Source organism: Mastigoproctus giganteus, chromosome 3 (assembly GCF_048544385.1).
Source record: "Mastigoproctus giganteus isolate SK-2022 chromosome 3, ASM4854438v1, whole genome shotgun sequence".
NCBI lineage: Eukaryota > Metazoa > Arthropoda > Arachnida > Uropygi > Thelyphonidae > Mastigoproctus > Mastigoproctus giganteus.
The window spans coordinates 202,422,339-202,632,551 of NC_143577.1; the positions used below are offsets into that span (position 1 = coordinate 202,422,339).

The 210,213-nt window shown below is 37.8% G+C and overlaps 1 protein-coding gene across 4 annotated transcripts; it reads right to left on the bottom strand.

Moving 5' to 3' along the window:
- Window positions 1–8,286: 8,286 nt before the first annotated feature.
- Window positions 8,287–147,956, bottom strand: LOC150088581 (sodium/calcium exchanger 3-like). 4 transcript variants are annotated; one of them, XM_090369585.1, is made up of 8 exons: window positions 147,582–147,956; window positions 84,109–86,147; window positions 30,118–30,209; window positions 27,751–27,902; window positions 26,680–26,779; window positions 23,802–23,903; window positions 13,422–13,580; window positions 8,287–9,470 (listed from the first exon to the last, which is right to left on the bottom strand). In XM_090369585.1, the coding sequence occupies exons 2-8, from the start codon at window positions 85,845–85,847 to the stop codon at window positions 9,094–9,096; spliced, it is 2,721 nt and encodes a 906-aa protein (XP_090225711.1). In that variant the 5' UTR covers window positions 85,848–86,147; window positions 147,582–147,956; the 3' UTR covers window positions 8,287–9,093. The 4 variants fall into 4 exon arrangements, with proteins under 4 accessions (XP_090225711.1, XP_090225710.1, XP_090225712.1 ...); XM_090369584.1 differs by having other exon boundaries at window positions 23,802–23,906; XM_090369586.1 differs by lacking the exon at window positions 23,802–23,903.
- Window positions 147,957–210,213: the final 62,257 nt, after the last annotated feature.

A 210,213-nucleotide genomic window follows, 5' to 3' on the forward strand; every position in this document is an offset into this window, starting at 1 on the left:
GTTTCTTGCTTTATATCTGACAAATATTAATTATTTGTAGGGCTAAATATATTTACGTTTGATATTTGAAGTTATTATTAGAAAAAAAACAACTAAATAAATGTGCACAATTTTGGGTCAATATATCTTAGTTTTTTTCCCTTTTCGTGTACGTATTCGAACAATTCGAATAGCCCCAACAGTCATGGTCACATGATCAGAGATCGATGTATTATTTTATTATGCAGCATACGTCATGTATTATTTATGATTAGTGTATATGATACGTCGGTACTGCTAGAGTGTATCAAAACTGCTTAAAGAATGAGTAGAAAGCTTAAAATAACACTTCAAGGTGAAAGAAGAATTGATCGAGCTTGTAGGGCCAGAGGAGGAAACCTAGAAAGAAGTCCTTATTCAACGACAACAAAGTGTTAATTAGGCTAGGGAGCACAGGTCCTTGGACAACAGATTATTGGACAAAACACATTGAGCCTGGTGAAGCCTTGTTATTCGAATGCAAAACTGCGATACTGAAGCATCCGGTAGGGTCATGGTATAGAGATATATATCAAGGGATGGAGTCGGATGACTGCATATTATCACGAATATGTTAAATGCAAAATAAAGAAAACCAATCTGAGATTCTCTAAAAGAAATCGCTGTTGGCCATCAATGACTTATGCCATAGTCATTGGCATCTTTCAGTGGATAGTACTTCTTCGCATCAGCGAAAACCAGCATGAAATGGCTGAAACCGTGGACATGTTATAATCGGACATAACGCTGATCAAAAAATTTGTAATTGAGGTTAAAAGTTGTTTTCCGATCATTTTCCTTTTCAGGAATAAAAGTAAACTGATCGAAGTCTATTCAGAGTTGGTTCAGAGTAATCACCTGAAGAATAAGCAAGTTTAGTCTATTCAGTGCCAAGGCGGACTGAAGCTGTTTTAAAGACAAAAGGATTCCCAATAAACTATTAAATATAAGTAAAGTGCCATGCTTAATTACTGACTTAAAAGATTATGATTTTCCGTATTTATTTTTAATAAAAGAATTTTGTGTTCCAGTTTGGTTTTTCAAGTTGGGAGATTTTTTAAATTTTAAATGATGCAATATTTAAGGGATATCTAAATTTGCTGATGATGTAAAGATTGGTAGAATAGTTAATGATCACCGCCAAGCAGAGCTTCTTCAGAGTGACCAGATAGACTTCAGGGATGGTGAGAAAAGTAGCGGATTTGCTTTAATCCAGCAAAGTGGAAGGTATTACACCTGGGAACTGCGACCCCAAAATAACATACACTTGGTGGAGTTGAACTGAAGTCAGCAGTGAAAGAAAGGGACTTGGGAGTTACGATACGGTCAGACATGAAGTTCTCCGAGCATTGTAGACAGGTTGCAAGGAAGGCCCATGCTGTCCTATCGATGATCTATCGAACAATTGCTAGTAGAGATAAGGACGTCATAATCCAATTATATAAGACTATTGTAAGACCACACTTGGAATACTGTGTTCAAGTATGGAGACCGCACCTAAAGAAAGACAGTTAAGCTGCTTGAAAGGGTTCAAAGACGGGTGAGATCGGCAAAACGATGTCCTTATGAGGAAAGACTTCGAATATGTAGTTTGCATAGCTTGGAAACTGGGCACCTTAGAGGAGACTTGATTGAAGTGTTTAAGGCTCTGAGCGAGAAAAGTAAAATGAATGAGGACGAAATTTTCACGGTTATAAGTGATGCTAGAAAATAGGGGCCATAAATTCAATAAATACGGGGTGGGGGAGTTGTTTAGACTGGATTGTAGGAAGTTTTATTTTAGCCGGCGAGTTATAAATTACTGGAATAAGTTACCTACATGGGTGATAGAGGCTGACAGTTTGGGGAAATTCAAAGGTCAGCTGGTTCAAAGAAGCTGCTGACGTTTATTCAAAGGTCAGCAGCTTCCTTGCACCATATGGCCATTACTAATATTAATATCATAGTGAAATTTAGATATACTTTCTAAAAGTGTCTAGAATTAAGTCCACTGGTGCAAAAATTATCACGTAGTGCGAGTTGATGAAGGAATAATACTTGCGTTTAAAACTATTTATTTAAATAATTGTTTATGAAAACAGCCTTAAAAATTGCAATAAATATAGCAATGGAAAATAAATCAATGTATGTGTGTAAGTGAACATGTTTTTTTTTAACAAATACAGCTACAAAGACAGTATCAAACCTTTATTAGCCGATGTATCCAAGATGCAACAGAACAGTCGTCAACAACAAAATCGTTGGTCACCTCAGGGATGGTGACTTCCAACATAAACTTGATGTTATCCCTCGGGAATGTTCTGACTGGCAAACAGTCCTACCACTCGAAAAAAAGGTCACATGACCTATCAACGGACTTGCTTACTGCCTTGTCGCGGTAGCACAGTAAGGTTTCCGTACATGTAGTATGAAAGAGCATCATTTAGGGTTTCTGTAATTAAGTTCCAGGAAAAGGATGAAAGTGATCCGGATGAGGTGACAGTTAGCGATACATTATTCTCCACGTTCCAAGTATCACAAGCGTTAATCCCAGTGCTTTCTTCTAAACTTACAAAATATCTAGATCGTATCCTACGTATTTGGGCAATTATATTTTACTAGAAGAAGTTAATTCATAAATTCTACTTTGGCAGCTTAGAAATGATGCAGTACGCTCTCTAGTTTTTCAGAAAGACAAAATGGCTGGAATATTCCCCTTACTATTTACATCTACTGGTGTTATTTTGAGATATATGAATGCTGTATGAACTCACGCAGCACCCGCTATCGGTTAATCATTGTTCGCTATCGAATGGTTTAAAATAATCGAGATTTTAAAAAAAGGCAGTAAATAATTGGCTTTAATATTCAATATGGCGATTCGGTACTTTGTTTTATTTATAAAAAAACAGTAAAATAATAATTGACTTCGTTCCTTTTCTTGATATAACTGAATTTCAACCCAACAAAAAGATAAAATTAAAAATTGAAAAGAGTTATTTTGAAAATCAATATAAATAGTTGTTTATTGACAAATAAACTTTATTTCGCTAAGGTTCCCACAAATTTGACTAATCCTGTCTCATTCGTAGTTTGGCAAAGTCCGATGGCATTCTAAATTCGCATATTGCGTGAATATTGACGCATATCTGATCACGATTCCAATACTTGGTAGTACACGCAATAGCATTATCAGAAGGTGACTTTTAAATCACTATTTATGCGATACATATAACTCCATAAGGTGTAAATAGATCATTGTTATAATCGAAAGCATTACAACAATAACAAGTCTACGATGATTATTGTTAAGAATGGTAAGTTGACTGAAAATGAATTATTCTAGCAAAGACATATTTTCAACAATTGACATCAAACACAATTGTAACAATATGGTAAATGATAAAACACCATCAACAATCATGTAACAATAAACAGTAAATATTAAAGCATTTAACAATAAAAATGCAACAGAAAAAATGAGCAATTGCAGTTTTCGATTTGTTGAAAAGTATAGGAAATATATACTTTTAAACAATACAAAACAATTCACTACCTAAGCATTTACTACACCGTTATTAAAGAGTATTTAATCAAAATAAGCGAAAATTTTGTTTCGATCTGTACATCGAATGATGTTCAGGTTTCACAAATTAATTTTTTAATCTATAAGAAAAGAACGGAGTTCGATTTATTTAGAATAAATATTCACTACTGAAGTACTGTAAATTAAATAGCTTAAGAAAAACAAAAAACAATGTAAAAAAAATTATGCAGACTTCTCTTTGTCACTTCTTAAACATCTTTTAAGTACAAAAATAGACTTAATCATTTTACCTAATATGTAAATAGAAATAACCTCTGTATAAACTGTAACAGGTCAGTTAAAGGTGGACGCAGGATTCGAAGTTTAGAGAAGATGCTGTTATTTTGGTTTATGTAGATCGGTCGGAATAATACAGTATTATGTGAAATGGTGGAAGATTCATTTAGAATAGTTAAAAGTTAATTTAAAATTAAGAGAAAAACATCCATAAAATGACAGCTGTTGAAAACCGTACCTTTAATCGGATCCATACACGAAAGAGGCCAAAGTAATTGACTCGTAGATTTATGAGTCCTCTTTTAGACCTCTTTTTGAATACCAGAGGATGTTTTTATCCATTTGAGTGGTAAGATCTGTCCGTAGATAACAGAAATATATAATTTTAGCCGTTCGCTGAAATTCTCTCCTGCTTGGCTCGAATTAATATATTACTTTGTCAGACTTTTCACTTATAAGGGCACAGAGGTTATACAGTAACGATAGATCTTATTAATATGCAGACGCAAAAAGTTGTGCAAGAATGCGGTCCTTAGTCGGCTATTATTACTGCATTAAAGTAAAAAAAAAAAAAAAAAAAAAAAAAAACCTAAATAAAGAATTTAAGATATTATCTTACTTATTTATCCCATAAATCTTATAGGTTTATCTTATAGATACAGTCTGTTTCTTAAAACTCAACATAAATTTATCTTTAAGTCTTTAGAATTGAAATAGCTCATTAGGTAGGCGGTATTTTATTGTGGGTGTTTGCAGTTTTATCTTGATGGAAACGAATTTTCAATCTCAAAGAAACAAAATATAATCCCAGTAGGCAGGAAATTCTCTATTGAACGGTATCACTGGCACCTGAGAAACTTCCGCTGCACCAACAGCAAACTGAGAGAATTTTTAACCCCAGCAAATTCACTAAATGTCTGATCTTCATTTAAATCGCAATGAAGTTTTGAATTATACCACAAGAATCGTTCTTTCCGTGGAAGACTCATCCTTTTAATGCATCCTTTCTCTGGAATAATTATTTTTACGTCTCTTTTCAGTTTTATAACAAGCATTAACATAATTTCTGCATTATATTAAGAAGGAAAGAAAGCATCGTTTAATTTATACACAATGATATGATTAAAATACGAAAATAATCTCTAGAATGGGAAATGATAATTTATTAAAGAGAATGCATGCAATACTTGTTTCTTTCGTTGTAACAATGTAGCAGCTTTTATATGTTGAAATATTTTTGACGTTTTATTGGCTATCTCGTTCATTTCACACGTGAGCGCGCGAGTTGCCCAAGAAGAAATCTACATTCTGTATTGTTTAATGGGCTATTTTTATTGGCTATCTCCTTCATATCACAACGTGGGCGCGCGAATTGCCCAAGAAGAAATCTACATTCAGTATTGTTTAATGGGCTATTTTTATTGGATGTCTCGTTCATTTCACACAACGTGAGCGCGCGAATTGCCCAAGAAGAAATCTACATTCAGTATTATTTAATGTGTGACGTAAAATACGTCATAATTCAGAATACTACGCAAAATGAAATTGCAATTTCAAAATGGCGGTAAGTTGAGAGATTATTGCAGACGATTTTTAACAAAAATTCGCATTCTCTGGTAATAATTAGCGGACGCAAAACAACAATACAGTTGCAAAGAGCGATACGTTGTGTTCTGTCACTTGCTCACTATAACCCACGAGATTTTACTCCACAAACAAATTAGCACGTATTCATCCACACGTCACCATAGCAACCATGATGAAGAAGATAGCGTGAATTAATTATATAGAGGTATAATACGAAGGAAGAAATAGATGGAGATAGAAGCTTTTTATTATCTATGGCGAAATAAAAGTAGACAAGTTTAAAGAGAAGATTAATGTGCATTTTTATCTTCAGATAACTAACCTTCTGTTGCCGAGATTAAGGCTGTAGCTGCCCCTACAAATTTCTTATATACATCTATTTACACAGATATACAGAGTGAGGGTGATACTTATAGAGGCACTAATTTCAAAAGATACCATTAAAACATGGAGAGAGACAGTGTTCTAAGTAAAAGAGCACAGACATTAGCAACACTGTTTGAAGCACCTGGAATTCGATGCACATATTCAAAAATGTTGATAAGGAAAGAGAAACCACTTATTTCACGTTCGTAGAAGTTGAAAGAGTACGTGAGGTACTAAACAGTTTGGTTTTTTCTGTTATCTGCATTCATTATCATTAATCATAACTGAAAAAAAAAATATATATATAGGACTGTATCGTAAGAATAGAATTATGGTGCTGTCATCTGATGGGTTTTAAAGAAACTAATTTTAATTTATTATTTTAATTTATTATTTGCTTTATTTATTTTAATTTATTATTTGATTTATTTATTTTAATTTATTAAACTATTAAAGATAAATTTTAATTTATTTTTGCATATTTTAATAAGTCAAATGCATTTTAAAATTCGTTTATATCGTTTGTAAGATTTAATAATACATTTTTTATCCTTACAAGCTCATAATCAGTCAAAAGTAATATTAACCAGCATTAGAGTCAAAATTAAAAATCGATATTTAAGGAAGACGTCTTTTGTTTTGTTTTTTTTTCTTAAGGAAAACTCTTTTTAATTTATATTTAGATTCTTCAAAGGATAAATACCTAAACGTTGTTCACACAGAACTTTCCCAAGACATAAATATTCTTGATACAGTTTCAAAAGAAAGGTTTCTCTTACCATATCAAAGAAAGCGAGCATATAAAAACACACTGTCTCTTCTTCAATGATATCCTTTTACACAGAAACAGTTAAACTGGAAAAGAAAACTTTGGAGTAGAATTCAATAGAGTTTCAACAACTTACGAACACATCTACACACGCACACATACACACACATGCATTCACACTCATTCACGCACGCATACAGACTCTAAGGGGAAAGAAATTGGAAACAGCCGTGGTTGGGGATGAGGTGGGGGAAGTAGTAGGTAAGATGCTCTTTCTTTGACTCTATCCAGAGAAAGAGGCGCATAGAAATACGGAATTATTTTAGACAAATCAAGGAGTGGTGCGTTCCCTAAGCGAGCGATGTGTGTAGATATTCCAAGGGAGATGGAACAGGGAACTAGATACTGCACGATGTCTTTTGTTTATATATATATTTCCCACACAAAAACGGCACTTGGAAGAGAACAAGCTTTTTATCTCTTAGTCTATTCTAATCCCTAATACAAATGAGTCATTTCTACACTTTTCGGACATAAGGTTATATATTTTTTTTTGTTATAAAATAGCATTCCCTCCCCCCCGGAATACTGAAAAAGGAAGCTAGCTTCTCTGCATATTTAAAGAAGGTAACTACAGTATACAATAAATCATATCATTTGTATAAATAAGCCCTATATGTTAATTTATGCTAAATAAGCACGTTATTGTAGTACAAATATCTATTCAAAAAATCGTATCAAAATCCAGTTATTCCATATTATTCGAAGAAAAAAACAGAGCTCTTCAATGCAGTTAGAAATTGATGCTCAAATGGAAATATGGGGTTTGTTGTTTTTAATTTTATTTTGACGATATTTAGCTACGTGTCTAAATTTCTACAGTTTACAACCTACAACTAATAGTACTGTTATTATCAGTACTTATCAGCGTACCGAATCAATACTACAAACCTATTTTTCCAATGAGTTTTTTTCTATCTCTACTGTAGCTCACGTACAAGATCAGTTGGTCTTAAAATGTTTATTATTAGCACTTCATACGCACGAAAACACTAGCGATTTTTCATTTATGAAGATGATGGACAGCAGTAAGTGAATAAACCAAGAATTAATTCAAGACGTATTTCGATAAAACTTTGAAGGGGAAAAAATCCAGCTTTAATAAACCGGTTATTTATTAACGAGTTGTTTAAGAATAAGACGGTAGTTTTTAAATTGATCGTCATACAGCTTCTGTTGATATGTTACTGTGTTTAGTTTTTTTCTTCTTCTTATACTTAAATCTTAAAGCAAAACCAAAGATATCATCACTCACTTATAAAACGCACCACAAGCCAACGATGAAAATGACTCTTGCTGTCGACGGTAGCGCCATCTTTTATTTACAAACCGAACTAAGAGCTTCTATATAACTTGGCGTATATATATATATAGATGTATATTTGTAGCAACGAGAAAATAATTTTATATACAATTAAAAGTATTTTTCCACTATAAAAATAACATCATTGGAATACCCAAGTACACAAGACTACATAATAAGCTACATACGCAATGAAAACATTAAAAGTTGTCTTGAACACTGTAAATACGTAAAAATCAACCAAATAAATTAATTGACAAGATTTTAGTTGAACAATTCCGTTGTTTGTCTTTCAAGGGTTTCTAATATTCCTAATAATTTAATTTAAAGGAAGTATTGCTTATCGCTTAGACACTGTAAAATTCATCGTTTTTTTTTTTTTTTTGGAAAATACTTAAATCGAACCACAAATACCCATTCAGTGTATCTGGTGTTCGCCAGAAGATGGCGCTTCTAAATGCTAAATTCTACTTGGAAAACGCGTGTGGTATTTTAATGCCATACATTATCACTAAGCAGGCATCCAACATATATCTGATATGTTGACATAGAAGAGTCGTTGTAAGGGTTGTAAGTCGCCATATGGATTATATAATTAATGAAAAGTTGCATGTCACGAGCTCCCGAACTGTTTCTAAATTTGTAAGTTACGAATTGTTTGGCAAAAAACAATTCTAAATTTCTATTTCGAAAAATCTCGTCGAACAGTCCTACGAGTACACAAAATGGCCCTCCCCAACACTTGAAATACGTATTAGCAACTAATGATGAATTTAAACATAGATTAGAGAACTATGATGGCATAGCCATGTTTTCTTCTCACTGTACGTGAATAAACAATGTTGGTTCGATTAATAGGGACCATTAACTATTAATATTTAGTTTGCAATAATTATTAGTTTTTAATAGAGAAAGAGCCTCCATAAAACCTGAATGAGGTTTACGATAGTGCAAGAAGAAACATGGCGGCCATTGAATTAACCGCCTGAGAAGGAAAAAAAAAAATCACCATAGCAACACACCCAACATTCGTTTCATTGTTACGTGAACGGAGCACGTGACGTTGGGAAATCGACACCGAGAAACGGGAATTCTACTTTTTTTTTTTTTTTTTTCGGTTGCCGAGATACCCGTTTCTATAGAAACCTGATGCAGAATCCAAACAGCGTTCCACCAAACGGTTAGGTTTTAGAATCCTTGGATTACGTCATAGGCTTCGAGAGAAGACATTAACACATAGAAAACCCATAAGCCCACAAACAGTATGGCTGTTGGTAGTTTGTACTTCATGGGACCACCGAGTTCGCCCCCAACGGCCTTGTTCCTACGGAGAAGCAACACGGTACAGCAGATGAAGGCGGACACGCAGAACAGTGTTACGGAGAAGGCCAAGCTGCCGGGATGTACTCGGAACTGGCGACCGTGTATTGCGTGGTAGATGGCTGCTATGGACCAGGCGATGCCAATTCCCAGGAAAACGTTGACGGCGTTGCTTCCAGTTACGTTGCCAATTGAACTGTCTGCGTATTTGTCGTTGACAGCCGCCACTTTGCTAGCAAACGTGTCTGAAATGTATTAAAAATAAATACTGTTATCCATCCATCTACTATGAACTTAGCATCAAGATAAATATTACACTTACAAACATATTTCAAAATTTAATTGTGGTAAACAGGCAGCTAATGTAAAACTAAACAGCGTAGCACGTATTACTGCATTTAGAAATCTATTAGATAGTGTAGTATTGATAATTTATTAATTAGATTGATTAATCTTATTAAATTTCATCGTATTCAATCAGTTCAATCATGCCCCAGACTAGAATAGCAAAGTAACAGTAGTGCTGTGGCTCTGGAGAGAACCGAGGGAGGCCGTCCTCCAACGAATCACAGCCTCAAAAAATGTGCGACTTGTGAAATGTTTGCGGAATATTATGGAACAGGACAGTATCTAGCCAAGGAGGATGTCTCTGTGAGTGCTAGGTGTAGAAAGTGTCAAGACATTTGGCGCCAACTCAGCGTTCTGATGGGTGCCAATGAGAGTTTGAGGAGTCGGGTATATTAAAGTGCGGGACCCATCAAACTCTCAGCTGCCCAATTCAACGCCAGAGCACCATCTTGTGCATCAGGCTACACAGCGGCAATCTCCAACGTAGAATGCGCCGGTCCTTCAGGAGAAATTTATAGTTGGTGACTTCATTGTCAGGGAGATGGGTAATACAAATTTGTATAATGTGCAAAAAGGATAGGTGGAATAGAACCACAGTATGTCTGCTGGGGGAAAAAGTTGATGACGTTGTATAGCAGATATCATCTCTTAAGGGCAGAAAGGGTGATACTGTTGTTCACGATGGCATTAATGACATTCAAAGTAGCAGATCTGCAGACTTACTTAACAAGTATAGGCCAATGTTGAAAAAAAATCGTGAGCTAGGTTAAATTTGAAAGTGTCTGCAATTCTGCCCAGAAGGGAGTACATGATAAGAGCCTTGTCAATCAATTCGGGCCTGGAGAGACTGTGAAAGGCTCATGGGGAAGAATTTTTCTCAGCGCGGTCTGGGCTTGTTAACAGGAGAGACTGCTTCTACAGGGATGGGATACACTTAAATAGAAAGGGTACAAGAATATTTGCTAATGCTATCGAGGAAGTGTTAGGTGGGTCGAAAACTGCTAGCTTGGGGGGATTTAAAGACTAAAATATTAACAGTAGCTGCAGGCAGAGGTGCAAGTCGTTCTTGTAGTGCTTCTATTACGTTCGAGGGAGGGCTGCGGGGTTTCAGGGACTGTTGGGAGTCATCACGGAACAAATAACTACATGAGCAGTGTTAGAGTAACCAAGAATAAGAACAGGTGCATGTATACCAAAGTTAGGAGTAGAATAAATAAATTTGATGAATTTGAGGTGTTGGTCAAATCATCAAAGGCGGATATTTTTGGGATATCAGGGATGTGGTGTCACTCAGATATAAAGGAAAATTTGGGAAGATGGCCTGAGAAGTGGCAACTGAAGTTTAACATTGACAAATGCAAACTACTGCATATGGGTAGAACTAACCCAAGATAATCGTACCAACCGTTGTAGAAAATTACAAAGACCTGGGAGTAATTGTGCAGTCAGATATAAAATTTTCTAAGCAGTGCAGAAAGGCTGCCAGAGCATGTCACGGGATATTGTCAATGATATACAGGAATTTTGCTAGTAGGGAAAAGGCGTGATTATCCCTTTGTATAAGGCAATGGTCAGGCCACGCAACAGGATCCTTGAGGTCTCATTTTAGGAAGGATGTAGAGTTGCATGAGCGTGTACAGAGAAGGGCAACAAGATTGGTAAGGGGAATGAAGGGGTTCTCTTTCCAAGAAAGGTTTAAGTTCTGCAAATTGCAGCTTCTGGAAACTAGGCACCTGCGAAGTGATCTGATTGAGGTGTATAAGGCCTTGAATGGGTTGAGCACGCTGAATTCTGATGGGATTTTTCCGCTTGCTCAGATTACGAACCCGAGGGGGCATAAATTGAAATTGAGGAAAGGTAGTTGTAGGATAGATGTGCGGAAATTTAGTTTTAGTCAGCGGGTGGTTGATTACTGGAAAAAACTGCCATCTGTTGTTGTGGAAGTTGATAGGTTAAATAAATTCAAGGAGGAAGTGGACAAACATCTGGAGGGAATGGAGATGTGTGAATTTTTTTTTTTTTTTGTGCTGATGCTACATAAGCTTGCTTTCTTGTTTCACATCCTCGATTACTACTACTACTACTACTACTACTTCGTGTTTGAGTAATTTGATATTTGCGAGAATAGGCTATCATTTAAACCATTGTAAAATGTGAAAGCGAACAGTTCTCTAACAGAATCAAGGGTTATCTTGTTAGCAGTTTTGTTATGAAATTTATGAAGCATATTACAGGTAGCGAACAAAAAATGGAAATACCAACAGAATATCACTGAACAGATACGATGATATAGAGTCTGCTAAGTTCTGGAAGTGTTAGAATGCGGCATCATTTTTCCACAAAAAGTTCCGCCAGTTTATGGCAACTTAATGAAAGCGAAAACTGCTTTTCATAGGTTCTGAGGAGTCTCACGAATTGAAGTCCATCTACTGGCAGGATTATGTACGATGATAATAAGATTTACTGTACTGTGTTATATTAGGGTCACTCGTAATTGATTACATATACCCATATATGTATTTTGTCTGTAAATTGCGTGGTCGATTTGCTTGTTTTGCTTGACGAAAACACCCGAGTTTCCGGGGAAAAACCATGCTATCTATGCCTGAGACCGACTCACTCAGCCACGGAGTGAAAAAGGCACATTAAATTTCCTCGCGTCATTGACGGGATTCGAACCAGGGCCATATTATGGGGAATGCAAGAATTCCCAAATGACGATGCGATGCACACTCAGACGTATGGGTTCCATAGCTGACGATCCAAGAGACACTCAGTAATCACAATTCAGTGATCACCGAGGTGTATATTTGTAATATACTGCGTGTTGAACGGACCTTGGAGTTTCCATTTCTTTTTGTCCACCACACATGTTTTCTTTAAGATTAAAATTATTATTAGTTCAATCTTGAGAATCATAAGGGTGGAACTCACAAATATCACAAGAAACAGGATGCAATACTGAGTCACACGCATACTAAGGAACTGCATGGACAAATCATTAAAAAATGTGAAATGAAACATTCCGACAAAATAGCATGGACCAAATTTATGCTTCCAAAATAAAACCCAACACTAAATTTAAATTGTAATGCAGTTAATTTGGACCATGCTAGACTGTTTGTGATGCGTATTACATTGTTTTATAAGTCTGACTAAACAGGAGAACCCAAAAATACGGTTTAAAATGTACAACAGACATAATGAGACATAATTAAAGGATTTTTTTTAAATAGCAGGAATGTGATCTTCCGATAGGGGTCGATATCGCTTTCTGTATCCGAACTGGGTTAGGACAGGAAGAGATTTTTACAACAAAGCCAGGCAACTGCCGAGAATGAAATCGGATCGCCATAAAATTATGCCCACGCCCTCTCATTTAAATGTTTTTCATTCCAGAGTGTGAATTTTATCCAAGGATTCCCACCCCCCTCTAGAATGCTTTTATTATAAAGTGATTAATTCCTGATTACTTAGCCTGGTCTGATTTTCATTAAAATTCTTCGCACAAATCCTTAATGACCATCTTTTACAATCTTTCTCGATAAGCAAATTTAATTTTTCCTTCATTATCATTAATTAAGTTAAAAAGTTTAAATAAAAAAAATAACTATCGGAGGAAATGTGCCGAACGCTACAAACTTAACAGCCCTAACTGTCCACAATGCACGCGTACAGATTATTTGTCAATGGCTTAGTTAACTTTTGAATTATCCTTTTCAGTGGAAAGTTCAAGTAGTGAAGGTCGCATTATGTGGATGCTTGGCGTTATCCGGACGATTTCAAGATAGCACCAAGCACATCCTTTTCGTATCGGTGTTCTGGTTCGTGAACCGCGAAGTTCTTACCTGGAACGCTGGTGCCGAGGGCGACAAAGGAGATGGCAGTTACGGTGTCCTTGAGGCCGACCGTGCAGCCGAAGTGTGACGCGAGATCCCCCACGAGAGCTGTCAACATCCCGATGACTGCGATGCTGGAGATGAAGCAAGCCCATCCTCCGAGGTAGTCTGAGGAAGAGAAGATAAATATATTACCTTACCTGGCCTTCACGCTAGCAAGGTCAATCGTAAGTCAAGTTATATAAGGTAGGGAGAAGGAAGGGACGTTAATTTTGCTACCCATCTCTCCTCTTATCTTATTGAAGCCAGGTGGAGAGTTTATTCAAGATAATGAAAGATTAATTCCTGCTTCTCCTCTCAGTCTAACCTTTTAAGTTTCAAATTTTCATCTCTATGTCGAAGTTTTTTCTTTTTTAGACTGGCCGAACTTTATCATCACTCTTAAAATAAAGACAGCCCACGTAAATATTTTATATAGCTCTTCCAGAGGATTTATAGCGATTGGATAATTATCTGGACATAGAGAATATGTTCGGATAACTCCAGCAATTTAATGCTCTACAAACAAAGAAAGATCGAAGAAATGTATACGATACTTGACAAAAGCTAGGGAAACATCTGAGTTTTTCGGAATTGAAAACTTTCTGCATATTGTAGTATTACAATAAAATAAGAAAACTAAATCAATCGACAGTAATTTTAATTAAATAATTATTAACGGTCGCTCAGATCTTTTATTATCAAAATTGTACATATCAACGACACAAATAATATTACTTAAAAAATAAACAGTATAATAATTTGTAGAAATAATCGAGTATTGTGTTCTTTCTCACTCATTAATGTTTTGATCCTTGGATCCGCATCCAGGGAAATTGAAGAAGTGACTGCTAGACGTAGAATGGGATTAGAAAGCAGCCGATTGCTTTTTTCTCGTTTTATTACTGTCATGGCCGAAAAGTTGCTTAATACAAATAGGAACAAATTTCCCCATCAATGCCTGACATAATGTTATTATGTTTCACAAAAACGAATTGGTGATCCACAAATTCTCCAATCTGCAATTTCTGGAAAATTTTTGGATTATCAATCCTTTGTGGATTGCCGATTAGCATATACCAATCTGTTGTGGATTATCGGTCATCAATTACCAATCTGTTGTGGATTATTGTTCTTCAATTACCAATCTGTTGTGGATTATCGTTCATCAATTACCAATCTGTTGTGGATTATCGTAATCAATACCTCTACCTCTCCGTTACCTATGAGGAAAGAGAACCTATACCAATTACAAGTTGTTGCCATCGAATCATCAAATTCAGCACTGCTAGTAAATTTTTTGGAATATTAATGTACAAATTAATCTACCTTCATCCTTTTATCGACAGTCACCGACATGGTGTTTTCCTAAACAATTCATTCTCCATAAACCAATCTTCATAAATATAATGATTCACTGTTTGTAGGTATACGTCGTGCATTTGACTCTTTTCAGCCCAAATTTTCTTCTCTAAGTTTTCTTTTCTTCTTTAAGCTTTTTATTGTTGTTGAAAGTAAGGCTTCAATTTCTTTTAAAAGTTTTAAGTTCCGATGGTCCTTTGGTCCCTAATTTATTCTATATCTAAACGATTTATCGCTTTCGTTTCAGTCTGCCTACATCATGTAGCAAATGTTCGTCAATGACCTGAATTTATTAATTCATCCTCTAATAACACAGAACTTCAATCGGATCTCCTTTCACTGTCTTTCGTTGAAAGAGAACAAGAACAATATGTTTCTAACTCATTTGAAGTTTTCTTTAGAATTACGATGAAAAAAAAAAAAAAACTATAAACGCATCTGCCTATACAATATAAAAGTTGTTGGAGTAATACGATGTTATTAGGTTTTGAGGCGCATCAGCAACTTAGGCCATATTGCATCGTTCTGTATTCTTTTGTATAAGTTCTGTTCACGGGCCGATTTTATGTTGTACGAGATTAAAAAACAGGAATACCTTTATTATTAATATTGTAATATTAGCAGTAGCAAATGATGCAAGAGAGAAAGCTTATCAGCATTAGCCAAAAAATAAAAAAAAAAAAAAAAGAAAACGAAAAAAGAACCTCCTACATTACAGCCGTCATGGATAATAGCACAGTTGGTATTATCACCGTCCTCCCCATGTTCGAATCCCGTCGTTGACATGAGGAATTTTTATGAATCTTTTTCACAAGGAGGCTGAGTTAGTTGGTCTCTGGCAAATGCGGCAAACAACAAATCAATCAGAGAACGCATGAAATTTACAGACATACACCGATGAACCAAAACATTATGATCACCTTGCTAATATGATGTTGGTGCTCCACGTGCAGCCAAAACAGCTCGAACCCGGCGAGGCATGGACGCTACAAGATTTCTAAATGTCTCTTGTGGTATCTGGTACCAACACGTAACCAGCAGATCCTTTAACTCTTGTAAGGTCCGTGGTTAAGACGCCTCAGATCGGAGTTGCTGTTCCAACACAAACCACAGATGCTCGATGGAATTAATGTCTGAGGAATTTGGAGGTCAGGGCAATACCTGGAAATCTTCCTCATGTTTTGTGAACCAGTCTCGAACAATCCGGGCGGTATGGCATAGCGCATTATCCTGCTGAAAGACGGCACCGCCAGAGGGGAAACCGTTGCCATGAAAAGGGCGTACCTGGTCAGCAATGATTTCTAGGTAAAAGTATAAAATGTAAAGTGTTCATTGTCTAACAGCCCCAGGGGTTTCCTCCATCTCCGCGTTTTGTACTCTGTTTGTGAAACACAGAACACTGTGAAGGCCAGAGATTTTAAAAAGTGTAAGCTATATGTTTATGTTGTGTTGTTCCTCGCATATTTTAGCTATCGAGCGCCCCTAGTGGGCCCCCCTGTTGTCCACAACTGATGTTTAGGTAGGTGGTAGACGTCAGAGTGCCCGATACCTAGATGACAGGACCCAGGGTATCCCAGCAGAACATCACCCAAAGCATGACACCTCCGCGACCGGCTTGTTTTCGTCCCACGGTGCATTCAGGCACCATTACTTTCCCAGGTAAATGACGGACACGTACCCGGCCGTCCATATGGTGCAACAGGAAACATGATTCATCGGATCAGACGACCTTCTTCCAATCACTCACTGTCCAGTTTCGATGCTCGCGTGCCCATTTTAGGCGCTGTAGCTGGTGAACCGTGGTTAGCATGGGCACTCGGAGTGGCCGGTGGCTACGCAGCCCCATTTTCAGCAGGATTCGATGTACTGTGTGTTGTGACACATTACTCCCGTCACCAGCATTCCAATTACCGGCGATTAGCGCCAAAATCGCCCTTCTGTTGCGACGTACCATCCGGGAGAGCCTTCGCTCACCTCGAGCATCGATGAGCCGTGGTCGTCCAACGCCTCGCCGGCGGTTCGTGGTTTTTCCCTCCTCGGACCACTTTCGGTAGGTAATAACCACAGCTGATCGTGAGCATCCCACCAGCAGTGCCTTTTCGGATATGTTCTGACGCAGTCGTCTGGCCATTACAATTTGGCCTTTGCCAAATTCACTTTAGTCCGCTGCCTTTCCCATATGAAGAACAAGAGTAACACTGATTAATGGAGCTCAGTATCAGATGTTTTTTATACCGTGTCCCGATCCGCGCACGCGCCGTAGTTTACCTGCAGTTGCTTCGATTTGCATAACGACTCGCTGGTCATTACATTTTGGCTCATCGGTGTATAATATATGGCGCAATATGGTCTAAATTGGTGATGTCCCTAAAACCCTACACCAACCATCCCCCACACACATCACCTGTCCATGCCTTCCAATACTTTGCATAGTTCTTCCTTGAATATATTCAAACTGTCCACTTCCACAACAACAGATGGTCTAACACTCTTTGGTCTAACAGTCAACAACTTTGGTCTAACAGTCAACCATGTGCTGGCTGAAGGAAAACTTCCGCATACCCCTATCCTGCCACTATCCTTCTTCAATTTGAATTTGTACCCTCCTCACGTATGTAGTCTAGCAAGAGAAAGAATCCCATAAGAATTAAACTTTCCCAATCTATTCAAAGCCTTAAACGCCTCAATCAGATTACCTCGCAGTTGGCTAGTCGTCTCCAGATGCTGCAATTTGCAAAACTGAAGACTTTCTTGGCAAGAACACCCTTTCGTTGCTTTCACTAATCTCATTGCTCTGCTCTGCACCCAAACCAACAGCTCCACATCCTTCCTCAAATGAGGCCTGCAGACCTGTATGGAGTACTCAAGATGCGGCCTAACCATTGCATTGTACAATGCGAAAATCACCTCCTTATGCCTGCTAGCAAAGTTCCTGTATATCCTTGACAAAACTGCATGAACAATCCTGGCAGCTTTTCTGCACTGAGGAGAATTTCACATCTGATTGCACAATTACCCCAAATCTTTTATTTTTTACCATCCCGGCCGTAGTACCATACAGGTGGTAGGTTAATCTGGGATTGCTGCTACTCATATGCAGTACCTTGCAATTGTCAATCGTAAACTACAATCCCTGTTTCTCAGTCCAACTCCCTAAGTTTTTAGATCTTGTTGCAGTAGCACACCTTGATTACTGCCACTAATTACCCTGCCACCCTTTATATCATCAGCAAACCTTCATCAATATCATTAATAAATGCAGAAAACAACAATGGCCCTACACCGAAACTGGGGGACTCCAGTAATAGCATTAATCCGTGAAGGGCAGTGCCTTTTGATAACAACTCTGTGTCTTCTCCTACTCAACCATCTCTTAATTTTTTAGTAACCTGCCCTTAATGCTACACTTCTCCAGTTTGTACAGCGATCTTTTATTTTCAACCGTATCAAAAAGCTTTCCTGAGACCAAAGTGTATGATATCAAAATTATTTTTTTCATCCAGTTCCTTTGTTACTGCATTATAATATCCAGTCACGATTGGCCAGACTAGATTCCCCCTTAATGAATCCACTCTCTGTGACTGCAGTATAACTGCAATCATATCTAGATGGTTCTGCATTACTTCTTTAGCCAGTGACTCCATCGCTTTCCATAGAGCAGAAATCAAGCTAACATGTCTTAATTCGTCATGTCAGCAGTCTCATATCCTTTGAACTCCCTTTGTGAATTGGGGATACATTCACAGATTTCCAGTCCATAGGAACCTCCTCCAAATCCAGGGGTGCTCTTGTAATTATGGTAAAGATTTACTTACCGCTCTTACTATAATGGGATAGATTCCATCCACCCCAGGTACTGTTTTCACATTTAGCTTCAACAATTTCTCTTTCATTTTCACTTTCCCAAGTTATCACAAAAGCATTTAATTTCTTTCCTGTTAGATCTGACACACTTCTGGTATTCCTATCCCTAAAGAATTCTTCATAGATGCAAAATACCTATTCCGTTTGTCAACAATCTATGCAGGGTCCTCAACAGTAGAACCATTGATATCAATGGTTCTTCCTCAATCAGATATCAAGTGGACTAATATGATTCATATTTTTTTGCTGTCTCTATCCGCGACTTCTCCAAATCTACCCAGTGAGGGATGTATGGTTTTCTCCCAAAAACTAGGATTTGGCCTAGAAAGCAGCAAATCCACTACAGAATGGATGCAAGTTACAGACATAGTATACTTATGCCTCATACCCTAAGTTGCTTTGGCGCTTAACACACACACGCACACCCTTGGCGCTTTCTCAAAATACCTTAATCTTTTCTGAGTGATCTTTTCAGTAAGAAAAAAAAGGTACAGAGTCCTTAACTTCTGAAATTAAACCGCATCTGCTTAGTTTCATTAACTCATCGCAATAACCTTTTTGCGGTCATGCACGGGTGAGCATCTACACGTGCGTTCCCCCACCTAAAGGGAAAGATTCTGCTACTTATGATTATTATTAATGTTTCATTAATGAAAGTAGTAACAGTAATTATCATTATTAATTAGATTCAACGAATATAATTAATAATTTAACAAGCCGCAATCTACAACAAGCACCATAACAAAATACCTATTGGTCAAACCTTGACTCTTCATGATTTTGTTTTTACAACCTTGCAGACGAATTACCATAGGAACATATATAGTATTACCAAAAAAGTATTGGTATCTCTTTAATATAAGAGTAAAATTTTATAAAATAGTTTTTTTCTTTAGTATTACCACTGTTAGTAAGTGAACTTAACGAAAATGCTCTACATTTTGATTTGGTTCCTTTTCTCAGGGCTGGCTACTTTTGCAATACGTATTTTATCAGTTTTATTAGGGCTTAAATCCAAGTTGTCTACTGCTAACAACCACGGTAATACAGGGCGATTCTAAATTATTGTCGGGGTTTCCGTGGCCTATAATTTTCGAACCAGAAACAACAAAATATGAAAGGGTAACTCAAAAAGTTTTATTTGGCAACGCTGTACTCGCCGCATTGATGTCTGGGAGATATTGACGGCATTACTTCAAAATGGCGACTGTTCAAGAGAAGGCAATGCGCGTACTTTGGCTTTCCGAAACAAAGTCCGTTATCACAACGCAACGTCGTTACAGAACTCAGTATGGAAAAGATCCATGTTCAGATAATGCTATCCGAAGTTGGTTAAAGCAATTTCAAGAGACTGGCGTGTTCTGCACCGTAAAGGAGCGGAAAGACCGAGCACTTCGCAGGAAGATGTTGATCGAATCCACGAAGAGTTTTCTTAAAGCCCACAAAAATCAACTAGACGAGCTTCTTTGCAGTTAGGTATACCACAAGTCACTGTTTGGAGGGTTGTTCATAACCGCCTTCACCTCCATGCCTACAAACTGCAGATTGTGCAGGCTTTAAAGCAGAACGATAAGCCACGCCGTTTTCAATTTGCCCAAGACATTTTGTCAAACGTCGAAGCTGATGAAAATTATCTTCGGAGATGGAGAGTTAGCGATGAAGCAACGTTTTACGTATCATGGAGGGTAAATCTCATAACTGCAGAATATAGGGATCAGAAAACCCTCACGCCATTCGAGAATTCGAAAGCGATAGTCGAAAGATCAATGTTTGGTGTGCTTTGTCATGTTCGGAAGTTTGGGGCCCTTTTTCTTTGCGGAAAAAAACATCGACAGCAGTGACCTATCTGGACATGCTACAGCTGTATCTGATATCCCAGTTGGAAAATCATCAGCCAAATGTGGTGTTCCATCAAGATGGTGCACCGTCACATTGGTCTCATTGTCCGAGAATTTCTTGACATGCATTTTCCTGGACGCTGGGTTGGGCGTGGTGGACCGATTCCTTGGCCTCCGCACACACTATCTTACGCCGCTTGAGTTCGGGAGAAGAACCACGCTACCCTCAGCTGAGCCCAACTACCTCAGCCACGTTGTTGAAGTCTTTTCCACCCGGTGTGGAGGAGGAGAATGATTCTACCAACTGTGCTATCAACGAGGGCGAAATTAAAAGTAGTTTTGTTCGTTGGGTAATAGAGATAAAGTTTATCTGTGGCTGAGACAGAGAAGGCGGTCTAGATACGTCTTCTAAAAGCAATTTTAAAATTTTCTGTTTTTTTTAATATGGAAATTCGATTTATCATTCGATGCAAAAAGTTTTGTGGGATTGATGTGACCTCAACGTTAAAATTGTTTTTGTGTATTGCTTTTTTAAATTATTCAATAGTAAAAAGCTGTTTAACAGAAATGAAGCCGTTTAATTATAATGAATACGTAATGCAGTAAACTAAGTTAATCTAATTTAATAATAGTTAATTAGAATAAATAAATAATTCGTATGAAGACAATTAAAATGCAATTATCAATTGTAAGTTACTGTTTTCCATGAATTGCATTCATGAAGTATTTGGCCATTATCTCTCTGTCTAAATTTATTTCACTAAAACTGGGCAAAATTAGGTGCTGAGTTTATACGGGTTGCTAATTAACCTAGTCTGCAAGTATCCTCTATTTGTCCTTTTTCATTTTCATCCAAGAAAGAGATAAAGCATTCCCGGTGTTCTGTTTACTCAACCTCATTTTATGCTTCGTGTAAACAGCAAATAAATCTTAATACCTTACTCAAAAAACAAGAGAATTTTTGTTCTGGTGCGTGCTGTCCTGTAGTGCGTGGTACTAACAAAAGGGGGTGGCAAATTTCCTTCCACATTATGGAAATGGTCTGGGTTCGAACTTCGTCAAGATCGGAGGTATTTAAGTATTTTTCGCATTTAAAGAGGCATATAGTTGGTCTCAGGAGAAAGTTTCAAGGCTTTTCATCCCGGTAATTTAGGCTTTTCATCCAGCAAAAGAGGCAAGCCATTCCGATGCATAATTTAGATTATATACTAGCATGTCAAATTTGAAAATTTTGGGCCTATTTTGTGTCTTCAGGTCGTATCGACCTGAAGTCAGAAAATAATCAATATATGCGGGGGTTTTTTAAAGAAAAAAAAGCTGAATCGAAATTTAGTCACCAGGTGACTAAGCGATTTTTTTACTCCAATAAACAAAGCAGTTTTTGCATGCGTTGTACGGAGGAATTACTCTGGGATTGGAGAATTTGAGGGTTTGCGAGTCGTGGTCTTATTTTTTGTCTCCAAGATAAAAAGTTAAGGCAGCAGCCCAAACTTAAGTAACGAAGTAAAGTCAAGTTTGCTTTAAAATTGCCTAAAGAAAAAGCACTTTTAATTAATTAAACTTTATTATAAGAATGGCGATAGTGTTATTGCAGCCCTCAGAGGATATCAAAGACTGCAAAAAATGATGTCTCGAGGCCTCCTTATTCGAGAAGAACCGTGTAAATATTCAAAGTCAGAAGAGTAAGAATTATGAAGACAGCTGTGGAAATCACAATGTTTGATTCTTGGAAAATTCTCGTGGAGAAATGGAATTTGATCGTCAATAAAGATTGAAGAAAAATTTGTCTTTGTGTTATTTTTCTAAATTTCTAAATTTCTAATATTTTATTGTAAACAACTCTCCCACGTACTGATTACAACGCAAAAAACCCCCTTTAATACTCCTTATAGTTTTTGAATGATTAATTTTTAAAAGGGGAAAAGACTTTATAACCATCCTGTATATAACATAATTATAATGCAATCTAATATAATTAAAGAGTCCAGGTTGATATAAAAGAAGTTTTATATTCTCTGTCTTTAACGGATAAAATATTTTATGTAATTCAATGATTATGATCAATTGAAATCCAGTTATCAAAATCGTAATGATTTACATAAAACCCGATACATTAAATGACAATATTTGTGACTGCTTATAGGGATTCTAGATGATTGATAAGAGTATCGCAAGTCTTTATTAATAACTTTCGAATTCCAACATACATATATTCCTTTTTCTTTCAGTTATACTCTCGACAAACACATATTCTAACTTCTCTTTGGCTTTATTAAAGTAAGCCGTTGTAAATCTCTTTATTGTAGACCTTGTAAGCTCTCTCGATAAAACATGATTGATCAAGTAAAGACCAAACGTGATTGATCTTTATTTGTCCACACGTTCATGGTTCGATGGTTGTTGAATATATTCGCTATGTTAATTGTCTTTTTTTCCCTTCGTTGATAAAGAAGATGGTGAAACCTTTCCATTTAAATGTAACAGCAATTGAGTACCTGGCTAATAATCGTATAAACCACTGAGTAAGTATGATAATTTGCAATCGGACTAGCAGATAAGTAGTATAACCAATTTGAAAATTACATAAATCAGTGGCTAACTACAGAAACGTTATTTTTTTTGCAAATCCAGTCACCTTAACATTGATACCTACGCAGTTTAATAAGTTCTCCAGACAAGAGGTGTGATTCCTTGCCCAAAATATGCATATTATACGCATTGCCCAGAAATTCAGATAGGTCTAGACGGGAGTAACTTTTACCCCTTAGCTTAAAATGGGAGGCTCTGTCCACTGAGGATTTATCTCTTTATTTTCTTTTTAGGGAGAAGAAAACTCCAATTTGTTTGGGTTTATCGTTTGAAAGCATATTTCATCAGCTCATGGCTTTGCTTAAAGTGCTTGTCATTTACAAAATGATTTTAGGGGTGATAGAAAATCTATCACGAAAACAAAATATTTTATGCAGGTAGTAACAAAGTTCTTAGTAACAAAGTTATTAACAAACCTTTTAAAATCCAAACAGCAACGTGAGTATCATGTTGCTGTTTGGATTTTAACAGCAACAGATAATAAGTCAACTTCTACTCGCATTATCATTTTATATTTCTAATTATTTTTATTCCTCCTAAGGAGAAACGCATTGCTGTTCATTAAATAGCAAATAGCAACTTACTTCTCCTTAGGGGCAAAGCCGCTTGTTTTTAGCCCCATATTCAAATTAGGATTTTTCCAACACGTATTTGAACCAACCATCGTAATTCTAACTAGAAATACTGCAATTCTTACCTGTCGGGGGCACAAAGGCAAACAGCACCTTCCAGAAGATCGTAAAGAAGTGTATCACGTAATCCGAACAGGTAGGCATGTTTTCCACGTCATCTTCTTCGTCTTCTTGTAAATACAAAAACAAATCCATGAGTTGGGAAAATGTAAGAGATAGAGAGAGTTTTTGAAGTTGTCAATAATCTTTGAAAAAATATTTGTGTGGAATCATTAACGATCACTTTTAGAACAAAAAAGAAGAAAAAAAAAACGAGGCCGCGCAAACATACGACACTCCAACCCTCGAAATTTTAAAAGAGAGACGTCTACATGTACCCGAAGCGTGGCTGGAGTGATGAGCCACTCTTATTGTAGGGAAGACTCTGGAAAAGTAGGAAAAAAAGGAAATTAATTCTCATTGATCGAAACGCTTCCAACTGATACCGTATGGACACAATGCATCGAGCTAGATCGATGGGAGTAGCTTAAGCTTGGTACTCGCCGTGGGATGCCTCCCTTCTTTCTCCTTTGCACACACACACGTTTCAGCAATCGGATGACGCAGGTCTGAATCCTGCTAATGTTAGTCATTCAATGGTATTTCCATTTCTAAGTAGTTCACAAATACGAAGTCTGCCTGGCAAATCCCTCTCTTTGTTTTTATGCCGCTTTTTTTCTCGCTACCTTCTTAGGGCCGCAGAATATCCAATGAGTGCAAGTTTACATGCCGATTTGGATGGAGAAGTTTTTCCATATCGGTGTCTTCCTTCCAGCGTTGTAAATCCAATCAAAATGTTGTCTGTGGTTGTTGTTTTTCTATTGCGTGCCGTGCGCGTTATAAGAATTACAGATGTTTGTGTTTCTCATGTCATATCTGCTCAGAGCTTCGCTGGCTGGGTTCTTTCTTTTCCTTTCGTTCACTTTCTGTTCTCTCGTGAGTAGCGCAGTGAATCGGATAACATGGAAAAGTCTCCGTGCCACTGTTTAGTCCCCGCTACATTGCTCGTTTGGGTGAAGGAAACCCCACGTATAAGTTGAAATTCACTTCTACGATGAAATTATGCTGTTGTGGAATGGTTTTACGTCATGAATTTTGATTGGCCCATATTTCTTTCAGGGAGATGTAGTGGAGTATTCGAAACTTAAAATAACTGACTTACAGTTCGATAATTGCTAAAGTTTAGATGTTAAATTGTTATTTTGGACACAAGAGAGAGTAAATTACCTACAGTTTTAGAAGACCTTTATATCCCTGATATGTAACCCGGAGTTAAACTAAATCACTCGATATCAGGGGTGCTCAAGCTAAAACCCGCGGATCATGTCCAGCCCTCTGGGCCCCGTTCGGATTTGGCACTGCTTTCTGATTTCAACCACCTCTGAAATGACTTAAATTTCAAACTTTAAAGCCAAAAGAGACTAATTTCTGATATATCTGGGGACATCGCAGCTTTTGGAATGAAGGTGAAACTATTTCTGAAAATGAAAAATGGCAATCTGTGTCACTTTTCTTCCATTGATTTGCTTTATTAGGATAGATCAGGGACTTTCCCAGGCCCATTCTGTAGAAATGACTGATTCCTTGTCTGAAATTTTATGATGAGATCGCAATCTATCATTGCGATCCTCCTATCTAAGAAGTTGAGCAGGCTCTGCTCTATACGTATTTCGATTGAACTAATGGCAGATTCGTGACAGAATTAAATTAAATTAAAAATACAACCAAATATAAGTCAAAATGATAACTAAGATCCCGGCCGAAATTAATCAAGTATTTGAACAGTTATTAAACCATTTAATCCTGTTTGGGGTGCAAATAAATCTCAAGAAACGTGGTCTGTAAATGTACTCCCTATCCAGATAAATTCATAAACCCGACCGTTCTTGGAAAATTACTTATAGCTGTGAATAGCACGCTGATTTTCGCATTTCATCTCAAGCTCCACTTTCACCATTATCGAGAAAGCCCTGATCTTATGACGTATAAGATACGGTGGAAAATAAAAAAAAACATACTCCAAGCAAGATAGTCACCAAGAGCTCCATATACCGATTCATGTGGCAGAGAATATTTGTTATAAAATCCCCCCCCTCTCCGCAAAAGTTCAGCCGTCTTTAATTCCCCAACTCAGGAGTTAGCGACATCCCTTAAGATAACGAGAATCTCCAACACACACACACACACACACACACGATATTTATGCTTAACATGACAGAAAAACGATTGCTAGACTCAGCTTTGCTCCAATTTTTGGGAAATGTGCTTGGAGAATCTCCTCTCAATCCCTTAGATATAAGTCATCATTGGATTGGATTATTTATATCTGAGGAAACGGGCTATCTCTTACCAGCAGCAATGAACCTTGTTCCGTATGCTTGAAATTGCTTAGAACCTTGAAGCAGATTCTGCAAGTTTGCAAGAGCAGGAAATGTTTCACAGAGAGTGTTTGTTAAAAGAGGCTCTCTAGAAACTAACAGTGAACTCTCATAGAGATCAACTGAGTCAGAAGCAAGGTTCTTTCCAATGAAAATATTTGAATAATTTGCATTTCTTCTAATTTATAATTTTAATTTTCGGTTAAATGGTATTTCATTTACTCAGGTGAATGGACAAAGTGAACGGCTTCATCGCCTTTTTGTCCACCCTCTGTAAGCTGATCTAAGCGTGACAGGTAATAATTATTTAATAATATGCAATAAAGAATACAATATTTTTTACTTAAAAGGGTTTTTATTATATGCTGTTCATTACGAAATGCAAACCCAAGATTTCTGTAAATATTTATTTTAGAGAAAATTTATTAAAAATAAATACGATTAAAAACAAATCTATATGAATCAACCTTCATGAAATACGATTAAAGCTAAATACAATTAGAATTTTATAGATGCAGTAACTCACCTGCACTCACTGTTATAACTCCTAGAAACTGTTCTTTCCAAGAGGATGTTCCTATTGTTAAGGAGATGTTTGCCTTCTCAAAGAGCTTGTCCACCGTATTCTACAAGAATACACATTTCAAAAAGGTTACCGGATGAACAGCAAAATATATTCAAACATACGGAATAGTTTTATTATTTAAACTTTATGTGAAATAATAGTAAACAATCCATTACCCGGTAAACTATGAATGTATTTTATTAAACACAAGATGATAAGTGCTTAATTCTTCACTGTTCTACTCCCGAGAGCTTGCCCTCGGGAGTAGAACAGTGGATGTAATCACCGTCCTCCACAAACCGGATGGAAATAACCTGAGTTCGTATCCTTCAATGGCGGTGGGAATTTTTATGGCCTTTTTCACAACGTGGCTGAGTTCGGCAGTCTCGGGAAAGAACTGAATCACATTTTCTTCTCAAAGTTTGGTTTCGAGCATAAGAGCGTAAGACTTTCTCATGGAAAATCTTATGCTCTAACGATTTTGCTCTAAGAGGAAACAGAAGACTCAGGCTGGGAATTAAAGTCCATCATCTCTCGCTCTCTGAGAGGATTATAAGATGCATAATCTTGGTCCATTATTTCTCCCACTTTCAGTGAAAATTATCTAATTACTTCCACGTTATTTTCCATCAATAATGCTTTCTCGCGTGGTCTGCTGTTCTCAGATATCATGGATTACTCACGAGATCAGGTTTCAGGCTTATCAAACGGGGGAAGTAACTAGGAAGGATCCAGTTGCCATGGGCAACGAATCGTTGACCTAAATTCTAATGGTCTCATTGAATCGATTGTGTGAGGCATAACGGAAAGATGTAGGGGGCTCACTGATAGGAAATCAAGCCAGTAAAATGAAAGGAAGACTATTTAGTGATGAGGCTGTTTCATCGTAGTTGACACCACCCTTCAAAAAGTTAGAGCGACCAAACTGGTGGTAGAATTTATTGTTCACAATTTACTTCTATGCTTTATAATAGTGGGTATAGTGGGTATAAGTAATCAAATAAATGAATTGTGAAATTTCTGATATCCTACCTTGAATTCTTTACTCTCTTTTATCCTTATCTGAACTTTGTAATGATCACCAAGGCGAGGTTTTCCCAAGAGGGCTATTTTTTCAGCTTCTGTGAGTTCGACATTCGGAGAATTTTCGTTGATGTCTTGATCCGTCTCCTCTTTAAAGTAATCTGGAAATAAAAGAGTTCTTCACTTGCACTCGCAGTTAGATTTGCATATTAAAACAATTTGATCATTATATATTCTCTATTCTTCAGCGCTAATTTAACTTCGCCATCTGACCTAGCAGAAATGCTGATTTGAAATATATAACGGAAAGAAACTGCCTTCAAAGTAGCACATGGCAAAGGCCATTATTTTTCTGGCTGGTCCTTCTTTTCCAAACTGAAGTCAACAAAAAAGGATCTTCTTGAAACAAAAACCAGATTATATTTGTAGCCAAGTCAGAAATTACTGTTTTATTATCTTGTATAAAGGGATTGGGTAGTCGAGCATGCGAGAAATGTAGTGGACGATCAACGCGACGTGAGCTCTAGGTTAACTTGCTCTGCTATTCCTTGCAAGAGAGGAGAAATAAATAAAAATATTGGGTAACGGCTTAGCTAACAACCGTACCAGCTGAAGTGTGGGTAGGTCCAGCTGAATAGCCAATGCTCTGGTAATGCCAGTGTAGAAAAATAACGGAAAGTAAAAAACAAAAAAGAAAACGTTGGCAGAAATCCAGTTGGAGAATAAGAATCCAAAACTCCACTGATAACTCATAGTAGAAGATTGGTCTTAGCTTCGTAAATCTAAAGAGAGAATGTGAGTCCAACTTAAATATCGAACTTTACCATGTGATGATGATAGCTTTTATTATTCGAAAATATTATTTATAATGATAATCTTTATCAAGATAATTCTTCTGGTTACCATAGACACTCTCATGGGGCGGCACAGATTTAATACCACGATAATCTTTACGTTGTATTGTCTAACGAGAATGTGAGATAATATTGTTCTACGAGATTTTCTTGTGATAATTTTTTCCACAATTATCCTAATTATGGTGCTGGAAGTACTGTTCAGCACTTACAGCGCCTTGAGTTGCTGGACAACGAACTGATAATACGTGACAAATCCATCAGAAATGCAGAATGTTCTTAGAAACGTTGAAGCTTTCCCGTATTTATGTGAATCAAATAAACAGAGACAGTTTTCAGACAGAGAGACGCTCTACGGTTTGTATCATCTGGTGCCTTCACAGCACGGGGATTTATGCTAGCAAAATCGAATGGTAGATTGGAGCGCGCCCTATTGGAGAATTTTCCTGTAAAAATTGGAGATCAAAAGAAGAATGCTGAAGTCTGGTATAAATGCAATTTCTTCAACAGTCTCTTGAATTCTTATTAAAGACGAAGAGTGAAACATCAGTCCGTTGTCGCTGAGAGGAAGATCAATAAAAAAAAAATAGAAATAGGAGGAGATACAAAATGTCTCCCTGATGCTCGAACCTCATTTATCTTTTATGGGTTCTGTGAGTATGCTTGCCCTTGTTAGGTGAAGTCAGCTATAAAACACCAGTACCGTTCTGTACGATTATCTAACGTCCCTCTTATGTACACTAGTGGTCATAAAAGTTTCGTTAGAGCGCTTTACAACATAAAAAATATGTAGAGGTTAAGGCAAATATTTTGCGGGGAATCGTTCTTGAAGGGGAGAACCGGCATGTTTTTATGCGATCGGTTTTGTATGCTGTACTTTCCAGATCTTTTTCTTTGTGAGGATTAATCGCCTTTTCTCTTATCAGGTATCAGCAGACGCATTTAAAGTTGCATGTTGGCAGACGAATTGGTTTTCGTGCCGAGGCTCCATTTCGCCGATCATCAGAGATGAGTTATAGAGGAGAAGCCAACTGTCGTTTTCATAATAAAAGCACTCATATCAATAAGATTTCATTAAGAGTTCTCACTTGGCAGGAAGAACCCCCTACCGTTCCAAGAGATGTATTTACACAAAAGGATTTTCATTACACGTAGATGGAAGAGCAATTCCTTGAGATCTATGAGAAGAAAGGTGACTTTCTTTTGGCAAAGGACACATTCTCAGGGAAACAAAGCAGGTCAACTTAATTATATATGCATGTGCACTCTTCAGAGCAAATCCACGTGAACACTTGTAATTGGACGTTGGATTGTTCTTAAGATTCTTCAATCTGAAGATTCTTCTTATCTTCAGGGTGAAATATATACCGATTGATATCATAGGATAGAAACTATTCAGTTTTTAAGCAGAGTTAAGTCTTGATCTACAGTACTGGAATTCGAAATACTAACATTAGGACTGCCTTCAGAAAATATAAGGAGACTTGTTCGCTCTAAAAAAGAAGGTTCAAAAATAGCTTACCTTCCTCGGTCTTCGGGTCACCAAGTTCCACATAGAAAACAGCATCCCTTTCATAACTCTCATTGTCCACAATGTGCAAAGGGATTTCTTTCCTAGATGGTTGAAAAAACAAACAATAAATGAAAATTAATCCATTTATTCAAGGAATTCATTCAAACTGGTTAAGTTTGAATGACTCAAAAACTCGTCAACAAAGTAATGAGAGAAGATAGTTTTACATAATACCAACAGATGGCACCAATACACGAAGGGTTTTTCTTTATAAAGTTGCATAAATTGGACCTAGAACACAAATGAGTTGTAATAAAGGTCTAATTAGGGTATTATATCGATGTATTATAATAGTTAATGAGATGAAGGTTTATTGTTGATATCAGTGCAGATTTGTTGCTGAAGAATTAGCTTTCTCAGTTCAGATACTGAGGGACCATTGTTGAAAAGTATGTCTTCGTTATCAGTTCCATTCCTAAAGAGAATGGATTCAGTAAAAGGTGATCGTCAGAGGAATTCCTTTCAGAGTTTTCGCTAAGCAAAAGACGCTGTAAAATGTGTACATTCTTTGGAGACTTGAAAGAAAAATGTGCTTCCCAAGGCGATCATATTTCTGGTCAACTTTCCTTTAAGAATCCACAAAGTTAAACAAGCAGTTTACTTGGAGAAAGAAGAGAGCGACTTCAGCTTTTCTCAAACAGACACGAGGGGTACTCCCGTCTTCCTCCTCCTCCGCGCTTATCTTTACGGGCTTGGTTCCCTGCAGACTTTCTGCAAAAATGTCTCCGCCATCCACAGGCAAAAGTAGGCCGCAGATCGTTAAATCGTCAGGCCGTATCTAAGTGACACGAGGAGCTGAGGCCAACATTATACCCCAAATGCCCATCAAAGGCCGAGATGGATGCAGGCAGATAAGGAGCAATCGGCACGCTGCATCTGTAGCTGCTGGCAGCGGCACAAGTCTTATGTGTCCATTTGAAAATTGAAAAGAAAGACAGAAGAAACGCAAAGAAAGAAGAGGGACATAAAAGAGAAAGAGATTCATGGAGTAAAAGGAGGTAGGGGATGGGGATTGATGGTGATGGAAGAGAGAACAAGTTGTGAAGCTGAAAGGAAGATTGGAAAATAGAAATAAAATAGAGGGGAGAACTGAGGCAATATGGAAACTGTTGGTCAATAGGAAATTTAGGAGTTAATGGGGGGGGGGCATGGGAAGGGATAAACAGAGTTAACAAAAATATAATTAAAAACAAAAGCCAAGTAGAGAGAGAGAGAGAGAGAGAGAGAGAGAGAGAGAGAGAGAGAGAGAGAAAGAGGGGTGGGAAAGTAAAAAGAGTGATGAAAGAGACCGAAGAAAATACTAAGAAATGGAGGAAGAGAAAAGGGTAGAAGAAAAAAAGAAATAAAGGAAGAGAAACATTAATAAAAAGAAGGAAAAATAAAGAAATGCAGATAATAACAGAAAATTAGACAGAGAAAGAAAGAAAATAAAGAATAAAGAAAAACGGAAAGAAAATAAAGAATAAAGAAAAACGGAAAGAAAGAGAACAAAATGAGATAAGAAAGAAAGAAAGAGAAGAAGAAAATGGACCAAACTAAGAAATTAAAAAAAGAAAGAGAGAGGATAAAAAGACAATGTAATGAAAGAACAAATGGAAGATAGACAAGAAGAGGAGAAGGAAAGAAAGAAAGAAAGAAAGAAAGAAAGAGGAAAGAGATAGAGAATGGGAGAAAGACTAAAACCTTCTGGGGATACGGATTAAACCTGAAATTTAGGATGGCTCGACAAATCCCTAAAAGGCCCAAATATAAAATTACGTCAATTTTTTTTCACTGGGAATCGAGCTTTCATTTGCAAGCGGACAGACAGATGAAGACATAGAGTACATGGTGTTGGGATTAAGGTTCACCCACATCTTCATCTCTCAGATTGCAAATAACAGCTCGATTTCCAGTGAAAAAATTTTGATGAAATTTTATATTTGGAAAGACAACAGACGCTTTGTGCGTTTGCGAACGTGCTTGAAAAAATTTTTGTTTTGAGTTTCGGCGATTCCTTTTGGTATCGGGACACTCCGAAGAAGCTGACTAATGGGTTAATGCAGACAGCGATGTCCAGAGAGAAGCAAATGCGAGTCTAATGAAGCGCAAGCCGATCGCATCGATGTCATCCTCAGCATCCGCAGCCCAAGAAGAGAAGGGATGCGAAGAACGGGGTTTTCACTTTGCAGCGGTGAAACACGAACCTAATTGACAAACTGAACGGTGATTAGAACTCCACGTAACCCTTTCCTGTCGCAGTGATCGTATTTCCACGTCCAATTACGGAGCGGCGATAGCAACTGTTTCCGAATGCATCCACCGCATCAAGTCGTGCAGCGTGCAGGTGACAGCGGCATTCATCACACCGCTCGTTATGAAAAAAAAAAAAAAAAAGAAAAAACGAAGGAAAAAAGAAAGCGATCTCCGCACACAGTCGATGATCGAACGGATCTGTCCTTGAAACATCTTCAGGACGCGAGCGCGAGCAGCGTCCCCCTTTCCCCCCCGCATGATTTATGGTTCCTTTTGTGGTTTATGAATCGCGCCAGGAAGAAATAATGAGGATGTTTTGTGTGTTTCTTACTGCAACATTCTTCGTCTATGCATAAACGACACGCCGACAATGACAGACGACTTCCGAGCAGAAAGAACCTTTGACACGGCGGCCACCCTTCATTACGGAATGTCTCCGAATGAGTTAGCAATGTGTAATTTGCTGAACCTGCAGCTGATGGTCCCGCTACGAAGCAGGATGCAATTTAATTTTTAACCTCTCAAATAAGCCCGCCTCATCGTCATAAGTCCGCCAATGAAGTAAGTCATCGCCTCGTGAGAAATTCACCGACTTGGCCAGCGAGCACCTCTCACGCTATTCGCCACGTGAACACCTGTTCCGATGAAATGTTTAATTTCGTGGTTGATTATCTTCAACCTGCAAAATATCGCTGGAACTATTGTTTTGAATGCCAAAAAGTTTTATAAAATCCCGAACAAGTCCTGGAATATACCAACTCTTCATCGGGGATAAATAAGAGGAACTCGTGACGACATAGGTGTAGGGGTGACAGGTGTCTATTGGAAAATGCTTTGTAAAAGCTGTTCGATGAACTAGATTGCAGTTCCTCCTTTATGTCACACCATTTAGGCACGCTACCTGAATAGCTTTAATTGGATTTCCGTGGTCCAGCCTTTGGGTCTGGTGGAGTTAAATTCGATCCTGTCTGCTGCTATGAATGATCCATTGAAGGAGTGGTTATTTCGGATTTCTATTACAGCTGATGCTCAACTTTGCAATGGACTTCTTTGAGTTATTGCAAATGCGGAGTGTTGACGTTGAAGGTAAGTTTCCACGCATCGCTGCCGCAGCTAATTTTCTAATGTGTATCATCTGAGGAAGATTTACTGAACCTATTTAAATTCTCTCGAATCCCTAATCTTGTTTCTCTCCGCTGCACCTGTTCCAACAGCTCCACATCCTTCCTAAAAGGAGCCTTCCAGACCTGTAATGCAGCACTCAAGATGGAGCCTAACCATTGCCTTATACAACGGGATAATCACTTCCTTGTCATGGTGGTAAAATTCCTGTTGTGGCAGAAGCCTCACGAAACCGAAACAAACCTCTGTAGGTAAAATGTGTAGGGGTGACAGGTACATTGCAGGGGGGGTTCGATTTTTCTTTTTCTTAAAACAACTGATTTTTTCTAATTTTTGTGCGATTAATAGAAGTGAAAAATAAACACAGTTATCTCTTTATCATTCAATCAGAATTTAACTTTACAAAACACTTAATAAAATTCTATAGGTTTATGTCTAATATGTGAATTAATTTTTTCCATCAAATTTGCATAAAAAAAGAAATAAAACAATATCCTGATTTCTATTTGTCCCATTTTAATGAAATTTGGGATGGCCCGACAAATCTTTCTGAAAGAATTAAATATAAAATTTCACGAAAATCCACCCACTGCGAATCCCTCTGGGGTACTTCAACAAGGTGAAGACAATAGGTACTTATGAAAACGCCTAAAATAGACATTTCCCCATTGATTCCTCTTCCTTTACGTTGCATATACTTTTTTAATAGTTTCCTTTTATGTTTATTTAAAATATGCAACGTTTCATTTTATAGTTTATGATGCGATCCAGTAAACAAGATAGACCTTGCACTCACTTATTAGCGAGTTAAAACATGCAAAGCGAATCGACAGTAGAACCGTTACAAGGGAGCTATAAAGTAAGTCGCATGGTAGTGATCAATCACTGAAATTTAAAATTTCAACACATCTTTAATCATAACCGCTTACTCCGATTAATTTAAAACTACTTTCACCATCTCGATATCACACGCACGCACTCTCGGAGCAATAAATTACAAAACACAAGCCGATGATCCTTCAACTCTATGGTGTCAACTGATTGCTTTCTGTATTACACTGTCTTTTAAGCTGCTTTAGACCGATACCAGTATATGGTATCCATCTAGCATCTGCCTGACATATGTCTAACAATGGTCTGCCATCTCAGGCCGTTGATTCCATAGTCCACGACCAGCGCTGTCCTCCTCACACCGGGTGGAAAAGACTTGGGTTCGAGTCCGATCGATGACGAGAGGAATTTTTATGGGCCTTTGTCAAAACGTGCCTTAGGGGTGGGTGGTAGGGTGGCTTTAGTTGCTGATGGTCCTACAACCCTATTTTAACTCACAGTTATCTTGGATTTCAATTCAGAAATATGAAATACTATATCATTTTGAATTCTAACCAGACACTTATATACCGCAATACTCTTTGACTATATTGGAGTACGCTTTCCAATGGATCGATCGGAAATGGATCGACTTTATTTTTCTCTTGTTGTTTTATTAAAAAAGCAACTACATTTCACGTTTCGAAACTCTGAGACAGTCTTCTTTGAGGGAACTGCTGAAAAGTGGGGGTGAATTGGAGACAATTCGCACGTTCTCTAACAAAGCCGCTATTAATTATGCAAGAATTTGTCTTTTATCTAGCTCCACCTTGTTTCCATTCACTTTATGGATGCTTCTCACAAAGGCATCGTTTAGAGAAACGAAAAAAAAACCGAAGTAATTGCGTGATAGAACTGGGTATAGACAGCAAGTGGGAGGACATCTTCGAATCCACGTTTCTGAACAGCATTCCGATCTACCTTAACTTTTTTATTTGCAAAATATCTTGTTTGGCAACAGCGGTACGCTAAAAAGATGTCCACCCCTGAAATGACTTATCGAGGTCATTAAACCAAATAAATTTCATACTGTATAATGAAAGATGCCTCATCAGACTCATAACAATCAGGCTTTCGTTACTATGGAAAAGTTAAATCATTGTCATAATAATAAATTTATTGTAAAATAAACGCACGATATTTAGTAAAAATTGATCGCGAAGTATTTTACTCAGTTGCTATCGTGTTTATTTTAGCGGCTCGTGCACAAGAGGGGGCATATCGGAGCTAAACAGTGTTCAGTGGGTGGACAGGTGTTGTCTGCAGAATCTTTCTTCCCCTTCTATTCCGGTCTGCTTGCTTTCCTACCACTCTCTCCTAATCCTATTTTAGCTCGACCATACTAATCTCTGTTTTCCTTTCTCGGCTTTTCTCTCTCTGTCCCTTGAACGGTGCGTGGTCACATGACTGCAGGAAGGAAACGCTCTCCCATGGCAATGCCATTAATCTAGCTGCGATGAAAGGATTTGTGTAGGAAGTGAGGATTTTGCCATTCTCCAGGTGCTAAAGCCATTGCTCTAATTGATGTATGTCCCTCGGTGGAGAGTCGAAAGAGTCCGTAACAGCACCCAATCTCCAGGTTGTCTGGTGGGGAGGGGTGCACCTGGAAGGCGAGTGTGCACTGGTGGACAAATGTTAGGGTATGTTTGAGTTGCACACCTACGCTTCGTAAATCAGAACAATTTTTGCACACAAATAACCGATGAGAATGCGAACGATCAAATGTGAACACGTGCATATGTACATACAGGTCAGAAGAAGTTACAAACTAATCCTTTCGACATCACTAATAGTATTTTGAAAACTGACCCTGAAAACTTGAGGAAGGGATCAATCATTTCGCCATGCTTTAGTTTAGACTTCTTTTCTTAAAAAAAAAAAAAACAGTTCTGGCATATTGTCTTAAAGGTATTCAAAGATCGATGACATCATTGAAAGAATCTCTTCTTAGTTCGCCAATTTGTTGCCAACAAAGATCCGTTTTAATTTTTGCATCAAAACCATAACCTTCTTTGTAGATCGATTTAATTTTTTTTTATGAAAGCTAATTTGAAATGGAGAGAGGAAAACAAAACAATTTGAGGGTAGGCTAATACTGCATAAGGCATTCAACGCTTTATTTTACAGGAACGCACGCCTCACGAGATGACCAGTTCTTAAGAGTAAAATGAGAACTCGATTGTTTTCCTATTCATAGGCCCTCGTGGTAGCACATTGATGGAATTGTCGTCCTCCCTGCACCGAGTAGAGTAGAATGTGGAGTGTGTGTGTTAAGCGCCAAAACCTGAATTGAAAAAGGCCCATAAAATTCCTCACGATGACGTGAGGAATTTTTATGGGCCTTTTTCACAACGTGGCAACGAGTTAGTCGGTTTCAGACGAGGATAGCATGGTCTTTTCGTCCTGAAAACTTGGGTTTTTCATCCAGCAAACGGAAAATAAACCACAGAACACACGCAATTTACAAAATGTATACACGGAGCAACATGGTCTCAGTTGCCGATGTTCCTAAAACTTAACAACAACAACGAGGGAGAGAGCAATTGTCAGTCCTCATTCAGACAAGTAGATGAAAAGCCAGTAGCTTTGAGGGGAATGCTTGCAATCTAAAGCTATCACCAAACCATCTATATTATTGCAAAAGGAAAGGCACTTTTCAAGGTGCCTTTCCTTTCCTTTCTCTGTGCCACGAAAGAGAAACGAAGATAAATCGTTCTGGCTACTGACAAACAAATTTGCATTTATCTTTAGTGGGTAATTTTCATCTTTGCAATCAGTATCTTAATTTTACTGGCCTCTTCAACGGTTTTCAATCTTGAACCAGATAACTCAGTTCAGCTTCAGTTATCACGAGAGGCTGTGTTTTTTTGGGTGGTATGTATTCTTCGCAGTTATCTAACAATTCCATCGATTAAGCATCAGAACAGTTCGCAGTTTAATCCTCTAAGTTTTTAATTCCAAGTGTCACTCTGCGCGAGTAGCAAAGTGAATATAATCACCGTTCTTCACATATCGGGTGGAAAAGGCCCTAATTTGAATCTCATCAATAATGCGAGCAACTTAAATCGGCCTTTTTTCACTTTGTGCCTGAGTTAGTCGGTCTCAGGCGCTGACAGCAAGGTTTCTCCCTAAGGAACTCGGGTTTTTCGTCCAGCAAAAACAGGCAAATCGACCAGAGAATACACGCAATGTATGGACACTTTGTATATAGGCAGATGAGTTAGTTCTCGGGTGGCCTTAATATGAAAGGTTACCTCTGAATTTCGGTGGATTTAGGAAGTAGCATATTTTCATACTGACCTGCTCCCCGCGCAGTGGTTATATAAGGTTTAATAATTTTTATGGGTTTTAATAACAATTCTAGTTATTTGATAACTGGAGTTATTATTAATTAAAGAATTTTTATTGGCTTTCTTGCACGTTTCGTTCAATAAACAGCAAACAGACCGAAAGAATCCACGCAATTACAGATGCACGCCGACGCCTCATAACCTTAGTTGCTTTTGCGCATAAACTGCACCTTAATCTCATACTGACTTATTGGCTGCAAGCATGGCGGAGGGTAGTTTAGACGGCTGCATTCTCTTCTTAATTTTAGTTCGTGGCCTACTGTATTTTCAAAAGTGTGTCTCAGTGGGCAAATATGTCGTACCAAAGTTTTAGTTGGATGTGTGTGTTAAGCGCCAAAGCAACTAAGGAAATGCGGCATCAGTATATTGTGTCTGCAATTGTGTCTATTCCTTGGTCGGTTTTCTGTTCGCTAGGTGGAAAACCACAGTTTTTTGGTAGAAAAACCATGCGATCCTCTCCTCAGACCCATTAACTCAGTCTCTTTGTGAATAAGCCCATAAAAATTCCTGACATCGTTGACGGGTTCCAACTTGCCCTGAAAGAGTACAGTGCCTGTGCTCTTTACTTTGGAAAAGGCATTTAATCATAGTAATTATGATTAAACGAAGGTTATTTAATAATGAGGATTATGATTAAGGTTATTTAATAAGGGAATAATAGAGATTATGATTAAGGTTATTTAATAAGGGAATAATGATTAATTAACGGATACCCAATAAGAGAAATCATGATTAATCGAAGGCTATTTTAGCTATGCGAATTATTATTAATTAAAGGCTATTCTAATTACGAGAATTATAATTAATTAAAGGCTATTTTAATTATGGGATTTATGATTAATTAAGGTCTAGTTTAATTACAGGAATTATAATTAATTAAAGGCGTTTTTAATTATGGGAATCATCATTAATTAAAGGCTACTCAATCATGGGATGCATGATTAATCGAAGGCTATTTAATAACTGGAATTATTATTAATTAAAGGCTATTTAATTATGGGAATGATGCTTATATCCTGCTATTAATCAGCATTTTCATTGCATACGTAACAGAAACTGTTGGGAATTTAACGCAGTGACGGGGTGTTTAAAATAAAGGTAAAAAGCAAATAAATAAAACAGAATATTCTCAGGCTAAATGAGATCTACCTAAACAAATACCCACTGGTTCTGATCTAAGACTTAGCTTCATCTCCTACCTGACACTATTGACAAATTGCTCAAGTAAAGTAAGACAATGAGCGCATACAACTTCCCGGTTAAAGACCCCATTCTGGCAGTGCTCCAAATGTCGAGGTTCCAAAAGTATAAAATTTTCTAATCTTCGTTATTTCTGTGTCTCACAAAATTCCTATTAAGTTTTTTTATTACTGTAACGTCAGACATCTTTATACAGCTACCGCCAGAGAGCTCTGTCTTGACATTCTTCGTTCAAAAGAGGATAAAAAGGAATTGAAACAAAAGTAAGGCGACAAACAACATCCAATGAAAAGTCGCGATCTTTTTTTGGGTGCAAAGATGTTTGCACAACCCCCTAAAGTACTTTAACCCTACAGGTCAACGCGCGATGTTCCATCATTTGTTCAACGAGGGGTTGTCAAGATACTTAGACATTTTTCAATAGTAAGTGGTGTTTAGTCAAGTGGAATAGGATTAAAAGAAAAAAAAAAGAGAGCTTCTTTTAAAAGAAATCATTTGTCACCTGCCAAATGAAATATAATTCACAAGAGGGCGCTACTGTCACAAGGCACTGATCGTAACATTAAGCGATGTTTTCTTTCTCTTCTTGACTAAACAGGTCACTCGCAGGTCATGTCCACAAAGAGTCTGCCATGCTTTCTTTTTGCTCCACTCTGAAAGCAAAAATAACTTAATGATAAAAGTTAAAGAGCGCCATCTGTCCATGGAAATTATGTTGGAGGCTTAAAAAATCGCCATATTCTTTAACATCAATACTAAGTCGCATTGCTGTAGAGATCTCTGCAGCTGCGTATCAGCCCTGGTCACTAAGTGTTTACTGCTACTGTTGGGAAGTCGTCATGGAGCGATGACGTACGATAAAGTGGTTGACGGCACAGAAGTTATCGTGATTGATGTGTCGCTGTAGATAGGACACACAATGTCGTTGCCACAAAGCTCAGGTAGCTGCCAAGAAAGGGAGGCATTGTGTGATCTTAAAAAATACACGAACTTTAAGGAACTGGCAAACAGTTTTTGTATAAGGATTGCTCGCGGGGGAATTTGCACCAGGAGAAGAGGATAGCGTCGATGCTAGGGTTAATCCTTATGTATGATGGCGAGAGGAATTCTTGCCAGCAAGAATCGTTGGTAAGGTGACACGCAGCTGCGTCCACACAGTATACAACTTAAATAAATATACAAACTTAACTAATTTTGCGACAACTATTAATCATAGCAAACAGCTTTTATTATTAGATTGTCCTCACGTATCAACTCATTGTAGAGTTTGTGTTTTACCTCCAGGAAAGAAATTATACAAATAATTTTTCGCAATATAAAGTGACCCGAAGAATAAATTCGATTTAAAAATTAATCGCTGATTTTATGAGTAGAATTTATGTAAATTAAGATAAATTATTTATTACTATAAAACGTTCGGCTGAATTCAACTACTGTGGGAATGTCTGTGAGTTGCATTCCTGACGAATTCTCCTCCATTTCATTAATGCAGCATCTTGACGTTACTCAGTGAAAATAAAATCACAATTCCGTTTATTAAAATACATTGTGTACCCTTTGTATTAAAAAACAACTGGAAACGTTGATCATTTAAGATAAACGATAATTTCTATTCGGAAAATTGTATGCATAGTCATAAAAATAATAAGATATAAATTTAGTTATCCAAAAATATTATGCGTTAAAATAATAAATAAAATATAAATAAATAATAAATAAAATATAAAATAAATAATAAATAAAATATAAAATAAATAATAAAATAATAATACATTATCAATAATTAATAATAATATTATTATTATTAATAATTATTTAATAATATAATGATAATAAATAATAATTATAAAAATAAATAATAATAATAATAAAATAAAAAATAAAATGAAATAATAAAATGAAATATTAAAAAATAAATAATAAAATATTTAGTTATCTGAAATCAAAAGAACCGAGCGTCATCTATCGACTAAAACGGAAACTATTGTCTGAATAATCTCAAAAACTATACAGGTGTATAGGTTTTCAATCAGCAGTTTTTCCTTCTTCCTAATTGAAGAAATTCAAACAAATATTCGATAAAAAATAGGACTTTTCTGAGTTTGATTCAGATTAATTCGTATTAGTTCCTCTGAGAAGAAAAACAAAGCAATTTAGCTTCACATACACGCTACTGCTGTTCTATTCCCTTTGGACAGTAATCCTCTGTGTGTATGTAACCTAAAGCTGAGCTGAGATTGCGTTATAGCTCCCGTGTCATATTTATCAGCAAACTCTCGTCACATTATTGCCCAGCTTGGTTATCTTTATACCTTCAAGGAAGGAAAGAAAAGATTGGGACATCGCTCTTTCACGTATTATACGTTTTACGCTGTTTTCAAAGGTAATTCGACATCGTCAGAGGTTTATTTTTAAGCTTTGGAGAATAAAGACCGAAAGACATCGTGCGATGACAAGACCTCCGACTTCTTATCTGGTTGCCACGGTAACAGGCAAAGACACGCGCCAACACACAAAATAGCTCGACTTTGCTGAGGAAAAAGAAAACTTCCTTCCATTCGCAGTTTTTATTTGATTTTTATGCAACGTTTTCCATAAATTGCTATCACATACTGGGTCTGTCTCACAAGTGACAACAGTAGCGTTGTGTCTGTACGGTGACGGCTGTGGAAATTGTCCTCAAACGACACACTTGCCTTTGTCATTTTCCACCTCGCTCGCTGTTGTCGTCTTTATATTCCTTTACAAATATTTTCTTAACTTTTTCTTACATTTTTCTTAACTCGCCTGCGTAAAGAATGCGATAGAAAATGGAAAACACATTCATTACATGATGGAACTATGCAGGGTTTTCAAAAAAACAAGTGTTTGGCACTACAAGAAAGCGAGAAGAATTTAATTTTATCTGTATAAGAAAGTAATATAAAAGAAACACGGATCAGAGGAGTAGGGATTCAAAAGAAAATAACATCAAACGGTTGCTATGGTATTCGATTGATCATAAGCTGATGGAATCCATCCCTTGAACTATTAGCTTGATACATTGAGCGGAATTTTCCATAGAAACCGTTATTAATATAGTTAGGAAGCATTCCATTGCGATGCCTGGCGTTCTGGACATTCTTAGGTTCATTCAGTACCCAGTGGTTTGCCGTGTTCATTAACCAAAATCATTTTAGCATCTTCGGAGGTTGGAGAGCATTTTTCAAACACTAATGGAGAAATATTGATCGTATTTTTTTCATGCAGTTATTACGATGGGAGAATCAAATTAAGAGATGATATTAGTAATTAGCAAGGTGCAGTGTACTCCTTTGATTGGTTTTAATAACCTTAAATAACTTACGTGAGAGGATTTCGGTTTTTGATAACGAAATGGAGTTGAAATTACCTTGATAATATATTAAATTGTAGCTTTAGAAAAAGTACCTTTTGTTATAAGCATAAAATCGAGTTTCCAAGGCACAGAGTAATATTGTTTCTGCATTCCCTCTGAGCAAAATGAACCAATCAAAGGACCTCACCAAAAAGTGTTGAACATTTTAATAAAATCTGTGGGAAAACACCATGTACGTCGATTCAAATACCGTGCCTGCAACCAGGTGGAGCGTGCCTCAGTTTTGAATCATATGGGCAGCTATAAAAATTACACGAGGGGCTTTTCTTAAAAATGATAATATTTCAACTCAATATTTGTTCATAAATGAAGCCACAGGCTCGTATTGTGTTTATACTGCTCATGCTCCAAGAAATTCAAGCAAATAATGTTGCCCGATATCCATGACCCTATCAAAAAGTAAATAAATCATCAAAGAAACCGCGCCATTGAGAAACGGTTACAATTATGCACGCTCGTTAAAACTGAAAGGAAGTTAAGTTCAGGGAAAGAAATGGATCAACATTTACATGAATCCAACAAACGGAACCTAAAACAGGAAATATGGTACTAATGAGACAGGCGAATCGCTGTTTGTGGGCTATATTTAGTTCAATTTAGTTAATTCACTGGCACACACACACAAAGAGTAATAAACCAAGCGGTGCTCGTGGAAACCAGAATCCTTTATGTCTAAATTAGAATCGAGGATGTAGAATGATTTCATGGATTGATAGCAGCAGGATTAAGTCACATTTCAAGTTATTAAGAGTTATGATGGGCTATAAGGGTAAGATCTTCATTTCCGTTATCCCAAATTGACCACGAGTTATATTGATTAAGATGAATTAACTGAAGATTCAAAATGGAGTAATTTAAAAATGGATTTAAGAAAAGGACAGATTAATAGAAAAAATAGTTTAATATAAAGGAATGGATTAATATAGAAAATGGATTAATATGAAGGAATGGATTTATATGGAAAATGGATTAATATAAAGGAATGAATGAATAGCGATATCATTTCTTTGGTCATATATTTTGGTTGGATTGTTTCAGACTATGAACGAAGGCAACTACGTAAATGAAGATGAATTTATGCATAGGTGCTTTTAAGAAGGTGAATCGATAGCTAAGATGAGGAATTTAAATGTTTAAGAAAATTTCAAATGCACCTTCTGAACTCCTGAATTTCATGCCAAATAATTTTCTATGATGCGGCGCTGCGAATAACACAATTGCGTGCATACACTGCCTTACAAATTATTAAGTTATGTAGGAAGCATTCTCTCTGCATCGGAGGATTTCTCAAGGACCCGTATTACCATGCTCTAAAAGGCATTATCCACGCAAGAATGCCTGGATAGTAGGAAGGATGCATTATGTCTGTAAATGATAGTGTAAAGCGGAATTAATTTATTGGAGTACTTGAAGGAACAGCTTCTGCATTCACAATTAATGTAAAGGAATGGATCTTGAGAAAGAATCATTGGTCTCCGCTTGCTACATAACTTTTAGTTTAGACAGACGTACATATTAGCAGAAAGAAATCTTCTATCCAGCTTTGGTATTTCGTCTCATTAATGCAACCCGATCGAATGGAGTCATGCAGCATCCGAGAAACTTGGTTAGTCATAACCTTTGTAAACACGAAAAATGAACACCCAGATTTGATCGGCATTCCCTCTACAACCTTCCTCATCTCTTTTCTGTTCGCCGCCCAAACAGAAAATGCTCAGAAGTGGCCCGTGAGCAATTCCGCTTGCTTGGGAATGTTATATTTGTTCGGCTAATTCTCAGAGGATGGTTTTCAATTCTATCAAATAAAAATGTCTTTCCGAAGATCCTCTTGGTACGGGTTACGTTACACGTTGCGTTGTAAGCATTCTCGTGTATTATATTTTTCTACGCGTCATAAAAATTCAACTTTGAGGTGTGTGTGGAAAGTGTGAAGGAAATATGTTTACTCTACGACATGAAATTCTTTTGAGATATTCAAAAGAATTTCATATCACTTTTCACTGGCAGTTTTTCGAAGGATACTTGAATTTTCTTGGGATTTGAGGAATTTTAAGAAAAATTTAAGTATTCTTCGAAACCCTGCCAAGAGAAGTCATTTAAAAAAAATGAAAAAGGTAATAAAATCGCATATATGAAACTGGATGTATACTAATAAAAACAATTAGTGACTCATCGCACAGTCTATTGGACAATCTACCGTATTGATGCCCACCAGATCGGTACAAAGTCAACCACCCTAGAACACAGCTGATCAAAAATGTGCAGTAAGATGAGGGTATCATCTGTATGGATTGACCTGGCCATTCTGCCCCGACAATAATCACATTAAGCACGTGCCAGACAATCTAGTTAGACGTGTTGCAACTCATCTGGATGGTCCAATGATACTTAATCAACTGGAAACCGGATTTACACAAGAGTGGCCATTGATTTTGAAACAACTCATCAATAGCTTGACTTTATCGATACATCATAGGTGTATCGATAAAGTCAAGGGGACTTCACATCATGCTGAAGACTTTGTCCGCATGTTCCATCTACAGCGTTGATGACAAAAATGTTCATACCTGCCAATAACACTTTGCCTCTTGAAGTGTCATGCTACAATGAAGTCGCAATTATTGTTCAATCTGGAGGTGCTTTGAATGTTTTCGACCTGGACTGATTAGAAATTAGCTTCAAATATATCACAAGATAGCTTTGTTATCATTCATACAAATGCCTTTTGGCATGCTGTGATCTCATAATTGTCTTTAACCAGTGTATTTTGCTTTGATAAATATGAATATGCGATCAATGTATTTTGGAGAGCATGATAATGGTTGTTGGTGTTGTTTAAGGCCATGAAGAGTCAATATACCGTATCTGTAAATTTCTGTATTCTATGGCCAGTGTCCTTTTCTCCTAGATGAATAATCCAAGTTTCTGGATGTAAAAGAACATGAGCCCTTCTTCAACCCGACTAACTCGGCCACGGCGTGTAGTTATTTTTAGGAGAATAGCAAACACTTGGCCACTTAGGTACAAGTACCCTTTTCATGAAATGGAGGCCTCTTTCAGTAACAGTATCACGTTTTCATACCATGCGATATAAAGCAGGTGGGAAAATACATAGGGATACTGTTTTTGTGCTATTCAGTGCGAGAATGGGAAAGACGAAAGACTTAAACTTTGAATATGGGATGATAGTCTGCTTGAGATGTGCTGTTATTAGAATCTCGGAAACTGCAACCCCATTTGGGTTTTCATGTACGACTGTGTCTCGGGTATGTTGATATTGGTCCAATAATTAAATAATATTCAGCCAATTTTGTTGATGCGTTATGCCAATGGAGGCTGACAAGACTTGTACAGACTAACAGAGAGGCTGCAGTTAGCAGAATATAACAACCCAGTACAACAATTGTAACCAAAGAGGAATTTCAGAACTCACAACTCGTCGTACTACATTAAGGATGGAGAAGCGTAGCCGACGAGACAACCGGTTTTCGCTTCTGTCAGCAAAACACAAGAAAGTACGATTATAGTAGACTTAGGAAAACGAACACTGGAAGATTGGGAAAACGTTACGTAGTCTGACGCATCCCGGTTCCTTCTCTTTCAGCTTGATGAGGGGACCAGAATATGAGGAGAACAGCGTGAGCCCATAGAACCTATCCTGTCGGGCTCAAACAATGCAGACCGGAGATGACGAGTAATGGTCTGGGGAGCATTTTAGTGGTTCATGCTGGACCTCTTGTTTTCAGTGAATCAATATGTCGATCCACAGGTCATCTGAAAGCTGTTTCTTCGATCAAGTTTATTCTCACACAATTCATGACTGCAGCGTATCCATTTGTGAATGGTCTTCCAACAAGATCCATGCCACAAGACAAAACTGTACAGAACTGGCCCCAGGAACACGAGAGTGAATTCAGCCTACTGCGGTGGCCTCCCTACTCAGATGATCTCAAGCCAGTTGAGAACTTGTGGGACAAGGGGAAACGAGTTCCTTGGAGTTGGATCCGCAATCATCCAATTTTCAGCAACTGTGAAAAGTGACTGAGTGAATATGTGCCAGCATCCCTGTGCATGCGTTCGACAACCTGGTTGAATCCATGCCTCGAAGAATCTAGGCTGTTCTGAGGACTATAGGAGGACTTACCCGCTTTTAAGTAGGGATACCTAATAAAGTGGCCATTCAGTGTATATTTGAGATAGGTTTAGACGGCTTGTCAATCGGAGAGTAGTTATCATACTACTAAGCTATGATATATACTTTAGCACACAATATACTACAATAAAGGTGTTAGATAATGATTGACTGGTTATGACATCTTTTTATGCTCTTCTTTCCATTACAGAGATTGAAGCATCTTGATCTTTATGACTACACGCAGTTTGTGGGATTTTCTACATTGTTATTATGATTATTAGGTGAAAGTTTATTGAAGGTTCTGGAAACATACCAGTTCTATGGCTATTTAAGGAATTGTCATGAAAATCTTATGGGAAACGATCAGCTTCTTTTATTCATTATAAAACTCCCAAAATAGAGCGAATTGCATGCGGCACGCACTACTGAGAACCATTTAATACTCTGTTGAAGTTCGCAGAGCTATTAAATGGCTGTTTAGAATTAACTGTAAGTGGTTAGAAAGAGAATGAACATTTGTTTTAATATTTAAAGCTTCCAAGTAAAAACACGGAGTGGGGTGGTGGTTCTATGAAGAAATGTCAGAGAGATGAAAAGCGTGCTGAAATATACAGAAGAATCATAAAACATACAGTGATGTAAAAAATAATGGAAACACCTGATATGAAAGTATAGTTTTTGTAATGGCTGTATGACCTATTTATGAAGATGCAGTGATATTTTTGTTTTGTTTCTTGCAGGTAGTACTGTGAAGGAAAGAATATAGACGCAGGTGTTTATTTAGAGGTGATATAAAAAGGAACATGAAGAAAATAACTGACCTGTTGGAATTTCAAAATGAAATGTTGGAATTCCTGCTACTGATTACTTTGATATTCTGAGTGATCAGATTCATTCCATAGTGCAAATACTGTTTCCCACAAAAGAATCCATGCTTAAAGATGATAGTGCTCTAATAAGCACAGCGAGATGTGTACAACCTTTTTTTTTGAGCAGCAAGGAAGGAACCTTGGTTTGAGGGGTACAGAGAGATGCTCACACGATCACCAGACTTGAACGTTATTGAGCCACTGTGGGCATATTTGAAGAGTTGAGTGATGAAGGTGGGGGAAATCTGCTTTCCACTCTTCATGGGAGAACGTTTCAAGCATTGCTCCTTGAAGAATGGTCTAATATTCCTAAGAACAATTCAAGATTTGTTTGAATCTATTTCACGTGGAATACAAGCTGTTTTAAAAGCAAAGAGCGGCCCAGTACCATATTAGTGAAAATCTGTGACTCGTATTATAGGTGTTTCCATTATTTTGTCCAGTCTTGTGTTTAAAATCTACATAAGAAAGAGAAAGGAAATTTTACTTAATAAAAGTGGAATTTGGAGACGAAGAAGTCATATTAAATACAAATTGAGAAAGCAGAGCAGATTATGCAGTGGTTGTGATTTGTGGAACTATTCTCATGTGTTCAGTTTTACAAGTAAAGACAAACGATCAAGGTTTGGGAATAAATTAGCATCTTGTCATACAAGACACGTGTGATACTCAAGGTAAACTTAAGGGTTTTGTGATAACCTCCTGCATTTATATTCTTTGTGTGGCAGACCTCGGGGATTGCTTCCTAAATGCGCAGCTGATGATAACAGGCAAACTAACAAAGCCCGACACTAGAAGAGTCTTTAACATTAACACAATCCCCCCGGGTTACAAAACTTATGACGTCACCGTTGTTATTGACAACGGCCTCGTTCATTACCTGCTTCGATGATTTTTCAGAGTTACTGGGTGCAATGCGAGCTATAAACTCGTTCCGAACTACACATGAAGGGTTTTCGCTAACAAGAAACTGGCGTATGATCCCCCCCCCCCCCCTTTGAAGGGGGACATGGAAGGATGGCTCTCCAAATAGCGCCGAAACGAAGCAGAACCATTGTGCGGTAAAATGTAAGCGCACTTGAGGAAGAGAAAGATGGAGGAGACTGGTAGAGAATTTGACTGAACGAAAGAAGAGAGAAAAAGTAATCAGGTCTCACAGCCACTTAACTATACAAGGATGCAAAAGCAACCTTCTCGTGATCGCTGTCTGCTTAACCTCCAACCTATCAGCCATGTAACGTAGGGCAACAATTAGGCTGATAGGAAGTGAACCCACTGCTACGATCTCATCAAGAGATAGCTTTGTTGACTCAGTATGAAGCGCGTGGCAGAACCTTAATTAACAACCCGAAGACCAGGGATAGTAGAAAAACAAGAGCTGAAAAAAGGTCACTTATTGTAATTAGGTTTCGATCGAAAGAGGTGCTCAGTGAGGGGAAGGGACTTGGGGTTTTGATATCGCTAATTAATTGTCGTAATTAATTGGCCGCTTCAGGTGCGGAGGATATACCCCTAAAGGAGCGAATGAAAGTTTGGCGAGCGAATGGATTACTCTGCGTGTTCGCGGGCTCGCTTTAAAATGCCTCATCTTTTTGCACGATTGGGCACTGCTCAGAGATGATTAGATGATTGAAATTCTTCTAGGAGATACAGCAGACTGGAGGAGGAGGAGGAGGAGGAGAAACTGGTCGCGTTAGAGTTTCTATCACCCGTATCACGACTTTTAGCGTCTAAAGAATTTTATTACACTTTATTGATGCAGTTTAAAGGAAGTTAATACTAATCAGAGAATTGGCTTTAAAGAGTTGCCACAACTGATAGATTTTAAAATTAGAACAATCTTTTGCAAAACGGGTGAAACTTTTCTACACCTGCAACAAAATTATTCACAATTAAAATAAATTAATAATACTTTTATGCTAGGAATTTATTAATTATAGTGGATGCTCTGAAGATCACTAATATTCAAGAATCTGAGTTTCTTACGCGTGCTGTTAGGCAAACTAAGGAGATCTTAAATCCCACATGCCTGTTGGTAGGCTCTTAAAATTCTACTTTTAACATAAATGCTGAAAAATGCGTTTTTCTTTTCTTCCACGTGCAGTTTTTCTATCCTTTGCTATTTGACTTCTATACTTCAACGAGAATTATTTTCTATTCCTTTTAAATTCAACTACTGTTTGCATAAGAAAGGATAATTAGATTTCTTTAAAGCTTATAAAGACCATAGTGTTCTCTTGACGCTTTCCGATGGAACTAAACGAATTTAGCTTTTAAATATTTTATGAATACATTTGCTGATTATGGAGAAGTGGCGTTGGTGATAAAACTGAGTTTATTTTATTTTCTTTTGCCAAATGAATTAAATGATTTATTTATAAAGAGATAAATGCTTTGCAGATGAAGTTTACAATCCTAAAAAGAGCCATGGTAAGAGTGGGTAAGAGTGGTGAAGAGTTATTTATTATCTCCAGTTAATGGAGTTCATTCTGTACTCATGGAAAATGTCTTTTCCTTAATTCAAAATAGTATGCCAATATTCGCTCACAGATTCCTAAATTCGTTTGTAGGAGGTTGACTTATTAAAGAGGATTCTTCTAACTTTTTGAATATTGAAATTTATGTATCACTCACTCTTTCAGTTTACTCGACATTTAAGTATAATTTCTGGCACTTTTGTTCAAGATCGATTCGCAATATGAAATTTAGATTCGGTTATGTTAATCTCACAAATTTAAATAGGTCAAAAATTGGAAAATTATTTAATTAAGTTTATATTTTGATATTCGTGAGAATTATATTGATATATTATGATATAATATACACTAAATTCACATATAATAAAATAATAATAATAAATATTCATTTATTGCAAATACAGCAAGCCCATCACAGCACTAGGCTAGGGGCATAAATTCAGTACAAAGGAGACAAATATATATATAAAAAAATACATAGAATATTCTATATATACATTAACGACGAATATGAATTATAATGATCAAAAATATATATTACAGAACATCACATTTGGCTCTCGGATGCAGTTACTGGGTTGCAGGCAGGCAGTTGTTTGTATTTCTCATAATTTGTTTGGAAATGAGACTCCTGTAGGCTTCAGAGTTGAGCAACCTCTTACAATCAATGTTGTGATCATTTATGAGATGAAGGGATGCATTGGGGAACATCCTGTCCATTTGTTTTAGTCTGGAGAGTTTGGATTTGAATTGTTGTTGGTTTCTTGAGTTTTCTCTGTTGGTGGGAGTTATTATGTTGGCTAGGTTTGGTGAATCGGTTGCAGAAGTAATTAACTTTGCAAGAAGCATGACTCCAGACCCGTTGATCATCTGTAGCAGAGGCTTTGTTTTTAAGTTTTTATAAAACTGTTGCTGGATATTGTACGGGGAAAACGAAGTTTATGGTTCAGCCATCTAAGAACCCAATACTTTAGGGCAAGGAATTTTTTGACGGTAACTTGAGGAGCGCAAGACAAGATTTCGGAGGCATAAGACAGAATGGGAAAAATCCATCTCTGAACATGGTTTATGACTGTTTTTCTATCTTGAATCGCCGCTGTTTCTTGCTTGATCAGCCATTTTGACTTTTGAATTTTTTTAGCAACATATACATAGTGAGAATTAAATGAAAGATTTTTGTCAAAAACAACTACTAGGTCTTTGTGAGAATATACGTTTGGAATTGAAGATTTGGATTTTCTTGTAGAGTGTTTGTAGAGATGCTGAAAATATAGTACTGGACAGAAAACCTCCTTGAGGAATGCCTGTTGCGGTTGTGATGAGAATATTATCGGTATTAGTGGGGAAGATGAGATTTCTATGATTCAGGCTGTACTGTAGATAGGATATAACCATTGTGTCAACGAGGAAATGATTTTTCAGTATTTCAGTGGCTTTCTTGTGATCAATGTTGTCGAAAGCGCCTTTGATGTCTAAGTAAAATACATCGCATTGTGCTTTATCCTGAAACGCAGTTTGGATGCGCACAATGGTGTCAGCTAGGCTTGTTGTTGTTGTGGAGCGCCCTGTAGGACCAAAATGCATGTTGACAGGTACATGTCTCTGAACAAAATGTAAGACAGAAATTTGTTGTTTAAATCATTTTGCAAATTCTTCATTGAAATGCACTTTTAAAATTTATCATTGAAATGACCTTTCGAAATCCGTCATTGAAATGACCTTTTAGAATTCGTCATTGAAATACCCTTTCAAAATTTGTCATTGAAATGACCTTTCAAAATTCGTCATTGAAATGACCTTTCAAAATTCGTCATTGAAATGACATCTAATGAATACTCATATATCTTTCACTGTAATGAAGCATCTCGCAAGTTCGTAAGCTTCATAGCACTTTACTTCTTCATTTCAACTTTACGCGCAAAATATTTTTCCTTAATTTCTCTACAAAAAAATTCCTTTGAAGAGTACCGCATAAATTTCTGGTTAAAGCGAAACCCTACAATTCTGCGGTTGAACAGTCCGACACAATACCTCACTAAAATGAATCTCGATTATACACCAAAATGAAGTCTCAAATTTAAGCTCGCTCTTCAGTAAAACAAGATCTGCATTGCCCATCAGCATAAACTTCACGACAATGTTCCTTTTATAAGCTAATAAATAACTTAAATATCTAAACGATCAATGCCGCGCTTCGTTCTTTTGAATAATTAGAGGTGAAATATTCCTAATTAAACTCAGCTGACTTACAATGTTTCCTCTTCTTCAGAACTTGTCTAGCAGCTAATAACCCTGGAAACCTCGTTTAATGTCACTAAATTCTCAAGCGAAGTCCCAATTTGTCACTCGACTTGGGTCCTATCGGCCAAGCTATTTGCTCACAATGAGGGCAATTTATCGTACCCACTGGATTAGCAGGGTCCGCAGGGAAATTCTTTTTCGTTTGTGTTTCTTGCTCTCTGATGACCGTTAGGACAAAAGGACACATCAAACAATAGGTTGAGGCAGATTAATGGCGAGCGATATCAAGACACTTCTTTGTTAAGCGTGTTCGCCACGAACATAAATGACATCAGTATCCTACGAATATCCTGTGCTATCCGATTATAAAAAAATATTTTTAATTTTTTACCGCTTTATTTCGAGTTTAAATTTATGAATTTTATTATGTTTCTTTTGATACTTTAAGCGAAATATGAAATATCAAATTCTTCAAGTACTCTAATGTCCACCAAATACACCCTGAACAAAGATTTCTATTTTTGTAGTACGTACTTTGTAATTTTCTTTATTTTTTATTGATTTGGAGTTGATATTTCGGTGAAATGAAGTGAAATTTTGTGCGCTTTTCAAATATATAATATTACAGAGTTCATACAATATTAGAATTAATGTTAATAGCGTAGTGGTTATACAGGGTGGTTGTAAAATCCTTTTTCACTTTTAAAAATGAATACGTAATTCGAAAACAGAAGTAGTACTGAAAAGTACTTTTTGCATTGTAATCACAGGTTCCTGCCCATGGAGATGCTCCAAAAACATTCAGAAGATTGATGCGGACTTCAAGAAGTTTATTGAGGACAAAACCTACAGAACACATGTCATCAGGGAGCAGTTTCCATTCTTTGTTATTATCTTTTCAGTTTAATGATATGTCAAACACCTAGAATTTTGCTGTTATGGGTATTGCATCAGTCCTCAATGTAATCCATTCTATTCACTGATTGCAATAAAGATATATCAATATACGAGGAAATTTATTTTGACAATAAAAATTAGTTCGAAATTTAACCAATGATTTTTTCGCTCCTTTTGGCGTTTGTTATAAAAAGGAATTCCTCTGGAATCGGAGAATTCAAGTGTTTGCTCATAATTTCCTTATTCTTCATCGTTAAGATGAAAGAAGCTATAGTCCAACTTAAGTAACCAAGTTCAGTCAAGTCCGTTGAAAGTGTAACCCAAAGATAAAGCACTTTTAATTAAACTTTATTGCAAGAATCGAGATAGTGTTACTGCAGCCCTTGGATCGAATCAAAGGCAGAAACCTGTCTCAAGGTCCTTGTTAGAGAAGAAATCGTTTTAAATATTGTATGAAGTTTCGCCAAAAACTACCTTAAGTTCTATGCCTAGAACTGGTCGTTCGTTAGCATCAGAAGAAGTGGTTAAAATAATTAGACAGATTTCGAGGATTCAATCCATCAAGGTTAGTCAATATTCCATTGGAAATTTTGAAGACAGCTGTGGGGAATACAATGATTGCTTATTAAAAAATAATAGTGGTCACCTGGAGATTTTATCGCAAATAAAGATTGGTGAAAAATTTATCTTTGTATTATTTTTCTAAATTAATCAACCTCGGCCCAAATTTCTGGCTAATCTTTAATTATAAAAACCTTCAGCACTCTTCTTAATATCTTTTTTATATATTAAAAAGCGCAGCAGAAATTATTTGAACAAAATAAGATTCAGTTGATATAATTTTTATCGAAATTCATTAGAACGAAATTTCCATGCAACGAATTGATTCACGCAAAAAGTTCTTTTTAATGGGAGTTTAATGTGTATAGTTTCAGGAGGATGCGCTGCATTTATCTTTTTAATAAAAAGTATTTAAAAAATAAATATTTAATTCTGTAGTCGCTGTGGCTAACACGGTAGTCACGAGCGTAGTCCTTGAACATTCGTGTAGAGTCGATCTGGGTTCAAATCCCATAGATGGAATGAACTATTCTGGGCTCTTTCCATCGTGGCCGAGTTAGTCGGGTTTTGAGGGTGGGTTATTCCATAGTTTTTTCGGAAATTCCGTTTTTTTTCATCCAGAAGTCTACAGACGTTATGTGGACTGCGTTCACTTATGGTTCCATATCAAAAAAAAAAAAAAAAAACAAAAAACAACATAACTTCACCAAAATCTCGAAACCAATTTTGGATCTGTAAACTAGTATTGTATCCCGTCTAAAGAAATAGATTGGCAAGATTATACTTCCAGAAAAGCCATTATTCCTAACAGAATTCACCAACGGCTATATCTTACTTTTCTTTTCTTCACATGTTGATAGATGGCTGCCATTAGCGTCATAAACTCACTAGAATATTTATTTCATACTTAAAACCAGCGAGAAACATGAAAGAAGTTTATCCCTCGTGCGCAATAACACATTTTGTCTTATCAGCCTCTTCTTCCCGGACTAGATCGTGAATTATTAATCATGTCAGTTTATTGCCAACACCAACTTGTTTAGAATTTCCCCCACCTTTTTAGATTCTTGTTATGCTTACGGCAACCTGTAATCTCTGATAAAGTGGTCTTTCCCCCTTCAGGTAGACACGTGCATCAAAATGTAATTAAAAGGTGGCATGAAGTTTTGAATATGAAGGGCCATATTTAATTATGCTCGCTGGATTTTTCAGTGTTCTCTTTCCATTTTCGATAGGTAATTGGAGTGATACACAATCTCCTCTCTTTCCCTAAGGTGTTTTGCAACTTGAATCGATGTTATACATTATTAATGTTTTAAAGTTTGCTCTTACTTTCACTGAAAGATGCAGTAGAGGCCTTATGAAGTGGTGTTAGTAGAACGATACGCAGGGAGCGAATAGAACCGAATTTTGTGGAAAAGCTGCAGCACAAAGCAAGCATCACAGAATGTACAATGCACAACCAATCGTAATTGGTTTCTCGAGAGTTAGAAAGCTCTTTTAGGAACGTCTAATCACGATACACGATCTTCTGATCTGGTAGCTATGCGTGAGGCTAACAGACGTCCAGATAACGTTATATTTACTAGTGTGTCGTACCAACTGTGAAGTTTAGTGGAGGTTCAATCACATCTCAGTTTGCCTGTCGTGGTTTGGTATTGGTTCATTGGTCATCGTTCCTGGACCAAGTAATGCTATGTGGTGGTACCGTGACATTCTGGATAATTCTCCTCTTCCGACACTGCTGACGATGGCATATCAAATTTGTTGTCTAAATTTGCAGAGTGGTTAATGACAGAAACCAAGGCTTACTACTGCAGCAAGATAAATTAGGCAGATGGGCTGAGATCTGGCAATAGAAGTTTAACGTTGACAAATGCAGTGTACTGCATATGGATAGCAGAAACCAACTGGGTGGTACTTCTCTCAGGATAGTGGAAATTGAAAAAGTCCTGGGGTAATTGTGCAGTCAGATACGAAGTTCTCTGAGAAATGTAGACAGGCTTCCAGGACAGCTCGTGGGGTATTGTCAATAATATACAGGTACTTTACTAGCAGGGATAAGGAGGTGATTATCCCATCGTATTAGGCAGTGTTCAGGTCACACGTTGAATAATTCTGTAAGTCTGGAGGCTTCATTTTAAGAAAGAAGTGGATCTTTTGAAACGAGTGTACAGAAGAGCAACTATAGTAGTCAAAAACACAAAAGGATACTCTTGCCACAGAAGAATGCAGTTGTGCAAATTGCAGCGCTTGGAAATCAAGTACTTGCGAGTAGACCTGATTGAAGTATTTAAGGCTTTAAATGGATTGAATAAACTTAATGATGATGGTATTCTCTTTCGCAGAAAAAGCAAATAAGAGGATATAAACTGAAATTGAAAAAGGATGGCTACAAAATAGATGTGCGAAAATTTTCTTTCCGCCAGAGAGTAACTGCTTGTTGGAACAACCTACCATTTGCTGTTGTGCAAGTGGTAGTTTGAATAAATTTAAGGAAGAATTAGACATATTATTAGATAGAATGGACAGATGAGATAAGCTTGCCTACTTGCATCGTTTACTATTGTTACTACCTCTACTACTACTAATAATAAATAAATATTATATCCATGAAAGGTTCTTTGAAAAACGAAGATTCTTTTTACTTTTGGCAATGCATATGTATTGAAAAGAGAGAGAGAGAATTTCCACTTTCCACTCGCATTCTTATAAGTTACTTGACCCTATTGGAGGAGACACTTTTCCATAAAATGGCACTCTTTTTATTGGTTCACGCTAAAGTAGAACATCGAATCTTAACTCTTCCATTAGATAACTGCAAGGAGCACAACTGAATATTTTCTGGCAGCGAAAGTGATGAATCATCGCGGCATCGGAGACCCTACTAACATTCCATCATCTCTGGATGTATTGTGTTGGCTTGCTGTGATCCGAGCACAAAACACGTCAAAATACATCAGCAGAAACACTTCAGATACCACTAAGCCATATACTTTTCTTACGTTATGATGCGTTCATACAGTGATGCTACTTCTTATTTAGATAGGCTGCTTGCTAGTTTATGGTTCGTTAGATGCAGCATACTGCCTTCGTAAATTTATTTAAACTTCACGAGAGTCTCAGGAGATTATTAGAGGGCGGTAAAATTCACTTGAAAACAATTTAACTGTTAAATACTGTTTATGATTAACTTTCGTATACCACGCACCACGATTTATAGGCTAGCTATCTCCTGCTCGCGAGCAACCACTAGTGACTATTAAATACGAGTTTTCCGGCCAGTTGAATCAAGAAATCCCTACGGGCTCGTAGATTGCTCTTAGGAGGATGTTTTTTTTCCTCGCGTCATGGTGAGAAAGTGTGATGCTTATGCTATACATTATTTTAACGTCCCTTACCTTCATCTTGAGGGTTTCTCTTTCAAATACGCTCTTTCCAGTTTCATTAATGGAATACATCTGTAGTTGGTTACAGACTATTCGTACAAGAAGAATTGATTTCAATATGATTTTTTTATCTGGTACAGCAGACTGTTTCGTTAGTTGACTGGTGAAGACTTAGGATTACTGTTCCATGGTTATATCTGGAAGTTTTTTTACAGGAAATCATGGAACAATACCGAAATCAGTATTTTTCCATGAGAATGGGCTCTTCCAACACCTTTTGTTGGAAGAGCCCATTCTCAAATGGATATACTGCAGTATTGGTGGATGAGGCTGGTTAATATTCATATGAACTTTTCTTTTTATGTTCTCCAAACTTCGACATTGAGACTATCCCCACCATCAAGTCAGGAGTTTTTAAAATTATAAATATTAGGATTTTTCTGTATGTATCATGTTGAATGTTTTGCTGTAATTTTCAGTTATTGATGTACCGAATTATTGGTGTAATCTTTTAATAATCATGTATGAAACTAAATGTTTTTGAAAGAAGGGAATTTAACGCACGGAAAAGGCTACTCAAGACATGAGGTGCATCTCTAAATTACATGTTTTCTAGGCTAGTCAGTATAGCATAATATAATTTAATATTCCAATTGATCAATTGAATATTATAGAAGGATATTTCGATGGATGGCTACAGAACGATAAATTGAATTTATTTTAAGCTATTCGCAGTTCGGTGGTGCTGCCATTCCAAAGATCAAATATTTAGTTTTAGGGAGCCGAACTTCGAAAAATTACAGAAGATTTATTAACGCTTTTGAAGTAATAAGTAAAACGTGTGGATTTGTTTTTACTTAGATTTTCCATCTATAACCTTGAAGTCAAGAACCACTTTCAAACTTTCAAATAATAATGCAGTAGAATCCACACACCCATCCACAAGATAGGCACGAATTAAGGAAGACACCATCAGATGCTATTAACGATCTTAAAGGTGGTGCAGTAATCACGTGTGACTGGACTGCTTCTAGCTATAATCGATTTTAATACGTTTCAAGGTAGGTAATCATCTACCACTTGGGAAGCGTGAATGTACCAGACGGAATATTGTCGACCACTCACGTTGATATCCCTCTTCGAATTGTAGGGTGGAACGCAGAAAACCGACTATTAAATTTGAGTCGAGAATTAACCAACATCTGTGGTAACAAATGTTGGACTGCTTCATTAACTATTCTTGAAAACAAAGAAAAAGAAGCAAATTGTATTAACGAAAGCATCAATCAGTTTTTGTAATGAAAACTTCAGCTACGTTGTTTATCACATCTGCTCTTCAGAGAAGCGACATTTACAGGGAGAATGCAATTTCGCTGAATTATTTCATTATTAATGCATACAGTACAACCATCAAGTCAAGAACGTGCAGTATTAAAAGAAAGAATAATATTTTTCCCAGTCATACGAATTATAGATTAATAGAGGGTAGATTGAATTGCTTTCTTCAATGATTTTTCTGTTTATGAATATATTAATAATACGATAAGAATACATCAATAAAGTACACAGCTACTCGTACCATTCATGAACATCGCCTGGAATTTATAATTCAGTTTGTTTGGATAAAACGTTTCAAGTTCAGGAAAACAAAATTAGTAAAAGACAGCTCAGCGGAAGATTGGAGTTGCTTGATTCGATTCTCGAAGAGAATCGAATCCAACTTAAAGAAGGGTTGTTTTCCACATGTTGGTGGAGTTAATATGTTTCAGACGAGGTTGCATGATGTTCCATTTAGGTACCGGGAATTTTTTCTTCCAAACTTAATAAATACAATTTATAGATACAATATATTGACTCTTCATTGCCTTAGTTACCTTTGAGATTAATTTCAAATAGTAAAAACCCATCGCTAATTTTATGCAAGTATTCTTGATGATATTCGAATTATCATCAAGACTGTAAAAGTGTCTTTTAGGATTCCGGTATTCGTCGGAAAGTGGTGCTCTCTGATGTGTCTCTTCAAATAATTCCATAGGATTGACTGGGTTCAGATCAGAGAAGAGCGCTGAAAAGGGATTTGCCCGTTATGCTTAGCAGATACAGTTTTCAAGAGTAAGATATAGCTGCGTAAACTGATTGTACTTAGCTCATGATTTGAGGTATCGGTTGATATGAACATCTTCTGTCCATTGAAGATGATTTTACGAGATTTTGTCCAGCATTATTACTTACATTAAAGGAATGAAGTTGTGTATCCCGATCTCAGAGTATATTCTTTACGTTCTTCAGGCCTGAAGAATGTAAAAATATATATTTTGGAGTCAATGATTATTGATTGCAGTCTTTTGTTGTTGTTATAGGATTTTTGAGCGTTTTAGCCACTTAGCCTATATTGAACTGTATATATATTATTTCTGTAAATTGATTTGGTTGTTTGCTGGAAGAAAAACTCCGAATTTCCGGAATTAAAACTATTCTATCGCCTGAGATCGACTGACTGAGCTACGTTGTGTAAAAGATCCATAAAAATTCCTTCCATTGTTGACAGAATTCGAACTCAGGTCTTTTTCACCAGGTATTCTATCTGCGAGGACCTTTTGACACAGTCTGCACCGATACATATGTCACCTTTATTATCCTTATGGATGCTTCAACTGTACAGGCATCGAGAAGCATATCTCTAAGAAATTCTTTATTGCCTACTTTTCCCCTATGGTAAAATATTAATAAATACCCCGAGATCAAAGTGATTTATTGACAAGAAAGTTCATTCTGTACATTGCTGATACGAGGTGTTCTATTTAGATTTTAAAAAGGGTGGGGCTCTGCACAAACATTGAGATTTTCGATGGGTGTGTCTATATACTGGTCAAAACAATTAGGAGATTACTGCACAATGTATTAGGCAATCTACCCTAGGGACATTCATTGTTCAATGGCAGAACATTTTCACGGACTAATATGCAGATGTTAATTACAAAACTCTCCATAAATAAAAGCTGAGAACATGCAAGCGTAAAATGTAAACAATGCTCGAGTTTTAAAATACTCGACCATTTTGCAGACTTATCTTATCCGTGAACTACAGCGGCAAAAGACAACACACCTGTCAATCACAGTGAAGAATCCGAGAGTCTAATTTTAGACGGATCTGCTCGAGTGTCTACCGATTGCGGAGTCATCGGGAAACTGGAGGCGGAACAACCACAACGGCAAGTTTTAGCATGGCCTGATGTGTCACAAAGTTCATTCGACAGATTGTGAAATCCGTTCAGAGAAACCCACACGTAAACATCCAGGTTAGAGTCACAGACCATCAATACCGTCCAGGAACGATCTCCATCTCTGACTCCTTGCCCATTTCAATTGACGCTCGAACGTTATCCAGCTATTTGGATCCTTTTATAGAAGAAACAGGGAAATTGACTTCAATCCAATCCATCCAAAATAATCTTCACAGACATGGACTTTTGCGAGAACACTTATGGCGTGTGTGTTGCACTAAGCCCCCAGGATCGTAGCGTCAGAAGAAAGTGGGTACTCGAAAAACGCGATTGGACTGACAAGGAATGGTGCCATGTGCTTCTCACAGATAAGTCTAGGCACGGCCTATCGGATTTTCATCTGATCCTAGTGTAGTGAAAACAGGCACCCAAACAACTCTGTATATCTAACGCAATACAGTCATTTCGATTGATTTGTATTGCTAGTATGGGACGTCAGTCCCATATATACCTACGCAGATACAGAGATTAAATCTGTGACCGATGGTTGAATGAACTTTTCCAACAGCACTAGCAGTGATGCTGGTGTTGTTGTTGGAAAAGTTCATTCAGATGGGTGACCACTTCCACTCCATACAATACAACTGGCTAACAGTATGTTGGAAGATGAGGGTATAGTTTGTAAGGGTTGGCCTGCCCGTCTCCTCACCTGAATCCGATCGAGCACTTCTGAGATGACATAAGAAGACGTATTGCAGCTCGTCCAGACTGCCCCGGAACACGTTATCAGCTGAAAACAGCACTTATACAAAGTGGAGACTGATTGAGCAACTTATCGATATCTGTATGTTATCGATGCTATTTTGCATCGCATGTGCAAAACATGTTTGGTGATTGCTGAGGTCTGTTCATTATATAAAGTGCACGTGCCGTCCACAACGGTGATAAAAACCGTTCCTACAAGCTTACAGTACTTTGCTTCTAATCTGAATTATTTCAATAAAGCTGAAGTTACCGTTTACTCAGCAATTTTTGAACGTTTTCAACATACACCGACTGCAACTGAGCTCCAATTACATAATGAAATACATTTTTATTCAAACTTTCTTTGCGCATGTTGTGATCTCCTAATTCTTTTGAGTGGTATATAAAAATAAGTTGGCAACGTGCATTTGTCGCTTTCAGGCTTTGTGAAGTCTCTTTTTGATATTAAAGTCAATGGTCGCTTTATTAAGTACACCTACCTAATAGCGAGTCGGTCTCCTTTAGCCCCGAGAACAACCTGCATTTTTCGTAGACTCAATGAGGTGTCAAAAGCGTGGCACACGATCCATACTACTCAATTGGTTCCCATAATCTTTGAGAACTGGATAGTTGCAGATCATTACACCGAAGAACTCCTTCCATCTCATCCCACAGGTAGCTTGAGATCTGGTTACTGGGAAGGGCATCGCAGTTGGCCCAATTCCCTCGCATATATTCCTACACAATTCTGGTCTTGTGACATGGTACATTATTTTGTTGGAAGAGTCCATTCTCAGATGGATATACTGGAGCCATGACGGGATGATCACTTGATCGAAAAGATAACCTGTGGCATTCAAATATAAATTCACTGCTATCAAAGGCAGCAATGTGTATTGCGGAAACACACCCAGCACCATTACACCAGCAGCCCACATTATTGACTCCTGGCATGGGTTCATTCATGGTCCGTGGACACGTCCCGACATGTCCGGTGGTATGAGTATCTGGGAAACTGCAAACTGTCTTCCAGTGACAATATCTGATATGGTAATGAGCTCTTTCCAGACAAACAGGAATATTTATGCTCTTAAAGAGATTCACAAATGTTACGTGTTAAAGAAGGAATAGACAAACTATTAGAGAGGATGGGCAGATAATGTGGGCATTTTTTATTGGCTGATGCTGTTTAAGCTTCCTTCCTTCAATCATTTGCCAATACAAATACGAAATACTGTCTGGTAGAAGCGCAGACTTCATCCATGTTCCTATTAAAGGCGTTGTGAGTTCCATCAGATGTAATTACTCGAAGACCTTCCGCTATTGATTTAGAATTCATTATTTTGAAAGTTTGCTGAGAAGAGAGTTCAATACTTCTTGTGTACGAACCTTCATTTTGAATGTTTTGGAGATGAAACTCGCGAGTATGGTGAGAAAAATTAGAAATTTCGAAAATCTAGCCATAGATCTCTATGATTGCTGATGGATAATGGATAACAGGAGCTTTATTTCTATGACAACCAACCTAATACGAGAAAGCCAAATTATGTCTTGAAAATCTCTAATGATATTATTGAATAAATGATTACGAATCGAAGGCCACAACGAAGCAACTTCTCAATGTTATTTTCATCATGGATAAACGGGTCTTGACCTCGTAAACCATCCAATAGATGTGTCTTTTTGAATGCTATTTGGGAGAAGAATAAAGAAACGTATTCTGTCTTTTTTTTCGACGTTTCGACTTCCTTTATGTTGATATATGGCGGGTATGTTCTTCGGCGCGTGTCTCTTTCATTCTCTGACTGCGAAAATAAAGACAAATTTTCTAAGAAGAAAGCAAATAAATGGATAGCAGTTTTGCATCCACGGAAAGTATTCTTAGTTTCTTGTCCAACTGCTGAGGTAGCTATTGCGCAAGCGCCATCCAATAATTTTCGTTCTTTTTTTGACTTTATGTCGGAATGCTGTTGGTTTAAAGACATTTTTCTTGTTCGCTTATTTTGAAGAACTACTGGAAGGTAAAAAAGTGTACGATCGAAACTGACCGCGTTGGTCTCGTGATGGAAATGTCTTACAGTCCGTCTGAGAGTAGAAAAAATTATAAGGAAGTTTTTCTTTTTTTATTTTTCAATTACTTCGGTAAACATCTATTGGCAGGTATGAACAGCACATTTTCCGTCTGGAGAAAAAGCAAAAGAAAAGAACAACAGCGCCATCTAAGGACAACTTTGAAACTACCAATGATGTTCGTCTGACAGTTTAAGCAATTTAAGAGAGACACATTTCTTACAATTGAGTTCTGCGCACGGACTTCAGATAAAGTTTACCTTTTATGACAACAGTTAAGAAAAAATAAAATTCTCTTACTTTCTCCTCCCGCTCTTCTGTTCGTGTTTAGAGAGGATACAGTAAACAGCGATACTTTTTTTCCTCACTGCATCTGTCATTCCTTGTGACGTGTTGGGATCTTGCTTATCATTCGATGCCAGAATGAAAGTCAGAGGACTCTGAATAACTCCAGGCATCAACTGGCATTTTCTCTCTTATTAAATTACTTTTGTAATGCACTTTTCTAGCGATTCTGCGCGATACATGAACTATTGGCACATCATGCGCTTTGTGTTCGCGAGATAGGACTGCATGATGAACAACCCCCAAGGTAGATAAAGGAATGAATGTTATTTATGAAACTGTTTCCAACCACGGTGAAATATTTTTGTCTGTCTGTGCCTTTGGGAAGGATAAGAGTCCCTTCATAGATCCTCCCGAAGCTGCAGAGGTTGGTGCGAAAATGATGCTGAGTCTGAGGAATTTATATGAAGAAAGATGTGGGAGAAGAGAAACATAGAGAGCGAACCACTGGCAACTGGAGGGCGAAATACGATGATGGAAAAGACAGATGAGGAACTGATATAAGAATGAGTAAAGCGAAAATGTGAAGAGGAAGAGATTGGATTTTGAAACAAAGGAACGCGCAATTGCCAAAAAAAAATAATGAACGCCTAAATACGATTTGCATCTAAATCGTTACTTCAGGTCATAAACTCTTCATTATGAGATGGGAATTTTGCCCAGTGGCAATCGTTTTACATCACAATTGTCTGTATACACCAATTTTCAATTTTCTTCAATGACACCGAATATTTTTGTAGTCTCTCATTTTTGGAGACTGAACGTTTGTTAACAAAACCAACATTGAATTTTCACTTAGATCCCCCTAAGTGGAAGATCATAAGAGTTGAAAAGATTGGTTGGTTGGTTGGTTTTGATTTTATTGGCGCATTAGCTACTGAGGCTATAATGCACCAAGACCAAGTCATATATAAAAAATTGTAAACTTTCAGTGACCCAATTACTTAGGTCACTATGTCAAAATATATAACAAATGTATAAAGGATAAATAAATAGAAAATCACAATAAAATGTAAATTTTATATATGAGCAAAAACTTTTATTGATTTTAAAAAGCTAAAAACAGCAGACACGTGGTCATTGTCGGATAAAATGTGACTGAGTGTATAAGGCTCAGCCGGATGACTAAAAACGGTCAAATATAAATCACGTTCTTGTCTAAAACGTGGACACACGGTTAAAATGTGATGAATAGTTAAAATGGTGCCGCAGTTCTCGCACATAGGACGGTCATCCGCCCTCAGCAGAAAAGCATGTGTAAGATGACTGTGTCCTATGCGGAGACGAGCTAGAACAACTTCCTCTCTGCGATTCCTGCGCAGACTAGACTGCCAATGTCGAATTACAGGCTTTATCTGATAGAGCTTGTTTGTGACTTGCTCATGCCAAGGTTGTTGCCATTGGGAATGTAATTTAGTTTGTATTAGCTGCCTGTAGTCTGTACAGGGGACTAACAGGCAATAAGTGTTGTGGGGTTCTGGTGATCTGGCCGCAGCATCTGCCAGTTCATTTCCCCTGATCCCAATGTGGCTCGGAATCCAGCAGAAACGGATGTCGAATGAACACTCAAACAGGGAATGTAACGTCTGCTGAATCCGTGTCACAATCGGATGAGGATTATACCTCATCCCCGATAGAGCCTGCAGTGTACTTGAAGAGTCAGTGTATACCATACATCTTTGGTGCTTACGGGTTTTAATGTGGTCCAAGGCTAGCTCAATAGCATACAACTCAGCTGTGTATATGCTGCATTCGTGGGGAATCTTCCCAGAGATAGTACTATCTGGAAAGATAGCAGCAGATCCTACAGACAACTTTGATTTCGAGCCATCGGTAAACACAGGCAAAAAATCAGAGTAATCGGATCGGTGGGCAGCATAGAGTTGCTGGTAGACAGATGATGAGGTCCCAGACTTTACCCATTTCTTAAGGGAAAAGTCACAGGATGGGATATGAGCATGCCAGGGTGGAAGAGTTTCTTTTGGTGTTTTTGCAACCTTGTCTACCGTGATGTTAAACTCTCTGAGTAGCTCTTGGACACGAATACCAAAAAGGTCGATTGGCAGTCTGACGGGTATTGTACAAGTTTTCCCAACGTGGCTCGAAAACGGGGGTCCACGTAGGATGGTCTGGCAGGGATTTCAACTTTAACGCATAGTTTAAAGACAGCTGCTTACGTCGAAGGGGTAACGGTGGTTCATTTACTTCGACGTATAAGCTCTGGACAGGAGATGTTCGAAATGCTCCAGTAGCGATACGGATAGCCTGATGATGGACAGGGTCCAACCATCGGAGGACACTATCTCTGGCTGAGGAGAATACCTGGGACCCGTAATCTAATTTGGATCGTACAAGTGCACGTTAAAGCCGTAGTAGGGTGCATCGATCTGCTCCCCAACGCATGGAGGAGAGAGAGCGAAGAATATTTATTCCCTTCGTGCATTTTGTACGAAGTTGACGAATATGTTCGAGAAAGGTCAACTTTTTATCAAACACAAGTGCCAAGAATTTTGTGTCTGACACTACTGGAATAACATTTTGTCCGAGTCTTAATTCAGGTTCAGGATGAAGATTACGCTTGCGGCAAAAGTGTACGCAAACGGTCTTCTCCGGCGAGAACCTGAAGCCATTAGCAAGTGCCCAGGAATTAAGGCGATCAATGGCTTTCTGCAGTTGTCTGTCAATAACCCTCATGTTGCATGACTGACAAAATATGCTAAAGTCATCAACATAGAGGGCACAGTTTACGGTTGGAGGAAGTTGTTCTGTGATGGAATTTACTTTGATGGCAAAAAGCGTGACACTTAATACTGATCCTTGTGGTACTCCCTCCTCTTGGCTGAAGGAACGAGAGAGTGAGGATCCCAAACGAACTTGGAAAGATCGATTGGCTGAAAAGTTTTTAATAAAAATGGGGAGTTGTCCCCTAAGACCAAGGCTATGTAGATCTTTTAAGATGCCAAATCTCCAAGTTGTGTCATACGCTTTCTCCATGTCAAAGAACACCGACACCAAGTGTTCGCGTTTTAGGAAAGCATCCCGGATGGATGCTTCCAATCTAATAAGATGGTCCAAAGTGGACCGGTTCCTTCGGAAGCCGCACTGGATGTTGGAGAGAAGGTAATTTGATTCTAGATACCATATTAAACGATAATTAACCATTCTCTCCAGGATTTTGCACAGACAGCTAGTCAGAGCAATAGGACGATAATTGATGGTGACTTTGGATCCTTTCCTGGCTTAGGAAAGGAAAGAACGATTGCCTTTCGCCAGGAGTCCGGAAACTGCCCTTCAATAAAGATTCTGTTATACAGAAGGAGCAGACAATCCATAGATGTTTAATCATTTCATAATGGATGCCATCTGGTCCAACAGCACTTGCTTTGGAAAGAGTGAGGGCTCTTTTCAGTTCCTCTATAGTGATTGTCCCGTTGTAGGGATAGAGCCCCTTGGACTTAAAATTAAGTGCTTGTTTTTCCAGTTTATGTTTCAGGACCAGGAACTCTGGGGAATACGAGGATGTTGCGGAGATGTTAGAGAATGTTTCCCGAGTTGAAAAGAAAAAGGCTTTCAAGATAGGAGTCATCCTATCTTTGAAATAGAATTTCAGTACGCATTTGTAACTTCGTTTTAAATAAGCGTTATCTTTCGCGATGTTTCCTAAAACGTGATTCGCTTCTCTCTTCCTAAGCGTAACATCTGTTAAGGAGTTACGTGTCTTAGTTTATGTAAGGAAAAGCAAACAGGCACGCTCTAGTCTGTTTGGACTTGCTGCAGATGTACGTGGTAATGTTTTAGAGAATGTGACGTCACCGGGTATGTTTATAAATTAAAAGTTTGTTTTTGAAGTAAGCCGAAAAATAACTCAAATAAGAGAAGCACCTGGATGCAAGCAAGTGCGCTTGCTTTCTGGAAGGTAAAATAGAGAGATGGATAGAGAGAACTTCAAGACACATGTTAAGTTTTGAAGCAAGTAGAATTGTATTCTGTCAGAAAGATTCGACAGATATTTAAAGGGTTAAATCTTATCCAGCACTCTATCCAAGAGATTCCCATAACTATTTCTGTAATCTGAAATTAATAAACTTTTAAGAAGTCGAGATCTTAAACAGTACCAGTAAAACCCTACTGTAAAACAGTACAGGTAGATCAGTAAAGACGCTTTACCACGTGAAGTATTTGATTAGTTTATTGGAACGAGAGAATACTTATAATAATAGACCCAAACACTCCCAACAACTAAATACATTGACTACGTTTCGGATTTCAGTTTTTAAATCTGTCTTCAGGACTGGATTTTTAGTTCTACAATACATAAAAAGAGGAGTTAACTGTATACAAAGAGATACAAAGATTCAAATTTTTATAAAGTTTTGTACAAAGAGACACAGAGTTAATTATACAAAGAAAGGTTAACGTATTCATGAGACATGAATCCAGTATGTTTTGTTTGGTTGAATCAAGTTTTAAAATCAAATTAAATTTATTCTAAATTAATTCCCAGAGTAAAACCTTTTCTTAAACGAGTATATCCCAAAAATGAAGCAATCTGTTTACAGAAAACCAACTGACATTGGAGTTTTCTTACACTTCAGGTCCCATCACCATCATTCAACCAAGGTAGGTATCTTGAGGTCAAAGATTAAAATATATAGAATAGTTATATCAGCGAAGACTAAAAAATAAAGTATTTCTTTTCTTCGTGTTAAGGTGTCTAAAATCAGAGTGAGCATCTTGGAGAGTGGTGGGAGAACATCTGTAGAGAGTAAACAATTTCCAGCAGGATGGTTACACGTAGCTGAGTTTATCCGGCTCACATCCATTTATCATCCAATGTGGAAAAGCCGATTCGTTTAAATTTTCCAAACACAGGCAGGTGGCGCGTCATATTGCATACAACTACTCTAAGCAGACAGCATCCCATCCTCTCTAACTCCACCCTCCTCAAACGCTCCATATGCCGTGATATAGAGGGAGCTGACAACTCGGGTGTTTGATCAACTGTGTCAACACACAAGCCAAGCAATTATGAAGATTATCACTGCTGGTTGAGGGCTTTTCACTACACTTAAGTTTAAACCCCCCCACTAGCTACGGTTGAACATATACAAAGAAACAGGGCGTCGAATGATGAAGTAAAAACTGTTGGACTAATCTTGTGGAGGAGGGATTAATTGAGAGACGGGGAGGAGTGAAGAGAGAAGAAGAAGTTAATTTAATTTGTTGCCAAAAATGAGTAAAATGTGCTAAGATCAAATAGTTTGGAATGTTTTACTGGAGCATATACGTCACCATGGTTACACGCGTGCAAATGTACTTTTATTTTCCCTTAGATGAGGTTTTCACTGAAAGCTTTTGGTTATTTTTTTTCAACAGAAAAACTCTACTGATTCTTTCGGATAGCACAGATGTCACTCTGTTATTTTTTCTGCTTTACAAGTATTTCGGTACTCTGAATGTGGTACCACCTCCTTGAGCAATAGTAAGCCAACCCGAAGGTAAATGTCAAAGGTTGAGAGAAAGAGGGAAGTGATTTATAAGAGAGCAGTTGCAGAGAATCGACAGTAATGTTGTGATTATTCGAAATCAAAGAAGGTGGACAATTGGGAAGTACACACATCCACACAGTTGCTAGGAGACTCGTTAAAAAAGCTACAAGTAGAAAGTTCGAGTCATTCTTTCTTGGAGGGGGGAAGGGACCAATGAGAAATCACATTAAAGATGTTTATCTTTTGAAATATTATTGTGATTTGATTAAAGAGTCAATTTGGAACTTTGGGTCCATTAAAGGGACTTCTTAGGCAAGAATCTACGAAGTCCGAAATATCGAGATTTTGGATACCAATCATCGACAGAGTAAAAATTAGAAAAACCTAAAAAAGCAAACAAACAAACAAAGAAACCATAAATTCCTTTGCATTTTCTGTCAAACCTTTGTATTTGAGTTCAAAACAAAACTTCGATTATTATAGGCTCATTGCGTTTCCTAGCAACGACTACACGCCCTCTTGCATGTCATACTGTAGTGAGCTGTAGCTCAATTTTGAAGGATTACTCACACACGCAGTTATAGAAATTTTAACGTTAGAGGTCGCTGGAGAGAACGAGTATTTTGTTGAAACGCGGTGCCACAGAAATTACATCAGCTCATCGAGGTCATAAGGATTTCGTTAATGATTATTAGAAGGACACATTTCCTTTTCTTTTGCATTCTCAACGCCTACTTGCAATAATAAAACGAACTCAAGAAGAAATTAAGGCTTTCATTAGAGGTGCTGCGAATAGGTATTAATGCAGATGTGTATTGATTTGAAGGAGCGTGAGGCGACGCCGTTAGTCCAAAATGCCCACACCACAGTTGTTTCCCATAAAACTATTCAGAATTGCTTTATTCGCGCTACAGATGCATTAGAGGGACCATCAGTTCCCAGACTGCTTACTTAACTAGGAGTAAATTAGATCAAAGAGAGGCTACTTCATCTTCGGTTATTTCAGACAAACTCTTTGAGGAAAAGTATCTTGTAGGAAGAGCCTTTTAGAAACAACCTATTTTATACATTGGGTCCCATAACTGTCCACTTAGAGTCTAAGTGGTAATGTTTTAATCAGAAATAATCCTGTTTATGTCGATATAGATACAAGATGGTATCCCTCTTTTAAAAAGATTGCACCATACAGATGTCCCTATCATACTGTTAATAGTTTCTCTGTCTTTCATTTTACATTAATTAGTGAATTTATATTTCTTCTGTGGCACAAAGAGTATTTGATTTGTGAGGCATTTTGTTTACAGTGTGGATGGCGACCAATACTCATCACTAGATGGCGATCTATACCCATCACTAGATGGCGATCCATACTCATCACTAGATGGCGATCTATACCCATCACTAGATGGAGATCTATACTCATCACTAGATGGCGAAACTCTTTCCAAAGAAATTTTACACGTAAAGAAATATGCAGTACATTAAACAAACCAATGGATACCACAAGTCACTACATGGGTTTCCCATTTCTAAGAGAGAGAGAGAGAGAGAGAGAGAGAGAGAGAGAGAGAGAGAGAGAGAGAGAGAGAGAGAGAGAGAGAGAGAGAGAGAGAGATGGCATGGAGCCAATAGTTCTGCAAATCTTTTTTCTCCAACGACCCCAACTACCATTATCATCAGTCTACCTTAAACATCCCCATCATCTACAAAATCTGCACATTCACCATAACACTAAGCTAACGCAGAAATATGTTAATATTATTTTGGCTAGAAATTCGGCGATAAAATTCGCTACATGTTAACCAATGTTTTCTTCCTCAAACCAAATGATGTTGGGGAAACAGCTATTAAGCCTCAAAATTACCCATTACTTTGTAGTATTTGTAGATGACTCATGATGGGAACTATTATTCATGGTTCTGTCTCTCCTAAAATGATTCCCAGGTGAATATTTTTGAATGTTTCGCTAAGATTGAATACACTGCGCTGCTTATGCAATTTACTGAAGTTGTTGTTGCAAGAGAGCACGCAAAGTTGGTCATTTACAACGAATCTGATGGCCCCAATTGCCATTTCATCGAAAAGCTGAATTAAGATATCTCACAACAAAGATTCAGAGTGATGCAGTATCTAGATTAGTGGTCACAAGGATAATAACATCTATTTATCAGCGTTATTTAAAGAGAATCAACTTGAATCAAGGTGTGTGAATACTTAGATCTTTTAGCTCTGTGTTTAAAGATAATATAATGGGACTTATCCCTAATATTTATGTAATTATTACAGAACTGACCCAGGGTAATGAAAAATATAAAACTAATTATGGCTGGAGTGCCCGTTTATGCAAAATACGTAGTTGAAATAGACTGAGAGATGATCTAGAAATTCTTGGACTAAAAATTAAACATCTGTTTGTAACTATCTGCCAACTCTCCTAAAACTTAAAAAAAAACATGAAACATGAGAAATTCGATGATTGCATCCAATCACTTTTAATAAGTAAGTTCGGATAATGCCTTTGATAAAGGATTTTTAAATTTTTATCACGTTCAAAAAGGTTTGTATTTTCGTTTCGAGAATCTAGCAGAATGTCCTGCTCCTGTTGACATTTGGCACTTTGGGTACAAAGTCTGTAGTGAAAACCACGTGCCGCATACACTCTAGTAACTGTCGCAGACTTGTGCATGGTCTGTCTACACCTCTCTGAAGGTCACCCTGTAAAATAATCGATAAGGAAAACTGAAATGTCTTCAGGATGGTACGACCTCAACATCTTTGTTGTTGCTTGATGTGTAGTGGAAAGGATGCTTTCAAAGTCGTTTGGATCACGGAATTAGTTCCATTTGCTATGAATCTGAAACTGGAAGTGCTTTAAAGAAATTATACAGTGAATTCCTAACCAATTTTGAAGTAATTACCAAAATTCAAATTCTGATATTGAAATAATACAAAAGAACCCACAAAGCAACTCTCTAGCATAACTTATCTGCCATACAGGGAAGCATCACTATGGGTGCTACAATAGATTTTATTAGACTGCTTTAAGAAAAATGTTTCCTTTTAAATTTTGAGGTATAAATACATGGCAGCCAATAAGACACTGGCAATACTATCGTTGTGTTTATCATACATCGTAAAAGCCCGACGACATACCCAGTGCTTGATTTTGGTGCACAATAACTTCCCTCAGTACTTAATAAAATATCCACACGTGGGCTGTAATAGCTTTTGTCACGCACCCTGGACTAACAGCGGTGCGCCATCTACAGATCAATTTGAAAATCGCTGTTTTTAGTACAGTTTAAATGTTAAAGTTTCTCCAAGGACAAAAACCCTTGAAATAGCTCCGTTGTGCAGAAAAAAGGTAAAATAGAATCTGTATTACGATTTCTAAAGCGCTGTTGTTTATAGGAGTATTTTACTGAGAAATGTGGCCGTCCCTGAATTGGTTACGTTTATCTCCCAGCCTATGAAAGTTTCTGATAAGAACACTTATACTTTCAGAAGCAGAAAACAGCTGAAATTCTGCCTCCTTAGCAGAGAATGGAATAGTTTGCTTTAATCAGCTCAGTGGAAGCCCCAGAGTAGTAATTTAGTGGCGCCAAATACATGACACGCCATAGTCTCCCTCTCCCTGCATTAATACAATACAACTACTTCTGCAATATTAGGACAGAAATATCATTAAAGTTTAAGGGAAGGCTAATCATCAGCTGTGATCTCGTTTACAACGCTGGTTACTCTATCTTCCTGTCTCTCAAAGAAAACTATATTCGTCTTAATTTCTGTCATATTCCATCTCAGTACTGTTTGAATAAATCAGTATCTCCCGAGAGGCAGGAGTACGCATTCCAGATAAGTAAAATATTGCCATCAAATGTTTTAGAGTCGTTTCATTTAAAGTGCAGAATCTACCTTAATCAAAAGAATGAATTTTATCCAATAAGCTGTGATGGATGCAACACTGTATTCGATGGCCTTGAGAGTCTGTTCATTATTGGAGAGAAATACATATGATCTCAATCTCTCTCTCTTTGTAATCTGTGCTGAATCTTTTAGACAGTTAACCAGCCTTCGAGGGAAACCAACCCTCATTAAAGATTGGATGACGCATTTTATGGTAAGCGCGTGTTCCTTGAAGATAGTTTTACCTATTTTCTCTGCAGATATGCAAGCGATCCAAGCACAACTATAAAGGAATATTTTTATCGTCTAAGATCCAGCCATTTGATTAAACTGACGTGTGCTGCTAATAGTACATTGAGGTGGTCTAATATAAATGATATGAAAACAGCAATGAAATGATTTTCGAGTTTGTTGCTAACCTTCTATGCGTTAATTCACAGATATTAAATTCCTTTTTCATTGAAAGAAAGTTATTTTTAAAATAAGGCCTTTTGTTTTCGTGTAGAAGAAGGTTAGTGTTCAAATGTCGCTAATTGAGATGGTATACATTTGTGAGAAGAAGGGAGACATCTCTGGTTAACACCTCGGAAAACAACACATAAGTGTTGTCTCCTGAGGTTTTTGTCACAATTTAACCATCACTTCAAGACGAAATGAAGCACTCAGGGAGAAGAGAATAAAGATGGGAGAGATAAAAAATCACTAAGGAGAATAACATCTCGGATTGTTTAGAGAAAGAAAGAGGCTGAGAGATGGATAAAGAGAGGAGAGGAATCGAAGGCAATAGGCATAAGACATTTATGTCTTATGCCTATTGTGTCTCTTTTTTATGAATTATTCTTACAGTCAACGAATTAAAACTGGGTGTTAATATAAGTATGATGTATTTGTTTTGTATCCATGTTTTCTATTTTTTTCGACAGCTATTTGCCCTCGTGGATAGCATAGTTGGTAGAATCACCATCCTCTTCAAATCGAGTGGAAAACACCTAAGGTTGGAGTCCCGTCGATGACAAGAGGAATTTTATGGGTCTTTTTCACAACGTGGGTGAGTTAGCCAGTCTGAGGTGAGGGGGTAACACGGTTTTGGAAATTTTCAAAACGTTAAAGTTCTTCGGATGATTTGAACAACACAACTCTGTAATAGTCAACCGGTGCAGAGACATTACGTTGCACAAACTACTCAATATTAAAAATTAACTTCGCACTTATTCACAACAGTGCGCGTGTCTGTTGAAATAACGACTGCCACAAACAATCGATTTTACAGTTACATAAGCAACGTCCCGAATGCGTTTTCTTTTGCCTCTTTCTTCGGGAGTACAAAAGTCAAACTGTTCACGAGAAGACATCAGAAAGAGACACGTCTGTGCAATGTCCTTTGTTTTGCCAGTCACCCAGTCAGCAAAAATGAAAAATTCATAGTCTGCAGATTGTCGTGAAAAGAGGGGATTGTGTTGCTCTCTCTGTTCAACACGCCGATGTAAATTGCCGGAACTGTCTCCAGAGATGGTTTTGTTCTCTTCTTTTAGCGCAATCGAACAACTGTTGAAAGTACGCAATGCCGCTTGGATGTTCTCTTCGTACATGCGAAGCCAATCCTTTTTCAAAACCCGTTCTCCGATTAAATAGCTGGTCTTTTAGACACGAATAAATTAGTGGGAGTACAACAGAATCAAATTACTGCGCAATTCTCCATCTTCAAAAGGATTAAAAAGATTTGGAAAACCGCATCTCTACAAACTACAGTTTATATTTGTATAAACACTATTATTGGTATTGATTCAAACGTCTGTTGTTTCTTGTAGCCATCATGGCTGAATTTTGAGGCGGAGTTTATTCATAATAATGTTTATAATAACGTTTTGGTTTCCACGTTTATTTGTACTTTTTTGAAAATAAGTGAGACTGCCTTTCTCATTCAATCCTTGATCGAGTGGGTTTTAGAAAAGTTCGTTCTATGACTCTGCTCAGGTTAATGGAAGATTTATACGTAAGATGTTTATGGAGGATTTATATGGTGAGAAGCTAATGGAGATTTTATATGGAAAATGTTTATGGATTATGTGTATGGAGGATTTTGGTGAATTATGTGATTGTTGGAAGTGGATGCTTATGGAAGATTTATGTAGAAATGCTTATGGAGGTTAATGAAGGGAATTCTCATAGAGGATTTATATAGACGATGCATATGGAGTATATTAATAAGGATTTAGTGCTGCCACTTTATTAGGTACGCCTACTTAGTAGCGTGTTGAGCCTCTTGAGCCCTCAAAATAGCCCGGATTCGTCTAGGCATGGATTGAAGAAGGTGCTGAAAATGTTGTGCAGGAATGGAGTACCGTGCAGACATAAGTGTGTCACACAGTTCCTTGAGATTCGACGGAGGCATAGGCCTGCAACGAACAGCCCTTTCCAGCTCATCCCAAAGATGTTCAATAGGATTGAGATCCAGGGATTGAGCAAGCCACTGCAGCAAAGACTGAGCGGGACACTGCAGCAGTCATTGTCATGTTCCTGGAACTATTCCATAGTGATTCGGGCTTTGTGCACCGGCGCATTATCCTGCTGGAAGCAACCATCTGACTTAGGATAAACTGTCCGCATGAACGGATGCACTTGGTCAGCAACGATGTTTAGGTACGATGTGCCATTCGGACGTGAATCTATGGGTATCAATGGACCCAACGTGTGCCAAGAAAACATTTCCCGCACCATAACACTGCCCACACCACTTGCCCAGTAGTCGTCAGACATGGGTCCATGGATTCATGTTGTTTTCGCCAAATTTTGAGCTTTCCATCAGCATGATGCACCAGGAACTTCGACCAATCAGACCAAGCAACTATTTTCCAATCCTGGATAGTCCAGTGCTGGTGTTGCTGTGCCCACAGGAGGCGTGCTCTCTTGTTCTTCATTGATAACAAAAGTACGGGATGTGGCCGTCGGCTGTTGTAGCCCATTCGCGACAAAGTGCGACTAGTGGTCCGTTGCGACATTTTGTTCTGCGCACCAAGGTTGTATTCTGACGTGATATGCGACATTGTGGCCCGTCTGTTTGGTTACACAATTCTAGCCATCCTCCTCTGGCCTTTCTCATCAACAAGCGATTTTCTTCCACAGGAGTGCCGTTGAGAGGATGTTTTCTGTTCGTTGCACTATTCTCGATACACCCTTGACTCTGTGGTGCGTGAAAAGTTTCAGGAGAACTGCCGTTTCAGATATGCTTTGTCCAACACGTCCTGCACCTAGTACCATTCCACGTTTGAAGTCCGTTAGCTCACTCCTTTTCCCCATTCTTGCTACGGTTTGTACGCTTATACAATGGTTGTGGGACAAACCATTTTTGTGCCCAGCAAGGGTGTACCTAATAAAGTGGCAGCACAGTGTATATGTGGTATATTTATGGAGGATTAATATGTGGGATGTCTATGGAGGGTTTATGCGGAGAATGTGCGTGTTTGGATGATTTATGTGGAAGATGTGCTGCAAATTTGTGTGTGTGTGTGAGAAAGTGCTTGCGGAGGATTTAAATGGGGATATTATGGAAGATTTACACGTAAGGTTGTTTATGGAATATACATATTTTTCATGGAACCTGAATATACTTTGTGAAAGAAGGAAGCGAGCGAGCGAGCGAGAGAGAGAGAGAGAGAGAGAGAGAGAGAGAGAGAGAGAGAGAGAGAGAGAGAGAGAGAGAGAGAGACTTCAACCGATATTAAAAATCAATTGTACGGAAGTATTATTTCCTGAATCTAGGCTGGAATTGTTCACAATTATGCAGAAAGCTGTTCTTGTTGTTATGAGAGTGTTTGATGCATGGGTTACTCAGGCCATATTTCGCTTATTAAATCTGGAGACCTGGAATGTGTTTGAGCTTATCTTAGGAGTACCCACTCTTCCTTACATATATGCAGGAAGAAACTTATACAGAATAACGTTAGAGACAATATTATTAAATGACTGCAGTAGTTAAGCTACGACTGTCCTCCCGTCTTATGAGAGGTAGAGAATGTTCGAAGTGACACAACCATGTGCTTAGTTGTGAAAAATCTCCCACCATTTTATCTAAAATAGTGGGATGCGTCAGTGAAGAGTGTCAGAGAACGCTTGACGCCGTCTGATGTGTTACGAAAACTCTCCTTCAAAGGAAAACATGTGTTCGTGTTCTCCATCTGATGTTTATGTAAGTGGGCTAACGGCTAGCGTGTGAATCCCCAGGTATTTGCTATTTCCATCACACCTGAACCCAAAAAATTAATAAGGCAAATAAACAACAGAAAGAGAATTTAAATAAGTTTTATTTTAAATTCAAGTACAGAGAAATACCAAAATCCATTAGTTTTCAGTTTGTGGGGATAAGCGGGTTATGTGAGTCAACAGTAAGCCACCCAACCCTTCCTTTTCTTTTCTTTTTTTGGTTCACGAGATCTCCTTTATATAATTGCGTAAGAGGACAACGACCATAATATTTTCCATCGAGTCCACAGGCCTTGCAATATCTTTTATCCCGTGTGTTATATCGTCAGTTTAATTTGTGTCCAAACTGCATTATTAAACATTTATTATACTTATACAAGATAATGATGGGTCCTCTGTGCCAAAATAGATTCGGAATAGTTTTGTAAGGTTGCGCTCGATTTGAAGTACTTTGCCTGAATGAGAATACAAGAATTACTCGAGAATATAACAGAAAATTAGAAGAGCGAGAGCAGCAGAATTCAATCTGTAAGCCTAACTTCCTCGGAGCACTGGGATGGATGAGTTATGATCGCAATTTTCTTGCTGAAGAGATGTCATTAGAGGCGCGTTGTTCAAGTGAATTATTTTGTTCCTGAAGAGGAAAGGAATGAAATAATAAAAAGAGAAAATGCTTCTTGTTCTCTGGTGAGTATCATTGAGGGAGGGCTGCGTCAGAAGTTGATAAATACGACGCTACAAATAGTGAAGAAAACAAAACAGAGGCTTGTTTGTTGCTGTTGATTTGATAAAAGGAGATGGCAGAAAGTACAAAGAAATGACAGAGTTATTTAAGAGAGACTGTGCTAGCAGAGAGCTTGGCAATCAACATCTAATTATTTAAAACTAAGAAGAAAAATCGTTTATTATTATAAAGATAATGGATCGCAATTACAATGTTTCTACCAATCTTTTTAAATTATTCGCAGTGGACTCAATCTTTTTCAATGAAAAAGCTCAATTATGTAACGCCATTAATTTAAGTTGGTGGCCAGTTATAATTGAGAGAGCTAAAATAGCAAAATGGATTGGGAACATGACAAAAATCGATCTGTCGTAATTCCTTCAGCCATCGAACTCAGACTCCAAAGGGAAAGACAAGTGATGAAACTACTGTACTCTCCAGGAGGACAAAACTTCACAAAGTAAATATTTTTATACTGCAGATTTTATGGTAGTAATTTAACTTTTGGACACCAGTGATGGACACCAAATCACTGAATATAATGCAGTTTATTTTAAAGAGTCTCATTCTTCTTGTTTGCAAAAGTAAAATGAGGACTTCAATAAACTCTCTCGGCTTGTACGGTGCTTAGATGATTGCACTTCCACACCGTGCGGAAAAGATCTGGATTCGAGCTCTTCTAGATGGGAGAAACATTTATGATGTTTTTTGTACATGGTAATGGAAATATTTGGTTTCTGGTGAGGGACTGATTAAAAACACGATATACTGATGCCTCTTGGACTTAGTTGCCTTGGAATAAATTTAAATCAAACGTAAACACCACTAAACAACTTTTAGCATACCAAAGCCGTGTTCAGCAGTTGAGGGAAATGGCATTAGCATGATATCACGTGCGTGAATTTGCAATCTAATTGGAAATATTCTTCAATTGAGCCAATACCATTCGGGACGCTTTCCGTGATTGCTGGCTGAGTGCGAGAATATTTTCAGAGTTTGTGTGCCATTGAAATGAAAACATCGGAGAAGGGTGGGGGGGATGGTAATGCATTTCGTTCGTCTCAAACCATAGCAACGGTACATCGAACAATACAGAAATAAACTTTAGAAGAAGCCGTGACGCTGGATGGATGTTGAACGTGCCCCCTCCTACTGTTCTCAGAGACACCGGTTAGACATACAAAATTTGTAACGCGGGCAAGTTTTTACTGCAGGAAGATTCGGCGTTGCGTTTTCTGTACAGCGAAGGGATGAAATAAAATCGGAACGTGCGATAAGAGTTCATCTTGTAAGGAACTGAAACACATCTCGCTGCTCAAAAGAAAAGTAATCAGGTCAGAAAGGATGGAAAGAATATTATGGAAAGAATAGTAAATAATGTCTTGTCTTGTCCTTATCCATGATTTAAGAACGGGCACAGTTCGTATGTAGAGTTATTGGTTATTTCCCATTTGTAAGTTTGGTGAAATATGATAAATCCCAGCCCGCTATGCAGATACATTTGCTCATGAGTTGGGTAACTTAATTGTTCTCTGGCTTTGCTGGAGAATAATCATTAATTTGGCCAATGAGCAGATATTGGAAAAGCATTTTGCTGATAGACCTTCGGGGAACTGTTAAGTTACTTGTTAACCGCCAATTTCGCATTCACCCGATTACATACACGAGTACGATGGTAGCTGTGAAACTGTTGAAACACAATCACAAATAAAGCGGTTAATTGTAACATACACAATCTATTACAGAAGTAGAGGGTCCTGTAGACAGATTGGGACACTGAAAAATTTACCGGATATTTGAAAAAGTTGAGGGCTCTCATTCTTTACGCTTTTACAGTTAATTGGAAATGATGCTGTTGTATGATCTACACCTCACCAATGCCACATACAACTACCAATGAACGAAGAATTTTTTTCATGGCAACCACTTTTGTTGGTACCTCCTCACATGTAAGAACCCTACAGTGCGAGGTTAGGAGCAATCCGACTTGTGCCATTACGAGTCCAGAAGTAATCATCACATTGAGCGACAACATTAAAACAGCGCCGATATTTGGTCTCTGACTGTGTGGTAGAGAAACACCAGAGGTATCATTGTGCGTGAGATACCCGGGCAGATAAAGCGGATTACTGTGTTTATCTTTGGTGAAACAGGTAGTTTATTGCTATTTTTATCTCAAGCTTATCGTCAAACTGTTAAAGATATCATTGGAAAATCAGTTTACCGACACAGCTGGTAAATAATTTAAATATAAGCAAATTGCTAAAAAACTACATTTCACCAACACAGTTATAAATTGAGAATGAATTCTGCAAAGTACGTTAAAACTGTCGGCTATCTGGACAGATACAGAAGATAATACAAGAAAGAAAAATACAAATAAAAAACAGCTTCTTAGGTACTATTATAAGCGCAGACATACAATATATTCAATTTCGCAGGTTTTTCATCCCGTGTTTAGTGTATATAAATGTCCACGCTATACGGCAACAATAAGAGGGCCAGAGATTTATCTGTGGGCCTCTTGAATGGTATTTTGATGGTTTATCAAGAATAAGTCAATTTATCCTTAATATAATCCATTGCCCACAACTTCTAAAAGATTTTCGGTATATCCTCAAAATTATGAGTTTTTCAGAATAATACAGCGGCTCCAAAAGGGAAAAACTATCGATTATCAATCAGATTCCATGAGATAAATGTTTATTTCAATAAATGAAGCATTAAATTTTGTAATTATGGACATCTATAATTTTTAAAATAGACCCTAATGAATTCCCTTTGTCATGGACAAGATTTAAGTTTTAACCATCACAGAAAAGAGAGTGGTAGATTACAGTATTTCGGATTTAATTACGTCGTCATCATTGATGCTGAAAACAGAAGCCAAGGGACACAATAAGCTATTGTTTACTCCTTATTGGTGGGCTAAATTGAAAAGTTAATCTTGTGTTTTTGCCATCCTGTTTATAATGTGCTGCTCACGGATTCTAAATTGCAGTTGAATAAAGATACGAAATCATGTTCGGTTTGTTTATTTCTTTTCCATTCTAAATTCTTCGTACGAAAACCAATAACAAATTGTTATTAAAATTACTGGAGAATTGCAAACATGTAGGTTTTGGTGAAAATCTGGTAACAAAAGGGATAACACAGATTTAGAATTCTTTTCTGGTGAATTTACTATCTTTCAGCGAGAGGGAAGATACACAACACTCGGAGGGATTTATTGTGAATATTTTAGCATTCGAAAATTCCTAAGAATTTTTATCCTAAGAATGACTTTGAATGCATTATAGTTTGTTGGAGAATGTGGCGTGCATCCTTCCAGTTTTAAATTTTTCATCACTCATACACCGAATGCCAGAGAGACAACATTGCATCAATTTGATGGAATAAAAGTCTGATGATATTGAATTATCAAGTTAGACCTAAGACGTAACTCAATGGACTTATTTTCTCAAGTTTATTTTGCCAGTATGTGTATGAAAGTGGGATTATTCCCACCTTTTTCAATTAGCTTCCAAATTGAACTAAATTTCAGAAAGATGGATCGTGTAGTTTTTGCCTACAAACTAAGCTCTGTGTTCATGTTAATATTCTACTGCATGATAGGATGGAAAATATTGTCCAGTATCTGCAAAATCGTATGCTAAACCTTTCTGTGGTTATTTTAATTAGCAGCTGCTATCTAAGATTAAAGAAAGCAGATATTTGATATACAATTTAAGAAAACTGGATCCATGTATTACAATTTTATTCGTATTAAGGAAGGTAGACTACAAGCTTAAAATCAGTTACAGAAAGGCATAAAAGTAGGTTAAATTTAGGAATACATAAAATTTTTTAAAACTATTTTAAATATTTATGTATTTTGGTTGATTTTATACTCTGTATACTTGTGAAAGAGATTTAAAGATATATATATATATATAAATCGATTTTCTGTTTGCTGAATGAAAAACTAAAACTTTAAGGAAAAAAATTTTGCTGCTCTCGCCTAGACCGACTAACTCGGCCACACTGTGGAAAAGGCCCATAAAATTCCACATGCCATCGACTGGACTAGAACTGAGGTCTTTTCCACTCGGCTTGGGTAAGACGGCGGTGGGAGGACTAGAGAGGGGGTCATTGATTCTTGCTTGCTTTTTAGTAGTAGGAGAAATAAGTTGGCGTAGATGAAACAGTTATTTTTCAATTGAAAGTAAAGTTTAGTGAATATTCAGTCCTAAGTTATCCATGTCCATTTGACAAAAGTTCGGTGGTAGATATTCCAGATGTTCTGATCGCTTGAGTTGTTTAAGACTGTTGATCATAACAACAGCCGAAAGTTCCTAATGGAATGAACCAATGCAGTTGGAAGAAGAAAGCTTGTTGGAGTTATTACAGTCATCAAGGATTTCACTTTTAGGGAAGCTGAGCTCCAAGAAATGAAAGTGAAAAGGAAGTTCAGAGTAATTTGTAAGTTGAAAGACGCCAGTAAAGATGTCAAATTGCAGAAATTGTTTTCTGCAATTTAAATACATTGCTATTAGCCTTGTTTCCTTTATGGCAGACAAAGTTTTGTTCTGTCAAATATAACGAAAACTTTCATTAAGCAATATTGTACTTTCTAAACTTAATAATCATATAAAGACTAACGTAGATAACCAGAAGTGGATTGCCGATGTTAGGGGTGTTCCATGCTAGGTGTGGTAACAAGATGGAAATTAGGAACGCAGTCGTAAACTGCTGCACATAATCGACAATCAGCTCGTGTCTCGTTGCTTCACTCTCTTCGGTTTGGCCATCCCGTGAGCCGATTTATCTGGTCGGTCAAGGCTACGCAATAAGTTTTCCGACTGCAAAGTGGCGAAGTGTAATTCGATGTGACCGCCGCTCGTGGAACCCACTGCGCACACAGACATGTTCGTCAGCTGTCCGGGCGATCATTCGTTTCGCACTATCTGCATGGAGTGGGATGTGCGACACAGACTTGTCGAATCAGCTGGCTCTGTGACAATTACAGAACTAATCAAGTATACGAAGGAGCGAAATGAAGTGTACGACTGTCGGGCTGGCGTTCGGTAATCTCGTCAGGACACACTGTATCTTGCTCACTGAAAAAGAGAACGAAATTATTCCAGTTCCTGTCTGTTTATATGCGGAGTTCCAACGAGATGAATCTTTTGAGCAGCCAGGTTTTATTTTCATGTATCAGGGAATCAGCTATTCTGAGAAGACACTTTGATAGTTGTTTCGTGTGTAAAACTAGTTCGGCCATCTTTTAAGTAGTCGCAGAAAAATCACATCATTCTTGATGTCATTTTTCTGAAACTGTTTAAAATAAAGCATTTGTCTTAATGGAAGCGAAAAATATTATATTTTTGGCTTCCATTAAGACAAAGTCAAGGCGTACTTTGGTAACAGACGTTATTGGAATCCTGGTAGATGATATTTTAACGTTTTTGGCAGGTACACGTTATTGACCTGTGTTATACGAAGAAAAGACGAATCCATTTGCAAAGCGTAGTATTTCAAAATAATACAGCGGCTTCAAATTGTTCTTGTGGTGTTGGCTGTTTCCCTTAGCAGTCTCTACGATTTAAAAATGCTTGTGATACACGATGTAGTTGTTGTAGTAGTGTTCTAGGAGTATCAGCGACTAAGGCCATATTTTTTCGCGTATATTGTTTGTAAGTTGCTGAGTTCTGTAGTCGATTTTCTATTTGTTGGAAGAAAAACCCGAGTTTCTGAAAGGAAAACCATGTAATCCTCTCCTGAGACCGACTAACTCAGCCACGTTGCGTAAAAGCCCATAAAAATTACTCCGTCATCGACGGGACTCAAACTCAGGTCTTTTCCACCCGGTGTGGGGAGTATGGCGACCCTACCAAGAGGGCCAATGTGATGCAGGCATTTTAAGTGTTGTTTAACGATCATAAAGTTATATCCCAAGAAGTTAAGTTTGCCCTCGTGGGTAGCACGGTTGACAATAATGAAACACCATATAGTGAATATTTTCAGATTGAGTGAGTTCCCCGAGGATCTTCATTAGGTCCCTTGCTGTTCGCAGTATATTTGAACGATGTTTATCCAGTTTTTTTAACATCATCAAATTTTAACATCATCATCATTTTAACAGCATCAAAACTTGCGGCTTCCAATTAGGGATTGCAGCAGTCAGAAGCGTGCGAAGTGCAAAAAAACCTCTCTGCCATCTTCGCTTGAAAATGTTCAACCATAAATACGATTTTAAGCAGAAATCATCGTCAAAATTATCTAAATAAATCATCTGATGGTCGAAATCCACGAAGAAGATTACAAATTTACGGGGATAATATTTAATTTATTTCATTTGATTTTTTACTTTAAAACAAGCACTTATTTGCTCGTTAATAAATGGCTTTGCAAATAAGAGAACAAAATTAATTTTACATAAATGGAAATAATTTCTGTTCGATCCGAAGCCTTGCAATGTGTGGACCACTTACCTGGTCACGAAGACACACTTACCACGTCTCGTTGTTTTCGAACATGAGTTCTCCTTCCGCAGGCTTGTAGTCCTTTTCAGGCCTAGCCGTGCCGGACAGAGTTCGGTACGATATTATGATCCTTCCACGAGCACCACTGCATCTAGTGACCTTTAACCTGTACTCTCCAACCGACTCGGAAATCTCCATGTGCGCCTCCGCGAAGCTAAACACTCCACTGTGGTCGTCGTCCAGAATCATGACGGTGGCGATGGACGGGGTGACAAGCTCAATCGGCGGCCGTGGAATAGTCTGACCCGGCGACCCATTCATAGTGTGGGGAATGCCATCCGGAGTGCCCAGATAGCGGGCGTTGCTCAGCCTCACGTAGAAATGCTCATCTTCCTCGAAGATGTCGTCGTCGATGACCGTGATGAACACCTGCTGGTTGGAATCGCCGGGACGGAACACGACTGTTCCTGCGATCGCTTCGTAATCCGAACCCGCCTCGGCAGTGCCGTCCTCCGTCTCGAAATCCACGCAGATCGTGTTGCTGACGTCGCCCTCACGCGTGATGTTGACGGCGAACTGTCCGACGCTTTCCATAACGGTGTAGTGACCCGGGTTGAAGAAGATCCGCACCCGGTCGTCTTTAATCTCCTCTTTCGGGGCCACCTCCTCTTCGCTCTTCTCCGGTTCGAGTTTCTCGACCTTCCTCTTGATCATGTTTCCCCCTCCCGTCAGTTTTTTCGTTGCTTGGAGTCGGTAGTAAGCCCTGCTCTTGGGTCCCCGGTTGAGGATCTCCTCCCTGGCCATCATCTCCAGCTCCTCCATCCCGCAGTCCGGATGCTTCCTCCTCAGTTCCCTCAGCAACTGGATGTACTCCCTCCTGTGCTCCTCAAACTCCTTCACCTCCTCGTTCTCCTCCTCTTCGAACACTTTGAGTCCGCCGTCGGGTATGTTGGTCTTGTTGATTCCCATCTCCACGTCTCCCTCCCCTTCACCCCCGACGATCACCCCTCTCTTGTTCATCCGGTACTTTTTCGACAAGTACTTGTATATCAGCAGCCTCCGGTCTGCGATGTATGCCGTTAGGACGGTGGTGGGGAAGAATAGAAACGTCACCAACCCTTCCCACACTTCGATGACCCCGTACGAGGACCAAGTGAGGATTAGGTAGAGCCAGATGTACGCAAACACGCTCCAGGTCATGGTGACGAAGAACACCCGCAGATGCTTGATTCTCCGCACTTCTGTGGAAGGAATTGACCACACGCAGATCGCAATGATGACGAACATGTTGAACGCCGCGCTGCCGACAATGGTGCCGGGACCCAGCTCCCCAGCTTCGTAATGTTGTGCGTAAACTTCAATAACAGAGAGAAGTATTTCAGGGGCCGATGACCCCAAAGCCATCAAGGTCAGGTTGGAGACTGTCTCGTTCCATATCCGCACGCTGATCGTCTGGGTCTCGCCATTGGGTTTCTTGATGACCACCTCTTTCTCCTTGGAGGTGATCACTTCGATGGCGGCCATAAAGCGATCGGCAATGATGGACACTCCTACGAACATGTACACCAAGGCAATGAAATACACCACGCCCCTCGCCACCACGTCCCCCTTACTGAGGTTGTCTATGGGGAGCCACAGGGGAATGACAAGGCCGTCTTTGCACTGGGAGGAATTTTTTCCCTCCGCCAGGGGACATGCCAGTGCTAGGAAGACATATATAACAAGAGCGGGACGACGTCCGTGTATAACGGAAACTGATACTGCACACATTGTTCCGGAAACCCTCGGGATGACTGTAGGTTTCGGATTCCTCCTTGTCCTTAATGGTTGGCTATTGAGGATGGTGGGAAAAGATGATGGAGCACAGCCAGAAACGGAAACTTCATGACTTTTCGCCTCCAGGATTGCTGATCACGAGGCACGCGCACTTCGAGTGGCACGCACGATCCTGTGAGATAGAGGGATCCAACTAGTTACGTCCACGGTGAGGGAGTTCATTTCGACAGAAAGGCGACATCACTGTGTTGGTGATCACAGTAGGGAGACATCCGTCTGACCCCATTTGTGGCCCTGAAAAACAAAAAGAAAGTTCATGTAATAAAATTACACGCCACACCAGAAATGTAGTTTGAATTTTCCTATTTTGTCTAAAATTTTTAACCAAATATTTTTCTAAATACACTTCTGAGGTTTTGAATTATTTTAGAAACAGAATGGTTATTTTACTAATAAAAAAATATTTATTGCAAATAAATAGTTCGTCAGTATTTTTGAATTAGAATAGAAATCAGATAATAGCGTGATTTTCTATTCTAACAATTTCTTTATTATAAAAATTTAATTAAATTTTAATTCCCTCGTTAATTAATGTTTAAATTCAACAATATAAATGATTTAATTCCTGTTGTTATTGCATTTTTAAAGTCTGTAAATGGAAAACAAGGAGACGGTTTCTTTCAGAACATATTCTTGGCTAAAGTTTGACATCTTTAGTTACAAATATAAGATTTGACAACTGAGATCCAAGAATGAGTGAATTCAAAGAACGCTAGATTTTAAAATGAAAAATATTAAGTCTTTCTCAAAGCATTTTCTAATTTCTAAGCGCATTTGAACTGATCACCACCAATTCCTTTGTCAGATTTCTTTTAATGTCCTTTACACCATCAAATCGTCATATTGGACCACGCCATGATGCCCATCAAAATACATCCCTCATATTACGTTACAGAAAGGATTAAGGGTTTTAGACTTGTGCTCTTGGACTAAACATGGGTTTCACTGCTTCAAGCTTCCAGTAATCTAGTCTTTGTCTTGCACTGGCTGATAAAAGTCATCCATCACCTGCCAGATGACTTTCCTTTTTGTGATATGGTGTTTTATCTTGACCTATTGTTCAATCCTCGGCGGTCATCTGAAGTATACTAGATGCAATTTTTCACCTTTTGCAAGTGGGGTGTATCTAGGATTACTAACAGTCCCAGTGTCTTGAAAGGTCAAGCAGAGCATTTGGTTTTCTCAGAAAGACCGGAATCAAAGAACCTTCTGTCCATTTGACAGTGCATTCTGAATGTCAATTCCATTAGCGTTTTCAACTTCCAGGTAGCAAGCCCTAGCCTATCATACCTTGAGGAATATCTGTGACAAGTCTCAGGGACAAGATTGAATAGAGCTCTTTTCATGATTCCATTCTGAGCTGGTTTTCCATCATCGAAACCTTGGAGAGCGAACCTAGCTGAGGTCGCTTGTTTGCCCAAATTTTCTTCCAGAGTTGTCCGAATTGTTTCTCTGTTATTGTTAATTTATTATTCCATTATTTATTGTTCGCTCTTTTTACTCCCACTGAACAGAATGGCAAATAACCCTTACCGATAATGATGGTACGTCAGCTGCCACTGCGTTTGACATCATGGTCCGACTTGCATCGATGTGCGTGCAGTGGACTCGGTCCTGCAATTTAATAATCGTGCCAAATCCTGTATACAAGTACTGTATATATCTAATTTTTTAAAGATAAGCGTAAAGCAGCAAATCAGAAAGATTCAGAATTTTCTTACCCTGAAAAGGGGGAGTATCTCAGCGTGTAATTTCATACGAGACGTGGTAGCACATTAAGATGAATGTCCACATCACCCATCAGGCTTGAATTAGATTTAATAAAACAATTGAAATGACAATATTTGAAATTTTTTGTTGATTTTGACGACCTCTGCTTTTGATAATTACGAATATCTCTGATTAAGTCTCCAATTTTCAAGAGTTAACTTTAAGATGACAAACTGGCGAAATCCACTTATATAACTGGTGCCGAATAACGAAAAATAGTAGCAAAGGAGAGAGAGAGAGAGAGAGAGAGAGAGAGAGAGAGAGAGAGAGAGAGAGAGAGAGAGAGAGAGACTAAACGATCCATTTTACTGCAGACATTATTGATGTATCGACTTCAGTCAAAAAGCCGATTGTGCAGCTTTGCTACGTTTTTGGTATCGGACACGTCACTTACAATGCTAGAGGCTTTGCAAAGCACGAACACTACGGGGAGATAAAAAGTAAATAAAGAAAAAATTCGATCGTATTACGAGCTTCGGACAAGTACAGAAAAGTTCACATCTTAAGATGAAAATTGAGAAAATGAGGGGAAAATGTCAAATTTTAGATTTGGTTGGTTGTCATTGGGTTTTTGGAGCATCAGCGACTCAGGCCATATTACTCCATGTATACCCTCTGTAAATTGCGTGGGTTCTGAGGTCGAGTTTCTGTTTTCTGGACGAAAACCTCGAGTTTTCGGGAGAAAAAGCCATACTATACTCGTCTGAGACAGACCATGTTGTGAAAAAGACCCATAAAAATTACTCAGACATCGACGGGATTCAAGCTCAGGTCTTTTCCACCCGATGTGGGGAGGACGGCGATTCTACCAACTGTGCTACCCACCTAAAACCCAACAACCACAACTTGGAGTTTCCACAATATAATTTTCTTAACATTGACATTTCCAAATGGCAGCCCAAAATACCTCCAAAACTATTTGATTAATTTCAGTCATCATACATATGTCATTTGTGCGATGGCAAGGCGTGGATATCTGAAGCGAATTCTGACAGCAACTTCTGTTATCTTCATTGAAGTCAACTAAGCTTTTTGTTACCATATCAACTGACCGAACTGGGCGTGTCCCAAATCGATTACTTAGATAATTTTTTAGGTTGGGTGGTCTAAAATAGGTTTGTTTGGTTTGGGTACATCAAGCAACAGTAGTGGTATAGTAGGGCTCTTCAAAATGACAGATGCTCCAAGGGAGGTGGCATTTTATAGAAAAATACTTTGCGTTCCATCTACCTTTAATTAGAATTCGCTGTTTTATTAACTCTTAGAACCATGGAAATTTAAATTTTATCCTAACACGTGATCGGAATCTAGAGTACTTTCAAAATATGTAATATGTAGATAAAGTTTAAGAAGAGATCAAAGATATTTAATTGAAAATTAACAACTACATCCTATTGATCCCAATCTCATTACGGATAACTTAATTTTGGTCTTTGCAATTCAAGAGAAAATTAACCACCGAAAAAATTACGCTATCTAAAGAAAATATTCCCACAGATTAAAGAGAGTTCTTCTCTGCAATTAAAACAGTCTCCAATGCTGAATTTTAAGAGCCCTTATAAATCATAACCACCGCTGACTTGAGGAAATATTTGTCTTAAATTCATATTTGCGTATTAGCAAATAACATTAATATTCTTTATCAGTTTTCCTTGCTTTCAACCACGAAATACCTGAAGATGAACTTCAATGGCTAGCTGTTCTGATCTGGTAATGAGTGGGCAATTAAAATTTTAATGATGTTGAAGACTTATTAGAATTTTCGCTCCGCTTGCGTAACTGTGATATTTGCAGCTTTATTAGAGAGACAAGATGGAAGATGTTAATGGAGATTAAAAAGCTATTAGGTGCGGAAGGAATTTACCAGCGTGTGAAAACCTCAGCGAATGCGAAAATGTCATTCAAAGGAAAAGGAAAAGCTGATTAATGATGGCGCCAACGGATGGGGATTGCTTTCTACAAAAATAGATTTTTAATGATGAAAATCTAGAGATTAGAAAGGTACGGGCATTCTCCATTGTACACCAACCTGCTTCAGACGTGTGAACTACATCTAAGGTAATCCACGTGGCCAATCATCTCAGAACTCATGGATTAGCAAATAAATAGAATGAAAAGCAGCTATTTCACGCCCGTGAGTTTTGTGGGCCTTTTATGTATTGTTGAAAGAGATGTCTAAGGTAGTGAAATTGCTGGAATTGCCTAAAGAAAAATCTCATTACAAACACCCTAAAGATTCCTGAAAAAATTCTCACAATGATAAAAAACGTTTATTTCTACCAGACTTGTTTACTAGACTTATAGAATTATGTGGTGGATCCGTTGTTGACTTTTATTAAGTTTCTGGGTACTCTATCTCTCTCTCTCTCTGGTACTAAACCATCTTTTAAGAAGCACTTTACAGCTTATTTGTAGAAGTTGGAGATTGAACTTCTACTGGCTTACTGGGACTTTAAGGTCAATTCATCCAAGGTCTCAGACACGCAAGTTATTGGTAAATATTTTCATCTGTTTCTAATGTCCATTTCCTCTGCTTCTTCAATCCTGTTAAATGCTGAACACTGGGTATTATATTGGTTGGAAATGAAGGTTGTATGTTACCATCAAGAACTGGGTTACTGAAGGACATGCTTTCCAGTGGTACAAAATGAAAACGGGTTACGATTTTTTTTGTTTAAAGTTTTCAATGAATTTGATGGGTGGGACTGCGATAGTCTCAACCTGTGAAACTCCATGGTATGACGTATCCCGAGAAACCATCTACGTCAATGTCAATCCTTTAACGAATAGAAGGAAGGAAGTGCGACAATTTTTTTCATCAATGCTGCGTTGACTGTGCTTAATTCATCAGATATCGATGCTGATTTATGAAACTAATTCTTTACTACCCATGGAGGCAAGACCTTCAGAGGTTCTCTCAGATCACACAATGATTGTGTTTGACACCGTGCGGAAAAGGCTTGAGTTGGAATCCATTCGGAACGGGAACAATTTTTATGGAATTTTTTTTCACACAAAGTTAGTTTTCAGGAAGGTATTTTTCTTCACCAAAAACAGGCAAACTATCCAAAGAATACAAGCAATTTACGGACGTAGCATATTGATGAATGATGGCCTTAGCTGCCTTGGCAATCCTCGTGACAGTATAGTAATTTCGTCACTTGTGAGTAGTTTGAAGAGGCCTAGGCTGGGCGGATTGACTCTTGTCAGACATTGGAGGAATTCTTAAAGGCCTCTTCAGGCAGGGTTGAAATTTTCTGATCTCAGAAAGAGGGTGTTGATTTTTCGCCGGAGAATTATTCCATGTCTCCTAGTCCGCACAACGTGCAAATCGGCCAGTGCACACTTACACAAACATAATACACACAGCCCAATATGGATGCAGATGCTAATGTTCTATGAATAATAAAAACACTCTGGAAAATTTCATTGTGATAACTTGATACTGATTTTTGACAAATACTGATTTTTGATACTGATTTTTGACAAACTTGGTACAAATTCCCGATAATGTATTAATCCATATTTTCTTTTCAAGTCAAATTCGAGAGATCAGTATTTTGATCTATCTTTATTCCTCTTCTTCCAGACTTACTTTTTATAGTATCTAATTGTATAAGTTACTTCATGTAACTCAATTACAGAGCGCAAAAATATTTGGCTCATTGTACTCTTTAGCTCACTTGTCTGCATAAAACATGTAGGCAAGGAATGGAGCAGAAATAGCTAGCAAAGTGCGATTCAACTCCATTTATAAAGAAGACAGATGAATAATAAAAGGATCTGACGCTAGGATATGGCCCGTTTCATTACTAGAAGCCTATTGCCATAACAGCTCGTAAAAGGCCAAAGGAGACGGACATTAATCTGCCTCCTAATTACAGTGTTGGCTTGCATATCATGGAGAATGTGCCAAGCATATGACAGTGACAGAACTGTTGTTATGGCGGAACTGGGTCATGGGCAAGGAGATTCTGACCTGTACTACTGTGACAGTGGAGAATTATACTCCAAAAGACTGGGTTGAACTGAATTCAAAGACTTCCTTACTGTTAACATTTATTAAAAAGTTATTACGGTATATATACTGCCTTCTACTTTAAATTTAATAATGGTAAAGTCTGTTCTTATATCCTCTAATGCAAATGTTTAAGATGATGGTGAATCATTTCGGAAAATTCCGATTTTTAAAGATGCACCTCGCTTGCGAAGTTCATACAGGAAAAAAGGATGAAAAAATAGTTATTGGAATGTTTGCATTTCATTTGGTTAATATATATGAAGGAGTTCAATTAAAACACGTTTTAAAGCCCTTAAAATATTACAAGGTTTGACAATTAACTTTCAGGTATTGAATCAGTTTAAAGAATACCAGATATTAGAAAGAAGTCCTATACACCGTTCAAATCTTCTTCCATTCAATGTGAGTTTGATTTTAATGATCAAGTAGAAGTCCAGAGGAGAAAAATCAGAAGAATAAGGGAGTGGTTTGGATCAACAATCCCACATTTTTCAAAAAATTCACTGCATACTGGAAAGTCTAAGATTCCTTTTAAAAAGTTATGGCACTAAAACTCATCTTCTGCAACAGTCAATCAAAAATAAAATTTATGGTCTTCGTGGTAGCGTAATAAATCTCCAAAGATAGTCTCATTCTTGACTTTATGTTAGCCATAATCACGAAGAGTGAGTTGAACACTTCCACAATTCAGCTGTTTTGAAAGTTCACTAATCAGTATACATCTGTATATCCGTAGTGCAATTTCCAACAGTCCAGTCCAAAATTGTTAGTGGATTTCTCGCGACAGTTCGCTAATCAATTGTTCTAAAATCGACAAAAAATCTTGTATCCTCTCTCTTCACCACAGCCAACATTCTGTTGTGAATTTCTAGTGGTTCTTGCTTTTCTCATTTCTAAAGCACTACACCAAGTTGTTCGATGGGCACCAAAACTGAACTTGATTGACAAGTATTAATTAATAACTGTCTGAAATATCAAACTTCGCAAAAACCCGCTCAGTTGGGAAGCCGCTGTTATACTTAAGGCGGATAGAGTGAAAAATTACCGAATGGACAAAGTCCCTCCTCATTCAGTTCAACCTAAAACACAACACTTAAGCCTAGTTAATTTACAAATAGATAGAATATAAAGGGACGAGATCTATTCTGGAAATCATTGTAAGAAAAAACGAATTCTTGCTTTAAAACAGGACTTTACTTCCTAAATTTTGTTTATCTATTATTCAAAGAAATTAACGCAGCTTCTTATAAGCATAACTTTCACGTATCTTAACTTAAGACACTTTGCGGATCACCGGGTGGTCCGCAGACTTTGAGTCCCGCTGGTCTAGTAACGAAGCGATATCCTCCTTAACCACACATGACATATTCACATGATTACCGCAATTAGCTGGAGAAGATACCGTGGCTGATCAATAGAGAACCGTTAGTTGATGACTACTCCTAGTGGGAGCGCTCCTGGATCGGCTAATTGAAACGAATTAAAGAAATGACAAAAGAAGGGGGTTGATTCGCTAAATTCTTACCTCGAAAAGTTCTGGTGATAAAAGTGCAGCAGACAGACTCGAAGTAAAAGCCACTTTTACATCATCAACTCTACAGCTTGGAGTTTTTTGTTTTGTTTTTTTTTGGCAACGCGCCGTATCAGTTTCTATCCCATTGCATTTGTTGGCCACAGCACGAAATCGGCAATCACACGCAGCTTTTCCGCTCTATGATAATTAGGTGAACCGGCCAAACCACTCAGCGTTGTTCCACTAACCTCCGGCTTTACTACGTTGCACCATTTCATTTCAGACGAAATCGCCTCGCTTATTTTGCGAGATGAAAAAGACGGGCTTTGATGTAACAGATTATGGAATACGATATTTTGTTCAGTGGGGTGTACAGGGAAGAGTCGAAGTGTTGTCAGCGTCTTTGTCACTTGACAAATTTCCATTCGGAATTTGTTCGTTTAAAATCGAAGTGGGAAAATGTGGATGAATTGAAGAATCGAATGCTTTCATAGATCCTTTCGGGAAAGCCCAAAGAGACTATCTTTTCAATTTTATTGGCAATAAAAATAGGCATGTGTTTATATAACAAATGAAGAAATTCGTAAGAGAGAGAGAGAGAGAGAGAGAGAGATAATGAACATGAAAATTAGAGAAGAGAATAAAGGGAAAGACAGAGAGAATCAGAAAAAGAAAGATACAAGGGAGAAAAGATAAACAAAGACAGAAGGAGAAAAAAATATAAAGAAAGATAGATGGATTGGAGGCAAAGAAACAGCGAAAGAGAGGAGGAGAGAGAAAAATGGAAAAAAAAGAAAAAAAGAGAAGGAGAGAAAATATAGCGAGCGAGCCAATCCCCACGAGATACAAGTACAACAGAATATCAAGCCAGTATGTTATTTATTTGCTCATTCACTGCTGCAGTTGAAACAAAATTGAACTGAAACTCATTTTAAATTACTTGTGAGAAATCTCAGCATAAAGAGAAAGATACTGGGCATGCTCTTTAAGAAAGGAAAATTAATTGAAATTTATCTATTACCAGACTACAAAAGAGCACAGGGCTTACTATTACACGTGCTTCACGTTGTTACTTTGTATTCCAACAGAATTTCGAAATAATAGGGCAAATCATTTCAATGAGACTTTTTTCCAACTTGATGCTCGAAGATTTTCTCGGTTAGCTGGGTCTAAATAATACAGTTACTTGGTCATGCTCCATAATTGCGGAGGATGCGTTTAATTTAACTTTACAAAGAGCACCCATTAAATTTTGCTCATGGGTTTCGCGTATCAGAGAGCGCCAAATAGCACATTCTTATCGTGTAGTATAATTGAGTTGAAGTTATGAATAAAGAAAATAAATTTCGCAAGATATTATTAAGGAGTGAAAGCAGAAAGTAATGCTCTTTAATTGCTAATTTCCACCAGAGTTCACTGCAGGGATTTCTACAAAGGCATTCGAATTTCTCTCTCCTCTTACCCCCACTCCCTCCTGAGATTATACTGAGCACCTACAGATGGTAGCAAGTGGCTGTTATACAAGTCAGTTGTAAATGTTAGTGACTTCCGTCACTAACATTTACAACTGATGCGATACAATCCCTTCTACCAAAGGCATCATTGTTGAGTGCTTCAAATGCTGGAGCTAAAGAAGCCCTTTTAGTCGCTGATGGTGAGATTTCACATTGAAAAATATCGGGATAATTTGAAATCGTTTATTTACTCAGAAATACAACAGCATAGCTTTGCAATGGATGGTTCTCTACTCAAGAAACATATCTTTCAGCGTTATAATTAAATGCATAAACTTATCAATGCATTAAATTATGAAAGGAGTCCTTCGAGGTTCTTCTTTAGGCCCATTATCTGAAAACATGTATTAGTGATATAACTCAGGGGACGTCAGTTAATAACTTGTTTTTGTTTGTAAAAAGTATTTTCCCCATATTAAATAATAATAATAATTGAAGCAGCAATGGCTTTTATAGCATTTTTACCAGGTAAATAAATAAATTATTTTTCTCCTTTACAGTGATTTTAAGTTTAATTCAGAATTTCTAATTTGTTTTCTTTCTTATATTTATTCAGTGAGCTTCTGTTAATAATGGAAGAATCCCATGGAATTCTGTAAAATACTCCTCAGTGTGCCCATTATCTTAACGAACAAAGCTAGAGAGGTTGCAGTCACCACCGCAGTGCCATTTATCATTCGCTCTCTCTCTCTCTCTCTCAACAATTTCCTATTAATAATTAGCGTAATGTTTTCTGTTGGAGAATAAAAAACATCGTCAAATTTTGGGTGCAGATAATGGTATGTTCTACCAGCGGTAATTTAGAAACGGAAATAACGTGACGTGACTAGCGTTTTGCAACAATATATATTCTCCGACGACATTTCATAGGTCACGTGATCCTTGTGCACGAGATTATATTTTTGCCTGTACCCAAAAGACGTCGGTTTCTTTTGAAATAATGGATTTTAGTGTTTATAATCCTACGAAAGAATTCTACTGTATTGCACCTCTGTCATGCAGGAATGCGCATTCTCAAGGGGCTATTCAATGCGCTTGTATTTCTGCTGGTATACATGCAAACTGACAAGTTTTTTTTTTTTTTTTGAACAGTTTTCACAGAAATAAAAAGAAATATCTTATATTTGATCGACATTGTTCCGTAGTAGAAATTTATTGCAGCTCCCACTTTCTCTGAATTATATTAAAAAATTGAGAATTTGTTTTTTTTGGTAACTGGTGATGAAAAAAATAAGGTACGAGTAAAGAAATTAAAAGTTATAAATTACATCAGTTGATTAGATATGCTGAATCAGATGCAAATATAATTAGAGGGCATTGTTTCTTTATATTTTTCTAGAAACAGATGATAGAAAGTATCTGTTTGTCACAAGTATAAAATTAAAATAATCAGATATGGATAGAATAAGGTTGAGATTGTTCAGCCTATTAAAAGCTGCAAATTGCATGTACTGGTAGTTTGTCTACGTTATGGAATGAAAAAATCCAGATGAGAAGAGTTCCTCTATCACAAGTCATTTTGAATTTTGGCCGGAAATGGGAATCGAATCCAGGCCATAAAAATAAATAAAAGACATATTTGAAAGAACGATCCATAAATACAGAGAAGAGGCGATAATGATTAATAATGGTTATCGGATAGAACACACGTCTGTCAATTTGAACAACTTATGACACATAACTGGAATTATGCGGAAAGTAATATTTCACTGACTGGACGCGTAAACTTTTATAAAATATTTAATATCACGTTCGAGGACAAAAAACTTTAAAATCTGGTATACTGGTATACCAGTGTACGCCATAATAAAAAAAAAATTAACTGTTAATTCTATTTGCAAACATTACAGTAAGATTAAAGACAACGCCATTCTACACTGCACATTTTAGCCAAGTGGATGCGATCGAGTCGACTCTGTTCTAGTAGACGCGCGTTCTCCCGATGAACACAAGCTAATGAAAGAATGATGCATACCTTTATATAATAAATTACATTTGGCCCTTTGTTACCTTTTCGCGTGAAGTGTTTATCAATTGTTCGTAAAAGCAATTTTGTATTTTGAAGCACCGTGCAAGACGTGTAAGGCATGCTTCGCTGCATGTTATCGTGCCCAGTTTATGTAACATTAATCTCGTCGTGCTAAACTGCAATGGTTAATGTAGAAAAGTTAGCTTGTATAACGTGACTTTGCATAAATAACCAGCTATTAAATCATAGCTAGTTATATATTATTTCCTAGATTTTATAAATCTAAAATCTATTTAGCTTTTCAAAACACAATTTTGGAAGTTTTCACTTCCGTAATTCACACTGAGCGAAATTTACGCCAGATTTCAGTTTTCCGGATATCCCCAGTTCTCATTATTGACTCAAAATGCACATCACAGTGTTCACGTGAAGTACCGTTACTGAAGATTAAAAAAAAATAGTAGCACGCTAATATAAGTAATGCACAACTGCTGTCTCAAAATATGTGTACATCATGCTTTTGAACGTAAAGCATTGCTGCGATAGATTTGAAAAATGATAGCGACGCGTTATATAAATACTGCGCAATTTCTTTCTCAAAACATACACCATGCTTCTTCACTTGAAGTATTATTGCGGTATTTTACAAAAAGGACGTGTTATGCACGTACTGCGCAATTTATTTCTCGAAATTTACATTATGCTTCTTCACGTGAGGCATTGTTGCGATAGATTAAAAGACGTGACGTGTTATGTACGTACTGCGCAATTTATTTCTCGAAATATACGTCATGCTTCTTCAGTGAAGCATTGTTGCGATAGATTAAAAAAACGTGACGTGTTATGTACGTACTGTGCAAAAAGTGACTCGAAATACATATTGTTGCAGTTTTGCGCATGAAATATTGTTATGATAATTAAAAATATAGCTTCGGTAGTACCAGTGATATAACAGAATTCATATGTGCTGGAAAAAATAGAATCGAACAAAAATATACAGAAAGAGTAATTAGAAAATAGGCGTCTAATTAAATAACCTGCTTGATTAACTGAGAGCCACAGCTACAGACCAGCGAGCAGCACCACTTGATGAATATTTGTCAATTATTTTCCACTAAGGTTCGCTTAGATGAATATTTCTGACACTAAATTGGGCAGGAAGTATTTTATGATGTTTATCACTCTCTACTGTCTTCCAGATGAGTAGCAGCAAATTACCTTAGTGATCCTTAAGGATCACTGGGCTAATTTAATGACAGGGTAATACGCACTGGAGACGTAGTATAAATAATCCGTTATTTATGGTCCTGGCTATATCATTAAGTAGAAATATCAATTAATTTATAATTTAATAGACTGCTGATAACCATATTTGGGAGAGGAAGTCTTATATGAAATGCGCGGACATTTTATTGAAAATATCCATGATAACAAAACCATAATTGTTAATTACTTTAGGATTATCGATTTATGGAGACTTACAGCGTGCAGATATACCTTATTAGTAGAATCCCACTGTCAATCGAAACAGATGACACACGTGGTCCTTAACTATCATTCACACCGTAATGCGTACTTTGAATAGAGCCATTTATTCAGTTCACATCTTCGATGCTACTAATTGCAGTCGTGTTTTAGTATTATCCACTGCGAATTCTGTGTCTATTATCTTATCTTTAATAAACGAGTTCCATCATTCATTTGGAAAGCTATCTAAGGTTTAACAGAGGTAGATAACAAGGTTTGATGCAGCTTTAGCTCATCTACGATGGCTAACAGAGCGCTCGTGAATTGTTACCAGACATTAGTGACCATCAGGTATGTTTGTTTCAGATAAAGGATGTTCCCGATGTCTAATTGAGGAGTACTTTACCAAATGAATATCTACAATTTATTGCGAATACGACTGTATATTTCTGATGTACGTTATAACCGGACAATGGCAGAGAGATCATGTTCTTAAAAATTAAACGGCAATTAAACTATTTAAGATTATTGTCAGAATATTTAACAGAAGTGAGGGTTTAGCTTCAACTCGTGAAACAAAGCTATTTTTATTAGTAATGAGCTGTGAGGTAACCTTTTTTCCTTTTTACATCGCTAGGAATCGTAAAAATGGTACGCTTGAAAAGAGGAATTGATGATTTATCATATTTTGAAGTAAAACAAAGCACGGGGGTCATAAAGTCTAGCTTAACGTGTTACTAATCACATGACAGAGATAGAAATGGCATTTTACAAAACTGTGAATTATTCAACGTCATCAACTGCACACGTAAGATAGCAATTTGGGGCTAAAATAAGATACCCAATAACATTAATGTCAAAAATTTAAACGAACATCTAAGAAACACGAAAGGGTGAGCAATGGGTAAGATTTAATTAAACGTCTGATAAGAACATCTTTGCTTCGTTTCTGCTCTTCAAATAGCATTTCCGTGGAAATTAAGAATTGATTTAAACGAAAAATATAAAAGGAAATAAAACTTGCGCGAGCCAAATTCACTAATTCGGCCATTCTGAGACAAAATACAAAATTCCATCAGTTGTAACGGGATTTGAACCCGGATCCTTTCCACGGTTTTTTGAAGAAACTTAGAAATACTGTTAACAACTTCAATGGAAAGCCAAATTCAAATTTATAGAAGACGATGGATAAATTCGTTAATAATTATATTTAGAAAAGCAAAGAGGGAATGAGCATTGGAGGAATAAGTCAAAGCCACTTTTTTTTAAATTAAAATTGCAGTTATTTTGAGCAATTATTCTGATGGGAGGCAGAGAACATTAGAAGGAATAGGCGAGGTTTTTTGCTACTTGGATTAATAATTAGCAAATGTCAAAGATTCACGTATCTACCGATGCAATAAAATAGGGGGAGTCCAATCTGGAATGCTGTTTTTCATGCCAAAAAGCAGTTCTGTAAGAATGCGTTCTTCATCCATTAGGCCAACGAAAGCATGTTAATAGGCAATGTGATTTACCTGAAAATCCGAAGTGGCCATTTTAAGAGGGAAGTAATTATAGTAAGGCGTAATGGATCATAAAAAAGAAATTCAACCAAATCGTCTAAATTATTTCTGTTCTGTTTAAACGCCCGACTGATTCAAGGTCTGTAGAGATTAGAAGTGTCAAAAGTGAATGCCAATTTTGAATCCTTTAGTCAGCTGGAAATGCAGCTTTTTTCCTTCTGGGAACGATAAATGGATGTCTCTACTCTGGGCCTTGTTCGGTTGATGCTTAGGTAAAACTGCGCACAAAAACGAAGTATTTGTGTGAATCCCTCGACCTTTCTTGCAGTAGACTGTTTAAAAATTCACAGCCGATGCTTTGGGAATTACAAATGTCCATTTTCCTTTCTAGCTGTTTCTATATTTTTACTCCTATATCTTTCTATAGAGGATAAGCTTGAACTCTCGGAAACTCAGCGCCACCGTACAACCACTCAAAATTTTGGGAAACTGCAAGTAAATGGCAAGAGTGTGCATGTTCACGCTGATACAGTTTGTTAAGTTCTGACATGTCTGGTAATTGCAGTGTGGCTTTTAGTATTATGCTGTAAGTGTGAATGGGTTTGTGAGTTATATAATGGAGGATTTGAAGGCTGCCCAACGTTTTGTTAATCGCTATTCTATTTGACGTGGTGCGAATGCTACAGAGACTGTGAGAGAAATATTGCACGTGCGCAGAGACCAGTCTTTGGAAAAAAAACTACAATTTTTAAGTGCCACAGGTGCACCAGAAAGTCAAGAATCTGTGGTCAAAACGTGGTGATTATAACCACCGTACTACCGGACTCATTAAAAGTATAGATTCTTTTGGTCTGAAGGATATCATTCAAGATCCACACAGAATTAAGTTAGGTTAAGTGTATGTTTCTACCGCAAAAGCAACTAAGGTTATGAGTCGTTACTATATCGTGTTTGTAACTGCGGTCATTCTTCGGTCGTTTTTGGCCAAAAAACCTCAAATTTTCTGGAGAAGAACCCATGTAACCCTCGCCTAAGACTGACCGAGTCAATTAGTATTAAGAACCTTTTGAAAAACAGCCCATAAAATTCCTTGCGTCATCGAAGGGATTCGAACTGAGACCTTTTCTCACCCAGTACAGGAGGGCGACGATTGTAACCACTCTGATGTCCATGAGGGCCCACAAAGGAAAATGAGGAGACAAGTTGGTCCCCCCCCCTGCCCCTGTGGAGTTCATTATCCAAAACAGAGTGCCTCAGCAAAATGTTTCCGGTAAATCCATATGTTAATAAGTTAAATTCTTCCAGAGACGTCCATCGTGATAGCGTAGTGGTGTTGCTACTATTATAACCATGGAAGTCAGGTCTCTTCAAATCCATTAAGAGAGGTCTGGGTTCATTTCCTGTCAATGACTGGAGAATTTTCGATTGAGGTTCTCTTCAATCGAGAGTAGAATTAGCCGATCCCAGGAGGATGGAGAAGGATTTTTACTCCGTGAATTCTTCCTGGTTTTTCAGCCGATCCAACATGCAAATCCGCCCGTGCACATACGCACACTGATAAGACATAATACAAAATGGCATAATATGGTCTAGATTGAAATTCCCTTAAAAATTTAACAACAATCTTCGAGAGAAATTCTGTATGGATATAATCTACAGGAGACAAAACATGGCACAGATGTACCAAGATGTCTTGTTGTAAATCCTTCTGGCCAATAGGCTAGAACGGTGATTACATCGGCTATTGGTTTCCATAGTTTGGAATAAATTGTTATTTATTTTATTATAATTATTACGACATCCCCCTGAAAGCAGCATTGTCCCAGCGTTCCTTGTATAGTAATGCCAGAACCAACTGGAATAAACCATGCCACAAACTGACAAGTAGAAATTCATCTTAGATGCTATAAGTCCTCTGGTCTTAAAAAAAAAACAAAACTGTAGGTCAGGATAAAAGTTGCTATGGACTTTTACTGCCTACTTATATCGATCTGCACGGGCGAACGTTACAAATTCCAGTTGACAGGAACCTAGCAGTGGGTTTACGACACTTGAAGATCCCCCCATTGAACTTGACAACGGCTAACAGAATTTCAAACTGTATGTGTCTTCGGCCCAACCTGTCACTTTGCTTTCGCAATTGTTGGAAGTTTGATAAATTCACCATCGTGTAGCATCAGAGTCCTCTGGCGGAATAGGATTTAGTGGAAAGAAAAAAAACGTATAAAACCAAAATTACGGAGTGTCAGGTGACTTGCTATTTCATCTCATTAGGTTAAGTTCATCCAGGGATCAAGATGTGCGCATCTTTTTTCTTTCCTTAAGAGACGTTTCCCAGTACTCTCCTGCCTCTTATACAACTATTTATCGTCTGCTTTTTTCGGATGCGCAACATAAAATCTTCATACGAGAGACGCAATTACCTACTCTCCTGGCGTCTTTGGAGAATAGTGCAAGAAATATTTTGACTGTAATGGCCAGGCCGAGGAAGACATCACAATTACTAGGCTTAGCACGAGCCACGCATTTTGCTAACACCACCATGTACGCCATTGTCAGGTAACTTGAATGAGGCGAAGGCTGTAAGTGAGAAGATGAAGCCACCGAGATTAGTTAAGAAATCACAGGAAGAAGCATCGTGCTTAATGCACAACATGTGCAGAAGAGAGCTAAAGAGATCGTGGTTTTATATAAGAAAAACTGCGATTTCTTGGATAAAATACGTTTCCTATTTCTGAGTAGAGAGAGAGAGAGAGAGAGAAAGAGAGAATCTTAATGGTATTTGTTACTTGCATTAAACAGAAGGAAGATGGTAGATCTTAATGAAGCTTGCAATATCTATGCAAGACCTTAATGAAGCTTGCAATATCTATGCAAGATCTTAATGAAGATTGCAATATTGAAGCCTGCAATGTCTGTTGACTAATTCTATCCAATACCATAGACAGAATTAGTCAACAAGGATTTTGCATTTTAAAATGCAAAATACGTACCTTTGCCTGTTTTTCTGGATGAAAAACCCGAGTTGCCGGGGTGGAAAACTTTTGCTCTCTACGCCTGAGATAACTAAGGCTGTGAGGCGTATAATGCCTCCGTAATTGTCGATATTCTTCGATCGGTTTGCTGTACAAAAAACTTCACTTGACCCTAGCCTGAGACCGACTGGCTGACCCATCCATTTGTAAAAAACTTATAAAAATTCCTTCCGTCATTAACGAGGTCCAACCTCAAGTCTTACCCATCGGTGTGGAAGGACGCTGAGGCAATTAAGACCATAAGGCAACGTGTGGCCGCTCCTCATAAACTGATGAATACTCTCATCGATTTGTGAGTTTTGCTGGATAAAAAACCGAACTTGAGAACTAGATCTTCAGCCTGTCCCGAGAGCGACTAGTTCGGCCACGGTGTGAAAATTGTCCCAAAACAGATTCTATATTATAACGGATTTCCATTTCAGAATTCTACATGGTTAACAACTGCTTAGAAAAGTTATAATTGCAAAGAAGAAAACTTCTTGTGTTCTAGGTGGCAATGAAGCGATATTTCTGGTATGCTTAGGTTAAGAAATGATAGAAATCAGGGTTAATCTCATTAAAGGGAGGATGTTCTTTGTCTATAAATCTAAGTGGTGTTGAGGATGTGCGCGGGAGTAATTGATTAATATTTGACGAGAAAGAATTTAAAGAATTTTAAATAATTACTTGAGATATTCTCAGCGTTGTAGTTATTCAGCACAAGTGGTTTGTACACGTACCCTGAGCGCCGAATCTATAGACAAAAACTTCTAGCCAGTGGAAGAGGGTTGTTGATATATTAGAGAATGAGATTAAGTTGACTCAGAAGTGGTCTAGACGGTTTGTAGTGAACTGGCCATCAATTGCAAAAAAACATAGATGATAGACAACATAGGTGAGCTTACACAGAAAAACCACGCCAAAACTGATTAGATGCTTTTAAAATGTCTAGAGTAAATTCTTCAGTTTCTATAAACTTTTCTAGGAAATTTTTCCAAAGATGAATGGCAATATCTTCCGTGGATCCCTAGCGATGTAATCAATATTGACAATCAGTGATCAGACAAACGGTCCGGAGATAATGCAGGACAGCAATTAAGGATTTCTTGTTTACTTTAGAATCGGTTGAAGTAAGAAGATAACTAGATAGTCAAGGTTTGTCTATCTAGTCTTGGGAGTTCACTGGTGGGGAAAATTCCATGTATAAAAAATTATTGGTGATTATGAAGAAGACACATAAAACACTGACCAGTGTTGTTCATTATCCTTAATTTTAAATTGCACATTTTAAATGATGACTTCACAACCATAACTATGAAACTAGAGATTTGGACGTTGACAAATTTCAGAAATTTCGTCATGATCATAATTTTATACGATGTGCAGAAACAAAAGTAATTTGTTGACTTCACTTTTATTGGCTACTGAAAAAATTTGACCCATGGAAGATTGTGAGCTGTGAAAGATCAACGAGCCATGTAAGATTGGAAAGTAAAGCAAATCTCAAAGCAGCGAGCATGCATTCTTTTTGTTGCAATCTGCACGCTTATTCAAAGTCTGGAGGTTCACACACAGGGTGGAATTCTTATTTAATCTCTTTCGTCCTCCAGCGTCCGATTTCCAGTTTTTTCTTTTCATCTGATTTTCTCCGTACTCCATCAACTATCCCTTAACTTGCAGTACACCTCAATTTATTCGGTTTTCTCCCTTCCTGTCAAGAGCAGTGGTTCTACTTCGCTTTATCGAACGCTACCAATGTCTACCAAAGCCATTACGTCCCCTATCGGGCCATCAGAGAACCACTCTATACGATTAATCTTTAAACGAAGTCTTCTCTTGCTGCTTTCTAATAGCAACGAAATCAGACTCCAGAGGTCACAGAGACCATCATTTCTTGCTAATTATAATTAAAGTAACGACCACTGTATGACTACCGAGGTTGATGAATGCGGACGTCAAAGGCACTGGCTCCGTTTGGTTATAAGGAAGAGAAAAATTGATGTAAAATAAAGGAAACTCAACTCTATTATTAAAAGTGGCTAGTAAAAGTCAGATATGGAGAAGAACTCATCTGACAAGACCAGTAAGGTGCCTTGTTGACCCTTGATCTAATTTTTCAATTGATCATTCAGTTCGTAATATGGTCATGGCGTAGCAGTGAACTCCTTCCAAAGAAATTTACTTTAATGATATTATTAAACAACTTAATATGCATAATCTATTATTTGGTATACATTACTGAAGAAAAGTTATTCATTGTGAATTATGGTCTGTTTAAAATTTTTGATATTAACTTTCAACTGTCAGATCCACCTTTGAATTTCCTTGGTCAACCAAGCTGGATTTGGATTCAGTTCTGTGAAAGCGATTTAAGACTTCATATAAATATTCTTGGTTGAATAACCAGGTATATTAATGCCACTTCTGCTAATATTCTTCACTATCTATGTGTTCTAAACATTGCAGACAACTCTCATGATCTCCATCTTTGAAACTACCCTTCTACATAAGCGTAAAAATGGCGCTTTTTAAAATGAAATATGGTTGCAAGGCTTTGTTTTATAAATCTTTGTTAATCAATGTTTGTTTTATGATGAATAGCTTTAACATTTGAATTCCAACTCCAACGTTTTTCCTTCATAAAAATGATTGTCATTCTACACCTGGCAATATGCCAACCACACTTTGTTTTCCACTCGTGTATTAACAACCGAATTTTTTCCAGTTATATTAACTACAAATGGAAAATAGTCATTATGCTCTAATTAATACACTTTTACACTCGATGGTATTTGTCGTACATAAATATCAAAAGAAGTATTCTTGGAAACCAAGGAGAACTTTAATGGTGTATTCTGGAGAGCACAAACAAACACGCATTCCAAGTTCTGTTTTTGATGGATATTTGAGTCCGAAACAGCTATTAAGCAGGCCATTACTTTAGATGAAAACAAAACCCATCGATAACACGGGTTCTGATCTAATTTATTGTTTAAAACATGTCAACACTAACTACGAGCTAGTACCTCAAATTACCTTCTGTAATAAACACAAGTTTATAAACAAAATTCTAATGGATCCTGCTTCAATAAATGAACAAAGGGTAATGTGCAGATTATAAACATTGATCAATAACCCTAATGGCTCGGAATAAAAGAAGGAACAATATTGAACGAGGGGTGGATCCTCCTCAGATATCAACAGAACCAGATTATATTCAGTCCAAATCATAGATGTGTAATGCAAATCTATCTCCACTGAATGGAAGATTTAAGAGATCGCTATTACTGGCCAGTTTTGAAGACAATAATTGTAATAATCCTTTTAAGGGCCCTCCTTCCTGAGAGTCTCTACCAGATTATTTTTGCTGAACAGACAAGCCAATTTATAACGTTTGTCACAGCGAGCACTTATGGGGACTTTTTGTTCTGCAGCAGGCTGTTACGATCTGTATTGGATTATTTGAGTTTCCATGGTAACTCTCTTTGCTTTATAATTCGAAGTCATGTCATGAAATTGGAGCGCTGTTTTACGGGAGATGGAAAGTCAGAATTAATTGGTCCCTGACTATTGACTTTGTAGTAATTGAAAGGGATTTCCCGGCTTGTTTAAATAGGACATATTGCAAAACTTTCCAAATATAGTTCTGTGGATGTTAGCAAATAATCTTGGAAATGAGTGGTGTTTATATTTAGCGCAACCGAATTTTCCAAGGAAGGACTTCTCTGATTTGTGGATTTGGTTCTCGATCGATCCAGTTTTGTATATTTCGTCACCGGCTTTGTGGGTATTGATATTTGCTCGTGCACTTTAAGGTTTTATTACTGATCGAAGTGAGAAAGGGAGAAAAATACGGAGAAATGTTCTTGACAGGGTTTGAGTTGTTAAGAAGTCCTACTATTCTCTTTGTCTCTTGCTGTGCGTATTTTCCATAAATCTTCTCTTAATTTCTGGTACTCTATGAATCACAGTGATAGAGTTTAGCATCCCACAGAGTAAAGGAAAAGTATTAAAACAAGGCGATACTCTTTCAAACCTGCAGTCTATTAAGGAGCCAGTTTTTTACCTATACAAGAGTAATCCATAGTAAGACTAGAATAATCCATCATAAGCTATGATTATCTGAGATAATCATAGCATAAAATTAATTTATGGTGAAATCTAAGCTAGCCACTTCAGACAGAAACTTTAATCTTCCGTTCTCGCTTTTTGACCTTAAAATTCTCTTAGCAGGATCTCCCTCATCTTATTTAATCCTTTTCTGCTAGATTATGCCAGAAATTTTTGTCTTATTTAAATCAATTGAAGTACTTTATGACTTCCATCTGTTTCCTACAATCTTCCTCATCAATTTCGATGTCTTATTCTCCATTCGTAGAGACTGTTCTGCAATTTCATAAAACGGAGGAAAGCGAAAAAAATACTTCTTTAATTCAATAACATTCGTTTATTCGGTCTATCTGCTATTAAGAGGTACTTTTCTTTGCACGATCATACCTTCGAACTTCCTATTAATTATTTAAAGCCAGACTGAAGTTGCAGCTTCAAAAATAGTTATAATCTTAAGAATATCTAATTTTTAATGAATTTCTCGCTCACTAGTCTTTCGACAGTAACAGAGTGTCTTCTGTCTCATGAAATTATTCACAAGTATTGACTATTCGCATATTCACAAGCCTCAATCGTTGCATTGCCAATCAATCTTAATCGGAATAGAAATACGATTCTTTTTTTCAATTACTGTTGATTACTAAAATGATTGGTGCCAGTCTCAAAGAGGAACTTTTCTGCTCTTTCACCATTCATTCTGTTTCTATTTTTTCTCAGCAAAATGAAAATAGTTTGATTGGCACAGATGACAGAAAGTTTTTCTTTGTTTCCCAGTTCTCCTTAGTATTAGCATTAGCATTACTAGTGGCAAATGATGCAAGAAAGCAGGCTCATGAAGCATCAGCTAAAAAACAACTTCCCATTTTACCTCTTCTTTCCCTCTAGTTGTTCTATTTTTTCCTTCTAGTTCTAATTCATCTAGTTCTTCCTTGAATTTATTTAAGTTATCCACTTCCGCGGTACTCACTTTAAATAAAGGCTCATTAAGCTTTATACTATTCAAATTTTGAGTCAATTTCAAACGGTACATTAAGACATTCTATAAATTATCTAAGCTATCCATTCCACAACAATAAATGGAGGTTTGTTCCCACAATCTATTACCCGTTGCTTGAAGGCAAACTTTCGCACAATTCTCCTACAACCATCCTTCTTCAATTTCAATTTATGCATAGTCTGAGCAAGAGGAAGAATCCCATTAACATTGAGGCTGCTCAAGCCATTCAAAGCCTTAAACACCTCAATCAGATCACCTTGCAGGTTCCTAGTCTCCAGATTCTGCAATTTGAAGAACTGAAGCCTTTTTTGGTAAGAGCGCCCTTTGTTCACTTCACTAATCTCGTTACACTTCTCTGTACTCGTTTCAGCAGCTCTACATCCTTCCTAAAATGACGCCTTCAGAGCTCTGTGCAGTACTCAAGATGCGGCCTGGCCATTGCCTTATACAATGGGACAATCACATCCTTATCCCTGCTAGCAAAGTTTCTGTCTATCATTGACAAAACTCCATGGGCTGCCCTAGCAGCACGTTTGCACCGCTCAAAGAACTCCATATCGGATTGCACAATTACACCCTGGTGTTTTTCATTTTACACTACGCTGAGTGTAGTAACGCAGTTGGCAAGTTTATCTGGGATTACTGCTACCCATATGTAGTACCTTACATTTGTAAATGTTAAACTTCAACTGTGTTTCTCCTTTTTACTGCCATTAACCACCCTGCAAACCTCTGTATCATCTGCAAGCTTAGACATTAAGCCTGATGTGCTTTCATCAATATCATTAAATAAATATAGAAAACAACAATGGATCCAGCACTGATACCTAGGGGACTCCACTAATAACATCAATCCAAGAAGAGCAGTGCCCATTGATAACCACTCTCTGTCTTCTCCCACTCAATGATTCCTTTATTCTTCTCTAGATGGGCCTGCAATACTTCTTTAACCAGTAACTTCATTATTTTCACTGGAGCAGAAGTTAAGCTAACAGGTCTGCAATTACTCATGACACATTTTATCTCCCTTTGTGAATTGGAGATACATTCACTCATCTCCAGTCCATAGGGACCTTCCCTAAATCGAAAGATTCTCTCATATTTATGGCCAAGGGTTTGCTTATCTCATTTGCTGCCTCCCTCAATTTAACTGTACAGATCCCATCCACCATCTTACGATGCTATGAGCGACCAAGCGTATGGTAATTCCTTTACAGATGCTTGAAAACTATCTAAATATTTAATTTTGTAATCAATTCCATTAAATCATATCATCTTACAATTTCCTTTAAAAATAATTAACTCTAAGTTTAAGAATTGAATATATTCAGTCGTCTTTCCATTCTTGACTTTGGTGTTTATTTTTTCCTCGAATGTTAATAACGATTTAAAAATTCTTTATAAGAGTAAATAATAAATTAATGATTTCATACCATATTGAAAATTCAATCATGGAATTCCCTTGTCTAATTATGTTTACACTTTGTCACTTTGTAATTAGCTGGGCAGAATAGTGAGGCCTTTGATCTAATTGCGCTGTGCTTGTTATTTGGGTCACTTATGTTTTAACAATCTGCGTTACTCTGGTGTGTTTGATCTCTGATGTCATGCCTTCTAGCATTCCACATACCATTGCAGAACCTCCTATTTTGAATTTCTCTGGGAATAATGAAGTAACAATTTATAGACGGTTGACTGATTTATAACTCAGCATCCTTCTTATGATACTCATCTACCGGTTATTCGTGTAACATTCCCTTTTCTTTATTTTAAACACATATAAGACTTTTGAATTGGAAATTTAAACATTGCAAATATCCTTTATCCATCTTCTTTTCTGTTGCAGAAGCCGGCGTACTTACAGGTATCTAATCATTTTCTATTAAAATTTCTAAGGTTAAGAAGTACATTCCGTTGTAGCGATCCGAAGAACCATTGTCTTACCTCTAAGAGTACATGCTATCTTTGACAAAATCTTATATGACAAGCTACTAAACCACTTCAAATCCTACTCATGCTTATAATAGTATTGCTTGGTAGCAAGTAAACGGACGCTCGCTTTGGGACTGCATCTCAGAGGCTTTAGATAAATCTCTTCAAACCAGTGTCATATACATCGACTTTACTAAAGCTTTCTAAAGGCACAATTTCTGTTCCCTTCTTTTCATCTACAGTTCCTTATAAGCTTCTGATAAAAGAGAGTTCCTCAACGCAGGGAAATGTCAAAAATCGAGTTTCGTTAAATAAAATTCAGATGTGCAAGATCGATCTAAAGTTAAAAGTCTAATATGTGTTGGCGACTAAAACTCCATATGATCAATAAACCAACAGCAAGTTCAGAATGCATTCCGATATTCATAATCAAAACATGTAACCTTTATAATAAAAGTTCTAACTCACATACCAGAGGATACAAACCTACAATTACCATCAGGTCAAAGGATATGGTTTCACCATCTCCTATTAGTCAGAGAAAGATAACACTGTACAATAAATCTCAATGATGGAGTCATTCTTGAAGCTTAAATATCTAAGCCTTCTGCTTCACCTTGCAATATACAGGCAAATCACCTAGAGTTATTCGTGGGAATTCTTAACACAGCCAGGAACCATGGGATCCTAGCTGTGTTAAGATGATACGATGGAAAAAAATCCCTTTTAAAGATGGAATTCGCCTCCAAAGGACAGGCAACTACATGGATGGTAAAGCAATACAAAAATTTGTGGCACAACTAAATAAGTAACAACTGAAGTGGAGTATTGAAGCAAAAGGTAAAGGTAGAGAACTGCAAAGACGGAATACCCTGTCCAAAATATCCTAGACGATTTCAATTGGATTCAGATCTGAAGAATTAGGTGGTCAAGGTTGGAAAATTTCCTCGAACCATTCGAATTCAACTTTTACACTATGGATAATTACATTGTTGTATTGAAAGAATACATCGAATCAAAATGTAGCATTGCACGATGATGAAAGTCCATTAATTGGAGGTAACACTACCTTCTAATGGTATATTAGCGGACCCAGCCTGTACCAAAAGAACATACCCCATGCCATGATACCACCTGCAGGCACTGGATTGGTGGACACGAGACATCCTGGATGCATAGTTTAATGAGGTTCACGCCAATCTTTCACTCTACCTGGTGTATAAAAGTGTAGTTCGAGACTCTCATCAGACCATATTTCTTTCTGAAAATCGGAAAGCTAACCTGTCTTTCCCATGACTCAACCAATCGACTAAGAAGCCCCAGGAAACGTACAGTATTTATCTGGTAGCAAGGAACTTACAATAACACAAAGTAGCAACTTACAGTTTGATGCTCTGCGTTTAATTATCCGATTACGCAAATTGCAAAATGTACAGTAACTCTCAAAGAAATTCTGCTGGTGACAAAGATCTGCAATGATAAAGAAAATTATTGAGAAACAAAAGCGAAAATAATACTCCTAGAATGTTCTATTCCGAAATACGCATTGAGCATCTTATGTTTTTTTCCTTAAACACAATCTTGTGCTATGCGTATGTTTAAACTTTACTAAGCCAAACAACTTTCTCTATTAATTAAAATTAATTATTCTTTACCGCACTAGAATCTCCTTCCTTCGACGCGTAATCAGCGTGTTCATCGATTGGACAATGTAGTTTGGATCGATGACTAAAAGTTTCTTTTGTCTTCTTCATAAATGACCCTTCCGGGTTAACACAGGAGTATACGTCTTTGTTAATGGTCTCAGACAATTTTCTTTCTTATGTCCCGGTAATATTTCAAGGAAAGCAAACTCGAAGAAAAATCAGGAGCGTCATGCTTCAAAAGAAAGTTGAATGTCTCGGGAAATAATCACAAATGGGGGATCCACTTATCTCAGGAGACAGCAGAAGATCGATTAACACTTTGTAGTCACAGTAAATAAGCATCTTATAAGAACGTGGTTATTACTTTTATCGCCAGAAGGTTTTCTTCCGGGTATTCCGGAATTTCAATCTTCCTTACAATAAAATGCTTTTTATGCATCAGAATCGTCCACATAAGGGCGAATTTGTAAATAAATATTCTTCGCATTCTAATGATCTGTTATTTGTTTCAGGTGAATCTCCTTTTCTTCTTTCCTCTCACACACATCACTTTCTGCGCTGTCTCTTCCAGTTTGGCGTTCGGAATACTAAAATCTCTTTTATCAACAGAGCCAAGCATCTCCGGGATTACTGCTTTCCTCACGTTCCCGTAAGAGGTCAAGAGCATGTGCGACTGATAGGAGCTTTCGCCATGAATGCTAGGGAAAAGGGAAAAGAGAAGAGAAAAGAAAAAGAATCGTTTCTCACGACAGATCAAAGTTACCTTCCTTATATTCGACTTTTTTTGTGTCTCTGAGCATGGCCAAGTTTCTTTCCTTTAATCTCACAGAAGCCGGTTTGTTTTCTAAAGCTGTATCTACTTTTCGTATAATTTACCCTCTCAGGTAAAAAGAATGGAGCTCTCTCTTTTCTCTTTATCTTACTCTTTCCTTAAAGAAGAGTACATAAGAGATTTGGCAGAGAAATTACAACTTTGTCTCGAAAGTAGTTCTGCAGATTAAAGACGGTGAAGGCATTTCAAGATTCAGATGTTCGTTCTCTTTCGAAATCTGGAAGTTTGTTGGATAAACTACAAAACTCTTCATCCGTAATGACCCCGAACGAGAGACCTTCGTGTACTTCAAACTTGAAGTAGGACGAACATTTCAAGGGAGAATTTCAACAAATCTAGGATTAAATCATGAAAAATAGTTTAAGTGAACTATAAAATGGAAATCTCGAATTCTATATTGGTTTGGAAAGTAAACTTGAATCTAGGGTTTTTATAAATGCGCATTTAAAGCTCAGCCTTCTTTAAGGCGATCCATTGACATATCGCTATTAAGAGAAAGACAATGCCACTTTATGAAGAGAAAAATAATCCCCTTATATTTAAGTATTTAACTAATTCTTTCCATCTATTATTTGTTGAGTTTCTTAATTCTGCTTTCCTCATATTCGTATTTCTACCACGTTTCTCTTCTGATTTATTCCTTCCATTTCTCTGAGAATTCTTTTGATGAAGACTAAAACTAATTTTTAAGACTTTAAGACTTTATATGTGCCTTAATTAAAGTTCTCGACTCCACAATACTCGTGGATTTGACCTTCTTACTGAATCCCCAATTTTCTCTCTTTTCCTCTTTCACTAACGATTAGATCGTCAATGAACAGAATTCGTGTACTTTATCATTTAGAATAACATTATTTTCTTTTATGAAGTCTTAATTTCCACCCTTATTTCGTTGTGGTTGTTGAGTTTCAGGCGAAACAGCAACTTCCACCATGCTGCACCGTTGATTTGCATATTATGTGGGACAGGCTAATTATAACCTTCAATGAAGATGCCTTTAGAAATTCCTCCAGTCGTGAATTTTTAATCGAGCCCTGACCTCTCCAAACAAGCGACAAGTGGTGAAGCCAGTATACTGTCATGGAGGCTGTTATTTGCTAGATCTACTTTGTATGAGAACCTTTAATTAAATGTCTAATTTCATTTAAAAATTGCAGCAAATTTTTTAAGATCTTGTCCTTCTTTGAAAGACTTCTTAAACTGATTTGAGTCAAGACATCACTGTCTATTTCTTTCTTTGGGCAGAGAGGAACAGAGAGAGAGAGGCTTCACAAAAAGTGGAATATTTCTCCCACTCTGCTCAAGACATATTCTAGGGCACGTACAAAATATAATAAGCGAAAATCTCAGGAAATAAAGAATCGTGCAAACGCAACTGTGTTGAAGAACAGGAACCCGACCACTATTTGTCTGAGAAAAAACTGGGCTGCTGAATCCTGCAGAATGGATAAACTTTATTGAGAGGTTCTCTGAAAGTTTTATTGAAACTAATGACCTAAAAATACCAGAGTTATGCCCAATATTAGGAACTCTATTTAGTTCGAATCGGCAGACAACAGAATACGACTTCAGAGACAGCAGGATTCATCGTTTCATTCTTAAGTGCTCGAGTCCTTTTCTTGTTAATCCTCAGCTATAAGTTTTCAACCCTGTCGAAAACGCAAACTTCTACTTTGTCTACGCACCTTAGGCCTACCCCTTTACATCGACCCTGCTCAAGCTCTTGGAGAAGGCTGTCCTAACCAGTCCTGACAGATCTCTTTTTCCACAAGGAGCGTTACTATTCACCACGTTCTTCCAAATCGATCAACCGTAACAAAACTCTTGGTGATGTCAAATTTCACACTAAGGACGTTCGGCGCTAGAACTATGTTTTCTGTAGTATACGCGAATGCCTTCTTATTGTTACCCGAAACGTTCTTCGCCATCGAGGGAGAACTCTTGGCTTTCCTGAACGCTCTGCTCATGAACAGAACTATTAATGTTGCGTGCACAAGGCGGTGTTCTATCTAGACTCTTATTCACCGCCGTGTGCCCTCGTGAGTAGGACAGTTGATATTATCAAAGTCCTCTCCACACGAGAGAGAGAGAGAGATTATTAATGGTTGCTAGTCATCATTCGTGGACTAATGAGTTGAGTCCTATAAAATATGGACAAATTTATTTGAACGGGCTGAAAAATGGCAGCTATTTAACGTTAGAAATGCTGGGTTTATCACCTAAGTACCACCAAACTGAAGATTGAAGATAATGAAATGGACTTTGAGAATATCTGCACAATTTTTTCTAACAGTGTACACAGGCTGCTAGTACAGCTCATGGGAGGTTTTGTCAAGGATATATGACAATACAGATAAAGAGGTTATCATTCCATTAAATAGTAAATTCTCGATTTTAAGGACCTCAATTTAATAGACTACGTAGATCAGTTTGAGCTACATTTTCACTATTATAATGATATGTTGCTTAATATGTTAATCTGTCTTAGCCAAGAAAGCCTTTCTCTAAGTCTATGGTCTTAGAACCACAAAAAGATCCATGCGAATATTCCAATGTGTTACATACATCATAAATCTGGGCATTAGCTACGCCCGCTTAAGAAATCTGAGTTTTTTTCCATCGGAGTACTGGTCTCTGAAGAAGGTATCACAAAAACGCAAATTTCCATTCCACCAGCAAACCACAGAGATGGCTTATGAAGTACAAATACCAATCTTTCCAATATTGATCGACAGCAGACGACTGACAACTACCACTAAGCCCTCAGTGGTTGCCTTCCCCGAAGTTGTGGGACATTTTCCAGCAACTTTCTTTGCACTCACTGAGATCAATTCCCGAGAATAAAGCTCAGTGACAGAATTCATGCCGACACAAGCACGAATAGTGGTCCAAATCCTTGAATGGCAGTAAACAGACTCTCCTACAGTGGGTGGAAAAGGCCTGAGTTCAAATCATGTCAATGATGAGAGGAATTCCGCGGAATTCTTTCAAAATGTGGCTGGGTTAATTAATCTCAGAAGAGGGTTGCATGATTTAATTTCTCCCAGGAACTTGTTCTTTTGTCCAGAAAAGTGGAAACTGAAGAAGAATATACAGAAGAAATGTACTGACACCTCCCAGTCTTGGGTTTCTCTGAGAAACAAGTCACAAGAAGACCGCTGAACAAAAAGAGAAGTATCTTTATCACTATTTACAAATGAAGGTTATTTAAATTTGAAAATTTCGATTATCAGCTCTCCCAAAATCGAGATCAATTAAATTTTAGACAACTTTATTATACAAAAATCAAATGTATTCTTAGATCTCGTCTCGTGTCCAATGTTAACTACCAAATAAGATTTTTCTCCAGCGGTGGATCTCGATCGATTCCTTGCTTCTTGGCCGGATCAAACTAGTTTGATTTGCGCCCTCGCATCATCCCTTCGTCTTAAGGGATTGCGACCGTACACGTATGACTCATCCAACGCTGTACAACCAGTAACGATCCCCGCAGTAACGATCAGATTATGTCTTTGTTCACGTGTGTTGGAGACGAGTATTTGCACTAAATTTGGATCTCCGTATGAATATTTTATCGGTGGTATCTTTAGTAAGCGCCGATGTGCGAAGGATATTCGCACCACGTACGCGCTATTTCGTCATAGTAGATGTATGCATGGCCTTTGTTTGCTACAGGTTATAGTCGAGCGCAGGCCCTCTAACGGAAACTTTCAGGACGTATTAATGATAAATGATACACAAAAGAGAAAATGATGATGAGGAGGAGCAATACAATAAAAATTCAAATAGGCGAATGGGTTTTCAATACTTTCTGGATATTCAGAAGCCTGTCATTTGATTCCGCTTTGCACAGTTCAGTCAAACCTTTTTTTCTACTTATTCATATTCGTTTAACAAGGATACCATGGAAGTTGGCAATTTTCCAAACGTTTTGCTGTCCACGGTATGAGGAATTATTGTAATTGAGCTCTCTTATCAACTTTTATCCATTCTAGTTTGCAGTAAGTCCACAGATAACCGAGTTGGGCCAAAGAATTGATCTGTTCTTCTTCGGGGACTTGTTTTCCTCTGAATAAATACTTTGCCACGAGATGCTTTTATGATGCTGCTAAACAATTGGAAACTTCTTCCAAGGATGTGTGGAAACAAATGTTTTAAGCGGATTTCAAGTCGTTTAGAGAGACAAAGAAGGCTTTTGTAATAAAATTGGGCTTACACAAATGTGTGGAGACCAAGACAGCCATAAAATACTCCAATGATCTTTAATACCGAGTAACTCCATGATTGCTGTTGTCATTGGATTAATGACTACTAACCTGCAGAGTTTAGCGCAGGCCATTGAAAAGACGCCATCTCGTGGTAACTGCAATTTATTTCTAGAGTAGCTAATATGATATCTAGCAGATGTTAACTCTGGTAGCATTCGCCCAATTGATGGGATTCGAACCAAACCTTTTCCCACCCAGTATGGGAACAGGTTATAACCACTGTGCTATTGCGATGGCATTTTATTTATTGCATTTGATTTTTTTGATTCATTTACTTGATTTATTGAATTTTTTTATTTGTTTTATTTATTGAATTATTTGATTCGTGTTCTCGATTTATTGAAGTATTTGAATTCGCTTAGGAATTAAATTTGTAAAAATATAGGAATTAAATTTACTCAGACAATTTAATTCCTACAACTATGCGTTTTATGTCAATTAATCCTTAATTATTAATAAACAGACTGTTAATTTTCCACAAAGTCACCATCATTTTCTATGTCCATCTCTGAGTTAGACGCTGTATTCGAATCGTGCAAAAGTTCTTACTCTTTTTCCAGAGGGCTTCGCGAATATTGTGCTTCAGCTGGTCGTCTTCCGCAAAATGGGTTCCACGCATTCTTCAGCTGGCCGAAGAGATGATAGTCGGAAGGTACAAGATCCGGACTATGAGGGAGGGTAAGGAAGAAGAGTGCACCCAGTTTTTCAATGACCTCCATCATGTGCAGACTGGTGTGGGGTCGTGCGTTTTTCGGGGAAAAGAAGAACCTCATTAAGGTTTTTGTCCGGTCGAATACGGATGTGGGCTTTTAACTTTTTCAACGTTTCCACATATCGATGTGGACTTCATGGAACGTTTTCACGCTCTAAGGAGTCCACAAACAAGACCCCATCTTTGTTCCCAAACACTGCTGCAATGACTTTACTGACAGAAGGCTGTCGTTTGAACTTCTTCTTGAGCGGTGACTTTGATGGTGCCACTCCATTGACTGTCTCTTCGTTTTAAGGTTACAATGGTGGACCCAGGTTTCGTCACCTATGACTACGCGTGAAAGAAAAACCCCTCCAGAAAGAAATTCAATCTCCACTCTTTTCTGGATACGTATATCTGTAACATCTACCATTTTGAACTATCCATGTGCTGCTCTCACGAGACTGATCATAGCGCCACTCAGTATGGTGAAACTAGAGACCTCTAGTGACCACTCAGTGCAATGATCTGCGTGGCCACATTTGAAAGCAAAAAATTAGGAGGCATTACTTTCGTACCGGTCCTCCTAGTTTTTTGTTATTTAAGAATGATGATTTGGAATCATTTAATATATTATACCATAAAAATATGTTATCTACGTTATAACGTAGTGATTGTTATCTATAGTGTACGCATGAAATTTACTTTCTTATTTAATATAATCACCTGAATTTTAATTTATCATATTTTAGTTTAAGTATTTTGCATCCATTTTATATTTACTTTATTATACTGCACAGACGCTGGAAATGTTTCGATTTATTATTCACTGAAACAGTCCCGATTTGATATTGATTTACTGCAGTGTCGCTAGGGCAGTGGTCACAGCATTAGCTAGGGATACGCACTCATAAATATTTGGGCCACAGACGAAATACTTATAGAGAGAGACATTAGGTTAAAAGTCCGCACATGGGACCACGCAGGAAGTGCCTTAGCCAAAATAATGATGCTTGAAACACGTGATTTAACCATGACAGCGAAAGGGGTAGTTGCGTGTGTGTGTGTGTTTATTGAGTGAAAGAGACAACGCAATTAACAAACAGAATTAGTGATACCTCATGACCTTAACTCCTTTGGAATTTAGACACAACGCAGTGGATTATTACTACAGTCCATTTATTCCGCATTCGAATAATTATCATATTTATAACTGGACTGGTATAAGCAAACATCTCTTGTTTTACGAGGCAATGGCAAAACAACGTCTTGAAAAAATCATCTGATCACTAGATGGCACCAACACAATAATGCGGTACACTAAACGGAGGCTTCTGTGGCACGAACTCGAGCTTCACTAATGAGCCCTTCAATACACACGTGTGTGTAGCTAGAGAGACCACAAGACAGACGATAAACTCTTAAAATAAACAGATGCAGGAGAATGGAGAGATCTCAATGTAAATAAGTGGGTAGTGCAGGCCATAATGACATTAGACTCGCTTGGGAGAACAGCACATTCCCAGTTCAACTAGCAGGAAGAGAGAGGCACAGAGGGCGCTACCGTTTCCCTAATACGCAGATACCACTTAATGGCATTGAATAAAAATGATTCCATCTTATCATTCTCTAGAATAGTCTCGGCTCACGAGGATTCCCTGAAAATTCGCAGATGAGGTTTGAGATTCGCAGGAGATGCTTGTCTCGTTAGATGTAAGTTGCGATTTTATTATGTGGTGAAATGAGAAGTGGGTTTTCTTGGCAGATACTGTATAAGCTTGCATCATGTGCCACTACTAATGCTGATGTATATATTTGCACGTTATTGCGAGCGACACCGATTAAGACAAATTCTCCGTTATCGTATGTGTGATGCGCGCATCTCTGACCCTTGTGCTAAATCGATCGTCAAGTGCTTAGAGAGTTGTATCTGAGACCTGTAGAATGTGTCACCCACATCTTTGTGTCCGCCTACTGAGGCTTGGTGTGATCTTGGCTGATTTGCTACACGAAGAGATTGATGGGAATCGCCACCCAAACTATCAGGAAGCTCCATGTATCCGTCCTTGCCACAAGTAATAAAAAAGAGCCTTCCAGCCCACGAAGTAACACCGAGGCAGCGCAGAGAAGGACGATTAACAGACGATAAAACTACCTTCAATCGGAAGAGGTCGTTGGAAATGATGATGAAATCAGGCTAAAGATTTTCTAAATCCTTCTTATGGGGTTGATTCTCTCTTTCTCTTTCCACATTCCTATTTTTGCAGATATTTCTGTTGCATGTTGAGTTAGCTAGCATTGCAGGATGTTTTTTTGCTCAAAACATACGATTGGATCTTTAGAACACAAAATTAACAACATGAACTGCCTTATCGCTGATCTGAATAATTTAATCAAAACCCAGCTAACACGTCCAGAGTGAAAGAAGACCGAACGCATTTGTATCGTTCACAGTACTTTTAATTATAACAATTCTGTAATTTAATTAGAATTAAAGGAGACTTTTAGTCCTCATATTTATCAGAATCCAACTCAATATACATCATGGGACTCACTTGTATTTATAAACAATCAAAAATTAATAGCGTCTTTGCCCAGTTTTTGCCATTAATGCTTAAATGCATTACGGAATTCAATGCATCTGCTCATTTCTGATAGAATTGATTGTTCCTTTACAGCATTCTTGGGTTCCACAAATGAAGAAGGACCATCTTGGCTTTTCTATAATTCTACTTTCCATTGCACACCAAAGATGTTCAACTGGGTTGAGATCGGTGCTCTGTTCTGGTCCAGGAATGTTCCGATATTATTCTCTTCAAACTACATTTTGGAAGGTAAGGGCCACATGCATAAAATTGTCACTTTTGTAGTGTTAGTGTACTTCATAAAAAATACTAAATACTTTAGTTCAGCAATCTCTGTTTGCTTTGCAGATAAAGCATATACAGAGAGAGAGAGAGAGAGAGAGAGAGAGAGAGAGAGAGAGAGAGAGAGAGAGAGAGAGAGAGAGAGAGAGAGAGTTAAGAACAACGGGTTTTCTCTGTGACAGATCTGCGTGACAGCCGAGCGCACTCCAGATTACCGAAGCAACTGACGTAGTTAGCGAACTCACACGTGGAAGTGCCTTCGAGTCGGCTTTGTTGCTCATTAAGCGACTGAAGCTGTAAACAGTAATTTAATGGGCCACTTCTCTCCTGATGAAGAAGCTGTCTGTTGGTCTCTATATGCAGCTACGCAGGAGCATGTTCACCGAAGGTGCCAAGTAATATTAACCTCGTTGATTGATTTTGTGATTAGTTAGAAAGAAACTTTGAAACTCTATCGGCGAATGGAGCAAGGATGGTCGTCACACACCAGCGGATGTTCGGCGTTTTTCGCAATGATATCACACAAAGAAAGTGCAGATAAGAGACGCTTTATCTGAACTTCGAAAATATCGTTCACCAGGTGGCGCGAACACGTGGCATATTTGTGATTAGAACTATGGGAAAACGATATTGTGCTTAGTAACCAGGAAAATCTAAGGAAACTGCGGCCATCCTACATTGAGAATAAATTATGGGACTGCTTATTCCATCATCCCAGGAGTAACTGGGTGATTTACAATCATGCAACCCTCGCCCGCGGACCGAATAACTTGGAGCCGAGTTTTGATGCTTAATAGCCTTAACTGCCTTAGCTCAAACGCAGTTAAGGCTATTAGCCTTAACCAAAAACCAATAATTAACCATCGTTGGCGATGATTATGACTAATCAGCCATAATCATCATCAATGATGGTTAATTCTTGAGGATAATCTTTCGGAGAATAATCTGAAAAAGCAGTTCATGCCGGAACTGCATTAACTGTATGTTAGGGACACGACACTCACTACTGTCCACCCGATGCACGAATTCACTGATAATTCAACCCTACCGCACCTTAGTAGAAATGGATTGACGTTTTCTCAAGTATGGAAATTAAATAAGTCACCTGGATCAGCTTGGATCTTCTTTTTTGCGTAAAAATTTTTGGATGACAGGTCAAACAGACTTTTCCCATAATGACATTTTTGATATTATCAATGTTTCTGCCCTCGGAGCTTGACTTCCAGCAACAGAAAATTGATTTGCCATGACCACTATCAAGGAGTCGATCTAACTTCATCACCATCACAAGGAATACATTTCATATTTCAGACATGGAGTAGAGGACCGATGACACGGATGGGGACATGAATGACGATGACCTTAAGGTTACGAGTCCTAGATGGCAGAGATTTATCCGCAAGAATCGACAGCTCAATTATCCAACAAAAGGCATGCCGAATGCAGTTTACCCTTCAAGAAGCATTCGAAGGCTGCTCAGTCAAGGTAGAAAAAAAATTAATAAAATAAATTGTTGGAAGTTTTAGTACCAGAAACACATGACATATCTTCTGCCTGCACGGACGTCCTATAAATGTCATTTCCTGTTATTTCGCTAAAAACCAAAGGCACGTTTCTAGCACGGACCTCCGGGTTATAGAGGAAGTTGTCTGCCTCGGTGGTATTGTTCATTATACATTCCACGTTCCACTGTTGTGGTTGCTAGGCAACCTTATTAGTACGCTATTAAAGTGTAAAGCCGGTGATAGCAAAGACCCAGGTTGCACGTCTCTCCTCAGATTTATGAAGTTGGGTATTATTTCGCACGAGAAAGTTGGTTACAGTTTTCTTTGTGCACCGCAGTAAATTATAAGCCCTTCGCAACAATGTCGTGTTTTCGTGGGTGTGACCCTCAGTCAGTTCGTAGGCAATCGTCTGATTTACGACATAAAGTCCTCAAGATCTTGAGGACTTGTTTGTCTGGCGAAGAATTCTCTACAGAAGTCGCGCTGGGATTGAGAATACCTGAGTCATTTGTTTCTTTTGCCTTTCTCTAATTAGCATCATCCGAGACACCATTCGACGTCTTACGTTATCTGCTAATAAGTCTCCATGGCAACACCAGTTCTTTCTTTATTCCCGCATATAATTTCTACGTTTCCAGGGTCAATTAATTCATTTTCTCTCATGCAATGCCAGTTTTAATTAGTTCACATTAATCCTATTGTAAGCATGACTTCGTCCATATTACTGAGCAAAGTTTCCCTCTCTTTCTCTCTCTTTTCGCACTCGAGCGAAGAGAATTTCACACTAAATTTTATCTTCCAAAATTTAATTAAGTTATTTCCCGCTCTCACTCTTTTCCTTGGATGCTTGCTAAAACTCTGAATACGAATCAGACTTGTTTTTTTCTACAGGATGTCTGATATTAAGCTAATTAACCAATTGTGACATTTTAATAACTGCATCGTGTTCGTCTGGAATAAGCTATTTTTTTTAATTCTTTTTTATTGGGACATACTTTGCGCATTCTTCAAACTACACCTTGTCTAATATTTATTATAAAATGGTGTAACTTTACAGCTGAATGTTTTTAAGATCTTTTTAAATTAAACTCTCCAAACACCTGTAACATCCAGCGCGTTCAAGTCGTAAAATAGTCGTCAGCACCATCCGCTTCTGAAGAATGTGTTTAGGACTACCCCCCGGTTTAATACGGTATTTTTGAAAACCCATAAAAAGTGTTTTTTCCATTATAAAATTTTTCTCGAGCTATTTAAACAACATCATCTCGTGGTGTTATCCACCAAGCATATTTTTCTCCTCAAGTTCAACTACCTTTATATTAAAATGTCTAACCATCGTTATCTTATTACTGAGAATAATGGAACGTTGGAAATTTAAAATGCAGACTTCTAACAGCGCGTAAAGAAATCCTGAAATGTTTTATACGCTCATTCGTGATGGAGAAGCAGTAAAAATAGGGATGATCACAACACCAAATCCTAGATGCTTATAGCTTACTCTTAATACGATTATGGAATTGGATGATAGTTAAGAAATAGTGTCCAAAATATTCGCTAAATGGATAAACGGTCATTTCATGCTCTCGTGATCAATTCTCCATCCACACTGTGAAATATCATTTTGATATGTTCCGTAGACTAGTCTGCAAACAATAATCCAATACTGGACAAAATGGGTGAGTGGAGCTGTGTGCAGAACCCAAAATCAATATTTGGGATCAATATCATGTAGAAAAGTGTATGCGAAGGACATTTTAATAGGCCAAGGACGAAGATATTTCGTAGCTAGTTGTTGCTTGTATATATCTTTGCTAGATAATAACTGTTGGGTGGGATTGTTCATTGCATCCAACACGCACAGATATAGTCCACATAGGCGTATGCTTATTACAAAGACCGCATGCGCACACAAACAACCAATGACACGATTGCGCACATGGCGGATAGTTTGTTTTCCAGAGAGTGAGGATTCTATAACTGTATATTTAGTTACAAACTGCTAGTGAAATTCATCAGCCCCTGTAGAAGTAGCTTCTCTTCACTACTAGTGAACATCAGTAGCCCCTGTAGAAGTAGCTTCTCGGCACGGATTAAAGAGTATAAAGAGGCAATTCCTCTTCCTGCAGGGAAATTACTTCCGGGGGGAGGAGACTGCTAGCTGTTAGGATTTCAGCTTGAACTCAAGGACGATGATACAGAATGAAAACATAAGGGTTGCTTAGTTACATGAAAAATGAAAGTGGCAAAGGAAAAATATGTCGGCGCATCACAGCTATTGATGCTTCGTGGAAATTGCGGATATATATCATCAATTATTTACGTTTAATAGTTGTTTCGTGCTCGATGAATGATAGAAAGTGGAGGAAGCGGTTGATAACGGTAATTATCATGCAAAATCGAAGAAAGAAAGCATTGTTTAGATGAAATAAATCCCTGGAGATGGTTTTAAAACTAAACAATCATTCCGTGATTTTTCTATGACTCAATTTTGATTATACAAATATAATAACAAATCCAGGAAGAGTAGGTTTTAACTACCGGCTAAGAAAATACGGTTTGTGATTGCCACAAACTCAAAACAAATAAGTTTTGCTGTTGAAAATAACTTCATTTTTACTACAAAGACAAAGTTAGTGATGGATTTAACAGTAATTTCAGAAACTTCGGTTTTTTATCCTGCAAAGCAGCGAGATGAACATATAATGCACGCACTTACAAAAATAATATAAGAGTTTCTCGTAGACTTAGCTTGTACCTATTACAGATAGTCTAACTCAACCCAATAGAAATTACACCTGTTGGGTTGGGTTGGCTTTGAATTCCTTTAAAGTCATGCTACTAGACTGATCCAGTTAGAGGTCTCGGGCGAGGATTCCATGGCTTTCTGCCTTATGAAACCTCAAGTTCTTTTCAAGCAAACGTCTATAGTAACGCTCAGAGCTTGCCTATAAAAATAGATTTTGGAAGTTGTCGAACGGGCTCAGTTATGGTGGGATTTGTGGGTGAGCGAGTTCTCTGTTGCATAAAAATGGTTGAAACGTTATTTTCTGCAAAAGGAAGACAAACTAATACAATTCATAGAATTCTGAATGATGGAGTATAATATGGAACACACAATGAAAATAGTATATTTTCATTATGCGGTCGGTTTTATACCAGGCACTTGAGTCAATGTTTTCAACCAGCTAACAGATGTTGTGCTCTGCATGAAAGAAACCAATCTGTTATTACTGCACCTGCAAATGTTGCTTTTTAAATCATCATTTACTTTCTATTGCGAATGCGACAGAATCCATGCTGAGCATTAGTCGTGGAGAACTCGCCACGTTCTGTTATTCGTCAGCATCGATTTCTCAATTTCCATCAAACGTAGTCTCATTTCAAGAAAATCCTTTCCTGTGTGCTCTCCTATACACCTTTGATCCTCGATTCTCGACATCTTTCCTCGCAGGATGTGGGGAGCCAACAAATACAGCAAATAAATCTGAGGAGACGCCCTGGAAATTCATGTATTAATACTACTGATTGCATGAAAATTTTCTAATCGTTGCTATGGTAACGAAATTGCTTTTTCCCCCCCTCTCTTCTTGTTATTTCTTTCGAAATCAAAGAAGGAAATACTTCCTCCACACGAAATAACTACACGAAGAGAAGCGTAAGTCAAACTGTTTATCTATCGATTCTTTTTCCTGATTTAAGAAATAAATAATTTAAAAAAATGTCATTTGATCACCTTCTGAAGGATTTAAATTGTTATCTGCAGCAGACGATTTCCATTAGTAGGCTTAATGCAATTCGATCATTTTAGGTAGATCGTTTGCACGGTCTCCCTTGTTCTGATAATCGTTCAACAATGAAATCCGATATCGTCTGCTTGTCACGTGTTTATGACGCATGACGAGTGATTTGAGGAATTTCACAATGGTAGTTCGTTGCTTATCGCTAAGCATATGGTGGCGTTGTTGATAGGGTTAACAATTTTTAGAGAATTTTAGAGCAATTATGGCTATTTTAAATACGAATAAAATAATTCGGTTATATCATCGCGCCTTTGAATTAACTCGATCTCTTCGGGTGTATAATAACTTCGAGACAAATATAGCGATTTAATATATGGTCGATAGGTTAGCGTATTAAGTTCATTGATTTATGCATATCTAGGTGTGGTAGGAGTTAAACAGAACCACGCCTTATATTTATCAAAGAAAATTAAACACCAATATTCTCTTATAGAGAGCGGACATCATTATGTTAAAAGGGAAACACAAGGGCCACTAGGCCTAAGTATAATCTAGCAGATACTGTCGAGAAACATCTTGAAGCTGCATCTACCCTCCCCTTAACTGGCTCGTAAACACTCTCTGTTAAGGTCTCCGGAGATTTGCTCTTTGGCATTGCGTCACTTCGTAGCCGCAGTTACAACGCGTAGCTAACAGAAGATCTTTCATACTCTCCACCGCAGCGAGCCATTACATCTCGCTAGACAATGGGACAGCAAAGGCACGTGACTGCAAACATGGAATGTATTGTTAAGTCTCGTGTTTGCGAGATTTTTACTGCCCCTCTGCAAACGATCGGCATAATGTAGAGAAACGCATTCGCTTTCAATTTAAAAGGGAACGCGGACCTCAATAAAGTTGGAACTAACTGCTCGGCTTTTGTAGCATTTCTTTAGCAGATGAATCTGATGTATTTGTGCGTTGGACAGTAAAGTGATTGTTGTGAATTCCATTGATTATTGAAAAGAGAGAAGATATTTATCAAGGCTGGCAGCTGGATTTCTCACTGTCTGATCGGACTTAAGAACAATTGAAATGGATGAGACTCATTTAAACTCTAAAAATAAGGCGAACAGGCTCCGACTTTACTGATGTTAATGATGCAGTTTTCTTGCATCCCTGATTGTTTTCTAGTAGATTCCCTTTGGTTAATTACCTCTGTTATTTTGAATTTCTACTTAGTGATTATTACGATTCTTTGTCGAAATTTTTTTTCCATTTTTAAACCATCCGCTCTTTTAATCTTGGAATTTAACCTGCCTTTCTCTATTATGTCCCTGCCTACTGAAGAACGAGGCTTTATGATTCCCAAGGTGCTAACTCCATTCTACCTTGATCTTTGTCCACAGACGTACATAGTTTCCAGAAAAGATGATTTTCTACAGCATGGAAGGATCATGTTTCTCCAACAACTCTTCTATTACTCCATTCTTTTTTTTTTTTATTATTGAAAATATTGGAGAGATGGAAAGCATGGGAACTTGTGAAAGATTTATAAAGGTATTCGTTCATAAATTTTTAAAACCTGCTACTACAAATACATTAAATTTTGCACGGTACATTACAAGGCAATATACTCTGCATTCCCGTTTTTGAGAGTGCAGAGTACGTTGCCTATTATCTTTTCCCCCTTCAAAAATGGAAATGTCCACATTATCAGAGAATGATTTCTCGGATTAAATTATTTGATCCAAGAGTACGGCATTTTCTAGTTAAGATAACTTTATTAACTTAGTCTAAACTAGGTAACAGTTTAATTAAAACCACTATTTATGATAACAGAAAGTCAGAAAGGATTTTTCTTTTTCTGTTACTAAGTAACCGTTATTTTTGCACGCATCCTCTGATGGTAACTAATTTCTCCATTCTGTCTCTTTGTGTGCGAGTATCGTTTAATCCTTAGCATCTAATGCGATGCGTTGCAAAGTACTGCCAAGCAAAATTATGCAGCTGCACTTTAGTTACTGCAGTCAGACAATGTCGTGTTAGATGGAGACTTGGTGGACAAATGACAAATGAACCCTCTGGCACTGCTTACACCAACTCACAGGTTGCGCTAGTTCGCACGAGATTAAAGCATTTCACGCAAAGTAAACACCTACTTCTACTACAGAGTATCCCTCTCCTCAAACATTGAGAGACAGAATCCATTGGAGAAAAAACACACGCCCGGCCTTTTAATGGAAAACCGCATCACCATTTCATCCTTAGGAATATTCTCCACCTGTCACTAAGTGCGATCATCAGCAAGCCCGCTATGATTCAGTGATCTTTAGTTGAGATCTATTAATCCTCTAAGAGCTGTGTACTGATGTTTTCTGTCACCAGAGGCCGCGAGTGTTTTCTTACCAGGGTCAATTGCTAAAGCTCTTTCGGTGGTTCCATGTAAAATGCATTAAGCAAAGAGAGAATCAAAGCTCGCTACAATGGAAAAAGGCATTCAAATGGAAATGCCTGTTGTTTATGTAATCGTAAACAAAAAGCGCCAGCGTTGTTTAAAAAAGCGGGCCCTCAATTAAATGCGCGCTATTTCATATGCAATAACAAAAAATATTCCACTGGCATGCATTGATTACTCTGCAGAAGCCAGCCCCTGTAAATGCGTTTTCCCTGGCAAGCAGTCATCATTGTGTTATTGGCTGTGGTCCAAGTTAGCTGCAACCAACGGTACAACTGGGCCTGTCAGCTGACCAGCAATATTGGCTTCTGTTTTGTGAGCTCGTGCCCGGGAATGCGATGATAGCAGAGAATATAACATTTTTCGTTAGCTTATCTCTCTGTCTGTTCTTCTTTCTCTCCATCTTTTATTAAGAAAAGGAAAACTGCCTTTCGGGCGAAATATATCTATTGCAAAGTGGAAAAACAAATATATGGCAGTGATTAACCGTGAAATTAGTTCTTCGATGTCATTTTATATGTTTGTAGTGCCTCTACCAATTATTTGCTGGAATTATAAACACCGAAGAGAAAATCCATAATGTTTCAGGCTGTGCCTAAAACGACAAATAAAACTTCTTTGTGCTCTTTTAAAGGACGTTCGCTTTCTCTGCTGAAAAAGCGAAGAAACAGTAGCGCTTGATATCCAACAAGCACTATCTTAAGCAAAAAAAACTGTAGTTATGTTCTAAATCACATACGAGACTTTCAGATTGTTGATGTTGCAATTAATGGGAAGAGGACTGGCTAAGAAAAGAAGTTCGATATACAACCAGAAGGAGGCGATTTCCTTATTCGACATGAACACCCTTACGGTCAATAAACGTATGACACTAAAAATACGATCAGAAACAGAATAATTCAACATATCTATCGGAATGGTGCAATTTTATGAATACCGGATGTTTCCAACTCTGCTAGTGAGTTAGAATTTCAGCGATGGACTACTCGTTTCAGGTCACCATCCCTGCTGACTTGACCGATGTGTTGAAGGAGAAATGAATCAAAATACTACCTTTATATTATAAAATATTGGTTCATAATCTACACAGCGTATAATTAAAAGTTTCAGATATTTGAACGATAGAGAAAATCTAGATTAAAATCTCTGAATGAAAATTTGTTTAAAACATTAAAAAAAAACATAAAGCGGAGAAACGTTATTTTAAAATACTATTTTAATTTTTTTGCAACAGCACAGTTTCTTAATTATATTATAATTTGTTTCTGAATGCTCTCATCCCTGTAAAAGTAGGCTGATTATAGAAAAAACTTGCAAATCTTAAATGATGCTGAACTGCTAGACATAATCGCAGAGAAGTCTTTATCTCTCACTTCACATCCTATAGGCAATTACGTCAAACATAGGCAGTGTTATACAGGACACTTAATCCATCGTAATTGATCTTATCTGTTCCCTATAATCAGGACAATTGCCATTTGTATTTTGAGTGTTTGCTCGGTGTCCATTACAAATGTTGACCCTGATTCTGCCCGTGTGATTCTGTTGGCGAAGTGCCCGAATACAGTGGAGATGCAGTCTCAAACGATCCAATCCAATATATTTCTTAGTGTATGCATCTTCGTTATCAAGCGCTTATTATTTGATGTTGTTAATCCCTCAAGAAAAGCTTATGGAAAGAAAATCGACAGCTGAATTTTGCTCCCAAGTGGTTGCTGCTTTTTTTTTTACTTTAAACATATCTTAAGTCCTGTTAGCGTTCTTTATCTGGTACTGTGATTAAGAATTTGCCCTTATATCAGGATAAATTCTAAATCTTAGTATTCCACACGTTGTCAAGATCATTTAAGTACTTGAGCTTACTCCATGCGCGTATAAATCTAAAATGCACGGAGCGTGGGCTTACATAAACGTAAATATCTTAATAATTTTGAACAAACAAGAGAAACCAATTAAAAACTGCGCTCAGAAACGAAGGGGCATCTATGGGACTCAAGATGTTTGCTGCTTTGGTTTCTGATTAAAAACCAATTTAGTTTTTAATTATTTTCTTATGATTATGCATAAGCGTTTTACATTATTAGGTTTAAAGTGACGCAGGTGTACACGGTGTTTAAAAATTACAAGGAACAAATGTATAGAATATTCTAGCCCAAAAGGAAAAACGACCCTATAAACATCATTATTTCCGACATATTAAACCTTAATCGTAAATGTAAACAACGTGAAAAATAGAAAACACATTTTTATATTCAAATTTATGTTATAAAATTATGATTGTGTAAATTGGGCCTGAGAGTTGAGAATAAATAGAATTTTCAACTGTCAAAATAGTTATATCTGGGCCAAAAAAAACACACAAACAGTTGTCAGGCCTAGTTGTCAACGTATCTTTTCCTTTAATGTTTGGTGTGGTGTTCTTGGGGGGACAATCTTATTGGTTCTTATGTTTTACTAGCAAAGTTTTCAGGAATGGCATATCAACATTTTTCCGAAACAATTTTTAGGAATAAATTGTAGTAAAAACTGGACTGATGTTCACGGACTGATTTACATATGTTGGATGAAAAATTCCTAATAACTTACGGGAAATTCTACCCCTTTCGTCGGAGCTCACCTAACTATCCTCAGTCGGACCTTTAAGAATTTCTTTAGTTTTCGACGGGATTTGAACTAGGATTTTTCCAGATGAGTGACCCCACTACTGTTAAAGAGGACCATCATTGATGAAGATCTTTCAAAATCAGAAACTGAAGTTTGAGATGTCAACCAACCGGAAAATATATGCAATTTACAGAAATACTCCTACATTGTGGGCTTATCTTCAAACCATCCAACGAAAGCCAAAAGTGGATGGAATTTTTCTCATCATTCGTGGACTTTGAAACGATAGAACGAATTCCCATCGAGCCACCCGGATCTGAACGCAATCTTTATCCTAAGATGATCTTTGTCTAAACTCAATACATATTTAAATTATTTCATGTTTTGTACCTTTTGATATTCAGAGCGAAACGGTTCCAGATTTATGTTTTTTTTTTTAAATACACGAATTCAAAATTCAAGGTATGTTGGAACTTGAAAATACAAACTTTGGGTTTCGAACAACCCAATTACATACTCAGTTTTACTAAAATTGACAAACACTCTAATAAAAGTTGAAAGAGAAGCAGTTGAAACAAATTACCGCTTTCAAAGCAATCTCGTGCAGAGAAAACAAACTTGATGTTGTACTGAAAGAAGATTTATTATGTATTCCAAATAATAGCGAAAGTAAAAGAAATATAGAATAATTCTTGGACAGCGAGATACTTGGTTCACACAGATAAGTCCAAATTATTACAACGAACTTGAAAAAGTGAGTGAGATGCTCGATCAATTCCTTTCATGGTTACTTATTCCAAAAATCCGATTGGAAAATGCGCAATCTTCTAACATCTCTTTATAAACCGTTTCGATCAGATCGCCAGTTCCTCTCTCAGAAGAAGGCCCATTTACTCGCAGAAAAATCGCCCAAATATCAGAATATCGACTTACCGATAGTCTGTCTCAGCAGTTCGCAAGTGCAGCACTCAGAATCGCCACAGGGGTATTCACAACGAGGAAACAGCGAAGCATAATCGGTCCCTCTGACACAATAGCTAATTTTCAGTCTCATCATATGGAAATTTTTCTTTGATGTAATTAAAAGATGAAATGCTCTAACGTTTTGAAGATGTATGTTTTTTTTATCTAAACTACACGTAATTACTCTTATGAGGGGTCTTATCACAGCAACTGCGTCATGTTCCCTTCATGCTGGGTGGTCTAGACTTATTATGCATAAGTTTAGTCCATTGCAGCTTCCGTCTTCCATCAGAGAGAGAGAGAGAGAGAAGAATGTCTGTCTTTCTACTGTTGTTATTTCCGTGCACAATTACTTTTTATGGATTGCGTGATGAGGTTATTTCTACGCATGAGGCCACTTCTGCAACGCCATGCAGTATGGTAATCTTAATTTAGAAGGAAGCTGCTCTGTGTCTTCCTTTTAAGTGCCTTTCGGATGGAATCATTAAAACAGAAAATTTAAAATGTAAATTTGATGATTTTTAAATACCGTGATATCGATATTATGAAAACTTACTTTTCAATAAACAGAATGGTCAAGTGAATTTCATTAATAACTGATGAAATATGTCTGCAACCTGCAGCACGTTTATTAATATTTATTAATGATGTCTATTTTTATTTTTTATCTATATTATATTTCTAATTATCCGCGTTCTGTTTATTTACAAGTATATGTCACTGTCTATTTGCTTATCTGTATGTATAATGGTAGAAATAACGATTTCATCCCTGTCTCTCTCTCTCTCTCTCTCTCTCTCATTTTAACCTAAATTATTTATTGATTTAATGAATAGATGTAAAATTACACATTTTAGTTTATCATATAGGGTACAGTCACCTAGAAAGATGTAGTTATCCATTTGATGGAAGTTATCCCTTTCAATAAGAATTTTTTTAGCCTTACTAGCAAAGCATCTCCATCTCACTATATCTATTAAGAACCTCTGAAAAAAAGGGGTTCTCTATGAAGGGAAACATTTATTTTTTCTCACAATACATTTGTGAGCGAGAACTCTTTACCAGTGAGCATGAGAACATCACTCTCCCTTGGATAGGGAGTCCTGCAGAGGTGTAATTTATAGAAGCCCATGACTTAGATGTGTGACATATCCAATGAATAATGCAATTGCAATCGCAAATTATACGAGTATTAACAACAAAGTCAGCTAACTGATTGCCTTGCCCATTTTGGACTCATGATTAACGCTGCTAAATCTGAAGAAGTCGTATTTTCAATGAAAAACCAGTCCTGTGGTCCAACTGATGCTAGCATCAGTTGGGCCAGAGGACTGATTCCATATCTCCATTACTCTAGCTGATCTAGGCAAACTTTCGATCAGAAATATTGGTTTTGCCACCACATCGAATGTATCTGACTAAAAGGAAAGTCTTCAATAAGATAACCTAACTGATGTTCCTTATGAATTGAACAGGTATTTTACATCGATGTTTACGACGAAAGATCCTTCACAGTGAGGAGAACTTAGGAAAGATTGAAATTTTGTAATTTTGAAATTTAGATCTGTAATTTTGAAGGAAAAAGAGAAAGACGGCATTGAACTATTAAGGTTAAATTTGAGAGTATTATCTGACTCGAATTGTGTCCCTTTGAATGGTTAGTTGTGCTTCAGTGGCAGAGAAATTATGGGGGGGGGGGTATTGATCAAGACTATAATACAGGGACATTTATATAGAAATGGAATTCTAAAGGATACACAACATGGCATTGTTAAAGGAGCTAATAAATTAGCTTAGCTGTAGTCATTCATGAGCTGGATGAAGTAATTTCAACATTCTTTATTGGAATTTTAGCAAAGAAAGTGACTGAGTCCCTCACGAAAGGTTACTGTATAAGTTGGAATATGTTGGGATCACGGGCAACATTCTTAGTTGAATCGCAGGGTGGATGAACGGCAGGAGGCAGAGAGCTGTGATTAATGGTTATTGTTAAGAGTGGGCTAATGTTAGAAGTGAGTCCTCCAAGGACCAGTGCTGGGACCACTGCTGCTTCTAATTTTCTTAAATCACACGGAAGAAGGATAGAGAGTGATATGTTAGCATTTGCAGAAGATGTGAAGATTGTGAGAGCAGTTAATGATCAACGCCAAGCATTTCTCTTTTAGGACTAATTGGATAGGCTTCAGGAATGGTCAAATAGTGGCAGCTAGGTATGAATGCGGTAAAACGAAAGGTTTTTCACTTCGAAAATAGCAACACTTCGATAAATTCGATAAATAATCGTTAGAGCTAATGGTGTCATACAAATGATTTATCTAACATTTTCTTGTAGAAATTATGAAGTCATAATCCCATTATATAAGCACACTGTACGATCTCACTTTGAATACTGGGTGAAAGCGTGGGGAGATCTCCAAAAGGGCGCCCTTATGAAGAAAGACTTAGAATGTGTAGATTAAAGAGCTTGGCAACCAGGGACTATAGAGTAGAACCTGTAAAATGTAAAAACTAGTAAAATGAATTGAGTCGAAATTTTCACTGTTATAAATTGTTCCAGAACTAGGAGTCATAAATTCAAATTACGGGAAATAGGTTCGATCCGACTGCATAAAGGTTTATTTTAGCCAGCTTTGAAAGTTCAACTAGATAATCATTAATATTAGGAGGGAAACACATAGGGAGCTATTTTTTTATTTATTTATATTAGTTTTTGCCTGCTGCAGCAATAGCCTGAACCTTCCTTGCACTGAAACTAATATTAAAGACCTTAGATTTACGGTAGAACCGAAGCTTCGTCCGTGATCTTTCTTTTACACGATAGCCCACGTAGATGAAAGTTCGTTCGGGAATTTTCTATGAAACCGAAATTTGAGTATAAGCATTCCCATCAAACCTTTCAAGTAAATAGCATTTTCAAGTAATAGAACTAAGCTCCTCTCAGCACATTGTCAAAAGGCTTCCTTTCAAAAATTAGAGCAGTGGTTCATAATCTTTTGTCACACAAGTCACACTTGAAGTTAAAAGATGCATATTCATGGCACACCTAAACAGTGATTACCGTTTAACTCAATGGAGGTTTATCTAATCTCACGAAAAATGGGTCGCAGTATACTAATGGGCTGAGGCACAACGGTTGAGAACCTCTGGATTAGGGTATGCATTCCAATCATTACTGTTAAGATGTTCGAGGTGAGCATCTTCGTCCTTTAACATCTTGGATTATTGTAGATGGAGAGTACTAAAAATTTTTTCAAGAGTTCAAGAGCCTCTCAGAGGGACCCTTCCATCCAGCTCATTAACGGATGGCTGCATTTGACAACCATATTCCTTCCTAAGCAGATGTTAGTTTTGTCCAAAACGTGGAACTTGACCATTCGATATTCGCAAAGGATAGAATATTTTATAGAGATAGTATTGTCAGTCATTCCTTCCTTTATGATTCCTCATTCCTTTATGAAAGCAATCTGTGTAATTCTATGTGGCGTGACATAAATAGTACTGTATTATACGTATAAGTCTTGTGATGTGTGTAGTTTCTATAATTATTTAATTTATTGCGCTATATATATTTATAGAGTATTTATTATGGATGTGCTCATATCACGATATAAATATACACAATTGTTCTACCGTTATATCTCCCTGCCTACGTGGTAGATTCTTACTTCACTTTGAGAGATCTTCAGCCTACTGCATTCTATTACTACATCGCCCACACGAAGCTAGCTTCCCTGCAACACAAGCACGTTTGGCAGTGAAGCTACCTTTACATTGTTTATGCGTACTTACAACTTATACTAGGTCAGCTGAAACGTAAAATATAAAATCTACTTTTACAGTTTTATGGTCACCGGACACATGTGACACTGGATACAACTATCTCCTCATTCCATGCACATAGTCTAGAAGAGTCATAAAATAATTTAAAGAGTCGCAGGCGAGTGCACAATTGCCATGCTTGGTTATTATACTTGCAGAGCGGACTAGTGGATGTATGTAGGCCACACGGTTACTTTCGACACAGATTTCATTTTTATTATTTTAGCTTCATAATGGCCTGACATTATTTTAATTCTGAAGGGCACAGGGTTAGGCTAGACTGTTCTGTTTTAAATAAGTTTGCTCTTAATAGCCAAAAGTAAATGATATACGTTTAGCTGCATCACTATTACAGATTGGGTTATGTAGATTCGTATGTAGTTAGGTTGGATCGAAAAGCTGAAGATGTAGTAGATGGGACAACGTACTTTCACTCATAAGCGATTCACTTAGAAGATGGAAAGCTATATAACATCACTAACTCGAATATAACTTGTGATAAAAGGCACGTGGTAAATTTAGGATATATTCAATTGTGGATATGGCTCGTAAACTAATAGTATTTAGGATTAGCCCTTCAGGCTTTGTTACAATTGACCTGTAGAAGATGCGTGGCAATATGTAAACTAAACTAAACCGTTGAAGACTAAAAATGAACTCAACTAGCACTCTTTGAGGTCTTCAAATGAGCGCATGTGCTCAAAGTGAACTAACTAAATAAAATTTTTAGTTTTTAGGTTACTTTAGAACCAAAACGGTTCTGAAGTAACCTAGCAATGTACGAGAAAGGTTCGTAATTGCTCAGCGTCGTTCGGAAGTTATCTTCCGTTGTAATTAATTGCTGCATCCACAGAATAATAATTCTCAAATTCTTCCATCGTCAGTCGTTTTCGTGAGAGCTCCAATCCCAGTTAAAGAAAACCAGCATTGAATCCCAGGAGAAAAACATAGAAAGTCTGCCAACTGTCGTTAACTTCAGCGACGTCTATCGGAGCGACACACCACCAGGTTGCTGGGTGTTACGAGATTCCATACAACGTACGTAAACGTTTGTTTTCTTATCGAAAATTTCAGCCTTCACTCTGGCTCAATACTCACATTTTCTAGAATACAAGGTGATGTTGTTACTCGAGCGCAGGGAAACCACAGGCTTTTACTATATTAGACAAAAAATAATAATAGCAAATAAAAAACCAATAAATATAATAATAAAAATAAAAGATATAATGAAATATCTATGTATTTCTCTACTCATTTAGGAAACTATCCAGCTGACCTTAATTTCACCTTCATTCATTTTACTATTCCCTCTATAAACCTTAATGAGGTTCTATCTAAGGTACTGGGTTGCCAAGCTCTGTAGCTCACATATTCCAAGTCTTTCCTCATGCGGGTGTCGTTTTGCGGATCTCGCCAAGCAGGTTGACCGTTTTTCAACCCTTTAAACGTATCTTTTTAAGGCGCGGTCTCTATAATTGGACACGGTATTCCAAGTGCGGTTTTACAATTGCCTTGTACAATGGGATTATAATCTCCCTATTTCTACAGGATGTTGTTCGATAAATCATCCGCTCGCATTGTAACTCCTAAATTCCTTTTTCTCTTTACTGTTTTTATTCAACCCCATCAGGTATATAAATTATGTTAAGATTGGTATTCCTCAAATGTAATACTTTGTATTTTGCAAATTCCAAAATCCAAAGAACAGAATCATTTTATTTCTCTAAATTTTCATATAAAGCCATAGTTTTCTCCTGCTTAAATAACGAACATTGCTTGCCATACTTCCCTACAAACATCGATTCCTGAAAACACGTACATACGCACACCTCAATAATAAAGAAGAATGCCCTTGAATGTCTTGATCAACGGAATATTTAGATTACTTTGTAGAAAGCTCACCTTTATTGATTTAACTGCGTTTATCGTACCAAAAAGAAATGTTCAAAAGTCATTTATGACTACCATCTTCAGAAGATGATAATCTCTTAGCCTTCATGCCAAGATGGATTCGGCAAGGAAGACATTCTTTATCTAATTGCATAACTCTGCCTGATGACACAAGTTACATCATATGACTACAATTTTATGTGAAATATTGATGAAATGGCGACTCCAAGGACATATCCCCTGTTCTGTGTTTAACGACTGTAAAATCATTTTTAATTTATGATGTATTTTAATGGATTTTAGTCATTGTCTTCTTTGTTAAAGTTTGCAATTTTTCCAAACACTCATATGCTGCAAGTGAAATTGTGTTCTAATGTCCAATTAGAAATAAATAATGGGAAAAGTATTTAATGAATTACTTTAATACCCTTCCATTATTTGCGTCCATAACATCGTGTACTTCAGACCCAATACTGAAATAAGTTTCTTAACAAGTTCTCAAGCTAATGGACACTTTAAAAGGAATTGATTTATAATTTCATAAGACCATTACTAAAATCTCACTTCAGCCATCCTGTGCTAGAAACTTTACGAGCGAGATTGCATGTTAAGGTACAGGCTCACTAAGTGTGTTTTATACCTTCGCATGCAGGTCTTTTGTCTGGCGTTACAGCCATTTGTGGACATTAACAATAAAGACACTTATTGAATGACACGATCGGTGAACTGAGAGCGAATCCACCCCTTCCTAATCTTTCCTGTGTGTCGCATTAAAGACTCTTACTGATTCCTTACAATTTCCTGCCAGCAGAATCAATCCTATCGGAACACCAGAGAAGGGGAAAGTGCTCTCTCTCTTTGGGCGTCCGACATTCTAATGACTAACTGAATTTGAAAGATATAAGTAACACTGGCACGTGTTTTGCTGAAAGTCATAAAAGCCAACAATAAAGGACGATATTGCTGTGATGCAATTGTGTCAGTCAGCTCTTCTTAACGATCCCATTAGCATAAAAGCTACAAAACACACTAACAGTTACTTAATCCGAGATCTCATCGGAATTGGAGAGCATAAAAATGTAACTTCGTAAGAGAGAGATAGTGAGTAAGAAGGAGAGAGTGATAGAACAGAAAGAAAGAAAAAGGAAATAGAGAGCGAGAGGGGATCGATTCTATTAAATCCGAGCCACCATTTATCTTCGTCAGGAGACAGCAAAATCGTTTAATTTTGAAATAGCAGTCCTCCCGATATCCAATTACATGTGCAGCAATAGAAATTGAAAGGATATGGCAACCCAATATAGCTAGAATTAAATGCCCTTTTCGCTGGTCTCTGTCTGCCTATCTCTCTTTGTCTGAGTTCTATTTATCTCAGTGGTACCTTCGCTCTCTACCACGCACACCATCCGAAGTCGATATAAAACTAACCGAACGACCCATTTCGATTTTAAAGCATGTCTGATCAATACCACTCTAAAAGCATCATTAGTTGCGTTTGAAGTGTATGACATCTCCACATCTCCTCTTTTATGATTGTGATATGACTTCATTTAAGTCAATTTACCTCTTTACATGTACTTCGAGTGACCAATTTATTAGGTAAACCTAATAAATCTCTTTAGGTTTCAGACCAGCCTGGATTCATTGTGCAATAGTGTTGACAAAGTCTCTAATAATGTCTCAGGGATTCTGGTCCATTTTCACTGAAATACCGAAGAGCTCGTTCCACCTCATCCCGCATCTGCTTATTTCGATTGAGATCTGGTGAGTGGCGATACCATCTCAGTTGGCTGAATTTTGTCTCTTGTTCGAGAAACCATTTCTGGAGTAAATTCTAGTCTTGTAACATGGCGCATTTTCCTGTTGGAAAAACTGAAACCCATTCTCAGATGAGTAGCCATAAAGAGATACGCCTGATCTGAAACAAGTTCTGGATAATCTCTGGCATCCAAACGTTGCTCTACTGTTGTCAAGCAGCCCAATGTGCACCCACACCTTACACTGCCATCATCAGCTGTATTGTTGACACCTGGTTGGACGGGTTCATGGATGCATTCTGTTTTCGATGTATTTTGGTCCTCCCATCAATGAAGACAATTGGAATGGGACTTGTCAGACCAGGCAAAGTTCTTCTGGTCCATTGGCGTTCTCAGTTCACTATAACTAACCTACTTCTTTTTCTGCTGATACAAATGAATCATTTCTGGCATCGGCTGCGATACTCTATCCGAATTGAGTGTTCCAAAATGCCTCTTGGCTACCATTGTTTAACTGGGTTGTTATTTGACAGAGTGTAGAACTATTATCCACAAAAGCCTTGTCAACATCAGTGGGCCTCTCACCTCAACGAGTTGTTTTCGGACCATAGGATCATAGGAATATATTTGTTTATTGGACAATCTCCATACACCAGAAACAGAGTTGTATATGAAAATCCCAATGCTGTCTGAGATACTCATACCGGTGGGTCTGATGCCTACTACTGGTCCAAGTTCAAAATCACTTAAATCGTTCTTCTTTCCCATTCTCGCACACTAAATTTCACAAATATAACATCCCTAAAGGCTACCCTCCTGTTATTATATTGCGAGGTACGAACACGTGATGTTGTCATTGAAGGACCACATCACGTGTTCGTGCTGTGGTCCTTCAATATACACCAGTCTGGCTGGTATATTTCACCTACTGACCTCTCCAAGAAGAATATTACACTACTTGCGTAAATGGATTAAGGCTAAAGTCTCTAATAAATTATTTTATCGCTCTTTTATTTTCATCTTAAAAATAAAGCTCGTTCAACTGTATACCAAGGAGAGATATTAACTTTTACGAGTTTCTGATTCGAAGCTTTTTTCGCTGTGTCCACTGAGATTATAACTCATTGACAACAGTTCCCTCTGCTTGGTGCTCACTTTTTTGCTTGTGAAGTTTCGAGATAACATGACTCTTTGGATTAAAAGAATGCAGGCTTCTCGCTACATTAAGTTCTAGTTGATGAATATTAGGAAAGAAAATTAAACGAATCGAATCTGTTTTAAGGAAGAATTAAAAACCCTTAGGCGTTGGAATCCTGAAATGCCAACGCCTCCTGCTGAATTGAAGTGGAATAGTCTGCAACTTAGTGATGCGCTTATCTATAAGAGGAGCTGCTCTCGCACTAGGTCTGGGTTCGAATCCATGGTGTACAATACAAGCAATATACAGATGATCCGAAATATTGACGCCTCTATGGACGTCAGGATTTCAGATATGTCTGTTTACAATGGTGTCATGAACGACAACGGTGGTCATTGCAGTACTGGAAACGTGCAATTTGGTCTGACGAAGCTGCATGAAGGATGAAATCGGATATTCTGCAATTTAAAAAATAGAAAATTATTTTTATTATTAATTTTATACATGCCTATTCCATCATAAAAATGAACTCGATCATTCTTCTACAGAGAGGGGGATTGCTGAATAAAGCGAGAAGGGGATATTCAATGGGTGCTTCTGACAGCTATGACAGTGTTGCTATGAGCAACACCGGGGATCAAGTACGTTGTGGAAATTATGATCTTTTTGCTGTCAAGATGAGAAATGACATTGCTGTTCAGATGAAGAAAAGCGGTGGAAAAAACGATAGGTGCGCCACCTATAAGTCCTTGATTGTTTTTTGATAAAATGCGAAGTGAAATTTTAAATGGAACTGTAGACTGGTCCAGAAGTTGGACTATTGGGAGCAATAAAAGTGAGAATGTATGAGGATAACACTAGGAAGAAACAAATTATAAAAGGGGCATTCATTTTTTTATAGTATTTTAACGCCATCTTTCAAGAAGCATCAATGTTCGCTTTCATATATCCCTGGTGGCCATTTATATGAGAGAAGATCCCAAGAAAGACATTGGGTCAGCGGCTGCTAAAAAGGCGCCAATTACCATCTTCAAACACTTCGAGAAGTAATGTTACACATAGCACTTTAAGATGGTGACTGACACTGTAAAATTTCGATCTCTACGGGAACTCTACGATTGGACTGTGACCAATAAGCTTAAAATCAACTTGTCAAAAACAAAGATGATGATTCTTGGATCAAAGTTGGATATCTCTCGTCCTCCGTTGGTCAAGATCAACAACATTCGTCTCCCCATAGTTAAAGAGAACAAGGTTCTAGGAGTGGTAATTGATTCCAGTCTCGATTTTATTCCTCATTTGACAAACTTATCATCTAAAATACGTAGATTTACTGGTGCAAATGTTAGGGTGTCCCGTGTTGAATGGGGACTCTCCAGATAAACTTTAAGGATCTATTACAATGCAGTTTTCCTCCCTCTGGCCACGTATGCTGCCGGTGCATGGTTTCACAGGGCATAGCTCAAACACTTCAAAGCAAAACTCTCCTCCTTTCAGAGAACCATCTTGCGATGTTTAGTTAAGGCATGCAGGACAGTCTCGACGCAAGCTCTGCAAATACTAGCCGGAACATTACCTTTAGACTTGCAAGTTACTTATAGAGGCTTTTTATACAGACTGAAAAGGCAGATTGAGGCCGAATTTCTTGGAATAACCATCAACCTTCAAGAAGATGCTAAAAGAGAAAGAAAGAGACTGTGGAACGAGTTAGTTAACATCTGGCAGTCTCGATGTGATACAGCTCCCGTTGTTGCAACAACGAAAAAATGTATACCACAAGTTTCATTTCTCCATGATAAACGTTTTCGATTGTGGTTCTGCATGGACATATTCACGTCTTACCTGTTGACAGGACATGGATCGATGAACCAGAGTTTTTTTAGGTTCAACTTATCACAAACAGACCTCTGTTCGTGCGGATCACCAGAGAGTTGGGATCACATCTTGCATCATTGCTCCCTGTATGACGATCTCAGAACTCCTCTTCATTCACTTACTAATTTTCAACCAGGACAGGAGTCGTCTCTGCTTCAAAGCACGGAGCCAAATCTGATTCTTCAGGCTTTCGCTCAAGGCGTATTTCTTCGAAGGCGTTCAGTGTCGACAGATCTTAACAGGATGCAGCACAATGGTCCTGATGATGTATAGCTAGTTAGATCTCCTTTAATAATATATAAACTCAAATCCTCAAGAAGTGAAATTTTTCCTCGGCCTGCAGACAAAATTAAGTGCTTTCTTTCTGTGTGTTTTTTTCTTTAGTAGCATCACTACTTTCATTCTTTTATGTATTTATTTATTATTATAATTTCTTTTTTTAGGAGCACCGCTACTTTCTTTTATTTGTTTATTTATTAAATTAATTTTTTTATGAGAACCACTTCTTTCTTTCTCTTTTTTTGTTTATTAATTTATTCGTTTTTTTTAGGAGCACTACTACCTTCTTCCATTTTACATATTTTTATTTATTTATTATTATTATTTATTTTTTAATTTTTATTTATTTTTTATTATTATTATTTATTTTTTAATTTTTATTTATTTTTTATTATTATTATTTATTTTTTAATTTTTATTTATTTTTTATTATTGTTATTTATTTTTTAATTTTTATTTATTTTTTATTATTATTATTTATTTTTTAATTTTTATTTATTTTTTATTATTATTATTTTTTATTTTTTTTCTATTATTTTTATTATACATGTTTTATTTTATTTTCTTCTGCTTCATTTTTATTAATTTCGCTTCCATATCCAGCACCATGGGTGATCTTTTTTTTTTTTTTTTTTCTTTTTTTACTCTGGAATGGGCCCTAGAGGATGCTGGCCTACCTTCTGGAAACATCAGGTGGGTCAGAGTCTCTCTTGAGACAGTACGTGCTTTACATGGACTGGCCCACCTTTCCGTGGTGTGGAGAAGTACTCAGAATCATCTGTCCAGGTGACTGATGCTTCTGGGTAGCCAAGAGGCCAGAACAGAACACACACATATCTTGGCCCATCTGTAGTGATACTGTTCTTCACAGAGATACGAGGCGGAGTTGAACTAACGCTCTAGGAGCCGCCCTTTACAAAAACGCATGTCCACATGTAAAATTTGGATATTACATTCAAAAAGCAACAGAAGTGCACTATTGGAAAGAATTTGATGTAGAAGTATTGATCAGTAACACCAAATAACCCCTAACTGCTTGTAAATTCATAAATAAAGCAATGGCCACTCTTTTGAGTTTCAGTTTCGGACCTCAGTAAGGAAATATCCACAAGTTTCAATGACGTAAAAGCTTTATAAAATGCGACCCTCATATTTTTATCTTCGTTAACTAACACCTAATCCAGTATCTAGATAGGGGTGCTAACCTATCAGAATCTCAATTTTTTTATGAAACCCTTGGCCATCATTCAGGACGTGAAGGGTATGCTGCTTCATATGTCTACAATAAAGAATATTTATTTGTTTAATCTGAGATTTTCAGCAACCAAGCTTGTCACGAAGGCATTGCCACTCAACGGTATTTCAGAATGATAAACCATTGCATAATGGTTTATCATTTTGGTTGCTTTTTTCATGAGCCACCAAATATGCTCTGAACCATCAAACTGATCGGTGAACGATCTGCTTGAAGTATTCTTGAAGTCTTCTGATGTTGGAAAATCTCGGCTTCTCAGTGGCTCCCCGATTTCATGGAATAAATCAAAGCCACAAAGACTAGTGCCCCAAAATAGGGAAGGGGATATTCAAGGATTTCCAACTGTTACTACTACCATGAAGCTTTCACAGTACAGCCGCACTACAATATGGACAGAGTCGTGGAAAGCTTTCCCGTCCATGATGAAACGGTTTTTGCCACTTGGCCATGATAGAGCAATACGACAAGTCTGCATGCTTCATGCAAATTGAGGAAATACTCTGTTGTTTTTCGAAACTTCAGTCCAAGAGAGCTGATCGTGCTTTGAAAACATACGAGTAATTCAATGCACCTGCAGCATGCAGGTTTGAGGAATTCTTTTTTTGTGTTTAATAATTATTAAAAAGAAATAGGAGTAGGAGAACATAACTCTTCCTTTTATTATATTTTTTTAATAAAAAACGTTTATAAAATGAAATCAGGGAGCATTATTGGTATTATTAAAAGCTGATATTTGACAGAAAATTCCTTTATATATTTTATAAGAGGAAAATCTTCGAAATTAGTTTTCTTATTACCTTCTTACTACAATATATTTTGTAAGGCGATCAATTAACACAAAATTCACATGTATTAGGTTCCTCCTTGTAATTGAAGAGAAATTCAAAATGCAATACGTTCTATATACAAATTTGAACAAACAGAACCGAATATATCCGGTTCTGTTTGTTCAACAATTGTCAGTTATTTGATTCGAAATCATTCACGGTCCAAAGATGGGATAAACCAAGATATAATCAAAGTTTTAGTTAATCCCTTACTACGTTGATCTTGCCTTCACCCTTTCGTAGTAATCTAAATACGCGAAAGTCTGCTTCCTTTAGATAACTGCTCGATCCTTTCTGATCAGCTTCGTTCTGTTTGCAACCCCGCAGGGTCAAGACTGATGCTTTGTCTGCCACCAGGCAGGAAGGCTACAAGGATAGCGATCGATAGGAACGTCGATTCTTTCCGAGCTGGTACACGACTTCCTGTTAACACAGCCTGCGCCCAGTCGGTAAGTAGGTTGTCTAATAAATTCCATCTATCCTTCGGTCGGATGTCGCGTCAGAAAGAAAAAAAAAGGCGAATGGAAGTATCATACAGCGTCCAGCTGCTAAGAGATGGTTGGTGCATGACGTCTTGCAATTCCGTTGATGGTTGTATCCACTCAGATTCAACTTTAGACTTCTCGATTGTCTTCCCCCTTGCAGAGAGAGATCACATGGTTTCTATAAGTCCATAAAATTAAGAAGATCGTATTTCTCTGTAGGATGGTAACGAAGATCTCAATTTGGTAGGGTTGCGTTTCGTCACTGCACCTTTTTCACTGCAAAGGAGCAGTTTGCGCTGCTGCTATTTCAAACGAACTAAAATTTCTAGTTTTATTGGGAAGATGAAGCACGTTTCATATCTGCAATTTTCAGTTTTGCTTCCACTTGGAAAGCAAACGAAAGACCACTCGCTGTGCGTTTGCAGTGGCGTAAATTTTCCAGAAGTGACAGTTGATCAGATCCATCACAGGCATTGTGACACAGATCATATTAAAATCCATGAGCTTTCAGAACTCATATGCAGTAATCTTCGTTCTATGATATTTCAAGGTTTTACTGTTTTATAAGAATTACAATTATAACATATTTTAATCATTTGGACTTATCACATTCAGTGAGGTTTACTATTTTTCTTTAATCTACTTGTGAATGAAGGTCGTTAGCTTCATCAGAGTCCTTGATTACATCACTCAACGTCTTAGCTACCCAACATGGAAATGTGGGACTGCCAGCTTTCTTTCATCCTCTGCTTCAGCTGAAAATCCCTATTATCTGTCTGATTGAAAATTAAAGTAATCTTACTTCGAGTTGGAGAATTCCAACTTGGAGTAAGAACCACACGTAATGTTCTTTACGCAAGTCAGGCTTCTGTTACGTTGTTTTACTTTCGGGAGAAGATATATAAATTCTTTTATCTCCTACAATCCACTAAGGTAAGGCATTCTTCTGATATTATTAAGGCAATAACCACTAACTCATTAATCGTTTACAAATGATTAACTAAATCAAATAAATAATAATCAAGTAAATAAATAATAATCAAGTAAATAAATAACAATCGAAAAGCATCAAATAATTAACTAAATCAAATACATAAATAAATAATAAGCAAATAAATAAATAACAATCAAAAATTATCATATAATTATTTATTTCATATCAAATAATTAAAAAGCAATTCAAATACATAAACAAATAACAAATCAATAAATAAATAACAAAAACAAATAAATAAATAACAATCAAAATATAATGAAATAGTTAATCAAAAATTTCTTTGGTTGTTCGGATATCACCCTACTTTTTGAAACATTTCACTACGTTATCAGCGTAGCTATCAACAAAGTCAGATAGACTTGGCTTATAGGGAATATATGTTCCTGTGCACAATAACTTATCAATTAATAATAAACAGCATCACTAAAAGCAACAGACTTAAATCTATTATATATTATATTAAAAAATAACAAAAATTATTAAATTTTTAACTAAAAATCTGCATTTTCTTAAAAGATAATTTCAGAGACTCAAATAATAAGAAATATCGAGTCTCATTTCTCTTTATTGTATTAATTGTTACTTTAATAGATCTGAACGAATTAATTTCTTCGCTCACGTAGATAAACTACTGTTTCAGATAGGCTTTTCTCGATTTATCTACTTGCTTACTTTGACTAGATGGAGCCAAACACGATAAGATAGTTTATAGTTATAGTTTAATCTAAAAGGCAACTTTAAAAAGTATTTTCTCTGTAAAGTGAAGTTAGAGTAATGCTTTATTTTCTTGGACATAATAATTTTAATATCAACCACATAAAACTGTTACTGATTACTCTTTCCGGTTTTATTTTCAGAAAATGGGGTTGCTTTTCTTTGAAGTTCGATTACCTCTCTAAAAACAACTCGCAAATAACTACCGATACTCAGATTCCTTTGGTGGGCACGTATTTGGGTTATTGACTGCACGTGCAGTGGACCGATCAAAACTTGATCGGGGATAACTTCAGCCGCGATCTAATCCTAAAAATAGACACTTTTTTAACTATTATATGACTTTTCTATAGAGATAGAATACACTATATTGTAAGGATCCATTAAAAATAAATAAAAAATAAATTTGGTTGTTTTTAAAATTCCATAATCTTCGCGAGTTTGTTGAAAACGTTGTTTATATCAATAACTTTAAATAAAATGCAAAATATTTGTCAACGTTTTCTCCAAAATGTTGCTAAATAATTTCGCAAGTTGTATCGAAATGATGATGCAATCTAAACGCGTAAACTATTTCATACTAATAAAAAAAGCAATTATTTAAGGCGCATTCTACAATCTAAAATTATCATTTTAAAGATAAAACACGTTAGGCCTAACGGACTAATACAAACTATGGATCTGAATAAAAACTTCTCTTAAAAATACTTATTATGTACACAATAAAGTACACTCGAATACGTATTTCGAATACAAAATTTTAATAGCAAACCGAGGCCAGCTTTAAAAGGGGGACGTTTAATAAGCACTCAGGCAATATGAGAACACAAAACTAAATTGCGAGTGCTGTTCTAGTAATGGTGCAAAAATTGCTTCAGGCCAAATCCAAGGGATGAATTATTCAGATGCTGGATGATATAATGAACTCTGTTTTGTTAACAGTACAGCTGTTGGTGCTGTTGCTAGGTAACCTTAGGATAATGTCAGTACATACGCGATGCATTTTGTTTTTCGTTAGGATATAAAATATGCTCGGGAATCGAGTAACAGAGCAGATGGTGTGGTGTCTGCGCTTATTAGGTTATGGAATCGCTTTCAACAGAAGGAGTGAGATTGTTATCTGGCCTGCCATTCCGCTTCTTTTTCCCCATATCACACTACGGCAATGCACCACGACGCCGCAGGATTTCCTGTTTAACAACCGCCTACTTCTAACAAATTAACCAACCGGAAGTAGTAAAAGAGGAAGTAGGTGCAAGGTACTTACATCTTGTTCCTCGCGGGATGTCTGCTTTCCTAAGCTTGTTCTACGCATGCAGTCCGATTCGTAGAAGCCGCAACTCGCTTCGTATGCGGTGAGCCCTCGGCTCTCTCCTTTCCCGTACTGCCGATAAGCTGTGAAATGCAGACGCAGCTCGTGTCGATAATCAAGAACATCCGTCCATTTGCAGGCAGCGCGGACGGGACACAAAGGAGGGCAGAGAAGGAGACTCCAACTACGAAACACTACCCTTTGCCCATGGCCGTAGAGGAGGAGGAGGAGGGGGGGAAAGGAGCTATACAGTAGTTCCACAGTAGTTGCAGAGAAGGCTACGGTGCAGATACGGATTCACACAGTTCCCCTTCACACTCTCCCACTCTCGCTAACTCACGCTTTCTGTGTCAAGCTGAAACAGCGCGGGGCATCATGGGAACGGACGCAAACGCGCCTGAGTACAACTGTGCAGACGACAATATGCTATCCCAGAGCGGGGCTGGAGTAAGGGGGGTTTGCATGGACGCGAATCGTTAAAAAGTCTGGGGATTGTTCGTCAATAGCCAAAACGAATGCATATGGTGATGATGTTTGTCGCTCGAAGTTAATTTCGAAAGGCTCTTTCAGAATTTGCAGTTGGATAATCAAAAGTATATATTGCGTGGTTTATATAGGGAAGTACTTTAGGGTGTTTCGTATAAATTTATACCACGTGGGAGGCAGACGGGATGGTCTGTAAATATCTATAGGCAGCTGTTATAGTAATAAATAAATTTTCTGTTTGTGTTTCTGGTTGGCAGGGTCAGAGGAGTTTGCGAGACAGACTACAAGGATATTACCGTATTGATTCGTGTACTTCGGCATTTTTTGCTGATAAAGAAGTCTGTAACGTGAATTTTAATTTACGTAACTGGAAATGTATGAGTAAATAGGATTCTAATTAACAGAAATTAATGTATAGATTTTTTAAGGCAATTTTTATTCTCAGATTTCATTACAAAAAATAAGTAACCCAACCATCACGAGGGAACTGTTCATATTGGTCTAGGGATCAGTCGACTTCATTGTAAAAAAGCTTGGAGTGCAGTTGAAAGTGGTAGAGAAATATTTTTGTTGGAATGAGATGGCATTCAAATGTGTCATCCAAAAAATGATTGAGTGTCGTTGATGGAGATTAGGATTTTCAGCGAAGAGTTCAGCGAACTTCTGTTATATTGTCTTCGTACATTTTCATAACGGAGAGGAATGTGCCAAGGAAAACACTTTTACAGACGCTCTTGGAGTGAAAGAGAGGATCCACTAACTGGATCCGTAAAAAGCATCATTTAATTTAGACAGAAAGAGAATGAAAGGTTGAGAAAACCATTTCTCTGATATAGATAAATTTTATTTTTGGAGAACAGTAGTTTTATATATGTATATACAGTATATGCAAACGTGGTTGCAATCTTCTTTTGGTCATGGGTCACGGTATGTTTCAGCAAAACGTAAATGCCATCTTGAAACTTGGAACCAAAATGAAAAACTGATTTTGTCTGTGATCAGATCATTCCAATCCAACAATTAACTCAATAGAAATTCAAAACAAACTGGACTTTATTATTTACAAACCTAAGCAAATATGAGTTGTTCAAAACATGCGACGGATGGATTCTCATTCACAGTAGAATTCAGACCCATAGACATTATTTTCTAGCGTTACACCTTCTTTCCTTATTCTGAATTTTTTTCTTGTGAATTTGCAACTGAATTTTTTCCTCCCATTTAGTTCCTACAATAATCATTCACGAGATCTCATTGCTGATTAAGTTAGCTTAAACTTTGAGCACCTGTTGCCATAAGTTTGCAATTAGCAAAAGATAATCGACTAGAGAGTTGATGATCTGATATTCAACCTGCAGTCAGAGAATTCTAGAGGTGATTAAAGCTGTTGTTAAGGGAATTTGTTGGATCCTCGATGAATACAAAAGGTGATTGCCAAGGGAGTGGAGATATCATCCAGAATAATGTCAAGGTTACTTAAATCAGGGATATGTTTTCTGGGAAACAAAAATATCCGGAATAAGTCAGGCCCGAAAAGCCCCTCACCTCTGCTGGAGATCTGCTGACAAACCCTAGTGAGAAAGTTGCCAAAAATTCTTATGGTCCAGGACGGGATCGAATCCAGGCCTTTCCAAGAGGTTTCCAAGAAATAAGCCACTATACTGACACAGATTTTTAATATCAATAAATAAATTATAAACGGTAGTTATTACAATCTCTTCTACTGTAAAAGTTAGGCGGATGGCAGTACTTAATAAGATTCTGGGTGAGGAGGAGATCGTTAAATATGAGTTGGAGAGTGGAGTAGTTGAATGCATTTCGCTTTAAGCAGAAATTAATAGTAAAAAGAAAAATTCCACTTTGAATCGGAACACTGCAGATATGCGATACATGTCCAACATGAATGTGGCGTTAACAACCTAAGAGATCTTTTAAATGGTTTATTTAATGGAAAAGAACGTAACTAGAGTTTAGGAATGTGAACAGTTTCTAGGCAAGCTTAACCACCGTATTTGAATTGAAATATCTGTATTCGTTACGTGGTGCTTGAGGTGAAGGGGATCACTGATTGAGACATTAAATAATCGAGTTCGCGTGATGTAAACACGACAAGAGATGGGTTTAATTTTAGTCTTACCGATGGTGTTTGGCGGTGTACGTTGGATTGTAACTAAATATCCATCTGTCTGTTACGTTTCCCATCGTGCATTTTGATGGTGTTTGCTGCCCCTCATTTCCACTATTTCTCCATTAAGTGCTTGTTAATTCTACATTCGATGGTTGCGAAATAATGACTGTTTAGATACGTAAATAATGTGATGCACGATGGGATGGCTCTGTAAATACAGAGGCCGATGATTTTCAACAAGCTCTGTTTCCCTGTATTTATAATGTAGTGGCGGTTGTATTCGAGTATTATAAGATTCTCTAATAATTTTATAATGAAAGTCCAGAAGACGTGCAATTCTTTTAACAACCCTTTTAGAGATGCGACTATTAAAATTGTTTCTGACAGAATCTAACAAGATGCAAAAATCTAATTTTTATATTTCTTTTCATCTGTGTATTCTACTTACATTGAGTGGCCATTTACCAAATTTTACATTTCCTCATCTCATACCATACCGAGTAGGTCCACCTTTAGCCCTAAAAATAGCTATTCGTTGTGGCATGGACTCAACGCGTTATCGAGAGGTTGTCATTGGAATGCTGACAATTGATTCAACATCCATGATGATTCCATTTGCTTCCACATTCGTTGCAAATTACATAGAGAATTCTACTCCCAATAGCTAGTTCTATTTCATCCCACAGATGCTCAACTGGTGACTAGGGAGGCCAATGCGGTAGGCTGAATCTACTGTTACGTACCTGGAACCAGTTCTGAACAATTTTGGCCTTGTGACATGGCATTATCTTGTTGGAAGAAGCCAATCGCAATGAATGCACTGTAGCCAACAACGAATGCGCGCGTTTAGAAAGAATTCCCAGATCACCTGGAAATTTAGATAAACTGCCACAATGGATCCATGCATTCACGCTACTTTCTCCATATTCCATTTTGTGTGTGTGTGCGTGTCACTTTAATACAGATCCAGTGGTTGCTCATATGTTGGATCAATCTGGATACGCCCTAGCCAAAGTCTTAATTGAAAACACCAGCATGTTTTCGAGATACACATACCGGCGCTTCTGGCACTGACTAACATGCTACTTCAACTTCACTTAAATCTTTCGTCTTGCCCATTCTCGCACTGAATTGCACACAAACAACATCACCATATTTTTGACCAAATCATTTAGTCAAATCTAATAAACATCAGGAATTATAATTGATGACCGGCTATCCTTTTTTTCTCATATTCAAAATATTAGTCAAAAAGTTAAAAAAATTATGTCCATGTTGCCATCACTCAGTAGGATTGGGGATTAAATATTAAGACACTCAACCCTCTCTCTCTCTCTATAAGTCAATTATTATTCTTTGTTATTACTTTTGCCGTTGGTTTGTGGTGTCGGAGCTGTTGCTGTTGGGTTTTAGGCGAATCAGCAACTTAGTCCTTATTGCGCTATATATAATATGTCTGCAAATTGCGTATGTTCTGTTGGTTGATTTACTCTTTGCTGGAAGAAAAACTCCAGAAAAAAACATGCTGCTTTCGCCTAAGAAGACGAACTCATAAATATTTCTTACCAATGATCTTCCATCAACGATAATTATACTGTACTGACTTTGATCTTCACACAAAACTACCAACCTTCATAAACTACTGACCGTCTACCTGTTGCTAGTTCCTAATTCCTGTACCTTGTTTCTGTTTGGATTCACCTATTGGACCTCCGTTTTCTTCAGGTTTCAGGATCATAACCTGATTGCATCTGACCATTTTAATACGTGAAATCCTTTTTCTGTAGTATTTGTGTTATCCTTTAGTGTTATCGTTTTTAGTATTATATCTTTTTCTCTCCGTTCTTTCCTTTTCCCCTTTTTGCTAGCCCTTTTAGGGTCGGGATCTTGCTTTCTTCAGGTTTGTTTGAGGCAGGACTTATTTTGTTGGTACCATCAGTTCAGGCCACTGAGTACAGGATTGCTGACATCCGTGGTTTTCCAGTGATGCAGAATTTTCTTTAATTATTTTGGCAGACGGTGATAGCAGAGGCCCGCTTCTGTGTGGCAAGGACGGGGACCAGGAAATGACTCACCTAGCGTTTGTTGCTTAGTTGTTGCTAAGTGGTCAATGGATAAAACACCAACACAACCTACACTACTTATTTGACTCGCTTTACATTTAACTATTGCAATTTAGAATAAAACACAGAGTTGAACTTGCGTTTGGTGCCTCCCAAAGACACGATATACATACTTCCATAGATATAAACATAAACAACCACATACCTGCTCATTCACATTATATTGCGAGGTACATACGTTTGATGCTGTCATTGAGGGACACTCCATTTCATGAAAAGGATAGGTGTACCCAATAAAGCGACCACTCAGCGTATATAAGAAAATAAGCAATGTATTTTTACTAGCTATTTTTCATTTCGTTTGAAAGAAAATCATCGTGTTTTTGTGGATCCCTGATACAATTACTTCGTGATCTTAAAGAGAAACTCTTAGTACCCTTAATCGAATCAGCTAGATCTGGAGAAAAAGAATTAGAACAATCAGTTCATGGCCATCTGGATGCATGAAGAGTGAATCCACATGGGAATGGTGAAGGCTTTAAGAAATCTTTGGTGTTTGTCTTTAACCTGCCTTATTTAATGGCTGGAAAGAACTAGATTTCTACATTATACTCCAGAGAATTCACGTACACTGAAATGGTAGTTTACTACACTTAGGTCGTGTATTTTTCTCTTTTCTTTGATCTTGCGCACATCTCAATAAAACTCCTTTCCAATAAAATGTGTAATTAGTGTTCAATAACAAACGAATTTCCCAGCTAAGATAATTCATTTGCATTCTGGATAATATCTTTTTGACTCAATAATGAACTCCAACCTACGCTTTCAGAACGACAAGAGCTTTTGTTATTGTCCATTGTGCCAAATTTTGTTAATCAGCGCATATTTTTATGAGGAGATAGAACCATAATGTAAAGGAGCCGACAGCTTTTAATATAACTGAAGACATTTCCGGCGAATATAGAATTGCTCCAACCAGAGAAAATAACTCGACCAAAGCGGCAATATTGAACGGATGCTTCTGCTTTGGCAGTAATGTAGGAAGGTTGCACAATATCCTCAATTGATAAATGGTCGCTTTATGTCAAGAAAAAGGCGAGAATGATGCTTCAGAAATTGTTGTTTATGAGAGCGGAAATGGACACCAGGATGCCATTGTGGAGGGAATTTTGTAAGTGAAACGAATATTCTACAATAATAGATGGTTTTGTGAACGTGAATCCCAATGAGAACTATTGTACGCTACAAGGAGACAGAAGAAAAGATTCTGAATAAGTTGAGTTGAAGAGACTGCACAATGATGTACGAGAAATTGTGGGTAAAGTAAACATCAGAGTGATGCATGAGGTACAGATGTGCGAGAAAAGAAATAAGCACGATGCATGAGATATTCTTATACTCGGGAAGGATGCAATAGAAAAATGAACAAGGTGACTTGGAAAAGCATACCATAGACTTATGGAAACTACTGATACAAGCAACCTTCTCTCGCTATAAAGGTTTCTATGGAGGCTGTCTTCTCCTTTGGAGAAGAGGATCCTTTTTTTTTGATCGTCAAGTATGGTTATTTAAAGAGCAGCTGGGGTATATGTTTTTTAAAAATAAGTGCTTTAATACAAGCAATCTGAAGGCTATAGAAACAGCGTGGTTTAAAGCGTAGTAATGGAATTCTATGCTAAGAAGTTAGAAACAGAGACATCTACATTAGGTTTTACTTTTTACAGGCAAAGTAAAATATTTGATCATTCATTTGAACGATAATTTGACAGTTATACAAGTTTTATGACAGGACGTCAAGTTATAAAATAGTTCTCTTCGAAACAGGTGAGACTAATGGGCTACTTCATCGTGGCCAATTTAGCAAGCCTGAAAGAGGGTCAATGGATCTGAAACCAGAAAAACAATCAAACAGATCACAGAATAAACGCGATTGATAAAAATTCTAAACGTTGTCCAGCTGACAATTAGAAATGAGCGAAACCCATGCCCCTGTACTTTTAAAAAATCAATTATAACTTGACCGGCATCAATAAAACGAAGTGTCTACTCCCACTCCAACCTGTACAGTCGACACGTATAGATTACCGCTGCCAGATTGAATGCCCGAGGGTCGGGACTTACCTCCACCGGTTTCTCCTTTTCATCACGCACTACCAATAATTGAAACTTTTCTTCGGTGTAGAAGTAAATTCCACAAGCAGCTCCTTGAAGCGCTTACTTGACTTTCTGCACCCGAACAAGAAAATCCAGCGGTGTCTCCAGGGAGTGGGGTCACTGCTCCCGCTACTTGGCAGTTATGTGTTTTTCGTTTGATGTTAGTTTTAGTTGTTTTTAGTAGAAACAAAACAATTTCTTTTTCAAAAGCAAAAGTTTAAATGATAATCTTTATTGAATATTATTAAAAAACAAACTATTGATACTTTAAAAAAATCAGAGCTTTTGATTGCATCGAAAAAAAAAATAAAAATATTTTCGGTATAAGTATGGTGGACTTAGTGTATTTTTCAACTAATTTCGTTCGTTGTTTCATATTTTAGTTTTCAAGTAGTTCTGGAGTCAAAACATTTCTAGATCCTGTTGCAGTGGCCAGTTTCCAGCAGCTTCTACACTATTCTACCTCCATCTATTTCCTACATATCAGATGGATATATAAATCAAACCTACCAAGCAGGTCATTCAGTTGCAATCATATGCCCTCGTGTTGGCAGAATCGCATCTAGTTGATTTGTTTGTTATGTGGGCTGAAAAACTGGGAATAACTCAAGGAACATCCTATTGCCTCCACCTGAGATCGTCTAATTACAGCAGCTGCGACTGAAAAGTCTTTAAAAATACACTCTCATAACTGAGAAAGAGCAAACGTTTTTGAACAGAAAAGTCTAAGTACACTGTCTGCAAAATTGCATGAGTCCTGAGGTCGATTTTCTGTTTACTGGACGAAAAACCCGAGTTTTTGGGAGAAAAAAACCATTCAACCCGATCCTGAGACCGACTAACTAAGCCACATTGTGAAAAAAGGCCCATGAATATTCCTCACTTCATCGACGTACTCAAACTCAGATCTTTTCCATCCAGTGTGGAGATGACAGCGATCCTACCAATTGTGCTCCTCACAAGGGCACTAACGTTTAGATGGATCCCAAATTCCTGGACAGAATTTAGTACAAATTAAAGTGCAATCTGGATATCTGTCACATAACCGGTGAAAGCAACAGTGAATGTTTGGAAAGAAAAAAAAGTGCTATCATATTAGGGCCACCAGAAATCTGCCTTTATGTGCCTGTATTTTCTCTGTTCGATTTGATTCTTACGCTGGGCGAAACACCCGAGTTTCTGGGAGAAAAAACTTTGCTGTTCACGCTTGAGACCGACTAATTCAGCCAATTGTATTGAAACTATTAGAGTTTATTCAGTTCATTCAGTTTAAAGTTTATTCAAAAGAATAAACTTTAAAAATCGATTACTGAGCTACGCTACACTACATTATTTATGAAGCCTACGCGTACACTTCATTTTTGTGGGAGATACTGTAAATATTTATAGAATATTCGAAAAATTCATATTTCTCTTCCTTCTTTATGATTCTTATTGCCAAGGCATTTAATCTACCCAAACGTTACAGCTGTTGGAAAAAAAGAAAGAACGATTTTTCCTCTCATCTAATTTTTGCTACACCTGAGCATCTAGAGAAGACAGAAAAGCAGTTTCAAATGAATCAGATGAAAAAGTAAAAATGTAAATAGCAAAGGCAGTCAAGAAATGAAATATAATTTATCTTCCTTCTCTTGGAATTTTCTCCAAGAAACGTCAAGAAGTGTGTAATCCCCAGCACATATTCTCTCAGTCACTTAATTACTCCAGAGGCAACCCTTCTAGTATAAATGAAGACACAAACTCTCCACACATTTTACTAGCAGCGTAATTACTTGAACCTTATGAGGAACTTGAAAACTTCATTATCTAACTGTATTCAAGATGATGAGAGAAGATCTACCCACGTATTTACAGAATATAAAGCATGGTGTATTAACTCCAAGGACTTCTCACATTTGTATTCTAACGTTTACTCCATATCCATGTACTAGTAGCTTCCTTTGTACAAAATACAATTACGTTTCGATCCTTCTAAAGCTACCTTCTTCAGACGGAGAGACAAGTTGCGATAAAAAAGAAAAGATTATAAGTCAATTATCTTACGTTTTCCTTTATGGACATTCTAAAACGCTATTACTGCTCCTAAATTAGTCATCGTCATCAGAAATTCTACAGTCTATCCCAGTGAATCTTTTGACCTTTAACATCGACGATATATATGCCGCAATCTGTTGTGGAGGCTCTTAACTGCAGTTTCATTAAGATTCATGGCGAGTGCTTGTTACTATGACAACTCACATCCTACCTATGTGTGTGTGTGTGGGTATTTAATGCTCCGTCATTTTTATCAAAACACCTAAAGAGTCCTCCTGAGCTCTTGTTTACCAGAAATCTCTTTAATCTGATAGAACGAATGGTAGATTTTCTGTGAATTTGAGGAATATTTCACAGCTTGTTTATCTTTCGGAAATATTGAGTTATTAATGGTATTGATATGCACAGAAACTGTTTGTAATCCTGTTGGCTTTTAAAGAGAATGACATCGCTGGTTAATACGAAATTGAGAGATACGATTGCAATCAGTGAGGAATACACTTTCCATACACATCTCTTAATTGCTGCAAATGATTTTCAGCCCGCTTTTCCCATTTGCGTGGAATTATTAATTGTCCTCTCTTTGTCTGATGCAGTTATTTTGTTCATTTATTAAAATCATCTGATAGAAAAGCCAACCAATGAATTTTATTAAACGGTTCATTACATTCATAATAAAGGTATGTTTTTTGTTAAGTAAAAGAATTATATGTGCATACCTCTGCCTACGTTGGTTTTTTTAGGAGCATCGGCAACTAATTCGTTTGTTCTGAGGTCGATTTTCTGTTTGCCGGATGAAAAACCATTCTCCCCTCGTCTGAGACCGACTAACTGAACCACGTTGTCAAAAAGACCCATAAAAATTCCTCACATCATCGACGGGATTCGAACTCAGGTCTTTTCCACCCACATGTGGAGAGAATGGCGATCCAACCAACTGTGATAACCACGAGGGCAAGAAGAGTCAATAAATAATCTCACCAGGGAAGCAAGTTTTATGTCAAGGAATGTGGCAGACTCTGCTTTCCCTGATGGAACGTGGATGACACTGGTTTCTTCCCTCGTTCCATCGAGCCATTTATTATATCCATAAATTGTGTGTGCTCTCTGGTCGGCTTGTTTGTTTAGCTGGACGAAAAATCCGACTTTCTGAGTGAAAAAATCCAGCAAAAGTTCCTCGTGCCATCGATGGGCTTTTCCCACTCAGTGGGGAGAAGAAGGTAATTATAGCCACTGTGCTGCCCCCAAGAAGCTTTCGGACATTAAAATTTAAAAGACGATTTTGGCTGTTTAATAGCGTAGTAATTTGAAAGAGCAACTCATGTTTTCAAACATTACTTTCAGCGCTAATATTGCCAATTTTATATTGCAGAAAATACATGTACGTACATGATGAGACACGTAGTAATCAGTGTATGTGGAAATGCAGAGCAATTGTGATAGAAAGGCAGAGAAATTGTGATAGAAAAATTTCAATATATCTTTGACAATGTGTCTTTCAAATATCTGTATTTCATCCCACGATTTAATTATGAAACAACGCTTTGATTTGTTCTACCTTCTTCCTGAATGAATAGATTTGAACACGTTCTGAGAGGAACTCCATCTGCAGAATGCATATTGATCTACAAAATCAATTTCCTCTATACCTACACGCAAATTAATCTTTTGAACACTACCAGCAGCCACGTTCCCCAAGCTCATCATACTTTTCATTAATCTCTCTGGGTTCGTTTCTGAATTGGTTCCCAACCTCCATTTCTCCTTGTGCTCTGCTGATTACACTTATTACAATTTTCCCACATCGCAAAGCGACCATCCCACAGCGGATTTCCGCCTATTGTACCTTGACGCATGCGTGGCGCGCACGTTCATTAGCATTTGGACTCAACTGGCAAGTAGCGAGGCAATACGTTAAAAGCAGTGTCAAAAACGGCTGAACACAGCGTGTTAATGGAACAGTAGCGCTAATCCGCGCGACAAAATTAGGGTCACAGTGGCCGTCAAATATAAAGATATTAAATATTGATTTTACACTCACTGTCACTTGCATCTTGGGACGTGTGAGGATTACCTGGCAGCGAATTGCCTGCAATGAATGGAATATTCGGTCATTTAGAAGTACCGAGCCAAGACATCAATAAAAATCGCAATTTTCACTCCTTAATGGGGAGGTTATCAGCGACATTCTAAGACGCCTACTATTTAACAGTCCATTACCGGCACAATCAATGTTAATGAGCAGACTGACGAACCTTGGTGCTGAAATCCAGCTGTATGTTATTTGGCACGTGCAAACGCTATTCACAGAGAGAGAGAGAGATCCAATACGATTCAACTGCCTCTCCACAGTTTAGAAAAATCACTCCAACTTTGGTGATTTGATGATTCCTTTTATCGATCAGACACTGGAGGTTTATTTATGTTCTTGGAAATACAGTAATAGCTGTTTATCTGGAAGTTTTAAGAGTTTACATTATCTAAGAAACATTTCTAAGCCATTTTTAAATGAGGGGAAGTAAGTTTTATAGATTATGTTTCTCACCTTGGTCGAGTTAATCGATCTTGGGTTTGCCTGGATTTGTTCGATCACGAAAGCTCTGATTTTTCATCCAGGAAATAAACAATCCGACTAAAGGCTCGCAGTTTACAGACAAAATATGCCCCCCTCCTCGTGGCCTTAGTCATTTAGTGTAAAATCAAAACAAAAAGCGAAATGTTATTTAAAATTCACTAAAATATTAGTGAATTTTAGTGAATATTTTTTTCACTAAAATATAAAATTTGCGCATTAAATATTTTTTTAAAAATCAACTCAATTGGCTGCTATCCAAGATCGGGTTTTAGGAATTAAATTACTGCGTTTGTGTGATTCAAAATGCTGAATGAGTCTTGCACGCAAGCTGCTTCAGTATTTGCAGTCCAAGTTCTTTTCGAACTTTGCTTTCACCAGGTATATATTTTTTTATTAAAGTCTGACACAGTCCCCATCAGTTGAATGCATTGTCCCATTCATTCTTCACACCAAGATTTATTGGTAAACACGGACTTTGATTTTATTTAGGACTGGCAGCGTTTTACTTTACGTCCCATATTTTTATAAATACTATAATTTCTGGATGCCCTGTTATCTGAAATTCTTATTCGAAATCCCACGATGGCATTCGATTATACCTGCGTGTCTGTAGCATGTTACGAGTGGGAGAAAACAGGTGTCACTAATGAAATTCCTATCTCTTGCGAACAAGGAATGTCCACAAGAAAAATTTTATTAAGTTTGAGAATTTTTCTTAGACAAGGAAAAAAAATTAATGACGTTGAACTCGCTGCTGATTTTTTAAAAAATTCTATTATGTGTTTGGAAGTCATTAACTTCCGCAAATATTCACCTGGCTTTATAAAAGTCTGCAACGTGCTGAATGCCATCATTCTATCATTTTTATCTATTTCAAATCCACGTGACTATAAAATAATTGTCGTTCTTCCAAAGCCTCCCCCAAAAAAAGCCCGGATTGGATTCCATGAGGAGGGATGTGGGAATTTTCTTGTTCTTTTCCCACTTTGCTTAATTTGGATTTTCATCCCGCAAAACTAACAGATTGAATACGTATTTTATCAGAGAAGATATAACGACTCCCGAAGGCCTTGGCTGCCTAATTAAACTATTCAACTGGACCCACTCAGAGATTCCTATGGGATATTTACAGTACAAGCTATTATTTTGTTTCTGAATACAGATTTCATTTTAATTTTACAAGGAGTGTATTGACTAAACATTGTAGAAGCTTTTAGTAGGACAAAGTACGAAGTAGAAGTAACAAAATATATTTGTTGGGAGCTTATGTCGAATTTGCATTACAATTTTCCACGAGGTCAAAAAGTAAACCTTGAATTTTTGCTAATTTTCTTTCGGGATTACAGATTTCACATATTGGCATTATTTGGAAACAATAATCCCATATTAACAGCTTTCAATTCGAATTTGTCATTAATCTTAATTTGCTTACTACACGGAAGACGCGACTCCAATTGGTAGATAATCAAAATCGATTACACAGGATTCTATAATTAACTTTAGTGAGAATTTAGCCTATACATTTTCCATCATCCTGCTGGCTAATGCGCTTCAATTTTTCTCTCTTTCGGGTAGAAATCTAGAACGTACAGAATATGCGATTAGGTGCGTCAGCTTGTCAATGTGATTAGGACAGCCATGTTTTACCATCGGCAGCTCTGACAATACATTACTCATAGGATGGATCAAACTACTTCTTTTATGGTTGAATAAATTTGCTTCCTTCTTCTTCTTTGATGCGTAATGTCTTTCTGTTTCAGGCAAATCTGAAGCAGGTTCCTTCATCGATCGTTAATGAAAATGGTGTACACTAGTCCTCTTCACAGTCATACAGTAACGCCTATCAAACTTTCGAATATACAATAGGTAATGACTGCATTAAAATATGAAGTTTTATAGCGAAATTCTATGTTAGAGTTTCATATAAAAGAACAGGCTGCCCATGAACATGTAAAATGCATCTGTGCAGAGGTTTAAACTAAAATTCGATCGATTCGGTTCTTAGAACAGCCACTGTCCAATGAAACAGAGATGAACAAAGATGGTAACATAGATATTTAGTTATTGCTTTGTATGTTCCCTGATAAAATATTATTCCTTAACATTAAGAAGGTTTTACTATTTAAACTTCATTCTTGGTAATGCATAAACAATGGCGTTACAATTTCATGGAACCTTTGATATTCGTAATTGATATATTTCATCATGAAGTGAGAGCAAGTTTATTTGTTTCTTATATACTCATGTGCAAAAAGGTAGGGACATTATACGTTTACCGATGTCTGAGATAAAATGCATCTTTAATTTTCATGGGCACTTTCAAGAAGTGTACATAAAATTCGCATAAAAGGCCCAGCATGCAAAAATAAGGGCCCTTTTAGAAACAGGCTTAAATGGTATTTTTAATTTTTACTCTTTCTAAACAAGAGAACGTGTGTGTGATAGATTTTCTTTTACAGGACTGTACAACGTGCGAAAGAAATATCATCTGGATGATTATGAGCATGGTGAGTTGTTGATACGATGAAGATGTGGCCAATCACGCGCCAGGTTGTTCGAAAATGTTATCAAGGCTATACAATTCCAGGAAATGGAAGAACTAACATCATGAAAGGTTACAAATTATGTCCATGGGTAACATAGAAAGCGACCAATATCTGGACTTAATAGCCAAACGCAACAGAAAATTATCTGCAAGTCAACTTGCACTGGAGCTCTCATTGGTCGTATTATATAAATATATACAGTATCCCATATGCAAGGAAACTTATGAACCTTTTTTATCAAGGGATACTTGATAAAAACTGCGCAATCTCTAGAGTACTAGAGATTGCTCAGTTTATAAACATATTTTTCCTTTTCATAAAACCCTCGTGGCATATTTCATCCTACAAGCGTTGTCGGTCCTTTGTCCCCTGGGCCCATTGCCCCTTTTGGCCTTTTAGCTTCCTGTTCTTCGATGCTAGCCCGGTTAATGCAAATATTCTTAATTCTCTTAATCTTCTTCATTCGTTTTATGCGTAAAGTAGTCAAGGAGAGAAGTAAATTTTATTATCCTCCTGAATTATAAATGACACGCTGCAAATTTTGTTCTCTTGTCTGTTTCCTCATTCGCGGAATTCGTCAGGTTATTTTGATTTTTGTTATCGATTTATAAGTTCCTTCTTACAGTACCAATCTGAACGAGGCTCTGATGAGCATGCACAAACAGGAAATCATTTCATTATTAGTTGTTTTCGTTTTCGAGAGTTCATTATATTTTCATTAGCTGCCCTTTTGATCGATTACTGTAGTTAGTTGTTAAAAAACGCAGGGGTGCTGTTTGTGTATTCTAATCTGTCGTAATAAAATAATTATTATAATATTAAAACTGAATTCTGGTCATCAAATAGAGAGATGGCTGCTAACAAAATTGGATACAGATTGCTTGTTGATCGCTTTTGTTAAAGAATCTGTTCAATGTACCCTTCTCTGTTTCCTCTTTGATGAAAAAATTCACGACTATAAAAGAATTATCAAGACCTTCCCCCTATCAAGTCCACGTTATTTGAATCAAATGAACAGCGTTAATGGTCAGTCAAAGGATCTTAACAATCGCTTACTCTCCTAGACTTTTACACTGCATGAATATTTACAAAATAGACATGAATTAGAACAGAGAAAGACATTTTGGTGGTTCATTTCTCGTTCACTCCTCCGATGGTTCTATTTTCATTTAAAAATATTTAATTAATACTTAATTAGTCGTGTCTGTAAACACATATTTTACGTTCTCCATGAATCTCTTTGCAACTTGAGTATATTTCTTTCTTTACATTAGATGTAGTTCACCTAAAACTCTAAATATTGGTCACGAGCGGGGCCAATTTTCCTACAAACAATAGATTATTAATCATTGTCACACCTGGCCATGTTAATAGGCTTCAAGCAGCGTTGCATGTTTCTTTTCTCCAAGATAAGTTTTTCATCCAGCAAGAATAGCCCAACCAAAATAAGGCACGATGAACAGTCGCCTTATGGCTTTACTTGATTCTCTTCAATTCAAAAGAAAACCACAACTTCAAGATCTTTGGCTTTTTTAGTCACTATTTTTGAGGCGTTTGGAACAGTACAAGGGTCGTTAAAGCAATTGGAACACTGCTCTTATTAGTGATCAAATAACACTCTATTTCAGTAAATCATTTAGATAATTACGTGTTTTATTATTTCCTTTTTATTAGATTAATAAACAGGAACTTCTCCAAAGGAAACAGGAAACAAGATAATACTTGGTCTGCAGTATGGTCATTGGATAATCACAAAATAAGAGAAATTTTACTCAGGCATATAAGTACAGTTACAAATAGATAGAGATATAGATCTAATTATCTAAAGAATACAGAATGTAGATGCCAACAAGGTATGTATCATAAGAAGGCTAGATTGAGCAAAATCTATTCTTTATAAACAGAAAATATTGATAACCACTTCGGCTGAAGATCAAAGATGAAAATCTTTTAAAACTATTTCGTTGAAGATCCAGCAGTATCTTCTTTTAAAAAAATTAAATGTCCAAGTGAAATTCCCAGTCGCATCCCGGTTGTCATGGTCATGAAAATCTATGGATGAAGGAAAAGCAAGACACACTGTATTTATTCATAAATTTGACTAAACTTCTGGGGATTTATTCTAGAGATTCGTCATGTTTCAGCGCGTACAAGGCAAATTTTGAGAATGAGCACGTTCCCTAATGTAAAAAGAGATTTAAGAATAATACATAAAAAAGAAATATAAGGGTTTTTATAAGAGTGATTAAGAATGTGCTTTTGAATGGCTGATTATTTGTTGCACGCATTTTTTGACCGTTGAAAAGCCTCAAGTTTTTATTAGCTCTGCTTAGAGTTTGGTAAGTTTATTTTTATGTATTTCCATCCTTTGTGATTCCTTGAGAATGGGCTTCAGCATTTCGCTATAACTATACCGAGACGTCTAGCAATTAGTCTGTCTGTGTGTTAAACGTGAGCAAGAGGGGGGGGGACCCAAGTGTGTCCTTGAGATCATTGTATTCTGAACAAAGAAGAGATGCACTATTTGCTAGTTTCTGCCAAAACTAATAACGGACCCAGATGTGAAGAATTTTAACAAAAGATTCTGAAACCTGTTGGGAATGAGCCATAAACAGTCTACAGCACTAAAAAGGCAGGCTGCATGTTGGTTTCTTACGCAAGATATTATTAGCAGGGACTTGAAGCAGTAACCACAGCAACACACGAACAGCGGGCACAGCGAGTTTTGTTTAATAGGAGAAATATTGCATTAATCGTAGACATTGGTTAGTCTACACTAAGCACTAGATGGAAAAGAAGTCTGGCTATTCTACATCGACTCTCCTTTGGTGGCCCTAATATGACAGTTTTCTGCTTTCTGTGTCCCTTTATAACTAGAGGAACATGGAAGGAGAGTCGATGCAAAACAACGGCTTTCCATCTTCTTCTTATTTGGAGTTTTTTTTCTGCGAACAACTGGTTATACTGCATTCCGTGTAGTGCAATGAATGCCGGTTCCACTATGTCATCCGAGGGAAAATGGCATGAATTTGATTCCGGTGGCCAATCGAAGTTGAGGGTTACTGCCCAAAATAAAAGGGAGAGCATTGGGTAGGAAATCACATGATTTACAACCGGAAATTTCTGTTTTTTTATCATCTGTGGTGAGAATGTACGTGCCCGTGCAAATCCATTCTTCCAAGATAGGAAAACAAACAGTTATTAAAAAGAAAATATAAAACAGGGAGAAGAAAAATGATAACTGTTATGAAATATTACTCATTCTTCTCCTATTTGTTGAGTACTTACAGCTCATTGAGTTCATTCTCTGTAGCTAGAGACACACGCAATTACCCAAGAAAGTCCTACTCAACTGATTTTATTTTTGGTTTGAAATAGATCAGAGGAAGAATCTTGATGCAGGCAAGTTTTCTGGTCCTTATGGTATGGAATCATGGTTCCTAACTTTTTGGATTACTATTTTCTCTTGCTTTTTCACACTCTCTTTCCATTAGGGGTTGTCCTATGTAGAAATTTTTCCATATCCAACCAATTCCGAAAAAACTAAGAAAGCTTTTCATCCAATTATCTTCCTATTTTTCTTATTGCAGTCCGTTTAAAAATAGAATTAGGATTTTGAAAATATTTCAACGATAATAAAACCAGGGAGCACATATTCAAACTAAGGTTCTTTCGAAAAGTTTTTCAACCTAAAAGGGGTCTTATGTCGCTAAAGGTCTGTAAACCACTGAGCTAAACGGCTGAATTTGCATAGAAATAACTTATACAGTATAATTACATAGTTTTCTTTGTGAATTTCACAGCATAGTAGGTGTAGCTGTTAGTAGCAGTATTAAACTTATAGACATTCAAAAGAAAGTTAGCACAAACGTTTTTATCAAAAGTCTGCACTGTTTCATAAGGATTAGGCCACAGATCTTAAGTGCTTGTTAAATTTGTAGTGAAGAATGTCTCTATCAAGATTTGCTTACGACACGTTCTGTATTCACGGTGGTGTGTTCCAGCATCGATTTTTAAAGTGCCGGTATAAGCTTTTTAGGCTTCTCAATTTTCTTTTCAATGGTAGAAAATAATTTCCGTTAGTTATTTGGTGGAGTATAGCAACTACGTCAGAGATTTTGGCGAATTATTTCCCTCCCTGTAAGCAGCTTCGCAATGCTACCTAAGTTTCCGGTCATGATATGCAATTTCCAATGATTTTTCCATATTCCAAATTATTATGAATAGCAGCTCGTGAGGCTATAAAGGGCTGAATTCCGACTCTCTTCATTCACTGACGAATCCAATATTTTGTTTTAAAGTGTTCTTCAGATATGTGTCAAGTGCAGACGATCAAATCGTCGACAGATAGAGTGGTATTGGCATTACATATATTTTTTGTTTATGGTGCACCGTTACATTGGGTCATGACATCCAAAAGCTCCTGTTTTATAGCCAATAATTCTGTGGTATATCTTCGCTTTACTGTGATTAAATTGCTGACATCAGGTCAAGCCCTCGTCCCAGAGCAGTCCTATGTTCAAGGTTCAAGGGGATTTTCTAAAGCAATGATTTCAAGGTAATTCTGTAGTAGAATTACCTTTGGGAGTTGTTACTGATAAAAATTTAATACAATCAGCATAGCACAAGAAATTATCTCTGATTTGGTGAGAAATAGCTTCAAAACACACGCGAGGAAGAAAGCACACACACAGATATCCCCGATAATATTCAGTTATTGATAAAGGACATAATGCATTTCCTGTTAGAAGTAATGCCTGAAAGCCTGTAAAATATGCAGAAATTCGAGGATGTCCATACTCTCTTAAGTTGCCTTGACATATAAGATTATATTAAGTTAGGCTTACAACTTATAGTATTCTGGATCTTGAACAACATTACCAAGAGGTCAGTGCTTGTTGACCACCCTTAGATAAATGGTAACGATATGAGGAAAGAAGTGACTCGGTGTAATATGGCTTTCTTTAAAATCTTTGGAAGTAACCCAGGGAAATGGTTTAAAAATGTTTGTGATCCGTTGGTCTTAATGTTTTCTTTTTTTGGACAAGGATGACAAAATATGTACCCCACCCAATAGGAAATTTCCAGTACTAAGGATGATATTAAAGGGTTTTGCGATGAGCTGTGGTGATAAATTTTATGGTAAAGTTTAAAGACGCTTAAGAAGTTGTCCTTAACCAGTCCCCACCCCTTTAGTCACTCATTGAGAGGAAGGTTTCGTTTATTTCTCTCTTTTTTATTTATCCTATTCTCCTGCATATCAATGGACTTTATTTACTAACCAGAAGTCCTATCCGTACATTTTCTGATGAAAGTACGACAAGTCACTCTCTTCTTTCTTGTTTGGCAAAACTTTCTCCGCATAAACAACCAGGACTTCTCCAATATTTATCAACAACTTCATAAATGTACATTTCCACATGAATTTCCAAAGCTGAAAAGGATAACTTGTTTAAGTTGAATCTTCCGAAAACCCAGTACTGTTTTGTTTAGAAAAAAAAAACAAAGAAAGAAACATTTATAAACTTTCCCAACAATATGACCAAGATCCGCCGAGACCGACTAACTTGGCCACATTGTGATCAAGTTAGTCGATCGCGGCGAAAATTGCATTGCTTTCTTCTCTGAAATTTCGGTTTCTCATCGAGTGAAAACAAGCAAACCAACCTACAACGATTAAAGAAAATAATCATATTTTTAGCCACACTAGAGTCAGTGAACGCATCGATGTTTTTCAAAACGTGACATCCTTTGTAGTTCTTTGAAACAGGGAAAGATGCCACAAAAACGTTTTGGTTATCTTCGAGCTTTCCATCGAACTAGAATTCGGTATCCAGCACATGGCGTGATCATCACACCAGAAAAACAGTGACGCCTCATGGCTTTTGCCTTGGCATTGTTCCAGAAAATCCCCTCGCTCCCGCCTTTCATAGATAATAATATTCTTTTGAAGTAATGTGTTCGATTTTATTTCATGTGTTCAACGGTGGCAATGCCAACTCGTTTATTGGACTATTCCTGAACTCTGTATGAGGTATTATGAATTTGTATCGGACTCCCAAACAACTTAGACTACGTTTATCCATCTGTGAATGAAAATTAAAACAAAAATAGGGAACGAAGGTGAGAGTACTAAATCTCTAATACAAAAACTGTCGATCTCGATGCATTCTGTTCGATATGATGCTACATGGACTCAATGGGACATACACGTAGGTTCCTGATCCCTGATACAGCCCTGAACACATACACGATAACCCAAAGAACTCATACCATTGTCAGTGAATACTTCTCCAAAGTTCGGTAGCAGACCCTTGCTGCAAGAGCCTTCTCACCCATATGTTACTTCCTGCTCCGCTTTCTGAGTCACTCTTTTACAATCAGTCAATAACTTATCCGAGCATAAACTTTCGACTCATCCTCCTATCGCCGGCTGGGGTGAAATAAGAAACGTACAACGTCATCGCATCGGGCTCTGCGTGAACCTTCCACAACTGAACGCAGTAGTACAATAACAAAAGCCCAAGATAGATCACTCCTTCGGCATAATTTTGTCTGTGGACTATCACGCACGCGGCAGCCCATCTGTTTAGAATGATCTGTGGACAAGAACCATCTTCCACGGAAAAAACTATCACATTCGTTACTGTCAAATACTCGCGATAGACGGTTATAATCACACTATGAACAAATCCACCTGAATATACTGAATGTAGAAGTATCTTCCGAGACTGCGTGGTGCTAGGATAGGGGATAGACGCAGCTATTCTAGCAGCTACAAATGACACAAAGATAAAACTTCTGCAAAAAAGAAAAGGCGAGTCTCTCTAATAGTGTTGTTAATACCACTGGAAAGCACAATTCGTGAAATTAAAACAACAAATGATTTGATGATTGCATTTTTATAGTGACATCGATTGTTTACACTTTTTAGAAATTAATACCAATCAGTTTTATTTTAAATTATTCATTTTCTCTGATGCAGTTTAAGAAATCTAAACTGTTATAATAAAAAAAAATAAATTTTACTAATCAGCTAAATAAACATTTATTACGCAATTCTGATATACTCTTTAACATAAAATGTAATTTCGAATATACACTGAGAGATCACTGAATTACGACCACTCCTATGAAAACTGAATGCGACCCTTTGACTGTGTCATGTACGAGAGTGGAGAGTTTGTCGTCCTACGTATCATAGATAAGGTGTCAATGGTTCAGTAGGTAGTAAAATTCCGAGTGTGATGGGTAAAAGGAAGGATTTATCGGACTTTGATAAAGGACAGATTGTGGGTGCTCGACGAGCTGGTGCCTCGATTTCCCAAACGGCTGAACTGGTGCGGTGTTCGGGAGCCGCCGTAGTTAAAGTGTACCAGGACTGGAATCAAAATGGTAAAACAACGATCCGACGGCAAAACTGCAAAGGTCAGCGAAAGGTTGAACTTAGATGTGAGCGCCGCATCCGACGACTCGTACAGGTGAACAGGCGCAGCACTGTTGAAGAGTTTACTACCCAATACAACATGGGTCAACCTGGAATAATATCTGGCATGACCATGCGTCGCACGTGTGGGCTATACCAGCAGACGACCCCTACGGCATCCTCTCCTAAACAAAGTTCATCTGCGTAAAAGACTCGTCTGCTGCAAAGAGCATGCAAGTTGGACGTTAGAAGACTGGACGAAGGTGTGCTGGTCGGATGAGTCACGTTATTTACTCCACACCGTGTACGGATTTGGCGTCAACAACATGAGGCTCTTCATCCATCATGCATGGTATCAAAGGTGCAGTCCGGTGGAGGCGGTTGTATGGTGTGGAGCATGTTTCACTGGCAGGAACCTGTACCTCTGGTGCATGTGGAACAACGTATCAGTGGTCTCCGCTATCGTCAACTGCTTGTTGATTGTGTACACCCTGCTATGTTACACTTTTTCCCGAATGGCGATCGTATCTTCCAAGATGACAATGCGGCGAGCCATTCGGAACTTGTTGTGCAGGAATGGTTTGAGGAAGACAGTTCTGACTTCCAGCATATCGATTAGCCTCCGAACTCCCTCGAATATCAATCCGATAGAGCACTTATGGGACATGGAAAGGCATATCAGGCGTCTGAATACACCAATCACCTCCATACCTGCATTGCTGACCGCATTACACATAGCTTGTTTGGCCATATCTCCCGAACGTTTCCGATACCCTGTTGAATCAATGCCACGTCGGATAGCTGCTGTACTTAGGGCAAAAGGGGGAACTACGAAGTATTCGGTAAGTGGTCATAATTCAGTGATCACTCAGTGTATAATGTAACGAAAATTGGCAAAAGATGCAGTTGTGAAAAGTTACTTTACAGACCTTGTTCCTGTTACAAGGTCTGTACTTCATTTTAAGTACAGGCCACGTTACTTCGGGGAGGCCTATTCTAATATATAAATTACACTTACACTACCCTCCAAAGAGTACACGGGCACATATTGGTTTCACATTGATGTCACTTCCACTCACTTCAATAACGTGTTCGTCCTCCTTTGATCGGTATGATACATTCCACTCTCCAGGCTAGGCGTTCCAAAGAAATATAAATTGCAGTGGAGCAGTCTTCCACTCCTCCTGGAAAACTGCGACCAGTTCGGCTATGGATCTGGAGCGTGTTGGGCCGGCTCTCATCCCATAGGAGTTCCATAGGGTTCAACTGGAAATTTTGAGCAGACCATTCAGCTTTTGGACAGTCATGTACATGAACCTTTCTTGAACAGTACTGGTGGTGTGGCATGAAGTTTTCTGTTGAAACAAACAGAGAACTGTACCAAAGAACTGCGAAATTGTAAGGGACTTGGAATTATCGAAATCCTTAAGGTAAGCAATGTCGTTCACAGCTCCCTGCACAGGTTGTCGACAATAAGAGAAACAGCTCAACAGCATAACTCCCACTTCCTTTGAACTTTATTGTTGGTAAAATGTACTCCTATGGTGTAGCGAAATTCCACACTCCATAGATTCGACTTCCACTGCTGTATAGGCCAATTATGATGCTCTTTCCATCACGCAATACTAAGCTTCTGATTGCAGTTAGTGTTGTTTAGCTAATGCGCCTCTGTGTAAGATGTAGAGCTCCATACGTAGTGTGTTTATGTAGATCCCAACTTCTATTGGCGCCTGCAACTCTTAGTTGATGTTCGCAGAGATGCCTGATGATTTTGTCGTACTACCCTTCCGTGTATCCTCTGGTCACATCAGCGTCCTTCCGTTGTCTTTCTGCGCGTTGCTGGACTGTGGTGGTACCGTCACCATTTTATTTCATGATAACATAATCTAAGGCTGATTTAGGGTGGTGTAGGCTGTCAGCCATTGCACAAATCGACAAGCAAGCAATATGACATACGACAATAATATCCCTCTCGGAATCAGTAGGCTCGATTTGCGTGCAATGGCGAGAACAACACTTGTGAAGCTCATATACCGTCCTTACATACTGGTCTGAGTCACCCTTACGAGTAGAACAGTGCATATAATCAATGCCCTTTCCACACGAGGTGGAAAAGGCAAGAGTTTTTTTCACAAGGTTGTTGAATTAGTTAGTCTCAGGCGAGGGTTGCATGGTTTTTTCTCCGGGGAACTCATGTTCTTCGCAAAAGAACTGCTCACCGCCTTTCGACTGACCTTTTGAATTCGCACTCTTTGTAATTGAGTTGAATACAGAATTGACTTACTGAAGAGGACTTGAAAAACTTAAAGTGTTTCTCGTATTTCTTATTCTTTTTATACGAGTTTTTTTACACGTATTACTCTCTCAGGGATACAAAATTTTCTCCAAGGGAATTCCTCCCCCTTCCCAGAGGAATCCATGGATTCAACACAGCGTGTGATAACAATCATTATGGGTTTTAAGAAGTGGTTGCTGTCACTGAGTCAAAGTGTGATTGAACTTCCTCCACCGCTTGCTGACATCCGGGTAAAAGGTTAATCTCGCATTTACGTGAATATAGTGCTTCCGCTGTTTCTTCTCTTCCCGTTGATACGGACACCCCAGGTTTAGTACACGGTGTACGGGAGTGGCGCCATCAATAATGTATGAACTCACAACAAATGCAGTCACACGCAAAACTGCCATTACTTCTGTAGTGTTGTTAGTTTCGGCTGCCAATCCTGCGGTCTCCGATTTGATTTTTTTTCTGCTCTCGTTCAGCGGCATTTGGCTTGGAAATCGATGAGGTCACGTGGGTGTTAGACAGGTCGTCGCCCGATATAACGCAGTCATCGGTGGTTTGAAAAAGAGACGGAGTTTACGAGAAAATAACTCCGATTCAAGAACCTGAAAAGATTTTAACCTTCGCCCGTGGAGTGTATTCTTGGCCCTGTTCCTAAAGAAGGTTAAGGACTTTCCACCGTCCTTCTTATTAGTTATCCTTAAGCACATTTTATTTAGGTTGTTTGAAAACTCATGGTGGTAAGAATATAAAAAATGTAAACAGCCTACTGGAACTACTGACGCTTTCACTTGGACACGCAGATGGCGTTAGAAACGAATAGCAGAGCTTTACCAATATCGATTCTTAACTTGATTCGTAGTTCTCGATACTTTTAGAAGTCTCATTGGCTCAAATGCTCTTCACTTTGGGCTTACTTAACTGACATAATCCTCTCTGAATGATCCTTTATTGAAATTCTCGTGCAGTCGATATCGTATAATTCATATGAAGAAACATATGTCGCAAAAACCCTATAGTTAAGCCATTGCACAATTCAGTCACGTACAGGAGTATAAAATCCCCAAACCATGAACTGAAACAACTTAGAAGAGAATGCCAATTTTTACCAAGATGGATGAGTGATCACCCAATAGATCACGGCTTGTGGTCAGCACTGACTTATCTGTGGTATCTGGTGGGGTATTTCTTTATGTATCAATATGTACATTCTTCAATAGTTCTTAAGAATTTCAGCTGGGTCATTTGGGATCGTACAAAGGTAGCTAAGGCGTCTGTAAACAGCGCGTTTTCTATAGTAGATTTCCAGGATGTCACGTGAGCTTGAACCATTGTCTATTCAAACGCGTGTGACCACTCAGCTATGCGGGGAAAAATTGCATAGCATCTCTGAATAGGTGAATCCACTGTACATTTAAAAATCTGACATGGCTACCGACAGCTGATAAGAAGTAAGCACCTTCGAAACAGATGTTGGAAGAACAGATGTATAACGAATTCACCCTTTTAGAAAGGCAGGACCGTGGATGACAGTATTTGTTAATAAGTTGAACATACGCTCAGTGGCCACTTTGTTAGGTACACCTGTTTAATAGCGAGCAGTTCTCCTTTTAACCTTCAGAACTGTCTGGATTCCTCGTGGCATGGACTTCATGAGGTGCGAAAGCGTGCCACAGGAATACTGCTCTTGTCCACGCAATTGCTTCCCGCAGTTTTTGCATATTGGATAGTTGCGGATCTGCACTTCTAAGGGCTTGTTCCAGTTCATTCCGCAGGTGCTCAATTGGACTGAGATTTGCTGACTAGGAAGGTCACTGCGATAGGCCGAATTCGCATTCTTGTTCCTGTGACCAAGAAAATGAATTCGACAGTGGTTATAATCACCTCCCTCACCACACCGAGTGGAAAAGGCTCGGGTTCGAATCCCGTTAATGACACGAGGAATTTTTATGAATTTTTTTCGCTATGTGGCTGAGTTTGTGAGTATTAGGCGTGGATAGCAATGGGTTTCCATCGGGAACAACCTTGGGTTTTTGTCCAGCAAAGCAGGGCAAAACATGAAATTTACAGACATAATACATATAGGCCGATGAATTAGTTTTTGGGTTGTCCTAATATGACACTTTGTCCTTCATTCGTGTAACCATTTCTGTGCAATTCTGGTCTTGCTACATGGCACCTTATATGCATTGATACACGGATCGGAAACAATTTCCAGTTAACCTGTAGCATATAAATATTGCTCCACTAAACTCGTGGTTCAACGTAACCACAAACATGCTCGCCACACCATTACACCGCTGTCATCATAACCTTGCGCTGTTGATAGCTGGCAGAATGGGTCCATAAACGTATGCTGTTTTTGTCATATTTGGGATCCCCCATTAGAGTGAAACAGCAGGGACCGGGAATCGTCAGACCAGGCAACGTTTTTCAAATTCTTCACTGCTCATTTTTGGTGTTTCAGAGCCCAATATAATTAGCTTCTTAATTTTTACTGACATGAGCAGAAACTGTCCCGGTCGTTGGCAGCGGTGTCCCATCCACAAAAGACTGCTGTATAAATTGAAGCAGTGTGGCAAGAACAAGTTACTGTTGTGGATAAAGGGATGGTTGAGTGAGAGAAGACAAAGAGTGGTTATCAATAGACATTGCCCTTCGTAGGGGTTTTGTATATGGTATAGAGGAATGTTTCTAGCAGGGATAAGGAAGTGATTATCCGATTGTATAAGGCAATGGTCAGGCCACATCTTGAGTACTGCATATAAGTCTGAAGGCCTCATTTTAGGAAGGATGTAGTTGTTGAAACGGGTACAGAGCAGGGTGAGGGGAACAGAGGGGGTACTTTTGCCAAGAAAGGCTTCAATTCTGAAAATTGTAGCGTCTGTAGATTAATCACCTGCGAGGTGATCTGATTGAGGTGTTTAAGGCTTTGAGCGGATTGGGCAAGTTCAACGCCCATGGCATTCTTCCTCCTGCTCAAACTACACACGTGAAGAGCCATAAATTCAAACTAAAGAAGGATGATTGCAGAATAGATGTGCCGAAGTTTGCCTTCAGACAGAGGGTGGTTGATTGTTGGAATAAATTTTAATCTTTATTGCGGAAATGGACATTTGGGATAAATTCAAGGTAGAACTAGACAAATTATTGAAGGGTACGGATAGGGGATGTGAGAAAAGCCGAGTAGTCAGTGCGAGGGTACGTCCCTGAGTGACCGTGGTTCAAGCATGCGTAACTAATAAATACGGTGCCGTTTGTTGAACTCTCTCCATCTTATAAACTCTTCTGACCGTGCAGTCTTCCAGAAGTATAAACAGAAGCTGCGATGAGTTGTGCGTTCTGAAATTCCTCTTTGCTTAGCACTGCTGTACGCTGCATTGTTATTTGACTTTGTATCCTTCCTGTTGCCCTTCACAAGTCTTGTCAGCCTCAGTTGGCCTTTTGCATCAAAGGGCAGTTTCCTTCCACAGGATAGCCATAGGTAGAATGTTATTTGATTATTTGAACAATCGCAATGCATTCAGGACTCAGTCTTATGTGAAAAACTCTCAAGTTCAGTTTCCAAGATATTCATGCCGGCGCATCTGGTGGCTACTAACGTGTCATCATCAAAGACACTTAAACCTTTCCGAAGCAGTAAAGGGTACGAATGCTATTTGATATAAAAATCATGCAGTGAAATGTTTTGGAAGCAATACTTTTTATCATTGATATACAGTTGAACTCAATTACGTCGTAAAATCGAATGCCACTCATATACAAGCCATTGACCTGTCCGAGTTCCAAGACCCGCAATGAAAAGAACTGAAACGGAAGGCAAAAACAGTTCCAGGATTAAAAAAAAACGGTTCATAATCATAATATTTCTTTATAGAAATATTATTTTGTGGATGCAGCATGCGTAGCAGGGGTGGAAGGAATGAAATCGAGTATCGTTGGAGCAGTTTAAGTGGCACCCTGTATGTACAATGAGAGATGGGAAGGCGTGCCTGCTGATGCGTGACATTGGTCTGGTACCAACAATAGAGATGACGATAAAATCTCCTCACCACTGTCGCCAGGATATTTTGAAGAGAATAAATGACGTCTGTAGGAGATAGTAGCGGTTTCCGATGACGTCTGTGTTCACAATCACATCAAGAAAATAAATGCAGACCGCCGTCGATGAAAATGAAGAGACAAACGCTCCAGTTTCATTTTACTTCCTTGGTTCGATAAAGGGAAGGAACATCTTCACGTTCAACGGATTAAACACCAGCAACGTGAATAACTGTAATTTTCCCTTTCCTTTAATTTCCACGCTGCCCATATCCTTTCTTTAATTATTCTTTCCATTGGAGTTTGTTCATGACCTGCAATGTGTAATTTACTATTATTCCAGTTGTTGTATTACATCTCTTAAATTTTATGGGTCAGAACTTAAACATATACAAATATAAATCCTTGGAAATTGCGACCTGCAAAAATTCAATTCGAACGAAAGCAGGTTTCTCCTCATTTCAACCCATCCATGATGTCCTCAGCCTTTCGTGTTTGAAATCGCCTTAAAATATGCTATATATCATTTCTGTTGCTTGATAATTATATAATTACACATCTTATGCATTTGAAGGTTTATTTCCATCATGCAGTGCAATATTTACATAAATGAGCGCTCAGTTTGCATAAACAATGGACATCGGTTATTATTGGGCAAACAGTGGACAGGACCAACAAAAATCATTGAAATGCTTGTTGGGAAAGCGCGAACAGATGGATATTTATCAACATATGCCACGAAATTTAACAAATGTCACTAAAGGATTAATCCCTCCATGATTCATACATTTGAGAGTGAGTAGACAACACATAATAACCAAAAACTCTCACAACTAGTTCTCATGCTGTTTCTAAAGCCAATAAAGTCTTGTGGTAGTACATACTCCTCTAGAAAACCCGATTTGAGCGCGTAGGAAGTTCTGGGAGGAGATTGATATGCATAAATTCGTCTTCTTAAGGCAATTCAAATATGATCAGTCGGATTCATGTTTCGAAATTTTATTGGCCACCTCATTTGAAAAATATGGAGTCTGCGAGGCTACTAGGAAACGGTCGTGTACAAAGCCGCTAAGTGGATTTTTCTTATTTATTGATTTGAAATTATTGTTTTTCTAAAACTTTTGATTTAAATTTAGTAGTATAACATTATTTTGTGATTTTCTGATTAATTTGGTGTATTTATTCTTTACTCGGCCTTGTAATTGCATAAAAGTATCGGTAAGGGTATCCACGTGTTTGCAACTCCGCTGAACGAGAAGTTCTTTAGCCGCTTGTGATTGAATATTTTTTACATCGAATTATTTCTCTAAGTAGCTTATAGACCTAGTAAGGATCGCTAGTTTATTCTGAATTCAGACAGCGAGATTTGAAAGTTAATTAATACTTAAGTGTCCGTAGATTCACCGTTCGTAACTTTCCCGCCTTTGTGATACGATAGTTATATACCGTACTAGATAGCTTTAGTTGAACTTCGTTAGCAGTTAAATTGTACGTTTAAATAAATACATATAACGACTTAGATTACAAACGTAATATAATTAATTATATTTAACATAATTAATAACATAACATAATTAAGTATAATTAATTAATAAATTAATAGAATCATGACTCAGACCAGAGCAGCAAAGCAAAAGGCTCAAGCTAATGGAAGCGCTGTGGCTCAGACCAGAACTGAGGGGGGCAGTTGTCCTCTGACTCACAGCCTTATAAAATGCACTGTTTGCTTGATGTTTGCAGAGCAATCGGGTACGGGACATGATACTGCCAAGGGGGGATGTCTTTGTGTGTGCGCGATTCAAGGAGTGTATCGATATCAGGCAACAACTCGGCGTTCTTGTGGGCCTATATGAGAGCTTGAAGGACAGGGTGGATGCCCTCGAAGAAACTAAATTGAGGGGCACATCAAGCTCTCAGCTGCCCACATCAACGCCAGAGCTTGCACTTGGGCATCGCGTGACACAGAGACAACCCCTAAGGCAGAATGCGCTGGTCCCGAAGGAACTAGTAGTTGTTGGTGACTCTATTGTCAGGGAAACGGTGAACATGCTTTGTAAAAAAGATAGGTGGAACAGGACCAGGGTATATGTCTGCCAGGGGCAAAGGTTGATGACGTTGTAGAGCGAATATCATCTTTTAAGGGCACAAAAGGTGATATAGTTGTACACGTTGGCACTAATAATATTAAGAGTAGGAGACCGGCAGAATTACTTAACAAGTACAGGTCACTGTTGAACAAAAGCCGAGAATTAGGGTTGAAATTGAAAGTGTCTGCAATTCTGCCCAGACACGATAGGAGGGAGTATATAATGAGAGCCTTGTCGATCAATTCGGCCCTGGAGGAATTGTGCAAGGCTCAAGGGGTAGAATTCTTTTCAGCCTGGACTGTACTGGTTAACAGGAGAGATTGCTTCTACAGGGATGGGATACACTTAAATAGAAAGAGTGCAAGAATGTTTGCTGATGCTATCGAGGCAGTGTTAGGTGGGTCGGAAAACTGCTAGCTTGGGGGGAGACAAAGACCAATAGATTGACAGTAGCCACTGGCAGAGGTGAAAGAGATTCTTGCACTGCTTCTATTAGAATGAGCAGAAGCCTGAAAAACAAGATGCATGGTATTTCAGAGACTGCTGGGAGCCATTGCGGTACAAGTAAACAAATGGGTTGTGTTAGGGTAGCTAAGAATAGAAACAGGTGCAGGTATACTTGCGTGTACACCAATGCTAGGAGTTTAGTAAATAAATTTGATGAATTTGAGGTATTGCTCAAAACATCAAAGGCAGATATTGTTGGGATATCAGAGACGTGGTGTCACACAGATATAAGGAATGCAGAACTGCAATTTGGGAATTACAACGTCTACAGAAAGGATAGACAGGATAGGAAGGGGGGGAGGGGTTATGCTATTAGTTAAGAAACACATAAAAACCAAGGAAGTGAAGCCAGTCGACATCACTGGACAGTGCAGTGTTGAGTCAGTTTGGTGTGACATAAGCATTGGGAGATCAAAATCGAGAGTAGGAGTGTGTTATAGGCCTAATGACTCTAATGAGTATAATAAGGAACTGTACAGGGAAATAGAGTGGGCCAGTAAATCAGAGAGTCTTATAATGGGAGATTTTAATTTCCCAGATATTGACTGGAATTTGGGGGCTGGTCACTCACACACTAGCAGGGCTTTTGTGGATTTATTGGATGATTGTTTTCTACATCAGCATATTCGGGAGGCAACTAGAGGGTGTAATACTCTTGATTTGATTATCAGTAGTGATTCTTCATGCATTAAGAATCTGCAGATAAATGATCCACTAGGTGGTAGTGATCAGTGTTCTGAAGTGGGATTTACTCAAAGAGCTAACTACCATTAGGGATAAAGGGAAGGGGTATTGCTTCCGTAAAGGCGACTACGATGGACTGAGACAGTATTTAAATTCCATACAGTGGGACCAACTGATGATGTTACCAACAGCAAATTCAAAATGGGAAGCATTCAAAGAACTTATCTTGCAAGCTACCAGGCTATACATACCAACTAAGAAATATTGTTCAAGGTTTAGGCCAAGGATGTCAGATGAACTAATGAGGCATATGGTAGAGAAGAAAAATGCATGGGATACTTACAAATTAACACATGACACAGAAGCCTATGATAGATACAAGTTGATATGCAACCAAGTTATAAAGGAGGTTAGGCAGGCGAAGACAGATTACGAGAAATCCTTGGCAAGGGATGCAAAGAAAAACAGCAAAGAGTTCTTTACTTATGTAAATTCTAGAAGGCAGGGGATGAATCAGATTGGTCCACTTGATATTGATGGGTCAACTGTTGATGATCCTGCTCAGGTAGCTAACAAACTAAATGAATATTTTGCATCGACATTCACACATGAGGAGTTATTCAGCGAGGGGAATGCCAGAGGTGTATTCAACTCTAGCAGTAAGCTACAGAATCTTGAAATAACTGGGAGTAAGGTGGAGGAGAAACTGTTGAAGATAAACACAAGAAAGGCACCCGGGGTGGATGGGATCTATCCAGTTATATTAAAGGAGGCAGCAAAGGAAGTAAGCAAACCCTTAGCCATAATTATGAGAGCTTCCTTGGACTCAGGGGAGGTACCCATAGACTGGAGATGTGCAAATGTGACCCCAATTCACAAAGGAGGATCAAAGGCTGACACAAGTAATTATAGACCTGTGAGCTTAACTTCTGTTCCAGGAAAATTAATGGAGGCACTGGTTAAAGAAGCACTGCAGGATCATTTAGACAAGACTTCAGTTATAGCTTAGACACAGCATGGTTTTGTTAAGGGGAAGTCTTGCCTGACCAACTTGATTGGATACTATGATGCAGTCACAAAAGAACTGGATGCAGGGAATAACTTTGATATTATATACTTGGATCTTAGAAAGTCTTTTGATACTGTTGCACATGGAAGACTGCTACACAAATTGGAGCAGTGTGACATTGGAGGCAAATTGCTGCTATGGATAAAGGGGTGGTTGAGGGGGAGAAGACAGAGAGTGGTAATCAATGGACACTGCTCATCGTGGACTAATGTTATTAGTGGAGTCCCTCAGGGCTCAGTGTTGGGTCCATTATTGTTTTCTGTATTTATAATTGATATTGATTATGGTATATCAAGCTTAATGTCCAAGTTTGCAGACGATACAAAGGTTGGCAGGGTTGTCAAGGACACTACTGACACTATGCTGCTGCAACAGGATCTGGAAAGGTTGAACAGATGGGCTGAGAGGTGGCAAATGAAGTTTAACATTGACAAATGTAAAGTACTACACATGGGAAACAGCAACCCCAGAGCAACGTATCAACTCTGTGGTACTACACTGACAGTGGTAGAGAATGAAAGGGACTTGGGGGCGGTTGTGCAGGCGGATATGAAGTTCTCTGAGCAGTGCAGACGGGCTGCAAGAGTAGCTCGTGGAGTATTGTCAATGATATACAGGAATATTTCCAGCAGGGATAAGGAGGTGATTATTCCCTTGTATAAGGCAATGGTCAGGCCACACCTAGAGTACTGTATACAGGTCTGGAGGCCTCATTTCAAGAAGGATGTAGAGCTGCTGGAACGAGTACAGAGAAGGGCAACAAGATTAGTGAATGGAACAAAGGGGTGCTCTTACGAAGAAAGGCTTAAGGTTTGCAAATTACAGTGTCTGGAGACTAGGCACCAGCGAGGTGATCTGATAGAGGTGTATAAAGCCTTGAATGGTTTGAGCATGCTCAATGCTGATGGGATTCTTCCTCTAGCTCAGAATAATCACCTGAGAGGGCATAAATTCAAATTGAGGAAAGACAGATGTAGGATAGACGTGCGCAAATTTGCCTTTAGCCAGCAGGTGGTTGGTTGGTGGAACAGACTTCCATCCCTTGTAGTGGAGGTTGATAGACTAAATAAGTTTAAGGCTCAGCTGGACAGGTATTTTGAACGAACAGAGGAGGGGTGAAGTGGAAGTGGTTTTTTTTTTGGCTGATGCTGCATAAGCTTGCTTTCTTGCATCAAATGCCTCTACTAATGCTAATGCTAATGCTAATATCCTCACTTTGTAGATATTCGTCGAACAGATGGAGTGTAAGGACCAATGGTACGTCTAAAATGCTTTACACAGTGCCCAAACATCCCTCCCTATATTTTTCAGTAGTCAAGATGAGTCAAGGTAATTTACTCTAAGATATGGAGATAAGTGTGGTCATTCTTATTCTCTATGAAGAGACATTGCCCCATTGGTCTCGACTGCAGAAACTGAGTTCTCTGCACCGAGCTATAAATCACGACAGAGTCCTCTTTCTCGTAGATTTTCGCATATAGTTTAAATAAATAACTAAAATAAATTTTCGTCTTACACTCTAGGACAACCATAAGATCAGAGGCATTGACAAGATTCTGCCGCTGACAGAGACAGAAAGAGGGAGCTTACTGACACGACTTTTACCTCCCCATGGCGATTCGCGATGGGGAAGTATATCTCTTTGATTTATTGGATCAAAAAGTTTAATTGCTTGGAATTATTTGATCAAAATATCATTTAATTATTATTATTCAATAATTGTATAATTGTGTGTGTTTTAATTATAATTTTATAAATTCTTGCAAATTTAAAGGAACATTTAATGACATAATAATCTGAAAATATTATAAATATATACACTGAGTTGGCTTTGCATTAGCAACACCCTACTAATGCCCTCGTGAGTAGCAGTTGGTAAAATCACCATCCTCTCCACACCGGGTGAAAAAACTGGATTTCGAATCCTGGAATGACGTGAAGAATTTTGTTGGTTCTTTTCCATAACGTGGCAGAGTTAGTTGGTTTCAGACGCGGGTAGCATAGTTTTTTCTACGGAAACTTGTAGATTCGTCCAGCAAACAACAAATCGACCACAGAACACACGTAATTTGCTGACCTGACCATATTATGTATAACGAAATATGGACTTATTTGTATAAGGCCAAGGTGGGGCCACCTTGTCTCAGAAATGTTTGGGACCTACTGGAAAAGTACATTAGATGCTATACCATCCACTTGATAATTTGCGGGCATTATTGGGTACAGTTTGCATTGCACAGGTAGAACTATCGCAGGACACCCTACAACACCTTGGGGAGCCCATGCCAACTCGTGCATGTGCTGCATTATTGGCACAAGGTGGTATGAGGTATGTTGAGGGTCTAACGGCGCCTAGGATCACCTTCCCCCTTGGCGGGTGAGGGAGAAAAAGGGTTGCACCGTACAAGAGAGGGTGCACAGCCTTGAGCCAATATGGCTCTGTCAAGGAGGCAACTTGGAATTTCTATGCAGAATGGGATCTTCGTCGGTCTTCTCTGTCATCAGTAGTCTTTAGTATCCAGGTTTGTCCTCCTCAGCTATGAACACTGGTCAGGTCCGTTGTCAGTCCGTTATCAATGGCTGTGGTTCTCTTCATCATGGGAGGATCCGCATCTGTCCCCACTGGGTTATTCTTGCGTTCGCTAGGTATTAGATATTATTAGTAGTGAGCAGGTTCCTGAGTCCTCTCCACGCGTGTTCTTTGTCTCATTTTTTTAAATCTCTTTCTTCTGTTGATGGCTATCAGTGTTTTACGCCTAGCAAATAGTTTTTTGCATATTCTTTTAGCGCCCTATATTCCTCTAGTGAGTCCAATAGATGTGATTCCAGGTTCACAGTATAGTGTATCGCGATGATCAGTCGGCACCTGAGGTCCTCATAATGTATGCAATCGTACATAATGTGCTCCCATCACTCAAGCTCCCCACAGGCACAGCTCGGATCCTCCTCAATTCCCAGCGCTGTCAGCTTGGCTTTAAAGGCTCCGTGTTCAGTCAATAAACAGGTGGTGTATAAGCCGGGTTGAAACCAAGTTGGGGGACTGGGGTACATCCTGTCGATGTCCGGAAGGAATTTCCTGGTGATATTTCCCTTGTTTGAGTTGGCCGAGCGCTCCTACCAAACTTGCATCAGGTGTTTTTGCAGTCTTATCTTTTCATTTTTGCGTCGTGCTTTAACGTCCACAGTATAGCCATGGTATGTACAGGGTATTCCTTTCTCTATGTGGTAGTTTATTCCCCTGCGCGTGATCTCTAAGTCAAGGGGAAGAGCCCTGCCAAGACCTGCAGTGCGTGGGTACTGGTTGTTCTACAAGAACGTGTAACTGTCAGTAGGATGGTTCTTTGTGTTACCTCAAGGATGCGTCGGTTTACTACAGTTGCTGTTTTGGGAAACCATATCGCTGAGGCGTAAGTGATGATCGGTAGAAAGGTCGTTTTATAAAACAATGATGGGATGCGTTGGTTTAACCCCCAGTCCTGCCTAGCCACCAATCCAGAGTATCTTTTAATTTTGGCTCTGATATAAGTTAGATGGTGTTTAAAGGAAATATTACCATCCAGTACAACCCCTAAATGTTTTAACTGGGCTACTAGTTTTATTGTGGTAGGCCCCTCCTTTATTTGTGGTAGGCCCCTCCTTTATTTGTGGTAGGCCCCTCCTTTATTTGTGGTAGGCCCCACCTTTATTTGTGGTGGCCAACGTATATCAAACTTGCCTTTTAGCAGGATGGAGGACGTCTTTGTTGGTAATATCGTCGGGCAGTGAGTTCTGGTCCAGTTTTGCATTATCAACATTACCTGGTTGGCCTTTTTCTCTAGCTGGGTCCTGTTATCCGTAGCAATGGTGAGGACCAAATCATCGGCAAAGGCCTCGGAGCGTACATCGCCGAGGTCCAAAGCCAAGAACCCGTCCAGAACCATGTTCCACAGGAACGGCCCCAGAGCAGAACCCTGGGGGCAGCGTCTGCGGACACGACGATTCACTCTACCATAAGGTGCTTCCACGATGATGCGTCTCTCGGAGAGATATGGCGACGTCACTTCACTTTGCCCGACTTCCAGATCTTGTATTTGAAAAACGCCTTGTTCTCACTGTCAAGATGACAACCGGAATGGTCTCGGAGCCAAGCATCTGGGAACTGTGTGGCTGGAGGATCCCTCTACCCGGACTGAGGTCAGCTCCCACGCTCACAGCTCACTATAACAGACTATCGCTCAGTGACCGCTTTCTCCCCAGGGAGATGCTCCCCACAATCCTTTCAATTGACGGCGACCTCTGTAGGTTTGTGAAGGATCAGAGGTACCAAAGAGAGATCCTTAAGAGCCTGACCTTGGCCAGGCAAAGTGCACATTGATAAGGGCAGCATAATAATGCCCAATATATTGTAAATAATGTTCAAAGCACGATGTCTTTATGAATATGTTGTAAATAAAGTCAAGAATATCTTTATGAAGATAAATATTAATATAACATATTGTAAATCTGAATATCTTTATTATTTCATTGTAAATACTGTGAAAAGCATAATATCCTGTAAATAATCTGACACTGATTCTATTTTATTGTTGGCTCTGGGGGATGAGCCCGAACTTCGATGTGGGCCCCGTCTCCCCAAGGCTATTATTGTCCACCATTCAATGTAAAACCCCTGGCATTGCTGCTGTGAAGGGTTTATTGTATATATCACGTTTGTATACAATAAAGATTATATATATATATGTATATGACCTAATTATACAGGGTGTTTCAGTTAAACGTTTCAGAACTTCTAAGAGGGGTGGGGTACATCCTGACAACTCGAAATCATATAGCAATGTGGGGTCGGAAATGCTTTCCTGAAGCGGTGTTGTACACAGAAGCACCATAAAGAAAAGAGACCGTAAGTGAGAAATCGTTTTAATAATACATGAAAAGAAGCAAAAGGTACATGGATTAAAGTAAGTGTTCGAAGTTTCTTCCACGGGCTACAATGCACGCCTCACATCTCCGACGCATGGACATCCGAACATTCTGGAATACTCCAGGCGAATTTCGAATTTCTTCGGCAGCTACTGCGATTCTTGCAACCAGCTCCTCAGCATTGTCAACAGGGGTGTCATAAACTAGCGATTTCATATGACCCCAGAAATAAAAATCAAGACATGATAGGTCGGGTGACCGAGCAGGCCAACGCACGGGACCACCACGTCCGATCCACTGTTGACCAAATGTGACATCCAGGTAGTTACGAACATCTCCGCTATAATGGGCAGGGGCTCCATCGTGTTGGAACCACATTGTCTGTTGCGTCGATGCAGAAATCTGTTCATCTCTCAAAAGTTGTGGCAATACTTGCTGCAGAAAGATCAAGTAGATAGGTCCGGTTAGACGACACGGTAACAGGTAAGGTCCGATGAGGTGATCTCCCATAATACCGGCCCATACATTGACCGAAAATCGAATCTGTGCTGCACGACGTCGTATTGCATGCGGGTTCTCGACCGCCCAGATATGGTCGTTATGCGTGTTGAAAATTCCTTCCCTTGTGAAGGATGCCTCATCGGAAAACAACACTTCAGCAGGAAAAATGGGATTTGTAGCACATTTTCCAAGGTACCACTGTGCGAAAGCAATACGAGGTTGAAGAAACTTCGAACACTTACTTTAATCCATGTACCTTTTGCTTCTTTTCATGTATTATTAAAACGATTTCTCACTTACGGTCTCTTTTCTTTATGGTGCTTCTGTGTACAACACCGCTTCAGGAAAGCATTTCCGACCCCACATTGCTATATGATTTCGAGTTGTCAGGATGTACCCTACCCCTCTTAGAACTTCTGAAACGTTTAACTGAAACACCCTGTAGAGTATAGGTTAACCGGCACGTGTGCCTGCCTTAGTCTTGCCAGGACTTGGCTAAATGGTGTCGAACGCCTCGGCGAAGTCAACGTAGATGACTAGTAGGTATTTGTTATTACAATTTGATCTGGTATTAGGTAGATGTTGCTAATGCAAAGCCAACTCAGTTCAGATACCTTATACATTGAGTTGGCTTTGCACTAGTAACACCAACCTAATACTTCGCGGTGTCACCTTTTTCTCGTAATACAGCCATTAGGCGTATTGGCATGGACTCCACAAGGTGTTGCAGGGTGTGCTGTGGTCGTGCAATCCATGCTTTGCAAAACGTGTCTAGCAATGTATGCACATTATCAGGTGGATGGTCGTAGCATCGAAAGCTTTTTTCTAATAGGCACCAAACATGCTCAACTCAGGTGAGATCGGCTGAACAGGTGGCCATGGGAGAACGGAGAATTCATTGTCGTGTTCTTGAAACCAGTTAGCAACCTGGAGGCGTTGTGACATGGAACGTTTTCTCATTGATAGATGTCGTTGTCTGGTTACACACTCTACTGAACCGTTGATTACTGGTGATCAGAGGAACTAGGGCATGCCACGAAAATAGAGCTCAAACTATAGCACCACTGCCTACAGCTTGCCGAATACCAACAGAGCATTCAGGTGCCATGGCCTCATGTTGCGTTCTCCAAATGCGGATACGCCCATTAGCATGATAGAACTGAAAACGGGGTTTATCAGACAGATTTCCAGATGGTGGTCCTGCGTTGGTGCCGACGGCCCGTTCAAAACGCAGTTACTTTTATCTTGTAGTGGGCATGGGTACCCATGACGGCCATCGACTGCCATAGCCTATACGAGCTAATGTCCAGTAAATAGTCTATGGCTGCGCAGCTGCTTGTTACAAGACGCTCATCATGGGCTTCGACCGCACATGACGGTCCCCACTTGTGACCTTTAACTGGTTGTTCGACCACCGTCGACCCACTTACGTCAAGTTCGTGAAACCAGAATGGGAGCACTTAACCACGTTGGCTGATGTCTAGATATTGGCACCTGCACAGCTTGCCCCTACGATCATTCCACGTTCTAAGTCGGAAAGATCTCGATGGCAACACAGTCTTCCTCACAAAGACCTAAAAACTGATCGCCTCGTGTGCCAACTGTAATCTGATATCAGCCGTTCCCAATCCTGACCCTTCACCAGCGTCACAGAGCAGTCCATTCCTACCCAAGTGGAACGGAGGGGGATGTAGCTAATGCAAAGTCAACTCAGTTGATATATATTATAAATGTAAAAAAAATGTTGGTGTTCATAGAAAATTTAATTTTAAAAATTGGTCTTCTTAATATGAAGATAAAATTTCGCAAGTCAAATACATTTCGTTATATACTGTAGGTAGCGTGAAAAGCTGTACCATTTATATGCACTGTTGATGGTGCTAAAGCATATTTTATTGTCATAATGAGATTACTAAAATGGTTTCAGACTGCTTACCATTACCATTTACTATTTCAATAATGAGATTACTGAAATGGCAAATGGTAAGCAGCCGGAAAACATTAAATTAGATTGAATTTTAAAGAATAAATAAAAGTCACACAATAGAATAAAGGGAAGAAATACTGGAAAGTGAATAAAAGTCTTCAGCTATAAGAGCTGTCTCAATAAACATTTCTATAGCGAAAAACTTTAGCTGATACGATTAAGCAATGCACTTTGGCATAAAAATGAAATACTTTTAAGGTTTTGCTTCGAAGAAGCACAATTTGAAAACTTCTGTGATATAAGTCATATTTAGTTTTTCTTCATGACTGTCATAAAACATATTGAGAACAATAATCACAAACTGAATGTTTGGTATTCATAAACCAGAAGATGAAATAATACAATTCTCAGGTCTTCTCCACATAGGGTCGAGAAGACCTGAGAATTCTCCATCTAGGATGGAGAAGATATGAGAATTGTGGAGAAGACCTGAGAATTCTCCACGTAGGATGGAGAAGACCTGAGAATTCTCCACGTAGGATGGAGAAGACCTGAGTTCGAATCCTGTGAATGACACGAGAAATTGTATGGATATTTTTTACAACGTGGTTGAGCTATTCGGTCTCAAGCGAGGGTAGTATGGTTCTGTTATCTCTGAAACTCTGGGTTTTCGTCCAGCAAACATCAAATCGATCACAGAACACACAATTTACAGATATATTGCATACGGTGCAATATGGCCAAAGAGACCAAGGAGAAAAATTAATCAAAGTTGTTTCTGGGGTGGGGAATGATACACATTATGTGACGATCCTAGCTACAATACCGTTAAAGTGTGACTCAGTTTTGCCTTTCTTCGTGTCGTCTTCTCTGTTTGGCGATCGATCCGTAGCGCGTGTGGAATGTGAAGAATTCGGCAGCTCGGTTCTAACCCTCCACGGTCACACACAAGGGAAAGAAACTCAAAAGAGTGTTCGGGCAGGAAAGCTGTAATGACATTCTACACACTTCTTTGCCCGCTTACTGCCAGTTTTCGAACAGCGCCTCATTTGTGTTTGGGGAAGAATAAATCTTAAAAGTGACCAAGGAGCTTACCGCACGAAAAGAGTAATGATTAAAGTTAGTTAGTAAGTTCGTGGGTGTTCCGGCCCTCTGGATTCGTTTAATTTATAAAGTTTGAATTACGAAAATGATGCCCGTTGTAATGAAGTTCATAATACTTGATATGATCGATGAATTTGGTGAGCTGTCGTGTTCAGAAAGTGGAAATCTGTGATGATTTTTCTCATTGACTTTTTAGCACCTTGATTTTTCTAACAACAATTTTAAGGCAACTTCTAGGAAGACTGAAGACCAGTCAGAATTATAAACTTAACAGATGCGATGCTCTGAAGAAGATGAATTTTATTGAAATAAAAATTGTGACAAAATCGGCATATGAACCTTCTTTGCTACAAAATCTATTAAATTTTATAGCAAAGAAGATTCATATGCTGATTTTGTCACAATTTGTATTTAATTAAAGTTAAAACAATAATTCAAGCTTATTGTAAATGCTGATTTGAAATTCTAATGCAATGACTTGTCAAGTTTTAGAGATCTTCCCAGCAAGTACAAGCATTGATTTGATTAATCTCTAATTTCCTAGTTTGTAAATACTGTAAATGCTTATTAGAAGGGTTAAATCATTTAAGCGGGTTCCATGTTTTAAATGCTAGTTTTTTATTAAAAACTTATGATTTATCTTGTTTTAAATGTCTGTTTAAAGAACTATATTGTATTGTAACAATTATATTATTTTTCATAAACCTCGTGCATCGTATCTAAGGTATACTATGTTATTACATCCAATCTTGTAGAGTAGTTAAAGCTCTGTTAACTATAGAATTGGTTTCATGGCATGTATTGCCAACCTTTGTTAAATTCCTCTTTGTACATAATTTTACAGAACCTATAAACCTAGCTTAAGAATCAAGATATCCCGCTCTGTATTAGCTAGTTGGTGCGTGTATCAGATCAACTAAAGCTATGACGCACCACTACGTTATATATGTAATACCGTACTATGTATTCACTCTGTAACCTTGCTGGATGAAAAATTCGAGTTTCCTGGAGATAAAACCATTCAACTCGCCATCGAGACTGGTTAACTCAGCCACATTGGGAAAAAACTTGGTCGAGTTTTTTGGTCTCAGATTAAAATTGTCTTATAAGCAGACCACATGTCCAAGAATACTCTGTAAAGCTGGCATTTTTTTCTTGAGGTTTTCTTGAGTATTGAATAAAATGTTAAGAAGTTTTTTTTATATTTGATCGTTTCTGAATGACGATCTGCAAATGGGGAAATTTATGATCAAATCAGTGCAAGGTTATTAGTCATTGTACTGATTTTGTTTCCAAAATTTTTTGGGGGTGCATAACTTATGAAGATTGGTCTGAAGTCTTTTGGACCATCAGTAAACTTTACATTAATGGAAGTCGAGTTTCAAAGAAAGACAGCCAAAAAGTTCTGAGTGATTTGTTAATTTGAGGAGCGATAAAGCAAATAAATTTGTTAGAATGAGACAAAGAGATTATTATCAAAGGAGAACAAAAAGATTTCAGATTAAGAAATCTCTGACGAGGAACATCAGAGCAGACATATGCGTATCACCTTTAAAGTGGAAGAAATTGTAGAGCAAGTAATTTGGACAAATAAGAAGAGTGGTAGTTGAGGCAATTGACAATTGAGATTATATTATGAAAAAATAAGTGAGGATCAGCAGATTAATAGATGGAATGGACATCATTGACATTAGAACAGAGATCGCATATATTGGTAAAATGAATTAGGAAGTTTTGGGGAGGCTATCTTCTCTCGGATAAGTTGGTTCTGTTAGTTTTACTACTCACGATGCATTTATACAGATAAATAAAAAGAAAACATACTGATGAGCTGATGAAATTTTTTAACTACACAGTATATCGGCAGTACTGCATACACATTACTTTTTCCCCATCCCAATCATAGCTATTATTCTTCATGACTTTTAAAAATTTCGAATAAAGACAATTGTAGTAAAATTTCAGCTAAATTACACGATTACCATCACGTATTGTTAAAAAAAAAACATGATTAAAGAAGTCCAAAATACAAAAAGTCATGATTAAAGAAGTCCAAAATACAAAAAATCATGATTAAAGAAGTCCAAAATCGTAGGTAATATAAAGATTATATACTTTGTTCCATAGAAGCTAAAGTCTTTTAAAATTTACGTTTTCGGCAAACATAACAAACTCAAAATTACAATATTCATTCTCCATCTACCCGGCAAGTACCACATCTTCATCGATTTTCCTTATTTCTACCCAAGAATTCCACCCTCATACAAAACTATTTTGCATGTTGTTGAGAATTACAAGTCCCCAAAGCGCAGTTTGAAAAAAGTCAGTTATATTTGTTATCATATTAGGGAGGGTCTTGCAATTTTCCCTGCTTGTTTCATTACCTTCTTGTTTTTTATTTCGCTTTGCGAACAACCTTTACCTACTCTCTAGCAATATATTGTTTAAAACAAGCTCTCTTGGCTAATAACCGTTCTTCTCTTATATCCAATAAAGACTTGGAGAAAGAATTTACCTTAATGAAATCCTTGAGAACTTTCAAAAACGTTCACAATGGCAGTCTGCGCTCTTTTCATTTTTGCATTGGATACCTAATTTAGAATATTCATTTCCGATTGTTTTTTGAAAGAGTTACAGTCGCCAGAGATGGTTATCTTCTACCGATTATTCAAATGCACCATTGTTCTATTTCCTTTATTTTTTTAATACTTGCTAAGTTTATTTTTACTGAAGTCTGTTAATAAAACAAATGAATTATGCTATGCTAAAAGAGAATTTTCTTTAAAAAAGTAATGGCATTGTTGAAGTGTTGTAGCCGAGTAATCACTCATTTAAACTTTTTTTTTTCATTTGCTGTTTTATTAGTTTCTGAGAGCCTTTACTAAGATAATAAAAAAAAAAAACAACGGTTTTATGGTTTTGGTTTAAAAAAATGTCAGCGTTTTAAATATTTTAATAAATGATGATGCCGTCCATAATCAAACCTCAAACTGCCAAACCTATTAGCGCAAAGTTAAGAAGGTTAAATATGTTTTTACAGTTTAAGACAATTTGATTTAGAGAATGTTCTATACTTAGTGGAAATTTTATTAGGGCCACAATCACTGCAAGAAAATCCCTGCAAGCAGGCACATGACACCGGCAAGTGTCTATGCGCATAGCCACAATTTTTTTCCTTGGAACTGGCAGACAAGGATTTCAAACTCATAAATACTTGCTGGTGCACTAGCGCCTCCTAATGGCATGGATGTAACTATAAACTCTGCTCCCTCAACAGATTTTTAAATCTCTTTTTTTTTTGGTAACTGTTTCACGTAAAACTCCAGGTCTCAAACTCTTCCCTTCACCAGTTGCGGCTAGATGCATCCACCGTCATAGCTTATTCTTGTGGTTCCAATGAGGATCCATGTTCTTCTTGACTGCCATTATTATCAAATTCTTCGTGATTGAGAAAATTGGATCTTTGCTTCTCAGGGTGTGTCAAAATTTCTAGTCTAAAAAAAAAAAAGAATTGAAAGTTTAGTGAATTCTGCGAATAACGGACCTACTCATAATGGCCTATTCATTTTACCTGCTGCATCCAACTAAACCGTACTGATTAGGATTTTGGACTGGCTTTACATCTTTAGCTTTACATTTACAAGAACATTTAGTTCTTGTAAATCCGAAACAGTATCCAAACTGTTTGGTATTATGCAAGAACTTGACGGCTGACATTGGGTCTCTTCAAAGGAACCGTAAATCTAGATTTCTAAAACAAAATTCAACTTTGAAAGCCTTTGTAAATTTTCCACGAGTGCGTTTCAATCTGAGACTGGAAATCATTGGCAATGTTCAAACACTTCTTACAGGCTGATAATGTACGAACACTTCCTACAGCTTCTTCATCTGGATATGCAGGACAAAATCACTGACCTGATGGACATTTCTTGCTTTACCTGGACTTCCTTGCTGACCAATCTCTATTTTTATAACTTTCTGACTATTCAAGCAGAGCAACAGATTCCTAGATTCCTAGTGGTGGGTTTCTTTAAGGAAAATTCTTCATCTTTTACTTCCCGTTGTTCAATTCTTATAATATCGACTTTCACCTTCATCTCCTTGCTGACTCCTATCTGTCTAGAGGTAGAACTCGGGGTTCCTCCCTTGTGGACCTTCTTTATGCTTTTCCTCCTCGTCTCTTATTTCTTCCTTTTTCCCTTCCCTTTTCACTTTGTTTGATTTAACTATTTGGAAGAGGGATTTGAAGTCTGCTACCCGTTTTTCTCTTTATTTTTTTCATTCCTGTCTTTTTTATTCTCCTCTCCTAATATTTTTATAGATCTTTGCTCTTTATTTGCTTTGGCTTTCCTTTTCCTGCTCTTTTATACTTGAGAGGTCATGCACTTGTTCCACATATAGACAAAAGCCCGCCTCCTTTTGGGAGGGACGGAAGCCAAGAAGGACCTTCCCCGCGTTGCTCCTATCTGTTTCCAATGTGGCCAGTATAACAACAGAATAACACACCATAAAACTACGAAATCGCACATTAATGACTTACCACTGTTCTTGCTTCATCTCAGAGTAACAGGAGGATTAGGAGACCTCTTATACCCCCAGCAACATATGAACATATGTTTATGGCACACAGGAACATATGGATCCTGGCACATGGGAACATAAGAACATATGTTCCTATGTGCTCACAAAACACATTGTTCTTCGTGATAGCATAGTTGGTTTTTCAAGAGGCCTTTAAGACACCGTCAGAAACTGGAAGAATTCTTAGAGACCTTTTCAATCGGGAGCAGTATTTAGTCGATCTCAGGCAGAGTGAGATTTTTGTCTCCCGAGTTATTCCTGTGTTTCTTTATTTTTCATCTATCACAATAACTTACAGTTAGACGACCGGGAAAAAGTTCAAGGAGAATATTGTACTAGGATTTCCATTTGTTCCTGATGAACCTTCAGTATGTTCAAAACATGAAACCTGCAGTTTATAGGAAGAGACTACGCAATTGTCAAACCATGCTTAGCATCTTTTGAGGAAACTCAGAATTCATAATTAACTTTTTTTTTTCCTTCCGACTAGGTACATTTCTATTTGAATGGTCAAGTGAAGAAAGAGAATTCATTTATATGAACTGAAGAATTTAGAATGTTCGTTCACTTCTCAACAGCAAAATGGAGAATCTTGTATTGACTGTAAGTTGTAATGCTTTTAATGATGTAGTCCTCGTGGGTAGCATAGATGGTATGATCACCGTCCTCTCCCACACTGGGTGGAAAAGAACCTGAGTTCGAATTCCGTCAATGCCGCGAGGAATCTTTATGGATCTTTTTCACAACGTAGCTGAGTTGTTTGTCTCATGCGAGGTTAGTATGGTTTTTCTCATGACAACTCCGGTTTTTCATCCAGCAAATCGACCACACACACACACACACACACACACACACACACACACACACACACACACACACACACACACACACACACACACACACAATTTTCAGATCTTATATACGGCGCAATATTACTTAAGTTATTGATGCACCAAAACCTCCAACAACTAACTGAGCAATCTTATGATATGATTCTTGTATATAATTTTAAAAAAATCCTGGCCCGAAATGTAGCTTGTGAAGGAGGCGACATTTTGGGCCAGGATTATTAACAAAAGCGATCTGCGGCCATGAGTTAGACGTCCATGGTCTGGAATGAAACGATGCATAATGTAATTTTGTCTAAACCTCAGGTTGGAGGCTACCTTTTCTCTTATTTTACTCCGTAATAGCTAATTCCAGTAGGATAATGCATTGATTGGTCTTGAAGGCTGCATCGATCAATACGATTTCGGGAGAAGGATAATGATCGTTGACTTCTCTAATCGCAGAGGCACTAGAACTCGGTGAGAAAATTTGTACAACGAGAAGAATAGAACCAACAAGCATTACAGATGTGCTTCCGTCCGCTGCTCAAATATTGAGGGACTCAACCCAGATTAAATTTACTGAAGGAATATTATCTTTATTTTGAGAGTTCGAGACTAAAGGAATTTTTATTCTGATTGTAAACGTAGCTCCTACACGCTGCTGGGTGCATGTTTGCAATTTAGTTTTTTGCTCTAAATTAGAAGTGCTTCGAACCAAAAAAACAAACTGAACTATCCAGGTAAAAAAAAAAAAAAAAACTTTAGCTTTATCAATACTAAGAATACTAAGCGCATTCTTTGGGTGATTTGCTTATTTGCTGGAGAAAAAACCTGTGTTTTCGGAAGATAAAACCATACAACCCTCGTCTGACAACAACTAACTTGGCCAATGAAATTCCTTGACGGTATTCGAACTTAGCCTGCTCCCCTCGCTGTTGGAGGATGACGATCATAAAAACAAGTGTCCAGTAGGTGCGTACAGAATAGTCTTTGTGCCACTTCTCTCTCTCTCTCTCTCTCTCGTTCTCTTAGTCTATCACGCCAACTTATGCTGACTCGGTGTATCTTTGATGTCAAACTTGAGGGGCGGTTTTGATGAAGCGAGAAACTTTAATGACGTGAGGTCTATAAATAGTTGCGGACTTCTTAAAATTTGCCAGGGTTTTCTGTCGAACATGCTCTCGACTTCAAAGTTAAAAATTTCATAAAGATTTATTTCAAATTTTCTTTCTCCTGGTGACAGAAAGGTTCTGGTAATATAGGCAACAGCGAAACACAGTGTCAAAATTCAATCCTATGAAAAGTAACATAAATGCAACTGATGAATGAATGAACTCTTTTACGTAGGAGGCTGCAATGTAGGGGGTGGGAAACTGCCACATGAGAATAAGGGCCACTCGAGAACTAACTCATTTGTCTATGTGTAGTCCATAAATTGCGTGCGATCTCTGGTTGATGAGGGGAGAATTTGCTATTCATGTCTGACCGACTAACTCAGCCACGAAGTTAAAAAACCCATAACAGTTTCTCGCGTCATTAATGGGATTCAAACCAGGGCCTCTTCCACGAGGTGGGGGAATGGTGACTATAACTACTTACTACCCGCGCAGACAGGCTGGAATGTACAGCCATCACTAATTTATTCACTGTTTGGGTAGGAAATGGGAAGTAGGAGGTAGAACCTGTTAGGCGGTTGTCCGGAGTTCATATTGCTTTTATCGTGCATTGTGTCTCTACATGTTATGAAAACAACAGGGATTACCTTTATTTTTGATATAGGATACTTCTTTTCCAACCAACTCTCGTGATCCAACGCATTGTGGAGGCGGTATAAATTTTGCAAAAAATGTGAGACATCTTCCTCACTGTCAGAACAGTCGTGTTCAGACCCCTCGTTCTCAATATTGAGCGCTCAACCCAACCTCTGTCTTCAAACACCATACCGCTGCCAAAAAGGAAACCATTACGTAGATTGACATTAAAATTAAATCTTGAAGGTCTGAAAAGCTTAATGAATATGGGGCGATTATTCTCTTCATTCCTTAAGTTGGACCAGAACCTGCAAGTCTCTACAAGTGTATGTTCATGGGTTTCCTCTCGTGAATTATTACCGCTACGGTAATAATTCACGAGAGGAAACTCTATTCCCTCACCTAAAATTGGCTAACTGCATCCCCAAATGAAGAGGCCTTTAAGAATTTCTTCAGCCTGACAGGATCTAAACTTCAAGACGATAAAAAGTGGCAAATCTATTATGCTGTCACAGCGACTTTGAACCTGTTACGAACTATGTGCAAGGCGACTTACTCATAGCTTAATCAAAAGCACTGATCTAAAATGTCCCCGATAAATCCAGTGCTGAAAGAATATTCTTGATAACATTCCTTCAGCACGGGGTTTAAAAAATGTTCTTGATAACTCGTGGTAATCAATCCGCACCATTCAAAACTTGCCGTATCTCAACAAAAATACTACTCATTGATATCGGGCCAGACAGTTATTTGGACTGTAATACACACTTCACTGGCTAAAACAGCATAACGGTGATTCATCGCCCCAGTGCGCTATGTTCAGTGCTAATAACGAACGAGGTGAGTCTTCATATTTTCCTGATTGACGCAGTAACATGTAGCTAAAACACGGTCAGAGTAACCTATACCATTTAGTTCCAAATGCGCTTTTCGCTCTTTCTCTCCAGAAACTTTAATTCATTGAGCTTCACCATAATCCTCTCGTGAAATATGTCTCTCGAAGATTCTATTTTGCAGTAACGCTGAAGGTTGCTTTTCCGATAATAATCAGGCATCATTCAGATAATGAGTGATGTGCTTAGCCTGAAAAGTAGTCTTCCTAATTCCATCAAAAAGAAACAGACTTCAGCAAGCTTATTTGAAACTCCATTCCACTCTCCACAGATGTGTAGCAAGAAGGCTTGGCAACTTAGGGAGTAATGAATAGCTTTCTACATTCTTTAGTATGCAAAAAAACTTGGTGTTGTGTCTGTCTGGGGCAAAGAGTAGATGTCGATAACATTGATCGTTTCGTTTCCCAGGTAACGGCGCACTTCAAACCTCGAAATTTAACAGAATAAGGGTGATGATGCGAAAAACAGCGAATGGAAATTCGATTAAATTACCCCATATTTTTTTAGCTTGGATAAAAGTGAATTATCGATCGATGTGTTATCATGTTTTTTTCCAGCCCCAAACTCTTTCCTTTGGAGATAATAAGAGCTTTAAAAAGAATAATTTCGTTTATTATGTGAGATTTTCTTCCCGAGGTACTCTGACATAATATAATCCTAGGTATGTGTCACTTCTCTCGCAAGGAAAATATACACCTGGAAGCATATACACGGTAACAACTTTGCTTCAGATAAATAATGCACACTATGCAATATTTACACGGTGCAGCAAAGGAACTGCTGTACCATGAAAATTTCAATAAAAGCAATGCATGCATTTTTGAAAGATTTCTAAACTATTTTGAATAGTAAAAATTGTCGATTATAAATAATAATCCTGCATATATTATTGTGAATTTTAATTAATAATCCTGCATATATTATTGTGAATTTTAATTAATAATTCTGCATATATTGTGATGAATTTTAATTATTATTAATAATAATAAATAATAACTGCATAAAATGTAATAAAACACATTTTATGCAATTTATGAATAAAGAATGACATAATAAAAAATTACTATAGATGGCGCCATAATTTATCGTATGAAATTAAAATAATCGTTTTGTTTGTTTGCTTTTTAAATTGGAAGAATAACTTGTTTTATAGTTTAGGGTAATGCATGAAATTAATTTGGTTTTTTTTTGATGCGTTCCAGAAAAACTTTTAGATAGATTAAAATCGTTGTAAATGTTCGAGCATTATAAATTAAAAAACAAATCTTCACATACATTATACGTATAGAAATCACTATTGGCATCTTGCCAAGAATGTGACAGTAGCCGTTAGCATCGTTTCGATTAAGTTAAAATAGATGTGATAAAAGTAATAAAGAAAAAAAAAAAGAAAGAAAAAGGAGGAGAAGAATAAAAAGACAGAAAACGCAGTATGAGTTATTGTCATTTATGCGAAAAGCGAGTAACCGGCGGGATATATCTGTTATGATAACATTCCAATATCGGTTTTTCGCCACTGGTTTCAATCATTTTTTTATTGATTTTTCATCCAAAAAAAATTAAAATTCACACATATTTCCTGCCCTTCGTCTTCATTAGTACGCCTTATTACAACTTCATTTGAGTGGCTTTGTTTCGCTGAGGTTTCCCCTTCATGGGAACTTGTTCAATATTATGAAATTAGTCTATATTCAACATATTATATCCTTACCAAAAAAAAAATCAATCACCAATAGTTCCTATGTCATTCTCACAAGTACTTGTAATGCATTAAGACAACCCAAACCTACATTTCGCTCATTGCCACAATGCTTCTTAATTCCTATACAGGTCCAACTGCATTTTGTATTATTGATCGATACCGCCATCTAGTGTGTAAATTCTGAAATATTTGTCTTCAAAGAAATGTATTTGAAAGAAGTAATTTTTATCACAAATGTAAAACAGCGCTGTATTTATATAAATTATATTATCGAACATTTATTTTAAAATTTGCATGATTAATATCGTATTTGGTACTTTAATTACACCCAGCTTTGGTTACAAATATTATGTTATTATTTAATTAATTTAACAGATGGGATCTGTGGGTCTGTTATTTTTTCATTTGGACAAGTTTCTCAAGTATTGTCAGGAACCGGATGTAACCAGCAGTTTCCATTTAATAGCTAGTAAGCAGTTATAGTTTAATGAATAAAATGGCAAAGTTATAAATGCCATATTTTTTAATATTTAAATCTTTAGTTTCAAGTTCTGCCACCAGTGTTTAGCAGCGCCGAAATATCCATTATTAAGAACTAAATAAATATGGAACTGAATACAGTTCCATATTTATTTAGTTTTTAATAATTTATTTAGTTCTTAACAGCGCAAAAAAATTCTACTGCACACGGATATATTCAAAATTTTATGTGTCTCATTAAAATTTGGATTTTCATTCAACTGTCAAAATATTTTATTTTTAATCGCAAGTTTTTAAATTTTATTTCATTATGCAAAAAAAAAAAAAAATAATAAATCAACATATATAATATATATTTATCCAGAAAAAAGATACACATAAATAACACTGATAACTCATTATTTCACCGACAATAATCAGTATAGCAAACAAAAAAACAAAAAAATGCTTAAAAATCAGCATTTAAACCTTTTCTCTTCATTTTTTTTTTACTATTATCTACCGTTATAACTCTAACCTCATATATTTTTGTATATAATTTCAGCTATCTTTTATGAAGCCTTCCTCGTGTAGTTTCCTAGCTACTCCCATATTCATAGCTTTCCTGATTTGTTTCTTATATTCCTATTAAAGATATCTTTCATAATTCATGATATCCTCTTTCTGTAGCGCTCAGTTCGTGACGTTGCACTTATTAAATGATATCCCCCTCCCCACTTCAGAGCAGGTTGAGATACTTGAGAGCAGCTCGACATCCTGAGACACCAAAATTTCAAAAGAGAAAATGAGGGGATGAATCGAAAAGTGTCTATTCTAGTTTGACCATTTCCTTACATAAAGACTATGTTATAAATAAATATCAACCCGCTCACCAACTTGTGTTATTCACATCACTTACGAAAATGATTTAGAATGAACTCCCTATTGACGTTTATATCCCTCGAGCTAGCACAGTTCGTATAATCGCCGTGCTCCCACAAGGGGGTGAAAAGACCAGAGTTCGAATCCTGTCAATGACGTGAGCAATTTTTATGGGTCGTTTTCACAATGTGACTGAGTTAGTTGGTCTCAGGCGAGGGTAGCATAGTTTTCGTACGGAATTTGGGATTTTTCATCCAGCCAACAGCATAACTCGTGTTTTTTTTTTTTTTTTTTTTTTTTTGTCCAGAAAACAGAAAAACGACAGAAAAATATAAGTCAGTTAAGGATGCATTTAACACACATCCAACCCGAACCACTCTCACACTGTTCTACTTGGTCTGGCGCTTTTAGTGCTTGCACTGAAAGAGCTAAATGAAGATAGAAGTTGGTCAGTTATCACATTGCAATTCCAGATTTCTGAAGCCTATTTTTTTATTTGGCTCATATTATTTTCACTTTTATTATTAGCCAGCTTTCTTTTTTAAGTTTTGCTAATGAATAATGACATTTTTCGAAAACTGCAGTATTTACAATTATTTTCCTATCCTCTATGCACTTCTTTAACTATGTTTTCGGTTAATCCTACATTACCCAGCGTTGGCTTTTCTTATTTTGTTACCTTGTTTCATTGACACTTCATCAACAGAGCGGCCACCACCTCTATACTTCTAAATCGGATGAAAATGCTAATTCTAATTGGGACAAATTTTCGGGTGAGGGTTTGTATAGTTTTCGGAAAATGCGGGACTCGCAATACATTATACGAGGGAAATGTGGAGTGACTCGTAGATAAATGATCATAGAATACATGCAATTTATAGACTTCTACTCACCCCTCATGACCTTAGCTGTCTCGGTGCTTGATCTAAACGATTTGTTTTGTTTCGAATTCTATTTTTTTTTTTTTTTTGTGTTGTTGTATCGCAGCCCTGTATAAGCTTAACTTAATAACGTTTAGCAAATACTATTCCCAGGTAATTTTATTATTATTAAATGTTAATTTCTTCTTTTGACTTTCACCATCCAGTTTTCAGATTCTAATGGAACCTTTGAGTGTTTTCCTCATTGATTAATCTTTCCTTTGTGCACTGTGTTATCAATGAGTCATGTGCGTAACTAACTCTACCAATGCTTGTGATATAACCGACAACTCATTCGTTCTGTCCATCTGTTTTCTTTTCTTGATCCACATTGTCTTTAATGTTAATGACACAGAATTACTCTAACTAGTGACAATGAGCTCTAAACCTTATGCGAATGTAAATTTAATTTCGTAAGCAACTTAATTATGCAAATTGTATATATAATTAATTGTAGGTCTTTTTGAAGATTAGAAAAGATTATCGTTACCAAATAATTAATCTTGGCATACAAAGCCTACAGTGAAATCTAATTAAAGAATGAATTGTACCTAGGTAGCTCGTTTAATTACAGGTTGCATTCGTTCAAGTGCGGCATTTTTAATGTTTGTCAGAGCTAACTATCTTAAAGAAAAGAAGATTTAAAGTGTCGGCTACCCTGATCGACATAATCACGGCAGTATTCAGTATTACGAAAGTTAATTATTTGTCAAAATCTCAAACAATCTTTACACATAAACATATTATATTTCACAAGACCGCATTTGCTGATTTATATTTCGTACCAAAAATATATTCTTGGAATGGTATGTCGCACTTCTTGCCACGACACTCTGTTACTTATCAGCCCTCGTGAGTAGCACAGTTGGTAGAATTGTCGTCCTCCCCACATTGGGCGGAAACACTTCAGCTCGAATCCCGTCAATGACGCCAGTAATTTTTGTGTCTTTTCCACAACATGACAGGAGGATAGCATGTTTTTTTCTCCCGGAAACGCGGACATTTCATCCAGCAAACAGCAAATCGACCACAGAAGATGCGCTAAAACCCTACACCAACCAACTTGTCACTTATCACCTGTTTGTGACTGTCTGGGTTCCGATCCTGCGGATGGTGCCAGAATTCACTGACACCTTTTCACGAAGGGATGGATTCCAAGCGGGATTTTTTAAAAATAACCCCCCCTTTTTTTCATTTCACACAAAACAGCTTTAGAACATAATGCACTTTACAGACATGACATGCTGATTTCTTATAGCTCGAGTGGTCAAAATTATACAGCAGACAAAAAAACTTCATCACTTGTGAATTTTGCAAATAATGTGTTTTGCGCTTCACTGTGGGTTGCATAAATGTTCGAAATGCATTTGTTAGAACACACACACTACGCAAACATAACACTACACTCATTTCTGGCCATTGTATAGAGTCATGTATATCATCACAGAGAACCATGGCGAAGATAAACTAACGTCTAGGTACCGCCTTGAGTAAGACACAACACATAAACACATAACATAACATTGTTAGATGGGGTATATATATCTCTGTGAATGAAATCCAATAAAAAGACTCCAGCTGATATACCTAATTGCCATAAATATTTTCCCAAAGGATAAAATGCGTAATTAATGGAAACTGAGAAATCATGCAAATGGAAATCATGACAACCACACATACATTTTAATCCACTTAACGTGTACAAACTGAAATTACAAGTTAAAGTAATAGCATTATGTACTTTAAATCAGCAAAATAAGTTCTCAATATTTTGTTGTTCCTCTTCGAGCTGCAATTGCAGCCTTGCAACGATCTGGCATAGCGTTAATCAACTTCTGGATATACGGCTGCCCAATTTCGTAGTACAACACCCTTACAATGCTCTCCTGGAACTGAATCTTAATTGTTGGCTTCTTCTGAGCAATTTTAGACCACATTATGTACCAGAAATTTTCAATAGGATTGAAATCTGGACTGTTCAAATCCGGATCAGTCCAACACTGTAATGCCAGCATTTCTGAGGTATGACTGCACCTTAAGGGAGAAAAAGAGGGAAAACATTGGTGTATGTTTTAAGCATTGTGAGACAAGAAGAAAAACTCATCATTAAATCTAAAAAGCATAAAATTTAACAATTTTACTGTGGCAAGGTGCTGAGTTCTGTTGAAAAATGCAGTTTTTGACGTCTCTGTGGTGATCCCTAATAACGGGTTTGAGGCAATCCAAGATAGCAGCGTAGGTTTCTGCATTCAGCATTCCGTTAATAAACTTAATTCACCCCACCCCTTTGTTTGTTATGCATCCCCAGACCATGTGACCGGTGGGGAACTTTATAGTCAGTGTTATGCAGTCAGAATGGTATGCCTCCGATTTTCGTCTTCTGACATATCGCTTCTCATCCGAGCCATGCAGGTTGAATTTCGATTCGTCAGAAAAGATGACGGTGTCCCACTGCTCTTTTGTCCATGAAACATGCGTTTTAGCCCAAGCAAGTCGCTTCTTCCTCATTTGTTGGGTCAACAAAGGCTTCTTGTTTGGCCGACAGGCATGCAGACCACATTCCGAAAGACGTCTTTCGATAGTTCGTGCACTTGTTTCAACACCAGAGGCCATCTCAAAGTCCAGTTTTATCAGGAGCACTAGCATGGCGATTACGAATTCATAGCCGTTTCAAATATCGATCTTGGGAAGGCGTAGTCACTCTCTTACGACCTGATCCAGCTCTTCTTTTCACATCATCGATTTCACGCTTAAATTTCAGCACCCGGGATACTGTTGACTGGTGGCAGCCTATTTTATCAGCGATAGCTCGCGTAGAAAGCCCTTCCTGGGACAGAGCAACAGCTATACTTTTTTTTCTTGGTGTCAACTGAACATATGGAACCATGCTTACACTTCCGCAAAACAGGATACTAATGAGCTTGTGTACTCTTCCAACGCCGCATTTATAGTAATGGCTGATGCAGTACCTTGCAATTAATATCTGATGCAATAGAAGCATTATCTGATGCAATAGAAGCATTATCTGACGCAATACCTCTGCTTTGCGACAAACAAAATGACTGCAATCAAACAATATCTTATACGTTTCACTACAAATGTTACTTTTTTAAGGTGATGCAGTTTTTTTTGTCCGCCACTGTACATTTAATAATACTGATGTGAGTTTCGAAACATTAAACGGTCTAATTATGCACTCTTCTTAGTTACAATAACATTGCGCAACCATTGGGCTAATGATCCATCGATTATTTCTATGCGACCATGTAGCTTTGGCCTGGAAATCTGCATAGGTATATGAACACATGAAAAAAAACAAAACAAAAAAAAAAAAGTGGTCATTCTAGAACTGCTAAAAATATTGTAGCAGTCTCACCTCAGTTTTCCCTACCGATATATAGATACATCTGTATCTGCACAATAAAATGTTCTGTCACACAACTCGACCAATGGCGCAGTAGTCTAAAAAAACATCGGGAAAAACCTAGGTCCTGGAAACTCTAACGGAAGTAAACACCGCTGGGAAGTTCTAAATCAACGAGTGGTGCCTTCGCTGGTAGCATAGCGGACAACACCGCTATTCTTTCCTGCTGTATGGAAAAGGCTGAATCCGATTCGGCTACCATGCAACTCCCACCGGGAAATCAATTAACAAGATCATGGATTTCCCGGTAAGCGTTGCATGGTTTTTGATCCCATAAAATAGGCAAACCCTACCATAGAATATACAATTCACAGACTCAGTACACTGATACCTCATGGCTTTGTGAAGAAATATTAAAAATGCCATTATTTATTTTCTTTTTGTCAATAATCGCATTTTTTCCATGCGTAGCACTCCATCATATCTGAAAGTGGACGATGAGACCGTCATAGGTGCTCTGCCGAAATTCTTTCATCCACAATTAAACCTCCCTCCCCCTCCTCAGAAGAAGTAAATAAATATGTTAAAAAAGTAATCCTCAAGATTTTTAAATAACTCTTGCAACTCGCTCAGCGTACAAATAACAGTTTGAAAATAGGTAGTTACGATTCTTATACATATGTATACTGATGTATAATAGGTGCATGTCTGTCTTGCAGTTTCCATAGTAATATAGGTAAAACGTAATTTGTATACAAGGAAGCGCATTAAAATGTCGTTTAGGATCTCCTGAAAGCTGTATTAAATGACTCAGAGCTCTAGTTTACTCAATATAGATCTTAGAAAATGGCACGTAAATCTTACACAAGGGAAATGACGGAATGGCCAGTGCAGCAAATGATGGATACACGAATATTTTTAGACATGAAAATAGAAGATGTTGATTCACTAAAATATCTTACAACCGAGGTTAGCGAACTGTCATCGTTCCAAGATAATGGTTAGCGTATTGTAAGGTGCATTCAATTCTCCTTTATTATTATTATTTAAATAATAAAAAGACTCATCAAATAATCGGCCACGCTCATCCTCCATTAAATTTCTAAATCATAATGTTTAGCTTTTATATTTGAAATCGTGTTATTATTAACTGAATATTTAATGGTCTAAGTTAACATCGCAAAGACATACTACTGTATGCCTCTTTATTTCTGTTATTTATTATAACATAAATAAAGAGAGATTCATGTAAATAAAGCATCTACATCTGAATAGAAGTAGAAAAGAAAGAACTGTATGTCGTTATGTGTGTGCGTGGTATTTACAGGAAATTTTAAAATTCGTGCTAAATACGTACGTATCTGATGAATTGTAGGATTCTTTATGTTCTAAATATATTTCGGAAGGTTCAATCATTTATTTATAGCTTATAATGACAATTTTATTAACTAGAAAGATTCAAATATAATGCGTCACTGTATCTTCTATTATTTTTATTGGTTAAATTCAGAAAGAGAATTTTAACCATGGATCTTTGCTACAGCAAATGATGGCCAGATCTAGCTCTGCCCCTGCTTCGCACTGATATGTTCTTTCACGTAATTTTGATTTCCGATTTAAAGCCAGCGGTAAAGGAGGGAAATTAGTTTCCTGATTTTAAAATAGTGCCATAGGGAGAGAAACTCGTTTTCCAATAAGCGGTTTAGGGGTTTCCCTTCCTTATCACTGGTTTTAAACCTGAAAATAAAATTACGCAAAGTAATAGATTGTCCAATCACCGCGAAGCAGTAGGAGAAGCTAAGTTTACCATTGCTCAGTCGCAAAGATCCATGGGTAAGAGTCTCTTTCTGAATTTAAACTTTTATTCCTTAGTTATGTTATTATTTTTAACTAAATGTAGAAAAACCTGTCGATTTACTTGTCAACAAATTCTTGTCATTTTACCACAGTCAAAATCTGTAACTGACAAGGGCTAGAGTTATTTAATGCATATTGGCATATAGGAGTGGATCCAGGATTTCAAAACGAAGAGGGGGAACTGAAATAATGTTCTGTGTTCTGGAAGGTCATCAGGTAGCATTAAAAATCCAAATTATTTTTATCATAAGGGGATTCAACCCTTTTATACCCTGCTTGGACCGCTCCTGATGACTGTTATTTTGGTAACGAAGAACAGTTTACATAAATGGGACTATTTAACCCGCTATATACACTGCTCGATAAAATTAACAGAACAAAATGTTTTTCATGAATATTTTATTATGAACTGTGTTGCCGAAGGCGATATAATAGGCATCCTGGCAAGCACATTCCGAGTATCCAATAGAAATCGATCTACCCCGTTACAGAGCCGCATATTATGCAAATTATTCATGCCTATAAAAACCCGGGTTGCGATCACATCACTTCGTTCCTGTTCGACGAGCTCTGCGGTGGCTTTCGGTTAATGGGATACAAACCACTGGTTTGCTCAGTGGGATAACCAAATCTCCAATACTCAGGATGGCAAGTCATCGTTGGTTAGATGATTCTTTGAGATGGCGGGCCGTTGGACGACCTGAAGTCGGGCAGTCGCTGTTTGTTTGTTATTTGGCTTTTAGGAGCATTAGCAACTACGGCCATATTGCTCCGGGATATGCGGTGGTCATTCCCTGACCTTTCCGCATCTTCCGTATTTGGTTGTGACAGGCTCGAACCCCGGTCTAATCAAGAAGTGTGTGCTACGCACTGCTGCTCCTGCCCACCTGGCTACGGAGGCGCCTTCGGCAGTCGCAGGTGGAGGTGGCACGTTGGCTTAATGTGTCACGTAGTGTCGCCTCACTACGGAAGCAGTTTCAGGAGACAGGAACCATTACAAGAACTGACCAAAGTCGCCCGAGGGCTACATCAACCAGAATAGGCCACTATCTGGCTCTAACGGCAAGACGGAACCCTGCGATGTCCTGTCATAAACTTTCTCCTGAGGTTGCTACGGCCAAAGGTGAAAACATTTCCAACTGGACTGGATTAAGAAGGTCCAGTTCAAGTGGATTCTACGCAAGGAGCCAGCGTTTGTATTTTTTAATTAATTTATTTATTTGTTATTTATCTTATTTTACCTTTTTTTTATATGCAATTTTATTATTTTTTTTTTATTTTACGAATTTATCTATCTAATTATTTTTCTTATTCTATTCGAATTTTAATTTACTTTTTATACATATTTATTACTATGTTTTTTATTATTATTTTTATTTTTTTGCTGGCACCCAAGGACTTCATTACTGTCTATGGGTGCAGGATTTTCTTTTTCCTGCCCTCTTGCCCTTCGCTGGAGGCGAGATTTTGCTGGTGCCTGGGGTTGGGCTCCCTAGGTACGGGATCGTAGCATCCACTAGTCTTGCACTTAACCAGTGGACTTTTGGATGTTTTTATTTTGTTATTTTAATTATTTATTGTTTATTGTTTATTCACTTATTATTATTTATTTTATTACTTTTTCTTTTTTCTCTTTGAATGATCCCAAACTCGTTTTGGGCATTCAGTGCGAGCTACTCGAGGTCCGCCACACTACATGCGTAGTTGTGGCACACCCCGTGGTGTAGACGGACATTGGGCAGGCTTTCCATGTGATCGCCTGCCTGGTGATAAAGAGGCCAGAAACAACTAAACAATACAACAATAACACACACACTGCACGAACATAATATTACACACATTTCTGGCCTTCTACAGTGCTCTATAATCATCACAGTCTACAAAGGCGGAGTTGAACTGACGTTCAGGTGCCGTCACACATAAGATACTATACATGTCTACATCCCATTAACTCGGTTGTAGGAGGAACCCTGGAGACAACCAAAGAAACACAAATACTGTACCTTGAATCTAACTGCAAACCACAGCAGAGCTCGTCGAAATTGGTGCCATGAACATGTGACTTGGAGCCCTGACAAATGGGGTTCAGTTTTGCTCTCTGGTGAGTCCCGTTTTAGCCTACAAACAGATTCTAGACGTTATGTCATCTGGAGACAACGAGGAATGCGGTACTATCCCCCCAACATTCGAGAAAGGGACACTTACGATGGAGGCGGTGTTCTGGTGTAGGCAGAATAATGATCAACGACCGCACTCCCTGTTCGTGTTTTTGATAGGTATACCATAACTGCGCAGAAGTACCGAGAACAGACACTCGAACCTTATGTGTGACGTTTTAGGGGTGCGGTTGGCCCAGATTTTCTTTTTATCTGGGACAACTTCACTGCTCATATTGTGATGGGAAACAGTATAATGGGAGAAATTTTTATGAGCTTTATTTCGCACAGTTAGTCGGTTTCGGGTGACAATTAAATGGTTTTTATTTCCTGGAAACCGGAGTTTTCTATTAAATAAACAGGAAAACCGACAGAAGAATGGGCCCAGTTATTACAGACTTTATATACTAATGCCTTATCTGCCTTGGCACTAAGATACATAATGCAAAGTAGTACATGAATTTTGTAAGGAACCACTGCAGTAGTGATCAAAAAATTTTGTGTATTGTTACCTATAGGATATCCAGTTGTTGCGACCGCTATCGATCTAATAAGTGTGCCACAGTAAGAGCGATTTCACCATTAACAGCAATTGGACAGCCTCCTCTGCAGGAGCTACACACAAGGACATTTTGCATTGCTCTTGTTTTGGCAAAATAACTATTTGCCGAGCCATGTTGACTTTTGTTTGCTATCGTAGTTGCACATATTTTAATCGTATCTAAGACGTGTGCGTGGCTAGTCATATCATGAGATTTACTTTGCACACCGACCGCATGACTTACTTGACAGTATAGTGGTTTCGCCACTTGTCACTCTTTTGGAAAGGTCTGATTTCGATTCCCGTGAACAACTTAACGAAGTAGGGAGTGGGTCTTTTTCTCTTGGCTTATTAAGATTTTTAACTTCGCACAACTTATAATTCGGCAGTGTACACACACTTGTACAGATGTAGTACACAATGGTGCAATAAGATATAAGTCGCTAAGGCACCTAAAACCAAACAACAGTCAACACATGCAGCTCCAAGGGCATCCTGGTGTCGCTCCTGGGACAACTTTTAAGCCATTCCTTCCCGTTGTTCCAAATTGCATTTCTGGAACATTCTTGGTTTGTTTGTCACTTACAGTAACAATCTTCTCTCCATCCCATATACTTGTATGTACAGTTCATATTAGGTGAATAGCATGTTTTTTGTCTGGATTGACGTTCTGAGTAATCCAACTTTGGTTCGTGTTGCTATATTTCATATGTGCTGGAGATCTGGGTCTTATCAAATTGAAGTAGATGCTCGGAGAACGATGTTCCTCTTGCGACTGTAATTATGATTTACTTTCCTACATTTGGTCAGAAAAACAGACTTTTCAAAACGTGAATTACTTCGTGGTACTAGATTATACTTTTTGTAGCAGACCTATAACTTGTTAAATTACTTCAGACGAGACATTAGTCGAACTGTGGAAGCTATAATAAAAGAGAAATGCACACAGTGTATTAAACATTTCATCAGAATTGGATATAAGAGTAACTAGATGGAGCTGAGACAGCAGCTTCTCTGTTATTTACTCCTTGAAAACTGCCATACTTTGCCAGCACCTAAACTAAAAAAAAAAAGGTCATCTTCACATGTCAGGATTAAATCTAAGCTGAATCTCTCCAAAAATTATAATGGAATATTATAATGAAAAATTATAATATTCATATAATGGAATATTGTTTATTCCATTATATGAACAAGATATATGATAATTGGAAAGGATAAGGCTATTATTTTGTTATTCGGCAGAATTTAGTTCAAAGGATGTTTTATAAACACATATAATAAGTCACCACATATTGACAAGTTTTTACATTTCATGTCTCGTCAGCTTGGTGCTAAGAAACCAGTCATTTACAATAGACTTATTAGGCCTTTATTTGTTTATTTTTTTAAATTTAGAAATAAGAGATCCACAGCACGAAATACAGCGTTTTGAAAAAAACCTGAAATTTTGATTTTTCATCCAGTAAAACAAACAAACAACAACAGAATACACACAGTACACAAAGGCGTTATAGGCTTACTTGATTTGTCGAAACAAAGCAATAATAAAAGCAGTAGACATTCAAAGCATGAATAGAATTGTATATTTGATAAACTTTCAAGAGGACTTTCCACATAAATACACATGAAGCACCTCTGTTAGCTACAATAACAAAGTGTATTATTGTATCATCAGATAATGTACTCGCAGACTGAGCTTAGCTTTCACTCAGACTTTCCAACAAAGCTCAGATTTGGCGGATATTGTCGTATGTTGATAAATTGTGGTTCTTGAAAGTTCATTTGGCTTAACTTAACTGACGATGAGTATTATAGAACACCTGTACAGTTCCTAATGTTGTTTGTTTTTGTTTTTTATTCTGTGGGCTAAATGACGAATTCAAGACCACTCATAGAGTCCAGGTCAGGAAGCGCGATGTTTTTTTGGAATTTCGGGCCTTTTCAACCAGTTAAGCCTAACTACTACTACTACTCGTACCCACAACCCACAGACAGAACCATAGCTTTCTCTCCAACAAAGCTCACAGATATGGTGGATATTAGAATATGTTGATAAACTGTAATCTAATTGATATATTACACTCAATACACCTTAAACATCTGTCATGGTGGAATTTATAACAACTACACGAATTT

Coding starts and splice junctions, on each gene's coding strand:
- LOC150088581 (XM_090369584.1), bottom strand. CDS start 85,847: ATGTGTGCAGTATCAGTTTCCGTTATACACGGACGTCGTCCCGCTCTT. Junction 23,907..26,679: donor AGTTATAACAGTGAGTGCAG/GTGAGTTACTGC, acceptor TGTATTTACAAG/AAGACGAAGAAGATGACGTG. Junction 9,471..13,421: donor CCTCGGCACCAGCGTTCCAG/GTAAGAACTTCG, acceptor AATACATTTCAG/ACACGTTTGCTAGCAAAGTG.